Below are 288,358 nucleotides of genomic sequence, written 5' to 3'. Positions count from 1 at the left end.
CTCAATGCACATCTTTTTGCTTAATTTTCATGCTCTTTTAAATCATTATAATTTCAATAATGTTGGGGTAAGTTAGGATGAATGCTATTTTATTCTCCATTTTTTTTCCTACTAGTTTTTGATGGGTGTGAAGAAAGAAAATTGATATTATGGTCTGCCCAATGTTTTAAAAATCTTTTTGATTATGGACCTAATGCTCAATTTAAGAACAAGATTTAGCAGGGCAAAGTAAAACACCCCCAATGTCTCTTTTCAGTAATTACTCAGGTTCATAACACCTGGGATGAGGATGTGACAGTGAGAAAGAAATAGTGATGTTTGATGACTTTTTTGTTTAAGAAATAAAGAAACAATAAAAAATTATATGAAACTAATTGAATGCTATGGTTGAGGCTAGACATTGTCTTCTCATGCTTGCGTGTACCATATTTAAAATGCGTACAAAAATTGGTTAGGGTGATTTGGACTTACAGTGCTGTTTCCCGCTCAGTACAGGTAAAAGTGTGTATGTTGTGTCTTCATTTTTACTTATAACACCAACGTCTTTTGTGAATATATAATGATGAAAAATCTAATGTGCTAAAGTAAGTTTACGTATGAATTAACACATTACTATCAGCTGCTCTGAGGAATGCAAAAGTCCCTTTAATCTTTTTCAAAGACTAAACGTGCTTTGAGGTACTTTACAATATTACTGAGCATAGTTATGTAATCTATTTTATCTATTAGTCCTTATCATAAAATTGGGCTCTCTAATATACTATCAATAGAAAAGGTATGGTGTGCAAATAGAATACTTCTTTCTTCATTTTCAAAAGTCACTTAAGTGTGAATACATGCTGTGCTGACTATTCTAAAAACAGTGGACTGATTTCCTGACTTGTTTCATAGCATGGTCATAAAATTATAGTTAATTTAATATTCTTTTTTATGTATATATGAAAAATAATTTCAAGGAAACTTCATTACTTTTGAAATTACAAAAATAGCAGTATTACATAAGTACAAAAGAGGAAGTCTTGTCATATTTATTTTAAAAAGTAGATGTTACTCAATCTGTAGATTCAATGCAATCCCAACCAATATCCTGGCAACTTACTCCCTGACAAAGTGATTTTAAACTTTATATGGAGAGGCAGAAGACCCAAAATAGCCAACTGTGACATAAAAATACATGAACAAAGGTAGAGCACTGACATTATCAGACTTTTAAGACTTACCTTAAAGCTAGAGTAATCAAGACAGTAACGCATTAGTGACAACATAGACAAACGGATAACTGGGATGGAACCCAGAGCCCAGAAGTAGACTGCATAAATATAGGCAACTAATCTTTGACAAAGAGCAAAGGAAATACAATGAAGGAAAGATACTCTTTTCAAAATATGGCACTGGAACAATGGGACATCCACATGCAAAAAGAAAAAATAAAATCAATCGAGGCACAGATGTTATATCCTTCACAGAAATTAACCCAAAATGGGTCATTGATCTAAATTTTAAGAATCAAAACTATAGGGGTGCCTGAGTGGCTCAGTTGATTAAGGATCCGACTTTGGCTCAGGTCTTGACCTCACAGTTCGTGAGTTCCAGTCCACATTGGGCTCTTTGTTGACAGCTCAGAGCCTGGAACTTGCTTCGGATTCTGTGTATCCCTCTTTCCCTGCTGCTCCCCCACTCATTCTCTGTCTCTCTCTCTCAAAAATAACAAACATTAATAAAAAGACTCAAAACTATAAACATCCTAGGAGATAGTACAGGAGAAATTCTAGATGACCTTGAGTACTGCAATGGATTTTTTAGATAAAACATCAAAAGCATGTTCCATGAAAGAAACAATTGATAAGCCACAATTCATTAAAATTAAAAACTTCTGTTCTGTGAAAGACCCTGTCCAGAGAATAAGACAACAAGCTGGTGACTTGGAGAAAATATTTGCAAAAAAACATGTCTGATAAAGAACTGTTATCCAAAATAGACAAAAAATTTCTTAAAACTCAACAATAAGAAAGGAATCTATCTGATTTAAAAATAGGCCAAAGAGCTGAACAGATAGGTCAGCAAAGAAGATATATAGATGGCAAATGCACATATGAAAGAATGTTCCACATCATACGTCATTAGGGAAATGGAAATTAAAACAACCGTGAGATACTGCTATGTGCGTATTAAAAAGGCCACATTTATAACGTGACATTACTCAAGGTTGGCAGGAATGTGCAACAATAGGAGCTCTCATTCATTGCTGGTGGGAATGCAACGTGGTTCACCCACTTTGTAAGACAGTTGTTTCTTACAAAACTAAACATCCTTTTCCATATGATCCAATAATGGTGCTCCCGTGTATTTACCCAAAAAGGAACGGAAGTTAGGTCTATGCAAAATAACCTGCACACAGATATTTATAGCTGTATTCATAATTATTTATATGAATATGTAGTGCTTTTTTCACAGTTGACCAAGGTTGACAGCAACGGAGATGCCCTTCAAATAGTGGAATAGACTAAAAACAAAACAAAACAAAACAAAACTCTGATACACCTATTCAATGGGATAGTATTCAGTACTAAAAAGAAATGTGTTATCAAGCAAATGTGTATTTATACGAAGCAAAAGAATGCTATCTGAGAAGGCTGCATTCTGTATGATTTCAACAGCATGACATTCTGGAGATGGAAAAATTATGGAAAACTTAAAATAATCAGTATCTGTCAAGGGATCTGGGGAGGAAGGGATGAATTCACAGAGCACAGAGGATTCGGGGGGCAGTGAAACTGTTCTGTATGACTTTGCAATTGGGTACACCCGTCAAACATTTTTTCAAACCCATAAAACATACAATACCATGTGTGAATCTTAATACAAACTTTGGATTTAGGGTGATACTGATGTGTCAAAGTAGATTAATCAATTTTAACAAACGTATCACTGTAGTGAAGGATGTAGATAGTGGGGAAAGACTGAGTGTAGGGTGGAGAAAGGGAGTGCATGAGAACTTTGTACTTTCTGCCCAATTTGGTTATCTACTTAAAACTGCTCTGGGGGACAGCTCAGAGGCTCAATCTGTTAAGTTAGACTTCGACTCAGGTCATGGTCTCACAGTTCGTGAGTTCGAGCTCCATGTTGGGCTCTGTGCTGACAACTCAGAGCCTGGCCTCCTGCTTCGGATTCTGTGTCTCCCTCTCGCTCTGCCCCTCTCCTGCTCGTGCTCTGTCTCTTTATCTCTCTCAAAAATAAATAAACATTAAAAAAAAATATAAAATCAACTGCTCTAAAAAATCAAGTCTATTTCTTCTAAGTCAGTATGGTTTATTTGTAATTGCATCCTAATTGAGCTTATTTGGTCAAGCTAAAATGCTTAGATAATTTAAGTAAGTGTAAAAGTTGATTTTGCAATTTATTTCCCATTTAATCTGACAACATGAAAAACAAATGTTTACATTGTAGAAAACACAGTATGTATTCAGTCTGAATTAAATCCAAAATAAGGGAAACATGATTTCTTTTTAATGACTATGTAATTGTATTAGAAATTTTACCGGCTTTATTGAGATACAATTGACACGTATAACACTGTGTAAGTTTAAGGTGTAAAATGTGTTGACTTGATGCACTTATATATTACAAAATGATCACCAGCATAGCATTAGCTAATACCTCCACCATGTCACATAATGACAATTTTTTGTCACTTAAGATGTACTAAAGTGACACTTAAGATGTACTCTCTTAGCAACTTTCAAATATATGATACAGTATTATTAACTGTAATCACTATGCTGTACATTAGATCATCAGAACTTATTCATCTTATAATTAGATGTTTGTATCCTTTGGCTTAATTTTACTGGAATTTAGAAATAAAATTAGGCTATGATATTAAATTATAGTTTCTTTATTTGGGGCTTAAGTTTGTTTCATGAAGATGTTAAGAGAGGTTCTTTGCTTTCAGTCAACGAACACATCTGCTACATCCTTTCTTAATGTATAGTCTAAAAACTGTATCAAAATTATATGAGGTTCTTGTTAAAAAGGCAGATTCCAACCACAACTCTGAGTCCTTAGTAATTCTTTATTATCATTTGATATATATATAAAACATATATATGAAGTTTAGGATTCTTTTTAATTTTGTCTTATTTCCCTTCTATTAAAAATAATATTAAGTTTAAAAATATGAGTAGAGTAGTATCCACAGGCTTATTGCACTCTATAATATTTCCAAATGAATTAATCCTGATATATATGCATGTGTCTGTAAATATTCAGACTTATCACATATAAATAAAACATGCATTATAATATATATTTATAAGCATATATGTGGGTATGTAAATCTGAATAATGTTTTCCCATAATTTGTGGTTTCTGCCATTTGATGACATTTAGATATAGTTTGTTATTTTACTATTTTTTTCTACCTTGTTAGGTAATTTTAAATATATCAAGCATCTATTACACATCTTTATTCATTCTAAATGCAGATTCCTGGGCCTGTTGCATTAGTACATCTGGAGGTGAAGCATCTAAATCTGTCTTTACAAAAATTTTCTAGGATTTTTTGTTTATATTATCATTTAGAATCATTGCAGTAGTCCATAGGATCTTACCACAAATGATATGGTAAGCTTAGAATTGGAGTTTGAAATGGGGGGGTGATGTTTGCTCCCGAATTCTTTCCCCATCCCTTCAATAAATCTTGTTTCCAGAATCTGATTAGGCAACTTTATTTTATACCTAATATCTTGGATCTCTAGATTAACACTATATAACATTATTTATAACTAATTTAACATGATACAGACATTTTATTCTGTCTCAAAAAAATATATATATATATATTTAGGTCTTAATTATTTTCCATATTAGTATATAGTATTATGTATAACATTAAAGCTAATAAATGCAATGTTTAGGTTATATATTTTTCATTTTCATGGTTGTATATAATTTTTCTAGTTGTCGGAAAACAAACTATAAACCTAAGAATGAGCTGACAATACTTTTAAAGTCTATTCAAACTATTGCTAAATGTCCTAATTTATAGGAGAGGATTTTACTCCTACTAGTTGTCCTGACTGAAAACTTAGCATAATTTATGTTACTATCTACAAATTCCATTATATATGATGTGAGATGACTATATAAAATCATTAAATGAGTGAATAAATGAATAATAGACAAACTCATAATAAAGGAGACATGATATATAAAACTAATCTTGGAATGAATACCCAGAAATTAGTAAAAATTATTACTGACATTTTTATACATTATTATTATTGGCCCCTCACTCGAGCAATTACAACATAAAATCTCTAAATATTATAAACATGTGAATCCATATCTGAAGGCCTAAAATTTGAATAAATAGATTCTAGAACATAATTACCTCAGTAAACTTACAGAATGGCCATTCTGTATAGACACATGGAGAACACAATTTTCCCAGCTTTCCAACCAAAGTCCAACAGGCACCCTGGGAGTAGCACAGGTTACTTTCTGTTAGGGTCTTAGAATTTCTCCCACACAGGAAGGAATAACGTATTACTGACCTATTTTGATGGTGTTCTGTGATCTTTTACCATCTGCATACCAGAAGGCCTGGTCTTTCTGGATATATTAGCTTATCAGACTGCATGACACAATTTTTTTCTCTTGACACATCATCTTCTGTTTTATTAATTTAAGATTTTTAAATAACGTTCAATTGTATACTAGTTATCTCTATATAAAGTTCAATTTGAAATTCACATGTTGATAACCTATGAGTCATAGCTGGGACTTTAGCAATACAGTCTGTTATTAAACACATTTAATGTTTTATATCAATGTGAGGAACAATTTATGTGGTTTTAATATTACATGAATGTATGGCCAGGTAATATTGTGAAATAATATGTATTTATCTTTATGAGAGTGACTTTCCTGGATTTTCCATCAATTTGATATGATATTTTTGAATTTTTTTCTTAGTAGTATTATAGACAGAGTCAAAAAAAATGAGAAGAAAAGAAAAAAGAAGTAGTTAACACTTTCTGGCTATTAACTTCCAAATACTCAAGCCCTTAAGAAAACCTAGAAGAAGAAAGAACACTCTTGACTATAGGCATTATGATTTAAGAAGTAAAAAGGAGAGGAAATCTTTTTTTTTTTTTTTTTTTTTTTTACACCTAGTAAAAGAACCTCCAGGTAGAATAAGGAGACAGAAGTCACATGGATCCAGTGCCATGGGCCAGGCCTTACCATCCTGGAAGTCACTGAGGCTCAGCTGAGCCCTAGAGGTCACCAAATGGGTGATACGCTGAGATACATATGGAACCATTTACTTTTTTTTCCCAGCAATATTTAGTGAGTGTATGTACATGCCAAGCACTATTTTCAACTTAAAAGAAGAAATGGACTGGTAAGAGAACAACAAACGTGAAATATCCAACTTTATCCTCTCATGGATCCTACATTCTAATTGTATGGGGTAAAGGGTAGCGTGTGGGGAAAGAAGTGAAAGATTGTCAGGTGGCAAAGAGCTATGGGAAAGATTTGGAAAGAAAAGGATATAGAGGGTACCCAAAAGGTACTGGAAAACACACTATTTTACACAGAGGTGGGTAAATGAGTCCTCAATGAGAAAGTGATTTTTGGGCAAATTCCAGAAGGAGCGAAGAAAAGAGGCAAGTAAATTTCTGGGAAAGAGCTGTCCAGGTGAAAGGAAACAGTTTCTATCAGCAGTTCTTATATGTCTGCCTATTAGTAACCAAAAGCTCAACAGACAATTCGGGTATGTATTCGAGGTTGAGAAAAATTGTCCTAGATTAAGGAGGTAAGAAAAAGGGACACAGAAACACCAAGCTGGTTATTGATACTGAGAAGAGAACTGTTTAATCCCATAGTCTCTACAAATCAAATCAGTATGCTCAAGATGTCCACTCCAAAATTTGGGGCCCAGAAATGAGAAGTAGGTAAGAAACCCAAGGCTCTGATTAGGAAATTAGTGTGAGTGGAACAAATTTCCAACACCAAGCAAAACTCAACCCTCACCCAGCTGCTTTAAGTCAAGATAGTTACCTCTGGTGTGTGATGGCCGGGGAGGGGGGTAGGTAGGGGAGATATTTTTTTTTTTTTTTTGCCAGGAGTTAGAAAGAAAATATAGGGAAAAAAACATATATGAGAGAGAAGGAAATAAAGCTGCACAAGACTATCAAGATCCTCAGAACTCCTAGGACCATTCAGACCAATAAAGAAAACAAACAAACAAAACTTTTTAGACTGGTAGCCAGTATATCTCTGAGGAACCAAAGACCTATTTGTCTCATGGTGTCTCACAGTCAGTAACCATAATCTTAGCTGTGCTTACTGTAAAGCAGTATGGGTCTATTATGAGAATTCTGTTAAGTATGACCTTAGTAGGCTGGAAAACAATGATACGGGTTTCAAGATTGATCATTTGAGAGCAATCCAAGGAACACGACTTGTGCAGAATTCTAGATCCGTTTTGAATTTAAAATAACCCTGAAAGGTCCAAATGGAGATATCCAGTCAGGAAGCAGAACTTTGGGGTTTAAAGCTCACGAGGAAAATTAGGGCAGGGGGTAAACATTTGGGGATCATCACCACATAGAACTTTGGAAATATGAAAATGAATGATATTGTTCATATATGGCATGCATACATAGAAAAGAGAAATGGGCAGAATGAAATCCCAGGACCGCACTAAATTTTAAGAGCTGGGCAAAGGAAGAGGGTTCATGAAAAAGAATAATAGGGAACATAGGTGCCTAGAGGGTTTACAAGAAATATCATATGGCCTTTAATGTAACGTGCAATGTAGTTTAGCCACACTCCAAATACCCATCAGGAAATATAAGTGCCAATTCCTTGGTGCTCTGCTCAAATTATAACCTTTTTGATATAACCTTTGGGGTATGCAGTTTATCCATTCTACATAATCTATCCCTGGATCACATCAGAACAGCTGAGGTTGCAAATAGAAAGTCCTTTCTTTCAGTGTGCTTAGAATGGTAGTACTGAAGCACTTTTGGCAGCAATGATTATGTGATACTATAAAATATAGCTTTGTTAAACTTTTCTATGTCTTTTTTCTGTAAGTTTGCTGTGTCCCATAAATTGCAGTTTGCCGCGTGAGGACCAACAGTAGGAAGGTCTCCTTGGCCACCGTACTGGGAATAGCACTCCTACACTTCGGGAAATTCTCCGTTCGTTTATGATACCATCACTCATTTAACTGACCAAAATTTGATCTTTCCATTGGCTGGAAGAAGCAGATAAATTACCTACCTTTAACTCACAAGCATTTAAGCCATATTTTTTCCCATGTAGCCCTCACCTGGTTTCTTTTCACTCATTCTACTCTCCTTTCACTCGTTTTTCATGATCTCATCTTAGTAAAACTATATTGTGTTGTACTGTATGTATGAAAGGCGAATTATGTGAGATATTCTCCATTTACCCGCTCAAACCTATCATCCTCCAGTTTGAACTATGTCCCGGAAAGCTGAACTTTATGTATAACGTCAACCTGGCTCATTTTCCCTGACTTTCGCTTAGCTTTGGCTAATGGAAAGTGCAGCCTGAAGGTCCGAAGACTGGAAGGTGGTGATTTGGAGACATTATTGTCTCATTTGTCTGCTGTGCTGTGGTTTGTCAGTGGCTGTATCCTTTTCCAAAAGCCATCGGCCCTCTCAAATTGTTGTCACTCCTGGCTCCGGAAACCTCCAATTTCTCATCACAAAATCCTGTCATTTTTCACCTCACACTGGGTGTGGCATCGTCACCCTGCTGTTGCGTTTAACTCAGTGTTTAGTCGTCTTTGTTTGCCTAACCCTATCCAAACTTTGTAAAAAGGTTATTTCAATATCTGCTTTTTGTTAATGCTTTCAATATGTCACGTTTCCTGCTGAGATGTTGACTGAGGAAGCCGTCTTTGTACATTTTTTAATTAAAAGTTGTTCTCTATATTTTTACCAAGTGCACCCAAACATATGCAAGCTTGCATGTATGCATATATCTGAACTGAATGACTTATTTCTAATTTTGTGAGCCAAGATCCTGAAATCCAGAATGAGACAAATAATGTCCTAAAATTATTAATTGGCTTATCTCGATTTTATTTCTCTCTATCCCTCTCAAACTCACACAAAAAAATGAAAGTTAACTTGTTATAGACAGCTTCCGCGTTGGTCCCCGATCTTCCCTTCCTCATGGTATTCACACCCTTGCATAGTCCCTTTCAACGTTATATCAAGATCAGTCTGTGCAACTGGAAACATATGGCAAAATAATATTATGAGTGTCTCCAGCAAAACAGTATAGTTGTTACCTCCAAGCTCTCATTCCACCCCAACAGAAACATTGGAAAATATGCAGAAACTGTCAGAATCAACTCAGTCAGAAATCTGGAAAACAGCCAAAGGTTTACAGCAACCAAGGAAAGACTGAATCAAGCAAAAGGGCAACTTCAAAATTGTGGAAAGACTTTGCAGAGTTTTGACTTTCCCTTGCCCTGCCCATCCTGCATGTGGCAACACTCATAAAGTGGGAAGAGCACATTCCCAGAGAGTGGGGCTCTGGTCCCAGGTTCTGGAGGGATTACAGCAGAGGCAGTTTGCAAATTATTTTGTATATCTGTTATAACCTACTTGGGGGACATTTGTAAGAGTGACCAAAAATGTTAATACATCTGTTTCCTCCAATTCAGAATTCAGGCCAAAAAAGAAGTGGTCATTGCTCTTCGACACTGCAAGCCAACCTAACCAACTTCAGACTCATTTGGCAAAAGATCACAACCGAAACATGCGATAGACTGCTTATACCTGGGAGCAAAAGCTGGGAAGAATTTAAGACATTAAGACATCTGAAAGAATATGTTTATAAGGGGAATCTTAGAGGGCTCTCTTCGCACCCAGAGCAAGACAAATACTTGGAAAGACTTGAGAAGGCTGCAAGAAACACAGTTAATATAAAAAGTCATTTGTTTTTCTCTGTGCCCGCAATGAACAAGTGAAATTAGAAATTAAGCAACACAATGCCATGTGCACCCCATAATGAGGTGCTTAGGAATTAATCTAACAAAATATGTATAAGATGTATATGAGAAAAACTACAAAATTATGATGAAAAGAACCGAAGAAGAATTAATTTAGGCAAAGTGTTCTATGCCCATGAGTAGGAAAATTCAATATTGTCAAATTGATCTACTGATCTATGGATTTGATGCAATCCCCATCAAAATTCCAGCAAATTATTTTGTAGATGTTGAAAAATAAAAGTTTATATCAAGAGCAAGAAATCCAGAATAGCCAACACAATACTGAAGGAAAAGAACAAAAGTTGGAGGACTAACACTATCCAACTTCAAGCTGTGGTAAGTAACACTATCCAACTTCAATCTGTAGTAAGCTACAGCAATCAAAACATTGTGGTATTGTGGTGGGGTCCCCTCCCTAAGAAAAGAAAAGAAAAAAAAAAGAGAAAACCTCAAAGCAACCTAGCTATACTCCTAGGAGACAACATCCCGCACGACCTTGTAACATGAGACCACTTAATCAGACTGCATCTTTGTGTGTTACCATACGTGGGAGACAAAGAAGTAGAAAATACATAAAAAAACATTCCAGGTGGCATTTGGGGCTCAGTTCTCTGGGTACAAACCCAACTGAGTGGGGCCAGCAGGAATAAAGTTGCTTCCTGGAGAGAAAAACCTTGGTGTGAAGACTCTCTGTGCGAGAATACTGCCACAGTATTAGCAATAGACAGAACAGATCCATAGAACAGATCAAAACAGATCACAGGAAGTCCCCCAAAATAGACCTGCTTAAACAGAGCCAACCGATCCTTAACCAAAGGCAATACAATGAAACGAAGATAGACTTTTCATCAGATGAATGAATGAATGAATGAAGAATATGTGGTATAATATTCATGCAATGAAATATCGTTCAGCAATAAAAAATACGAAGTTCAGATGCAACATGGATGAAACTCAAAAATCTTGTATGCTAAGTAAAATAAATTAGACACAAAAGGACAAAATTATATGGAATGTATACTGCATGGAACATTTAGAATGGCAAGTTGAGACAGAAAGCAGATCACCATTTGCCAGGGAGTGAGGGAACAACAAACGGGGGAGAGGTTGCTTAAAGGTTACAGTATTTCCGCTAAGGATAATGAAAAAGTTTTTTAAATAGAAACTGATAATGGTTTCACAATACTGTGAATATAATTAATATCACCGAATGGTACTAAAAATAGTTAAAATTGTATGCCATATACATCTTACCCACAATGAAAAATATTAAAAATGAGGGGCGCCTGGGTGGCCGACTTCGGCTCAGGTCATGATCTCCCGGTCCGTGAGTTCGAGCGCCGCGTCGGGCTCTGTGCTGACAGCTCAGAGCCTGAAGCCTGTTTCAGATTCTGTGTCTCCTTCTCTCTCTGACCCTCCCCCATCCATGCTCTGTCTCTCTCTGTCCCAAAAATAAATAAACTTAAAAAAAAAAATGAAACAAAATTGGGGCACCTGGGTGGCTCAGTCGGTTAAGCGTCCGACTTCAGCTCAGGTCATGATCTCGCAGTTTGTGAGTTTGAGCCCCGCGTTGGGCTCTGTGCTGACAGCTCAGAGCCTGGAGCCTGCTTTGGATTCTGTGTCTCTCCCTCTCTCTGCCCTTCCCCTGCTTATGCTCTCTCTCTCTCTCTCAGTAATAAATAAACGTTAAAAAATTTTTAAAAAATGAAACAAAATAAAAACTACTGAAGAAAGAAGGCTTGCTTCACCAGCTGAGACGATTTAATAAATTAATCCGTGGATGACAAATGTCACATTCAAACAGAGCGCATATTCTGTTACTGTATCTAGCCCAGGGGTGACCAATAAAATAATTTCATTATACAAACAGAGCAAAATGGAGGCCAAATGGCGTGTTGCCATGTGTTGCTCCCATATCTTTGCTTCGTCTGTGTTAAGTGTCTGCTCTCTATGCCCTAATATAACTTCACTGTGTGTGTGTGTGTGTGTGTGTGTGTGTGCGCGCACACACATAATATATTTTAAAACTGATGATAAGACACTTCTCAGATTAGGTTACAAACACTAAAATTTCCATCTTATTCCCCTCTCTCTCTATCTCTCTCTCTCTCCACTTCTCTTTCCTCACTCACTTTTGGGGAGAGCAATTGCTATCTCCTTAGAACACTAGGGGTAGTCTTATGTAAGGAAAAACCAGATGGTAGGAAACTGAGGCACTGACCACTGGCCGGTAGCGACCACCAGACAAGGGGTAAGTGTGCCTTTAGACGATCTAGTTCCAGCTGAAGCTTTGACTGCAATCTTACATTGACTCTGAGTTGAAAGTTACAGCTCAGCTATCCCTGGATTCCCAATCTTCAGGATCTCGGTGCAAAAATACACACTTGTGGTTTTAATCCACTAATTGTGGGGGCAGTTTGCTTTGTACCAGTAGATAACTAATACCTAATTTATCCCTTATCCATAATTTAAGACTTAACCTTTCCATGACAAAGAATATTTTGTTTCAGAAGAGTAAGGCCACTTTCTAAGACCAAAGTGAAATAATGTGAAAGGTTTAATTATAATTGTCTTTATTATTTTTCAGAAAAAAGAAATAACTTTTTAATATATTTTCCCATTTTTTCCCCTGAATAGGCCACCTTCAAAAATTATTCTTATACATGACTCAAAATCTAATAAAAAATATGAGCTTTCCTTCTTCACTCATATTTTACAGGTTTATGAAATTAATTGAAACATGAAACACTGCAGTAGGCTTCCAGCGATTGTGTGGTGCAAAAAGTTCCGTAAAAATTTAATCAAAATTGGTTCAAAGTGCAAAGTATCAACAAACACATACTCAGAGTCTCCATCTATCAACAGAAATTCTTACTGGAGTAAAAGGTATACATTCTAATTGCAGTGCGATTTATGATGATGGTTCACAACTTATGGGGAAAATAATTACTTTGTCTCAGAATAAAATTAATAGTTTAAATTTCAATGAGGTGAACTCTATTACTATAACACTTATGGGAAATAAAATTGCCTCATAAATAGAGCAACTGTAGGAAAATATATTTCCAGGTGATAGAATTTACTAAAAGCGGTATTTAATTAAGTAACGGAAGACATTATGAGGTCAGAGTGCAAGCACAATTATAAAACACAAAAGATATAATTAATCTGCCCTTGAGCATTAGCAATAAAGATAGTTAATATACATTGCATCTGTAAAATATATGTATATGTATATATCTATATATAGGTATATATACATCGTATTAAACCTTCTTCTTAACATCTTCTTCTTTAACACCTTCTTCTTAAACATCGTATTAAACCTTCTTCATTTGTGGAAACCATTAGCATATACAAATGTTTTTGAAACTTTTTGAGTAATTATTAATTGGCTTTCTGGTCCACAACACAAAATTTGCTGGAGGAGGGGGCAAAAATCCTGGCATTTAAATAGTGGTCCATGCCAATGTAATAAGTATAAAAGTAACAAAAGGAAAGTATTGCCTTCTTAGCTTAGATCACCGGAGCTAACCTATACTTTACTCTATGAACAACTTGGAATTGATTCATTTGGATGTGTCTAGTTAACCGAGGGTCACAAAGGCACCCTAAATGCAAGGTAGGTGAATGCTACACTTATAAAGAATCATCGAAGAACCATAAAGCACTACCTCTTGGCTGAAGCCTTCTTGACAGAGCTCAGGAGGGGCTGTGTATAAACTCACCTGTGAGAAAGCAAATGTACGGCCAGGGTATAAGAAATATGTCTGGAAAATAAAAGTAGATGGTAGATTTTAAGGGTGAGTGTTGGGGGGTTGGGTAATGGACAGCAGGAATTAAGGCGGGCAGTATGCATGATGGAGACAGTGAGCTGAGGAGAGTGTTACGTGGCTACGCTGAGTGGGTTATGGTGGGAGGTGAGTATACCTGAGATGCGTTCTTCTTCCAGAGGTAGGAAGTTAGGTGATTGGTGGCAGAGGGGAGGAGTGTTAGCATTTCCACAGTAGAGACAGACTTTTCACTCATTCTGCGGAGTAGATGAGACTTTTAACAATGTTGGACACAACTTTGTAAAGTCCACAAATGAAGATTATCCAGTTGTAATGAAAGGGGCAGAATTCTGTTTCTAGTTACAGATGGTGATCTCTTCTACATAAGGTCCAATTAAATAAACAGTAGCTATTATACTTTACTTAAAAAAAAACCCTTAAAAATAAATGAATAATAAATCAATGGTGGCTATGTCCAGACGGTGAAACACACATTAAACAATTAAAACAGAGAGTGTTTGTCCGGGTCACAAATTTCCAGCAAACGCGTGAATGACTGAAAGTAGATAAAAGCATATTAATAAAGCACTGCAGCTAAAATATGACACATGATTTTGAACAACTAGAGAGTGTCAGGAAAATAAATTAATGTGCGATTGAGTCTATAAATTCATGTGCATTTCAGATGACTTTATGACAGCAGAAAATAGAGAAACAAACACCATCTGTAACATTATCTTACTCTCTGGTAAAAAATGTCCACAGAGTTACACATTAAAGCTTCTTGTTGATTTTCACAAATATTCAAAGCAGCAATGATGCTGTGTGTTTTTATTTTTTTTAACTTTTTTAATGTTTATTTATTTTTGAGAAAGAGAGAGAGAAAGAGGACAAGTGGGGGGTGGCAGAGAGAGAGACACACACAGAATCAGAAGCAGGTTTGAGGCTCTGAGCTACCAGCAAAGAGCCTGACACTGGGCTTGAACCCACAGACTGTAAGATCATGACCTGAGCTGAAGTTGGACACTTAACCGACTGAGCCACCCAGGCACCCCTGTGCTGTGGGTTTTTAAAAGGATACCCACTCATTTGCAAGAAATTGAGCAATGTAGACATACAAAAGGGAAAAACAAATCATAAAACAGAAGCAAGGAAAAAGGCCCAGAAATACTACCACACAGAATTAATTTTCTTTATTTTGGCAAAAGATTCCAGATCTATCTGTAAAAATAGAATGACACGAGTTTAAACCTGAGTACCTACTATTTAAGCTATGATTAACAAAATATGCTAAAATGTACTGAATTTGAAAGAAACTGAGATAAAACTAAAGCAACCCAAATAAATGTTCCTTTATGATAGTCATAATGCATAAAAATATGATAGTTATAATTTATAACATGATAGTTACAATGATTAATATGAGAAAAAGTAGGCACTGCCTTTCATTTATTTTTCTAATAATTACAATTCTGTTTATTATACACCACTTTTGGATTTCAGGGAAAAAACCTGAAGTCAGCATATTTACACTCTCCCCACTCCATCTATCCCCTACTTTTTCACTGCTCAAGTTTCAGTTATTTCAATTTTGCTCTTTAAATGTGCTTAGTCTTTGTTATATACAGGACTAGCTGTAATATTCACCAGTGATGAATTGTCATGAGGTTTTAATTACCAATTTTTTTTTGTTCCCCCATTAAGTTGACAAGGTTTAAATATTGAAGATCCAATGTTAATCTTTTTTTCAAAAATTCATGGTTGCTGTATTCCTTGAGTTTTGTTTTATTTAAAAAATGCTTGCTAATTTTAAATTGGAACACCAAATTTACCAGACATAAAATTTTAGTGACTTAACTTCTCATTATCTGTGAATATATATTAATAGTCTTCTGGAATTGAGTGTTACCCAGGAAAAACATGGGAATAAAGCTTCCCCAGATTAAATCTAACTTAAACCCTAATTCTAAATTAATCCCTCAAATCAGCTCCTTCACTTGCTGTGATTTCTGCCATACCTCCGACCTCATCAATGAATTCTCACCCATGCTGACTCGATTCCTCTCAAACTTCTGTTGAGCCAGAAATCTGTAATCCTAAATTTGGTGGGAAAAGGCTAAACTGCTTTAAATGCTAATAGTAAACATAAACTCCCCAAATCCTTTCCAAAAAAGAAAAAATAACCAATCTCATAAAGTTAGTATTTCCTTGTCTTAAATTGTGCTACCCTGGAAAAAGACAAAGATTTGAGTGGAAGTCCATTCTAAGGAGATTGCAGGAAGAATGCGTAAGGGAGGGAGGTAGTAAGCTAGGGGAGAACAGCAAGTTGAAATCTAGTAGGTTAAAAGCAAGTAACTTCTGGAGCCCACTGGACATCCACCCACAGGACACCCTTGAAAGACCCTATGGAATGTTCCCCAGTGATTATCTATTGGGTGAGGAAGCTTGTTTATTTATCCATGAATTCCACTGTCATTGGTTGAGGGTTGCTTTCTGAGTCATCAATTCCCTATCACCTCTGGTGCAAACGCTCGGGCAGACAGGCAGGCATTTGCAGTAGGAAGCAGTTAACAGAAGTTGAGTGCTGAGGATATGTCCCAGCACAGCTATATCCTGCCATAACCAGAGTGAGCTCAATCTCAACCTCTACCCCGTGATTTCATCCTATATCTGACACATAACACTCCTATTCCAATAGGCAGTTATTTTGGGTCCAGCCTCACTTTATTTTTTTTTGTATTTTTTATTATGAAATTTATTGTCAAATTGGTTTCCGTACAACACCCAGTGCTCATCCCAACAGGTGCCCTCCTCAGTGCCCATCACCCACCCTTCCCTCCCTCCCACCCACCCATTAACCCTCAATTTAGTCTCAGTTTTTAAGAGTCTCTTATGGTTTAGTTCCCTCCCTCTCTATTTTTTTTTCCTTCCCCTCCCCCATGGTCTTCTGTTAAGTTTCTCAGGATCCACATAAGAGTGAAAACATATGGTATCTGTCTTTCTCTGTATGACTTATTTCACTTAGCATAACACTCTCCAGTTCCATCCACGTTGCTACAAAAGGCCATATTTCATTTTTTATCATTACCAAATAGTATTCCATTGTGTCTATAAACCACAATTTCTTTATCCATTCATCAGTTGATGGACATTTAGGCTCTTTCCATAATTTGGCTATTGTTGAGAGTGCTGCTATAAACATTGGGGTACAAGTGCACCTATGCATTAGCACTTCTGTATCCCTTGGGTAAATTCCTAGCAGTGCTATTTCTGGGTCAGAGGGTAGATCTATTTTTAATTTTTTGAGGAACCTCCACACTGTTTTCCAGAGAGGCTGCACCAGTTTGCATTCCCACCAACAGTGCAAGAGGGTTCCCATTTCTCTACATCCTCCCCAGCATCCATAGTCTCCTGATTTGTTCATTTTAGCCACTCTGACTGGCATGAGGTGATATCTAAGTGTGGTTTTGATTTGTATTTCCCTGATGAGAAGTGACGTTGAGCATCTTTTCATGTGTCTGTTGGCCATCTGGATGTCTTCTTTAGAGAAGCGTCTATTCATGTCTTCTGCCCATTTCTTCACTGGGTCATTTGTTTTTCGGGTGTGGAGTTTGGTGAATCCTTTATAGATTTTGGATACTAACCCTTTGTCTGATATGTCATTTGCAAATATCTTTTCCCATTCCATTGGTTACCTTTTAGTTTTGTTGGTTGTTTCCTTTGCTGTGCAGAAGCTTTTTATCTTGATGAGGTCCCAATAGTTCACTTTTGCTTTTAATTCCCTTGCCTTTGGGGATGTGTCAAGTAAGAAATTGCTGCGGCTGAGGTTAGAGAGGTTTTTTCCTGCTTTCTCCTCTAGGGTTTTGATGGTTTCCTGTCTCACATTCAGGTCCTTTATCCATTTTGAGTTTGTTTTTGTGAATGGTGTAAGAAAGTGGTCCAGTTTCATTCTTCTGCATGTTGCTGTCCAGTTCTCCCAGCACCATTTGTTAAAGAGACTGTCTTTTTTCCATTGGCTATACTTTCCTGCTTTGTCCAAGATTAGTTGGCCATACTTTTGTGGGTCCAATTCTGGAGTTTCTATTCTATTCCATTGGTCTATGTGTCTGTTTTTGTGCCAATACCATGCTGTCTTGATGATTATAGCTTTGTAGTAGAGGCTAAAGTCAGCCTCATTTTAAATTAGCTGTCAAATGCCATTTTTAAAGGGGTTCTACGTCCATATTGAGAGAGAACTTAACAAGTGTCTTCCAACCACTATGCTGGTTAGAGATTAAAATTGAGGAAATATGGTATAAGAGGGGAAAAAAGGGTTAGTAGTGTAAGCGTCTGGAAATTACTTATGACCCATGGAAAAGGAAGTTATACAAATAATATGACATCTTCTTTCTCTTTTTCCATTCTTCCTTCCCCTGATGAACCAGGAGAATCAGTTTTGGATAGATAGTTAATGCAATTCTGAACTCTGCCTGTGCTGTCTCTTTACAAATGCATGTCACATTTTGGTATATATCACTATCATCTAAAATTTTTTGTGAAAATGAAGATTATCAGACATCTTTCCTAGGGAATTTGATTCAGTTGTCCCTGGGAAAGGTCCAGGACCCTCCGGTTCTAATAAGTGCTTTAAATAATTTTCGTGGTCCTTGAACCACGTTTTAGGAACCCATATAGTATATTTCAGGGATATTTACATTTTGGTTGAGAATAGCCAAAAAATAAACAGTTTTTCTCTGTACTGTTACCCGTGGAAATTTATGAATAGAAGACCCAGAGACCCAGAGAGAGTCAGACTCTAAAATTTCAAGTAGTGTTAATATTTTAACTTCTCTCTTTACTCTGATTTTGCCCCCCACCTCATTCCTATCTAGGAATATTAGCAGATCTATTATGTGCAGGTACCACCCACAGAGGAGTTAGAGGCTCTACTTTCAAAAAGACATTTAAAATTAGCAGGATGGGGGGAGGGATGAGGATTCTTGGAGAACAATACATGTCATTTGTGGATTCCCAGATCTCAGTGAGAAAAATGGAATCTCAGAAGCCAAATAGCAGTGGTCCATCAGAGACGAGTCTCCAGAAATGTTTGAGATAGGCAGTCTATGAAGGTGCTGCTTGATATGTACAGAAGGAGAAAGTCTAGGACGGATAGGCAGAACCTTTACTTAAGTGAAAGGTGGACCCAGGCTATTGGAGGCTCCTAACCCTTCCCCTTGAATGTACGTTTTACCCTGTTCTCACAGTTGAAGCCATTTTCAAGGGTTCAGTCTTGAGAGAGAAAGGTGTTGTTGAGACCATCTGGACAGTATACATGACAGAACCCAGTCAAGACCTCTACAGAAACTTCTCAAATTCTGGTTGGTGGGTGCAGAGATCTACTCATATTGAAGCTGCCCATAACAAGCCTCGTGGATAAGTTCTCTTGCTTATTAAACCCGCCACCTACCAATCTAGATGGCCTTTCAGGGACCAGTTTACAAATTATACTGATTAAATTAGTTTACTGTCAACCTTCGAATGTCTTCATTCAACGCAGGAGGAAGATATGCAGCCAAGGTTAACACATGAACCTCCATGATATTCCAGAACCAGTTGAAAGCTGGTCAAGAACTTAAAAATAGTAACGTCGGACAACTGGTAACAAAGATGGCTTCCTAGAACAGGCACTGAGTGTAAAAACACTTGAATTGAAAGTGAAGGCAAACAGTGAGCATCTAAGGTAGTAGAAATTCTCAGTGATAAGGGGCAAGGTGGCCTGTCCTGTGGATGACAGTCAACCCCTTTACCTCGACACTCTAATAATGCCTTTAAAGGCTTATAAACAGCTATGATATTAAGAAATTAAATTATTAACAGTCTTAATAACCCATGGTCTTTCTCAAACCAAAGCTGTTCTGGTTAAAGTACTGCTCGATGCCTAAAATTCTAATATTCAGGAGCCCACACTGAGCCCCTAATGACATTATTCTTTGGAGTCCACGAGTTTTCAGGCTGATTGTATTGAAACCCTCCCATCAAAGGGGAGGACAGTTCATTTTTTGCATTTAGATAAACATATGCAGTGTTGCTGCCAGCACCAGCTACAATAAGTTTCCAGAATGTCATTTCTATTAACAGGGTATCCTACACAGCATTACTAGTAATCTATGGGCATATTTTTTACATCAATATATATAGCAATGGATTCCCTCCTATAGAATTCACTGGTCACCACCCAGAAGCCAGTTGAGTTGATGGTTGATAAGCTTATTGAGACCTCATTTATGATATTACTCTGGAAGACAATATGCTGAGAAACCGAAGTGCCATCCAGTAATATGGCTTAAATCATAAGGTAAAATTCAGTGTTTCTTACAGTCTGAATACACAAATTAAGAAACCAAGGTAGTGAGGAGAGTGAGAGTGTCCTAGCATACAGGTACATTTAACAATCCCACAGGAAACAATTTTTGCTGATTCCCACAATCTTTAACTCCATTGGTTTGGAGATTTTAGCCCCCATTGGAAAAAGGCTTCAATAGGAAAGATGGCCGTAGTTTTGACAAGTTGGAAGCTAGGTTATTCCCCTAGTCATTTTAGAATTCCTATGCCCCGGAACCAACAGGCAGAAAAGGAGCTGACTTTATTGACTATTGTGATTGATCTGGATTATCAGGAAGAAACAGGATTGCAGCTACATAATTTAGGGAAAAATAATCATATTTGGAATTGAAGGGAGTCACTGAGGATTTTATGGTTAATAGTTCTACTAATGAAAATTCTGGCAGCATAATAAAAAGAAAGATACTGAAGAATCATACCCTGCATAATGATTTTTTGGGTCACCTCTCCAGGAACAAACAAAACACCTGTCTAGGTGGTAGAAGACTATAAATGCAAAGGGGATTGGGTGGTTGAAGAAGACAAATTCAAAATTCATGAAGTGGGAATCATGCAAAATATGCTTTAAATTCATTATTTCCTTTTTCACCAATTTTAACCCTTACTACCTTTGATTTTCAATCAAAGATGATTGCTGATCTCAAGGCTTCCTTCTTTATGTGTTTGCTTTTTGGTTTTTGATAACTGCTACTCCCCCTGTTCCCTCCAGTTACAACTAAGTACATGTGACTTACTTATCCCTTTCCTCCACCTACACCTCCTCACACTTTGTGAATAGTACTTTTATTAAAACTTTCCTGAATTATTGTAATTTAAGTTGTCACCTGCCTCATGTTGGAACCTCGACTAATATTTCCTGTTATTATTATACGGATGTGAAATACCTCAAGTTTGCCAACAGAATAGATCTATCTTTTTTTTTTAATTGTAACCTTTATTCACTTTTGAGAGACAGAGTGTAAGTGGGGAGGGGCAGAGAGAGAGAGGGAGACACAGAATCTGAAGCAGGCTCCAGGCTCCGAGCTGTCAGCACAGAGCCTGACGCAGGGCTTGAATTCACGAATCGAGAGATCATGACCTGAGCCCAAGTCAGTGCTTAACCGACGGAGCCACCAAGGTGCCCCTATCTTTGGAGTTTTATAACAATGACTGGAATAGCTGTGCTGTAGAATATTTATTGTCAACTTTAGTCAATATTGCTAAATTGCTTTATTAAATGGTGATAGGTATAATTCATATCCCTTAAAAGTATACAAGATTCTACATTAAGTATCTTCGTCAAAACTCTGTGCTACAAAATTTGTTAACTTTCACACATATTGCATATGATAAAATTTTCTTCTAATTTGAAATCTCACTGGGGGTGCCTGGGTAGTCAGTGTCCGACTGTTGATTTCAGCTTAGGTCATGACCTCATGGTTTGGTTCATGAGATTGAGCCCCTTGTCAAGGCTCTGCACTGACAGTGTGGAGACTGCTTGGGATTCTGTTTCCCTCACTCTCTGCCCCTACCCAACTCCAACTCTCTGTCTCTCAGAATAAATAAATAAAACTGTAAAAAAAAAATCACTGTTGGGGCGCCTGGGTGGCTCAGTCGGTTGAGCGAACGACTTCGGCTCAGGTCACGATCTCGCGGTCGGTGAGTTTGAGCCCCATGTCGGGCTCTGTGCTGACAGCTCAGAGCCTGGAGCCTGTTTCAAATTCTGTGTCTCCCTCTTTCTGACCCTCCCCCGTTCATGCTCTGTCTCTTTCTGTCTCAAAAATAAATAAACGTTAAAAAAAATTTTTAAAAAAATCACTGAAAATAACTTCTTTTATTTTAAATTTTAATATATAATTATTTCCTTTACTGTGGTGTGTGTATGCATTTTTAATCTTTTCAAATAAATTGTTCAGAACAAGACTATAAAAGATTTTTACAAGATTTTGAAGTTTGCTTCTTTTTATTATGTATGTATGTATGTATGTATGTGTGTATTTATTTTAAGACAGCATGAGCAAGGGGGATGGGGAGAAAGAGAGAGAAAATCTTGAGCAGGCCTCATGATCAGTACAGAGCTCAACACGTGGTTCAGTCCCATAACCCTGGTATCAGACCTGATATGAAATCAAGAGTCAGACACTCGAGCGACTAAGCCACCCAGCTGCCTCTGAAGTTTGCTTCTTTTTAAAGAAATCTGTCAGGCCTAATGTCATAAAAGTATTCCCTACATAATAGTCTTATATTTTCTTGCAAATATTTTTGTAATTTTTTTTTTTACATTTATTTATTTTTGAGAGACAGAGAGAGAGAGACAGAGCACAAGCGGGGGAGGGGCAGAGAGAGAAGGAGACACAGAATCTGAAGCAGGCTCCGGGCTCCAAGCTGTCAGCACAGAGCTTAATGCGGGGCTTGAACTCAAACCATGAGATCGGGACCTGAGCTGAAGTCGGACGCTTCACCGACTGAGCCACCCAGGCGCCCCTTGCAAATATTTTTTATATTTATAATTTTAATATATATAAAAGGTTTATATTTTGAAAAATAAATACCAGGTGCGCTATGTATTGTCTCAACGTTACTCATTTGAAATGCCATATCCATCATGTATCAAAATTTCATTTATGTGTGAGATCTGAGTACTATGTTTTATTGTTTTACGTACTAAAACTTCACAATATCATAATAATGTCCTCTTTTGATATTTTTGCCTACAATCTAGAAATTTTTCCAATCATTTTGGTTTTTTTTTTTCCAGTTTCGGCTTTCAGCTATATTATCTTGTTTTCTTCTTTTTTCAGTTTCTACTGCCAGCGATTAACCTCCTTTGTTCTCTAAAGGTTATATGTTAATGCTTTTAAACTTAGTATTGCAATTTCTTCTCTCTTGTGAACAACTTGCCTTATCTTAAAACATACCCAGACTTCTTTTTAGGTTTATTTTGTCTTGATTTAGATTGTTTTCTCCAGGCATTTACTGAGGTTTCTTCAATCCTTTTTTGTTGTTGCTGCCACTGGTTTTCTTTGCCTTTTGTGGTAGAGGCTTTCCTACTTTCCTCAGCTACCTGGCTATCATTGTCCTTTGCAGCATGGACAGTGCTTATCGAATGGTGGACACTCTATAAGGTGAGGACATGAGTAGATGTGTTACTTTTGCGGGGGGGATACTCTAGTATTCAGTGTTCTCAAACTTTTTATTTTTTCTCCTATCTTCTGATTAGAGAATTTAAGACTGAGTCTATTGATTTTTGTAGACAAAGTCAGGCAGGTTGCTGAGGGACAGAATATTCTTCATTTCTTGGGCCTGGTGATTTCACCATCTCCTTAGAATCAAATCTCACCCTCCTGAAATGGCTGAAGTTCTCGTGCTCTGACTGCTTCCGAATGAGACTTTCCAGCCATCTAATTCAAATAGATCTTTTTTGTTTTTTCAACAAGTCGATAAAGACTTTGCTAGATCCAAGTTTTGTCAACTTTAATTCCCTTATATTTTCTTCTGCTTTCATAATTATCGTTCTCATTCTTTTATCAATTTTTATCTCTGGACCGTATCTTTGTATAATAAAATTACTATAAGTAATTCGAGGCAAGTTGTATTTGGTAAAAATCCTCTGTATTTCTTTAGTTCTTTTTAGATTAATTGTTGTAATAGCAGGAATTTTGTAGGGTTACATTATCTATTCGACCATAAAGAATAAATTACATCTAGGATAGGATTAAGACACAGACCTAGGTTTACAGTTTGTGACAACTATATTATCCTTGTGTATTTTTTTTTCTAGCTTTATGTTAAAAACATAGGTTTTGCTGAAAGTTTACCAGTATAGTTTCATGAAAATTATAGCCTTTAAAAATGCCAAAATACAAGTATTACTAATATACACAAAAAGATACGATTCTTTAGGAAGTATGTTTCCCGTCCTTTCCTCTTTATCTTTTGAATATATAGAAAGCATGATTATGTAATATGATTTGTTATATCCCTAAACTTTTAAATATTTGGATAAAAATAAATGAGCTATATTTGGATACAGTTTCATTGAAATGAAGGAATCAACTTTTTTTAATCATTTAATAAACATTTCCTTTCCAAAAATATACCCTACATCACCAGCCACAAGTTTATTTTTAATTATGTTTTCCAAGATTTCAGAACTACTGTGTTTTGCTGTGCAATTTCAACTCCGTTTGTTTCAAAAGTAATACTATTATAAATTTATTCTGATTTCTATTTACCTTGGCAGAACACTTTGGTAAAATTGCAAACAGCAGTCAGAAGTGTCTTCTTTGTGTTGGTTAGTGAGACATCCCCTCCCCCCCAAAATCAACCCCTATTCCCAAAGGTCCTTAAACTGTGTAAGGGCACTCATGGTTTCAAACCTCAGAATTTCAGTTTATAAAGTTTTGGTTGACATTATGATTACAGGTTTAAGAAGTGTGATAACGGTATTAACATTTGAGCAGTCATGTTCCAACATGCTGTGGAAAGGAAATGGAGCATTTTCATACAAATTAAGAGAAATTTGCTCCTACTCTTAGTCATTGAGTAATTACAGCTAATCAGTCAGTCAATCATGACAGAGACATCTTTGGGAAATACTCCTAAAATAGCATTTAATTTTTTTTTTTTTCATTTGGCAAGGAGAGCTTCACTTTAAATATTAAAGTGAATCATTAATTTAACTATATAGAGTGTGAATTATACATATTCACATCCCAAAAGAATCAGAAAATCAAACAGATAAAATAACGTTCAATTCTTTTGTTTTCTAAAATTTTAATTAAAAATGTACATTAATTTTAAATTTTACAACTAAGTTTTATACATTGTTTTTGTTTTATTTCTATACACTAATTTCTTGAGGAATTTGATGTTTATTACCATTTTTTTCTTATGGAAATGGTGTATTAGTTTAGCATCTGAGATAAAATAACTTGTAAATTTGTCTACAAAGTTAATATAAACCAAAACAATCATGAGTAAATATGGTAAATCCTACACTAAATTTGAGATTTAGTTTGCAACCTAAAAGTAATAAATTCCTAAAAACTTTTAAAGTATTTTTTGCTTTACTGCCGTGTTTATCAGAAGTATTATTAAAATGTCAAATCATTTGTATAGTCAAAACAATAGTCTTTTTTTGTTGTTTTTGTTACCTGACATGCCCACTGGAGCATTTTAGTTATTCTTGTTAGAAAGGTAAGTTAATTAAATCGTTAAGAAGTTGGTTCCTTTTCTTTTTCATGAAACTTAAGAAAAAAATAAACTAATGGGAAAAGATGTATGTTTTTGTCATTTAAATATACTTAATACATTAAAAAAAACATAATTCTTCTAACAAGCAAAATAAAGAAACGTTTCCCCCTAGGAAAATTATTTCATTACATTTTATTCCTGACAATACATCCTAAATATCTAAACAGGTTAATGTGGATGAATAATATTCATATTTTTAATTTTGCATAGTATTTTGTAGTATAGACGAGCTATCATTTTACCCAATGAATCTCTACCGATGGCAATGAAGAATATTACATTAGTTTTACTACTAAAAATAACAGTATAGTAAGCATTCATGTTGTTATAGACAGAATTGTGTCTTCCAAAATGTATATGATGAAGTTCCAAACCACAGTCACTCAGAATTTTCCTGTATTTGGAGATATATATATATATATATATATATATATATATATTATATATATATAATATTTATTATATATAATAAATATATAAAAAATTATATATATAATATATATAATTATATATCCCTGGGATCCTGACCTGAGCCCACATCAAGATTTGGATGACCAACCGATTGAGCCACGCAGGCACCTCTGGAGTTGGCTTTTTAATTTAGTAATTAATGCACTATGGCAGGGGTCCTTAGAAGAAGAGATTAGGATGTAGGCATGCACGGGGAAAATCATATGAAGATGCAAGGAAAAGATGGACAACAACAAACCAAGGAAAGAGGACTCAGAAGAAACCAACCATCCAACCATGCTTATGCTTTTTTATATATATATATTTTTATTAAAATTTTTTTAATGTTTTATTTATTTTTGAGACAGAGAGAGACAGAGCATGAGCAGGGGAGGGGCAGAGAGAGAGGGAGACACAGAATCCAAAGCAAGCTCCAGGCTCTGAGCTGTCAGCACAGAGCCCGATGCAGGGCTCGAACCCACGAACTGTGAGATCATGACCTGAGCCAAAGTCAGATGCTCAACCGACCGAGCCACCCAGGTGCCCCAACCATGCCTTTGCTTTTATCTCAACCTTATACACTCCAAACTGGTGAGAAAATACATCGAATTTTTTTAAGCTATCCAGTCTGTGGTACTTTGTTTTGGCAGCCCTAACAAGCTAATATATATGTATATTATTTTTACAATATATGCATTTATTTTATTGTATTGATATTTCTATAAAGAAGAGTTTTAAAAAAAGAGTTTCAATAGAGAGTTATTAGGTCAGTTGGTCTATATATTTAATTTCAACAGGCATGGGGAGATTACTTTCTCAAATATTTATAATAATATATAATGCAAATAAATATATTACTTTCCTTAGGGTTTTTTTTTTCATTTTAAAATTCTAGGGGTTCCTGGCTTGCTGCTCAGTTGGTAGAGCATGTGACTGTTGATCTCACGGTTGTGAGTTCAAATTCCATGTTTCATTTAAAAAATGAAAAAAAAAAAAATCTACTAGTTTAATTATTAAAGGTTGATACTCATTCACTTATATGCGTACACATACATATATATTTAACACATACAAATTATGTATATGTACAACCTTAATTTCCTTTTCCAGTTACTAATGATTACAATGAACAGTTATATTTGCTAGCCATGTGGATATTTTCCTTGTTTTAGTTGACTGCTGGGCATTCACATCATTTGCAGTTTTTCTTGGATAGTATTTGCTGTGTTTCTTTTCCCATTGTTTTCTCTTCTTGAAAAAGAAACAAAGGAAACCAGGACAAGAAGTTGTTAAACAAGAGGCTGAGAGAAGTCTCAATGCAGAGTTTCAAGGCAGTGAGTGTATCTTTTCCTTTATTTCATAAAGAGACAAAAGTACAAATCAGGTTCTCACAGTAAATAAGTAAGTGATATCATATGTTATAATCATATATATTCCATATTTGGAAAATGCACTCAAGGTTGACTTTAAAAGTACTTTTTGGCTTTCAACTTCTATGTTCATAGAGTTGAGTATTTGTATGGTAGATTAGTTTTGTGCAGTAATAATAAGTAGGTAATTTACTATTGAATCTATTCAGTAGTAACATATAATTTTTCAGAGCAATAACTACAGTGTTATTTATGTAGGTTTAATATGCAAAATGGTAATTTGTGTTTGAATTATCACCTAGGAAAATTAAGCTACAATCTAATGGTTTTTGCTGACATTTAATTTCACAATAACTGATTACAGTATTATAGTCCATTATATTTTTGAACCCATTATAGCTTTATAGTATTATAAATAATTAATCTTTTTTTCCACTGGTTCTTATGGTATATAAATATTCTATAGTATGCTTGCATAGCAACTGTTCTTTTCATGTTAACATAATTTATCTCATTTTACATATTAATGCCTTATTATATCCTTAAATATTCAACTAGTGTTTTAATTTAACGCTACCAGTAATGTTTTTCTATATTATTTTCTTTTTAATTTATATAAGGGGGAACATTTAATGCATTCATATGAAACACACGTTGATATCTGGCAACTCTATGCTCACTGAAATGTAAATGCAACAAAGACATTTGTAAATTATGACATTGATTTAATTACATCTTTATTTCAACTAGAATTTAAATAATACCATTTTGCTATTTCAATATTTTGGTGCTGGATTTCATTAAACTCTAAATAAATGTTACTTATACATCTACAGTTTACATATGGAATAAAGAAACAACGCTATTCTGTTTTGAAACAATCTGTTATAGATTTTATAGGAAACTTCCATGGAAACTGTCTACCTAAGTTTTACATTAAGAATACAATTCGTGAGATGCCTGGGTGGCTCAGTTGGTTAAGCATCTGATACTTGATTTCAGCTCAGGTCTTAATCTCGGAGTTATGAGTTCAAGCCCTGTGTTGGGTTCTGCACTAGGTGTGAATCCTGCCAAAACAAACAAACAAACAAACAAAATAATTCTAAGGGTACCTGGGTGGCTCAAACATCCAACTCTTGATTTTGGTCCGGATCATAATCTCATGGTGTGAGATCGAGCTCCATGTTGTCCACTCCATTCTGGGTGACACTCTCCCTCTGTCCCTCCTCTGCTCACCCTCTCTTTCTCAAAAAAAAAAAAAAAAAAAAAAAAAAAAAAAAAAAAAAAATTAAAAAAAAGGAAAATAAAAGAAAAAAGAATAGAATTTTAAGGTTAACTTCTAATTTAACTACTTTAAATTAAAGCTGCACATTACCAGATGATCCAATAGAATCATAGTAACATATGTAATAATAATAAGCATTTTCATACTTACTGTCTAATTTTCAGAAATTACACATATCACTAATTTCTTCTATAAATTTATTGTATTAATTTCATTAGTCCTTCTTGCGTTTATTTATATTTATTAGCCACAATATTTTAATCAGTTAGACCATATCTCTTTTGTATTATTTTTTCAAATTATCATTAGTATGTATATTTCCCTCTTTCACATTAAAAGTGAAATGTATTACCAAAGTAATTATCCATTTTTTCAATCTGTCTATTCCAAAAATTATTACTGTAACAACCTTTTATCATTTTTAACAACGGTTTTTGAAATTTTGATTTTCAATATAAGCCAATTATTTATTGACATTCTCAAGTGGTGATGGATTTTATACTTGTTTCAGAGAAATAGGCAGAAAGTAGAGCATGAAGTTAAACCCTGTTTGAAACTGGCTCTTGGGCTAGAAAATCTGCTCTGTTACTGTGAGGACATTGCAAATAAAAATGCATTGAATGTGGCCAATACTGTTTTATGAGGAAAAAAAAATTAATGTTTATTGATTTTTGAGAGAGAGAGAGAGAGAGAGAGTGAGCAGGGGAGCAGCAGAGAAAGAAGGAGACAGAGGATCCAAAGTGGGCTCTGTGCTGATAGCAGAGAGCCCAATGTGGGGCTCGATCTCATGAACCATGAAATCATGAGGGGTTCGATCTCATGAACCATGAAATCATGACCTGAGCTGAAGTCAGACGCTTAACTGAATTTGCCACCCAAGTACCCCAAGAAACAAAATGTTAATGATTTTACTACTTCTTATGCCGCAAACATTAATAATAAATGGCTGTAAGTAAGAAACAAACCAGCAAACAAGTAAGAATTGCCTTGAAGGAATGTTTGCTGTGCGACCTCTAAATTATTATCAGAAAATCAAACGGGTAAAGTAATTTACCTACAGAGAACCAGTGATGATGTAGACACTGGAATTAAACAAACAAACGAAAAACAAACAAAACATTTTTAAATGGGGAGAGATGAGGTCTCTGGGGGGACAGTTGGTTAAGCAAGAGTCTTGCTTTCAGTTCAGGTCATGATCTCAGGGTTCTGAGATCCAGGCCCATGTCAGGCTCAGCTGTTTTGTGCAGATCCTGCTTGTGATTGTGTCTCTCCCTGTCTCTCTCTGCCCTTTCCCTGCTCCTGCACACGTACACACACTCTCTCTCTCTCAAAAGAAATAAATAGACATTAAAAAATATTTAAAAAAAATTAAATGAGGAAAGATAAGCAAAAAGTGTAATAAGATGGGGTATATCAAAAGAGAAGTAGAATATATAAAAACGCAATAAAATAAAATTAAAACAATAATTATTAAACAATGTAGTAGAAGAAAGTTCAGAGAAACTGATAACTAGTTAAAGGAGAAATTTTAAAACAGGTAAACAAAATATTCTTTAAAGGGTTTTTATTGCATATAGGACAAGTATACTGAGTGGATTCATAAAAAACAAAAGAAGTAGAACTTAGTATCTTCTCCATAATTAGACTGCATTTTGATCGAGGCTCTACTTTTTTTTTTTAATTTTTTTTAATGTTTTATTTTATTTTTGAGACAGAGAGAGACAGAGCATGAACGGGGGAGGGTTAGAGAGAGAGGGAGTCACAGAATCCGAAGCAGGCTCCAGGCTCTGAGCTGTCAGCACAGAGCCCGACGCGGGGCTCGAACTCACGGACGGTGAGATCATGACCTGAGCCGAAGTCGGAAGCTCAAGCGACTGAGCCACCCAGGCGCCCCTCTAGGCTCTACTTCTTACTCTGCTTTTCCACTCTCTCCTTCAGTTTTCTCATTTATAAATGGTAATAATATAACTAATTCATATCTTTTTTGGAGGATCATCGCTTAACGTATGTAAACGTTGAAAACTGTGGTTAGCATGTAATAAACAACCAATGCATTTTGTTACTTTTTTTTTTACTGTTATGCTCTGGCTTCTGCTTTCTGTATTCTACTGCATATTACAATACTGAAGATAGATGATAATTCTTAAATGTTAATTTCCAAGATAAGATTATTTTCTGCATGTTTTTATGCAGTGTTGTTTCTTCAAGTTACAATATCCTTAGAGTTAAAACATTATATTTCATAGCAAAACTAACCTGTACATTTACGGATTACAAGGCAAAACTAAATAAAAATTTTAAGAGAAAATTCACATGGTATTTCACCTTACCACTGAGCTTCTTTGGGGTATTCAACAACGGTAATAAGAGTTTGATTTAACTCTGCTCTGTCCCTCAGAAGCACAGTTAGACCTTACTCAATTTCCTGTCTGAGCACTTCTGGCATGATTGTCTCTCTCTTTTAGAATGCACGATGCTGAATGAAAAATTGTAAAGTTTACATATTTTTCTATCCTGACCACTCTGTACCAGAATATCCTCAGAAGTGTGTATTGAAAACAAATGAATGAATGAATGAATGAATGAATGCTTGAATGAATGAAGCTTTAGAGGAGATAAATCCAAAATGAAAAAACCAAGGTACCTTTGCAGTCACTAGCTCTAATTATGTCTTATCTGTTTGAAGAAACTTCAAAAAACTTTCTCATGCACCCATCCTGCTTTAATCTTTTGTATTTAAAAAATGGAAATCTGGACTCATCACATTAATTTCTTTGAGAATTACTAACTGAGGTCCTATAATTATACACACAAGGTATTATGTTAAGTGCTCTTCTAAGGAAATGTTAAGAAAAATCTTCTAACCTTGAAGAGGGATTGAGAGGCTGCAAATGAGAAACTATTTCCTAACCTAACAAGACCTTACCTCTTTACATTTCTTTCCTATTTAAAGTACAAACTGGCCACTTTTTTCAGCCCCTCTCTTTCTTGCAGTCATACACAGTTAAGAGCAATTAGCTGATGTTTTCAGTATTCTACCTGGAGATCCTCTGAGTCAAACTCAGATGTTTACGATACAGCTTCGATCATTAAAATTTCCTGTTAAAAGTTTCACCAGCTGCTGTGCTATTACATATCACAGGTTTCCATTTTACCAGCCTCCAATTACATCTTCACACTTTTGCAGACTTCACTAATGATGGACTTTGCATGTTTCAACCTCTGCCCATTGAAAGTCAGGGAGTCAATGCCATATATTCTAGGTTTCTGTTATGACATCATCCCCTGCTGAACAATTCCAGAATCAGGTAGCTATTGCTGTATAACAAACATGCCCAAACTCAGTTTAAAAAAAAAAAGTTTTTCATTCAAAGCCATAGGTAAGTTGGAAATATTCTATGTGAGATTATGTGAAGAATCCAGCAGTCTGAATGGAGACCATTCTAGACCAGCTCCCCTTCTAACAGAGAGGCCCTACCAGATGGTCAGGACCACTCACTTCACCTACAGTTAATTGCTAACTTGGAAGAAAACTTGTGTAGAAATGTTAGCAATTCCTGGAGGTTATTTTAGGCTACTGATATTTAAGATAGCTTTTATAAAACAATAGCTAGCAAATTCATCCCTCCAAATTGAAATATTTTGTAAGAATTTTTCTTCTTAAAAAATGTTCTCAAATTATAGGCTAAAGTATAATGCAAAAAAAAGAGAAAGAGTAAGCCTGCAATGAATATTTAATTGGTGAATATGTTGGCCCAATCAGTAGTACTGAGAGGGATTTAGGGCAAAAAAAAAAAAAAAAAAAAAAAAAGAAAAGAAAGAAAGAAAGCATAGAAGCTCCTGAGTGGCTCAGTCAGTTAAGCGACCGACTCTTGATTTCCGCTCAGGTGATGATCTCACGGTGGAATCAAGCCCCATCTTGGGGGGGGGGGGGGCTCTGCATTGACAGCACAGAACCTGCTTGGGATTCTTTCTCTCTCCCCCCCCCTCTGCCCCACCACTGCTGACATTCTCTCGCTCTTAAAAAAAAAAAAAAAAAGAATAAAAATGAAAGCATAGCTTAATATTCAGTACCTTACAAAACATGTATTTTACTGGATTTCTAAATATTAAATGGATTTTGATAAAACACAAATCCAATTCTTTAGTTTTATTTATTTTTTGGGGGGGGGGTGGGGGAGGAACAGAGAGAATGGGAGACACAGAATCCAAAAAACAGGCTCCAGACTACGCAGAACCTGATGAGGAGTTCGAACTCAGGAACAAGTACAACATGACCTGAGAAAAAGTTGGAAGCTTGACCTACTGAACTACCCAGGCATCCTTTTTTTTAAAAAAAAATTTTAATCTTTATTTATTTTTGAGAGAGAGACAGAATATACAAATCCAGTTCTTAATAAAGTAGCAATAAATATATAATTGATTGAGATAATAATATTATAATTACTTACTGACATTTCTTTCCAGGGTTTTTCTAGGCATTTTAAAATATGCAAGTAAAAGAAAAACCTCCATAAGGAGGTCAAGGTCAGAAACTTTTTAAAAAAATTGTATGTAAGTAATGACAATGCAATTTTTAAATAAATCTATGTGTAAAATAGAGAAACAACAATTTGAAAACAACATGTAATTTTCAAAGAACCAATTCATGTAAAAGATTTGCCTATTTTGGATCCTGCTTTATCTTTAAGGCTTAGAATTCTGACTGACAGAAGGAGGGCGCTTGTTGGGACGAGCACTGGGTGTTATTTGCAAGTGATGCATCACTAAATTCTACTCCTGAAATCATTATTACACTATATGTTAACTAACTTGGATTTAAATAAAATTTTAAAAATTTAAAAAGAAAAGAATTCTGACTGACACATTGTAGGTACTCAATACTTTTTTGGTTGAATGAATAAATGAATTGCAAGAAATGGTAAAAAAAAATTGTAGTACTGACTTTATTTTTCTTCCAGGAGACAGCTAAAGATTGTCATTTAATCCTACCTAATATTTTCAAGAACGTGAGGGGAAAAGACAGTCATGTTCAAATGCCATTGCTAAGTGATTTGCCATTTTTTTTTCAAAGTTCAAAATGTATGTTCTTGGGGAATGTAAGAAAATGTCAACTGGAACTTGTGGTAAGAGAAATTCAAACAATAGAGTATCTTCTCACGGAGGTGAGGCTGTGATGCAAAAGACCCTTGATGTGTCAGGAACCTCAGTAAGTTCTAGAAGACAAAATAAAACATAGAGTCAAAGGAAAATAAATAATACATAAAGGTATTCTAATGACTCCAGCAAGATTCTTAATGTATATTAAATATTTGTTAAAACTCTAAGTCTTTCGGAGCGCTTGGGTGGCTCAGTCTGTTAAGCGTCAGACTTCCACTCAGGTCATGATCTCACCGTTTGTGGGTTTGAACCCTGTGTCAGGGTCTGAGCTGACAGCTCAGAGCCTGGAGCCTGGAGTCGGCTTCGGATTCTTTGTCTCCCTCTCTCTCTGCCCCTCCTCTGCTCACACTATGCGTGTGTGTGTGTGTGTGTGTGTGTGTGTGTGTGTCTCAAAAATAAATAAACATTAAATGTTTTTTTTTAACAAAATAAAACTCTAAGTCTCTCAAGGTAGAGGGTACTTTTAGAATGTATTGCCATCCTTTATTTTCTTAGCCAAAGAATGATTAGGCTTAGTTTAGTTTACAACTTAATAACCATTGCAGGGATTTTTATAACTGTAATTTGAAAGACATGAATCTTATTTCATTATAATTATCTTTATGCTTAAACACACTATTTAATTATTTAGAGTAAAATTAAAATTAAGACAGATTGATTACTACATATCATGCAAATTTCAGTAAAATTTCTAGTGGTATGTTTCTAAAGGTAAAATTTCTAAAGGACTAGAAATGTCTTTAGATTGTTAATAAGACACACACTGAGTGAACTATCCGACTGAAATTTGATGAGTATGTTGGATCCAGTTTTGAACAAGCCAACTGAAATTTGGTTACAATTAATCTTTTTAAGTTACCCTCAAGCGTGTTTCATTCATGAAGTCATACAATAGACGACTGGCTCGAATATCTACAAGAATCTGAAAAATCGCACAAAATATAATGTGCTTGTAAATTCTATGTTTCTGAATTAAAATGGCAAGATTATCAGGGGAGTAAAGCACGGAAGGAAAAACAGTGCATTTGTTATTTGATAAAAACCTAAATTATCATACTACAAAAAATAACTTCAAGAGAACAGTTTCTTAATTGGTTGATCAGAGTCACCCACGAACAGGGTATCTGTGTGTGTATAATGCTTCCATCTACCAGGCAAGTCTGGCTTCTGCAGTCAAGTTCTTCATGAAAATCATCACTTAGCCTGCAGCTGGCCACAGTTATCTACTGCAGGAAAATTAGCCCTTTCACTGTCATTTATTAAGAACCTATCGACATGAGGCATTTTGTTCTTGGTGTTACAAAACTACCTTACGAAAATAATAGAAGGTTTCAAATGTTACTGTCTTTCTCTGTGCAGCTATTGAAGGTAATTAATATTTTAGCTAGACTGAAGTAAGCCATAAAGCAATGGATAAAAGCATTTTTATTTTTGCTTTGCTCCTAATAAAATAATATATGTTTATTGGAGGAGAAGACTCAGGAAGTGCACAAATGTATAAAGAATAAAACCTACCATAATCCTGTCATCGAGCAGCAGCCATAGGTAGTATATTTCCAGGGATTTTTTTCCTATTCATTTTAATATATGTGATTATAGTGAATATCAATCATAAATATTTCCCATGTAATTAATATTCATAACACACCTCTCTGCAAGATAAACTTCTTTTTTTAATGTTTATTTTATTTATTTTTGAGAGAGAGAGAGACAGAGAGAGACAAAGTGCGAGCAGGAAAGGAACAGAGAGAGAGGGAGACACAGAATCTGAAGCAGGATCCAGGCTCCGAGTTACAAAAACAGAGCCCAATGCGGGGCTCAAATCCATGAACTATGAGATCATGACCTGAGCTCAAGTTAGATGCTTAACTGAGCCGCCCAGGCACCCCTAAGATGAACTGTACAAGTGCATATATTGTGTTAAACTCATGAAGCTGTGTAGCATGCAGGGTAAATTTAGACTAAGGAGCTAGTCTGGAGGGGTGTGATCCTGGACTCTGTCTCCACCAGCTGAGGGTGTCAGCTTAGGGCTCAACCTTTCTTTGTCTCCATTTTCTTATCCATAAAATGGGAATAAAAAATAGTTCCTGTCTCATGGGCTTGTTACAAAGATGAGACACTGGCTAACTCATGCAAAACCCTTGAAATGCCTAACTTAAATCAAGAGATTTTAAGGCTTGTACTGTAGTATATATATCCAAATAGGGGCACTTGGGTGACCCAGTTGGTTAAGTGTCTGATTTTGATCTCAGCTCAGGTCTTGACCTCAGGGTGGTGAGTCCAACCCCACATTCGGCTCTGTGCTGGGGGTGAAGTCTACTTAAAAAAATATGTGTGTGTGTGTGTGTGTGTGCACACACACACACGTACGTACATATATATCCATATATGTATATGGATATATGGATATATATTCCAATAGCTTTACAGAAACAGTTAACATCCTTTTCAGAAGTAATCTCACCAGTACGAAGTGGGTTCACATACAGTATTGAGTATAACTGTTCATATAATAAATTAAAATGATGAAACTTAAAAATAACTAAAGCGTAACATTTTAACATCATGAATACAGTCTTAAACAGAGAAAGAAACTGGAAAAGATAACCAAATATGAGACCAAGAATATTGCCTATAACCAAGCTCCACAGAGTCAGATCTCTCCATCACTCTTCCTGTATTTCTGGATAAACCATAATTATACGTACATGATTTTAAATCAAGGCATCCTAATTCCTTCTCGGAGATGTCTACTCGCTCATTCTCATCCTCCCAAATTCACATGATCCAAGTAGTTGGAGGCACCAGTGATTTCATTTTGTGCTGTCTTGAAATTGTCTTAATGCGCTATGCCATTAGCACAAACCTCTTTCTTTATTATGCTCTGTAGCCTTTATTTATGGAGGAATATGGTCTTCTTTCTTACCACCAGGGACCTGTTGAGCTCTAGTGACTAATCGGCAGAACAGTGTGTTGACATGCACGTCTTCATGAAAAGCTTTGTATAGAAAAGCTACCCAAACCATTATTTCTATTTCCACTCACTCACTGTCAGCATCACTTTTCAATTGCCTGTCACGGGGACTTTCCCTCTCTCAGTCTTTTCTACCATCGTCTGAAACTGCCAGCAAGATCGCTCACATGCCAAATCCATGTGTACCAGTTCAGGCCAAGTTTGGAAATGCCTCAGTTGAGACATCATTGAAGTCCATTGAGCTGCAATGGGGCTATTAAGGTTGTATATCATTACTGAAAAGGATTCCACTGAAACTTCTCCATGCATACATACTGTCTGGCTTCTGGGTTCATAAATTTTCAATATATTATACTGTATATGACACTTAAATGGCATTATTTAAACAAGTGTGCAAGTTCGCAGTATGTTTTGCAAGCAGTCTATCCACTGCCCACAATATTCAATGCTATACCATTAGGGATATTTGAGGTTTCTCTACAGCGGAATTGGCTATAGTCTCTCACACCACTAATTTATTTTTCTATACAAGAATCATTGTCAGATTGATAAGACTTCTAGATTTGCTAGCCTATACATATTTTTTCTAGCATATTAGCTTATTATGAAATCACATTTTACCTAGTTTTAGTGAAATATCTTAAAATCATGAAGAATATGTCATTTTTTTCTTTTCCCTGATAAATATAAGTATTCCTACACAAGTCCAGTTCAGCCTAGCTTAACTTCCTTTAGCTGAGATTTAAAGCTTAGTTCACAGAGATTTTTAATTTTTTGAGAAACATTATGATGATATGGTTTGCATGCAGAAATAGAGATTTCCTACTATGGGCTCCTTTCATTTAATTTTATCAGAGTGTATCTGGTGAACTTTCTAGATTTTTGAGGCATAGGGTAACCATTTTTATATTCTATTTTTAAATGATATCTTCTTGGCACGAAGAACTTCTATGGCACAAATAAATATAAAACAATTAAAAAATAATTTTTAAAAACCCAGCAAGTACAATTAGCAATTTCTGATGTACCTGATAGATTCCAATTTGGGCATTAAAAATTACTAACTCAGCAGGGCTCACAGTCATGAGGAAGATGCCAAAATTCACGTGTAGATCATTAAATTTAATTATAAGTAGTGTTCTCCCCTCGGTTTCAGGATCTGTGTATTTTGGTGATGAAAGAAATGAAACAAATATTAACTTAGGATTATATAAAAATCCCTTTAGGACAATACCCCAGACTCCGAAGATGCATTTTCTCCCAAGGGGTACTATGATCAAATCTTCAAGAGACCATGTTCCATTGTATAGTTCCAGGTTCTTCCGATGTATAACTTAAAATAGTGACCACTTAATCCATGGGAACTGACACATTGCTTTACATTTTTCTTATGAATTCCACCTTGTGTTCATATGTGGGATACCACAGATTGTGAGACTACAAGTAGGAACTACTGAAAGTGGGAAACTGAGAGCTGATATACATATGCTATTCAACAGAGTAGATAATAGTTCATCCTCTCATCTCCTACTTCTGTAACCTATAATGGAATCTACTTAGTAGCATTACCATTATAAAGGAAGTGATTGTCTCCTTTAGGTTATGGTATCTTAGAGTGTTTCCATGATGGGCACTTAGAACAGACTTTATGGAGGGAAGTTCATAATATTGAACACATACGATCTTTCTGGAATTCTTCCCACACTGTTCATGGGGCCATTAATCAAATCCTTGTATCATGAAAGAAAAAGTTGATTGATATCATAGGACAGATTATTAAGAATCTCTTCTGCAGTAGGGCATTTGGAAAGCATTTACATGGGTCACAGGAAAGGCAGTCTCAGGTAGTGTTTTGACATCTGCTCAGCCATGTGAGAATGGACCCTGAGTTTGTAACACTTTCTAACATAGACATAAAGCGCTCACAGCCTGTGCTGGATTTATCGCTCTATGACACCTTGCCAGTGCTACATGTGTTCCGAGCAAAGAGGGAATAGGGTCCTTTGCTTGCAGCATGACAGAGGTGCCTTGGCCATGGGACCTTGGCCATTAAAGACCAAATCCACTGCTGAACCTGATTTTGCTCTATCTCTCCTCCATGTGAGTCAAGTGTCTTTTCATCCAGTGCTGTGTGAGTGGGCTGATGTGAGGGACCGTTGCCCTTGAAGAAGTGAGACTTTTCCTCTGGAGGTTGTAACAGATGTCACTCACTTGACAATGAAACACACATACTTTAAGACTGAAACACTTTCAAGAACATCATCTACATACATCTTCTTAGAGCCTACCTGCGTATGTTCTTATTTAGTCCCAGACTATTTTTGTAAATTATTGCCAAAATATTATCATTTTATATCTTATTTCAGACCATCTATCCTTGGAGAAAAAGGGTCAGTGAAATCAAGTGCTCAACGTTCTGCTTAATGGGCATATTTTCTTGTTTACTCTCTTTCTCTGCCAGTCCTTGGCGGACCAAGACACCTTGAAAATCCATTTCCAGCTCAAATCAGCAAGCTATCTGCAGATACACAGTAGATCATTATTAATTTTCTTCAAAGGACAATTTATGATTTTCCATCACAGGAAAATCTCCATCCCTTCTAAACTGCTTATACACTTTTATATCCATGAACACTTTCTTACAGCACCTATCATAGATGCAAATTTACATTTAGTTATTTGCTTATTTTATGGTTTGCTGGGTTTCTCACTAGTCTAAGACTCCTTTGGGCAGGGATGGGTTTGGTATATTTCACTATTGACTGTCTTGCACAAAATACTCAGTAGGGATTAACACACATTTATAAGTCTATGAAAATAAACCATAAATATACTACAGGTGTCATCAAAAGCTAATGATCACCATTCATGGAAAAATTGTCTATTTGTTGTTCTTTTAACATTCCTTCCACCTATAGACTACTTTAACTTGAAAGTTGAAAAGGGCCATATAAGTTGCTTGGGTATAATTTCATAATGTGTTTTGATAACACTCCCAACCCTTTCCCTTCTTGTACCCTTGCACATTTTCGGTCATACAATCTTAATTTTGCACAATGGCTTTTCACAAAAGATTGTATTTAATGACAGTGTTTCTTTTATTTGTATTTTTTAAAGTTTGATATATTTTTAGATTTAAAAACTTTTTAAAATGGCAAATATGTCTATAAATCTTCACTTAGCTTCTCCAGTGTCAATATTTTATTCTATTGTGATGCACTTGCTCAGTGTTAACATTTGGAAACTAGTTATATAGATTTGGAATATAAATAAAGTCAGCCACTCTCTTCATTTGCTGGGTCTCCACATATCTCAGGCTTATTCATCAGAAACTATACGTAAAAGAAAGAAAATAATGTCCATTTGACCAACATTAGTGGATATTCAACATTTTCCGTTTTCATAATTTGTTTAAGACTGAATGTATTCCAAAGGATTTAATGACAGTTACAGTTGGACAAGGATAGTGGCTTTTAGTTACAAGAAACTTACAAACTTTAAATGTTAAAATGTGGAAGAATTAAGAAGTGCTGTTCTGTATCTCTATTTATCACTGTTCAAAAATGGCTCACTCCTAGAGTATAAATGGAAGGATATAAAGTAAGCCCAGCAGGACAGTGATCATAAACAGGCAGGCAGCAACCAGCGGCATGCCTTATTTACTTGCTATGAATTTTTACATTATTTTCATAAGGAAGATTATTCAAGGACAGTTGCTCTTAATCTCTACGGGGTGAATCATACACTCTCAAAATTGGATGATATTTATGGACACTTTTTGAAGAATAAATATACTTGCATACATATTCATTTAAATACACAAGTTTTCATAAAAATGACTGATTCTCTAAAGTCAAACTTGCAAAGAACAGATTAAGGGGCCATATTGTGTTATTGGGCTATATATATGATTTTATAAGCACATGATTTTGGAATATTCCCCTCTGATTTAAAAACGGTATCATTGTGGGACATTTTTAAACCCACTACACAGGCTTCTAATTGCATTGCTCAAGAATCAGTAAACTACTGTATACTATAAAGGACATAGGACCTTGATATATACTAACTAGCCATCCACTCAAACTTGTTTAGAAGTAGATCAAAATAACTTGCTACCTTTAGTTGCTGATGGAAGGTAGAAACAGTCATTCTGAGATCATACAAGTTTGGTGTAAAATAGAAAGAAGGGGCACCTGGGTGGCTCAGTCGGTTGAGCATCCGACTTCGGCTCAGGTCGTGATCTCGTGGTCTGTGAGTTCAAGCCCGTGATGGGCTCTGTGCTGACAGCTCAGAGCCTGGAGCCTGCTTCGGGGTCTGTGTCTCCCTCTCTCTCTGCCCCTCCCCTGCTCATGCTCTGTCTCTCTCTCTGTCAAAAATAAATAAATATTAAAAAAAATTAAAGCAATGAAATAAAATAGAAAGAAAACATCTTGCTTGTAATTTCCATCTGAGTGCTTTCTTCACTTTTTATTGCAATATTGCAAATTAATAAAACTTAAATTTAATAAATTTAAAATGCTGTATCAAGAGGAAGAAATATTTTCTCAAACTTTTTAAAGGTAAAGTGTATATCACAATGTTTAGCTCAAAACCAAGAATTTGAGAGTGGGAAAAGATTAGTTCTGGAATGAATGAATGTTTTTTAGAGAACTTTGATATCACCACCAAATTGCTTTCTGCTACTAAAATTGTGTAATGCATAATAAAAATTTTATAGCTACATGGGGTCATAAGTATTGCCTTTGATAAATTAAAGTGGACTGGGCAAACATTTTTAATAGAACACAAATAAGTGTTATTTCTTCTTTTTTTTTTTGAGGTTTATTTATTTTTGAGGGAGAGAGAGAGAGTGTGAGCGGGGGAGGGGCAGAAAACGAGGGAGATGGAATATGAAGCAGGCTTCAGGCTCTGAACTGTTAGCACAGACCCTGACACAGGGCTGGAACCCACGAACTGTGAGATCATGACCTGAGCATATTGCTAAGAGAATAGATCCTAAGTATTCTCAGCAGAAAATAAACGAACAAAGGTTAACCATGTAAAGCGACTAACATGTTAATTAGCTTGATTGTAGTGATTATTTCTTGAAGTATATGTGTACCAACCTACCAAATTGTACACCTTAAATAGGTACAATAAAAAAATTGTGGGGGCGCCTGGGTGGCTCAGTCGGTTAAGCGTCCGACTTCAGCTCAGGTCACGATCTCGCGGTCCGCGGGTTCGAGCCCCACATCGGGCTCTGGGCTGATGGCTCACAGCCTGGAGCCTGCTTCCGATTCTGTGTTTCCCTCTCTCTCTGCCCCTCCCCCGTTCATGCTGTGTTTCTGTCTGAAAAATAAATAAACGTTAAAAAAAAATTGTGCACATTAAATATGTACAATAAAAGTGAGTTGCTTTTCATTAAATGACACTATTAAAAGACTAAAAGAAGATTGTACATGCATATGATAAAGTGTCCTTTTATAAGGTATACAAAGAACTTTTACAAATCAAGTAGCAAAATAGAGCAAACTCTGTAAATTGGCAAAAGGCTTAGAATGCCATTCTAAAGAAGAGGATTTCAAAATGATCAATAGACACGTAAAAAGGTAATCAACTTCATTAGTCACTAAAAAAAGTAATTAAAACTTCATTGTGGCACCTACGATAATCCATGTTCTGTTAATGAAAAAAATCAGACAATAATACTATGCGCTGGTAAGAATTTGCAATAGCTGTAATTCTAATACTCTGCTGTTGGGAGTATAAATTTTTACAGCCAGTGTGGAAATCTTTTTTGCCAGTATCTACTATAAGCTAAACATATACAGCACTGTATATTTAACTTAAAAAAAAAAGTTTTCACATTTATTCATTTTTGAGAGACAGAGAGTGTGAGTGGGGGAGGGGCAGAGAGAGAGAGAGAAGGAGACACAGAATCTGAAGCAGATTCCATGCTCTGAGCTGTCAGCCTGGAACCTGACACAAGGCTCGAATTCACAACCTGAGATCATGACCTGAGCTGAAGTCAGACACCTAACCAACTGAGCCACCCAGGTGCCCCCAGAAATTTAACTTCTTTGAATATATATATGACAAATCTCCAAAATGTGTTCACATGTTAAGCAAAAAATGACAAAAATGGTTGTAGAACCATTTGTATTACTCCCAATATGACAAGCAATTCAAATGCCCAGAAACATCAAAATGATTAAAAATGTTGATGCATTTATAAAATAGAATACTACACAGCAATAAAATATAATTATTTCTACCTGAAACAACATAACAACAAAGTTGAATCTTATAAAAGAATATTTAGCTAATGAAAAGATGCAAACTAGTGATATAGGCAGAAAAATAAATAATTAAATAAACCCCAAAAACCTAATCTATGGTGTTAGAATTGAAATAGTGTCTTTTGGGGCTATGCTAATGACTAAAATATTACACAGGGAGGTTTGTTGGTAATATCTATTTCATGATATGGAAAATTTCAATATATCATACAATTAAACATTACATATAAAATGTAATCAAATTTTAAAGCTATATAGATAGATGCATGACTACACATCAGATCATTAATGTATTTTATAAATTAAAATAGCTTTATACTGTACAAATATTTCATAATAGTCTTACAAACAGAATGAGGCATCTACAAAAATTCAGAACGGAAACTAAGACTTACTGTTCTTGAACTGGTAGGGAAAGCTTGTACAAAAAATAGAGGTTAAAATTATGATCATTGAGTTAAATTATAGGTGCCAGATCCTTTCCAAGATAAGAAATTTAATTCTAACTATCAGAGGTGTCCAGGTTTATTGGAATAGCACTTGGATTCATGAATCCCACACTCATCAAATTTATTGAAAATAGGATTGATTTTCATTGTTAAGAATTATTTATCCAATTATCCATTTTGTTTTGTTTTGTTTTGTTTTCCCTCAACAATTACTCAGAATTTGTTGGTGCTATTTATTTTTCTAGGAATATCCTGTAGACTGAATTTTTACCCCCATTGGAACAGATGCAGATTAAATAATAGTTTCCATTATTCACTTTAACTCAAGAATCGATGGTAGTCAAACTGAAGTGTGATATATCACAGTAGTTAAATTCAAATGCTCTGAATTCAGACTTGTAAGGTTTAAAAACTCTTTCCCAGCTTACTGGTTCAGTGACCTGGGAAAAGTTATTTAAACCTTCTATTCCTCAGTTTTCTCAACTGTAACATATGGATAAACTGGCTTCTACTGAATAAATCTTTTCTGAAGACTAAACAAATTTTATGAGTAAAATCACTACAGGTATGCCTACCTACTTTAAAAGTATTGGATGTGTTTACACTATTAGTGTTATTATCAATGTTATTCTTTTAATTCAGATGAATATTTACATATTTACATTTACATGGACACATTTACATATTTAAAACCACGAGGGACTCTGGGTAGCTCAGGTGGTTAAGCCTCCAACTTCAGCTCAGGTCATGATCTCATGGGTTTGCTCTCTCTCTCCCTCAAATATAAATAAACATTAAATTTTTTTTAATCCTGAAAGGTGATCATTTTCATATTCACAATGCTACATATAGAGACATATATTTGTTCAGGGATAGATGATAGAGATGATAGATAGATTAGATAGACGGATAGATAGATAGATAGATAGATAGATAGATGCAAGTTGGGTGGAAATTAAAATACGTCCTGGAAAGAGGGTTATTTTTACCAAAGCTTAGTGACATTTTAATTATATTTACCTTATATAAAACTTATATCACATTCTTGACCAACTCAACCATTTTGGATGTCCCACCTCCCTCCCTGCACCATATTATTCTGGGTTCAAAATTGTGTGATACTCCATCAACAACTTTTCTCCTTTCACATCCAGAAGTTATTCAGTTACATTTCTCATTTCATGGGTCAGTTAATTTCTTTGTTCTCATCCGTGAAAGATAAACCCAACCTTTCTTATTGGATTAGAGGCAGGTAGTGTGAGTCTTAACTCTTTTATGGCTCTTGGTTTGTCACAGATGAATTGCTTCTCTTTGATACAACTTGAGCAATCTATCTAGTATGTTGAAAATGCCATCTCTGTGGAAGAAGAATCACAATGCAGACCAAAGAGACTCTTCTTTTATTTAAAATGAATGGGTGGCTATTGGCGGATGACAAATCCACAGTCACTTTAAAGCCGCTAGTCAATTGTCTGTTGAAGGATAGACACAGCTTGAAAACCTGCATAGAGCCTGTGTAGGTGAACCATGGGCAGTTTCTCTTGGAATGAGGTTAACTACTCAATGTGAATAATAGAAATCGGAAAACTCTAATTAATTTTTGTTTTCTTTTGTAAGTGAAATAAGAGAAAAAACAATCTTATTTTCTAAATATGCAAAAGAGAAAAATTAGGCTCATAAAAATCAGAAAAGCTGAAGTGGAAGCAACTGAGATAAGATAGCCTCTCTCTCTCTCTCTCTCTCTCTCTCTCTCTCCCTCTCTCCATCTCTCAGGTACAAGTCCTGCTTTATTTCCCTGATGCCATGATATGATCAAATTGCAGAGGCCATTTGATAGTGTCAAATTCCAAACAAAGTATAATGTTTGTGAGATTTATGTAATATCTTGCTTTTGAGTAAACAAGAATTTAATAAAATAATGACTGGATTCATGGGTAAAAAGTTATTTCAAAAGTGGGTTGTGATTTTTAGCATTTTTAAATATGACATAGACATTTATACTATCAACAAACTGATGTACTTCAAGATAAATAAGATACTACTTACACTAACTATATATTTCACTGGACGTCTGGAGACTTAAGTGGGAGTGCAAAGAATAAATGTACATATACACCTTCTTTACACTTTGGACCTATCTGAAGTATTAAAATGTATGAAATAATGTGTTAGAGCACAGCTCCAGATCCCTGAGATTTTATACAACCAATAAGAAGCAAATAGATTTCAAATGAATAAATGCGGCATGTATTTTTCTTAGAGAAATAGCTTGTGATTAATTTTTCCAACACAATAAGCTGTGCAAATGAACAAATATATCTATCCCAAAATTAGAAAAAATGAAAAAGCATAAGAAATAAATAAATGATCACAACTGTAGATAGCAGTATTTTATAGAATGAACACTAAATTCTGTATTTACAAATATGTTTCATTCCATGTTATATATAAAATTTAAATAAAGTAAGTGGTGAACTTTAAGGAAAATAAGTACTTAAAGTAGGTATTTACTTTTTATTATTTATTATATGCTATTGTATGATATAATTATAATTTGAAGAAAAAGGAGGAATTGTAAAATGTCTATAGGTTCATAGCATATGCCTAAGTATCAGATTTGTATCAAAGTATCAAATCTTTAAAGTAGATGTTTTAAAATACCTATGTGCTTTTGAGGTGACTACTATTCAGCTACATCTATAATTACCTGAAAAATGGTATTTTACGAACTAATATATCTGATAGCAAATGTTTGTCTGCAGTTTTGCAAGTTTATTAGCCAATATTTATATGCATTCCATTTGTAGGAATAATCCTTAAAGAATGATAAAAACAAAGGGCTTAATTTATTTCTGTTTTTTTGATCAACAGCAGCATAGTGTTTCATGGTATATTAAATGCTATCTAAATTATGTAATACTTTTTCAAACTAAACACACCCCAGCACCTTGACTTTTCTCCTAATACAGGGTTTATTATATTTATATAATTGTCTGGCAACCTGACATATTTTTCATGTACAATATTGTTTATATGTACTTTCTCCCAATTTTTTCTATCCGTGAACACTTTGGACATTGTTTTTATACCTTTATTTTGTTTTCTTTCCCTTCTTTCCTTCTACCCTTCCTTCTTTCCTTTCCTCCTTCTTTCCTTCTTTTCTTCTTCATTTTTTTTTTCAATTTTGGAAACAGTTCAGTGTTGTAGGCATGTGCAAGATCTACAAAGGCCAAGCCATCTTCCTTGGTAACAGTAGACATCTTCCTTGGTAACAGGCTGAGCCCTATTAGGAGCTTTAAATAGGAGGAGGACAATCTAAGCTAAAAAGGTTAATTAATTCATGCCCTTTTTGGCATGGTCTCAGTACACCAAGATAAAGATTTTCCTTAGAGGAAGTTTTCCAGGTAGGGGAAAAAGGAAAGAAAACAAAGAGAAAGAAGGAGAAGGTATGTCTTGCCCAGATACACTTACATTTAAGCATGACCCATCATGAATCTAGAACATGTTTAGCTAAAATTCATTTTGCTAAACTGATGACCAGGGAAAGAACATGAACTGGGTGAAGGTAAAGCAAAGGGAAGATCTTTAGGACAGTGACCAAGAAGAAGTGATATTAAGTGGGGAGAAAAGTATTATATATATTTTCATCCTTTTTTTCTTGCCACCTTTCTTTGAATCCAGTTTCCACAAGGTTTCTTGTTGCCCAGGAAAAAAATCCCTTATTAGTATAGTTTTCTTTCTTATTTGATTTTTTAATGTATCTTCAGCATATTCTCCACTTATTTTAATTTTTTAAATTTTTTCTTCTTTCTCTAAATTCTTAATCTGAAGACTTAACTTGATATTTTCAAAGTTTTTAAAAATAGTTTTGTATATAATTTAAGACTATGTATTTCCTTCTACTTATTTTCACTACATTTTGTTTTAATTTTTTTACATATACATTTTACTTCTCCTTTGATCCATGAATTATTTAGTAGAGTTCTTTCAAATTTCCAAAGCATTATACTTATTTATCCTTTTCATTATTGATTTCCAAGCTAATTACCTATTTTTAGTTGCAATTTCTTTGAACTTCGATACTTGTTCTATGACATTAAATGGGTCAAGCATGTATGATTCAGAAAATTTTGTATTTCATGTTTATAGTAGTTCACTGTTACTTTTTTAAACAAATTTCCACTAACTTAGTAATACCTTAAAACAATATACATATACAGTATTATCTTACAGTTTTGGAAGTCAAAGTACAAAATCGGTCTCAGTGGGCTGATGTCAGGCTGTTGGTAAAACTGTCCTTTTCTGGAGGTTTTAGGTAAGAATTTATTTCTTTGCCTTTTCCAGTTCTGGAGACCACCTGTATTCCTTGACTCATTGCCCCTTTTCCATATTCAACTCTAGCCCTGGCATCTTTAAATCTGTCTTTTACTCTGACATCTACTTCTATCCCCTTCTCATATGGCAACTCTCACTTTCTCTTCACATGGTAGTCAAAGATAATCTTCACCTGGTAGTCAACTCTTCACCTGATAGTCAAAGATAATCTCCACATCTCAATATTTTAATTTAATCACCTCCGCAATTTTTTTGACCATGCAAGGTAATACGTCTACGGTTTAAAGGTTCCGTGATCAGGATGTGAAAATTTTGTGGTGGGGTCATTACTTTACCACACATGCCTTCTCTAAATATTGATGATAGAATTCTATATCACTCAATCAGTCAATCAATAGATCTCTTTAAAACAAGCTTTAAGTAAGATTTCTGGGAACAGAGAAAAAGATAAGACCTGTATATTTGACTGAACTATTCTTTCACATGAACATAAAATATATGCATATGAGTATAGTAACAAATGACTTCAGTGATGTGTATCTTTGTGCGTGTGTGTGTGTGTGTGTGTGTGTGTGTGTGTGTTTTCTATTTGAGTTGAGAGAGTAAATTCCAATGAATCCAAATTTGTTACCCCATGGTCACTTCCATTATCATCCCATGTTTAGTTTGGGCACTCATAAAAACAGCAGAAGTACTTAAGGTTCTCAATGGGGAGACAATGTAATAAATGTTATACTATTAAAATGAAAGTATGGACCCTCCTATCTAGGAGAGAATCACTCAGGATGCTAATTTTGGAAATGGGAGAGTGATCAAAGGGTACAGTGTGTCCTCAGTGACTGATAATCTTCAAATTTCTAGCCAGTCATTGATCAACTCCAAGGGTGATGATTTAGATGACAGCTGATTTCACTCTCACTGACTCAGCCCTCCTCACTCAGATTAAACATGGGACCACTATTTAAAAATATAAAACCATTGTCTCACTTTTAATTGTGAATCACTCTGTTTTAACATATGGTAATTGATCACACATATAACACTAAAAAGAGAATTGTGAACTTGAAGTGTTGATTATGTTATTCTGTAAATCAGTCAGTTTCATAAAAACATTAATAAACAGAAATAGTAGTTGTGCACACAGAATGGTTTCTCAACTGTATTTTATATGCCCCAGCCAGGAGCTATACATCAGATCAAAATTACTGATTTATAATATTCTCAGAAACCTCTATTGATAAAAGCATACAAAAAGCAACTTCTCTGTGAAGCTTGTCTATTAGATGAATTTATGAGAGATGTCTGGCAAGGTAGATTATGACTGACTCGCGTAAAAGTTGTCTATATCAAGTTGAAAATGAAGGCGAGTGGTGTTAATCTCCCAATCTGTGTCCAAAGCCCAAGATCCACGAGTGGCATTGTCTTAATGCAAGAGAAAATAGATGGCTCAAACACAGGGAGAAAGTTGACCCTACCATCCCCATTTTGTTTTATTCAGGTCTTCAATAGAGTGGATGGTGCCCTCCCACACTGGCAAGGGTGATATTTACTCAGTCTACTGATTCAAAAACTCACACCAAGAGGCAAAACAAGCATTTTGAAGGGATAGAGCAAGCATCATAACCAGACTCCAATATGGCAGAGATGTTGTAATTATCAGACTGGGAATTTAAAACAACTATGAATAATACGTTAAGGCTCTAATCAGTGCTGTAGATAGAATACAAGAATATATGGACAATGTGAGGAGAGAGAAAAAAATTGTAAGAAAAAATAGAAAATAACTGCTAGAGATCAAAAACTCTGGACTCACTGTAAACAATACTTTGATAGGCTCCTTAGGTGACTAGACGTGACTGAAGTGACTAGACTAGACTGACATGACTAGACGTGACTAGAGTGCAGAAAGCATCTCTGCACTTGAAAGTGATTTCAATAGAAACATCAAAAACGAAGAGCAAAGAGAAAAAAGACTGGGGAAAAAAAAAGAGAGAGAGACAAGATATCCAAACTCCGTGGGACATGTACAAAATACCACTTGCACATAATGGAATTCCAGAAGCACATGTAAGAGAGAAGAACAGAAATAATGCTTGAAACAATGACCCAGAATTTCTCAAATTGATGTCTTGGCACAAACCCACAGATCTAGGGATCTCTAAGAACACCAGGAAGCAAAAATGCCCACACCTATGCATCCATCATCAAACTTCAGAAAAACAAAGATAAAGAAAAAACCTTGGAAGAGAAGCAAACCTTACCTATACAGGAGCAAAGATAAGAATTACAGTGGGCTTCTCAGGAACCATTCAAGCAATGAGAGTAGAGTGAAATACTTAAAGTGTTGAGAAAATAAAACCATCATATAGAACTCTGTATCCTGAGAAATTATCCTTCAGAACTAAAAGAGAGATAAAGACCTTTTGAGACAAAAATTGCACAAGTTTGTTACCAGACATGGATCAGAAACTTGGATCTACATTTTAAAAAGGAAAAGTACTAGAGAAGGAAGGTGAAGGTAAACAAAAGCTTTTTTATTTGCAATTGATCTAACAGATAATCATTCACAATAATAGTAAAAATGTATCACACAATGATACAAGCGATAGGAAGAAGGAATTAGGAATATTTATTATAAACTACTTGTACTACCCATAAAATAGTATAGTGTTATTTGAAAGTGTGCTTGAATTAATTATATAAGTATTTTGAAAAATCTATGGAAATACTAAAGTAAATATATATATATATTTATATACATATATATAAATATATATATATGTATATAAATATATATATATATGTATTTGAGAAGCTGGAAAATAAGAGAAAGTGGAATTATATAAAATATTCAAATAGGTATATAAATGTCAGAAAACAAGTGGAAGATAAAAATAGGAAAAAGAACAAAGGGAAAAATAGACAACAGTAACAAATATATAGATATTAAGCCAACCATATAAATAATCACTTTAGGTATCAATGGTCTAAATGCTCCCAATTAAAAGAGACAGATTCTCAGAGTTAATAAAAAAATAAGACCCCACTATATGAGATTTATAAAAAACTCACCTTAAATATAAAGAGACATATATTTTCAAGATAAAGGAATGAAGAAAGATATACCATGTTAACACTAATCAGAAGTAAGCTTCATGTAGCAATATTCTTTTAATTTTTTTAATGTTTGTATTTATTTTTGAGAAGGGGGGAGGGGTAGAGAGAGAGAGGGAGACATAGAATATGAAGCAGGCTCCAAGGAGCTGAGCTGTCAGCACAGAGCCCGACACGGGGCTCAAACTCATGAACCGCGAGATCATGACTCAGATGCCTAACTGACTGAGCCACCCAGGTGCCCCCCGGAAGTAGCAATATTAATTATAGACAGAGCATATATAAAAACAAGAAAAAATACCAATATTAACAAGGGGAATTGCATAATGATAAAGAGGTCAATTCCCCAAGAAGCCTTAAGAATTCTTAATCTGTATGTGCCTAACCACAGAACATCAAAATACATGAGGCAAAAACTGAGAACTACAAGGGGGGATAGATGAAAACACTTTTATAGTTGGAGTCTTCAACACCCCTTTATCAAAAATGCAGAAAATTTGGGTCTCCTGGGTGGCTCAGTCAGTTGGGCATCTGACTTCGGCTCAGGTCATGATCTCACAGGTTGTGAGTTCGAGCCCTGCATTGGGCTCTGTGCTGACCGCTCAGAGCCTGGAGCCTGCTTCCAATTCTCTGTCTCCTTTCTTTATGCCCCTTCCCCGCTCATACTCTGTCTCTGTCTCTCTCTCTCTCTCAAAAATAAACATTAAAAAAATGCATAAAATTAGTAAGGACATAGCAGAACTCAAGAACACCCTTAAGCAAATGAATATATTTGTCATCTAAGAATATTTCATCCAACAACAGAATGCACATTTTTCTCAAGTTTACATGAAATGTACACCAAAATAGACTGCCCTCTGGCCTATAAGATACACCTTAACAAATGTACAAGTATAGAAATTATACAATCGATGCTTTCAGACCACAGTGGAATTAAGCTGGAAATCAATAACAGAAAAAAAGCTGGAATACTCCCAAAAAACTTGGAGGTTAAACACACTTCTAAATAACACATGACTCGAAGAAAAAAAAATCTTTAAAACTAAAAATATTTTGAACTAAATAAAAATGAAAACACAATTTATCAAATTGTGAGACGGGCAAAAGACCTGAGCAGACACCTCAGCAAAGATACACAGATGGCATATAAACATAGGAAAACATGTTCCACATGTCATTAGGGAAGTGTAAATTGAAGTGATGAGATATCACCACAAGCCTGTCTAGAATGACCAAAATCCAGAATAGTTACAACAAAAGGTGCTTGTGGAGTCCAAATTGTCTGGCGTCCAAGTTCAGCTCATAGGGCTGACTATTTTTAGGATAACCTTATTTATATTTCTTTTGCTTTTACATGTTTAACCATTTTATTTATTTTTGGAGAGACAGAGACAGAGAGCAAGCAGGAGAGGGGCAGAGAGAGAGGGAGACATGGAATCCAAAGCAGGTTCCAGGCTCTGAGCTGTCAGCACAGAGCCCTATGCGGGGCTCCATCCTGTGAACATGAACGCAAACTCATGACCTCAGCGGAAGTCGGACGTTCAACTGCCTGAGCCACCCAATCCTAACCTTAGTTATATTTCTGTTGGCTGGCTTGATATCAGTTCAAGCAATAGGTATAGCTTGTCCATGTACCTCTCCCCATCCCGCAGGCTAGCCCAAGAGCAGCAAGAAAGAGCTATTTTAATGTTCAACTGCTTTTCAAGTCTCTGCATGTATCACATTTGCTCTGAACTCATTGATCCAATCTAGCATCTGACCAAACCATGACTCAAGAGGCAAAAAATGTAGGCCTAACCTACCAATGGGGAGAGCTGCAAAGTCACCTTGTAAAGGGCATGCAGACAGGATGGGAATTATGGTCCTTTTTGCCATGGACCGCAATTACAAATTTGCTTTGCAATTTTAATAGATTTGTCATAAACTTGCTTTGTAATTTTAATCAATTTCTGATAGAGTCTTCTGTTTGTTTTTTGCTGTTGTTCTTGTGTAAGTAAGGATGGCCTTCATAAATAATAATACTTCTATATACTTCCTACTGGAATGACCTCATATTTACTTTTATTCTCTTAATCCATTTGTCTTAAAGAGACAATGTTAAGTAATAGGATCAGAAAAAAAATTAATGACTTAATTAAATGCACAAATATGCATCATATTTGAAGCAATCAAGTTTCTTTAATGGAAATATTTTCATTTTAAAAGCATTGATTCATTTTGAATTTATATTTTCCATGCATGAAATGGTGAAATTGAGAAAATGGAAGTAACTACAAGGCAGAAAAGACACTTATATGAGAAAATGTTATTAGTTTTTTTTTTTTTTTTTATTTTTTTTTACTATCTTATTTAAATGCTTGTAATTTTAATAACTGGTGTTTGATTCTTTTTCAATACTTGGTAAATTTCATGTCATTGTGAAAGATAAACACATTCTATAAATATTGGACTGTTTTATTTAATTGCATTGAGAGTCCTTGAATTATGTTTTACTATTTTAAAAGCTAGTTAAAACATTGTCTTAAGAATGACCAACCAATATAAAATATCAGTGATTTCCTTTGAAAAAGTTATATTTATGTCAGAATTTCTGCCCTTTGCTTAGGGAATTTTCATCATAATAGTGTCCCCTTTTCAGCACAATTTATCTTGTTAAAAATTCATAAGCTAATATATCATATGAAGAATTCATAATATCCATGAAGTATCATAATTGAAATAAATAGAATGGGATGCCAGAATGAAAGATTAACAATAAAATTGATTGCTCAGTCCATCATTCATCTCATTAAAGAGGCTACTTTGATGAAAAATATACAAATATAAAGTTTCTCAAAATGTTGATATGTTTTAGATTGATTTATTAGAAAGACATTTTCAAATTATTATTTCAAGAAGATGCTGAAATTGTTTTACCAGCTAGGCAACACCAATAATACAATAAACTCATTTCTTAAATATCGTTGAAATGTCATAACTGCACTATGCTTGGCTACATGATTTAAGGTTGAAGAATTCTAAACTAAGAAGTGCTGAATATTAACCCTCAATGACTCAGTGTCCACCCCAATTCAACTAGTTATGATATCTAGGATCCTGGCTCAATAACTGTATGAGATCACAAGAGAAGAGAACTTTAGCAGTTCAAACTTTAAGATAATTTATTTTATTTAAAGTACTCTTGATGCAATGCATAACAAGCATTGTCCAGGCCATGACTCTTAAACATACAAATATGAAGAGCAAAGAATTCAGGATGAGATGATGTATAGCTCTTGTATCCTTCCTATAGATTTGTTTCTATGGAATCCTCAGAATAAGCCTGAAGTCTGGAATCATGTTTATAAGTGTATCAACTAGTTTGTTCACATTTGCAAAGTCTCGTTTGCCATGTGAATTAGCATATTCATAGATTCCAAAGATTAGCACATTGATATCTTTGGGGCCCTTATTCAATCTATCACTGCAAAGATTCTGAGTTTATTACTATTCCTACAGCACAAGAGTTGAGAAGGGAATTTAATTTGAATAAATTATTACTTAAAAATGGATTTTTCTGGGACCATTTGTTTATAGACTCAATTCATCATCACACCATTTAAAGTAACAGGCATAGAAGAGTATGGTCATTCCATATTTTTGTTTATATTTACAATAGTTATCAATTTTAATTCTTAACAATTTGCCTTTGAATAATCTATATTTGATACTAACAGTATTTTCACTAGAGTTTATTCTTGTTCTCTCTTCTGTTATCAATTTTTAATTCTCTTAGGATATTTTTAAATTTTAATAATTTCAGAAGATATGATCTGTAGATTTTTATGATTTTTAATTTCACATAAAATACATAAAAGTCATAAAATTAAAATGTTAATCACTAAAATCCCTTTGGTTATCACTTAAAATGAGTATTTTTAAATATATTTAGAATATAACTATGTAGTTTTGTTTTTTTGTTTTTTGTTTGGTTTTTGGAGAAGGAGAGAGAGAGAGCACGTGCACAAGAGAGAGAGAAGCACGTGAGCAGGAAAGGGGCAGCAGGAGAGGGAAAATCTTAAGCAGGCTCAACACCCAGTGTGGAGACTGGTGTGGAGCTCAGTCCCATGACCTTGAGATCATGACCTGAACTGAAATCAAGAGTTGGATGCTTAACCTACTGAGACACCCAAGTGTCCCCTGAGCAAGGTTTTACTAACTTGATTTTCCACACTTTATCTAATAGAGGTTATTGCATGTTAACATATTATTTGGGGCTGAGTTGTATCTCTCCAAAATTAGTATGTTGAAGTCTTAACCCCCAATCCTGCAGAGTGTGGCTATATTTGGAAATAGCATCTTTAAAGAGACCATTAAGTTACAATGAGGTCGTTGGAGTGGAACCTGATCTAATATGACTGGGGCCCTTATAAAAAAGGCACCCAGCCACACAGAGAAGGAAGACCATGCGAAAACACAAGGACAAGTCAGCTGCTGTAAACCAAGGAGAGAAGTTTCAGAAGAAACTGATCCTGCTAACACCTTGATCTCTGACTTCCAGGCCCAAGAACTGTGAGAGAATAGTTTTCTGTTTTCAAAGCAACTCAATCTGGGTACCTTGTCTTAGTAGTCCTGATACACTAATACAAAGATTAATTTTATCACTTTTAACAGTGTATAGTATCCCCCAGTATGGATATCTCTTTGTTGAGTACCTCTTCCACTATTGATTACAAACATTTAGATAATTCATTACCGAGATGGCTAAAACAGGACTTTTTTATTATTATTATTTCATGACACCATGCTAAAATTTATGTTCCTCCAGGACTATAAGGATAAGATAAAGATCATTATTTTATACATTATTTGATGGTTTTTAAAGGGTGATAGTTTAATTTTTTCCCTGTTTCATTTTTCTTTGAGAGTATTGTCAACATATTCCCACACCAAAGCAAATATCCATGTGTTCTATACAGTTTCTCTAGCTTCTGTTAAGACAAAGGCCAGTTTGCACTAGGTGAGATTTCTTTCACTTTTATATACATTTTATATTTTCAAATGCCTCCCAAGAGTCTTATCTGTGTTTTGTTTCAATTCTAGGTTCTGGATTTGTGTTTTTCTTCATACTGCATGTTTGTGGTTATTTTAATGGGATTTCAGTAAATGCATGAGCTCAAAATGCCATAGAAAGATCAAACATCTAAATTATTTTCTTAAAAAATTACAAAGTAATAAACTAATATGTGATATTTCTTTCTACATTTCCTTCTTAAGCTACTAAAATTATCTTTACTTAAATTAGTTTTTATAAAAATAATATATCAGAATGCATACAAATCCATTTTTATTATGAATAAGAAGCTTAAAATTTTATTTATACCAATGATTCAAGTAAACAGCCAAGTATATATAAAGTTGTTTTTCTTTTTTTCCAGATATTTTTGGTCTTATATACTTATTGAATGCTAAAGACATGCTTTTTTTTTGTCAAAATTCCCATAGATTTTAACTCTTTATGAAAAATTAGAAAAATATTACTACTTTAATACTATGTTAACTACTGTCACAGTTTTATATGATACTCCTACAAAACAGTTGTTTATGAATTTATTGTTGTGAAGATGTCACCATCCTTTCAATTAAAAAATAGGCCACTGTACCTATATATTTGTCTTATTATTTTTTTTTATTCAAAGTTGCATCTTTTTTTCTTTTCTTGATGGCATTCAGTAAAAGTATATCCTGGGGCGCCTGGGTGGCTCAGTCAGTTAAGGGTCCGACTTGAGCTCAGGCCATGATCTCCTGGTTTGTGAGTTGGAACTCTGAGTTGGGCTCTGTGCTGACAGCTTGGAGCCTGGAGCCTGTTTCCGATTCTGTGTCTCCCTCTCTCTCTGCCCCTCCCCTGCTCATGCTCTGTCTCTCTCTCTCTCTCAAAAATAAATAAATGTTAAAAAAATTGTTTTAAAAAGTATATCTATTACTCGTTTATTTTTTTCAGTGATACAGCTTTTAATTGATTATGTTATTGTTTTCTTTTGGTTTATGTTTCATTATTTTCTACTTTCTTTGAATTTTTTTCATTATTCATACTGTGTCTTTGTCACCTAAAAATCTCTTTCATACTTTTTGATTTTTCATAGTTTCCTTTAAATGTGATTTATTCCCTAAAATTTCCCTGAGTTCAGCTAAATCTGGTTAATGTGTCATTCCTTTATAGATATTTTTTATTCTTTTACCGCATGGAAATTATATAAATTATTCTTCTAATGAATCACATTCAATATTGTGCATGTTTCCATACAAATAAATGTATAAATATTAAAGAAGATTATGGGAAGCCATATTTACAGTCAGACCAGCTCTTTAACATGACTCATCATGACCACTGATTCCTTCCAGCTTAATTCTCTACCATATTTTTTGTTCTTGCTCTGTGGGATTTAGCTCTTATTTCCGTTATTTGATTTGCCAACACCCACCTCGGGGTCTTTGCACATGTTATTCTACCCAGAATACACTTTTTCCCTTATACTCACCTAGTTATTGATGCATCCTTTAGATGTCAGATGTAACTTTTCACATAGACAAACATTTTAAAAATATGGTTACTGCATGAAGTTTTTCCTTTCTAAATTAGTGGTTAAGTGCATGATTTTTTCACAGAAACAAAATGTATTCTAGTGGGGTAAATAATTTTACAGTGTTTCAATTTTCAATTTCAATAGGCAAAGTATAACATTTTTTCAATGTAGATTTTGACTAAAAGAATGTTTTATACTTCTGATGACATAGTTAAATATTCAAATATTGGACATAGCTGGCCCATAAAACTTCAAGGAAGTATCATGTTATATTTTAACTCATACACTGACTGGAAAATAACTATTCGGTGAATCAATTTTATCTCTTGTCAAAAGCAATTTATATATAAAATGAAATAAGTCATTTATTCAACTTGATCATTTTACATATAGAAGAAAGGGATTTCCTCAGATCTATTTCTCAAGGCAATAATAGTATAAATTAAGTTAATTTAATTATAAATGGTAAAGGAAATAAAATTAAATCTGTTAGGTTACATAAAGCATTGATATATTCAATAAATATTAATGATTATCAATGTTCATTCTGAAATCTGAGGGTTATGTGTAAAGTTTGAAAAATAAATGATGGTTTCCTAATATATAAAACTTCTAATAGAATCTATGGGAAAAAAGAGTTAATATTAATTGCTGAATTTACAATATATATCCTACTCAAAGATTTTGAGGGAATAGATTGCTTCAGAACTTTAGAGAATGGTATAACAAGCATAAGGAAATGTATTTAGCTAACTTTATTTTTTTAATGCTTATTTCTTTATTTTTGGGAGATTCAGAGAGAGAGAGAGAGAGAGAGAGACTCCCACGCAGGATCTGCACTGTCAACACACATCCTGATGCGGGACAAGATCTCACATGAGATCATGACCTGAGCCGAAATCAAGAGTCGGATGCTTAGTTCCCTGAGCTACCCAGGCGCCCCTGTTTAGCTCACATTCTTAAGGGGTTAGAGGTGGATGTATTATTTTCCATAAGTAAATTAGAGGAGGCTTTTGCATAATTAAAATTTTAAAGATATTACTGGTATTGTAATTATTTTGCATTTATATAATGTCTGTTTATTTGGGTGCTCATAAATCCTATAAAGCCAGTATTGATACACATTTCTTATAATACAAATGGATATGGGTCATAAGACTGCTGAACTCTTTTAAAACCTCATGATATCTTATAGTGTGGTTGTTACTCTTTTGATCATAATGGCTATGGTTCAGAGGATTTATGGGTAATCTTTACCAGTGTGATGCCTTGGCAGTTATAGCTTCTGTGGATATTTTGTCTTCGGTTATAATCCTTACAAACCAGTTTATTTTCATGGGGCTTAAAATAACCAGAGCTAATTCTAAAAGAATTTTCTTATTGCGGTTATAGTACTTTATTCTCTGTAAGTTATAGATTGAATGACACCTAATTCCTGCCTAGGTATAAAATATATAATTCTGTTAATTAATTGTTTTTTTTCTTTTCTTGGTAGTTCTGTACCATGAGCATACACTAGATAAATATTAAACAATTTCACTTTCTTCAAAAATATTGGTGTATATGTGTGTTTATTTTTAAAAATAATAATAATAAAGTGATACAGGGTACATTCCAATCAACGTATGTGTCTTGTTTCAGACAAATTGAAGTGGTAAATGTGACCAAAGTGTTGACATTGTAACCCAAAAAATGTTATTCCATTTCCTTTTTATAAACATAATGCAGATACTAAGATAATAGATATTAACAAAATATTATTTATATTCTCAGAAATTGTTAAAACATTACTTTGGTTCTTTTGTGGAGCATCATTTCTACAAAAAGAAGAAGTTAAAATGGATTTTCATGTTTTTCTGTTTAATCATTTAAAATTGTATTTACTATTTATTTATTTTTATGTTTTCTTACTTTAAATCTTTTAATTTTTATTTTCCTTTAAAAAGTTTCCTTAAAAATGTTTCCTTTAAAAATTTTATTTTGTTTTATAATTGAAACAATTGTATTTCTTTTTTAAAAATATTTTTTACTGTTTATTTAGTTTTAGGAGAGAGAGGGACAGAGTGCACGCAGGGGATTGGCAAAGAGAGAAGGAGACACAGAATCCGAAGCAGGCTCCAGGCTCTGAGCTGTCAGAGCCGAACGAGGAGCTCAAACCCAGGCACTGTGGGACCATGACCAGAGCTAAAGTTGGATGCTTAACCAACCAACTGAGCCACCCAGGTGCCCCCCAAAAATGTTTATTTCTTAAATTTTATTTTGATTTTGCTCATATGTCTAAGCCTATTGGTTTAACCGTATACTGCAATTCACAAAACATAATGATTCATGATTCATTTTCATTTTATTTTAGACATTCTGTAATTTTTTTTTCTTGCTTTCTGTACCAATTTTTGGGCTTCAACAGATGCTACCAACATGTCTACAAGCTGATAAATATCTGGCAGCCCAGGCTCATAGGTACTGATAATGATTAATTCTTTGAAAAACTTTTGGGGTTTCTCTTCAGGCTTAGGAAATTCTTTAACCATGGCACTTCATTCAGTCTTTGAGTGGTGAAGGACACCTGAGGAGACTATTATTTTCATTTATCTATTAAATTTTTTTTTGAAATTTATTTATTTTAGAGAGAGTCAGAGGGGAGGGACAGAGAGAGAGAGAGAGAAAGAGAGTGAGACACAGAATCCAAAGCAGGTTCCGGGCTCTGAGCAGTCAGCACAAAGTCTGATGCAGTACTCGAACTCGTGAACCGTGAGATCATGACCTGAGCTTAACCAACTGAACCACCCAGGCACCTTTCATTTATCTATCTTAAAATAACTGTCCAATAGTCTTTTCAGAGTGGGGAAGCAGTTCAGAGAGAAAATGAGTAAAATGTGTGTACTCAGTTGAAAAAGAATGCAGGAGCACTAGGAGTCACGTCAGTTCTATGGTTTTCTGTTCTTGGCCCTTCTTATGTGTTTAGGTTTTCATTAGCTCTTTGTAGCAAGTCTTTTAATAAAGTATTTTGGAATCTCAAAGGCTTTTAGAAGCTTCTGCATACCAATTAAAGTAGGCACACCATTCTGTTTGTTCAAGGTGGGATCCCTTGCTTTTAAATGCATTTCTTAAATGAGTGATCTTGCCCAATTGGGACATTTCACAAAATGGCCAGTGTAATTCAAGATTATTTTAGTAAAGTTTTACCATTTTGCTAGATAGATGCAGCTTCTGGATCATAGTTCTTAAATATAAAATTTGCGGGTATGCTGGATAGTGGCACACTCAACTCTTTGGACATAAAGAATTCCATTCATGTCAGCTATACCTTTGGGCGTCCCAGAGCCAAATTAATATGTTAAAGGGCCTATCGTGTAAATCTTTCTGACGTAGCAAACACTCTAAGAACTTGAAAATCTCAACCTGTGACCACCATTCTCTGCGGATTTATTGACTTTTGAGATTCCTTATAATATTCACTCCCACTGGATTCAGTCCAACCCATATTGAACCCAATCTGATCCCAGACCCAGTCCAGCTTTAGCTGGTAACCACCAACAGTTCCCCAGATGTGGACTCTGGGGTTTGTGGAAGGATTGTACCAGCAAATCCCAAATAATGACAGCCACAGGCTAATTCCAAGCAAAAGGGGAACTACAGCTGCCACCAGCAGTTCTCAACATGAAATCTGGGGATAGAACCAAGGGCTGGGGCTTCCAATCAAACAAGGAGCTGTAGAAAGCCAGCTAGATATGAAGCTCCATACCAAGAAGATGGAAGTCAGAACTGAAAGGAACTTAACCAATGGCCCTTGGAAATGGTGAGAACGGCAAAGGGTCCATGGGTGCCACTCCCGTGTTCCTCATTGCCCCCAAAGCTGCAGGAAGTCTCCTTCAGCCTCCTGCTGCCCCCACACCTGTTAAAGAAGAAAAATCCAACCAAGAAACTAACAGATCTAATTGGCTTTACTCAGCGGTCTGTGAATCAGGCAGACTCCCATCTACCACACACATCTAAATACAAGAGTGCTCCTGACGTTCTGTAATTTTGATTTTAAGGTAAATGACTGGTTTCCATTAAGTTACTTAGAAAATTAGATGTCGCATCTCCTAAAGAAAGAATACTAAGGAAGATGAAAGAAAAGAGAAAATAATCAAAAGATGTTACTTATCATGTCACCTATTTAATATGAATTTCCTAAAAGAGGTGAACCAATTCAAAATAATGTAAAACTAAAACATTAAATTTGGAGAAATTTTGTCTACAGGTCAACAATGGTAATACAGAATTCATAAACAAACAAAAACCCAGAAGCAAAAAAGAAAAAAAAAAGTTCCCCACATCTAAAAAGTAGATTCTATTAAAATTAATGATTTCTGAGAATGAAAACTAAGTGAGTAATAACACAAAATACATAATGCCCATCAAAGAACGTTAATAGAATTGCACATGTATTTTTCTGGGGTGGGAATGATTTGTGAAAATGGACTAGAATGGCTTCATCCCGCCTCCTCTTAATGTACTTAAAGACTTTCCATCGTTTTTAGAAAATGTGTATAAATAATTCCCTTAAGATAGCCTATCAAACCGTTCATATTCTGACATTTTTTTTATTATTCTAAACATATCAAATACCACTCACTCTTTACTTGATAATTTCTAGACACACTGATACCTGATCACACTAGTACGTGCAAAACTACAGACAACTGGCATACTGTTTTATGTACATGAAATCAATTGCTAATGCATATGCATGTTTTATGCCTTTATATCTTTCAAGTTTTAGATGAAGTCTTTTGCTGAATTTATTTTTATCTGACATGACTTTTTCATTGAAGTATAATTGATGTACACTATTTCAGATATACAACATATTTGACAATTCTACACATCACTCATTGCTCACCACGATAAGTGCCATCACTCTCTGTGACCACACAATGCTATTACAATATTACTGACTACCTTCCACATGCTGTACTTTTCATTTCCTTGACCTATTTATCTTATAACTGGGAGTTTGCACCTCTTAATCCCTTTTATCTATTTTTCCATCCCCCCACTCACCTTTCTTTAATATCCATTTTAGTTAAATTCACAACACATTACTCAGTGCAAAATAAGATATTTATCAATATATTCCTGTAGTTTATTTCTATATTGTCTGAATTACCGAATGCTAAATTACATGAAGTCGGGGACCTTGCCTGCCCGGTTTACTAAGGCATGCATCGACTTAAGACAGTATGTTGAACTGATGAGATTCTCAGAATTGAATTGGAAAGTTAGATGAAGATGGCAGGTGAGTGATTTAGCTGTTGTCTAAATTAAAAATAGTACGAGCCTGGATTAAGAAAGAAACCATGAAAATGGAAAGAAAATAATAGAATCAAACATAATTTGGAGGTAGAATCTAGAGATAGACTGACATAGTTGATATAAGAGTCAAAGGGAAGGAATAATTCATTTTGATAGCTCATTTTGAATACAAGTTAAAGATATGATATAGTAGATAATTTCAAAAATATGGATAAGCCGTATAAAAATCAATCATGTATAATCTAAACTCAGAGAAATTATGTGTAGGTACATATGTGTGGGTTCTATAATAACACACAATACAGGGAATGGAGCAAGTCAAAGTATATAATTGATGGGATTATATAATATGTATTACCGATTGTCTCATTTTACTCAGTTTTAATCTTTTTTTTTAATGGTTATATTTATTTTTGGGACAGAGAGAGACAGAGCATGAGTAGGGGAGGGGCAGAGAGAGGGAGACATAGAATCCAAAGCAGGCTCCAGGCTCTGAGCTATCAGCACAGAGCCCTACACAGGGCTCGAACTCGTCAACTGAGAGATCATGACCTGAGCCCATGACCTGAGTCGAAGTTGGACACTCAACAGACTGAGCCACCCAGACTCCCCTCATTTTACTCAGTTTTATTGGCATAGACTTTTGCCACAGTGTAAGAGAATATCTGTCTCCTGAAAACTTTACTTATAATATAATAATGTTAAATTATAACATAAATATCATAATTTCCATAACTGAAAAGAGTATCTTCTTGGAGAAATTGTGTTTTATTACAAAAACGAATAGTGTAAATTCTATTTATTATCATTTTTTCCAAAATATCTCTTGATATCTTCTGAACATATCCCAGTTAATCAGGCTTAGTGATACTAATGTATGTGTCTATTTATTGCAAATATTTCACTCAGTTTAATTTTTAGTTACTTTTTTTAGTTCTTGGTGGTATGTGAAAATCAGGTAATGTATTTTATTATGGATCATTTATTATGGATCATTTTCTGATGCCATGCACATCTACATATTTAAAAAACACTCTTTTTCTTAAAGCTTCTATAATTTTACTGTATGTCTCTGTCTCTGTCTCTTTCTCTCTCTATATAATAGATATAAATATATATATAATATATTTTTAATTGTCATACATATGGTGAGCAAATTTATATTTTTAAACTTGTTTTTTATGTAATAATTTGTTATATTTGTTACTTACATAGAAAGACAATTATTTTTAGTAATTATTTTATACTCTAATAATTTCACAAAAAAATTTTCAATTAAATAATATTACAGTTATTTTGAGGTAAGAAATCATTTATAAGTGTATAATTTAACTTCGTATATTTATTTCTGTGTTTTTTCTCAGTGAAACAGATCAAATGTCAGATATCTTGGTGAATAAAGGTGATAATAAAATGCAATCTTCTCAAGTATCTATGTACTTTCTGACTATGGAAGGGATCCTTCTATTTTGCTACTGACATATTGTCAGATTACTACAGATTCTTATTCTGTACTATGTTTGAGTAGCTTTCTTTTCTGGCCAGATTAAATATAGCAGTCCTCATGAAGGAATAAGATACAATTTATAATTAAGAATGAGCATAGCATGTAGGATTCAAGCAAATTAACAGCAAAATTAAATGACAAGATAAGGCCTAAGAATTTTTCTTTTTAAATCAGGTAATTTAATTTTAATGTTAGGAGAATAGTCACTTAAATCAAAGAGGGAGAGAAGGAAGAAGGGTGTTTGCTGTTGGCTCAACTGGAAATGGTCAAGGTTAGATACACTGCAAGTGATGCCTATTCAGACGAAATTAACATTTCTGTGATTCTCTTGGGATTTCATCACTCCTTGTGCGGGCTTAGTCCTCTGAGTTACTGAAACAATTTCATGTTCTATATTTACACACAAATTCATGAGAGCAAGGAAAACAATTTGTGCTCCAGACTTATCAGATAATGTTCCGAGTCGCACACTGATTTTCACTTTTGAATCAGATTTTGCAGACTAGATATCACATCTCATCCCATTGATGGGTTTAGGAAAGCCTATACTGAACCGATCACCACGAAAATATTGATGCGACTATCTTGAATAGTTTAAGTGCAATGGTTTTCAGTGTGGGCTTCTTATTAAAATCATGTGAACATTGCAAAGTATATTGACCCTAGAAATTTCCTCCTGCCTTGCTCAATCCCTGAAGGTATACTATTGTCAGGATATTTATATTAACAATAACCTAAATCTGAATAGTTAAAAAATTTTTTTTCAGACACTTTGCTGCATAGCCTGGGTTGATAGTCATAAATTTAATCCCTTTGAGACCACCCTCACAGTTGTCGACCGGATTTAATTCCATCTCACCCAACACTAACCTTTGGCTAGTGAGAAAAGAGAACAAATGTGAAAAGGAAAAATCAAATACCCACTAGAAATCATAATTTATTAATATCCTATTTCATATGAGACAACACAATTCAATCTATATTTTTGTTAATCTTTCATCTTCAGCCACTAGTATATGCTGGATAGTTGTGCTAAGTTTTGGGATTTTTGCAGAGCCGTCCAAGATGTAATATTTAGGTACTTTCCATAATTATATTAAGTTCAAGCTTTACAAAGTTTGGTTGATTTGCTTGCATGTATATTTGAGAAATTGGGTAAAAACAGAATTGATTGATATAGTTTAAACTCATTATTTCCCCCAAAACAAGTTTTTATTTTGACAACTAATAAATTATGTTACAGTCATGGGAGAGAAATCCAAATTAGTTTTTATAATCATTTCAAATTGTATGTTCTTGAATTATTAACATGTTCATTTTTTTTCTCTTAAGAATGCTGATATTTAAATGTTGTTCTTTCTTAATTAAAAAATACAGGGCAAAGGTGAATTTCTGCATTGTGTTGTTAGCTTCAGAAATTTAAAAAAAAAGTCACATGGTATAAAGATTTTGATAAACACACTAAATCTCCTATCCCATAAAAAGTATAATTTGTTGGTGTACTCTTTCCTACGGTCTTTTGCTGGGGATACTGTTGTAAAATTCTCCAAGATCTAAAAAGGCCTTGAATCTCTTTTGCTTCAGTTGCAAATCTATTAATAGAATGGGCAGATTTTGTGATGCTTCATTGCTTTCAGTTGATGGAGGAGAATGCAAAGTCCTCTTTCTTTCAAAGGGGTGTTGAAGCACAATTATTTCAGACACCCTGATACAAAGTGAAACAAAAACAGGCTTTCCTCTTTTCTTCAAGGCCGGAGAAGGATGTGCCTCTCTTTTTCAAAATGCACATATTTCAGAAATTTAAATGTTTGAGAAAAGTTCATTGCTTCGAATAAAGTAAGAATGGTGACTATATCAAGCATGATCTACAGTTGATGGAAGTGTCAAGTTGCTTCATCGTCGTCCAGGAAATTACATTGACTGCATATTTTCTTACCGTTTCTCAAAATAGTATGTAATGGATTTGAAAAACACTCAGACTAAAAATGTCCAGCAAATATTTTCACTTGAATAAATATAATTTTGTAAGTAGAAACTTCACACATCATAAAGGATTTGGGATACAAAAACAGATTTTCAGATCCACATGTCAAAATAATGTCAATTTGAAAGGTCTGTCTCCAAAAGATAATTTTATATTTATTTTTTTATGTGAAATGTGATAAACAATTGGGGGAAAATAACTTAACGCTTACATGCAACCCTCGTATATGTAATTAATTTAATCTACTATGTACACATGGAATGTTTGTTGTCTTCTTACTTTAACAACTTTGACCTGCATGCATGGGCTCAGAACAGGGAATATGGAGGCGTACTTCATTGTGTTGCACGATGTATTATATTTATTGCAGGAAATTGTGATTTTTACAAATTGAAGGTTTGTGGGGAATCCGTATTGAGTCAGTCTATTGGCCTCATTTTTCTTTTTTTTTTTTTTTAACATTTTATTTATTTTCGAGACAGGGAGAGACAGAGCATGAACAGGGGAGGGTCAGAGAGAGGGAGACACAGAATCTGAAACAGGCTCCAGGCTCTGAGCTGTCAGCACAGAGCCCGACGCGGGGCTCGAACTCACGGACCGCGAGATCATGACCTGAGCCGAAGTCGGACGCTTAACCTACTGAGCCACCCAGGCGCCCCTGGCCTCATTTTTCTAATAGCGTTTTGCTCACTTCATGTCTTTCTGTCATATTTTGGTAATCCTCATAATATTTCAGACTTTTTTCTTATTATATTTGTCATGGTGATCTGTGAACAGTGATCTTTGATCCTACTATTGTAATAGCTTTGGGAATGCCATGAGCTGTGCCCATATCAGAGGGTAAAAGTATGTGACAAATGTATGTGTTTTGATGGCTCCACTGACTGGCTGTTCCTCCTTTTCTCTTCAGGCTTCCCTATTTCCTGAGAGACAACAATATTGACATGAGGCCAGTTAGTAACCCTAACATGGCCTCTACCTGTTCAAGGAAGAGGAAAAGTCTCCTGTCTCTTTACTTTCAATCAAAAGCTACAGATGGTTAAGCTTAGTGAGAAAGGCATGTTGAAAGCCAAGATAGGCCAAAAGCTAGGTCTTCTACCAGTTCGCCAAGTTTGAATACAAAAGAAAGTCTTCGACGGAAATTAAAAGTGCCACTCCAGTGAACACACAAAAGATAAAGAAAGGCAAAACAGCCTTCTTGCTGATGTGGAGAAAGCCACCCATGTGCCCTAACACCACATTCAGTTCCAATGAAAAACAAATCAGCCCGCGTTTAATGTCTAGCCAGCCCTTTCTCACAAACCCGAGAGTCTCCCTCAAAAACTTGTTTCTTCATAACCACGGTAGATTATACTACCATCTATATCCCTCGAAGGCCACTCACATAAACCTTGGGTTCCTTCAATATCTTAACTTCTGGTTCCTATGTGACTTTCTTTACATTCTTCTTACAATCTCTATTAACTTTCCTTTTTTTTCCTTTTTCTTTTTTTTTCTTTCCGTCTAATTATTTCTGATTCTTTAGAATCAATTCTTCAGCTAGGACTCCCTGATTCCCTGCAATTCATAACTAGGGTAGGTTTTGGGGTTAACATTTCCCATTAAAAACATATATTTTCCCATTTGTTGCACATTAAGTTGCACTCAGAAATATTTATAGACATATAGTCTGAATACTGCATATGTACACTCAGAATATCACATTGTCACATTTCTTAGGCTTCAGTTTTCTATCCATTGATCTAAATCACAATATGTCCATTCATATTGGCTTGACATAATGGTTTACTCTTCTCATTCTTGCCATATTATAATTTAAGTACCAATCCTCTGAATTAGGGTAATGAGGACCTAGAGATATCACAGGGTCTGGGTGAAAGTTATTGTTTCAGAATTAATGCTCCAAAATCATAGACAAGAGAAGAATACAATCTTGACTCAATGGAAATAACTGAAAACACAACATGGAGATGTCTTAAAGGCAACTGCTATAGCTTTAATTCATTATTACTACTGACTAACTGATACTTCATAGAGCACATGTAACACATTTTACTCAGTTAATCCTTCATTGCTAGCCCCTCAAAATAATTCTGTTTTATTTTTTTCTATGAAGCATGATTACATTTAACATGTTTTTATGCATGTACATACACATACACGCATGTACATAATTCTATAGAAAGAAATTTAAAAAGCGAGATTGCGCATATGAAGGGTATGTGTATTTTAACTATGATTTACAATGCCAGATTGCTTCTAGAAAACTGTAACAAGTGGCATTCATGCAAACTGTAAGTATATCCTTTTACCCAGATTCCTGACAGGACTAGGTGTTATGGCTTTGTAAAATCGCTATCAGCTTCGTAAGTTTACCAATCTGGTGAATATAATGACATTTATTTCTACTGTTATCTGCATTTCTTTGCATGGCTTCCTAAATCATTTTCTTTTCATCTTAAATATCAAGTATATTCCATGTACATTCTATCAAAAATTACATCCTACTTAACTTTCTACAATTTTTCACAGCTTTATTTTTTCCTTTGCACTTGCCAATATTAAAGTGATGTATATTACTCATTTACCTGTATGTTATTTTTCTCTAGGGAAAATAAGCTCTGAAAAACAAAGTGTTTATTATTTTGCTTGTCACTATACCCTCACCATTAGGAGATTCCCTGGCATATAGTAGGTGCTAAATGCAAATATTAAAATGAATTAACACAGGGGGGCACTGGGTGGCTCAGTGAGTTAAACTTCTGAGTTCAGCTCAGGTCATGATCTCAGGGTTCATGAGTTTGAGCCCCGCGTCGGGCTCTGTGCAGATGGCTCGGAGCCTGGATCCTGTTTTGGATTCTGTGTCTCCCTCTCTCTCTGATCCTTCCCCACTCGCACTCTCTCTCTAAAAAAATAAACATTAAATATTGATTAATTAATTAACATATAAATGAAACTAACAACAAAAAGAAGAATTTTCTATGCCCTTAAAACATTGCATCAAAACATTTTTTTTTCATTGGGGCCCCAGAGATTATAGAATCTGAGGATTTATAATCAATTTATAAACTTTATAGGACATTTGAAATCTTGGAAATGTGCAGGTGGCTGTCATACCAGAAACATCCCTATTCTTAGGTCAGGGTAAAGAGCACAAAATCATAAAAATATGAATGTCTGTATGTGATGATTGCATTAAACCATCCCTGTTTAAGACTTCACTTTTCCTCCTTAAGAGGCGGGGGGCAATTTATTTATTTATTTATTTATTTATTTTTAATTTTTTTTTAACGTTTTATTTATTTTTGAGACAGGGAGAGACAGAGCATGAATAGGGGAGGGCCAGAGAGAGGGAGACACAGAATCTGAAACAGGCTCCAGGCTCTGAGCTGTCAGCACAGAGCCCAACGCGGGGCTGGAACTCACGGACCGCGAGATCGTGACCAGAACCGAAGTCAGCCACTTGACCGACTGAGCCACCCAGGCGCCTGAGGCGGGGGGCAATTTAAATCACATTCCTAGTCTCAATATGTCCAACAAAATGAGTTAGCATGTTCCAAATAGGAGGCCAATAATGTTGAGCTCTTAAGCAACTTCAGATCCACTCCCTGTGTGTACCAAATTGATCTTGAGATTGCTTTCCAACGGAGTGGCCTCTATTTGGAAACTACTCCCTATAGGAAAGCCACATAAAACAAGTCCTCAGAGTTAGTAGACCCAAACCAATAGGAAGCAGAACTCTACTTCCTGGCAGCCAGAGCCCTTGCCTTATAATATAATGTGTATTATTTGACCTTTATTACTCTAGATGCTTGGTACAAATCTGTAATCAGAGAAACTGTTTTCATGAAGAGCAGACATTTCAATAGTATATGGACATAAAAGACAAGAAATTGTCTCCCCTGAAAAAATTGTTTTGGCTGCAACCTAAAGATTTAGTGACATAACTAAAGAACAATTGAGGAAGAATCTTAATTAGCCATGTAAAATGAGAATCATTTCTTTTGGAATTCACTACAACTATTTTCATTGGAATCCACCAGATTATACATTCCATAAGGCCCGGATTTGATATACAATAACTAGCCTTCAAATTAATGGAAATATGGAAATATGGAAATATGGAAAATGGCAGTCCCCATGATGTAAAATTCCCCACCCTTTAACCGAAACCATTTCACTGAATAAAACACAAGTGCAAGTTTATCATGAACTCGGTCATCATAAATAGTATCAGAGCCGCTGTTACTATTGACATGTGTGATTACGATGAGACTTGAAAACGCAAATCTGCTTTGTTTGAGTTTTGCAACATAGGCGTTTATTGGTATTTGTTAAGGAAAAATCACACGACTTTATGATATATGTTATACAAATGGGTGTCAGGGAAAGAATGAGACAAGGTGCCGCGGCAACAAAGGAATGAATCATAGAGTCGTGCCCTGATAGAACATGGTAAACACATACACGCAAAAATACACACATACATGTGCACACAGGCACACAATTACTCTGGTTATAGGTCTGGAAACTCAGGGTCAAATATACTTATTATAGGTGGATCCAATCCCATTCTCTGAACCCTACCTAAAATCCTCATTCAGATGAGTCACTTCAAGCCGTAGACAGAGCAAAATGATGCAACAATGAATCACTGTAGCCTACATGTGAGATTTCTCCTTGATTGAGTGTTTTCCAGTGGTAAGAAATGGGTTCTTATAGCCATAAAATAAAGTCTATCAGTCTGGGTCTTTTCAATTCAATCCTTGTTGATTATATTTAGATTGAATTATTCCATGAAAGGGCCATTTCAAGTGATCCTTCCCAATTATTTCTGTCATCTTAAATTATTTGTATAGTAATATAATTTGCAGTGGTCTAATCTTCAAAATCACCACATATTTATATTCACATATTTTGAGACTTCATCCAAGTTTCTAGGTCTGCTGAGAGAAGCGGATGACTTTCACAGGATATAAGGTTATTTTCTAGCATAGAGGAAGATCTGAGAAAAACCCCACTATAAAAATTAAAGATGGCAATACCATACTCCCAATATTTCATATTTTATGGCATTACTATTTGTGTTTGGGGCAGACTGAAAATCTATTTTTATTATGCTTTCTGAGATGGCACTTTGAATTTAAACCCCATTTTCCATGGCTTATAGCTTTTCCACTGAGTACCTTTGGGGATAAACTTCATCATGCTGGTTCTTAACCTAGAATAAAATAATTCAGGAAGTTTGAAGGAAATGTATTTTGTCGTTTTTGATTTAAGTAACTACAGGGAAATTCTTTTTGGCTGTTCAAAAATATTATACATTTTTTTTCTTGAATAATTCATAAGAAATTATAATTTTAAGTGCAAATATTTATAATGCAATTATCTTTTAGAAAAGACACACATATTTAAAATTATTTATACAAAATGACAATGAAATATAATACACATTTACTACATTTCTCAATTCATATAGTGCAATTCTCAATGATCTGCCAAATCCATCAGAAGTTCTGAAATGTAGGCTTTTGTGGAAAGGACGGCTGTATTGAATCAAAATGAAAAATCTTATTTGCAGGAATGACTAACCACCTATTAAAGAGTCAAGGTTTCAGTGGCTATTTAAATGCAGGCTCAGTGGTTTATGTAATGTCAAAATTCTTCATTTCAAATGTGTATACATAAGGCTAGTTTTTTGATATCCATTTATACAAAAGCAAAATTTAAAAGGATAATAAAATAAAAACTCATAAAGGCTCCTGGTGTGTCTTACCCAGCTTAATAACTTGTGGAATTTTCAGGAGAAAAGAGGACTCATATTTCCCAACACAATCACTAATTTAGTAAAAACACCTCCCTTATTGGGGGTTTGATAATCATTAAACAGTGCTAATCAAATGTAGACATTATCCAGTTAAGAAATAGAGATATTTTATTATAGAGGACACTCTCTACATAAACAATAAGCAATATATACTTGCCTTTATCTCACACACACATGTATGTATGTATGTATGTATGTATGTATATGTGTATGTACAATACACATAAAATTAATACATATTGTGCACATGTAAGAAATAAATAACTATGTATAAACCTATACATACGTAAATATAGATGTATCTGTATTTTATTTTGGTTTGTATCCTAATTCTATTTTCATTTTCTTTTTTTAATGTTTAATTTTGAAAGAGAGAGAGAGACAGAGACTGAGACAGAGCATGAGCAGGGGAGGAGCAGAAAGAGAGGGAGACATCGAAGCAGGCTCCAGCCTCTGAGCTGTTAGCACAGGGCCAGATGTGGAGCTCGAATTTACGAAGCACGAGATCATGACCTGAGCCGAAGTCTGACGCTTAACCTACTGAGTCAGCCATGTCCCTGACCCAATTATATTTTATAATGTTCTATTTCTGGAAAATATGATTTAATGGGGTTAGTTTAGTAATTGTTATTTAAAAAGATTTCTAAGGTGAGGGCACCTGGGTGGTTCAGTCAGTTAAGTGCCCAAGTTCAGCTCAGGTCAGGATCTCAAGATTCACGAGTTCAAACCTCACGCGTCAGGCTCTCTCTCTCTCTCTCTCTCTCTCAAAAATAAATAAAACATTAAAGTTGTTTTTTTTTTTTAAATATATCTAGTGGCATCTGGGTGACTCAGTTGGTTAAGCTCCCTCCTCGTCATTTCAGCTCAGGCCATGATCTCATGGTTTCTTAAGTTTGAGCCCTGCATTGGGCTCTGCGCTGACAACAAGGAGACTGCTTGGGATTCTCTCTCTCCTCTCTCTCTGCCCCTCCCCCATTTGTGTTGTCTCTGTCTCTCTCAAAATAAATAAACTAAAAAAAAAAATCTCTGATGTTTAATCATTTTTTAATTATATTTGTAGGTACTTTTACACATATACCTACACATATGTAACATCGCCACCATTGATTTAATTATTTTCATTTCACATCTTTCCTCCAAGTTATTTTTATAAAAAAGTAAGCTTACAAAATTTTCTTTATTATATTAATTTTGATTTATATATTCCATATTCTATTCACTATATTAGGGTGGGAAGAGAAGAAATGTAAGAATATCCGTAAACAGTAACAGTACAAGGTGAAAAAAATTAAAAACAAATTTTTATAAAGTGTTTTTGGAGCCATTTAAGGAAGAAAATGTATCCATCTCAGGGGGAGATACATTAGTACCAGATCTTAAATGATAAATTGAGATTTATAATGTAGCAAGTGGAAGAGGTTACTGTTTCTATCAAGTATGTTCACTGTATCAAGTGATAATTATGATGTTTGCTTTTAATGAATGTTTTTGCAGATTATTAAATCAGAGTGAAAAAAGAAAGAAAATTCATAATAGTGTTCCAGAACCACAAATTGAGTCATTTCCAGTTTTAACTCAAGTTTCTTCTCTTTTTGACTCACTACAAGAATGTAATTAGGTAGTTGAATCATGTTTTTCCTACCTACAAGATTTACACTAAAAATTCCCATTATGCTCTAAAATGCCTTACTGAATGATTTTCCCTTAAAACCCAACAAAATTATATTTCAAAAGATTACAACAATTAGAGTCTGAGTCTACATATTTTACTCTTGCCATTCAGTATCACACTGAAAGTGTATTATCATTATTATTATTATTATTATTATTATTATTACTAATCATCAAATGCCAATATTGAGGGTAATTTTTGGCCCATTCTGGCAATTATGTTCACGGCATTTAATTATATATTGGTCTAGCTTAGTATGAACTTGAACTTGTATGATCAGGGTAAAGTAACTGGCACCGCCCATGATCAATATATAGCTGTGCATTTGGCCATATTTCTACGTCTATTCCAAGTAGATGAAAAGATGTACTAGAATTTAGGCGCCTACGTGGCAGCTACTATATCCTGTAGAAATGGAATTGAAAAAGGCTAGTTGTTTCTAATGCTTCTGAGTAACTCTTAGAGTAAACTCTTGAGATTTAAAATCTCAGCCCAGGGGAAGGACAAAGAAATGCTGAGCGTCCGAAAACTTCTTTAATTTTTTGCAGCTACAGGTCTGGCAGAGTTAAAAATCAGTTAACATTGTGGCCTATTTAGGTATGTCAAGGGAATTTTACATGATTTATTAGGAAGACAGGGGTCCATGTGAAATGGGATGAAGTAAGTTTGAATCTTGAACCCATACATGACCTTGGGCTTTTCTTGCTAGGAGTAGATATCAACTGTCTTCATGAGGAAAAGCTTTTTTCTCTCAGACTTAAAATAATTTGCTTTGTTGGTCTGAAATCACTTACACTCTTGAATAGTTAGGATGCCTCCCATTAATCTCATCTTATATATTTGTAATTCATATATTGTTCACTTTATTAAATGTCCCTTCATTTTTGCAACAAACAAGTGTTTGCCTTTATCCCCAGGAATTGCTTAGTTCATGTTTGTAAATAAATTATTATCCAGAATGGTAGTTTAAAAAATGTATTTATATTAGGTACTATCGATTACTGTCTCTGAAAATGTTTATTTCAATTGGGGGAAACTGATAAACAACAGATTTCTCTTTTAGATGACTCCAACTGCAATGCACCTGAAGTGATATGTTTTTGTTAAACTTCTTCTCTGTGAGGTTATTAGAAATGCAATGGATGCCGTTTTGCTTTTGAAACAAACTTTTAGGCCTACATGAGATCTCCATAGCTATTCTTTTTTAATATAAAGGTTATGTTATTTCTGCATGTGTGCAGAGAATCATCAGCTTGGACAATTTATTCATCTCACATCGTGTGGAATTATCCTTCTTCAATAATATATTTTTTTTATTTCTTCTTAGTGATTATTAAAGAGGTATGACACACATATAGAAAACAGACTAATTAGAAGTTTATAGCTTCATTAATTTCCCAAACTGAAGACACTCATATAGGCATCATGCAGAACAAGAAGCATAACATTAAGAGTAGCAAGGGAAGCTTCTCATATTCCCTTCCATTCTCTACCTTCACAAAAGAAACCCCATCCCAACAACATTTTGGTAAATTCATTATAAAAATGATACAGTTCTCCACCAGTTACTGTATTTGCAGGATTGGTCCCGTGAAATTTCAGCTCCGGCCATCAGGATGGAATCTAGTTCCACGACCCTCGAATTTGCACTAGATTTGTAACTTGGTCAGTAGAATGGGAAACAAACGACAATGTGTTAGTTTTAAAGTCCTAAAAGATTTTAAAGGGCTTCCTTGCCATGATCATGTCCCCGTTCTAGACTAAGAAGCCTGGGCTGGGCTGCCTGAAGTTTAAAGATTTGACTAAATCCCCAAAGAACTCCACCAAGATCTGCAGAGCCATCTAAGAGGACAACATCTGGCTGCGCATGAATGAGTGAAACCAGATTAAGACTGGAAACACCATCGTCAGCCAGATTTTTCTTGGGAACAATAATAAAAGCTCAATGTTTTAAGCTGCCAAGTCTGGGGGTGTATTGTTGTACAGGATTATTGCGACAACATTAAATGATGCAGAAATATGTACCTTGAAATGTAATGGTGCCTTTACAAAAAGCTTAAATCTGTGGATTTAGCTTTGGGACTGTTTCTCTCCCAAGGGAAAGGAAATTTTATTTTCCCTGTTTTCTTCCCCAGCTGTGATTGCTCTTCACCTGTGCCTTGAGGGTGACGGATGGCACGGAACTCTGTCCATTGCCCTATCATTATAACATCCTCCTTCTTTATCTTCCTAAGTTTTCCAGAGATTCCACTGCTTAGCGTCCCAGTCAAGCTCAGTCAAAAGTACTGGGACCTCACTCCATGGCATTTGTGCCCTCCTAGCTTTGCAACACAGCACTCTAAGGTCTCAGGCTTACTAGCCTGCTCTCCCACCTGTCTGCTGGCCCCAAAGCCAGCAAAGTAATGGACACTACAAACCATCCTCCAACCTCAGCTCTTCTTCCAACGTTTGAACTCCTGTGTCAGCTTAGCGTCTAGTTGAGCATTGGTGGCCAACAAACTGCCTGCATAATAGCCATGTGTTTCCTTTTCCTGCCACAGTGTGCTCTGTGCAGTTCCTCGAAAAACCACCAGCATTTGGGAAGTATCTCCATACCATATGCTGATCCACAAGCATCAGATATATGGACCACCTCACTCTGCAGACAGTTCGATGGCCAACTGGAGATTTCCCCCATAGATGTCTCTTTCTCAAGACCCATTTCTTTAGTCTTCTGGCTCCTTTACCAGTTTGTGGTTGAAAAACCTCAAGAGTTCTTAGGATGAAATTTGAAACTCGCCCCTGTATAGAGGGCAAAGAAAGACAGAAGAAAGGGGCTGACCACTCCATATTGGTAAGTGGTGATTTTAATAAGCAAGGGGACTTATATGTGAGATTTGCCTTCGGCACTGTGAGACCTCTAGATCTCCACACTTGTTCACCAGAATCTTAAGAGTTTATAGAGACGTCCTAACAGGATTCAGTCACATATACAACATATGCAGATGATCCCAATAACTCATTATTTTTTTCAAGACTGCATCCTTGAAGAAATACCTACTTCAGGCATAATGGAAGGAAAATACATTCCTAGCACAAGGAAGAAGGTCAGGAGCTTCTGACCGGCCAGGTCTAGCACTCTGGGTAACCAGCAGTCATGTCCTCTGGGTGACCATGTCCAACAAAGCCCTAGACCCAGTGTGATGGTATTTGGAGGTGGAGTCCTTGGGAGGAAATTAAGGTTAGATAAGGCCATGACTGTGGGGCTCTCATGATGGGATTTGTGCCCTCATAAGAGAGCTTCCTTCCTCTTTCTCTCTCTACTCTGTGAGGAAACAGCAAAAAAGTAACTATCTAGAAATCAAGAAGAAATCAGGGAACCAATTAGCCAATACCTTGATTGTATACTTCTCAGCCTCCAGAAATGTGAGGAGTAAATTCCTGTTGTTTAAACCACAAGTTTATGCTATTTTATTATGGCAGTCCAAAAATAAATACATACCCTTAAATCGAAAAACTTTTAAATACTGCTTTAGGGACATTTGACAAATATTAATATAATATACTACCTTTGTTGTATTTATGTAAAAGCATTTTTTAGTTTCCATTGTGATTTATGCTTTGGCCCATGTGTTATTATTTTTTTTTATTTTTTTACTGTTTACTTATTTTTTTCAGAGAGAGCGAGAGTGAGCATGAGCAGGGGAGGGGCAGAGAGAGAGGGAAACACAGAATCCAAAACCTGAGAGCCTGACTTGGGACTTGAACTCAAAGTCTGTGAGCCTGACTTGGGACTTGAATTCATGAACCATGAGAATCATGAGCAGCCTAAGTCAGCTGCTTAACCAACTGAACCACCCAGGCACCCCAACCCATATGTTATTTTAAAGAGTATTTCTTGTGACTGTGGATTTCTCTATATCTACTTTAACTCTGTCAGTTAAGTGTTTGAAGGTATGTTATTGTGTGTATACATATTTAGAACTGTGAAACATTTCTGCTGAATTTAATTACATTCTCTGTTCACATGGTATGATACTTTTAAAAACATTGAAGTTTACTATATTAAATACAAGCACATTTTCATCAGTTTGTTGTTGTTGTTATTGTTAGAATTTGAAAAGTACAGCTTTTTCCATTTATTTATCTCCAACATTCCTTATGTATGTTTCCTGTGTATGTCAAATCCATGGGTTTTGTTATTTTACCTACTCTGGTCATTTCAGCCTTTTACTTGAATATGCGTTCATTTACATTTTGTGTAATCACTTACATAATTTAGTTCATATTGGCCATAAAACTATTTGTTTAGTAATTGACCTGTCATTTTTTTTGTTGTTGTTGAATATTCTTTTGTCCCTTTAAGTTCAAGTCTTCACTATTATTTTGTTTTCTGTATATTAACTTGTAATTTCTTATTTTTTAAATAATGTTTTGGAGGGATGTCTGGAGATTACAATGCAAAAAATGGATTATATTTTAACTAAAATAATTATATTTTATGTTATTTTGCATAATGCTAGAGCCTATGTTCACTTGAATTATATTTGCCTCATTGTTGCCTTTGCTATTATTGTTCTCATGAATTTTAATTCTGCATTATTTTATCTTTTTTATAGTCAATATTCATTTTTTTATTGATCTGTATATTCATATGCTGTGTTGTGGTTTATTTCATGCTATATTTTCCTATTTCTCTTTCAGATGATTTTTTCTGCTGAAAGGATGATTAACATTTTGGGGGGTACAGCAAAAAATAATACTCATTTTTTATTCATTTGAAGAATGTTTTATTTTGCAAGGATTTTGGGGTGACGTTTTGGGAATATAATTTCTTGTTGATTTTAATTTTGGTTTATTAAAAATGTCTTTTCATTCTCTTCTACTTTTCATCTTTTCTATTCACAAGCCAGTTTTCAGGCTTACTGTTATTCTTTTGAAAATAATATAATGTGTCTTTTTTTTTTTTTTTTTGCCTCTGACCACTTTAGACAAAGCTTCTTCCTGATTCAGGTTTTCATTTGTTCTATTATGATGCATTCATATGGGGTGTGCTATATATCTATCCTGTCAGGTCCTTTAAAAATTTCTTGCATCCTTGGGGCAACTGGGTGGCTCAGTCGGTTGAGCCCCAGACTTGGGCTCAGGTCATGATCTCATGGCTCCTGGGTTTAAGCCCTGCATCGGTCTCTGTGCTGAGCCTGCTGAGCTGTGCCTGGAGCCTGCTTCAGATTCTGTGTCTCCCTCTCTCTCTGTCCCTCCCCTACTCGCACTCTGTCTCTCTCCCCTTCAAAAATAAAGAAAAAATTAAAAAAAAAAGAATTTCTTGAATCTTTGAATTAGTGTTTCATCAGCTCTTGATTAATGATAGATTGCTTCTGCCTCATTTTCTCTCTCTTCTTCATCTTGAACTTAAATTACACACAGTGAAACTTTTTGCTTTGTTCCACATGTTGTTCACTCTTTATATATACATTTTTCTTTATTTTGGTTCCTTGGCTTCAGTATGTATATTTTCCAACTTGCCTTGACTTTAATTTCACTAAACCTGTCTTTGGGTCTAATATGTCCCATATTTAAAAAAAATAAAAATATGTCCCATATTAAAAAAATGTCTTTATTTATTTTTATTTTTATTTCTTAACCTCTGTGAGATGAGCTACCAATGAAGATCTGTGCTTTTCCTGATGGCAAATGCCGATTCTTGATTTGAGCTAAAGGCTGAGGATCCCTGCTTGACCCTGTCCCAATGTTGCTATAGCAGAAGAAAGACAGAATAGTATTCTATCAATTTACTTTTCACTGACTAATGCATATATTTGTGGAATATATTCCTTTTAACAAAACAAGTCATCCTTAATTAGAAAGTTTATTAAATTATGGGCATCAGTACTTTGCTAAGTGCTTTATTGGCCAGTAAATTCTCTGCAATTTATTATACACATGAAAGCAAAATATAATCAAAGTTTTAAAAGTTTATCCTAGGGCACCTGAGTGGCTCAATTGGTTAAGGGTCTGACTCCTGATTTCTGTTCAGGTCATGATCTCACAGTTTGTGAGATCAAACCCCATGAGATCAAGTCCCAGGAGACTGAGCCCTGAGTCAGGCTCCACATTGATAATGCAGAGCCTGCTTGGGATTCTCTCTCTCTCTCTGCCCCTCCCCCATTTGCATGTGTGTGTTTACTCTCCCTGTCTCTCAAAATAATTTTTTTTTAAAAATTAAATAAATAAATAAATAAATAAATAAATGTTTATCCTATATTACTCTTACTTTTCCCTTTCTACAAACTATGAATAAACTCTAAAATATTCTATTCACAAGATAATTTGCTTTCCTGAAAAATAAATACAATACATATAAATACAACTTAAAAATCTCCTATGCAAAAACTTCCCTCCTTGGGTCAAGTTGGCAACACATAAATTATTGCAAAATTTAAATACTTGAAAACAGTGCTTAAACTAATGTAAACCCTAGAAATAAGGACAGAAATGTGTTGCTCTGCCCTGAAACATAAACATGAAAGCATCTTAATCCAGATTATTTACTTATAGTGTGCCTTCACAGATGCCATCTATGTGGCTTTGAAATTTGATGAGATTGACCGGTATCATTATGGATTATGGAGAAGCAGTATACCTAAAATATAATCCAGCAAAGCATTATAGAATTGTTGCAAAATATGGAAGTCTACTAAAATCAAGGAGCGATATATCATTCAACAGTATATGTAAATATATTCCTCGTGGACTAGAAAATATATTAGATGTTGGTTGACAGTGCTAATGTCTATTTTTCCAGCATTATCTAATTAGATGGATGATGTACTCGTGGGTATGAATGTCAGAGTTTCATAGGGCAACTGGGGTCTTTCCTTAGGGCGTACAATTCTGGGATGAAATAAAGGCATTCTTTAATCAAGCTTTATTTAATCAAACCTTTTTATTCCTTAGTAACTTGGTACTGTGAGAGGAGAGTGCTATATCAAAGATGCTTAACCTCATCTAAAATAAGGATCCCCTCTCAGTATGAAATCCTTTACTATACAGTCCTATCTATATTCAGTTTTTGGGAAAGTACATAATCACAAAAGATGGTTATGATTTCAGTACTACTTGAAATAGAATTGTTTTTATTTGTATTATTTATCACAACATTTTATGTGGTTTACCATTATTCATTGTTTACACATAAGCATTTGTGGACCACATTTAGTGCAAAAGTCTTGTCTATATGAAATGAACAAGTTAAATGATCAATAAAGTACACTGGAAGTGTACTAAATCATAGAAATATGCTCAGTTCCATCCATTCCTAAATTGTATATATAAAAGGCAAATGCACATGCTAAAATGACGCACACAAATTTTAATTATAAACACAACACCCTATGTAAGGATTAAAAACAATGACTTTTAAAATGATTATCGTAACATCAGGGGGAGAATCTATTTTTGAATTAGAATCAAAGATTAAAGGTAGACATTTATCGTAATATAGGTTAGGTTGATCTTTTGTGATTAGTTTGTAATGAATATAACTTATCCTTGGCACTGGAACAGAAATAACTGGTCATGTATAATGGAGACAAAGCAAGCTTTTTGTAAATAGGACTATTTGTTGGATGCTTTCTGGGTCATATTTCCATTACGGGATATGAGAATAGAGCTCCAAGGGGTATTGCCACTATCAACAAGCCTGCTTGTTCAAAGAGAGTGAGGGCGTGGGTGCTGACAGGTTCAGGATTCCAACTATCTTTGTATTTTTGTTTTGCAATCACTCTGCTTCCTAGTGCATTTCAGTGGATAGTAGAAATGGAGTGGAGAAAACACACAGGACTCTGATAGAAGACATAAAGTCTGGACAACAATCCTGCTAAAGACAGATACTGCTTTGCTAAACTAGAATTCATTCGTGTCCTTTTCTCTCTGGTTGTATCAGCCACTAACTGTATCAAATTCAAGAAGTCATTGAAATTCTCCAAGGTTCAGATTTCTTTCACTTCATGATGAAGAAAATAATAATAGCCTCCCTAAAACATATTTTAAAAGTACTAATGCAATATTTTCTCGCCATAATAGGTACTTAATAAACTTAGCTTTTCCTGTCTTTGAATTCCGTTCATATTTTTATTTCCAAAGCAATATTTACATCATGTTTTTATTTGAAATTTAAGTACAGGCCAAACACTGTTGTATATGAACCTCTTAATTCTTTTAGCCTTCTATTCCTAGTATCACCTATAAAAGTATAAAACTCTGTATCTATTATCTCCCTAGCACAGTGCTTAAAAATATTATATGAATATGAATATATGATAGAATATATAAATATTTGGTAAACATGTATTTACTCTTTTCAAACAATCACACACACTCTGCGAAGACATATAAGACAGTAGAGAAAACATATTTTTAAAAACTTCAGCAAATAGGGCACCTGGGTTTCTCAGTTGGTTCAGTGTCTGATGCTTGATTTTGGCTCAGGTCATGATCTCATGGTTCCTGGGTTCTAGCCTGCATAGGGCTCTATACTGACAGTGTGGAGCCTGCTTGGGATTCTCTCTCTCCCTCTCTCTCTCTCTCTCTGCCCCTCCCCTGTTCATTCTCTATCTCTCTTTGAAAATGATAAATAATCTTTAATTTTTTTAAAAAAATTTCAGCAAATAAAATAACCATAACATAAATTATTATTATGTAACACATACATATACCATGTGTTCATATGTGTATATATATGTAGATGATACATATATTATACTATATATGCTATATATTATATTCTATGTAATATATAGCATAAATTTTTATAAACATATAGCAAATGCAGGTAGATTATTTAAACAAGTTATTCGAAAGCACGTATCATATACTTATTTAATGATCTCTATATTTTTTTCTTCTGTGGTTTCAAGTTAATCACTATGTGTAATTAACTACATATTTATACTGTAGTTTTCACATCTTCTCATTTGTCTTCCAATTAAGGAAATAAAGGGATTATAATGGATGCTTATTTTGGATTTTCCCTAAACTTTATGCTGATCAAATTTTCCTCGTCTTTTTAGTTACAGCTCATTTTATTGTAAGGTTTTTAAAACAATTAATCATCATAGGCTTCTTTCCTGCATAGAAGATGCATGCATTAGCTGCAGTCTGTTTATTTTGCTTCCCAGTCAGCAATTACAATGCCAGAGTAAATTAAAGAAAATTATATATTTACAGGTTTTGAGGTAAAAATTGATGATAATTGCTGAAATTCTAGACCAGGTATTCTGGAAAAATAGTCAAATAAATTAACCCCAAATGAGACTCATTCATCATATAAAATTATTGATAAAAAATACTGATGAAAACTAAGCACAGTTTTCATCTATCTGTATTATTTGCTCTTGAATTGTGCATACCTACACAAAAACACTCAGTATTTAAATTTTCTCTGCATAATTTTTATTCCGTTGAATGAATGAATTTTCATTGTCATTTTAAATAGCACTTTTGAAAAATCATATTACGTATTCACATGGATTCTTTCATCATGACTCCCCTACAAATCCCTCATACACAGTGATTTGTCAATTAATACTTCCCAATGGAAAAATGAGTGAGGGAATTTAATTTTTTTTTCTGTTATAAACTTTTAAACTGTCAAAAGTACAGTGCTCCACCATAGGTAAATTCCTTTTATATGTGATGTTTCAAGAAAAAATAATCAACTGGAAGCTTTAAGTACAGATTACAGCATATGTCATCTCCCTTTTAGGGAAGTATACTTTTCTAACATATCCAAATCTCCAAGATGTGGAATTTGGGCAAGCCTGTTTCAAAGTTAATAGTCATCCCTTCTTTTGGGACCTTGCCAATTTTAATAGATATTAATTTAAAATGATTCAGCATTATCTCTTTGATACTAGTGATTAGTGTTGATAGTGGTGATTAACACTTTTTTTTTTTTATTTGAAATTTTCCTTCTTCGGAAACAAGTGGTATTAGTCATTTACTTTAGTTAGCCGTTACTTTCTTTTGAGCTCTACCATACTTTGTCAGTATTTGCTGATAAACAGAGCTAAACTCTTATCCACACAGAGAACACACTTACTAGTTGTGGATTGTATCACAACTACATTCATTATCTACAGCTCTTGTCGGTGTAGTGGTAAATATATCTCACAGTTGGATACACAAAATTAACTCATTTAATGGATTTGTAGTTCAGTTGATTGAGGTCCACAGGTCTCAGTGCACTTCTAGAAGCCATTTTATTTCTTCTGTAATTGTCACTCACTGTCATTTCCACTTGGCTGCTGTCCTGTGACTAGTCAGAATATAGAGCACTTAAAATGGTATCAAAGTTGTGATAAAATGCCATTTAAAGCCACCTTTACACACACACACACACACACACACACACACACCCCTGTGTAATAAAGAAGTTACTTCAGATTATTTTTAAAGTCAACAGTATTTTTTTTTTTACTGATAAAATCGGCATGTGTCTGCCTATAGTAACTATACAACTTCATGTTGCTTTTTATTTAGTGTACAAAATAGAATATCCCAGGTGCAAAATAAATAAATAAATAAATATTAAATAGGAATACTTTTAGTAGTATCAGGATTTTGATGTAGAAATCAAAAAATTACAAGTCAAGCTAACTCTATCAAGCAAAACCGTGTGCCCCTTTTATACATTAAGGAATTTCAAAGTAGTGTGGTGATTTTCGAAAAAAAGAAATTCACATTTACTTTCATTCTTTAAAAATGCACCTGTATATATTTTTTGACAAACCACATCATTTCAGGAAAGAGATCAAATCGTAGGAAAGTAAGTTTGGCTCAAAATGATGTAGTGTTAATAGTTTAGTTCTGTTTGCCGCCTGCCAGTATGCGCGGATTTCTTCTTCATTTTTCAGTGCCAAAAGCTTTTCTGATTCAAAAATCACAAACACAGCATTTTTTTTTTTTGGATTGACTCCGTGAAGACATTAGCAAATCTCAAATAAATAGCAGCTCTACGTTTCAGAGGATTTCTGAAAAGCAGGTTGAATCCCAGATGGAATTCGCAAGCTGGACACTGAAATAAAGAGTTTAACAAACATTATGGCAGTTAAGTGAGAAAACTTACTAAATACCAGTTATACTCAGGATCTTCTTTTCTGGAAGTTAGAAATGAGGTTATATATACCTATATATCTATTAACAATACATACGCATGCATATATAGGTATAGAAAGATAGATAGCTATACAGGTATAGCTTATGTATTTTTTCCACATTAATTATTTCCTTGATATTTTATAATGACATAAAAAATAGGAGGGCCACATTTTTGGTAGTTATGAATCACATTTGAAAATAAGATATAAAATATGCTTCTGTCTCTATATCAATAATTTCTGGAACAAAGTTTTTATTGCTACTAATGAAGTCTCATTAAAACATTACACAGAGAAATGATTAATGAATGAAGTTGTGGGGAAACATATGCACATATTATAAAACTCACAGTAAAGGAAATATTTATAAAAATGTAAGAATAGTTAGCATAAATTCATAGATGGAAAAGTGAGTATGGAATAAAGTAGGTTTTTGATGTCCTAACCCATAGACAGTTGTGCACTTACATGTTCCAGTGTTATCATTGATGGCTTATAATTGGGCTTATTAAATATGGCAATTCTTTTAGCGATAGTTCCACATTAGTCATAGTTGCCATAAGATGATACCTTAAGAATAAGTTTATTTATTAATTTTTTTTAACGTTTATTTATTTTTGAGACAGAGAGAGACAGAGTATGAATGGGGGAAGGGCAGAGAGAGAGGGAGACGCAGAATCGCAAGCAGGCTCCAGGCTCCAAGCCATCAGCCCAGAGCCTGACGTGGGGCTTGAACTCACGGACCGCGAGATCGTGACCTGAGCTGAAGTCTGATGCTTAACCGACAGAGCCACCCAGGCGCCCCTTGAATAAGTTTATTTATTAATAAGCAGTCAAACTTGGAAGATCTGAGATTTACAAACAAAAAAATACCTGCCTGAGCAAGATATTTGTTGAAAATCTGAAACATAACAAGACATTTGTAATATACTTAAGCAAAGAATCTTAGGCAGTAAGTTGTCAGCAAAGAGTCACATATGTGGATTCTTAGAAAAAAGAGGTGATCTGAATCTGAAGATCAAGATTTCTAGTGATTTGACATTAGACATTACGAAAAAAAGCCCAAATAGTTGCAGGAAAGTAGCATAAACGAGCATTGATATTAATTAGGCAGCAATCAACTATGGGAACAAGTTGAGAAGAAGGATTCCAGATCATAGCGGGAAAAAAGCTATATTCTTCAACAAGTCAGGTAAAATGTCAGGCCAAATACTTGAAATCATAGGGTTAATTAATTCAATTATGATAACTAATGTCTAAAGTGAAATCAGAGTGAATTAAGCAAATCTGTGGCACCCAGATGAGGCTTTAGCATTCTACAAAATCCCTGCCAAAGAAGATATGCACGTTATAAATAAATTGTTTGATGCAGGTAAGGTGGCCAGACAATTAGAGCCCATAACTATAAAACAGAAGCCGTTAAAATGCAGCAAAATCATCTATCCAGGCCAGGGTATGGGGGAAAGTATTTTTATTAAATTTAAGCAAAGTAATTTTGTGAGGGAACTGAGGCTGGAGATATTCAGGAGTTTTTAAAAATATTTGAGCACAACTAAAATACTATTCTGAATGAATTAGGCCCGAGCCTGAGTAAAACCAATTAGAGACGTGATGTTCTTTAAATATGGAAATACTACTCTTTGAAGGAGGATTTACAGACTCTCAAAATGTCTGATGTTCTTTCTTTACAGTAGAAAATATTCTAATTTCAGGAGGAAAATTTGAGTGTTTTGGTGTTTTGATTTGATTCTGTCAAATCATTTTGACAGAATTATTCCATGAATTTTGAAATAAATTTTAATGTGTTTTAAATGGAAAGTAATTTAAATCACATTTAATAGTTTGCACTACTATAAACCTCCCAACGATCACAGAATGTCTATTTTCAGATAGAGAAATTGAGGCTAATTTCTCAAGCTCATGTTCCAGGTTGCCCTATGTCTTCTATCCTTCCACTTTCTACTTCAGTGGTACGGGTGCCAACGTCACTCAAATGTTTCTCGTTTATACGATTTTATTTGCAAAATTTAAAAGAGGAATAATGGTCATTCTAATGTTTTATGGTATGAAATTCCTATGACATAATTATATTTATATTTCTGTGCATTTGAAGATATCTATGTTGGACTCATATTGAACAAACAGGTGTCTTAAATATTTGGAAATATTTGGAAATATCTGGAAAATAGTTCCAGATAGAAATGATGCAACTTGTCCATCTAACCAAGTTGAAACGTCTGTTATTTTTTATCATGAGATTGAGACAAAACATACATGATATGCTTTATTTATTAATTTTTTACTCATTGCTGGTAGACCATACAAGAAATAGTTTAAACGGGATGTACTGAACTGAAAATTAGTACTTGAAGAAAGACAATGACTTGTTAAAATTGCATTATTTACACAGTTTGCTAAAGCAAGTGATTTGTGTTTTTCTTCCAGTGTTTCCAGAGTCTCAACTATATTACAGGAAAAAAAAAAAAAAAGCAATATGCTGCAAACAAAAATGCTAAATATTTGCTACAAAGAAAATAGTTCATGAAAAAATGTTCACACACCAAAGAATGCAGTATTTGTATCTTTAAACTGGGAACCTACTAAAGATTCCTGAAATAATTGAATATGTTTTTAAAGTCTATATGTTTAAAATATGAGGATCAAATAATTTCTAAAAGCAGGGAAAATCTCTGTGGACAGTATTAAAATAGTATTGTCATTTTTTGTGCAGAATACATGTCAAGAGCCAAGATAAATTCTCCAGAGAGATTATCAAGACCAAAATACGTTTAGATGCCAATATTTAAAAAGTTTTCCCTTTTCTAATTTTTGACCCATTCTGTACTTTATTGATAGCATGACGATGACAAATGAAACAAGCAACAGGAAACAACACAGAACATACAACTATTTTTGTGTCATCATTCCAGAAGAAAATAATCCACTATTCTGAGCAGGGTCAAGAACAAGTAAATGTAACACTTATTTTATTTTATAACACATTTCTTTCAGCCAGGCTACACATACCTTCAAAAATTCACATCTAAAGTTTTTTAACATTGTACAGATGTTGGCATTAAGAAGTTTGATGCAGACTGCTTATTTAATCATGACTTATGTATTCAATTGTGGAAATCTTGATGTGTTAGTAGTAACTTGTATGATGTTGTCACATTATCTTGTTATTTAGCTGAAAAAGCACATAAATTTAATTCTTCTGCACATATGTACACTTTATTTCCTATATATAGTATTTGTTGTATCAACGGCTTTCCTATGAAAAAATCCTATTTATATTCTCATTCATATTCATGCTGAAGTCATAGTTTTCAAGATGCTAATTCTATTTCTGTAGCATGTAAAAAGAAAATTATAAAATGGAGTTAGAAACAATGTTACCATTAAGTTTAAAGTGTAAGAAATTTGAAAAGATCAAGTTGTACATAGTGTGTCATGAAATCAACATACAGAGCTTCTTTTTTTAAAAAAAAACATTTTTAGATTGCTGTATAATAAACATAGTCTCCTATTAGTTTCAGGTGTACAAGGAAAGGAAAGGAAAGGAAAGGAAAGGAAAGGAAAGGAAAGGAAAGGAAAAGAAAAGAAAAGAAAAGAAAAGAAAAGAAAAGAAAAGAAAAGAAAAGAAAAGAAAAGAAAAGGAGTGTGAAAGATAGGAATCTTGATCTTCTCTATCTTTCTTCTGTCTCGACTCTTGACAATGCTAATTTCACCCAAATCTCTGACTATAATCTACATCTTGGTGATTCTTAAATTTATATTATGAAAACTTCTGTTTTGAACTTTAAGCTCAAATATCTCCACTCAAAAAGACATTTATATTTAACAGCATCCAAAATGAGTTTTCCATTTCCCCACCACACCTCGTACATCTTGCAGTCTTCCCACCTTTGACAACCTTATTCTGTAAGTCTCTCTGGCCAAAAACGTATCATTTTCCCTCTCTTGTTTCCTTCAGACCTCCATATCAGACATTTCAAGAAACATCATTAGCTCTAATTTCCAAGTAGGACATAAAAACAACTACTTCTCATAACCTTTGCTACCATCCTAGTGAACCAGGACGTCTAATCACTGGACTGATATGATGCTCCCATCACTTAACTTTTTTCTTCCATCTCTGTTTTATTAGGGCCCATTCGCAACGCTACAGGCACAGTGGTCCTTTAAAACCTAAGTCATATCATATCATCCTGCTTAAAACTATTCCATGACTTTTCATCTCACTCAGATTTAGAACCCAAGAACTTCTATTTTGATCTAGAAGGATCTATCATGATTTTCACTTCTTGTGCATTGTTTAGAAAATGCTTACTCGCCTTTCATTTATTTTGGTTAGTTTGTTTTATTATTATATCTGGAGTTTATTTTTATTCCTTCTGCAAAGTACAGAACCAATTTTCTTTTCTCCCATAGAATTAACCAATTTTTCCCAACGTTATTGATTAAATATTGTATCTTGTCTCACTAAGTAGTACTCTATTGTATACCAGGTTTCCATATAAACGTGGATCTTTGCCTTCTTCTATTTGTTTGTTAGTCTCCTTCTTTGGTATTATTATAGGTTTAAAATTACTTCAGCCATGAAATATGTAATATCTTTTAGAAATCATCTTCCTTCTTTGCTCAGTTTTGCCAGATTTTTCTATATGCTTCTTCACAGACATTTCAGAACATATGCATTCAATTTCTCAAAAAAAATGGATTTTGATGAAGATTGTAGTGAATTTAGAGATCAGGTTAGTAAGAATTTCAATATTTTAAGTGACATTTTATTTTAGCCAAGGATATAAAGGAGGTCTTTCTAGAATGTTATGTTTTTCATATGCAGTTTGTACATGATGATTATGATGCCATTATGAGACTTTCGTAGAGGTCTTCCTATTAATTTCCTATAACAGCATTTATAAGTTAGGGATTTTGTGGTCTAAGCACAGCATTATGATTACAGATAATATTGTACTATAGACTTGAAAGTTGCTAAGTGAGTAGCTCTTAAATGTCCTTACAACAACAAAAAGACGAAATGGTAATTAGGTTAGGTGACACAATGGAGGTGATAGCCAACACTATGGTGGTAATAATTTTGCAATATATAAATGTATCACATCAACACTTTCTGCATCTTAAACTTATACAACATGAAATGTCAATTATATCTCAATAAAACTGGGGAAAAGTTTGGTATATTTTATATCAAATATAAACATTACTTTTCCTTTCTCCTTTTTTCACAGGAATTACTATATTTTCATATGTTTTATGAAAAACCCAACCAACAAAATAATACATTAATATAAACTCTAATGACAATTTTCATTTTTAATATAACTTCAACAATTTTGTATACAGTGGGAATTATATTTTTCATGGGTATTTGACAAATATTTTTAACACAATACTTATCTCTATAACAACTCTTAACAATTGTTTCAAATTCTTAATTGACAAGAAACACATCACATTTTTAATTTCTTAAATTAGCTTTATATAGATATATAGGAATATATATTTAGAAGTATAGTGATGTTATCTAAATTTGATCATAAAATTATGTATAATTTCATTGTATTATTTTAGTCACTGAACCATTCAGAATTTCTTTCATTTTTAAATCCAGGATTTGATTTTTCAAAGTATATAAAACTTTTGATTTTGTTAATATTACTTTAATACCTTGGCTTATATTTAAAAGATATTTCCATTATATTAATCTTCCCTTATGGATGTTGTTTTAATATTCTTCCAATTATTGATTATTGAAAAATCAAGCTCAAGGGTGCCTGGATGCCTCAGTTGGTTAAGTGTCTGACTTCACTTCAGGTCACAATCTCACGGTTTATGGGTTCAAGCCCCGGGTTGGGCTCTGTGCTGAACTCAGAGCCTGGAGCCTGCCTCAGATTCTGTGTCTCCCTCTCTCTTTCTCTCAAAAATAAGTAACAGAAAAATTTTTTTAAAAACAAAAAAGAAGAAAAATCAAGCTCAAAATTGAGACAAAGAGAGAATCATGGGAAAAAAGGAAATGGAAGCTATTCTGCAATGTCACTAAGATTCTCTCTCTATTCTGATCTCTCTCCTTTCTCCTGTGTCCAACATTTATCAAAGTCTCCTTTGTCTGTTACCTTATCACCAGGATACAGTCAGTTTAATCATCCCAATGTTGTAATACTCAAATATGAGATTGAGGGACTGACTTTTGCTAGCATATTATGTAATCTCAGATTAGGATGATAATTATATGGATTTAAACTGTCTGGCAATCTATGTGCCAATATCCATGGCTGAGTAAAATTAAGTAGCTGTGATCAAGTGTTTTACTAAATCTCCTTTTTGTATTACAACTTCTGCTCTTCATGTTTTCCTTTCCAATGGAATTTTAGCCAGTCTCACTGACAGAAAAATATATATTAGTTACATGTGGCCATGTATCTAAATTCTGTCTATTGAGTGGCGCCTGGGTGGCTCAGTCCGTTAAGGGACTGACTCATAATGCCAACTCAGGTCATGATGTCATGGTACGTGAGGGTAAGTGGGTTTGTGCCCCACATCAGGCTCTGCACTGACAGCACGGAGCCTGCTTGGGATTCTCTGTCTCTCTCATTCTCTGTCCCTGTCCTGCTCCCTTGCACTCTCTCAAAAATAAACATTTAAAAAAATTAAACAATACTTCTTCTTCTTCTTCTTCTTCTTCTTCTTCTTCTTCTTCTGCTTCTTCTGCTTCTTCTTTATCTCTTTATCTCCTCCTCCTCCTTCTTCTACTTTCCTTTCTTCTCCCTCTCCCCTCTCCCTTCCTCTCTTTCGCCTTTTCTTCTCTTCCTCCTTCTTCTCCCCCTCCTCCCCCCTCCTCCTCCTCCTTCTCCTCCTTCTCCTCCTCCTTCTTCCCCATTCACATTGCTGTCTGTGATGAAAATGTTGTCACCTCAGATCATGAAGATGAAGGAAAGTTCAGGGAGCTGTAAACAACCAGGGTTCCTGGGAAGTATGCAAAACATAGACTTGAGTTCGTTTCTGAAGTTTATATGACAGAGAAATAAGCTTCTATCTTCTAAGCCACTGTTACTTCTAAGCCTCTCTTTTATTAGTGTTGAACATAATTTTAGTTGATACAGATGATAGAGTCTTTTTTTAGGAAAAATACTTTATCTTTCCCTTATCTTTCTATTCAAGTCTATAAGCCATTCCACCTTCAAAATAACTGTAGAGTTTTTCTCATTATTTCTGCATTCAGCATAATAATGCCATAAGCCAATAATTAGTACATATCACCTGAATTATGGCGATTATGGCCAAACTGATATCTTTCCTTCTGCTATTGGAATATTAAAGTCCATTTATTATATAACCACCAAAATGCACCATGAAAAACAATCCAGGTGTTTTTATTGACTAGTAATCAATCCTCAAATAGTTTCTAGTTGCGAAAAGAACCAGTAAAAAAAACCTAAATTGCTTGATACTAATTACACCTATCATTTTATTCCACAGATCTTTTATTCAATATGCAGGATCATGCTAGCATTTTTGTTACTTAAAACACCACATTATTTTTTACTGGAGTGACCTTACTGTCACTCTTCTTTCCGTATTGTCAAAGAAAAAATTGTACCGGATGAAGTTACACATGCAGGAAAGACTTTATTTAAGACTTTTTCCATAAGGGAGAAAAGACAGAATTTAGCCCAGCTCAACTACACTAAAACAAAGGATTGGAGAGTTTTTAAGAGCTGGGGTGGCAAATCAAATAAGTTATCTTATATTTGCTAATTGGCTTTATCCAGAAGCAAACTTTCTCCGATCATTATGGCAGAAGGCAGTCTTACAACTTGGAGCAAGGCATTTGCTGAAGTTAGGTTCTTGTCCTCTTTCAGAAACTTGGAAATAAAGGTATTATCTTTCTTGATGTTTACATTTCAAAGGGATGGATCCTAGGTCCTTAAAGAGGGTGGCATGGTCATTTAAATACTCATTTATAGTGCCAGCTAATAGTTTACCTTGCAAGACTGAAGCAAGGTTCTACACAAGACTGTAAATGCTCTGAATCAGTTTCCAGTATATGTTGCTGTTTTTCTGGCATATTCATGAGTCCAGGAATCAAAAAATGAAAATCATAGTGACACCATTTTATATTACCCCTAGTAATGTGTTAGCAAAACGTATGCTTCTTGTTTGTACATTATTATGTTCTGCTGGCCTAGAGCTGTCAGAAAGGAATTCTTCCACCAGGAGACACAGCAGTCTTTCCATGAATTGGATGTTAAGACTGTCACTGGCCATTTTGGTTTCTGAATCAACAGACAAAAAAGGGAGTTACTGTGTTCTAGTTGATCCTGACTACCAAGGAGAAATTAGACTGTTAATGTAGGAGATTCCTTCGGGTATTTCTTATTCCTACCATGCTCTGCGATTAAGATCAATGGCGGACCAATTTAGGCAAGACTAATGACCCAGACCTTTGTGGAATGAAGGTTTGGGTCATCCCATCAGGTAAAACACCACAATCAGTTGAGTTGGTGTTGAAAGCTAATGAAATACACAATTAGTATTGGAAGAAGGTAGTAACAAATACCAGCTACAACCATGTGACCAGTTAGAAAAAAGAAAACTGTAAACGTTATGAAAATATCCTTCTTATTTGGCTATAAATACGCGCGCGTGTGTGTGTGTGTGTGTGTGCGTGCATGTATATCATACTATTTAAATTATGGGATATCAAGGAAAAGAGGAAATATCACTCAAGGACTATACCTCCTTGTTGGGGGGAGAAGGTAGTGTGTTTTGGTTGTTCACAGGGTAGCTGTTTCTTATTAGGCAGGATTATAGCATTGTTATTGACTTCATTTGGAGATTGAGTCTATGATTTAAGGAGATGCGTGTGAGTGCCAAGTAGACAAGGGGTTTGCTTATGATGGTTAATTGTATGTATCACCTTGACTGAGCTATCAGGTACCCAGAAGTTGGGTCAAACATTACTCTGTTTCTGTGAATTCTTTGTCTGGTTGGTTGGTTTTTGTTTTTACATTTAGTCAGGCCTTCAGACTCAGATTGGAACTAAACCATCAGCTGTCCTGGGTTGAGCTTGCTAACTCTTTCTGAAGATCTTGGGACTTGCCAACCTTCATAATCTTGTGAGCTAATTTCTTTCTTTCTTTCTCCTTTCTTTCTTTCTCCTTCCTTCCTTCTTTATCTCTTTTGTAAATTCCATGCCCAACATGTGCTTGAATTCATGACCCTGAGACCAGGAGGCATACACTCTACTGGCTGAGCCAGCCAGTCACCCTGTGATCCAATTTCTTATAATAAATTTCTTTATATATAAAAAAATCTCTTTATATAGAGAGAAATTTAATATATATAAAATAATAATAATTTATATGTGGGGTAGTTCTCTCAGGTTAATCCCATATCTGTTTTTGAATTGTCAACACCTAAAAGCCTTGCCCCTGTTCAGTTTTGTTTCCTTTGTCTTTGCCTTATAAATTTCTCCAAGTATTTGCTTTAACTCTTGCATTAGAAGTCTTTAGAGAAACAGAGCCAAAAAAGAAAGCATTAATTTCTATTAATTTATTCTGAAATGTACTAAGGAACTTAGTGGCAGTCTTGAATCTCCCTTCAGTCTACCATCCATAATAAAGCTGGTATATTTGCAGGCACAGTACAGAATCATAACTGGTTTATATCAAAGTCGGTTTAATATCTAGCAATTCAGAGAGTTTTGTGGGTTTGTCATTGCTGAAGTGTATCCATAGGCAATCTGTAGGAAAAAGAATTTTGGCTAAGAAAAAGTAGTTGGCAGTACTTACAAGGCAAGAGAAAAAAAAAAGTCTTATGTCTCGTAACACAATAAACAGTCCATAAATTTTGCAGCCAGAACAGAAGGAACTACTGCATGCTTGCCCTTCTCAGTGTCTTTGTTCACAATTGTTCTCTTAAAAGCAAACCTCACCTAAACGTAGTAGTCTAGAAGGTTGTGACAGGTAAGTTTTAGGAGGATATATAGAGTGTGATGTTCTCAATGCCTCAAAATTAAGAATAATGACCTTTACATTAGAGTTAGCTGACATTTTTATGACTGGCACTTGGTAATGCTGTCTAAAATTTAAATACCTTCTTTTGTCCTATATATAGAAAGAGAGTATGGAAGCAGAAAACTTTTATAACAAATCTGTAGACAGACAGATTGATTAGATAGATAGATAGATAGATAGATAGATGATAGAGAATCTCCCTTTTAGACACAGCTCTGCCACATTGTAATGTAATAGAATGTCTTGCTCTGTTTCTCATTCTTTATGCTCTTATTGGCCAGGCTACAGCAGGACACTCAACTGCTTTTAATGATTTTCATTACTCCTTCTTATTTTCTGGGTTAATGACATATTGAAAGTGCTAATGGCATAAAATTTTCAAATAGCTCACACACTATTCATGAAAAAGGCAGTATATTTTACTTTATATGCGTATAATTTTTCCCCAGCAGATTAGCTGCAACGTTTTGCTGCTTTGTAATTTCTCAATTTAATTGAGAAAGAAGAAAAAAAAAAAAGGAAACAGCACAGTCTCCCAATGTGAGGTTGTAGTTACACAAGTGATTATATTCTACCACCTCCCCACCCCCAAATAACTGGAAGAAGTGTTACATAAGCTGGGAAAAAGAATGTGGAGAATCACAGATTTTCATTCATTACCACTTTGTTTTTTAAAAAGTCTGTGATAAATATTCCATTTATGAGGATGCACTAATTATAGCAAATACAAGGACCAGGAACTATGTAAGATTACATTCTAAACAGGAATCAAGGTTTTATAACCTGAGTTTCATGAATTATTTCTCTAAATACAAATTATAGAAAAAAATTCTTCAGTTAAATAATATTCGAAAAATTCCAAAAATGAGTTTTGCTTGCTTAATGAAATCACATTTATAGGAACAAGGAATGATACCATTTTTTGAGTACGCTTTTTTGAATCATATATTCTGTTCCTTAGAGGCTTATGTAGTGCAAGGGGCATTGGCGTATTTGGAATATGTTAGATAATAAAGAACTGGCGAAGGAAGTATAATAAGTTAAAGAAAGAAGCAATATAATCTACAAGGCGAAGTCGTAAGAGTCGGAATGCCTTTGCAAGCGGACCCCGCAGAATCTGGAGCTTTATTTGCCGATTTGTTTATTGTCCGGGATACACCTGAGTCTTAGAAGCCCATTATCTGGTTTCCTTCGCAGGAATTGGATTACACTAGCATCTTAAATCAGTTTCCTTAGAAGCAGGGCCTGAGCCGGTTTTTCCTGTGAAAGCGTTGCTTTAAAGAACTCTCAGGAGAAGAGTGCTGAGGGAAGCAAGACAGGGAAGAAAGAAGAGGCTAGGCAAGGATGTGGTCTGTGCCAGAGAGTGCCTTCAGCCTGGTGCCACCGGCACGGTGGAGCATGATTTACACCAAGGAGGTAGTCCAACCTTAAAGTTGGCCTTTAAGCTTCTGTATCCCATCCTTCTATAACCTATTGGTGTTGAACCTCTGTGACATGGTATCATTCCCCTCTAGAGCTGATGAGGGCAATTTTCCAAAGAAGACAGTGTGAGACCTTGGCAGCCAAGATTTACCCAGCTGAGGGATGAGTACACTGTCTGGGGACAGGAATCCAATTGGCTTAAATATGTAATCCGTATTCCAAACAGGCCAGCGAGGTTAGGAAGTATTTTTTCTTGACAGAAGAGATCAAGACTGGCTGTTGGTTGATTGATTGATTGATTGATTGACTGATTGATTGTCTTTTGGTCTGGGGTTCATCTTTATTATTTAGCATGTCCCAATAAGAGTTTTGGTTCCAACCCTCCAAATTTGCTTCCCTCCTCATTTTCTTAATCTCAGTAAATGATATAATCTCCTCCAGATGTACAGAACACATATCTAGAAATCATACTTTTCTCCCCAGCCCCCTTATTTTACTGAGTTAAGTGTTGCTTAATTTTGTTCATTTTATTGTTAAGTTGCTGTCTCTAACCCTCCCCCATGTTAATGAGGATAAAATGAAAGAGGCTAAGCAATTATTCTTGCAGGTAATGGCCTTGACCATCTTGTATATCTCACTGTAGCAGAGTTGAACATGTTTGGTACTGAATGAACACTTACTTAATTAACAAATACAACTCTGGAAACCTCTCAAAGATTATTCCTTATTTTGTTGTTTTTAATAGTGATGCTTAAAAATATATACTCATATGACCAATCTTAAGTGCATAACTTCATAGGTCAAAATTGTTTCATATTTCCTTTACTTTCTTTATACCAGGTTATGTTTCATGAGACCAAAAAAAAAAAAAATAGTGTAAATATTCCCTTTAGTGCTTAACACTTGGTCTGTGATAATTTAATTATACAGATTCTGAAAGCACTTCTTATTTCTTAACTCTGCTTCTTTCACTAATCAGGGTGTAATTTTCAACTTCAGACATCCCACAGGATTGGAAAAGATAAGCAAAGAAGAATTCATTAACAAACTATATTATTATGCTATGAAAACAGAAAGTAGGTTCTTATGTCTCTGTGGCAAGTACATTAACAATACAGTTTAATTTTTGCATTTGGTCTCTAAGCAAGAAATATAATTCACGCAGGACTGCTTTCCTTTTGAAAACATATTCTAATCTTCCTCCCAAGAAGTCATTCCTCATTTTAATGTTGGCATGTTTGATGCATTAACACATCGAACATGGAGCTTAGATTTCCTGCTGATTTCCTGTTATGTCACTTAGTCTTCTCAGGAGATACCTGCCTTGAAAATACAGGCAAGAAAGACAAATGACAACTTCAAAGACAGATGCGTGTCTGTTGTGTTTTCAACCCAAGACATATACTGGATATATTGACCCTAAGCGAAGAATATAAAGCATACTCCTTTCCAAGTAGGAACACAAAGAAAACAACACAATATTACTCAAGGAAAAAATCGTTTTTGAACGTTCATATTTTAATTACAAACTTGCAGAGATAAAAAACCACCTTTTGAAGTACTTTCTGTAGAGTCATAGTATTAAAAAAAAAAAAAAGAAAGAGAACAACATAAATGAAATTAAGTTGCTTGAGCAGCAGGAAATTCAATTTTAGACAGAAACTGTCAGACTGATCTCATCCATCTTTCCAACAAGGATATCAATCACTGTTTCTTCCCTGCCTTCAGTACGGCTTTCCTTACTTCCAGCTGTTCATGCTGGTATAGTTTAGCTGAATTTCATTGCTTCTGTCTTCTTTGTATTTTATTCTTCAATCTTTCAAAAGCTTCCATTAGGACAGAAAAAAAGAATTACTGTGTTTCCCATCATATTTGCGCGATAAAAAGTTTGGGGATAGCTAAAAGTAAAAGTATTATAACCAAGCAAATCTCACTCCTCCTTCAGTGGAAGATGCTTATCAATAGGTATACTAAGTTGATAATATCAGGGTAGCATATATTAGGTTTTTTATTTACACTTTTTCTGGTTGTATTTCAGTTCAATTTCTAATCTCAGAGGACCTTGTAAATGACATATTTTAATGTAGGTAGCTTTATCTATATCTATAACGGTATTGATATTGATACGGATATCTTTAGCTATCTAAACACATTTTTACGCTCAAAATTTAATTTATAACACATAGAAATTTTGTAGCCAAGAATAAACTTGTCCTGTAATGGTTTTGACTATTACTCTTTCAATCAGTTCTTTTTCAGTTTCCTAAATAAAACAACTTTATTAATGTAATCCTACTACTAAAATGCCAAAGCACAATCTAATTTTAATAAAAATTTTATCATAAATTGTTTTGGTATACTCGGTCTGTGAGCACTGTGATAATAATTTCAACTCCCTGTGCTATCCCAGATCAATTTCTGTATTTCATAATAATAATGGTTATAATTTCTATCTGGGTTTTCATGGTTTAAAGTAAACCACCTTGGATTTTCAATATTCTAATACACTAGAATGATATTTCATAAGAATAGCATGTGTATTAAACATCACACAATAAGAAATCAAAGAAATGGTATAGAAGTACAAATAGTTACATTGATTCATTAAAAACCTCCATTAGAATTCAAAAAGTAAACGATTTAAGCATTGCTGCTAATAATAATAAACGTATGCACTATAGTACTACCTTTATATCTGAACCTATAAGCTATATAACATTCAGATTTGCATTTTTCTGAATATACAGATAAGATAGACAGAAAAACATCATTAGATTGTATTGTCACTGACGCCATAGGAAGAAAAGAGAAGTTTCAAGGAGTAATGCCTAACTCAAAGCTAAGATGATGCCAACTAAGGTATTTCTAGAATGCTGACTTTCATGGTTTACTCCTAGGTCCTTCTTTCTTCTCATTCTATATATTTGCTACAATAGTTCAACATCTCTTGTGGATTTGGTCTCCAGGCTAATGTTGGTCTTTAGAACTGCCGTTTTTCTTCATATCGAATTGTCTAAAGTTTATGTCTTTTTGGAGATACTCACATATTTTACCGTGGTGTGTGTCTATTAAAAATGCCCCACATATTTTAAGTTTATTGTTTTTATTTTATAACTCTTAAGTTTTATGTGTTCAGGCTTTTTAAACTATTATCCCTTATAAATTTCACAACTAATATATATATGTCTATTCTTCATTGCCATTGCCAATCAGAGCAAGCTACGATTTATTTCTTGGCTTACTCACATACACTCTTAAAGTGCTTTCCTTTCTCTCTTTGGTATTCATCCATTCAGTTTTACACTGCAATCAGAATGGTCTTTCTAAGATGCATTTATGACTCCTTATTTCTCTTAGCTTTAGGATAAATTCCATGACAGAATTGTTAATGTCCTCGAGCATGGATCCTTTTACAAATACACTTCTGTCACGCCACACCCTCACTCAAACTCTATTTCAAGTTACAAGGAACATCTTCCAGATCCTTAAATATAACAAGTTTTGTATGGCATCTCAGGTTTTACATACACTGTTTCATTCATATAATGTGCTCTTTTTTCCCTCTTCCCATACCACAAAGTGTGTCACTTCCTCGTTTCAGCCTCAGATTCTTCCAGAAAGCCTTCTAAGTCTGGTGTTTGCACTCACAAGGAACCCTTCATTTGTCATATGAAATATCCTAAATAATACCCGGAATGTTCTGGCTACTTCTTTATGCTTCACATTTTTCTTTAATCCATTAGTGCCAGCGGTCTTGTGTATCCCACCTAACTTTATATCTGAAATACCTAACTTAGAGTCCAATATACTTCACGTGGTCAAAATACATTATTAAAAAAAATATGTACTAAAGAAACAAAATTATAATAAATTTAGAATAAAAAATATTCTAAAGAAATAGTATATATCAAATATGTATGTGTGTACCTGTATGTATATACATATGTATAAGTGTTTGTAGTCTGAAGATAAAGAAAGTATTTCCAGCCTACAAATCAATAAAGAAAAAAGTAGTCTCTTGTTGCAAATTGTCAAACAACTTTCATTTTATTCACTGAAAATATTGCATAGCAGCAAATGATCAAAAGGTTACAATAAGAAAATCAGACTAATCACTAACACAGATTTAAAACAACAGAACCTATACAACTCACTGCCACTATGACCCAATAATTTTAAAAATGCAGTTTCAAGGTTCTATTTTGGGTTATATAGTTTATATTTTCCACTTAACATGCATCTTTCATACTTGGAAGATAAAGGCTCATATTTGTCCACAAGAGTTAACTTCAGTGCACTGTTTAACTGTCTGTATCCTTCAGTTACAGCTGTAGAAGTTGTTTCTCTATTAATTTCCAGAAAATAAAGTAGGTGGTAAAATAACAATTTTAAAGCAGTGTCCATGATTATACTTTTATATGATCACACCAAACATTTTTTTTCTGACACTAAATCTTTTTTTTTTTTAAATAAAAATTACTTTAATAATGAAGTCTTCCTATTTTTGGTCAGCCATTCAATTAAAATTAAAATGTTTATAGCAACTACCATGATGGTCTCTGAAATTTATTAGACACTGTGGTTAATTGAAAAAATGGAAGGAAGGAAACTTTGCTTTTACACTGAAGATTAAAATCTTACATACATGATTTTGCTTGAGACTAATAAGAGATAGTACATAGGAGTTTACGGTCCGTGAGGAAAAAAATGCACATATATTTCTACATCAACATTACCAATTTTTTTCATTCGAAAGAGCATAGTTCTAATAATGGGAGTAAATTTAATCTATTAATTTAGTTTACACGTTTAAAAGATGTTTAGGTTTAGATCTCCAAAATAAGCTGTTTTCAGACACTGCTCATTGCTCAATCAATTTTCTTCCTGACTAGTAGATCCGGATTTGGGGGATAAGGTTTGTGGCAATGTTCTTAAGGAAACTAGGTCCTTCACTAGCTACAGAGGTAAATGGGAATTAGTCTAATTCAATCAACTAATACTTGCCAAAGCCATGTAAGTGGAATCCTCTCTGGGATTTCCAGAATCAGCCCTTTTAGATAAAAATAATTTATTTGAACTCCCATGCCTCCGGAATACTTGGTATGTAAGTAATAAACTGTGTTATTGCTTAAGTCATTTATATATGATATCGTGAAAATAAACCTCATTTTACTGCCATTGGGGATGTTATGTAGAGAGAACATTAGCATGTCAAACACATCTGTCTTCTTTAAAAAATTACTTGCTTGAAATATAATTAGTGTATATTATTGAGAGATGACACTTTAAATTTATAAAAATATGTAAAGTCAGTTGTCTCAACATTTGACTACCTTGTAAGAAACATTAATATTGAGGTCACAATTGTCTTCTAACAAAATGAAAACTGCAAATGCAAAATATTTTTTGTAAGTTTAAGATCATTTTGGAAGATTTTCTAATTCGTTAATTCTATAGCATACCTCTAGGAAGTTCAACTACAACAGGAGAAACTCCCTCTCAGAAAACAGAATAGGATTTTACAGAAACATTTTGACAGCATAAAAGTGAATTCTTGCGTGTGAACAACAATGTCCGAAGTTTTTTCCTTCATATTTGAAAATATGGTCAATCTGAACTAAAAATATTTTTTGTTTTCTTGTGTTTAGGGTGAGGCTCATCATGCTAGGGAATAAAACCATTGGTAATAGACTTCATAATATGGTTTAAGTCTCTTAGAAATAAAATGAGCATAGTTTAATGTTTAATAAAAAATATATTTAACACCATTTATAATTCCCATTGAAAAATAAAGATAAAAAATGTGAGGACAAGAGTCATTCATTCTCATAAAATTAATAACTAGGTGCTAACTTCTAGAAATAGAATTCACAGCACTTTTGGAAACTGAGGAACTTTGGCTAAGAAGGCACCCAAGAGAGTAGAGTCGAAACTTGGAAAGAAATTGTGATTCAATCTTCTTACCAATTATTGGTCTGTTCAGATTCTTTATTTCTTCATGATTCAGTCTCGGTACGTTATATGTTACTAGGAATTCATCCATTTCTGCCAGGTTATTCACGTTGTTAGTTTCTTTATGAGTCTTTATGAGTTTCGTGTGATCCACGTGTCCTCATTCTGGTTCCCTGGCAGAAGGAACGATGGTTTCATGGGGCATGCTCCTACTCAGCAAGTTCAGGAGAGCTTGCAGTTGTTTTTTCCGTTTCAAAGCCTCAGCTGGAACTGTACAACCGTATTACTTTAGTCAAAGTAAGTCAGTGGTTAAGCCCCAATTTTCTCTATCAGGACGCATCCCAGAGCCACATAATTATAGTATAGAGAGGAAAACTTGGGGAAGACAATCCGTCTACGGCGCTATTTTTTTTTTTTTTTTTCTGCTTCCAAAGGGAAAATAAGTGAGTTAATGAAAATGTTCTTATAGGCCTTGGCTCTGTCAGAGATTATTCCAGCACTGCAATGCTCCTTCATCCCACACGTCAAAATTCAGTGTTTTTAACAATTTTTCCCTTCACAAGAGTATAGTCCAAAAGCTATGACTCTTACAGAAGCAATAGCAGGATTATTTAAATGACCAACTTCACAAAGCTAATATATATTCTTACTCATTAAAAAAAATAGCTTTGAAGTTAACATTTCTCCACAAGCATTTATCCGCTGAACTTAGATTTTGACATTTTATATATTATCATGACTCTTAAGGAAAGGGCCTCTAAAATGTTGACTCTTAGTCTCTAAATCTTCCAGAATCAGCCTTTTAAAGATAGTTATGAAAATTATGCTGAAATATTTCAGTGTCTATATTTAAGAACTGAAATATATATGTACATGAATTAAAAAAAATAATACATATTGCTCATAGTCTGATAATAAAATTAATTTACAAGACAGGTGTAAATGTATTCCTGAGAGTATATTTTAGGTCTTTCTACAATTTCTAATTTGTATTAATTTATGCATATTATGTTCAGAACAAAGTGAGATACATACATCAGCCCACTCAGGCCAATGTGCAACGCTGATCTGGACCCAGCCTTGGTTAATAGAATTCTACGTGTAGATGGAGCTTTACCATTTACCTTGTAACATCTTTTTGAAAATTCTTTTATTCAATATATATCAAACATCAATATCAAACATATTGTTTCCTCTGGATATAATGCCTGTATCAAAGAACTATTTCAGAATACATTTTTAATATGTTTCATTTCTCAAAGAGAGGCTAGAGTTTCAAACTAATATGTTCATAAGAGACTTCTAGCTAAAGCCTAATACATTACTATCTATTACAAGCAAAGAACCAGTCTTTTAGAAATTGCTGCATGTTTTATTTTCTTTAGTAAAGATTATTTTATGACTTTTCAAGGCAGTAAAATTTGTAGGGAATTCTACATGAGAGAATATTAAAACATATAATATTACCAAAAAAAGTTTTTTTTTTTTTTTTCTCTAGCTCAGATAATGTTTATCTTCTCTGAATCAAGGCAGCATTCATCATTGTACTGGAAAATTCCATCTTCTAAAACTAACAAAAAGTTTTAACTTTTTAACATTCATAACTGGAGTGACTTAGTGTAACAATAAGATGATAATTGAAGGGGGAGAAAAGTAGTCAACATAAAGATAATGTTTCACAAAAAAAATAAAATAGCAGTCACATTGGTGCTAAGTGATTATTGAAAAATGAGTAAGTAAATGAATTTACTTATCGCTTATTAAGAAAACTAATAAAATTCATTTGGGGTTTCAGAGTAAGAAGATCACAATGAAAATGAAAATTTAGGAGAATTATCAACTATTTAGGATAAGTTACAATTAAATATGTCTAATATTATAATTTTTAATTTTACATCGATAGATTAACATCTAGAATTAAAGTTGTGGTGCATTTTAGAAAAACGTCTACCAATATGCAATTCTTTTACATATGTCATTGTTAGAAAAATATATAGAAGGCAGTAAAATTATATTATGATTAATTAAATTTAGAGACCATAGATATTTCAGATTAAATAGATTGAAGCCTAGCATCATAAAATAATCTCTTAAAATCACATAAATTGTACATGACAGAGCAGAGACTAGAACTCAGATGATTTATTCTTAACATCAATAATTTTTTAAAGGTAAAATGGTCTTGAGAAATAATCCTATGATAATATTTTAAGAAAACAATAGATATGGGCAAAATGAAAAAAAATACTTGAAAAATAAAAATGTAATAAAACTCCACTAAAGACTTTTAGACTTTTCCTTGCCTACACAAATAGCCCTTAATGTCTTCCTCCTCAACAATAATAACCAGTTCTGCAGAATATGGCAATATTCCAATTCTGACGAATGGCATATAAGCACAAGTAGTTTAATGGGACTTTTAGAAATAGTCTTTAAGCACACACATACTTTATCCTCTCTGCTCTCTTCCTGCATCCTCCATGCAGAGATAATGATGCCAGTTTCAACAGTTGTCTGGGACATTGGAACGACTTTGACGTTAAAAACCATTTGCTGAGGTAGGCAGAATAGAACCATAGATGGAACTTATGTTCTTGATGACTTTGAGAGTCATTTCACCCACTCTGGGCTGCCTGATTTGGGAATTCTTTTATGTAAAAACTAAACTTTCATCTTATTTAAGCCAAGAATATTGTGAGTTTTTGTTATATGTAGTTATTCTTAATTAATCTAGTATTTTCTTAATCATATAAAGGATTTACTATACATTTTTTATAAGGAAAAGCTTCTACTCTGGAGAATTAATAAAATTATCATTTTGGGGGTGTCCAAAATATTTGCCAATTTTGATTTTATTTCACAGTTATTTTAGTTCATCACATTTGGGATAACTTCTCATCCTTTTAGTAGGATCTTAGAAAAGAGGGTTATTTACAGTTCTATGTGGACTAGAGTATATTCTATATATTTTTTAAATCTCAATGTAACATTTTTTGTAACGTTAGAGAAGTTATGATAAAGAAATAGACAAGCATTTGCCTTAACATTTCAGGTATTCATTCATTATACTTATATCTCATACTTAGTGTATCGCTGATACACTCATATTCTTTTTATACACAGACACCTTTGTGTCCTTATTTTCATGTTGTTTCCTTATTCTTCAACTTCTAGTTTAGAAAGACAGCTTAATTTTCACCTTGATGAACTACCTGTGGGCGTTTATTTGTCTTATTTTAACATAATTCTACATGATCCAACAAGTGTACTCCCCTACTGTGTCTTTACATAAACAGCCTAGATGGTAGTGACAATGACACCACAGTGTTCCAGAGCAGACGGAATAAGATAAATTACTTGAACAGAAATGAGAACATTGAAAGTGAATACACATGAAAAGCAGAAAACTTTATTTTTCTTCTCAATTAGCATTTGAAATACAAACCTTTCTTTTTGATTATTGAATGTATGACACCCTGTAGATAATAAAAAGCACAATACCCTTATGCATCTGCTGTTATTGCCATTATGGGGGAGAAAAAGCAATTTCAATTTAGTTCTCCTGTCCCATGTCCTTATCCTAAAGAGATATAATCAGTTCAATTAGCCGAGAAAATAATAAACAGGTGTGTTTACATTCATGCTATAAACATGTACACATACAATGCAATGCATCGCTATAAATCCATTAAACTTTTAAAATAATTTTCCTCCTATACTTTAGTGACTATCGTTAAGTTCATTCAGTTTTTGGAATGGTATGAGCTAGCGATAGGTGGGTAGTGTCACATTTTTTGAACTGGAATGCAAGTTGAGAAGAGTGATGTGACAGGGAAAAGGAGGTGAAGTTATTTGACTTCACCCTTGGAGAAGGCTTCACCCTTCGGATATCATTCAGCAAATCATCTCTGAATGCCTAAAGTATGCCAAGTATTATTCTCGATACTGGGAAAAATCAGTGAACAAGACACAACTCTGTTCTTAAGCTACTTGTACAGGTCTGTCCGTGTGAGTCAATACTAAGACTGAACACAAGACCAAAGAGAGACAAACACTATGCATTACAACTTAGAGGACCATGAACCAGAGAGCAGCCATAGCAAATGAGATGTGAAGAAGGTCAAGGGTTCAAAGAAAACACATAGAGGGATAAGTAAATAACGGAGGAGTACGTCAAAGAAATGAAGGGATTCTTGCAAGCATAAAGAACTTTACACTGATTACACTGAATTTAATAGAATTTCGAAGGTCAGGGTGGATCAAGTGACACCTGCTTACAATTACAGTTCGTTTACCAGAATACATTTAAAGATAATAATGTAACATGGAAACAATGTAACATTGGAACAATAATGTAACATTGAAACAAGCTATGGATGTTTTCACATTAGAAACAACTTCAAATTCTCTTTTATATTAGAAACAAATTCTAATTCTCAGGAATGGAAAAGTGTGGTTCCCACATTTTTTCAATAAACTCTACAAATGATACATTTGCTGATTTCAAAAATCCGTGTTATGATTGACATGTTTTGTCATGATGCGATGTGACTTTAGGTACTTGCAGAAGTCAAATTTTGAAGTTTCCAGATATATGAGAATCATATTCGATAATGTCAACTGAAAAAACTACTAATACAAAGATCTAATGTTGATTTAGTGTTTACAATATGCCAAGATCTAAGTTAAGTGTTTTCTAAAGTTTTAGCTCATACAGTTCTTACCACATTCTTATGTAGTGATTATCATAATTATCCTCATTTACAGATAAAGCAGATTTAGTGAAATTAAACCTGTCTAAAGTTATATTAGTATGAGAAACCTTTGCTAAAACAGTATGCTGGCCAGACCATCTCTATGATAGATTTTTAGCACCATTCCAGGTGATTGAGATAGACAGAACAGGGAGAACTATCTAGGGAGATTGATTCTGACATAATGGAAAATCTGCATCAGTACAACAAAAGTGACCCAGATAATTTTATAATGTTTATTGATATAATTCAAAGTATCATTTATATAATATGCCTACATTCACATAATGTCTGAATCGAACTTGTTGAAAATGGAGAGGAAGCTAGGAGAGGTCTAATCTAAAGTAAACAAAGTATATAGAAAATAAACCTTTTAGGACCTTGGAGAATACTGTAAAGCAATTATAGTATGGCCCAGGGACTACCGATATCATAGCCAAAAAGATTGAGATATAACAGAAAAGCAACTGTAAATGACATACCAGATATACTAAAATGTTGTTAAGAAAAAAAAAATGAAATAGACATTTACACTCGGGCTGCAATTTAAATCCAATGAAAGCAGATATGCTTTGTATGATTTGTGATTGTACTGATTTGTGATGGAACTACTTCTTGCATTATCAGCTCTTGGTAACATGTTTCGGGGTGAGTAGCAAGGTTTATTATTTTTTTTAATTAATTTAAACATAGTTCATGGTTCCCTCCCCCCCCCCCCCCGACAGTTGGGTGATATGATATAGTGTCATTTTTTATATAAAGTAATTTATATTCAGGGGCTCCTGCAGGGCTCAGGTGGAAGAACATGCGACTCTTGATCTTGAGGTCATGAGTTCGAGCCCCATGTTGGGGGTAGAGATAAATAAATAAATAAACAAGCAAACAAACTTTAAAAAATTAAGTTACATTTGGCTGATAAATATTGTTATTGAGAGTTGAACTCTGTTGCAAACAAAGTGGAATTATATATTATATTTATAATACTTTTCTATTTAGGAACAATGGAAATTTTAAAAATAGAAAAAGATAAAGAAAACAACTTAAATCCACTATAAAAGCACTACCCAAAGAAAATCTCTCTTCGATACTGGTGTCCTTTATCTATCTCTCTCTCTCTTTCTCTCTCTCTGTCTCATTTTATGGATAGAGATAGATATAGGTATAGATATATCTGTATAGATATATATCTGTATCTATGTATGTATGTATTTATGTATTACATATCTATCTACCTATCTATCTATCATCTAGCTATCCATTTTTCTGTGTGCTTCATAGTCAGCTTAAATTTTAGCCTAAAATCTGAAGATATTTTTTAATGGTTATAAGTATTGCTTTGGTTGGAAAGGATATGTATTTTAGCTTGAGTTTCTCTAGGAATCTTCAAGATTTATTTATCATCTGTATTTCAGAGTATTTACTTAGAAATTATTTTAGCATGAGTGGTACATTGTTGAATGTTCTTTTTAAAGGTTTCAATTATTTTCCTTCAATTTTCGTAGTCATACTTTTTTTTGTTCAGTGTTTCTCAGTGAATAAAATGTGTGAATTTTGCATGACACTGTCAGAGTCATTTAACACCAAGACTTCTTAAAATATTTGCAAAGTATCAAGTTCCCACAAGATACAGAATCTAAGATTGGTGTTAATTGCCCACATTCAAGTAATCCTCAAGTCATGACATTAATGTCAATATGTTAAAAGACCATTAAAAATGCTATGCATTGTTCAGGCAGGCAGGGCATTTTGTGTCCCTAAACTGTAAAACTGTTTATTAGAAATATTGTAAGTATCTCTACATATGTTTATATAAATTAAATGTGTTTTGTGTGTGTGTCTGATTTATTCCTACAGGTACTCTTGTGCTGGCAAAAAGCCAAATATCAAAGAAAAAGTATTTGGCAAAACAGATTACAAAGGCATTGCTTTATATTAAATCTGACAGCCTATTTTAATTTATATCTATATCATGTATACGTTCAACTGACACATTCCTGCAAAAGTCTAATTTGGGGATCTGTTTTTTTTTTCTTAATTTTTTAAAAATATGGTGTGTTAATTTCTTGATATGTTTTCATGCATTTATATTTCCACTTCCTACCTTTATCCCCACAGAGATCCCATAATAACTAAGTAGTTAGTTCAGAGCATATAAACAGCTTATTGTTATTTTTGATGGAAAAGAAAAATTACCCCTGTGTTTGTATTTCCAAAACCATGCTTTGTTCAAATCTTTCTGATTCATTTTAAATTTTTTTAACGTTTATTTATTTTTGAAACAGAGAGAGACAGAGCATGAACGGAGGAGGGTCAGAGAGAGAGGGAGACACAGAATCTGAAACAGGCTCCAGGCTCTGAGCTGTCAGCATGGAGACCAACGCGAGGCTTGAACTCACCCACCGGGAGATCTTGACGCTTAACCAACTGAGCCACCCAGGGGCCCCCTGAGTCATTTTAAATATCCTATCCTAGCATTCTTCAATTGTGCTGCAAAAGCCCCACCTTCCCCGTGTTCAAGATATGTGACTATTTCGTTTCCTTACAATGTCTTACAGCTACTGTTTTGCCTTTTTTAAGGTTTTTTTTTTTTTAATTCTGTCAAAAGAAGTGTTTTCTGTTAAATGTTCTTCTAACTTAAGAAATAGTGAAAGCATTTGGAAAAGAACTTTCACTGAATTTGTTTTTCAATTTGGTAGAGCAATACTGTCTTGCCCATAAGTAATTGTCAGGAATATCTTTTGAAATTAAATGCCATTGACTTTCTTTCTTTAGTTCCATCTAAGTAGCTAGAAAGTAAGTTGCTGTTGCTCTTTGGAAAGGTTTTGTTTTTTAACCTGAAAAGCTCACTTGAAACACTTAATTATTCCTCGTAGAAACAAAAGATTGTGCTCATAAGTAACTACAGCTTTTATTTGATGAACATAATGCCATTTTCATTTGCTTATATTCATATATTTTTTTAATTTCTCTAAATAGCATTAGTCATCGTTCTTAAAAACAAAAGCTATAACTTTACTAGATGGCCAGTTGCTGTTATTTCCACCTGCGTGATGCCGGCTTCATTTCCAGTGAAGACAGAGCTAGAACTTTAGTGGCCAGATTGACTTGTTTTAAACAACCTATGGAGATAAAAGGAAAAAAAAAAAATCCTAACAATTAAAAGATGTTACAATGGCAACAGATAAGCTTCTGCAATGGAGTATGATAGAAGGAAAGTCCTAAGAGTTAGGAAGTGAAAAGGGAAAAAGATATTTGTGGGAAATGTGTCATACTTTTTTCTACTCTTTTTTTCCAAAGAAAAGCTCTGGATTCAGAGTCTGGAAATATGAATTCTAGTCCTGGCTCATTCATGGACTAATGTTTTTATATTTGATAACTTACTAAAAATATTTCAGCTCTAGTTTTCCTTACACGAATAATAAATAAAATAACTCTATCTACCTAATATAATATTAACAGGATAAAGCTTGATTGCATGTATGATATGAATTATATAATATTTTTTCTACATAAATTCAGCTTATAATTAATATAGATTTTATGTAGTGCTGTGAATAGTCCTTACACTCACTATCCAGAGAAGAGATCTATAAAATTACCTAAAATACAACAGACATTAAAATTGATTAATTAAGAAGACATTTAGCATGTAGCCACTTTCATTTCCTTAACACTGCGTGATTAATTCTCATGTGCCACATATCACTCTAAAATAATGAAATTTTCTCACTTACCTTCTGATAATTCATTGAAGAAGAGATCATTTATTCTCTGGTTTTCTAGTTTTAGTGATTATGAAATCTCCTGACGTCGAACACATTTTGGATGCCTGTTTGTTATAGGCATGAAACGTGAACAGCTTTTCTCTAAACAGGGCATAAGCAGATTTCTCACGTGTCACCATGGTGAAGTAAATGAAATACTAGAAGATATAAATCAGATTATATCTCAGATGGAACCTTTTAGTACTCAAATTTATGCAAGTATTCGAAACATTACAGGCTTAATAAAGAACTCCACTAAGACCTAAATCCCAATGTTTCTCAATAAAATTTTCCAGTAAGAAATGTTACCTAATCAATTATCCAGTAACAACTGTGTAATTTTTCTGCGTCAGAACACACTCGTTATGCTAAAACAGTGAAAAGAGTTCTTAACGTGACATACTTAAATGTTTGTTAGTAGCAAAGACAATGTCAACATACATGGCATCAAAAGGGAATAAACTGGAAATACTTTATACAGAAACAGAAAGTGTCAAATGTGCGGTATAAATAATGATACACAAAAAATACTAAGTGTAGTGCAAATAAGGTCCCTCAAGTGTCATCTAAGTAACAGAAATTGAACAAGAGACAGGCGTTTGTGACCAATCTGGTATCGTCGGACGATAGTGACAGTTTCTTGAACTAGCAAGACAACGGGAGATACATTAGAATGGAATCTTGGAAATCACGTTTAGGAATGTAACAAGAAGCACCAATAAAATCCACATAGAAAAGGGACGCGTGGGTGGCTCAGTCGGTTGAGCGTCCGACTTCCGCTGGGGTCATGATCTCGCGCGGTCCCTGACTTCGAGCCTCGCGGGGACTCTGTGCTGACAGGTCAGAGCCTGGAACCTGTTTCAGATTCTGTCTCTCCCTCTCTCTCTGCCCTCCCCAGCTCATGCTCTATCTCTCTCTCTCTGTCAAAAATAAACATAAATAAATAAATGCATAAATACATAAATACTAAAAAAAATTTAAAGCCACATAGAAAGTACAATCAAAATCTTGTAAGAAATAATAGAAAGTATGCAGCATCACGGAAATGTGGTGGAAGAAGTTTGAAGACTGATCAAGGAGCCAAACTTACCAAACTTAAACTGGGTGTAGATAGGGGAGGAGGTGTGGAATATGGCAATAAGTGAGAAGAGTAGTGGAAAATGAAATAAAATGAGGAGTGAAGAAGCACAAGTGTGAATGGAGACTTTCAATTTTTTGTAGGTTTGCTAGGACAATTGGGGCCATTATTGGAACTTAAGCCAGGGTTGAGGAAGGAGATTCACCACACAAATGACTAAATATGATTGCATCCAAAGGAAATAAACAAGTTGAAAATGTGAAATTGAAGACACACAGGGGAATAGGCAGGACTGTAAGTGATCCAAAGCTAAAATGGTAAGGACTAAATACTGCAAATTGGAAATGGAAAGAAAAACAAAGCACGAAATAATTGAGCAAAAAATATTCCTGGATTCGTGCTTGATTTCAAATTGTATTAATTCTGTAACTGTAGGCAAATCATTTCATATCTTAAGATCTATTTCCTTATCGGCAAAATATAGTTAATAAACACATATGAACCCCACTACAGAGTGTGAAAATACAAGGGAGAATAAAAACGCTTTATCAATTAAAAAATGTATAGGGATGGTTGATAGTATTATTTCTCTGAAACACAACTTTGGAAACCATAATGAAAAAAGCAGCAGAAATGTTCCATGATTCTTACTGTGTAATGATTTAATGTGCCTGGGTTAGTTAATAGGTTAAATTTGCATAGAGCACATTTTTTTATTATTACTCGCACAACTTACTGATAGTTAGCATACTATATAATATCCCATTAAAATACTTCTCTGTTGAGATGTTTAATTTAAATTACATCTATAGATGCACTCTTGCCAACTCTAAAACAAATTTCCCATAAATGTACCCAAAGTTATGAAATAAAGGACTCTCTTAATTGGTCTTATACGTTCATATAATCTGAACAGTACGTAAGTAGCAATAAAAGTTGCAATAGCCCTTAGGACTTACACATGACAAGCAGCCTGTGGTAAGCAGTAAAGATTCAAGGATAACAATATGAATCAGTTTTCTAAGTATACTACTCACAGTGAGAGAGCAATAGCACAGAACATATTTTTATTTGCACATGCAAAAATAGTTTCCGATAATAAAAATGTCATCATATGATATTGCAAAGAATACTTCAACCTACTGCTCCTAGAGGAATTCGTAACAATCTAACTAGCAGTTTTTATTCTCTGTAGATTTCAAAATGCAAATTGATTTGTTCTTTTTCCTGGTTTAGAGAAACAGAAAATATGTCCCTGTTGCCCCATGAGATCCTTTAGATTTTCTTGACTGAAGGTAAAATACTTATTAATACGTATGAGTCAATGCCCCCCGGGGTCATACTTAAATCTCAGAAGTTCACTAGAATCCATCAACTAATTTTTAGAATCATGTGGAATTTCAAATAATCAAGCTTAGATATTTTTACAGATGTTTTATTTTTTAAATCAACCAAAGGTATCATTATGTTTTAATTCCTATTTTTTATGGAAAATAAAAAAAAATAAAGTTGTATCAGAGGCCCTCTATTTAAAAGCACTTGAATTAAGTGCTGGGTGGCTCAGTCGGTTAAGCCTCCAACTTTGGCTCAGGTCATGATCTCACGGTCTGTGAGTTCAAGCCCCACGTCAGGTTCTGTGCCTACAGCTTTGGAGCCTGGAGCCTGTTTCAGATTGTGCGTCTCCCTCTCTCTCTCTCTGCCCCTCTCCTGCTCGCACTCCGTGTCTCTCTCTGTCTCAAAAATAAATAAACATAAAAAAATAAATTTCAAAACAAAAGCACTTGAATTAAAATTATATTCCCCATTGAAGGTAATATTTATCATACGGTATTTAAGATAGAGGTAGAAGATGTTTTATAGATGCAGAAAGGCAATGAAAACTATTTTTGTAATTGCAAACTGGAAAAACTCGAAGTCAAAATGATACTGGTTAACAAATATTTACAGTAGTCCCCTCTTACCTGCGGGGGATACATCGCAAGACCCTTGGTGGTTGCCTGAAACTCAACAGTGCCGAACCCTATATATATTATGTTTGTCCTATACATACATACCTATGACACAGTTAATTTATTAATTAGGCACAATAAGAGATTAACAAAATAACAAATAAAATAAGATCAAATAAATTATAAGATTAACAAGAGATTAACAAAATAACAAATAAAATAAGATCAAATAAATTATCAAATAAATTATAACACTATAGTCTAATAAAAGTTATGTGAATGCGGTCTCCCTCTCTGAAAATATCTTATTGTATTATACTCACTGTCTTCTTGTGATAAGGTGAGGTGATAAAATGCTTATGTGAGGAGATGAAGGGAGGTGAATGACACAGGCATTATGATGATGCGTTTGGCTCCTACTGAGCTGCTGATAATAAGTAGGACCATGGTTGACCACAGGTAAATAAAAGCACAGAAGCAAGGGTCCTTGGGTGGCTCAGTTGGTTGAGCATCTGACTCTTGATTTCTGCTCAGGTCATGATTTGTCCATTCGTGAGTTTGAGCCCCGTGTCAGGCTCTGCGCTGGCAGTGCGGAGCCTGCTTGGGATTCTCTCTCCCTGTCCCCCCTCCCCCACTCACTTTCTCTCTCTCTCTCTCTCTCTCAAAATAAATAAATACAGTTAAAAAGAAATAAAACCACAGAAAGTGAAACTGTGAGTAAGAAGGGAATACTGCAATGTGTACTGTGTAGATATCATACACCAGGAGGGAATGCTGGAAGTAGACGATGTAAACAACACATTTTTCCCCATGGAAGGGAATTTGCAAGAGACTGTTACAATAAAATGTGGCAAGTTCTACAATGTTCATAAGTACAGTGTTGTTGTGGAAATAAATGCAGTGCCTGAAGATAGTTGAACAGGCGACGATTTAGGTCTACGGGAAGATACTCAAATATTTCGGTTGAGGAAGCACTTTTGTTCTACTGGACATGTTTTCAGGACTTGGCCAGGGGATATATGTAAAGGATGAAGGCGTGAGCAGGGTGAGGAAACTGCAGGCAGTTAAATATAGTTCGACTGAAGTTAGAGATGACGGACATGGCTGTGAAGTCAAAGCATGAATGCCTTCCATATCTCTAAGACATCTAGAGATTTCTTTTCACTATGTAGATGGTAAGAAGTCATTTTAATATTTAAGTGTGATTTCAAGGCTTAGAGGGATTATTCTGACAGCAGTCAGATTGAAGCAGAGAAGACGACGCCAAAGGAGGGGCATGAAAAATGCGTGTCAAGAAACACAAAGATGAGGGGACTCAGAATAGAAATGCCTACAGCATAACAGTGGTTTCCTTTAGTTACTCATTTGATGTGATAGACAAAGTGTAGGGAAATATATGTGCACTATCCAGCTTTAGACTGGGATAACTGGATGGTTATTGTGAAAAAATAAAAAAAAAAGTATAAAGAAAAGCAAATGCCCTTATAGAAAGAGATGGACTATATAATGAGTTGCTTCAGTTATATTAAAATTAAGGCACCGCTGAGAAATTAAAGATTTTGATATCCATCCAATCCTTGAAGAGCCATAAATTCTAAGTACGGTGAAGATTTTCAGGGCTGTGCAGCCTTGTGGGAATTCAGGATGATTGGTTATAGGAGAATAAAGTAGGATGGGTCACCAGTGATGTCAGAATGGTGTTCGTTGAATCCAATAGCTTTAATACTGGAAATACAGTAATAGAAATGGACATGGAGTCTCCAGGACTGCATTATTCCACAACTGAAGACAAACCTACCTGGGAAATTACAAAAGAAAACTATTGAGCTAGAGTCAGCTTGCTGTCTCCCCCATAGTATCTGGACACCTCTTCTTTAACAGTAATACATATTTTAGCTGACTACATGACCATCTAGGCAAAACCAAATTCCTCAGGCTACCACATAGCTGGATGTGACCTTGCCACAAGTCCCCAACAACGAAATACGAGCAGAAGTGATGTATGAACTTTCCAGGTCATATAGACTAGAATGTGGACTTAAAAATGAGAATTGAAAAGTAATTTTCCTTTATTTATTTTTGAGAGAGAGAAACAAACAGATTGCAAACAGGGGAGGGGCAGAGAGAGAGGGAGACAGAATCCAAAGCAGGCTTCAGGCTCTGAGCTGTCAGCACAGAGCCTGACGTGGGGCTCAAACTCACAAACTGTGAGATCATGACCCGAGCCAAAGTTGGATGCTTAACTAAGCCACCCTGGCATCCCTTGAAGTGTGATTTTAAACACAAGAGCTAATACCATTTGATGATGACAAAACATCACATTGAGCTTTGGCCCCCGATAACATAAATGACAATCATAAACTATTGATGGTAAATGAAAGTGAAATGCACTTCTAATTTGACTAAGACATTGTTATTTTGTCTTGTTATATCAACAAATGCAAAAGAAAATGTTCTGAAGTCAGTCTAGATATGCATAGTAAAGGTACTGCCTTATAATGGTTACTCATTTAGAAACTAAAAACAAAAACAAAAACAAAAACACGAACCCAAACTGTGAAGAAACATGTTGAATTAGCTTTTAGCAAACAAGTACCCAATCGCTATGTTTTAAATGATGAAAGTAATTAAAGCTAGGGTATTTAGCACAGCACTGTGGGTATATACACAAATTACAGGTTTCAATTATTTGAACTAAGACTAAAACAGTTTGCAGAGGGACAATACAATCCCACTCATATCCTATAACATCTAATCCTATATAATTAATCCTGTATTATTTAATAATGCTGATGGTTTCCTGTATTTTAAGGATAAGGAGACTTAATAAACACTAAATCTCAAATTGATAATACCAAACAGTAGGTAACCTTTACAATTAAAAATGAAAAATATATATGATTATTTCATACTCAGAAAGTGACCTATATTGTTTATAATAGTTAAGGTCCTTGTCTGGGTACTTTGCAAATTTAAAAGCTACAATTTACACAAATTACCTTATTTATACCTTAAAACAAATATTTGAAGTAGGACGGTATCACGTTAAATATGAGAAAATGGAAACTCAGAAAATTTTTTTTAAGTTTATTCATTTTTTAGAGAGAGAGAGAGAAGAGGGGAGGGCAGAGAGCGAAGGAGAACGAGAGAATCAGTGCAGAGCCTTACGTGGGGCTCAAACTCACAAACTGTGACATCATGATTTGAGCTGAAATTGAGAGTCAGATGCTTAACAGAAGAACCACCCACGTGCCCCTGAAAGTTTAAGTTATGTATTGTGAGTGATGTCTGGGTTCTTTAACTCCAGTGTCTAAACCCATCATCACTCTGCTAATCTTCCCATTTGCAGATTTAATATATGTTGATCATTTACAGCATATCAGTAACTGTGCTGTGCTCTCTACATATCTTAACTCTGGATATTCTCCTTGATTTACAGGTGAAAAACTGAGGTTCAGTGAGGTCTGAGATTGCCCATTTCATATGTAAAAAAAAAAAAAATCTTCACTTAAATCCTGGTTAGAAATGAAACTGTGCTTTTAACCACTTTTTTTTAAATTTTTTCAAATGTTTATTTATTTTTGAGAGAGACAGAGACAGAGCACGAACGGAGGAGGGGAAGAAAGAGAGGGAGACACAGAATCCAAAGCAGGCTCCAGGCTCTGAGCTGTCAGCACAGAGCCTGACACGGGGCTCGAACCCATAGACTGTGAGATCATGACCTGAGCCAAAGTCGGACACTCAACTGACTGAGCCACCCAGGCACCCCTAACCACTTTTCTACATGCTTTACATATTTGTTTGTGAATAAAAATTTACCAAATGCAAAGAACCCATGTTTTATAGTGTCATACTCACTATTATTAGCTATTAAATATTAATTAGTTAAATGATCGGGGGAAGCATCATTCATTAAGGAAAATCAAGACTGGATAATTAAAGAGTGCTTTGGGATATTCAATAATAAGATGGTGTCTGAGTGCCTGCACAAAGATCAGGTATTTATAGAGGTTGAGAGGGCCAAACCTGTTCCCTTAACTTGAAAATAATCTCCCACGGTAGCTCTTCCATACTAAATAAATGCTCCAAATGAATCTGTTGACATGAGACAAAGGTAACTATTGTTATTTAAATATTATCTGGAGAATATGATACATTACAATAATTTTAGGATACCACTTTTCTCAAGTTAATTTGATTTTTTTTTTTCCTAGGAGAATACTATGCATATAGACTATAGCGATAGGAGGTGTATATTTTCTGATGATAAAGTGAAGGCTCTAGATGTGTTTAGTGGCATTAAAAAACAAACAAACAAACAAAAAGTATATCATCCTAGTTTCTCTGGTGCACATACAATTCAAATCAGTGTGCATTGTTCAGAGTTGAGTTAGCTGGTTTATTTGTATTCATCAATATTTCACTGAGACTACTTAGAGTTTCAGTGCTCCTTCTGTAGGTTATACACACATGTCATATATTTTTCAGTGAAAACCAATATCTTTGTTCAAAACAGTCACAGTGTGCAAGCCCCCTTTTGTGGACAGAGACATTGATGTCCAGGTTCAAAACCACTGTCTTTTGAATGACTTCTTTTTTCTGAGGAGGGGTGGTTTTCTTCAACACGGCTTCATTTGCTTTTTTTACATCAGTCTTTTTTGTTGCTCTTTACATTACCTGTGGGGTAGCAATATTACAAGACGCAATGGCAGAAATGCATAGCCTGATCCTCTGGGGGCTCTCAGTTCACAATATCCAATAGGTTAGAGCATCGAAGTGTCAATTCCAAGATAAATATACTCATAAAGGGACTAGAATTCTAACTGTATGCTTTGTGCCTATACTGGTGCTAGAAAGGCTGTGCCATATGTCCTAAAAATAGCTAGAGTACTCAAAATAACTTCACCTATAACGCCACTTGTGTTTCTGAAGGTACACCTTATCCCCTCACTTGTTTCCAAATCTTTCCTGTGATTTTCAGTTTCCAGATCTGCCTATTTTTAAAGGTCTGTTTTGTTTTTCTTGTAGATAACTACATAGACCCAAGCAAGATTACCATTAGAAGATTCCAGTCAGCTTTGAATAGATCAGACAACAATGCTATATTTCACATGAACTTAATGTAGTGCTTTTAATGTTAACTATAGGAACAAGTGTAATATTAGAAGTCAAAGAGTGGAAAACTAACCAAGGCTCATTTCCTTGGCTCATTAATTTTCAAGTGCAGTTGTACTTGAATTGTTCATAAAGATGCTTAAGTGCAAGCAGATACCCTTTCAAAACCACAAAGCAAGGATTGTTCATTTTTCCTACCTTTTTATCAAGAAAAAATGCTATGAATATATCATACATATTGCAAATAGCATTTTCCCTACAGTTGACCTACAGAATGGAGAGAGAAAAATAAAAGCTTTGCCATCTATATTGATCATGCAGATTACATCCAAAGTTATCCCGATTCAAATCCAATAGGTTACGATTAAGAATTTTACAATAAGTGAAATTTCTAAATTCCATAGGAATATCACATGGTCACAAATGAGGAAAACCAAGCACGCTCCAATGCAGGAGTGAGCAAATGTGAGTATGATAATCCCAAAGAATGTACGTATATGTATGAATGCAATGTGTACATTAAATGGATCAGTTCATATAAGATACGTTCTAGTCAAACTAAATAATTGAAATAAAATGTTTTAAACAACAAAGAGGTGAAACTATTTATTTCATAGCTTACATGTGCTTGTAACCAGCATTTATTGAGTTCTCACATTGGGCCAATTGTGCCAATTGTGGTAGTAAAAATATTTGATGAAATGAGAAACCTGGGCTTTACGATTTTCATGCCACATTGGTTGTGGGTGTAGAAGATGCAAAGATAAAGGCCCACATTCTGAGGTCGACCAGGAGAAGATTTTGTGGGAACAAAACAAGAAGATAGAGCGGGTTGACAAAAGGAGTCTATACTCCCATTTATCCCAGTCAAGAGAGTGAGATTGCTACCCATTCATTCTTGGCCAGCAGCGTCTCCAGAGGAATGTAAGATAATGCAGGGTTTGAATTCCCTGGTCTATAGATTTGGCTAAATTATCATCTTTTGTCTTTTCTATGTATGGAAAAATAAACAGTAACCGTTCTCTTTTTCTCTTGCTTTTAATACTTTACTTTATGTTTTCTTCATTGTTCATTTGCCAGTCAAAATGTCACCCGTCCTGTGTTCCACCTCTTATTCAATTTCTTCCCCAACTAGACTGTAAACCTTTCAGAGTGTGTGAGAAGCTGGTATGCCTTCATTACACACAGAGTGTTTTTTTCCCATGTTAGGTACAAGCAGGCGATCCATAGATAAAATTTTGACTGACATAAATATTGAGTTCAATTTTTCAGAAATCCTCTGCAGTTTTATAGATGCTATGACCTATTTAGTTTTTCAATATATAAATGGGATGGCTTGCTTCATGTGACACCCATTTCGATTTATATTACTTCAGCCTTAAACTATGCAAATATGACTGACAACTGTTAGTTGTATACTCTCATTATCTAACTCTATAGCATCACCATTTATCTGAGGTATTATGTAATGTACTTTTTAATATTTAATACTTTAATATATTAAAATGCATTTTAAACAGCATGTGAATGTTTATTATGCATGATGATTTAATTCTAAAGAAAACCCCATTTATTCATTTCATGGTGCAGAGATCAAAATATATGCTCAACTTCAACTAGACTGCTTTGCAATATTAACCACATAACCTGATCAGAGATTTAAATATATACTAACACAAACTGACAATATTAATTCCAAATGCATGTGGCTTTTCTAATTAGTCGTAAACTTTACTTGAATAAGCTACCGAAGCATATAGTAGAAGAAAGGAAGTACTTCTTGGCAGGAAATAGAGTTTTATTACTTTAATTTACTCAAAAAACCATAATGCAATATGTAAATCATGACAGTAATATAAAAAGAAAAACACGTGGAATATTATTTTATGAGCCCTCGGTTGGCTACTTTTCAGAGCTACGGAAGTATAAAGCTAAAAAAAAATAAAGCTTTGTAGATTAATTATTTTAACTTAAATATCACTGTTTAGCTAAAAATGGACTTTTAAAAGTGTTTTTGGAATTATCTTTGAGATTATTAACTGGGGGAACTTACCTTATATAAAAATGCTTAAAAATAAATTTCTTTCTGGACTGTATTATAAAATATTAAACATCTATTCATCAAGCATTAGTAAAAAAAAAAAAAAAAGCTGAGACTGTAAATTCCAAAGTGGCCATCTATGGTAACCCAAATTCCAGTAAAAACTAATGTCCCACAGGAAAAATCATGTACTCCAACACTCATGCATCTTCTCTGCTCTTACCTGGTGCAGATTACATAAGGTGAACCTGATTATTTCTGAGTCTCATGCATCCCTGTACATTTTCAGGCCTGTGTTAGTTTACAAAGTTGGTTTACCCTTAGAAAATGTTTGCTTGAATGAACGGATGAATGAATGCATTCTCTGCTGGTCTGAAAGTGTGTCTCTTACCCTTACAGCTGATTGAGCCCTAGATTTAGCTAGTGTTGATAAACAAGTTGCTGTGTTTTCCTGAGATCCAGTCCCATCTGTGGTAAAGACATCGAGATTTCTAGAACCCAGCCATATCTGATTTTTTTCCCTTTTGTCCCAGTAATATTATATCTTTTTTCTCTCTTTAATTGAGGGAAGGAATGTCATACTGGTTTTAGCCAATTGGACTTGAGTATAAGTAGTGTGTTTCATATCCAGACCAAAACACTGAATTTCTGTGCCATCTCGTCAGTACCCTCTTTCCACTGACCCACCGATAATAAGGCCACATGATCCAGATACTTCACAGTGTGATCTCATTCCCCACCATCCTCTACTCCTGATGATTTTGAACACAAGAGCTCCCAATGATACACAGGAGCATGCACCATGGAAGAGAAAAGGTGTGTGTGTGTGTGTGTGTGTGTGTGTGTGTGTGGTTTAGGTCCAGGTATTTTTTTTTTTTAGGCCCAGGTATTTTTAAGGCAAATTTGCTATTCCAATATTCCACCATAATGTACCCTAGTTTAATACCCTTCCTTAAAATATATATACACATATATATATACATATGTATATACACATACATATACATATACACATATGTATATACATACACATATTATATAGTGACTCTGATGTTCCCTATACTAGAGATCCTGACTAATGTCTCATGTCTCAGATGGGATGATTGATATTCCTCCATGCTTTTTTACTATTCTTTCTCAAATACATCATTCACCCCCTGGATTGAAGATCATCCCAAGTATGGGGCTGTTTGCTTAGAAACTGATAGCTGTAGATACATTTCTGGATACAGCAAGCTGTTTAACTTGTGCTGTTGCCTTTCTTTATTTCCTCTAATTCTCTGTTCTTTATTATTATTTTACGGTATGCAAAGCATATATTTTTAAATGGGTATTCAAGAATATTTTTTCATTTATTTTTTCCAGCTTCATTGAGATATAATTGACATATAACATTGTATAAATTCAAGATGTACAATGTGTTGATTTATTTGTATATTGCAAAATGATAATCACTATAGTCTTCACTAATATCTGTACCACATCACATATTTACCATTTGTAGCACTCTTTTAGCAACTTTCAAGCATATAATACAATATTATATTGACTATAATCGTCATACTGTAAATTAGATTCCCAGAACTTATTCGTCTTAAAATTGGAAGTTTGTACTCTTTGATTGTTAGATGATCACTTCATTTATTCCAATGGAAAATCCTTCATGGGATTAGTTGCCTACCCACCTGTCTTTGCTGTCTTCTTTCTTACTGCCTAATTACTTTTAACAATTCCTACAGGTGAGTTTGTTTTCCCATGGTGATTTCACTCTGTGCTCTAAACCCCAGCATATCCTGTAGTAAACAATTTAAATATTTACTAAGATACCAAACAGCACTTGTTTTCATGAACAGTTTTTCAATCAAGTAAATTGTGTAATTTGATTATATTTTTATTTTTAATCTTTCCTGTTATTTTCCGTTTATGTTAACGTAACAAATTGTTTGAGTGAACTTAGCAGTCATTTAAAATTCACAATTTTGGATGTGAGTTATAGGTAAAACCCAGCCTTTCAAAGGTAATGCAGGCTCACCTTCAAGAAATCAGTACTATCTGTTCTGCTATGCTTACTTCCTAAATGTGACTTTAATTCAAAGCAACTTTGATTCAGAGCAACTGATATTTTAAGGAACAATGCAAATATCATGTCAAGAGAAATTAGTTCTATAGTTTAGCAGCCTATTAATATTGTCTCTTTCCCCTTTTTTCCCCATGTTTTGTATCATTTCTTTCTCTTTTTTTTGGTATTTATTTTAGCTTACACATCCTAAATCCTATTATAAGTACATCACACCGCCATATCATCTCTAAACCAGTATGTAGAAAAAAGTTCTTTGCCTTCACCGAGGGAAATCACTCCAGTAATGAGTCTGTCTGGCAGTATATGTGTTGCCATGAAAAAAGCTTAGGAATTCCTGTAATACATAAGTCAATTCATAGGTATTAATACAGAATTACCATGTGGATTATTCAATTTGTATTTGAGTTGGACCTAATATATTCAGTTTAGGTATTGTGAATTATTACATTTCTTGTACACATTCAATTCAAAGACTGAAGGAAAACATTTCTAGAACACGTACAAATATTATGTAAAATGTCATTTGATATTTTATAAAAATGAAAAAGGGCAATATATGTGAAATACTAATGTCCAAGTAGTGTTCACGTACAACCATATAATATCTTGGTTTGCTTTACTGATCAAGATTATTCTTTTTAAAATAATCTTTCAATGTTCATTTATATATTAATTATTCAACAAAACATAGTTATTAAATGTCTAACATTTATATGTAAAATATTTGAGGTATGTGCATATAATTTTAGGACCAGGAAGAGAAAAATGCCCCTGTATTATATCTGTATCTATATCATCTATATCTATATCATCTATATCTATATCATATCTAGCTAGCTAGCTAGCTAGCCTGGGTTTTTTTTTTTTTTTTTTTTTGAGTGGTTTTTGTTTGTGTTTCTTCAAATAGTGGTAAGTGCTATTGAGTAAAATAATATGAAATATTGGGAAATATTTGGAAAAGCATCAATGACAGGATTGCATTTGAGCTAAAACCTAAACAAGGTGACATGAAAATACGTGGGACTCAGGTTTCTAAGCAAAATAAACAGGAAGAGCAAAAACCCTCTTGATGGACTATGCCTGAAGTCTTTGTGGAAAGCAAGGAGACTGGAACAAATAAGAGATATTAACAGTAGATGAGACCAAAGAGTTAGTGTGTCACAAGGCTGTATCTTGTAGCACATTGGAAACAGAATTTATATCGCTTTTATCACTATAAATTATGAGAGCAAGATGCCAGCCATTAGACGATTTTGAAAAAAAAGATTCTGATTTCAGAACTAAAAAAGATCATTTTGACTGTAATGTTGAGAATACTCCAGTGGCAAGATGATCAATTGCATTCCCATTTCAATAATCCAGAGGATTGTGGTGATTTAGATTCGGGTTGTATTGGTGTAGCTAAGAGATGCCAATACACGGATTTTTTTTTTTTTTTTTTTTTGAGAGAGGGAGAGAGACAGACAGAGAGAGAGAAAGCGCAAGCAGGAGAGGGGCAGAGAGAGAGAGGGAAAGATAGAATCCAAAACAGACTCCACACATTCATCACAGAACCCGACATGGGGCTCAAACTCATGAACCATGGGATCGTGACCTGAGCCAAAATTAAGTGCAGGATGCTTACCATCTGAGCCACCCCGGTGCCCCAATATAAGGATATTTTTGAAGGTAAACATAAGGTGAGAGAGAAAAAGAGGAATCAGAAATAATTCTACAGGTTTACGACGTGGACCACTTCAATAATGGAATTGCCATGAACTAAGTGGGTGGATTCTGAAGAATAAGGAGTTTTTCAGAAAGAATAATAGGAGTTCCATTTTGGACATGCTATAAATGATGTAGCTTTTATATATTTAAAAGATACATTAAGAAGAAAGTTATCTATATGAATCTAGACATCGGGGAGAGTCTCAGGATGAAGATATATATTCAAATCCATCAGATTTTAAAAACATTTAGAGACTTAGATAACTAAAGAAATGAGGAAGAAAAGCCCAAGCCATGCATGGCAGGGAATTTCAACTTGATAATCTGACTGATGAGAAAAAGAAACTAAGAAGTGAAGAGTTAAAAAAAAAGGAAAAGAAGAAGTAAATGAAGCATGGCCAAAGTCAAATGAAGAAAATACTTAATGTAAGAGGATTAGCCCTAATCTGTCCAATATTGCTGATGAATAAAGTAAGAGAAAATAGATACTAAAAAATGACAAAAGAATTTTCAGCCAAGTGGTGAGAAAACACCTCAGTGGAATGTGTTGAAGAGACAGAGAGTGAAGTAGAAAAGTAGAATGAGTAAAGATAGCACTCTCAACAGCACTGAACAGTGTCTTTCTTGGGGACGAGGGGCAACGAGAAGGATCATTAATGGGAAAGAGATGGTTGGCCAAGATATCTTTTAATGGGAGAAATAATAACATGTTTTCTTACTCAATGAGGGCAATATTGTGAAACAAAAGAGATCAAAGAAAATAGCTGGACCATGCCCATGAATAGATGAGAAGAGAGGACATCTAGCAACCATAATGCAACAGGTGACCATAGATAGAGCAGAGTTTAGATATGGCTACAGAAAGGAGAGCGGGATATGTGAGCTGAGATACAAACAGATGTTTGGAAATAGCAATGGGAGACTGTGGAAAGTTACTTAATTACTTTGATATTCTTTGATGAGAAACTCAAAAACAGTAGTAGTGGAGTAGTTGTTACATACTTTAAGGGGAGGGGGGTTGAATTAGTCACTTAAGGACTTAAATGAGCGAATGGATTTAGGAAATAGATGAGGCTTACTGAAAGAAAAAAGTTTCTGAGGTTGGAGGTCATGAGATTGGAGTGAGAGCCAGCAATGTGTTTCCCCAGCTGCATACAAGTGAAGAAGACAAGAAAAACTGTGTTCTGTGCTTTCTAGGGTTTGAATTTTTCCAGGGGAGTATGAAGACTTGAGAAAGGAAAAGAACAAGCAAAACAAAACAAACAAACAAACAAACAAATAAACGAGGGATCAAACACTGAATTGATTTTAATGCTGACCCTGAGAAATTACAATGAGTAGGTTGAGAAGTTTGGACATGGGAGGGGCGGGTAACAGAGAAGGCAATACTCAAGGATTTACATGTCCCAGTGGGGACAGAGAACTGTGGAGTCAGTACTTCAGGCAATAAGTGGAAGGGAATATTTGGTGGTTGGCCAGTGGGATTTCTTAAAATTGATATTATGGAGGGTTAAAATATTGTGAATGACAACCATGTATGACCACTGGTGTAAGTGGTTTGGATGGGAAAGCAAACTGTGAAACATTTTAATTAAATGCAACACTTTTATTAATTTACTAACTACCGACACAGTAGTGTAATATATATATATATATATATATATATATATATATATATATATATATTTATATATACACATACACATATACACACACACATACATATATACATATGTATATATACATATATGTATGTGTATGTATATATGCATATGTATATGTATGCATATGTACACATATATATGTCCATATATATGCATGCATATATACATATGTATATATACATATATACATACATATGTATACATACATATATATGTGTGTATGTATATATGTGTACATATGCACATGTATATGTATGCATATGTGCATATATGTGTATATATATATACATATACATATATATTCAAACACACGCGTGTTTCTCACAACACTAATGAGTTAGATGCATCTACTCTACAGACAAGAGAAATGGGACACATAGAGGTTTAATAACCTGCTTAACAACACACAGCTATGTCATGGTGGAGGCGGGTTTTGGATTTAGAAAATCTAATTCCACATTCTGAGCTCTTCACATTTGGCTATACACTGGAAGAGAGGTAGTAAAGAACCTGGCTGCTCAGATTATTGGAAATGTCCTCTGTATGGTGTTAGAAATCACCAAGACTTATGCCAGGGCTGTTAGAGGTCATAAGAGTGAAACAGATGTTAAAGTGAAAAATCGAGCATCTGTGATTCGGGGATCAGTTAACAATTACGATAAGGAGGGCACTTTTAGGAAGAAAGGGAGAAAAATCATGGGAATAGTAAGAACAATGATCCACTCTCCTCTTGAGACCCAATGGTAAAAGAGATTTTGGATAATAAATAATTAAGTGGATCCTACTGGAAGGAATGTCATTGAGGAAGAATCAGCTTTTGGTTACAGAAAAGGCATGAAAGGGACCTTCAGAAAAGAGATTGAAGGTTGAAGTCATCTTGCACCTGACTGTAAGTTCAGAGGGCACAGTCAAAAGGTTGAAATGTGGGAGGGATGAGGGGTGCCTGGGTGGCTCAGTCAGTGAAGCATCCGACTTAGCCTCGAGTCATGATCTCATGGTTTGTGAGTTCGAGCCCTACGTTGGGCTCTGTGCTGACAACTCAGAGCCTGGAGCCTGCCTTTGATTGTGTGTCTCCCTCTCTCTCTGCCCCTCCCCTGCTCACACTCTGTTTCTCTCTGTCTCTCTCAAAAATAAACGTTAAAAAAAAATAATAATGTGAGGGGCGCCTGGGTGGCTCCGTCGGTTAAGCGGCTGACTTCGGCTCAGGTCATGACTCACAGTCCGTGAGTTTGAGCCCCGCATCAGGCTCTGTGCTGACAGCTCTGAGCCTGGAGCCTGTTTCAGATTCTATATCTCCTTCTCTATCTGTCCCTCCCCCATTCATGCTCTGTCTCTCTCTGTCTCAAAAATAAACGTTAAAAAAATGTGGGAGGCATAGAAGATAGGATCAGAAAAAAGAATGCACAAAGTTGAATGGACATAATTATGTTCTATAGAATTTTAGATAAATTATTTAACTGTAATGAAAGATATAAAAAAGGCAATTTGATTTTTCTGCTATCATGTAAAGGAATTATAAAAGTAATAAAATTGCAATAATAATAATAATAAAACTGTATAAATGGAAACAATTTGATTTTCCAATATAGAATTGATTACATGAACCGTGATATATCTCTATATTGAAATACTATGCAGCTCTTAAAATGTCTATTTAAAAATATTTAATGTGGGGCACGGATATGGCTCATTTGGGTAAGCTTCCAACTCTTGATTTCAGCTCAGGTTATGGTCTCACAGTTCTTGACACTGAGCCCTGTGTTGGGCTCAATGCTGACAGCATGGAGACTTCTTAGGAGTCTCTCTCCCTTTCTCTCTGCTCTCCTGCACACATGAGTGCTCTCTCTCTTTAAATAAATAAACAAAAACTAAATGAGACAGGGAGATATTCGTGATGCAATAGGAAATACTAAACATTTTAATTTCAGTATCACTGTAGTCCTAAAATATAATAATAAAGAACATATATATATATATATATATATATATATATGCATACACACACACACACAAACACACACACGACTACATACAGTATGCATGTGAGTTAAAACTAATTTTTTATCTCTTCCAAATTTTTACAACTAACTTGTATTATCTGATAATAAGCAGAGACATTCTCAAAAGGCAACAATAAAAATCATGCAATATCAATAAAAAAAAAAAAAAAAAACAAGAAAGAATCACACTATGTAAAACAAAATGTCAAACAGCCTGGAAGGAATATTCCGTGACATTGCTAAGTAAAATATGGTAATTCTTATTTTATTTTTCCGCCTTTAAGAGTTCAGCTGGACAAAGTTCAATTCACAGTCAGTATTGCTCTAAGTGACATGAAGAGATGAACACACATGAGTTTTCCTTTAGAAGCATACACTAAACGTGATGGGATTTAATGCACAATATTTTAAAATAAGGGATCATTCTATCAAGAAAATATCCTCTACGTACTTGAATAATGTGGTGAATCAAACTTAGGTATGTTTCTGTAGGTATTAAAGATTTTCCCACCATGTTGGAAGAAGTTGCCGCTAGAACCTTCAGATGAGAGAGCATTTGTATTAATTTGCTGACTGAGTGGATGCCCACTGTGGGCTTCCGTGTTCGTTTGTTTGTTTTTTAATACGAATGTATTTATTTTTAGAGAAAGAGAATGCACATGCATGGGGGGGGGGGGGGAGAATCCCAAGCAGGTGGCACATTAGCCATGTAGAGCCCAACCAAGGCTCAGTCCAATGAACCAAACTGGGGGATCATGACTTGAGCCAAAATCAAGACTCCAATGCTCGGGGAGCCTGGGTGGCTCAGTTGGTTAGGTGTCTGACTCTTGGTTTTGGCTCTTGTTTAAGCTCAGGTCATGATCTCATGGCTTCGTGGGTTTGAGTCCCCCATTGGACTCTGTGCTGGCAGCAAGGATCCTGCTTGGCATTTTCTGTTTCCCTCTCTCTCTACGTCTCCTCCACTCATGCTGTCTCTGTCTTTCTCAAAATAAATAAATACACTTAAAAAAAAAAAAAAGAGTTCAATGCTTAACGGACTGAGCCACCCAGGCGCCCCGTGGGTTTCCATGTTTTAGGAAGGGCTCCTTGCCATGCCAAAATTCAGCCTATCTGTTCCCATGGTCCCTTAATACAGTCAACCCAGAAAACTGCTCCATCACACATGAAGTGCCCCATTCCAAAATCAAGCAACTAAGGACAGGATGAGGGTGGGGAGGAATGATTCTTCATAGGAGCAGACATTAGTTTCATGGATGTAGAGGAAGGAGTAGTTCAGAAGGAAGATTTCCCTCCCTCTTATAGTTCCAAAGAGAAACAATGTGAAATTTAAGAAAAAAAAAAATCTTGCTTCTATAGGAATAAAACATGTATTTCACAAAAATAATAACATGTGAATAGTTATGACCCAAAGCTTCTAACAAACTGAGTATCTCAATTCTTAATGGAATCTGTGCATGATACTGTTTTGTACAGACAATGTAGAAGTTTGTTTCATTAATGGGAGCATTTTATAATCAAGATCTAAATTACACTAGTATTTAATATTTTGATAATTGGGGGGAATGTTGAAATAAGAGTTCAACTAAGAGATAAAACCTCACTCATGTTGCACCCTCTTTAGATGCAACCTTTGCCTAGCTTCCAATTTAAAGGAACAAAATGATTTTTTCCACCATATAGTAGAAGTGTTTCTGTTTCTAGGTCTAAAATCAATTACTCGTGGCACAGAGTAATTAAATGAACTAATTAGATGTTAATTCAAATTAGGACCACACTTCCTTGAAACATTCTTGCACTGAACTTTGACTATCAACTCTCTATTGTTAGTATCTTTTCCTCTCTGTTCTGGTTGTTTTTCGGAAAATAACACTTGCTACAGGAGAAAATAATTACCAAATGTTTTAATTGCTTTTTATTCTCAGAAACTGAGAGGTTTCCTATAAATTTGAATTCATAAAATAATATACCTGACTGCTTGCGTCTGCAGGCAACTCCAGGTTTCAGGTTAATTTAATTTCAGTGAAATTAATGCATATCATACCATAAATTGATTTAAAATTCTTCCTTATGTAGGTCTGGATTACTGTGTTGTCCTTTGGCTTATTGTACAAGATATATTTTTGCCTACTATTTTTGTGTTAGTTTATTATTTTCTTAAGTCCTTATCTGAATTGAGAATGCAGTTGTGCTCCTCTGAGATTTTGAAGTCTAATGCTGTTAGGTAGAGAACCAAATCAAATCAAATCACAATGAAGAATAAAGCCAAGGCCATTTCCCCAGAGTAAATATGCATTGTTGTATATGACGAAAGGAATTACAGGGGTTTATTATGTTTTGCAATTTCATTATATTTAATGCATGCGGATATATTTGTCTCTTGAAGTAAATTTATCTTTCTCCTTGTTTCAAAGATAAATTATCATTTCATCTAAAAGCAAAGATGATAAAGACAAATTCATACAGTATGCCACTTATCTTTCAGCACCATCAATTTAAAAATATGACATATACCAATGATGTTTAGTTTAAAACTAGTCTATGCTGACCTAAGGGGACACTGTTTCCTGATCTCTCCTATGTGTATATATGTCCATGCACGTATTTCAAATGTAGGAGTCCACGATCGTGATATTCTGAAAATTCCACTGGTCAATGCAGCATCCCGTCAGTGCAAATCTGTTGAGCTCCTATCCATTTGCAGACAATTCGGTAGCTTTGGGGAATTCTCTGGATTAATGTCCACGATGAGCAAGATCTATTGTCTCTTGTCCACTTTTATGTTTGGAAGGTTATCTCTCATATCATCACGTATGTTATCATCATATGTCATCAGTCTGTCGCCATATGTCAATCCTTCTCAGCTTACATATCTTTTTTTATTTCTTCTACTTCAACTACACTTATTTCATCGTGGCTTTGAAGTATGTAGAAAAAGAATCTTATACTCATTTTCAAACACTATACGTTATATTAAATAAACAACAGAAATTGAAACTTGGGAAAATAGAACTCAATGAATGGAAGAGTCAGAACACCAGGAGTCAAGGAGAGCCTCAATCAGGGCAATGACAGGGTTTTAAGCAGTGGGGTTTCCATAATCCTTTTTCAGGATGCTAAAATTAGCGTTAGCTTCAGGATATCTCCATTTTAGGGTCTCACTGTATCAAACTTTAAACACTGGGGAGAAAAAAAACTGCTTAGTTTCAATCAAATGTTTTCTTCTGGATCAATCAGTGACAGTCAGAAGTGTTTGGGTCATACAGCACGTAATGGGACCACAAGTCTGCGGCAGGAGCCTCTAGGACTGATGACAGCCAGACTCCCCAAGAGGTGTCTTTCTCTAGCAGTGCAGACAAGGGCTAATAGTGTTCAAAGAGCTACTAGTTAAGGGATTAGTTAAATACTACTAGCATAGTTAGAGGTAAATGTGATGACAGTAGCTAATATGACTATGTATAGAGAAAACTATGTGATTTATTTATTTTAACAGAGGAATTTTATTGTTTTTATTTAAATTTAGTGCAATATTGGTTTCAGGAGTAGAATTCAGTGATTTAACTGAGGTTTAAAATATATCTCACTAAATCGTTCCTCTCTGAGAAATTTTAAATGGTGCCAGAACCTCAGAGGCCTCTTCCTGCACCCACTCCCACCTTACCTTGACATAAAACTGAGGACAAAGTCTCAGTTGAGTTTCCAACTTCTCCTTATTTACACCTGTGTTTGTTGTGACATATTTCTGAATCTCTACTAAGTAAAGCATTCTTTAGTTGAGCCAGAATCATGTCTCCCAACACAGGTAAGGAGTTGATGCAACACATACAGCGTACATGTATTTAGGAAACCAAAACTGAAAGAGATTTCTATGTCAACCAGAAGCTAGCTTATAGAATGTGTCTAATTATACTGGGTCAAACTGAACGTGGAAGGGTTTCAATACTCTCAATTACTAGTGCAGGGAATTCATAAGTGGAGCTAAAAGTAGAACATGAACTTGAGAGGAAGAAAACCAAAGAAAGGGAATGGGAAAATGGTGTTTTATGTTTGTTTGTTGTTTGCCTTTGTTTTTATTTTGTTTTGATTTGATTTTCCTTAATGACCGCTAACAAGCTCAAGCTGTGTGGTGAGCCTCTGTGTAGAGACATTAGTGGATTTCATATGGGATGTGTCCCAAGAGACCTGAGGACTCAGTTTCTCTAAAGGAAGAATAGAAGACTCACTTGGAGAAAGCTATTCCTCAACCATGTGGGACTTGCCTATATTTGGTAGCCTGTAAATGATTTTGCTGGCTGACTCATGCCTGGATTCCTTCGCTGACTTCTGGAAGCCTATGTTTCTTCCCATTACACATTGCAGTGATGTTCATTTAATGCCCAAAGCCAGGCTATGATTTTCAGGATAGTCATGCACTTTGATGCTTACATCACAACATAATGTTAATGTAAATGATATGTTCACTTTTTACACATGGGTATGTTCATTTTACATTAATATTTATAATTTATTTTCACCTCTTCATGGATACAGGTCAGGTATTTAATATGCTTCATGATGCACCAGGAAAAGTAAAGCAATATTATATTTAAAAAAAAATGGGCTAATTCTTTCTAGAAGATTCTTATAATGATAACACTATATCAACACAAGGTAAGTTATACTATTACCAAATGACCTAGGATCTTTAATTAATCCATTTAACCAGTATTGATATACAAGAATAACTTTTTCTCAGCATAATTTTAACAAGTATATGCCAAACTTTATCAGCCACCCTTTTTCACTTAACTGCTTGTTGAACTGGTTGTTGAGGCCCCTTGCCTCTGTCAATCATACTGATCGATGCCTCAGGTACACCAAAAGCCTGTAGCAGGTCAACTCCCCTCTGGATAGCCATTAACTTCTGCTTTTACCACATGAGTTTTATACTTACTAAGAATGGGATGTCTTTTTCTCAAAGCCAGTTATGCTGATTACATTTAAAATGAAAGCAATCTCATTGAAATATTAGAAACATAAATGAAGACTCATTTGAAATAGAAGAGACTTATTATTTTGATACAATCCATAATGTATTGTTGTAACTATTTTGTATCATTTTGTGAGGCAAGAAAAATAAATTCAAGGAAAAAAAGGTGTGAATCAGGTAACTGAAAGAGTGGACATGTTAAAATAGAGTAGGTTTTTATATACATTGCCACACAAGGGTTTTCAAATTCTCTTTGCAGAGCGAAGAAACTCAAAAATAATAAATGCTATAGAATGGGTATTATTTTATGCAATAATGATAATATCAGATGCAATTTGGCCAGCCGGCATCTTTAAAAATATCTTCTGCACTAAAATGTTTGCTTTGCCATTTACTAAATTATATAAATAGTTTTCTGTACATGTGTGCTTCTGTACCCATAGCACATACATGCATAAACAACAGCATATAATTTTCATTATTCATTTTTGAACTCATTTCAAGAAACTAAACAAACAAATAAGAATTTTACTTATTGGGCTCAAATATTTACTTTTACTTTACTTAGTCTTTGCAGGCACAGAAAGAGGAAAAGAAATCCTGACTTCTCTCACCAATTACTTTTTTTTAGGATGGCGAGTTTGGAGTTGTTGAGCTGATACCTCAGGTAAAAGATTTACTGATTGTTTTTAAAGATTGAGAAGTGAGTTGTGTTATCTCTGTTCTATATCTCATATCGCTAATACTATTTTGAAAAGTGAAGTGTAAAATTGTAACTTAAAGAACAATAACTCCTGTTGATCTCAAGTCACTATGTCATGAAATCTCATACATTTTGAGGTAAAGACGTTCTTTTTTCTTCAGGAGACATGGATACTATATCACAAATAACATGAAAGCACGTAAGAAGAGACAAAAAAAATATTTTTTGACAATTCAAGAAAGGCTGTGTTCTAACATCAGAATATTTTAACAGAATATTTTCCCTTTACTCATCCTTAATATAGATCCCCACTATGCAATACAAGTTTAGATTTTAATGGAGTCAGAGCAAACAATTGCGCCACACAATGGTAAACAAGCATGGAAGTCTTTGTTCAAGGGGAGAGATGATAGAAATCAGTTTGAACTCAACTCAAAGGAGACAAAAAGTGAGATAAGTTTAAGTTCTGGGGAGGGGGAGATGGTAGGGCATCTGTTTTGGCCAACTGATCTTACACAAAGGAAAAGTCAATCTTCCCCCATCTTTACTATAGGAGTGAGATAGCCACTGAAGTTAGGCTCCTACCTTCCCTCAGACCCTGGGAGATACTGGGGTTAACTTGGTGTCTACATTTCAAAGGGATGATTCTCAGGTCCTCAAGAAGAATTTTCCTAGGTTGTAATTCTGGCAAGAGGCTTTTCAATAGATTTACATATATCTCAAAGTGGAAGAGAAAGAATTCACAACTTCAAGTACTAAAACAACAGCAACAAAAAAACAAACAAAAAACACTCTTAAAAAAGGGGTTCAGGGCCCTGAATTCAGGAAGCAACCAGTGTAAAGTGTATTGAAGCTGAAGGGAACATCAAGGCCGCCTTGGTTGATAGAAATAGTCTATTTCTTCAGTGAGCAATATGGTAGCCACGAGCCACATGTGGATCTTCAACACTTGAAATGTAGCTATTGTGATTGAGTTATTGAGTATTTAATAGCATTACACTTACCTTAACTAAGCTTAAAATGGAATTACTCATGTGGCTAGTGACTACAGTACTGGGCAGTACACATGCAAATTAGTGCATAATCAATGCCTATTAAGCGAACAAAAGTAAACTGTTAAAAAAGAACAAAAGTAAAATCATAATAAAAATCTGTCTATCACAGATGAAGCATCTACATTTGTGTTTAAGATTATATGCACTCGTTTGGGTGGCTGTTCTCTGTTTTCGTTCTCGTCAAGTGCTATCACTTATGAGGAATCATCAAATATGGTAGCATCTAAACATACACAGACTTATTAATTTTCAAATATATGTGCCCAATTATCATTTTATTTATATATATTTTTATGTATATATTTTTAATATTTTTTAATGTTTATTTACAGAGCGTGAGCTGGGAGGGGCAGAAAGAGAGGGAGACACAGAATCAGAAACAGGCTCCAGGATCGGACCTGTCAGCATGGAGCCAGATGCAAGGCTGGGACTCATGAACTGTGAGATCATGACCTGATTCGAAGTCGAACATTTAACCAACTGAGCTACCCAGGTGCCCCTCAGTCATTTTCTAAATATAAGAAGCACACCACAGCATTATGGAATTTATTGAGGGAGAAAGGTAAACTTCCAAATTTTGCATTTTTGCTTTCATTAAAATTTTCCTAGTATTCACTGCTTGAGATGCACAACATTGTTAATTTCAAAACCAGAATCTCTCTTAACCTTTCTCTAAAATTGCCATCTGTTGTTTATCTCACCCTTTTTTTCCAAATGAGTGAAGTAGTTAGATGTCCATGTTTGTAATTAAATTATTTTTCATTGCTTAACCAGTTTTATTGCAGAAGACAGAAATTTTCAGCAGAAATTTCTCTGCATCCTTGTTCTTGTTTTTCTTTGTTTTTTGAAAGATGCATACTTTTATTCTAAGATCAACTTCTGTCTTCCTATTATCTCTTTACCTAGCTGTCTTTTTGGTACCTAAATCAAATCCCTCCCACTTATTATGTCAATTTCTCTTTCTACAGATTCCTTCTACCCACCGGAGTCTAAAATCAAATTAAAATTGTTCCAAGCCAGGAACAGAAGAAATCAACAGCAGCAACAATAAGGATAACAAAACCTTGCATCCTCCCTTGGTTCAGTTATGATCACTTGCTCCAATTTTTACTAAGCTGAAATATATATAAGAACTAAAGACAGTGGATATTCCCAGAATCCCTTCTTAAAAACATAATCTTGAGAAAGGAATAAATAAACAAATGCTAACCCAAAGTTGTAGATAGAAGTAAAATTTATTTTTTAAAAAAAGGGAAAACAAAAGGAGGAAGAAGGAAAGAAAGAAAGAAAGAAAGAAAGAAAGAAAGAAAGAAAGAAAGAAAAAGAGAGGAGGAAAAGAAAGAGAGAAAGAAAGAGAGAGAAAGGAAGAAGAAGAAGAAGAAGAAGAAGAAGAAGAAGAAGAAGGGAGAGGGAAGGAAGGAAGGAAGGAAGGAAGGGAAAGGAAGAGAAAGGAAGGGAAGTAAGAAAAAAAGAAAGGAAGAAAGGGAGGAAGGAAGAAAGGAAGGAAGGAAATGCTAATAGCTGAATACACTATATCCAAGAAGGATTTATAGCAAAAATGAAAGAAAGCTTTACCACTTGGTTGTTAAGATGCCATTTTATTAAATCAAAGGAGGAAATAATGTGAGAGGTCAGAGTAATTCTATTTAAAATTTTTTTAATGTTTATTTTTATTTTTGAGAGAGAGAGAGAGAGAGAGAGAGAGAGACAGTACGAGTGGGAGAGGGGAAGAGAGAGAGGGAGACACAGAATCTGAAGCAGGCTCCAGGCTCTGAGTTGCCAGCACAGAGCCCAACATGGGGTTTGAACTCACAGACTGTGAGATCATGACCTAAGCTGAAGTTGGACCCTTAACCAACTGAGCTATCCAGGCGCCACAGAGAAACTCTATTTTATTTTATTTTATTTTATTTATTTATTTATTTATTTTTTTTGAGAAACTCTATTTTAAAAGACAGTATAACCTAGGGGGAAAAAAGCTCCAAGTATAGAGTCACAAAATCCATGTTTAGGACTTGGTTCCCCATACCCTTGTTGTGTGACCTTGACCAACTCATGTAACTTCTCTATGCTGATCTCCTTATCTGTAAAATTGGAATAACAATAGTGTCTTCTTCATAAGGTTATTTAGAGGATAGAGAAAAAAAAAAAACTAGTGCTTTTAAACCATTTCACTGAATTTTTGGCACATGATGACTCCTCAATACATATTAGCCATTATTAACATGTTTTATGTTATATGTTATATTTATTTAGTTAGTTCTTTCTTTTATATATTTTTTAACTGAAGTATAATTGACATACAGTGTTATATTAGTCTCAGATGTACAACGTTGACCCAACAGTTCTATGCATTTCCAGGCTCACCACAAATGGAGTAGTCACCATCTGTCACCATACAATATTATTACAATACTATTGACTATTATTCTTTTCATCTTCGATGAAACTTACCTGTTTTCTAAATGGAAGTGTGTACCTGTTCATCTCTTTCTCTATTTTACCCATCCCCCAGCCACCTCTTTTAGATCCATTTCAGCATTCTTTATGTTAAATTCATACCACATTACGAAGTGTGTATTTACATATTTGTTTAATCTAGCTCTATTCCAGATGTGTGCTAAACGGGCAGACTGCCCCTCATGCTGACCCTCCAGGACAAGTAAATAGGCCAGGACAAGTAAATAGACTGGGGTGGATTTTAGTTTGCTGTCTGTGCGGGGTCTAGGAGGTGTTAGCCAGTCAAGAGCTCTCTCTCTCTCTCTCTCTCTCTCTTTAATGTTTATTAGTTTATTTTGAGAGAGACAGAGAGAGAGAGCATGAGTGGGTAGGGGGAGAGAGAGAGAGAGAGGAGAGAGAGAATTCCAGGCAGGCATTACACTGTCAGTGCAGAGCCAGATGTGGGGCTAGAACTCATGACACTGTGACATCATGACCGGAGCCGAGATCAAGTGTCGGATGCCTAACCAACTGAGCCACCCAGGTGCCCCCAAGTGCTGTCTCTCCAAGTGTTTCAGAACAAGTCCCCCCGGCCAGGCACTCCGGGGTGTTGCCTGTGTGGACTGCGCATACCCGCTGGCTTTAGCCGGGCCTCAGATGAGTGCAGGGGTGGGTGGGGTGTGCCCACTAGCTTTAGAGATTATTTTCTTAATATCTGTACCCTCACAGAATTAATGATTTGATTCAGTTGATCTGCACCCCACACGACTAGTACTTTGAAATATGTGCGTCCTGAAGGAATTATAATTCTAAGTTTGTTATTTAATGATAACATTCTGTCATCTGTATTAAAAAGTGTTGTTTAAAAATATTTCTTACGTCCGATTGTTAAAATAAGATCAAAACTATTATAGCCCCATTTTAAGATATTTGTTTAATAATTAAAATTTAATTCAATATATAACAAGTTATTTTGAATAGCTTAAGGTATGAAATAGTTTGTGTTTGATTATTTCAACTTTTCAGACACTCTCTTGGAAGGATTGAATTTTCACATGTAAGTCTCGCTAATAAACTCTAGCATTTTAGAGGCTAGGTCGCCATCTGGTGGAAATTTTAAGTCTTAACTAAACAACCTGAAGCACAATTTTGTATTGCTTGTTTATGTTGTTATGAGGATGCTAATAAGCATTCTGGTTGCAAAGCTAAAAATGTATTAAATTAATGAGCTGAAATCTAGTGGAAAATAAAAGCAAATAAGTTTTAAAATTAGGCAAGTGTGCTTCTGCCTTCCTTGGCCATCCATTTGTATCACAATGAATTTAATATTGTGAATATTAGGAAGGCCATAAAAATTCAACAAATAGAGAAATAACCAATTGGTGACTGTCTTTACTAAGCATATTTAACCTAAATCTTCAGCCATGATTTGCTTTTTCTGATATCATGCTATTAAAAAAATCTATACGTTTCTATTATTTTTTCTTTTGGTAAGGCTTGTGTACATACATTTCAAAACTGATCATACTTAAAAACTTGATCGGACTTGTTATTTATAGGGAAGTACATTAGTAAGAAGAACTCTTAGTGGTTGGTAGAATTTCTTGTAAGATTCTAGAGTACTGATAATATCCCCAGTACAATTATTGACATCACCTCCGAAGGCACTGCATTTTCATCTAATAAGGGTGTTATTCTTGTTGGATATTTTTTATTTCCAAAAAATTAAAATTTAATATCACCATAATGGAGTGTTTGCCTAGACATGCGAGGCTTAGCAGAGATGATTTATGCCTCTGAAAGCATCAACTTTCACACAACCCTTGAGAAATTGCACACAACCCTTGAGAAAACTAAACGCAGAATGTGTTAGGGGGAATGAGGGCTACATTGCCAAGTAGAAAAGCTCAAGAGCAGTGCCTGATCAGTTACTTATCAACTGGATGGTTTTAATAATAACAAAAATAATAATAACAATAATCATGATAATATAACAATAATATAAATATTAATAACTACAAAGTATACCGCAAAGCAACTTTCATATCACATATTATTAAATCCCCACAATCATATGATTCAGCTTCCCTTACCATCTGGATTGTATAAATGGCAAGGTAAGTTTAGAAATGCAAAATAACTTTTCCAAATTCAAAGAGCTAGTACATAGCACAGGTAAGAAGTTCATCCAGACTACCTGAGGCTCCGTTTCTCCACTGAAAAAATAATAATCTTAAATATTTTCCAGATTTTAGTTTCTCACGCAGTTGACTCATACTTACTAGATTTATTTTATTGCCGGGCCAATTAACATGTTTTAAAATTATTTTAAGCATCTTTGTTTTATTAGGATTCTATCATACATTGGTGATGTATGATAGAATTGCAATGTAAAGGAGAATTCAGAAAAATTTATATGCCTGGTTCAAATAAATGAAGACAAGATATCATAATTGTTTTTATAGTTAACGCTCCAGAAGACCCCAGATCTTCATTTATTATCATAACCACCTGCAACTGACTTGGGTATAAGCCGTATCTTAAAATTTGTAAAAAATGATCTATTTAATTTTCTTTAAAATTATATTGCCTCTTTATCCATATTGACACATGATTTCATTGTGCTTGGTTTCCTCTTATTCCGTCACAATGTATGTTATTTGATGGCTTGTTTCAGTCAATAATAAATGTATGGAAAAATTTCTGTTACTGTCTGGCTAGTCAGTTTATTTTTATTATTTTAAAAATCAGACAGTAATTTATTCTAAAAAAAAAAAAAAAAGTGGAGGAGTCTTGCCATCCAGTAGAGTCCGGGGTTGGGAGGCATTATGGGATCCATGAACCAGAACCTCATATCTTGCTGTTCCAGTGGCCACTGCTTACGAAGCCAAAGAAACGAAACTGAACAACCACTTATCAGCCTCAAACTTTACACAACTGTCCTCACTTGCTAATGTCTTTCTGGTATTCAGTCTATTTTTATTTCTGTTCAGTCATTAATTGTAGGCTCTTAAAAAATGAGAATAAACTGAGGGTTAATGGGGGGATGGGAGGGAGGGGAAAGTGGGTGATGGGCATTGAGGAGGGCATCTGTTGGGATGAGCACTGGGTGTTGTATGGAAACCAATTTGACAGTAAATTTCATATATTAAAAAAAAAAAAAAAAAACTGAGAACAAACTGAGGGTTGATGGGGGGTGGGAGGGAGGGCAGGGTGGGTGATGGGTATTGAGGAGGGCACCTTTTGGGATGAGCACTGGGTGTTGTATGGAAACCAATTTGACAGTAAATTTCATATATTAAAAAATAAAAAAAAATAAAAAAAAATAAAATAAAAAAAAATAAAAAACAAAATAAATACAAAAATAATAAAGTAACTTAACTAGGATATTATTAACAGATTTAGATTTCGCCTCAACTTATTTCTTAGGTCTGTAATGAAGCAACACAGTGGGATTTCTGTGTCATAAATTATATACATCTTCAATATTATTCTATCATTTCAATGTAATTTTAAAGTGTTAAAAATGTTTATTTTTAAGACAGAAAAAGACAGAGCATGAGCAGGGGAGGGGCAGAGAGAGAGGGAGACACAGAATCCAAAGTAGACTCCAGGCTCCGAGCTGTCAGCACAGAGCCCCACGCGGGGCTGGAACTCACGAACGGTGAGATCATAACCTGAGCCAAATTCAAGTGGTTAACCGACTGAGCCACCCAAGCACCCCTATACTTTTAATGTAATTTTTAAAATGGTTGGACCAACTCATTCTCACATCTGCAGAGTGAAAATTTTGTTTTGCTTTTTGCCACTCCAGTGGCTATTTTAATTTTCTTTTCCTTGATACTATTCGGGTTGAGCACTGTTACATGGGATTATGTAAGCTATTTGTATATCCACTCTTGAGCTAACTTTTCCATTATGCTATCTATTTTTATGGTGTCTGGGTGAAGAGCAGCACCGGGGGAACCCTCATTCTGACTATGATAGGCTTTGATGGTCACCAAATCTTTCCAGCTTTTGTCTTTGCAGCAACATGATAGAGTTACACATCCCTACCCTGTTTTTTAAAAATTTTCTGTGGCCATGTGACTTACTTTGACCAGAGGTATATGAGCAGGAGTGATATAAATTCTTAGTGACAGGACTTAAGAGCCAGTTTGTAATTCACCACATTCACTTCCCGCTACCATGGTGATCATAGACGCACTTGTCAAAAGTAAGCCTCCTTTAGCTTGCATCCCTGCGTGATTCCAAGAACAGATTCATGTGACAATCTATGTTGGAAAAGCAATGTATGTGAAATGTACGGGAAACAAACTTCTTGTTGGTTAGGCAAATACAATTTTGGAATGGTATGATACCACAGAATTAGGTGCCCTATTGTGTTTATTTCTATAGATGTGTGTTTTTATCAATCTCTACAATCGTGCTACCGTACCTAATACTCTTTGAATAAAATTATATGTAAACACTATGTCTCATTTACCCTATTTCTTCACTGTAAATGACATTGCAGCTTAACGGACTTTTCCTTCCAGCAAGGTCAGCTGTACGGTAGGTTACTTACTTACACAATATTAACAACACACCAGCTGATAGTTACAGATGAATACTTTTACTTCTCTTGCGTTTTGTTTGAATTGTAAATAATACAATCCAATGATCTGAGTGAAATGTGAAGCCGGGAGTTAAAACAAAGACACACACGCACACACACAACTGCACAAAACTAGATTTAGGATGCAAATGAACTCTGAAGTCCACCATTTTTCTAATAATTAATTGTAAAGAAGATAATCCTAATGGTTGAGGGCAAGATTTAGTGTATTAACAAGAGTTTTTTTGTTATTTGTTCTTACTTTTTCTTATGTTTCTTCCTCTGGAAGTAACACTATCATTGTTATTTTTCAAGTTATCTGGTTTGTATCCTCAGAATCTGCCCTGAGTCATTCTTTCTAACATTATTTCTAAACTTTCCATTACATTTTAAACTCCATCACTTTTCCATCATACTCTAAACTAATTTTGTCTTGCCCAACTGATTCAAACAAAATATGATATAACTGTAGAACTTTGGACTGTAATAACTAATATAAAGAAGGGAAATGAAAATATATTATTTTAAAACTGTTGTAAGTTACTGATGGTGTTTCACTGGAGACATTAAAATTTACATATAAGGATCACTTACATATTTTTGTAAGGAATAAAATCTATTAAATAAACAAACAGAAAGAAAATAGTAAATGGATCCAATGGGTATATAAGCACACTTTTTAATATTCTAAACTTAACTGTAAATGAGGAACTTCAACACAATGAGAGGAAAAGCTGTTCATCATAATTATGGAAAATTTGTGAAATTAGTTGCATTTCTGCAGATTATCTTAATTTTGATAAAAGTTGATCATATAAGCAGAAATGAAAAGAAAAAAAAAGAATTGTACTTTTTTTCTTTTCTCTTTGGTCCAATATTTGTCATTGTAAAGGCTGGACTGAAGATTAAGGGGAATAGTCAATAGAAGTACCATGGGGAGAAATCGATCAGCTGTTACAACAAGGTGGCAAGTGAGGAACTAAGCAGAGGCAGTCAAGCTGAGAATCTCTCCAGTGGGAGGTCGATTAAGGACTTTCAAGACCAGTATTATCTAATGTCTAATATAAAATGTATAGTTTGTGAATAGCACGTCGCGTCTGTTGACCAGATATCTTTAGCAAACTTCTGTAAGAAAACAAAGCTTTCATTAATTTTGAATATTTAAAATCATATATATCCCTACTTGGTTAAAAATAGCATATCTTACTTACTACAGGAGAGGGAGAAGCTAGCTCCTAGATAGCCAGGTGACATTCATGGAACCGTAAAAATTATTTGGGGTTTGACAGAAATATTGACAGAATAAACAATATACACAATTAAAAGCCAGACTACCATCTTGGGACATTACAGAGTGTTCACTGAAAAAACTAGAAAATTTGGAAATATTTGTTACGCAGTAAGTGATTTATTTTGAAATGCTAATACCCTGATCAATTGGAAACACCTTAGCCAAAATCCTTCCTTGCTTTCCATTCCCATCGTTTTATTTGTTCTATATATATTTTGTTCTGTTCTGTCATGTATTATATCATACATTATATTATGCTACGCTATATTGTACTATGCCACATTATATTTATGTCATGTTGTATATGCATGGGTATAATAATTCACTTGCTATTATAAACATGATAGACAGACAGATAGATAGATCTATTACATCTTCCAGTAGCTTCCATTTGCTCAATCTCAAGAATTATTGAGGCACCTGGGTGGTTCAGTTGATTAAGTGTCCGACTTTGCTCAGGTTATGATCTTGAGGTTCATGAGTTTGAGCTCCACATCGGGCTTTGTGCTGATGGCTCAGAGCCTGGAGCCAGCTTCTGACTCTGTCTCCTTCTCTCTCTGCCTCTCTCCCACTCATGCTCTGTCTATGTCTCTGTCTCTCTCTCAAAAATAAACATGAAAAAAAAAATTTTAATGATTCTTACTCAGTTCACTGTTTTTCATCTTTCCTTTTCTTATAGTGTTGGTCCCTTTGGCACTTGTTTCAGTTCTAAATAATTTGATTGATTTAACCACAAGTTCTAGCTCTATTTTTAAAAACTTTAATATCACACTTTATCTTTCCTACATATTTATCTTGTGAACACATTTTTTTTTCCATTTTATAGTATTCATTCATTCATTCATATTATCATTCACTTATTCCTCATTTATTTCCCAAAGATTTCTGGGCCATGCCATCAGTTTGGATAGGCTAGTTTAGCTGTAGTGCAAGGATCATACTGTTCGTTCTATATCTCACCTCTAAGGAAGGGTGCTCTGCACCCCAGAGTCATTCATGATCCCAGGCTGAGACAGTCTCATTTCTACAGGTGTTTCCATGGTCATCGTGACAGAGAAAGGGCATTCAGCAGAGTCTTGCACCAGAAATTCCATGGTCCAGACTGAAAATTATTTGTACCATTTCCACTTAAAATTCATAGGCCACATTCAGTTGAAAAGGGTCCAAAGTCTAGTCTTCTATTTGAGCCAGAAAGAGGGGAGGACTGGATAATTATTGATAAGCAACACAGAAGACTCTCACATCCTTCCTTTTATTTCTTTCTGTATTTATATATATATTTTTTTCTCTCACAGTATTTCTAAGGTATTAACTGGAGATTCTGAGGTCCAGAGGGAAAAGTTAATGCCCTCAAAACATAACAAAGGAAACTGAAAAAAGAAGCAAGGGTCAGTGATTGATTTATTATAGGTAATCTGGAAGTACCAAGGAGGGTGAGAGAGAACTACCATAAAAATACATAATGAGGTATTCAAAGTCTTCCTTGATGGATTTAAGGGACATTAAATAATAATAAGTGCTTCTTCAAGATTTTCATGCTGGGGCATGGCTGAAGTTGCAATGGACTGAAGATATCCATGGACTCATTAATATATATAAATATGAATATGAATAAAGGAATTAATGAGTTTGAAGTTTATACTGATGGGAATGAGGAATCCAATGAAGCTAGAAGCAGAAAATAGATACAATTTCTCTCAGGAAGAGACTGTTTCCATAGCAGGGTGAGGCTATACTGGAGTAGGGATACAGGGAGCAAAAAACTCATGGAAGAGATTGCTACAATTATTCTGGTAAGAAATGTTAACAATATTAATTAAGCTGATGACAGAACTAATCGAGAGAGAACTAGAAGACGAGAAATTTAGATGACAAAATGAATAAGACCAAGTACTCAGGAAGAGAAGAGTGTCTGGTGGCCAGTGTTCATTTTCTTTGTTTGTTTTTCTAGTTGCCAAAAACTATTCTGTATAAAGACTTACAGATCATTTCCACTCATTATCACCCTTCCGGTGCAAATTTCTAGGCAATTGTCCTTATGCGCTCTTAATTTTATTTCTGCCCAATTCCCCCATGTTCTTCAATCTGGCTTCTACTACTTCATGGCATTCCAGTAACATGTTTTGATGACCTAATTAATAACCTCCTCGAGGCTAAAATTCTTGGGCACTTTCAGCCCCACCCTACTGGAGCACTTGTTAACCCTCAGCGAAGTTGTCACTATCTTCTTAGTTCTTTTCATTTTGCAGCTTTATTTGTTTCCGTGCCAGTTGACTGGGCTTTAGATTCCAGTCTGCTATGTAAGCATTTCCATTATCCAATTTTCATACAATAAGTACTGTAAGACTTTTTTTCCTTCCCTTATTCTGCTCTATATCGTCTCTAGTTAATCTGATGTATGCTCATGGTTTTTCATGTACTCTATCCATAACTTATTGTGGAATTAATTTCTAGTGTAGACTTTGTTCTGATTCCCAGAATTAACAAAAAAATTCTAGGATGTTATTTAACATATATGAATTTGAAATTGAGCAAATTTGTATTCATATTTTGTGCTTTCCAAATTCTCTACCATTCCTGAACTTAGTAATTGGTACCACCAACCCCTAATTTATCATACCATTAGTTTGCCACTGTAACCCTTAAAATTTCTCTCTGATGGCATATCTAACCATTCAACATCCCTGTCTATATTACCTGTTAAGTGTTCCTCAAAAACATCCACTTCTTTTCATCAGTACAGCCACTAGCACGACTCCAAGATAGACTCTCCACAATTATTTTACCCTTAAGTTAATTGAATTGCTACATAGATCCATAGTGTTTTTCTTAAAAGTTGCCCAGATCACGTCACTTCCAATTTTAAGGCCTTGCAACAATTTCCTGTGTTTTTATAATCAGGTCTGAAATTATTAACTCGGTCTGTGATCTCCTGACTCATGTCTACTCAGGTTTTTCTGTTCTATTCATAGGATTCTGGAAAGGGCTACTGTCACTCTGGCATATTTCCATTCCTTGAAAGGCACCAGGTCCTTGCTTTCCACTTTAGGACCTTCATGGATGCTTCTCCTTTTTCCAGGGACATTTTTAATTCATGGCCCAGTTAAGATGCTGCTTTCTCGATTTGAACCAGTGTATCCTTAGTGTATTTCCATATCACTGTTTACTTCGGTGGAGAGAATTATATTATAATAATATAATTGTATTATAATTATCCAAAAATTGTATGCATTGTCAATCTTCCTGATTAGACTTTAGGGTCACCAAAGTAGGGGCATTTCTGACTTATTTACCACACTAATACCTTGTAGAGTACTTTGCAGGTAGTTGACTTAAAGCTCATTCTTCACTGACTGAATTCATACATAATTAAACAAAACCATGAATGTAAGGCAGATGGTGAGCTAAGTTTTGAACTTCTTAACACTTGATATTCATGCTAAGAATAAGCATGAATAAGAATAAGGTCCAGGCAATCTTCTGATACCTTACATATTTAAAGCACTTGAATTTATGGGTAACTTTTTAGCTCAGTTCTCTGAATTTCATCATTCGTTTTACCATTTTTTTTTTCTAATTACATTTTTATTTTTCTCTTACGTACGGATGGCATTACTTTCTCATTTCCTCAGACTCATCCAACACAGGTCTGTAAACACAATGTGTTAAAGCTTCATTGTCTCTGTCACACAAAAGAATACAATGGATATTTCTTGAGTTAACATCGGTATCAAAGTTATTGTTATGGTGCCCTAATGTAATGGATGCTCAATAAACATTGGGGTGAAAATCATGAAGGGGAATGCTTTATTTATATGACTAAAATTCAATCAGTGTTGTTTAACATCCTCAGCAATTTGTATCTTTGAACGTTTAATTTAAATAAGAATCTCTAAAAAAAAAAAAAATAGCCAAACTGTCATTAAGACCAAAACTTCTATTATTCTAGGTATATGCATTATTCATTTCCAAGTGGTTTAATTTGCTATCAGAAATAAAAGAAAATGGCTCCTGGACAAAAGATGTGGCTGAGATTATTACTAGAGTGAAAAATCTTGGTATATCAAACCGTGTGTGATGTGAGGAAGCCTTCTATTTCCAGGCGTATAGAAATGCTTTTACCAACCCCGAGAGTAAATAATAAGGGGGCATTTTGGAAAGGTGCAAGAAAATACGCGTAGTCTGGAAATTCCACGTTCTGAGACTGTTCTCTGATGGAAGAATTGAAAGCTAAAATGAAGGCTTTAGAACTGCCCCTCCGCTGCATGTCTCAGGCGATCTGACAAATTCAACGACATCAAGCTTGATGGTACAGCAAGTGAAAGCTTTGTAGGAGTAACTAATGCTTTCATGAAGAAATCCTAATGTATATTGTGAAGAAGGCACATCCAGCCGCCTTTTGTGTTATAGAATGTATGACATATTTCCAAATGCATGGTACCCTACTTAATTGCATAGTGGTACTCAGATTAAAGAAATAGGCAACATTGTTGGAAATATGAGCTACCTTAGGATTCAATAAATAGTTTCGATGATTGCACTGTGTGTTGCATGAATAAATCATAAAAATTCAACTTTGTAATTACGACAAAATCATTTTTGTTAACGCACTCTACTTGATTGCCTAATGAATAATACTCATTTTAGACCAAAAAGTAGGTTTTGCATAGGAATCTAAGCAGAGGAATATCCTCTAGCTAGAGAATAACTTTTTTTTGTTTTTTTTCTGACAAGACCCCAGACATGAGAAATCAAACGACTGCATAGTTTATTGCCGTAAAGATGGTCAGATTCTATCCCTATTTTGGAGGTCGTGAATTGAACAGGATAAGCATATATGAATGAGCCTGTCCAATTTAAAGCATGTGACGTCAAAATAAGTGAATGCCTGCTCAGAATACATCCTTTGTTCAACCTATGCATTGATACATTTTTTTTTCCAGAATTCTCGGTCTGCCAAATGAGTTGCCATCGAAATGCCGTTTGTTCTAAAGTCAAACTTTGCAACATGCACGTATGTGCATCCTGAGTAATACTGTGAGGAACATTTCGATCAGCATTATTAGGTGTAAGTGAAAACAGGAAACATTTGGCAGGGTTGTTACTGCAATGATAGGCTTTGGGCAGAAGGCTGCAGTATTAGCTCATGCTGAGCATCTCTAGAGATTGTATTAGTCTCCATTGTAGTAATTAGCAACTAGCTGACCATTTTAATATCCCTACTCTCTTCAAACATCTCATAGTTGATTTTTCTTTCTTCAAATCAGGGATTTTTTTTTTTTTGAGACTAGTATATTCCAACATGAGAAGCAGTGAGAGCAATAATCTAGGCGTTCACATACAAAGAGCAAATGCAAAACCATTTGGTCTAATTTTATAATATGCCTACATCGGGGATGGGTAAAGTCCTCCACACTCAATAGTACAATTAAACGATATTTCACATGTATCCATTATGAAATATAAATTACAGAAAGATCGATTACTGAAACTTTAACAGATCTAATGAGAATAACAGCAGCAACAACAATAATAATAACAAAAAGAAATTGAATATATTTTTTAATTTACATACATTGAGGCTGTACTTTGTAACTGTAAAAGCTGTAAAGTTCTATGGGTGTGATAAATGCATAATGTTATCTATCCACCACTACAACGTCATATGTAATAGTTTTGCCATCCAAAAATAAAAGAAAGAAAGAAAGAAAGAAAGAAAGAGAAAAGAAAAGAAAAGAAAAGAAAAGAAAAGAAAAGAAAAGAAAAGAAAAGAATGTCTTTTCTATGTCTATAGTTTTGCCTTTTCCAGAACAACCTATGATTTAAATTAAACAGTATAGTCTGGCAGCATGGAGCTTGCTTGGGATTCTTTCTCTTAGGTATTTCATTTCGGGATGCTAATGTAAACGGTAATGTGTTTTTAATTTCAAATTCCACTTGTTTATTAGCAGTATATAGGAAAATGATTGACTTTTGTATATTAACCTTGTATCCTAAAACTTTGCTAAAAGTGCTTATTAGTTCCAGGACATATTTTTCTCTGTTTTATTTTTATTTTATTTTTTCAGACTTTCTTTTTTTTTTTTTTCAGACTTTCTACATAGACAATGATGTCATCTGCAAGGAAAGACAGTTTTATATCTTACTACCAATCTGTACAACTTTTATTTCCTTTCCTTATCTTTACAGTAGTTAGAATTTCGGTATGATGTTAAAAAGAATGAAATTTCAGTAAGAAACTTTGGCTTTCTCACCATTAAGTATGACGTTAGCTGTAATTTTTTTTGCCGACAGTATTTACCACAGTTGACAAGGTTGCCCAGTATTCTTAGTTTATTGAGAGGTTGTTTTTATCATGAATGTGTGTTGCATTTTGTCAAATGTTTTCCCTGCATCTACTGAGATGATCATGTGAGTTTGCTTTTTTAGTCTGGTGATGGAATACATTAATTGATTTTGAAATCTTGTACCAGCCTGACATAACTGGACTGAATCCCACTTTGGTGCCATCTATAATTCTTTCTATGCATTGTTGTGCTCCGTTTGCTCATATTTGTTGAGAATTTTTGCATCTGTGTTTAGAAGGGACACAGGTCTGTAGATTTCTTGTAATATTTTTGGTGTCCGTATAGGAATACTTCAGTCTGAATTAGGAAGTATTTACTGTACTTCTGTCCTCTGAAAAGGTTGTAGAGGATTGATACAATTCCTTCCTTTAATATTTGGTAGAATTCACCAGTGAACCCATTTGGGTCTGCTATGTTTTGCTTTGGAAGGTTATTAATTATTGATTAGGTTTCTTTCATAGATATAGGCTTTTCAGATTATGCATTTTCTCATATGTAAGTTTTGACAAATTGTGTCTTTCAAGGAATTGGCGAATTTCACCTAGATTATCAAATCTATGTTCAAAACCGAGAATCTGCACATCACGCAGTACTTTTCTATTAAGTAAATATCTCCCCCCCCTACCCCTCCCCGCCCCAAAGTATTCTGGAAGGGAGAAAGACAGTTATAAAACCAATTGATTTAACCACACTGGAAGTGGTAAAGATGAATACAAGTGCTGTTTCGCCAGGATTATGCTTTCTTTTCATTAGTAAGCAGACAAAGGAACTACACAGGCAGGAAGATGATCAATGTAAGAAAAATCATGTGATACATAGGAATGGGGCTAAATTCTGATGTATATCAGAATACATAGTGTGGCATGATCAAATACAATTTATTCTGTTGTGGTACACATAGGTGTAATGCAAATTATCTCAAACAACATAGATGTAAATACAAAATTATAGGTGTGCTTGGGTGGTGCAGTTGGTTAAGCATCTGACTCTTGATTTCGGGTCAGGTCATGATCTCATGAACCCCCTTGTCAGGCTATGCACTGATGAATCAGGGACTGTTCTCTCTTCCCCTCCCTGGCTTGTGCTCGCTCTCTCTCTCTCTCTCTCTCTCAAAATAAACATTTTTTTTAAAAAAATAGGAGTATAAATATAAGTTACAATATTCCAAACACAATTTTTATAGAATTTAAACAATTTCAAGTAAATTAGGAAAAAAGTGATCAAGAAATTCTTTGTCATAATTAAAAAGAAAGTCTTGAAAATACATAAAGACAAATGTCTGCAAGATTCTGAGTCATAGAAACAGGGGAAAAAAGATGGTGTACTTACTTAGATTCCCTTCAAGTACAAAGCCTATTTAGACAGAAATGTTAAGCATTCAGTAACTCAAGAAATGTAAACCCAGTGCTCCCTAACGGGAAAGGGAATATTAAAAAATAAAATAGTATCCTTAGAAATATGAATAAAAATAAGAAAACATTGAAATAAGTGCAATTAATCCATATTATTCTGTAATTATAGGTATATGCTATTTTATATTTGTGAATACCCATTGCAAAGAGTGAACCCAAATGTGGACTTTTGTTAACAGTAATGTATCAGTCCGTATTGTTTCATGAGTTGTAACAAAACTAAACTAATGCAAGATGTTATTGTTAAGAGGAATTGGGGTACAGGGAGAAGGTAAGAAGGGACGTGCGAACTCTATACTTTTCCTTCTTGTTTTCTGTAAACCTAATACTTCTCCAAAAATAATTTCCATTAGTTAGAAACAAAACAAATCAAAACAAAAACGATCTAAGCTGTCAATACACATCTATTACATCAAGCAAAACAAACAAAAAAAAAACATATAAAATGCTGGTGAGAATGCAGAAAAAAAACAGGATCTCTCATTCATTGGTGGCGGAAATGAGAAATGGCACAGACACTTTGAATGATAATTTGCCAGTTTCTTACAGAGCTTACCAAAATCTTATTATAAGATACAGCAATCATGAAACTACATCTTTACCCTATGAATTAAAAACTACATACCATAAAAACCTTCACACAAATGTTTATAACTACTTTATTCATAATTGCTCAAAACGGAAATAGCTGAGACATTTTTCAGTAGGCATTTTGATAAAGTACAGTAGGTCCATATATTAGCCTATTATTCAATGATAAAAAATAATTCATTAAGACATAAAAAGTAATGGGAGATTATAAACACTTAGTGAAAAGTGGAAAAAAAATACTGAAAAGACTATACTGTATTTCAATCATAGGTTACTCTTGAAAAGGCAAAACTATAGACATAGCTAAAAGATTAGTGGTTGCCAGGGATTTGGAGTTATGATAGAAAGGCCTAAAAGGTGAAACAGAGGGTGCTATGTTTTGTTCTGTTTTTGTTTGTTAGTTTTTCTTTTTCCTTCTTTTTTTTTTTTTTTTTTTTTTTTGGATGGCAAAACTATTACATATGGCATTGTAGTGGTGGATAGATAACATTATGCATTTATCAAAACCCATAGAACTTTACAGCTTTTACAGTTATAAAATGCAGCCTCAATGTATGCAAATTTAAAAATATATTCAATTTATTTTTCTTCTTCTTCTTATTATTATTTTAAATTTGCATTCAAGTTAGCATATAGTGCAATAATGATTTCAGGAGTAGAATCCAATGATTCATCCCCTACATATAACACCCAAGGTTCATCCCAACAAATGTCCTCCTTAATGTCTCTTGCCCATTTAGCCCATCCCCCCACCCACAACCCCTCCAGCAACCCTTAGTTTGTTCTTTATAGTTAAGGTCTCTTACATGTTGTCTCCCTCCCTGTTTTTATATTATTTTTGCTTCCCTTCCCTTATGTTCATCTGTTTTGTCTCTTAAAGTCCTCATATGAGTGAAGTCATATGATATTTTTCTTCCTCTGACTGACTAATTTCGCTTAGCATGATACCCTCTATCCACATAGTTCTATCCACATAGTTGCAAATGGCAAGGTTTCATTCTTTTTGATTGCCGAGTAATACTCCATCATATACATATATACCACATCTTCTTTATCCATTCATCCATCGATGGACATTTGGGTTCTTTCCATACTTTGGCTATTGTTGATAGCGCTACTAGAAACATTGGGGTTAAAAATATACCCACATTGTCAACAGGTTCCCAGGATAAACTGCAGTTTGTAGCAGGAGGGTCTAAATGTATTATACATACATGAAACAACTGAACTGAAAGTGTTGTAGGGAAAACTTGTTAAACTTTAGACATCATAGGAATCTACAAGAATAAAAACAAAAAAGAACTGCACAAGAGAACCGTCCTTTCACTGATTACATTGTTTCACACTAGAGTATGTGATAACTGACCCTTTGACATAGATACTGGAATTGATTGCTTAGTCAAAGGATAACAGTATGTAGAAACCAGGTTTCTTTCTCACTGTTGGAGTGGGAATTTGCAGATAAGCAAGGGAGGAAGCTAGAATGATTCCCATGATCATGAATAAAGATGAAGACATCAGGAATAATGCAAGATCGGTGAAAGATAAATACATACATTTAAATATAGAAATATTTATAATTATGTGTATGTGTGTGTGTTGTGCGTGGTATACACGGATATACTTCTTTATTCTGACAACTGAAGGAGCTTGAAAGAAATGGCACTCTAGTAACAAGGAACATATCTAGTACCCAGATCTTGGTTTCCAATACCATCTGCAATAAAAGGAGTTAAACTTTTGGAGAAACAACTGATTCTGGGAGGTGAGCAATAAAGATACAGGATGAACCTAGAGTGGTTTGCATAGACAAAAGGTTAAAAAAAGTATTTACAAAAAGTTTAAACACTATGCATTCATGGGGGCATGTTAAGGGTACTGTTGTAGATTCAATTTTATGCCCCCAAAAGACACGTACAAGTCCTAACTCCCAGTATCTGCATATGTGATCTTGTTTGCAAATAGATTATTAAGGAAATATGATGAAGTCACACTGGTAGAGTGGTCCCTAATCCAATGCCTGGTGTCCTTATGAGATGAGGGTAATTTGGGCACACAAGTACAGAGAGGGAAGACAGTGATGCGAAGAAACATTCCCAGGAAAGAATGTATGCAATCTGAGAACAGAGGTAGAAATTGGAGAAATATTATAGAAATATCTACAAGCTAAAGAATGCCAAGGAACTGCCAGCCATCAGAAACTAAGAGCGAAGCATGGAAGGGATTCTCTCTCAGATCAAATGGGAACCCTGATTTCTTGATTCACCTTGATTTCAGACTTCTAGCCTCCAGAACTGTGAGAGAATGAATTCCAGCTGCTTTAAGTTACGCAGTTTGTGGTACTGTAATGACAGTCCTAGGAAACTAATACAGATTTTGGTGCAGGAAGTGGGGTGCTACTGTCACAAATACCTAAAATATCAAACTGGCTTTGGAATTGGGTAATGGGTGGAGACTGCAAGAGTTTTGAAGCACTTGAAGCACGTGATAGATTTCCACGGAGAGAAAGTGGGTTAGAAATAGGAATTTTAAGGGCAATTATGGTGAGTATGCAGAAGGAAGTGATTAATATGGTAGAAAAGCTTCTGTTATCTTACGTATATAATTATGAACAAAAAGTTGGTAAAATGTATGAAAGGTGCCTCTAGTATACCCTCAGACAGATATGAGGAGCATGACACATCACAGGAAAGGTGGTCCTTGTTTATAAATAAGTTGCAGAGAACTTGACTGAGTTACGTTCTACTGTTGGGTGGAAAGTAGAACTTGTAAGCAATGCATTGTATATTTAGTTGAGAAAGTTTCCAAGCAAAGTATAAAAGTCATGTCCTGCTTTTCCTTGATGCTTACAGTAAAATGTGAGAGGAAAGATTTCTGTTGAGGAAAGAATTGGTAAGCGAAATGGAACCAACACCTAATGATTTGGAAAATTCTCAGCCTATCCAGGTGGCAGCAAAAGACGAGGAAGTACTCTTTGCAAAGAAGATCAAATGTATAACTGGAAAATCAGTTGCTTAGTTTACAGAAGAGATTAGGCATATGATTTGTGGATCCAATCGGTACCTCAGCAGAAGCCAGAAATACATACTGGGTTATCCAGAAAGGATCTGTAGGGAAGCCTTTATCTCTAGTGGCATGTATGCCCATAAGCTGTATGAAAGATCATAAAGGCACATTGTAAAGAAACACTGTGGGCCAGGACTAACAAGGACAGAGATGAGATAAAATGAAAGAAAATGACTCTGAGGTCAGAGTCATGGAAGCAGAGACCAGCCAGGGGAATGCTACTGGTTCAGCAGACGGGCTGTCCAGTGGGGCCTCCCCAGACCAAGAGAGCAGGGCCACCAGTCTGGAGGAGCCAGAGGGCCTCCAGGGCCATAGAGAATTCTTCACAAGTTTTAAAGTCTATGGAATTTGCCCTATGGAGTTTCAGACTTGTTGGGACCCAAGACCTGTTTTTAAATTTATTTTTTTATTTTTTATTTGAGTACAGTTGACACACGATGTTACATTAGTTTCGGGTGTACAACATATGATTCCACTTGGCTATACGTTATGCCATGCTCAGCACGAGTGTAGCTACCATCTGTCACCATACAACACTATTACAATATCACTGATTATTGATTATATTCCCTATTCTCTGCCTTTTAATCCCACAATTTATTCATTTCATGATTGGAAGCCTGTATCTCCTTCTCCCCTTCACCTATTCTGCCCATTCCCCACCCCACTCCCCTATCCTCTGGCAATGTTTGTTCTGCTTCTGCTTTATTTGTTTGTTTTTAGATCCCATATATAAGTGAAACCATATAGTATTTGCTAAGATTTCTTTTGAACTTCCAATTTCTCCATCCTGGAATGATAAAGTCTGTCTTGCATACCACACTACGAATTTTCTTTTTCAAATTGAGTCATACAAATAATATTATCTCAGTACAATGGGTCAAAATTAAAAAGCAGAAAGCACAAATGAAATTGTAAAAATTAATAAATCTGTGAGAATTTAACTTGCATTTCTAAGTAACTGATAGATCAAAGAAGAAATCACAAGATAAATTTTAAATAGGTTTAATATAACTGAAAGTGAAAATAAAACATCAAATCTTGTAGGATGCAGCTAACGCAGTACACAGAGGCAAATTAACAGCTGCAATATGCAATTGAAAAAAAAAAAAGAAAGAAAGGTCACAAATCAATAACCTGCCTTCCAACCTTAAGAAACTAAAAAGATCAGGGCGCCTGGGTGGCGCAGTCGGTTAAGCGTCCGACTTCAGCCAGGTCACGATCTCACGGTCTGTGAGTTCGAGCCCCACGTCAGGCTCTGGGCTGATGGCTCAGAGCCTGGAGCCTGTTTCAGATTCTGTGTCTCCCTCTCTCTCTGCCCCTCCCCCGTTCATGCTCTGTCTCTCTCTGTCCCAAAAATAAATAAAAAACGTTGAAAAAAAAATTAAAAAAAAAAAAAAAAAAAAAAGAAACTAAAAAGATCATTAGAGCAAACTAAACCCAAAAACTTACTGATGTTTTATAGCCAGGGCAAGTAGACATTAAAAATAAAGCCATCCAGATTGAAAGGAAGAAGTACAATGATTTTCAAATGTCATGTTCTCATAAACAAAAAGCACTAAGGAATTCATTAAAATATTGAAACCAATAAACAAGTACAGAAAGATTAATATAAAATGATTGCATTTTAATACACTCAATAAAAAATTCAACTGTAAAATTAAGTAAAAAATTCCATACAATAGAATCAAAAAGAATCAAATACTTAGGAATGTATTCAACAAAAATAATGCAAGACCTGTGTAGTGAAAACTGGGAAACATTATTGAAAGGAATGAAAGAATATCTAAATAAATGAGAAAACATCTCATGCTTGTGGATCAAAATACTTCCTTATCTACATGTCGCCACTTCCCTAATTGATGTACAGGTTTAAGACTAATCCTTATTGAAATCCCTGCCGATTTCTTGTAGAAATTGTTAAAAGTGATCCTAAATTTCATATGAAAATGCAAGGAAACCAGAGTGATCCAAACAATCTTAAAATAGAAGAAAAAATTTGGAGGACCCACATTTCCTGACTTCAAGATTTACTTATAAAGCTACAATAAATAGGCCAGTGTGGTATTGGCATATGGTGGAAACATAGATCATTGAAATAAAATTGAGAGTCTAAAAACAAACCCTTACATGTATAGCCAATGGATTACAAGCAAGGGTGGAAGATCATTCAATGAGAAAAGAATAGCCTTTTCTACAAATATTCCTGGAAAGTTTGGATATCCAGCTGCAAAATAACGAAGTCAGATCTTTTCCACGATTCATATACAAAAGACCAAAGGGATGATAAAGTAAATGTAAGTACTAAAATTATAAAACACACAGAAAAAAAAACTCAAAGAAATAAATCCTCATTTTATCTGGTTAGACAATGTTTTCTCATATACATCACCCAAAAAGTACAACTGAAAAATTAAAAATAAAGTGGTGTCCATGAAAATTCGTAACTTATGTGCTGTACCCAATAGCATCTCAGAAAGGAAAAGACATCTCCCAGAAAGGAAGAAAATATATGCAATGACTTCTGGATTTATGTATTCTGGAGTTATATATTTATCAGAATGCATAATTATTAAACTCAATAATAAAAAAATCACCTCTTTTAAAAAATGGGCAAAAATCTATACAGACATTTCTCCACCGAAGATATATAAATGATCAATAAGCATATACAAAGATGTTCAACATCACTAGTCATTAAGGAAATAAAATGAAACTATGTTATGCCACTTTGTATCCACTAGGGAGGCTTTATTCCAAAGGACATAACAGTAAGTGTTGACAAGGCTATAAAGAATTTGAACAGTCATATTTTTCTTGTGGAAATGTAAAATGGGGTGCTTTGGAAACTGTTTGATATTTCCTCAAAATTTAAGCATAATATCCACCTATGATGTTATATACCTAGTTATATACCTAAGAGAAATAAAAACATATCCATTAAAAAAAGGTTGCATAGAAATATTCCTAGTAGCATTATTCACTGCTACTGAAATATGAGAGGGCGGGAACCCTGAACATATATCAACTGATAAATGGACAAATACAATGTGGTTTATACATCCAGTGGAATATGTATCCACACAATGTGAATGAAGTATTGATACATGCTGCAGACTACCTACTGTATGATTCCATTCAAATGAAACGTCCACAACAGGAGAATCTATAGAGACAGAAAGATCTCCCAGATCTGGAGGGATGTCAGATAAACAGCAGTAACTGCTGATGTCATCTCTTCACAACTCTGTGTATATATTTAAAAAAAACTGAATTGCACATTTAAATGAGTATCATTTATGGCATTTAAATTATATCTCGCTACATATGTCTAACGATTCAATTGAAATTGTTGTATTGATTTTTACATTACATTTAGCTAATTAACATAATAAATGTCATATACTGGTGCCAGGAAGTGGCATTTCCCTATGGGATATTCATCCTTTCTGTTAGATATGAGTTTACATATGTCAAATCTTTTTGACATAATTTAATGCAAAATACTTCTGAGTCCCAGCAAGGACACTGGAAAACTGTGAAATCTTAGTGGTTATGGAAGTTAGGCTTTGATTATATGAACTCTGCTGTTTTAAAAATTCATTTATAAATCATACTGAAGAGAAAGAAAAGTCAGCACGCATTTCTTTTTCAAGATAAATATTTTTGTATCTCTTTATCAGGGAGATAGGATTGAATGAAAGACTGCTAATCACATTAGTTCCTAGTAGTGTATTTTCATTTCACACTTGTTTATTTGTGCATCTGTGTTGACATACAGCAAACCACAGACATCTGCAGCAGGGTAAGTATATCGTGAGCTTCAGAGACAGGCAGATCTGGAGTGAAATACCACCTTTGGCACTTACAAGGCTGTGCAAGCTATTTAACCGATGAATCTCAGGGTCCTTGTCCTTATTCGTTAAATGGATAAAAGAGGGCATACACTGCAAAACCAAACCCAGACTCGTAGATACCAAGAACATATTGGTGGTGGCCAGGGGCGGAGGGAGGTTGGGGGACAAAACGGATGAAGAGAATCAAGTACAAACCTACAGTTATAAAATAAATAAGTCGTGGGATGGAATGCACAGCATGGACAATATAGTCAATAACATTGTACTAACTTTGTATGGTACCAGATGGTAGCTGGACTTACTGTAGTGATCATTTCACAAGGTACACAAATATTGAATCACTATGTTGCACACCTGAAACTAATAGAATATTGTATCCCGATTATACCTCAATTAATTTTTAAAAAAGAGTGTATACACTGCAATATTGCTAGGTTGAAATTAAGTGGTGAGTACTTACACAATATCCCCACACAGATCTTTGCCATTTAACGAAGATTGACTTTGCAAGTGTGGGTGTGGCTGTATGTGAATGTGTTTATACGCATACGTAAAGTACCTGTATGTTTTTAATTGTATATTCAATTTTACATCTCTTAATTAAGATATCTAAGTACCCAAAACATTTACTGAAAATTTAGATATTGTTCTGAAGTCTGTTTAATTCTTGAAGCATAAAAGCTTGTGACTATATTTTCATAGCTTATCGTCTGGTTTTGTTATTCTTGCTTTTGACTATTAAGGTAATGCTTTGGCTTAGCCAAAGTACAAATGTTTGAGAATTTATCACCATTGTATACTTTATCAAATAATCATGAGTTTATTTTTACCATCATAATTTATCTGAAAATAGAATAGCTTGTATCTATCTTAAATGGTTAGCTATTTAATGCCTACCATGATTTTAAACTGGATACAATTTTGCTTATTGATAAAAATTTATATGACATTTATTATGTTAATTAGCTAAATAATCTGAGTTGATATCTGAAACTTTAAGAGTTTTAAAGCCTGCAAAATCCATTATCAACTGTTGATTAAGAATCATTTTACCTTGAATTTTCTAAAATAATATTTATTAGTCCAAAGTCAATCTTTTGAGAAGTAAGTGAAGCAAATCTATTTCCCAAGAGATAGTTCGTCATACAGCGTTGGAACACAAACACAAAAAACTGACAGTGTATTTACATTTGCCTCAGGAGAACAGGTACTTCCAAATTTTGTGACAAAATCTAATCCTTTGAAGGAAATTTGATCTTTTGACAGTTCTACTGAGTTATCATCTCAAAAGCAGAAAGAATTTTGCCACTTTCAGGAAGTCAGGGCAATTTATTTGTAGATAAGAAAACATGAATTTTTTTTTTCTTCATGATATTCAGTACAATGTTTCTTTCTCTTTCGGACTTTAAACATTTCATTTGGCAATTTTGTTACATATTAAGCAGTTCATTTTTTTTCAGTTAATGTCATTTAGTTATTATTATGTGGGTTTTTTCATGAGTTAGAGAAGGAAAAGAAAGAGAGGGAGGGAACGAGAGAGAGGGAACGAGAAAAGTCATTCACAATCATTTAAAATGATGGCAAAATGCATATTTTTTCATGTATTTTCCCTATGTAAAACATTCACATTTTGTACACTTCAATTTTCTTATGTTTTAAAGTTTATAAATGAAATGCTTATTTTCCATTCACTTTTAAATGAGATAAAACTTGTCATTTCCAAAAGGTAGAATTTCTAGCACATACGCATGATGTATTAAATGATGATTGCTCTTTGGATGTATTATAAATTCCCATTTTCCTGCATTCAGCACACTAGGGAGTAAGATAAGATCCTGTGGGTGGACATCCTGGGGAGGATGTATGCCTATGTATATGCATGCCTATGTTTAAGACAAAATATCAGGGGACTCTAGAACAGGATGAAAAATTGTATGGAGCCTACAGATGTGACAAAAAAATGACTATAAAATATGGCTCAAAATAAAATTTAAATTGCAGTCTGGAAACATGCATAGAATACACCAGAAGAAAACAGTCTATATGTGGTACAAACTAGAATAAGCCCTTGAAGAGACTGTTGCCTGAAAGAACTAAGTGTTCTTTATGTTAGAGACTACCCTTCCAAAAAGTACCTTAAAAAATTAGACTATTAGGTACATGACGATGATTAATATACATTATAGTATTTGCCAAAGAAGGAAGTGTAAAATAATGAAAAACATTTTACCCTTAGAATTAAATGACCTTAGATGATTTCCCCTTTTATTTATATATTTTTAGTTGGGTTTCATTGAAATATGATTTTTTTTTAACGTTTTATTTTTGAGACAGAGAGAGACAGAGCATGAACGGGGGAGGGGCAGAGAGAGGGAGACACAGAATCGGAAGCAGGCTCCAGGCTCTGAGCCATCAGCCCAGAGCCCGACGCGGGGCTCGAACTCACGGACCGCGAGATCATGACCTGAGCTGAAGTCGGACGCTTAACCCACTGAGCCACCCAGGCGCCCCTGAAATATGATTTTAAAATAGCCATATTAATCAGTTTTGTATATACACTATGACAATTTTTTTAAATGCTTGCAATCATTTAATTACTACTACATCATAATGGAGATCATTTCTGTCACCCTAAATGTTCTGTCACATCCTTTTCCAATCAATCTCCTCCTGATATCCTTTTGCTATCAGCAATCAATAAATTTATTTCTGGGGTGTCTGGGTGGCTCAGTCAGTTAGGCATCTAACTCTTGCTTTCAGCTCAAGTCATAATCTCACAATCTTGAGACTGAGTCCCATGTTGGGCTCCATATTGAGTAGGGAGCATGCTTAAGATTCTCTCTCTCTCTCTCTCTCTCTCTCTCTCTCTCTCTCTCCCTCCTGTTGCTTCTCCCCTGCTCACACACTCTCTCACAAAATAAATAAACGTTAAAAAAAGCTGCTATCATTATATTGAATAAAATACATAATATGTAGTCTTTAGGGGCTAGCTTCTTTCATATGCCTTTGAGATTATCTATGTCTTTTTGGATTCCTGGACCCATTCCCACACATGTGTGTATGTCATGGTAGGGGTGTCCTACAATTTAACTCAATTCAGACTACCTACACAGAGATTGGGTCAGTTTCCACAGGCTGAGGGCTCAGTTACCAAAGACTACCTTCCCTGCCTACCCAATTACAATGTCAGTCACAAGACCAAGCGATTACCTGTATTTTCGCCCAACTAGCTTATAAATAATAGGTTTGCACAAACCCCCTCCTCAAGTTTGATTAATGGCAAGAGTGGCTTGCAGAACTCAGAGAAATATTTCACTTACTAGGTGACTAGTTTACTATAAAAGGATATAACTCGGGAACAACCAGATGGAAGTGACACTTTGGGCAAGGTATGGGGAAGGGTTGCAGAGATTGCAGAATCTCTAGGTGAGCCCCTCTCCCTGAATCTCCACCTGTTCACCAATCTGGAAGTTATCTGAACGCTGTCCTTTGGGTTTTTTATGGAGGCTTTGTTACATAGACAAGACTGATAAAATCATTAGTCACATGGGTGGTTCTGCTCACAGCCAGCCCCCATCCTTAGGTGGTGGCCAAAAGTCACCTTAGTGACATAACAAGAGACAACCTTTGTGGTTTTCATTACTTAGGGAATTCCAAAGGTTTTAGGAGCTCGGTGCCATAACGGGATGAAAACCACGTATATATTTTCTAGTATAAATTACAACATAACCCCGTGCTATTGTATATATCGGAAGTCAATTCATGTTTCGCATTGATTTGGATTCCATTACATGTTTAGAAACAATTTACTTATCAAATTTTCCGATAGTATGAAGAAAGCCACTAAAAATGTTTGCATTCTTGTCTTCGGAGTACACAGGTTTCAATTTAGTTTGGTAATTATCTATGAATGAAATCACTGGTTCTATGGTAATCATAAGTTTAACTTTGTAAGAAACTGTCAAATTATTTTTGAAAGCGGCCAGCCCATTTTGCGTGGCAATACATGAGAGTTCTTCACCAATATGTGTTAATAGTCTTAACATTTAATTATTGGGTAGGGATGTAGAGGTATCTTATTATTAATAAGCATTTTCTAATGACTAATAACAATGAGTGCCTTTTTTATGGGCTTAATTCTCACCCAAATGCCTTATTTGGTGAAGTGTAGGTTCAACTATTTTATCAAGTTTTACTGCATCATTTTTCTTTTTATTAAAACCTTGTAAGAGGTTTTTATACATTCTGGATGCAAGTTCCTTGTCAAATATATGGTGTTCAGATAGCTCACTCCAGTCTTAACATTAAGTATAACGTTAGCTTGTAGTATTTTAGAGTATGGCTTAATTAGGATGAGAACGTTTTCTTTTTTCTATTGCTGTTTTGTAAAGATTTTGACCATGAATTAATATAGAAGTTTATCAAATTCATGAGGTTTTAATGATATTAAAAATTGGTTGCTGGAAAGGAATGAAACATTCATACTCCATCAGCCTCTGAGCTATAGCACTAGATTATCAAAGAGAATATTAGAAAAAGTATCTTTTTGTAAAAATTATTCCAACTGATAAATAAAAATAAATGTTTAAAATAAAACATCTCCCTTTTTCAACCCCCAGTTCATGAATAAGGAAAATAAAGTACTTTATTTTATTTCTATTTATTCTTTCTCTAACATTCTTTCACTATGTAGATCAGAGTTTCTCACTTCTATCGTTTTCTTTCTCTCCACAGGCCTTATTTTGACATTTCTTGCAAGGAACTCCTACGGGTGAAAAAGTCCTTCAATTTTTACTTGTCTCAGAGACTATTTCTCCTTGACTTTTGAAAGACAATTTCACTGGCTACAAACTAGTTTGGTGAGAGTGTTTCTTTTATCACTTTAAATATTTCACACTACTCTCTTCTTGATTGCTTGGTTTCTAAAGATCAGTAGAATAAAATTCTTATTCTTGCTCCTTTGTAGATCCAGGGTTTCTTTTTTTCTCACTTTTCTCAAGCTAGTCTACACTCAGCCTCCAGCAACCCATCAGTTACAATCTAAAGTGTCTACGGATAGTAACTCCACCTGGAGGCTTCTGTCCCTGGGCTCTGCTCCTATAAGCCGTCATTTTCCGTATCTGTCTGTCTGTCTGTCCAGTTTTTAGGACAGCAGTTGCTCTTTTACGTCAATTCTCTGATGAATCTAGGAAGTCCTGCTGATTTCCGGTTTGTTCAGCTTTGTCTTGGTGTGAGCACAGGAGAGAGGCTCTCTCCAAGCTCCTTATAAGTCAGACCAGAAACTTAAAAACAGATGTAAAACAAAATTATAGAACTTATACATGATAACGAGGAGAAAACTTTAGGTGACCTTGGGTTTGGCAATGAGTTTTTAGGTAGAAACTTTAAACCATAATGCGTGGGGAGGGAAAAACAACAACAATATCAAAAAATAAAACTGATGTTAGACTACATTAATGAAAACCATTACTCTACCATTAACAGAAGGATAACACAAACTACTGACTTGAAGCAAATATTTGCAAAAGAGATATCTGATAAAGCACTTGTATCTGAAAAATACAAATACCTCTTAAAATTCCACAGTAAGCAAACAAATAATCCAATTAGAAAGTGGACAGAGTTTCTGAAAAGAAACCTCATTGCTGAAGATAGGCAGATGGTAAATAAGAATATACAAATATGCTCAATATCACATGTCATTAATGAATTATGGGTTAAAACAAGATACCTGGACACACTGATTAGTATGACTGAACTCCAAAAATATGACAATACCAAATGCTGGAGGGGATGTGGAGCAAAAAAGAACTCTCGTTAATTGCCTAATAGAAATGAAAAATGGTACAGCCGCCTTGAAAGACAGTTTGGAAGTTTCTTACACAGTTGAGCATAGTCTTACCCAAAGGTTCCTGCAATTGCACCCTTAGGTGTTATTCACCTTAAAAAGTAAAAACTGCCAGTTGTTTTACCGGCAGCAGATGGATTTATTCAGGAAGAAAGGAGAATTGCAATCTGGGACAAACAAGCTGTGGCAAAACCGTAGGCAAGAGTGGGAAACAAAGGAGAGGTACACTTTTTTAAGGAGAAAAGGGGTGACTTGGGAAGGTTGTTATGAACTAAAAGCCCACTGGAGTACATTGGAAGTTCCTAATATGGTGGCTTTTCATTGGCAGAGCCGTTGCCCTTAGGGATGAGGAGAATGTCTCTTCCTCCCTCTGGAATAGTGAAGTAGTTATCTGCGTTCAGGGTGAGGTCCTAGAGCAGTAGGGTGTGAGAACTCCCCCTGCCGAAACATGCCAACTCCAACTCCATCCTAGTGAGGTTTGCCATCACTAATGTTTGCAGTATTTAGCAAGAAAAACAAACAAACAAACAAACAAACAAAAAAACATGCACACAAATTTTAGAGCAACCTAATGATTGTCGAAAGCTGGAAGCAGCTAAGATATTAGGTGAATTGATAAATACACTGTGGGGCATTCACACAGTGGAATACTATCCATCAACATAGAGAAATGAGCTACCAAGTCATGAATAAACATAGAGAAACCTTCGATCATATTGCTAAGTGAAAGAAGGCAGTCTGAGAAGACTAAATACCCCGTGATTCCAATGACATGACATTCTGGAAAAGACAGAACTGTAAAGAAAGTAAAAGAATCAGTGATTGCCAGAGATTGTGGGTAGGGAAAAAACAAAAGATAAATAAATCAAAGGCAGAAGAATTTCAGGACAAGAAAGTTATTCTGTATAATACTGTAAGTGGATACGTGACATTACACATTTGGCATAAACCATCAAGTGTCAAAGACAAATAGTAAACCTTAATGTAAACTGTAGAAACTTTAGTTAATACTAGTGTATCAATACTGGTTCATCAACTGCAGCAAATGTACTAAACTTATTCAAAATCTTAATAATAGGGGAAACAATGGAAGGAGGAGTAGATGGGAATTCTCTGTACTTGTGTTGAATTTTCCGTAAACCTAAAAATGCTCTAAGCAATCAGATCCATTAATTATAAAGAAAAACACATAAACGTCCTGAGACCATAAATATTAAGAAGACAATTGTGGGTTTTTAAAATTTTTTTTAACATTTATTTATTTTTCGAGAGACAGAGAGAGACAGAGTGTGAGTGGGGAAGGGGCAGAGAGAGAGGGAGACACAGATTCCGAAGCAGGCTTCAGGTTCTGAGCTGTCAGCACAGAGCCCAACATGGGGCTCGAACCCACGAACCGGACTGTGAGATCATAACCTGGTGAAGACGGATGTTTAACCGACTGAGTCACCCCGGCGCCCTTAAGAAGACAATTCTTAAGTTTCCTAACCTTGAATCTTCTGACCAGCAGATGTATATCATGAATGAGGTTTAAGACATTGACTAAATCTCTGGATCTGTGTGAAAACTTCATATCTGTGTAATTTAAAATTTGCATGACATTCTCATTATAGACATTGACCCCCAAATTTTGAAACTCACATTAAAGACAAAAATGTTAACATTCATGTTAATTCTGAAGTCTATAATTATTATATCCTTATATTTATTTCTTAAGCTAGTTTTCTCATATGTAAAACATTTTATTCACCGATAATTCATTTTTAAAAGTCTTGGCACAATAATTCAATTATAGAAATTCCTTCCAAAACATTAGTAACTAATACAGAAAAAACAAAACAAAACACAAAACTCTTATCCAAATTTTATACAGTCATGTATTTACCACTGTTTTCTTCTTTAACGCCATTATCAGCTTACATGGCATTTTTTACTTCTTCAGTGATCTTTGTTGATGTTTATTTTATCTCAGTTTGATTTTTGGTAGACATATTTCCATCTAACCCTTGGTCTTCATTCTTTGAAGAACCCTGGCAGCAACATCATGCTGATTAGACTAGGAAGTTCGTTTTTGCGCCAGTTGGATGCACCAAAATCTTGACTTCACATTTGCTGTGGCTGTAGTGCAATGAAGATAGATCTTTCAAGCTATTCCTATTAAAAGTTCCGATTAGACTTACATAATGGTTTGGCCACTGTAAATGTGAAAAAGGCTAAATGAATTACTACACATGAACTCCATCAACTTCATCTTGTTTATATCCAGGCTCCTCTCCAACTCATCAAGGTCATTTTGAATTTTAATCCAGTTCTTAAATGTGCTAATTGTCCTACCAAATTGGTGTCATCAGCAAATTTAATAAAGACACTCTGGTTCATCACCCCAATCATTAATTTTAAAAATGTTTAATAGTAGCAGACTAAGTAATGACCCCTGCAAAACTATACTTAGCACTTAAATTTTCAAAAGATAATACTGTATAATCAATTTCCTGACAAGTTGATGCTTTAACCACAAGTTGATGGTGGTTAAAGGCATTGTATATATATATATATATATATATATATATATATATATATATATATAATACATAGTAATGTATAGTGATGTATAATAAGGTATATATATATTTATATATAAGGATATTATATACAGAAAAAATAATATATCAATTTAGGTTTATATATGTGTCAATGCTAGTGTCAAACATTTTGACCTTAGAGCTTGAAAGTAGGGAATATGTCTATATCACTCCTTCCTGACATTTTGAAACAACATCACTTTTATTTGAAATTCCTGAAATCAAATTGTACCACCTACCATGTTTCCTACTTTCCTTCTTAAGCGACCTCACTTTTACAGCTCCCCATGCCCATCAAAACATTCAGCAGCTTGTGTTTCACCATTGCACCTGCTTTAATTGTCCCAATATCCCATTATTCTCACCTTCCAGAAGCCTACGATTGTTCACTTCATCTTTTGCAGACAAAACAAGCACATGGTCATACTTCAGAACTTGCCATTAGTTATTGATTAAATATTATGGAAATATACTAATATCTTAAGAAATAAAAAGGGATATATAATTATGAATGTGATAGATATTAAAACAAAACCATAAATCCATGTATACCAATGAATTTGCAAATGCACAAATACGTAAAAATACAAATATTAAAACTGACTCAGGGAGAAGTAGTCTACTTCTATACACTTAATCATTGATGCTCAATCAGTCAAAAACTTCCTCCCACTAAAAATTTAAAAAATAAAAAGATAAACAAAATGCATACACAAAGTGAGCCTGATGATTTTATAGATATGTTCTATAAGATATTCAAGAAAAAGATAATTCAGATGTCATTAACCTTTCTCAAAGAATACAAAAGACAGTCTTGCTTTGATGATTACCTATGAGACTTTTGTAACATTAATGCCAAAATTACTGGTTACTGTATAAAAGCTGAAATTAAATCCTAACCTTACTTCTTGAGCATATTTGCAAAAATCCTAAACAATATATTATCAAAACAAACACAATCCAAAGAAGCATTTTCTAATATAAAACAATAAAGTTGAGTAAATTGTAGGCATAGACTGGTTCATTATTAGAAAATATATTAATATAATTTACCGCATTATTGATTGAAAGAGAAACCTCATATGATCATCTCATTAAAAATGTACTTACATGATTCTACAACTGATATTTAGAAATTAAAGGAAAACATGGTTTTACCTTTCACCATATGCATTCCTCGGCCCAGAACTACCATAATTTGAATGACTGGAGATCCATAATAATTATTTAAGAAAATATGAAGTGGCTTCAACTGCACAGATACTTTGAATTTCACTTTTGAATCCAAAGTAGGAGAACTCATGATTAAGGGATGCTCTGGCAGGTATATGTAACAGGTGTTGACTACTATGCCAATCATTACACAAGGGTTGGCACGTGGATTTTATGTTACCTTTAGACTGGCTCTCAGTCATGTTGATAATAAGCTGAGGATAATACAAATACATACACTTTACCTCTCCTCTACCTCTCATTGAACCATGTTCTATCTCTATCTGATCAAAATTATATATCCACAAACACTAATTAAAAAAAATAAGCTATATGTCAATAAATGGTCCAGCTTTCTGGATTGCCCAAATGAGAAGCTCTTAAAAGCAGTAAATTGAGTACCTTATCTGCAGTTCTAAAGTGGATGCTATGATAATTTTATTTCTTAAAATGTGCAAAATTCAAAAGTAAAATATGAGCAAGGACCCACAATGAATTAAAGTATTTACCTACTTAATAGCTGCATTTAAGCCAAGGTTCTGGACAAAAATGAGTGAAACACTCAAATTTGGTGTTTTGTGTAACTTGAAGGCGATTTAAAGGGGTTATTTACAGAGACATGAGTTAGTTGTAGAAATCTCAAAAAAGAATATAGCAGCTTGTATGATAACTTGAAGATATTAACAGCTGTGAATCATATCTAATATTAAGCCTGAAGGGTAAAAAAGGCATGGGGCGACTGCCTGAAACAATTGTACTAGAACAATCTAGAGACAGAGAGAGCTGTGAGGAGGGAGGCATCTCTTCTCCGGTGGAAGAGTATATCCATATCTCATTGCCATCCTATGACCATCCATAGACCACTTGTATGGCCTATAAGACCTATACAAGATGGCCTTATAAAGGGCACAGAATATAGCAGAAAGACCTAGAAGGGATCACAGAAGATATCTACCACTTCTGAAAAGCCCTATTCGATAAAATTTATATATATATATATATACATACACATACATATATATATGTATATGTTTATCTATGTATGTTTAAATATTTATATTTATATTTATAATATATATATATTACAAATGCTTGGAAAAATAGGAATTGATGAGCATTTCTTAATCATGCACATGCATGTGAGTGTCTGTATGTGTGTGTGTTTGAGCATGTGTGTATAATCAGGGGTATGTCAGATGATATTAACAGTCAACAAGACTTTCTATGCAAATTTAACTTCTGTCCCACTTTTCATTTTTTTTGTATTAAATTAGAAAAATTGAAACTATTCTAGGGGTGAGGACATCTCTGTCATGGTCATCCTTTCCCTGTCACATAGCTTAGTATGTATCTAAAATAGTTCCCCACATCATTATTGTGCATTTGCAGATTAACCCTTGGTACTCATTGCAAAGACTATTAAGGAAAAAGTTTTTTGAGGCCGAACACCAAGGGAATGCCAGTGTAGATGATGCATATTGAGAAATAGAGGTCGTTGTAAGAGCTGATTGTAGGGAGGGAAAGGTTAAGATTGCACATGGCTTTGTAGGAATGACAATGATTTGGAACTTTATCCTAAGTATAAGAGAAGCCATTGGATGATTCTGAACTGAGAGGTGACCAAATCTGACACATTTAAAAATGATGCCTTTAGTAATGTGTGAAAACTAGACTTATGATAGATATAAAGTGGAAGAAGGGAGATTAGTGAATGGCTATGTCAATATTCTAGGAAAGAGATGGTTGGTGGCTTTAAACAGAGTGGTTATAGCAGACGTGGTGAACAGTGGTCAGATTTGCTCATGGAATGGTATGGAGTTGGAAATATCAAAACAATTACTGATGTTTATATTATATTTGATGCTATGAAACATTTATATGAAAATTGAGTTTAGGAGTAGTAGTTGTATCTGGATTTCCTACAAGAGGTTCTGGCTGAAGCTACAAACTATAATTTATCAGCACGTACATGCTGATGAAAGAAGCTAATGAGAGAACTTGGATAGAAACTAGAAGAGCTAATACTGTGCCCAGAAAATCAACAAAAGTTTAAAGTTGGGGAAATTAACAGGATGCACAAGGAATTCTGGGAAGTAACAACCGATAAGGTAAGTCAGTAATTGAAAAAGGAAATAATGTCCTGAAAAATAAGGTAAGAGCAGTTTTTCAGGAAGGATAAAGTGGTAGACTTGTCTTACGTACTGGCAACAGGTTAACAAAGCTGTAGACTTAGAATTTTGCTTTTTACAAATGTCAAGGGTGATTTTGTCAAGACACGTTTTGAGGGAGGGTAAGAACAAAAGTTGGACTGCAAAATATTTGAGAAGGCATGAGAGAGAAGAGGAAGCTGAATGGCATATAAATCTAGGTGAAACAAATTTTCCAGGTAAAACTTTCAAAAAGAGGGGCACAGTAAATTAAGCTGTGATTAAAAGAGCTTAAACTGGACTTGTCAGCCATGTTCAAAAGAGCAAAATATGAATATAGCATCTATTTTACAATTATTTTATTGCATTGTTTATAACAAGATAATATATAGATACAGCTCTACCTTAAAGAGACCCATTCTTTTTTATTCTCTTTAGAGAGAGAGAGAGAGAGAGAGAGCATGAGCAGGGAAGAGGGGCGGGGGTGGGGGAAGAGAGATAGAGAAACAGAGAGAGAGAGAAACAGAGAGAGAGAGAGAGAGAGAGAGAGAGAGAGAGAATCTTAAGCAAGCTCCATGCTCAGTGCAGGGCTGGATGTGGGGCTCCATCCCAAGACCCTGAGATCATGACCTGAGCCAAAATCAAGAGTCAGATGTTCAACCGACTGAGCCACTCAGGCACCCCTAAAGAGATCCATTCTTTTTTTTATGTTTATTTATATTTTTGAGAGAGAGAGAGAGAGAAAGAGAGAGAGAGAGAGAACCAGCGGGGCAGAGCAGAGAAAGATGGAGATAGAATCTGAAGCGGGCTCCAGGCTCTGAGCTGTCAGCACAGAGCCTGACGTGGGGCTCGGACTCACAAGCTGTGAGATCATGACCTGAGCCAAAGTCAGATGTTTAACCTACTGAGCAATCCAGGTGCCCCTAGAGATCCATTCTTGAAAGCTACTCAATGTTATCTTTTTTTTATAGATGATGTATTAATGCTTATATTTTTCAGTCAGACTAATAATATATATAAAATTACTATTTATGAGGAATCCTTCCATTATTTAATCTGAGAAATTGCCTTCACTTCTACATATTTTTTAAAGTACGGGCTTAATCTTTTTTTTTTTTTTTGAAATTTAGCTTGTAACATACTACTTGATACATAAAAGACATTTAATATTGAACTGCAAGTAAATTAATTTTAATATGTTACAGTGTTAGAAAAAAACAATTGCATGGAATCTGATTATTTAATTGAATTTTAGTTGTTTTATAACATAAGTATTCCTTGAAAGAACTGAGCAGATACCAACAATATACATTCACAGGTAAATAGACCAAGAGTGAGACATACAGGTGTTATACCTTAATACATTTAATGGGGCTACTGTTTAATTCCTAACCCTCATGGTAGTTTATAATACAGACAATTATATTATAACAATGGTTCAGTGTTTTTCATAACCATCTTTTTTCATAGAGAACCACTGATATAAATTAAAAGTCAAGATCATTTGATAATGGGTGCCATTACTATGTCAACATTTTAATGTAATAAATCATAAACTAACTCAAATTTTAAAATTATATTCAATATGAATTATATACACCACTTCCATTTAGCATAATACTGAGATAACTACTTTTTAAACCTTAATATGTGATAGTTACAGATTTATTTTTTTCTATTAATTTCCACTTGGAAATAAAGAAGGGTGTTTCTAGATATATTTTATCTTCCTCTATCTGCTAAAACCGTTTACGATAGATGGAGAATTAGGCACACTAGTTTCTATGGCATTTCTGAAAGGACCAGCTTTCTCATTATTTGACTAACTAGGACTTCACCTATCAACCCCTCCTGGCTATGTATATATACAAATGACTTGTTTTACATTTAATTGTACTCATGGGAATATATTAGTGGTTCTAACTTTAATAACTTCTGATCCCCAATAGGTGACTTTTTCTATTTTATTTGCCCCTTTAATCATATTCAGCGGATATAATTTAATAAAAGAAATAACATGTCTTGTATACTGGTGCTAATGCCTACTATTGTGAAGAAAATCATATTCTTAATTATTTCAATAAATACACAGAAATGTATAAGCATACAAACACATATACAACAAAAATGAGTAATCTTTTCAAACTGAGATGTGCAATTTCATAAATTGTACCTATGTTTATTTTTTTCTTTATGTTACAGACATATAAGTAAGTATATTTTAGCAGCAGCATGATGTAAGTTCAATCTGGTCAAAACCTCCATGCACATACACATACATACACATATATAATTACATACAATTGATGTGACCTCTTTGTTTTCTCATAAGAAAGTATTTTACTGACCAACAAGTACACACATACACACACAAACATAACTGGAGAATCTAACTATATGAAATAACTTTTCTGAATTACAGAATAGAACAATGTTTGTTCTATCAATATAGAGGTTTGTTTTTTTTTAAGTCACATATGTTTATTTCAACATATCCTCCAACAAAGCTATTTGTGGCCTCAGCATTACCCAAGGCAACGATTGTGTTCACCTGCTCCCCTACTCTGTCCCTTCTTCCCAGATGTCTGATTACATCTGGAAAGATACTACTTTTGTTAATGTACAAAAGGAGGGCCACTGGAAGGCAAGGAAGTGAAAAATGGTAACTGCCAAAGTTCTAGTCTTTTCATCCTAGAAAGGTTGTCCGAGCCACTCCTGGCCCTCCTGTTATGTTCCTTCATGGTTGCCAGTTAACTCTTCCCAGTGCTCAATCAATATAGAGATTTTTATGATGAAAAATTAAGAACACTATACGAAAGCTTTCTATCAAATATACAAACAAACTAAAAATAATTGTTTTATATTACATAAATACAATATTGGATGAAACATTAATAAAGAATCCCCCCTCCCCTAAAAAAAGTTGCTGAATGATGTACATAGTGCACAAAAAGTAGGATTTTGAAAACCTATATTAAGGAAATGAGTGAAAATATATTCAGGAATTTGGGGATTTGGTGCCTAAATCCTAAATACTAAATCCTACTACGGTACCTAGTGACGTTACGACTTTTTTTTCCAAGTCGCTTAATTGAAAGTTATTTTTGGTATGATCAAGAAAGAGAACAGGAAGATAAAATTAGAGGAAATTATTCCTTTTCTGATAGTCAACTCCAGGAAAGACGGAGTCAAGCCATAAAAAGAACATAATTCCAGATTTGCATTCCTCTCTTGTGAGGAGAGTCAGTAAGATATTAGTGATAAGGCTGATTTTGGTAAAAGGCCCAAGCTTATTCAAGATAGAGCTAAAATTTCATCACATGATATTTTGTGGAAATTGTAGGTAATGGAAAGATACAGCTTCCTGTAATGCATAAAGGAATTAGGTTTCTTAAATTCAGTAAGGATACAGATAATTATCACATTTTATTTATTAAATAAACTCCAAATCTGATGTTATGGCTATTGAAGTGAAAGAGATTACTTATACTCATCCCTCAAGATTTGAAAAGTTATATACAATATACATATAACTACAGAAAATAAAATGTATACAGATGATATGTTTTACATATGAAGAAAACTAAAAATCATCTACAGAAATATAAATAAAATAAGTACATTGGACATTTAAAACTGTTCTCCAGTTCCATTTTGTAGTATTTTTTAAATAGTAAAATTAATTTATTCCATATTATAGTGCTGGCATTAAACTTTTTAATTGTAATGTTTCTGACATTAAACTTTTGGTTGCAGAAGCATCCATTTCTAGACATCCATCTTTTTTTTAAATTTTTTTTTTTTTTCAACGTTTTTTATTTATTTTTGGGACAGAGAGAGACAGAGCATGAACGGGGGAGGGGCAGAGAGAGAGGGAGACACAGAGTCGGAAACAGGCTCCAGGCTCCGAGCCATCAGCCCAGAGCCTGACGCGGGGCTCGAACTCACGGACCGCGAGATCGTGACCTGGCTGAAGTCGGACGCTTAACCGACTGCGCCACCCAGGCGCCCCTCTAGACATCCATCTTGAATGAACATATTGCCAGCTGTATGACACAGCTACTAACATAAAACTAGATCAGGAATCAGGCTGATAACAAAGTTATCACTTTATTTATCAAGTTTTTTATCACCACTGCCAATAAAGTTCCCCTTTTCAAGAGCCCTGGATAACCTAGATAATTGAACTCTTGAATGACTTTGCATTTCCCTTCCTACTCCTTAACTTCAGTTATTGCTTGTATGCTTTAAATTTGCCAATAAAGAGTGAACCTATTAAACCCTAGGCACTCCCCTCTCTGGCCCTAATAAAGGCAGAGCCCCAGTCCTTGTTACCTCCCTCCCTCTCTCTACCTTTAGACCTCACTGTGTGGCCCTAAAGTGTGCTGTGTACCCTCTAGGACTTGTGACTACTAAGGGTTGTTCTTCAAAATCACCCGATGGTTTTGCTGAGGTACATCGCTCAATCATAATAAAAACCACAAGGACGAGCCATCCACGACATCAATGCCATGGTGGTGGGAGAATGTCTGTGGGGCTTTCTGTGATTAAAAAGGGCCTAGGTGAGTGCACTTAGGCATTTCTAGTCAAAAATATCCATATCAGTAGTCTGGGAGCCACATAACACACATATATAGGAAAATACATTTTTAATGCATCTCTGGGATCAGAAGCAGGAATGTATGGAGGTCAACAAGCAAATGAAAGATGTCCAATATCACAAATCCTTAGATAAATGCAAATTAAAATCAAATGATACATGATTGCACAACCATTAAGATGGCTACTATCAAAAATACAACTAGAAAATAATGTGTTGTTAAAAATGTGGAAAAATTGGAAACGTTATGCACTCTTGGTGGGGATGCAAAACGGTGTAGCCATTATGTAAAAACCATATGACAATGACTCAAAAAATTAAAAAATATAAGTATTACATATTCCAGCAATTCCACTTTTGGGTATATTTCTGAAAGAATGGAAACAGAATCTCAAAGAGATATTTGCCCAACCCTGTTCAATAGCAGCATTATTTATAATAGTCAAAATATGAAGCCAAACAAATGTCTTTCAATGGGTCAATGAATAAATAAAACGTGGTATACACATATAATGGAATATTATTCAGCCATAAAAAGGAAGGCGGTTCTGAAACATGCTGCATGAATGAATCTTGAGGAAATTATGTTTAATGAAATTTGTCATTCAGAAAAGAAAATAAAAATTGTATGATTCCACTTATACAAGATACCTAGGGTATTCAAGTTCATTGAGACATTTCCCCCAGAGGGAGGGGGAAATGGGGAGTTGTTCAATCAGTATCGAGTGTCAGTTGTGCAAGATGATAAAGTTCTACAAATTTGTTTCACAGCAACGTGAATATTTAACACGACTGAACTGAATGATTAAAATGATTAAGATGGTAAATTTTGTGCTATGTTTGATTTACCAATATTTAAGAGAGAAAGAGAGATAAAGGAGGAAAGAAGAAAAGATAGAAATGGAAGGAAGGAGGAGAAGAAAGAAAGAAAGACAGAAAGAAAGAAAGAAAGAGAGGGAGAGAAAAAGAGAGAAAGGGAAAGAGAAGAAGGAAGGAAGGAAGGAAGGAAGGAAGGAAGGAAGGAAGGAAGGAAAGTAGGAAGGTAGGAAGGAAGAGAGGGAGGGGAGCCTACAGTAGTGAATAGACATAAAATCATGACTATTGATTTTAGGCTTTAAATGCACAATGGGATAGGAACTATATGTCAGGATATTTGGGGCATATTGAATAGTGCTCAGTATATAAAGACAATAGTCTAGAAAGGGTGATCCCTTTAGAAAAAGTAAACCAAACAAACAAAAATTAAATTACATTATTTTTAAAAATATAGTATGATTTATAGGTATTTATAGGCTCACACTTTCGTTTGAAAGACACAAAATATTTACAGAATGTAAGTTATTTTTTTATAATTTTATGTGGAAATACTGCAATGTATAAAATTATAATTTTGTATACAGAGAATCAAGTTTTTAAATGTTCACGTAATTACTTTTTTACAAGAATATACCCCCATTGAAATGTTGAATTTTATATAGACATTAGCTATTGCTAACTTTTAATATTTTTAAAAATCAAAGCATTAAAAATATTTCTATTATTTGTTATTGTTATGCATTATTGAGATAATCTATTTAGAACAGAAAAACATGGTTACAAGAAAGATTATATATCACTGTTTCTTATGCTGAAATATGAACTGCTTCCATTATTCTTGTTCTGCTATTTTTTTCACTTTATAAAAATACATGTGTTCTGAGGAAACTTACATAAATAAAATATTGACTTTTTTGCAAATTTAGAAAATAATATGAATGAATCATAATAAAAAGTCCTCTATATTCTGTTAAAGCATTATTCATATTTGGGGATTGAATGAATGTTGGGTGTGATTATTTTATAAAATGCTCTGCAAGGTTACATGTTAAGTCTTGGAAATTTAAGAATATTTCTACTTTATAATTAAACACTTCAAAGTGGTAGGAAATCACTAAAGAAAGCAACTTATCCTTTTTTTAAAATTAAATTAAATTTAATTATTATTTTTTTTTGTATATGTATATAGTTTATTGTCAAGTTAGCTAACTTACAGCGTATACAGTGTGCTCTTGGCTTCGGGAGTAGATTCCCATGATTCATCGCTTACATACAACACCCAGTGCTCATCCCAGCAAGTGCCCTCCTCCAATGCCCATCACCCATTTACCCCCTTCCCTACCACCCCATCAACCCTCAGCTTGGTCTCTGTATTTAGAGTCTCTTATGGTTTGCCTCCTTCTCAGCTTGAAACTATTTTTCCCCTTCCCTTTCCCCATGGTCTTCTGTTAAGTTTCTCATGTCACATATGAGTGAAAGCATATGATATCTATCTTTCTCTGTCTGACCGAAACAAGGACGCTGCTTCCCCTCTCCCACTCCATCTACCCTGACAAATTCCACAAAGTAAAACGATGAAGCCACAAAAAAGGAACGTTTCGGGTCATGTCTTCACAAAATGTGGCATATCGTTTCACTGATGTGCAAACAGCAATATCAAATTCCATTCATGCCAAAGTGGCCTTTTTAAATAATTTTAAACAATATGCTTCTAATCCTTTTAAATGGCACATTTCATTTAATAACTGCCTGGAATACTTCTCTCTTAGTTACTAAAACTCCAAAAAACAAAGACTTTTTTTTTACTCATCCTCATTAGAATATCTCATATGTAAGATTTTTGATTGATTCATTTTTCCTTTTGTTTATACTTTTTGCACAAAGTTTCTGTTATCAAACTTATTTTCTCTTAGTTTCAAGTAATTTTACTATATTTTTCAATTGTAAGATTCCTCGAAATAATAGAAGAGGTAGAATTTCCCCTAGGACTGAAAGACTATCAAAGTAGGGCCTCTAGTTCGGTTAGTTCAGTTAGGAAGCATTGTACAAAATTTAGTTTAAAATGTCTGAGGTGTCTGAAGCTTTATCTGCTATTTGCACATGTGGTATCTATGCAAATTTCTCTGAGCAGATGTTGAGAAAGTAGCAACATTCTTTTCAATAGGATCATTCAGAAGTTCAGTCTGGTATTTGTAAATATAATCCAACATAAATGATGCATAGAGTCCTAGCTCTGTCCCTTATGTGCTGCAGTCAGATCAAACAGCCCTTGGGACAAGACATCTGGAAGTATGTGCCATTGTATTTGACTAATCTTCCTCCTAGATTCCACCGTAAATTTGCCATGTATTCCAAGAAATTCAGCAAAGCGCGCACACACACACAAAGCCAGAGCTAGAATGAAGAATACCTTATATTGTAATATTGTGTATGTCATGTTATTATGTTATGGCATATTATATACAATAAACAAATCTATATTTACATATATTTTAATGTATGGTGATATACTTCTGTTTGGTGAATTGCACATACATGTATAGTTTAGATATGACACTAATTTTCTATTTTATATAATTTCCTATTCAGACCATAAAGTAAAATATTTACTGTGGAATTCTAACATATGAGCCATGTTAGCAAATGTTTATAATATTGAAAAGTAAGGGGCACCTGGGTGTCTCCATTAGTAGAGTATCTGACTCTTGATTTTGGTTCAGGTCATAATCTCAGGGTCATGGGATTGAGCCCTGCATCAGGCTCCATGGTGTACATGGGATCCTGCCTGAGATTTCTCTCTCTCTCTCTCTCTCTCTCTTCCCCTCTGTCCATCTCCCCCACTATCTCTCTGTAAAGTAAAATTAAAAAAAAAATTCAAATATTGAAAGCTATTTATCAAATTCACAAAATGACAAGAATTTCTGTTGCTGTATTTTAGATGCTTGATTTTTTTTTATTTTTTCCTTTAAATTTTATAAAGCTTCATCTGTCAATCAGAAATAGCAATTAAATGTATCCTTACATAGATATATTTGGATAGATGTTACCAGTGTTCACTACTATTGTGTTTCCTTTCAATTTGGATGATGTACGGGGGTTTACTTCCCAACATCATTTTAGTTAGCAGAACTGCTATGGATAGAATGTTTGTGTCCCTCCAAAATTCATATGTTGTGGGGACTCTGGGAAGTAGTTAGGTCATGAGAGTGGAGCTCTTAGGAATAGGATTAGTGTCCTTATAAGAATCAAAGGAACTCTTCCCTTATGTCTTTGGAGAGGTTAAGAGCAAGGGAAGCAATCACTGAGGCTGGCAGAGTGTTTTAATGTAATGCTGTGAACAAAATATTTACTAATTTTGTTGTCTGATCAAGTTGCAAGACTCATATAGAACTACTAAAACTAGGGGCGCCTGGGTGGCGCAGTCGGTTAAGCGTCAGACTTCAGCCAGGTCACGATCTCGCGGTCTGTTAGTTCGAGCCCCGCGTCAGGCTCTGGGCTGGTGGCTCGGAGCCTGGAGCCTGTTTCTGATTCTGTGTCTCCCTCTCTCTCTGCCCCTCTCCCGTTCATGCTCTGTCTCTCTCTGTCCCAAAAATAAATAAAAAAAAAAAAAAAAAAAAAAAAAAAAAAAAAAACGTTGAAAAAAAAAAAAAAAGAACTACTAAAACTAAAACTTTAGAGATAGATTCTGGAAAACAGAAGTTGAGGTGGAAAAAATGCTGGTCGCTATTGGCTGCATCTGACAAAATATTACAAGAAAGAGATGACCTCGGGGGGGGGGGGGAATGGTACAATTTGCAAACAGAAAGCAAAGGAAGTAAAGACAGGTTACACAGGTGACTACTTTTAGTCTCCATAAGATAAAAGGTTTAAGTGAGGTTTGAATGAAAAATACTTCAGGGGCGCCTGGGAGACTCAGTCGGTTAAGCATCTAACTTCAGCTCAGGTCATGATCTCATGTTTGGTGAGTTCAAGCCCCACGTCCAGCTCTGTGCTGACAGCTCAGAGCCTGGAGTCTTCTTCAGATTCTGTCTCTCCCTTTCTCTGCCCCTCTTCTGTTCACTCTGTCTCTCTCTCTCTCAAAAGTAAATGAATATAAAAAAAAATACTTCAGTCTAGTATACGCCTAAATTGCAAGGATTATTAGTCCAAGGACTGGTGCTAAATGAACTTGCTTGAATAAAAATACTTATGACAAAGTTTAGGTCAAGGGTATTATATTAGTTTCCTAAGGCTGTCATAACAAAATACTGCAAAGTGGCTTAAAACAAAGAATTTATTCTCCTACAGTTCTAGAGGCTAGAAGTCCAAAATCAACAAAGTATCAACAAGATTAGTGCCTTCTGGAAGCTCTGGGGGATACCATGTTCATGCTTGTCTCTCAGTTCGCAGGAGGATGACAATCCTTATCAAGTAGATTCGAAACTCCAATCTTTGCCTCTGTTTTCACATGCCATTATCTCTGTGTGTCTCTGGTCTCTTCTTCTAAGACCATCAGCGATTAGATTTTGGGCAAGTCCTGAATTCTAAGACCTCTTTTTGACTTACATCTTAATTCTATCTGCAATGACTCTATTTCCAATTGAAATCACACATTGATAATTATGAATTGAGCATACATTTTGGGGAGCGAGATTCAATCCACAACAGTGTATTATCTTCACATTGAAGCCCTATAGGCTCCAAGTAATTGCCATGAAGTTGAGAGAAAGCAATATGGGTTAAAAAGATGAGTAAATTGAGCTCATAATGATATCTAATACAGACTTTAGATGTGGCCATTGTGTGTGGAACTGACTGGAAGCAAACGAATAGAACCCAACTAAGTTTTATTTATTTATTTTGTTTTTAAGACAAATGTTGTGGCAGATTAATTAAAAATACACTTTTATTTTCCTTATAAATTATTGGCCCTAGCAATTATAAGTCATGTAATCTTAGGTAGTTTAATTACTCTCCTATACTTCAGTCTTTGTGTCTTCAAAGTGAAAATAATCATAACGTATAACTCATATAGATTTTGAGGGTACTAAAAGCATTTAGAAATCTGAAGGAAGCCCTTAGAATAGTTCTTGACAAACAGTAAGATTTCAATAGATGCTGGCCATCCTTATTGTAGTATATTTATGACAAATTCAATCTGTAATTCTGTCTACACCTTTAAAAGTGAAGGTGAACAGGATGTGTTATGACAAACATATCTGACATACCAGAAGCTCATCATATTAAAGTTGATTTCTCACAAAAAATCTGTGTTACATCCAAACATTTGGAGGCCATATTTATGGTAGGCATTGGAAATACACCATCCTTGGAAGCTGCATTCTTTTCTCAGTCCTCTTAGAATCCTGAGCATTTACATCTCATGGTTTTCATGGAGAAACAAGTGTAGTAGTCAGTTACTGCTTTGTAACAAATAACACTAATTATTTGTGGGGTAAAACAATTATTTTGCCTAAGATTCTGTTGCTTGGCAATTTAATCTGGGATTAGTTTAATCTATTTTCTTGGTGTTGGCTAATTTGAGCTGAGAGTCCTCAAGCTTCTACAGTGTTTCAGATGGGTTGGCAAAGGGATAACCGGTTTTGGTTGATCTCAGCTACAATTCCTCTTCTCTGCTCCATGCCTCTCTTAGGCTGGCCTGAGCATATTCCATTGCAAAACCAGATTCAATCACATTTCTGTTACTAAAGAAGAATTCAGTGAATGAGGAAGTAGACACCACCTATGGATTGGAAAGACTGGAAAGTCACATCTAACTTCCAAAGTTAGTAGTAACAAAGACCCTAACTAGTAACAAAAATAGGCATTGCTTGAACCAGAAAACAAATCGGGAAAATTCTGATAGCTAATAGCTAATAGAATAGCTAATAGAATAGATGAAGCCAATAGAATAAATGAAGATATTTTAGAATTAAGAATGATAATTGTTTGCAGTCCTTTATATATGGCTCTAAAATTCATCCTGCCTTCTTGTTCTTAAATATCTTATTTGTTTTGTGTTACTGCTTTAATAAATTATCAGAAAATTCTTGTGTTAAAAATAATGCAAATGTATTACTTTATAACGTTGGAATTTAGAACGTTTAAGATCAAGGTATTGGCAAAGTTATTTCCCTTCTAGATTCTCTGGGGGAAGAATCAATCTTCTTGTTTTATGCGGTTTTTAGAAGCCACCCACATTCCCTGGCTCATGCCCCTTATCATCCACCTCTGCTTCTTCTCTTTTTCTCACTCCTACCCTCCCGACTTCCCCTTAGGATTATGCTGGGCCTACTCCAATAATCTAGAATAATCTCTCCATTGCAAAGTCTTAGTTTAATTAGATATGCCATGTCCCGTTAGCCACTTTAGGGAATATAATCACAGGTTTCAAAGACCAGGGTGCGAATTTTGGAGGCGGGGGGGGGGGCGCGGGGGGTATTGGGTAGTCATATTCTACTTACTAAAAATACTACATCATTGGGTCTGTAGACAAACAGGCTGAGGTGCAGATAGCCTTAAATAGCTGAACATATTCTATTTATTGTTCTTAGACGCTTCTAGTACCTTTGTGCTATGCTAGTGTTACATATGTGCACAAACTGAAAGAAGTCCTATACGGGTAAATTTTTTTTAAATGGTAAAGTCCATCACTTGCCTTTGCCTTATACATTTCTAGTTATTTTTATGGAAATGTTAATTTTATTTTTTTCCGGCTTCACTGAAATGTAATTGATATATGATGGTGTGCAAGTTTTTGTTATACAATGTGTTGATTTGATATACTCATATATTAAAATGAGTACCACCATAACATTAGCTAACACCTGCATCATACGGCATAATTACCATTTAACGTGGTGAGAATATTGAAAATCTACTTTCTTAGCAACTTTCAAGTATATACTACAGTGCTATTAACTGTAATCATTACGTTGTGCATTAGATTCCTGGAGAAAATTCCAATTTTAATCATTTTAATATTCAAAATAGAAAATGGTGTGTGATACAAAATTGAAAAACATCATTTAAAGATGGAAATAAAATATTGAATATATTCTAACACATTTCCTTAACCCCATTTGAAAAATCCCAAACTAGGAAAAGATAAAATATATTGCTTAATTGTGGTGTTCTCAAAAAATGCTATTACCTTTTAGAGAGAACTCTTAGGAATGCGTGCTTTAAATTTGCCTTCACTGTCCCAATCTTGATTATAGAAAATAAGATTATGTGATGAAGAACTTTTGAGGTTAAAAATAATTTTTAAAACTTTTGATAACTTTTCCTTCATATAAATTCTCCAAGGCATTTAGAAATAAAAGAGAAAAGTTTAGTAAGTCTTTGTCAAATCACTGTATGTTTCCTATCACCTGATTATAAGACACTCTTGGATTTCAAAGTTTTTGTTTCTCTAGTTTTTTTTCCAGATTTAGAGTTATCAGTACTACCATGTGGTTAATCTAAGACAAAAATGAGCTAAATTTTCTGTGATGTGTTAATAAAAGTCACTCTGAAACATGAATTGTGCAGACTAAGGGTTTATTCATCTGGTAGGAAGAAAATAAAAGCTTTTTCTTTTTTGTTTTTCTTAACTCTAAACCGTGTTTTACATCAGGTAACATCTGAGGCTACAGAGAAAAACAACAGGTTGGTGCACTTTCTAAATACAGGAATTGTTTTTTTTTTTTTTGTTTTGTTTTTAAATGCCAACTTCATATATGCGCAGTAAGAGTTATATGTATTAATACAGTGAAACATTTCATCTAATGAACAGTTTCACCTTTTTCATAGCTGCCCTTTATCTAGCACACTCTACCCTGTGGGAATTGGGCCAATTGTTTCTAATTTTTTTTTTAAATTTTTTAAAATGTTTTCTTTCTTTCTTTCTTTGAGACAGAGAGAGACAGAGCATGAGCAGGGGAGGGGCAGAGAGAGAGGGAGACACAGAAACCGAAGCAGGCTCCAGGCTCCGAGCTGTCAGCACAGAGCCCGTCGCGGGGCTCGAACACACAAACCACGAGATCATGACCTGAGCGGAAGTCGGACGCTTAACCAACTGAGCCACACAGGCACCCTTCTTTTTTTTTTAATTTTTTTAAATTATTTTTAATTTTTTATTTATTTTTTATTTTTTTGTTTTTATTTTTTTTATTTTACAATTGTCTCTTAATGTAGGTAACACATGTGACATTTTTCATTGCCCATGTTGCCTTCATTTTAACTTTTCCTTGAAAAAGGACATATGTAAATCCTAACATATATATTGCATTAAATATGAAATATACTATCAACAGAATCTACTCTCACTATTCAACTATCATTGCGTTGCCCATCTTACTTTCTAGAAAAATCAAACATAAACTTTGCTAAGAAGGGTGAGTTTCCTGAATCATTATCATCTAATATGTCAGTGAAGGGATGAAAAATGGGACTGGTCACCGCGGTATATGCTTCTCTTTTAGTGGGTAAGATCTTTTAGCCAAATTTAGGTCATGATTTGCAAGTAAATATTCTATATCTCATGGAATCAAGGGGGGAAATGTAAACTTCCTTGCTCTGATTTGAGGGCCCCAGCTGGACCCAGCTGCATGCAGGCAGACCCAAGATGGTGTGCCTGGGATGCCTGCAGAGAGAGCTGCTCCAGCTCGAGTCCTGTTCACCTCTCGCCGCCCCTTGTGCCCATCGCCTGTGGCCGGATCTGTGAATGATGCAGGGTATCATCTGCTGGCAGGGGGCTACCCCTCCATCTGCACCAGGTGGTGGTGACTGAGGAGGTGATAGTCACCCCCCCACACATACACACATGCCCCCCATCAGGCTGGATAATGGGGCAAACTACGCAGGGCAATTCAACCAGAACTACCAACATGTCAGGAACATTCAGAGGAACCAAAGTGCCCAGCTTGTACTCTGAGAGCCTCTAGTACTCCCTGGGGGTTTTAGGTAGCCCTCTTCATCCAGCAGCCCGTTCCTCCATGTGGATGTACCTGTACCTTGGAGGAAACCCACACTCAGGGTCCCCAGTGTCAGGCCAGCCTATGTTGTCCCCTGGACAACTGCCAATGCCACCTCCTGGACAGCAACAACAGCTGCCCAAGATACCTGCGCCTCCACTGTGCGTCAAGCACACTCTGAAAACCAAGGCACCATCACATATGCTCCTGTCTTTCACCTCCTAAGAGATGATGAGGTCCTGTGGGAGGCTGGGAAAGGCTGCCGGCTTGAGGAGCCGGCCTTCACAGGCTGCCCGGAGCGTTGCTCCAACGAGTGATGGCAGAAGGTCTTTCAGTCCTTCCCGATGGCCCCAAGATTGGATCAAAGATCTGAAATCTGAACTGTCAGGAAACTTTGCGAAGGCAGCTTGGCTCTGATGAAAACCCCATCGTCTTTGAGGTTTGTGAGGGAAGGGAAGCCATCGAGAAGGCCCACGCCACCGGAGCCTGCCCGGATGCCTGCCCGATTGAAATCCGCACATCCCGTGGCAGTGAGCACACCCGGGAAGTGAGCGGAGCCCACAGAACAGAATTGAAAACAACCTTGGAGGAGGCTATTCCAGACAAGTCAGGACACCTCCAGAGGCCCCTCATCACTCTCTGCCAGGAAAACCGGGACATAAGGGCTACAGTGGGCATGCCATGCACCCAGAGATATGCGGAGCAGGTGTAAGTGGCTGGGGAGAGCCGCCTGGGGACACAGGAGTCCAAATCAGCATAGTTCTGTGCTTGCAGAGCCAGCCCCACCTGGTACCGTTTTCAATGAGTATCAGGGAAGGGCAGGTGCGGACACTAAGAGCATCTGCAGGGAGATGTCTGGGAACCCGAAGCAAGCAACCCTGGCGGTGGGGAAATGTCTCGGGAATGCGCCAGCCTGTTTTTGCTGAAAGGCCTGTGGGAAATCAAATAGCTCTGTCCTGGGTTAAGAGATTATAGGGAACACATTGCAAAGCAGAGCACTGCTTTCTGGCCTTGCTGAAAACAGCGGCCATGCTTTGCTTATCTAGTTAATGTACATCTAGGGGCACTCACTTGCCTTATCTGGTTAATGTATATCTAGGGGTTAGGTCCTGCCTGTGCTCATAAATCCCTTAGACCATGTTATCTCATGGAATATTTTACCCTGTTTTAACTTGTTTTTCTGCACGTTTTCTATATATTCTTATCGGCACGTGGCTCACTGAGTATCGTGCAAGACTTCCCTGAGCCTCCCTCTCACCTCTCTTGACTTGCACGGAGTCTTGAGTAATCCTTTCTGCCATCCTGGGCTTTACTGGACAAAGCCGAAAGCCGAACCCACACATGCCCAACAAGGCCATGAGGGGAGCAAGAACAAAAGACTGGGCCCTGAATGGCATCCTGGAGTCTTGCAGGGAGATTGACCACTCATCAGACATCAGATTGGAGAATAAGCGGCTGTATGGCAAGTTGCTCCTCCACGGCATTTTAGGAGACACTTCAGGGGATTACTGGAATATTCTGCTGAAGATCCGTGGTGGCAATGACTAAGCAGTGACAGGTGACTCGCTTCTATTCACCTGCTGGTAACAACCAGACCAGGAAAAGGCCAAAAAGATGTCTATGTGTTTCCCCAAAATCCACAGAATAGCCCTTGAGATGTCCCAGTGCAGACCATCCATTGAGCCATGGCTCTCCCCTCCTCCTGCCCCTCCTGATCCTATACACTGCTGGTGCTGAAGGACCCGGATCAGTCCCAAACTCTCTCAGGATGCGTTTTCCTCCCCAGGCTTCACAGCCTCTTGCTGCTAAAGTAGATGTTTAATTTACTCACTCATGCAGTCATTACCCTTTGCTTACGGCTGAGACACTTGGTTTTATTTTGGGCGTATAATTTTATATTTTATTTGGACACACACACTCATATGTAACTGCTAGTCAGATGCATATAAGTCTCTTTACTGCAGACTCATTTTGGGTGACAGAGGTTGGGTGTGGGAGCACCACGTCCTGAAGGAATAGTAAAAGGGAAGACCTTTAAGGGTTATCTTTGCATTTCTGGTGAGTATGTGTCTTGAGCTTTGTTATTGTCATGTTCACTCCTTTCGAGAAAATAAATGACAAAGAAAAGTTCAGAAAGTCATCTATTCCTTCTTCCATGAAAAACCAAGAGAACACGGTAATTTGTGTAATTTTGAGTGTTCCTTAAACATGAATGTCTATAGCCAAAAGCTGTTTTATAATTAAAGTCAGTCAGGTCTGGAGTGTTGGGGGCGGGGGACAGGTAAAACATATAATACATATGAAAATTTTATATTTTTAATTTAAAATATTTATGTATAGAAATCAGTACTCATGTTTATTAAAAAAACACACACAAAATAAATGGATCCGTATCAGACACCTTAGAATAGTGGTCATTGTACAGTAGATAATTAGAAGAGAGGAATAGACTGTTCTCAGCCCCTGCTGCACCAAGGTCACTCTCTAAAGCCAGAACCACCACTAGCTCGCCAAGGCTTCAGGTGAAGGAGAAGCTGGGTGAATAAGGAGGTGTCTACACCATGCATGGCTCCTGCAAAGCTGACTGCCCACAAATCCACCGGTGGTAAGCCTCCAAGAAGCAACTGGCTACTAAGGCCACTTGCAAGAGTGCGCCCTCTACTGGAGGGGTGAAGAAACCTCATCGTTATAGGCCTGGTACTGGGAGGCTCTGTGAAATTAGACGTTATCAGAAGTCCCCCTGAACTTCTGCACTTCTAGGGTTCAGCTATTGATGCATTCCAGGAGGCAAGTGAGGCCTGTCTGGTGGGCCTTTTTGAGGACCCCAGCCTGTGTGCTAGCCATGCGAAATGTTACCAGTTGTGCTGAAAGCCATCCAGCTAGCACACTGCACGTGTAGAGAACGTGCTGAAAAATCCACTATGATGGAAAACATTTTATTCTTTTTTTAATTTTTTTTTCCATTTATTTATTTTTGAAAGACAGAGAGAGACAGAGCACAAGTGGGGGAGGAGCAGAGAGAGAATGAGATACAGAATCCGAAGCAGGCTCCAGGCTCCAAGATGTCACCACTGAGCCCGACGTGGGGCTTGAACGGACAAACTGTGAGATCATGACCCGAGCCAAAGTCCGATACTTAACCCACTGAGCCACCCAGGTGCCCCAACATATTATTCTTAAAAAAAAAATTTCTCTTCTTCTTCTTGGTAGTTGTGAACATTAGGTATTTCCCCCCATAGGGTCAAAATGCACCTAAGTATATGATTGCAAGTAGAAAAGTAGGGCACAGAAATTGGCAGTTTTTCCATTTTCATTTGTATGTGATTTTTTAATATAAATGCGGGGTCATAAAGCATTAATGCAAGTCAAACTGGTTCAGTGAACACGTTTCAGTAGTTCAACATTGTAACAATTATAAGTAAATCTGTTAAATTTATTCTGGGAAAAAAGAAGAAAGGAATAGAGATAAAAAGGAACAAAGAGAAATGAATAAAATGAGAGAGGTGTTGGGTGAAGGGGGTGAAAATGTGCAAACTTTTAGTTATAAATAAACCAGCCACAATTCTTAAGTAATTCTTTAGTATTATTGTGCATTTTACAAATTTATTTAGTTAGCCTTACACTTGATCGTTTCCCCCACCCCAGGTGCAAAATCCCAGTTTCAGAATAATTACCCACTAAGAATGAAATTTAAAAATCCAGCGCTACCAAAACAAAACAAAACAAAAAACATGGCACCAATATGTATCTCACTTATTTGTAAATACCTGTTGATTGTAGTGTTCTGATATTAATGACCCTAGAGTTTGTGTTATCTGTTTGATTACTATTTCCTTGTTTTCTCTTTCTGGAATATCCATTATAGGAATTTTACATCTACTGGTCTGCGTCTTCCTGTGCGTTCACTTTTCTTTCTTACACTCTATATCTTCTCATTTACTTCTACCTTTGGTGAGGGGAAGTTTTCATGAACTTTGCTATCCAGCCCTTCTATACATTTTTTTTTTTTAATTTTAGCAACCATTTTCATTTTACAATTTTAGGAACCCCTTCTTGTTCCCTGATGGTCCCTATTGCCTATCATTATTTTTCCTTATTTCTTTAAATGATACCGTATCTTTTCAGATTTCTCTTATTAGTTGGCTTCCTGTCATGTTAAGTTGACTCATTGAGAATAATGGCATGTATTTTCTCTGCTGTTCTGTTGTTCTCCCTTTGAAGAGAATTTAGCTGTGCCCTGCCTACCTAAATTGTCTTTCAGATGTAGGGTCTGCGAGCCCTCTCTGTCCATCAGCCAGGCCCCTCGTTTAGGTAAAAATCAGTTTTTTACCTTTTTTTATACCTACTCGGCATAAAGACAAGGACATTGATGGGTCTCTCCTGAGAGGAAAGGCTACATCATTGTCTTGTCAGTGCAGTGGACTAGAACTTGTGTCTTTTAGTTTATCTGTCAATAAAATTCAGTTTGTATAAAGTCATCCATAAATTCTTCAGTCTGGTTTACTTACATTCCACCATTATCATTATGATTTTATTGCAACCTTTACTACTTTACTGTCATTTCACTGTGATTTTATGGGAGGGATACAGATAATAACAATAGCAAAACACACGCACACATGTCCCATATACAGCAAACATTTATACACAGACACACACCCATAGACACAGACACATACACACAACAGTGTATTAGTCAGTGTTTTCCAGAGAAATGGAACCAATAGGATGGATGGAGAGATGGATAGATACATAGATAAGGTAGATTTAGAGTTTTGTTATAAGGAATCGACTCATACAGTGAACGTCGACAAGTCCCAAGATCTGCAGGCTGCCAACGGCACACCCAGAAGAGCCAATGTGTGCTTCCAGTCTGAATCCAAAGGCCTGAGATGCAGGAGAGCTGATGATATAAGTTTCAGGCTGAAAGGTGGCAGATCCAACCACAAGAAGAGCCAAAATTTCAGTTTGAATCTGAAGCCAGAAAAGACCAATGCATCAGCTCATATCAGTCAGGCAGAAAGGGGTTCCTCTCACTCAGATTGTTTGTCCTACTTGGGTCTTCCGTGGGTTGGATGAGACCCACTCACAATAGGAAGGGAAATCGGCCTTTTTCAGTCTACCAGTTCAAATGTTAATTAATCTCATCCAGAAACTTCTTCGCAGACACACCCAGAATATGTTCAGTCAAATGTCTGGAGATATCATTTTTATATATTTCATAGTATATTATGTTTTATAAATATATGGTGGATTCTTGTTATTTACAGTATTACGTTCTAGAATGTCACTGCAAACAGGAATTGGTGAACACCGAATCTTTTCCCCTGGGGAGAAAACAAGGTTAAGTTTCGGTGACCTCTAGTCCGAACATTTTAGGCAAACATTTAATATATACCCTTGTTTCATATGTGCTTCTTTTTAAAGGGATCCTATTTAATACACACTTTGATCCATAAACATTGAACTCATGGCCCACAGAACTATAACACATGCCTTACGAAAACTACTCTAACAAACGAAGAGGGTATATGTTTTCTCTGTAAAGTACACCACACTCGTGCATAGGAGCATTAGACAGCACCTCAGTCCTACGCCGGGGTCATTTTATTTTTTAACTTATTTTTATTTATTTAATTTATGTTTTAATGGAATTTATTGTCAAATTGGTTTCCATACAACACCCAGTGCTTATCCCAATGGGGTCATTTTAAACAGCGAAATTACCCACAAAAACTACAAAGATGCAAAAAACTGTGACACTAAAATAGGCTGCTAAGAGGATACTTGTTTATAGCATAAGACCTGATGCGAGAAGGCAGAATGTTCCCTTGCTGGACCTCAGATGAAAATGCGCATGTCAGGTCATTCACATTTTTTACCACCCGGCACACGTTCGCCACTGATCACGAAAGCGCTGTGAGTGTTGATTTGGGATTTAGACACGTGTTTTGGACTGAATGGGTGAATGACAAAGACAGACTATATATCTACCATCTGTAAGTTGCTGTTAGCACGAATGTCCTTTAATCTGCAAGAACCTTGGGATGGTTCTCTAGCTGCGTGGGCTCCATATCTCCCCTCTTATCTACTCTGCCTTTCGGAAAACAATTTCCATCAACCAGAAAACAATTTCTTTACCTTTAACAAAGTGTTTGATTCCAAATATTTTATCCAGATCTCTAATTACGATATGTTGCCACGATTTAAATACCATAAGGCGCAGTGTTGGATTTTGTTAATAATTTGTTGATAAATACAAAAATGTATTTGAAAATTGGGATCTCATTTAATATTTTGTAATCAGCCCTCGCAAACTCCCTTGTAATCATTTCATAATTTATAGCAGTGAAATAGAGCCTTTAAACCAACTGGAAAAAAAAAAAAAAACAGGGAATTTGTGCTTAGGGAGAAGTTTTACAAATTTCATTGAGAATGTATTAATAAGCACACCTTACATGTAAATGTTGGTTGAATTGTTTGTTTTTGCTGTATGGAGATCTGACACGATCTGTTTTCTTATATGCTCTTTATAAAGTAGTTTGGATGCATGGCTAAGGAGGCAAACAGCTTCTTTCTTTCCAGACAGCATCCTCTCTGCCACCAAGCAGTTGCTTTCACTGCTTTTTATCCTTCTCCTCTGGCTGCATTCTTCCAGCTCCTGAGGAGGTGGGAATGTGCCTCGCTCTCTTCAATATCAGCTTCAATCCTAGGAACTTCGCTCTTAAAATAGCAGTGAACATAAACCATCTGCATTTAAGTACTTGACATTTTGGTAAAATATGACAGCTATACCAAAAACTCCAACTGTTTGACTTGAATTTCTTTGATCTTCTTTTTTTTTCTTTCTATTTTTATGGGGCAAAGGTTCAAAAACAGCACAGTTACTGTTTAATGAAAACAGCAGGCAATGCTTTTCACAAACAGAGAACTACTCTCCTATTCCCATTTGAGAGACCTGAATTTTAAAAATCTCAATTCCTCCTTGGAAATCATCCTACTTTTTATTCAAATTACAAACATTCAGGTTACCAACTGTTTGAAGAATCGAAAGAGATTTTCAATTTGAAATTGACATAAGAATCCTTTTTGTTCCAACTGGGAAAAGAAATTCAGCTTGGTGCTTATGAATTCCATGTAACATAACACCTTTCCAAATAAGGCAAAATGCATTCCGTAATGCTATTTCCAGTCTTCCTTTCCTTCCTTTCTTCGTTCCTTCATTCCTTCCCTTGCCCCCTCTGTCTCTCTCTCCCTTGATATTTTTTTGTTCCCTTCTTCCATGACCTTTCTTTCCAAAATTATGCAGTCATTTCTATGGGTTATAAGTATTTGACTCTATCATTCACTCTTTACATATTCATTAACTGTATATATGCACTGAAAGCCCAATCAGTACCTGGACCCATTCTATGTGCTGTGGACAATGCCTGGAAACCCTTGACTTCATACAGTCTACATTCAAGTAGGAGGAAAGTTTATTAGACTAAATAAAAAATTAAATGTTTTTTTTTAACTCAATACAATAAAAGAATTTATACTTTTGCTTAGGGAAGAATAAAGTAGCATATATTTTCCTAATCATCACTATTTCTTATTTTGAATGAGAAATAAATATTCCTAATTATAAATACAACATAGAGTTAAACATATTTAAAAGCGATTATTCAGTTACCCCTACCACAATTTAAATTCGAGGTATTTTCTAAATGATTTAAGCAGCTTATCTGGATTCAGCAGAAGGAACCAATTAAGTAAGTCTGTAACCAGTTTGGAAATCTGAAAAGCACTGGTCTTCTGACCAAACACAGACCAAGGAAGCCAAACTTGAGACAACATCCACACTAAGTGGTACCTTAATGATTCAGTTATGTCCACCTTATGGCTGACCCTATCTCTTTCCCTTTCTCTCTTCCTCTGAACAGACATGCCTGAATATGTAGAACGAATACAGTTAGGCCCCCAACAGAATGCCTGGACAATGTTTCCTGTCATTTCATTTAAATGAAAAATAAAATTATGGATATAGCATTGCATAATCTTTATCTACATATACAGATATATTGTATTCACACCATCCTGTAATTATTCAGTCTTTTCATTTATATGCCCACTTTTAGTGTTATTGTTCTTTTTTTAATGTTTATTTATTCTTGAGAGAGAGAGAGGGAAGGAGAGAGAGTGCAAGTGCGTGCATGTGTGGGGGAGGGGCAGGCAGAGAGGGAGGGAGAGAATCCTAGACAGGATCCACACGGTCAGTACAGAGACTTTCAGGACACTCGAAGCTCAATCTCACAACTGTGAGATCGTGACCCGAGCCAAAATCAAGGGCTGAACGCTTAACCGACTGAGCCACCCAGGTGCCCTTGTTAGTTCTTGATTCACACCAATAAAAATAACACTGGCTTTTGATAATTTTTATTTTATTCTTCTTTTTAGTTTTAACAGACCTAGATTTCTGCAAATTGTTCTAGGAATTTTTATTTTATTAGACTTCTATTTTATTTTATTTTTATTTTATTAGAATTTTGATTTTATTTTATTTTAATTCCAGTGTAGCTAACACACAGTGTTATATTAGTTTCAGGTGCACAATATTGAGACATTCTAGCAAATGATCCAGTTTATTTTTAGACGATAACGTGGCTGAACCTGAAGGATATCGTGCTAAGTGAAATAAGCCAAATGAATGACAAATACTGCATGATTCTACTTCTCTGAGGAATCTAAGATTGGCACCCTCATAAAAACAGAGTAGAATGGTTGCTGCCAGCTTGGGGGCAGGGGATACAGAAGATGCTGTTCAACAGGTATTGAGTTTCAACTATCCAAGATGGGTACTTCCTAGAGATCTGCGGTACATTTCCCTATCTGTATCCATACTGTATTGTATTATGTACCCCTTTCTTTTCCATTGTGATTTAACTTTCTCTGTGGTGTTGTTCTATGCCGTCATAGCATCTCTGCAACTGCATTTAACATCTGTACTTGTATTTTCAAGGTGTCCATTCTCATTGTTCACTTCCCTTGAATTTTAATGTAAAAATGACTTTCATAATTGCTTCCTGTTTCTTTGTGTTAATTCCAAATACATTCTTTTTATATCTGCCCAAGAACCCTCATTATTTGATTTTTTACAGGCTCAAGAGGATTCCCTCCGCAGACTTTTCTTCTTCAGTTTGCTTAAAGTCGTTCTAATCTTTCTTGACTTGCCCGAATCAGGAAACGTAGAATGCCCCAGCAGCCATACAATTGGGACTACTTATGATCTATATGGGAGAATTGGCAAACTATGGTAGGGCCAAAATTAAGATGAATAGTGAAACTGGTGTGTAAGATCATGGTCTTTCAACAGGTTTTTGCCATGTGGGCAGGTGGCACGGTTGTTCACTAGGTGCTGGCAATATTCACTCAACTGGGCCAGCTGGGCATTTTCACACAACATGCAGTTTGGTGATTTTTTTCTCTCTTTTCTTCCAGAGGGTTTGCCGTCTCCAGGGTGTTTCACAAATATTATCATATTTATAGTTATGAGTTACAGTTATGAGAGACTATTTAAATCGAGATTTATCCCGTGATCACTTCACAATGCATATAAATGTTGAATCACTATGTGGTACACTTGAAACTAATATAATATTGTATGTCAAACACTTCAATTAAACAGATAAATAAATAAATAAATGAATGTTATCATTTTTCTAGGCATTAAAAAAGAGAGAGAGAGAAAAAAGACATTCTTTCCCAAATACAATCTGCTTTAGATATTTCATATGCGATTTTCTATATACATGTATTAGTCCTAAGCCAAATATATACGTTTTAATGACTTCTTAAATAGTCCATTTTTAAAATTATAAATGGTATTCTTAGAAATATAGAAAACAATGAAATCATGTTATAATATTTTTAAGGTAATATGATTTATATATAGTTGTAACTATATTTAATACATATGCATACACACATACTTTTGCAACATTTAAATCATAAGTACCGGAAAAGATATATGTTGTATAAATTGTGTGTATGTTTCAGATTTCTTATAAATATATTCCAATCAAATCATGTAAAAATATGTATGATTTTAAATTATCTTTCAAATTAACCATATTGCATTTTACATATAATTTTAACAATAATCTCTAATATGTTAACTGTCTTTGCCTGTTTTAAGGAATGATATTAGGCAGACATAAAAATAAGTACATACTGCATTAAAAAGTTATGACTCCCATTCCTTATACTGTCCGTTATTTCTGAGTATAGTCTTAATAACCTAATTTTTGATTGGCAATTAGTTTCATGGGTTCTTTTTTAGGAAAAGTCAGGTTTTTAGTTGAGACCAAGAATTATCTTATCATCGTTTAGTGACAATGCATAATGAAAAGAATATCAGTGTAATATCAAAAGAGATTTTTATGAACTTTCATCAGGAACCTATTAGAATTCATTTGAAGAAACTGACATGTAGCATATTACTGCAATTTACCTTTGTGCATATGAGAATGAAATTCAACTTCCAAAACTTATTGAAGAATTGGGGGAAAACTCAGGTACAAATCAAAAGCAAGACAAGACAAAGAAATCTGGGGTCCCAGGTCAGACAGTATTGTGGGGGAATTATTTGTGGACAACAGATTGATGGTATTTGTGATCAGCTGTTGGAACAATAGCATCTCCAGCAGCTATAATTGGAAGAGTCTCCTAACTACATTATAATACCTGAAGTTATTAGTATTTTTGAGATGTTTAAATCCTATTTCTAAATAATAAAATTCTCATTAGGGTATTTTTCATAAGACTATATTTTAGTGGGAATCCTATATTTACAGAAATAAATCAATTTTTAAGCTACTTCAACTTTAAATGCAGTGTTCCACAGAAAGAACTTATTGCTACTTTACATAGTCTAACAAACTCAGCTTCAATGAAGCATAATTTATATAGCAGAAAGGCCAGGGTACTTGAATTGATTTGACAAATATAATCCAAGTAGCCTTGAAGAAGTTGCTTAACCCATTTGAAACTCATTTTCTCAAGTGCAACTTAGGAATTGTGGACTCCATGAAAATAAATGAAATAGTGTTTGTGAAATGCTATTTCTCTAATATAGCAGTCAACAAACCCCACTTCTCCTTCTGTCCCTCAACACACCCACCTCTCTCCTTCTCTCTCTCTCTAACACACACACACACACACACACACACACACACACACACACACTCACACATCATACCAATACAATGAACAGAAAAGCTAAGTAATTAATGAGACATGTTTAGGAATAGCAAAACTCACACTACATGCTTGCCTACAAAAGAGTCACAACAATTCACCTGGACTAAATGTCTTTGCAGTTGACCCTCACTGGGGAAATGAACCAAATACTAGAAGCAAAAATTAGAAGAAGGTCTAGTAGATGAGAAACATTACTCTTTTCTGTTTTTCTCTGTTGCATACTATTGGTTCTTAATTTTTTTGAAATACTCTAAATCATTTTTATTGGCCAACGATACTGGTATTTACTCATAGCTGGTGATTATAAGAGAGATACAAATGGTTTCCTTCAAGCTGTAATTTTATTAGCATATTTGTCCCCATCTTATATTGACCAACCCCTTTCTTCTTCTTTTTTTCTCATCAATTAAACTCATTTTCATGTGTATGACCAAACAAACTTATTGTAGCCCCTATAAAATATATATAGTAGCACAAGGTGGTTAGCATATTCTTATGCAGATACAAGTATAGATATCTTGTCCATTTTTCATGGCCTCATATTTTACTGAACCATAGAGTGCTGCTTGGACAGCTTGCCACTATTAGCAGAGAGCCTTGGAATCTCACTTGTATAGCCTACTGTCTGTTATAGGAAGAAACTGATGCCATCAGAACCTATTTTTTGTTGTTGTTTTTCATTTTTAAACAAGTGAGAAACTGATAAGGCATATATACACTCCTGGCTTACTGGGAGAATAGCAGGAAATTCACATAGTGCTAGTTACCATGTGGATTTGAGTTTCCATACAAAAAAATGCAGAAGAAGATCAGGGGCATTCTCCTATTTCAAAAACTAAATTATCTTTATGCAGTCTACATGCACGCACACACACACACACACACACACACACACACACACGCATGCACACAGATACATAAGACTTGGCAAAGGCCTTAGTAAAAACTTAACTCACTCTTTTTTCTAGTGAGGTGGGAAATATTGGCTATTTTTATCACAACTACAACAAAGGGAGGCATAGAACCTCAATTATTGAAAAAAAAAGTGACTGTGTACCTTATACGGGTAGTCAATATTAGAAAGGATCATGGAATCTCATTTTATATTTTTGTTGAGCTCTTTAGCTAATGGCATGATGACCTGTATTCTGCTTTTATTATTTATTTTCTTGTTTAAAATGGATAATCTAGAAAGCTTCTTATATAACCTCTCTAATAACTTTCTATAACTTTTTTCAGTGAGTCATTAGAAGGACAAGGAATAAAATCCATAGTTAATGAAGATCACTTAGAGAAGACAAACCATCCTGCTTTGACAAGGTTCAATGTTCTTTGAATTGAATCTGGGATGTTTTCCAAATCTTATATGTAAAGATATAAAGTTCCCTTCTTCAATTTTCTATTAATAGAGAAACTTTTGTCTTACATTTTTTCTTTAACATTGGTATCAGAAGTCTTTCTTCATGTAACTGACTATTTTCTGCGCATTTAATGTGAATTTACACATTTTATAAAGCTTTTTCGAAAGTAATGTCACATAAAAAAAGATAATGTTACATAATAATAATCTATAAATTGCAAGGTATGAACCCCAAATATATATCTAACAGCACAGAGCCCTGGTGTGAGTTCTGTTTAATTTACAGCTCCATTGTGACAGCCACAATTCATTTATGACAGAGCTATATAGGTCTTCACTAATACTGTGATATATTTAGCTGTCTGGATTCTGCTGCACTAATATGGAGAATGAAAAATAAGTTGATAAAAGTCCAATTTAAATTCAACAACTAATAAAGACAGGGTAAAATTTTAGTATTGGAAAAAATCCTCAAATATGATACTTGAAAGTCTGTTATTTTGTAGCTCATTTACATAAAGGGGATAGTATGGTACAAGTGTAAGCCATAAGTTTAACAACTTTTGTGACCTAACTCAAATGAAATTGGTAATATTTTTATTTCTTTATTACAGAATAATATTTGCTGTATTTTTGAAATAAAAACAATAAAAAATTACACATTTATTTTCAATTATTATAGAAAAAAATAAATTTGTATTAACAGGGTATGTCTCTGACAAATGGAATCAAGGGATTTTCTAGAATTTTACTTGTAATTCATGTCTCTAATCCAGTAAGTGAGTCACCATACAAATATTTCTTGGATATGGTATTTTTGTTAAGTTCCTAACTGAAAAAATTATCAGTAAAAAAAATAAATACCATTTTTCAATTTACACTTGATTTCAGGGCACTGAAATATGTTATATTTATGTAATAAATCAGCATCTCTCTCACACACACATGTACATGAATAAACACACACACACACACACACACACACACACACACACAAGAATGAATCCAAAGTGGATAAACAAGTATACCGTGGAAGTTTCCATTGTTGATGTCCAATCGATAGATTAGTCATGAACTGAAGTTCTCCAGTCAGTGGGGAAAGTGATGATAGATTATCACAGAATATTGAACATTCATTTCATTTTCAAATTCCTACCAAATCATTTGCTCCTCTTCTAAAACAATTTCCACAAGTTGTGTTTGATAATATCAGTATGAAATTAATTTATACATATTTCTTAAACAACTGAATTGAACATTATATATATAACTGAATAGAGGTCAAAGGTAGAGTTCAATTTTTTGTGGAAATAATCGTATGGATAGCACTCCCTAAAGATGAAAATCTCCCCTCAAAAATTCTATATGATTACTATAGGGAAGTCTACTATAAGACTGCATTTTCAATGCAGACAAATATTGGTCTCCTAAAGAGACCAGTATTGGTCCTTGTGGTGATGTGAGAAATTATCATTTTTATGTATAAAGTGCAAGTATGCACGTAGTATACAAAAAGATACACAATGGCATATGCTTGACATTAAAATTTCGTGACAAATTAGGGGAAAATATCACAGAAATCGTGAAAGGGAGAATAGTTTAAGTTGAGAAACACTACTCTAAAAGTGTTTGTTTTAATCTTTAAAATATTTCGAGGTTGAATTAGTTTTAAGTGGTTCATTTGTTATACAGTAGTGAATCATACAAAATCTTAGAAAATGAAATATGATTAATATTTGTGCAAGAGTATCAATCAAAACTCCAGTCAGTAGACCCACACTCCAATAAAAGGCCCTCGATCTAGCATTAAAGATTTTCTAAATATGAATCATTGCAATCATCTGGCCAATCATCCAGAAATTTAAGAGCCATCTTTGACAATTTGGTTTCATTCTAAATTCCATAAAGAAATGATGATGGATTTTTGTCAATCTTAGCCATCGCATACTTCAGTAATTACTTCTAACCATTTCAAGTGTTACTACCCATATCCAAGTACTGAAAGCCTGGGCTACTGCATTTTATTTTCTTTCAATTTATCTCATCTTGCTCAAATACAGTTCCCTTCCCCCGATCCCAAGTATAGTTAGATTGTAATATTGGTAAGACTATAGATTTGTAATCAGTATTTCTATTATTACAACAATTTAAATATTGCTTACATCTAAGTCAGAGTACTCGGTAATATAGTTTTCTTTTTTTGGTAGAAATTCATGATTTCCCTAGACTTGAAAATTATCATGTTTTTGTTTGCTTACTTTCTGTATCTATAAGTTTCCTATAGTTGCTGTAACTAGCTACCAAAAATTTGTCTTTAAAAGATCAGATATTCACCTTTTGGGATGAGCACTGGGTGTTGTATGGAAACCAATTTGACAGTAAATTTCATATATTAAAAAATAAAAAATAAAAAATAAAAAAATTTTACACACACAAAAAAAAAAAAAACCAAAAAATAAAAAAAATAAAAAAAAAAAAATAAAAGATCAGATATTTATTATTTCAGATTTCTTGAGACCAGTAGTATGAAATCAATGTTGGTTGGGCCACTCTCCCTCTGAAGGCTCTGGGGGAGAAATAATCATTTTCACCTCTTCCAGCTGCTGGAGGCTCTTGGTGTTCCTTAGTTCATGGCAGCATAACTCCAGTTTCTGCCTCCATCTTGACAGGACCTTCTTCCATCTGTCTCTATGTCTCAAACCTTTCTCTTCTTTCCCTTACAAAAACACCAGACATGGGATTTAGGCTCCACTTTGGAGTTATTATCTCAAGGACCTAACATGAGTACATCTGCAAAAACTTTATTTCCAAACAGGTATGAGGGATAAGGACTTGGATACAACTTTGAGGGGCACAGTTGAAATCTACAACATAAAATGTTTATAAGCCCATTAGGTATTTTATCAAGTTCATCACTTTAAGCAAATCTCTTTCACAGATTCCAGACCTGCTCCAATCTGGATGGTTGGTTCTCTACGCAGCTTCCTGTTCTCATTTTAGAAATTCAGTTCACAATCAGCCAGGGAATTGCCTTCCTCTTTGTTTTGTTAAGTTTCCTGTTTTCTGAATTTAGTGTCTAACTTTGTTGGTTTATATTCTTTGGTTTTTGAATAGTAGTCCTCCAATAGTTCCTTGGAAAGCTAAAATTATGATATTTTCTATGTCTAAAAACACCTTAACTCCTTTGCCTTACCTTTAGTTGTAAGCATGAATCCATAGGTTAGATAATGTGTAAGCAATGGGTTAACTTTCAAATAGTTTGTGATAACCTGCTTATCACATGGAGCCATTATATCACAGTTTGCCCAAGGTAGGAATAGGATATAGTGGTGACAGTATCTTAAATTACAAAACACCCTTGTAGGCATTAAATACCAGCTTATTTACATTATTTATTGAAAATACATTGTTTGATGTTCTTCAACGGAGTTTACTTATTATGAGATCAGGCAGTCTGAGCTTCCTGGAATCCAAGATATCTCACACATATTTTAGTGGCCTGGAACCTGAATCCTTTGCAACTCTGAGGTAGAACACTAGAAGCTCTGCTTGGGTGTCCCAGTGCTTTCTACTGCTCATTTATGCATCTTTGGCCCTGGTGCTATGTATCCTGTGCCTGCAATTAAACTTGCTGTGTTATAATCTGATTAGTCCTGTTGATTACCCCAACTGCCATGGATACTGCCTTCTATTAAGTTTTGAAAACACACCCCCATGTTCCAATTTCCATTGTCTTTTTGAGGAATCATTTCAAATATTCTTATTCTTTATCTTTGACGAAGCCCATTATTTTTCTTAAAGCTTGTGGGCTCTAATTTTCATATCAACTGATCTGAAATGTCAGGATGACATGATTGGTGCAGAATTATTTTTATACATCCAGCTAGACACCTGGTTTCTCTTTTTAATCTATAGATATCTGTCCTTGGCATTGGCAATATGTTCTTAAATTATCTATTCAATGATGTTCTCTGATCTAATTTTGCTTTTATTATTTTCTGAGATTCCTATTTGTTAGGTTTTTGGACCACCTAGGCTTGTTATTTTCTTTTAGTTTTCCATCTCTTTTGTATTTTTACACAAGACTTATTCAACATTAGCCATATGTTGTTTTGGTTATCAAATAATTATTTTACAAAAATTGCTTTTCTCCCTCTGGATGTTCTTTCCCATAGCATCCAGACTTAAATAGCTTTGTATACCTCTTTATGAGAATATCTGTGAGGAGTCTCGCTCCTGGTTAAAAATCTATGTGTGATTTTTCAAGCTTGACAATAGACAATTACTAAGGCTTTGCCCAACAGGCCTCAAACTGCCCTCCCCCAGCCAGACTTGATGCACAGTAAGTGCACCACAATCTCTGAAGGGACTTGCAATCAATGTCCCAGGCCCTTCTGACTGGTCATGCTCTTTGCTGGTCCAGGCTAGTTGAGGCTGGTCCTGGTGCCTTCATTCCTGGGTTTCTTTATCTGAGACCTTGTTAGAGGCTATCTTCGGGCAGGTCTGCTGAGACATCCTAATGGGGGTTGGACAGGAGAACCACTTTTCCTCACTCTGGTTCAGTACCCAGTGTTTTTTCACTCCTATCCCTCTCTTTGCCCATCCCACCAAGCCTCTTGGTCCTTAAAACTGCTGAAGCCTTTTGTTCAGGCTTCCCCAACAGTGAGAGAATCCCTACAGCTATGCTGATCTGCTGACCCTCTGCCACACTGCACCATTCTATGTGGGAAATGGAACATGGGGAGTTAGCTTTTTCCAGTTTTAATCTCTTGCTTATACCATCACAGTAAATGATTAGAGGCTTACCACTCATTTTTGACTTAGTGCTTTAATTGGATACGAAGGTATCTGACAGATAGAAAAGTGCTTCTGCAAGCCTAGCTGGGCTCCTGACAATTTGAAATATATGTTTTGAAATTTCATTCTATCTAAAAAGTTTATGTTCTGGGGTGCCTCGGTGACTCAGTCGGTTAAACATCTGACTTTGGCTCAGGTCATGATCTCATGGTTTGTGGGTTTGAGCACCACGTTGGGCTCTGTGCTGACATCTTAGAGCCTGGAGCCTGTTTCAGATTCTGTGTCTCCCTCTCTCTCTGCCCCTCCTCCACTTATGCTCTGCCTCTTTCTTTCTATCAAAAATGAATAAACATTTTAAAAATTTAAAAAAATTAAAAAGTCTATGTTCTTTCATGTTACATTTTTCTCTGTTTGGATCAGTCATAAAGATCTACCAAAATGTCCTTCTGCAATGTTGAAACCATTAGTAAAAGCTCTGTGTTGGAGATGGGGGTGATCAATTAAAGTCTTTACTGCAGAGTTTACAAGTTTCTTTTTCTTGGGGAATTCAAGATGGTAGATAGTCCTGCTCAAAAGGGAAATTTATTGAACTCTATTGACTTGGAAGGTATAGGCATGGCTGTCAGTGATTTGGGAATCAATATAAGAATAAGAGGTGCCTAACCATTTAATGCAGGAATTCTTACATATGGTATTTTCAGTTCTGTCTCCCTACTCTCAACTGTGCCTGATATCTTTCATGTGGAGACTATAGTTTTATACTCTTTAGGAAATACATTTTCAAACTTCGAATGAGACAAGGAAGGGACAATCACATGGCTGCTAGAATGCTGAAAGACACTTTTTTTCTTAGAAATACTTCAAGCAATTATTTAATTTTCTTTCCCTTACTTTATTTTTCATTTCCAAGGGAAACTGGTGAAATAATTTTTGAGCCTCTTGGGAGTCCAATGATGTATTTACATCTCACTTTTCCCTCATGCTAAGTCAGTTAACACCTCTGCTTTCCCAATGTTTGCTGCTATTAAATTTTTTACATTCTCTGTGCCCTGGTGGAATAGTCTAGCAATGGTTTCACAGTTAGTGATGTTTTAAATTTGTGTTTATCCTCTTACAAAAGATGCTGATCTTACTGTAATTTTATTTTATCCTCCACCTATTTCCAAACACTTATTTTATTTATACAATACCCAATATTAATTGCTTTAAAATACAGTGATTAAGAAGTTTCCTAAAGTGGTGAAAAGCATTACATCACAGAGTCAATGAGCACAACACTATATATGAAAACCAAACATATGCACATGCACGTGCGCGCACACACACACACACACACACACATTCATACATACCAAGGAACATCATAATCAAACTGCTGAATATACAAGACACAGAACATACATGAAAGAACATTTAAAAAGAAAGAGACATAATTAAAGAAATTTAAAGTTCTACCTTCCTCAGTACTCCTACAGGTAACACCAAAATTGTTAACAACATATTGTCTGGCATATGTGTGCATGTGCTTGTGTGTATGTATGCAGACACATTAATTTTGTATCAACACATACATATATAGGTACATGACATGATATCTTGAAATAAACAGTTCAAATACTGTTGTATCTTAAGACATTTCATAGTATATTCACAAAGGAATTTTGCAAAGGTAAAGTGAATTCAATTGAATTGGACTGAATCCAAACATCTCCAGTTTTGTTTTTATAAGATTCACTCTCCAAGAGGCTCTAGAACCTTTGGAGTTTAAGGAAGAGATGGTTCTTTCTATGTTTCTCTGTGTAATAATTCAACTAATTCTGATGAACTTCATTTATGTTTTTTAGTATCAGTGATGACTTTTCTCAGTTTGTTTGTATTTGTCCAAAAGGTATTTATTCTTCAATCTGATATATTTTCTTCTAGCTATAAAAATATAAATTAAATTTTGTTTTCACAAATTTGCTTTTTTATTTCCAATAGTTTCTATTGAAAAGTCAGCCCCTTGTCTTATTATTTCATTTTAAATTAGTATTGTTCTTCCCTGGCTGCTTTTAAAAGTGTTCTGTGCTTGGATATTCAGCAGTTTGATCATGATGTGCCTTGATATGTATGAATGTGTGTGTGTGTGTGTGCACGTGTGCATATGTTTGTTTTTCATATATAGTGTGAGTTGTGTTCATTCACTCTGTGATGTAATTAATGCTTTTCATCACTTTAGGAAACTTCTTAATCACTACTTTGTCAAATACCTTTGTTATTCTCTTTCTCTCTTCTTTTTGTGATTCCAATTACACACATGTTAGGCGTGTTGACCCTGATCTACATGGATCTTACACGGTCTGTTTGCTTTCTGTCTCCTACTTCAGTTTGGATATTTTCTATGGATGGTTCGTTGGGCATAGTCATTCGCTTTCCCGTTTTGTGCAGTATACTGTAAAGCACAACTGCAGATTATTTATATTCAGTTATTGAATACACAAATGAATCTCTCCGATAGATTGCTCTATTGAAAGCATTGAACGTTTCCATTTTCTTCAGGTTGATCATTATTTTCTCATAGTTATTTTAAAGCACTTTCTTCAAATCCCAATACCCGGATTATCTATGAATCTGATTCTATATTTTTGTTTGCTTCATTTTCAGTCACTATTTTGTACCTTTTCCCATACTTTGTGTGCTGGGAATGTTGTGTAAAAGAATCATAGAGGATCAAGATGAAATTTTTCAAAATAGCCAGGTTCACTCTGCCCCACTAACAAGAAAAAAAAAAAAAGTAATAAGTCATTCTCAATATAAAGAATAAGATTCATTCAATCTTATTAATTCCAGAATATTCTTCCCAGGCTTCTGGTCAATAACTGGTAGAACTTTGTTTCTTTATATGGGAAAGACAGCAGGAGATTTAGTTCTGTCCTGATAGATTGTGAGCTGTACTCACAGACCTCTCGGGAGAAAGAGTTTCAACTTTTATCACATATTTGTAACAGATTCACTCTCTTCATCAGGGCTTTGTGTACTCTTAACTTTGAGGCTGAAGACAAACTCATATAACGATTTAAAAGCTTGTGCTATAGAATCCACAGCCTCCAGTATATTCCCCAAAAGTCCCAAAGGGGACACTAACTGTGCAATGGTGGACTCCTTTCATTTCTAAAAGTCTCCATGTTTTGCCCATTTCCAATTCAGATCCTTATTGGTCCTCAGAACTGATAATAACACCTGCAAACAAAGCATCTAGTGATATGCATCTCACCGTGGACAGGCACGTTCTCCCTAAAATTTTAGTTTACCATTTTCGTGCTGTCTTACAGCTCCTTGATGTTTTATATATATTAATAAATTATTATATATATGAGTAAAATACTATATATATTAAATAATATATACCTATCTATCTATATCATCTATATCTATATCTTGTCATTTAATTGGCTGGTTCTAGCTAATGCAGAAGTTTGGATCTTCGAGAATCTACTATAGCTAATCTGGCAACAGAAGTCTCTTTTCCATATGAGTTAGTTAAAAATGAGAAGTATGTTGTAAAGTACCCATTTTATACATTTTGTTTAAATGCCCAGCCTTTATTTTTTTCCTTCAGGTCCTCTGGTGTGACTTGCTAAAGACTTGCTTCAGTTTTATGATATTTCACAACAAACTAAACATCTCCTTAAGTCCAGGGATGGCTGCTACTCATATATACCTGTTTAACAGGACATACACACGGGATGTTTTCTTTCTAGCCCAAATTCAATGACAAAGTTGGTTTGCCTGCCACTGAATCTTTGAGATTCTACTAGATCCTATACAAATCTTATTCTGAATTTTTATACTTTGAATTTCACCAGCTTTCAAAATGAACCATAGACATTAGAGTCTTGTGAACATGTTTGTGTTAAAGGACGAATGAAATACAAACGTCCTCATCTAGTAAGGGATTTTGTTTCCAAAGTTCATGTGGGGATCTTATAAACATTGTAGCTATCGCTATGGTGCTAAATAAATGCACATTTTATGCTGAACGGATTGCTAAGCAAGCTCCCACTTCTTCATGTGATCAAGATACCCTCTATTACATAGATGAGGCAAGTCCGCAAGATACCTTTCCTCAGGTATTTTTCATAGTCGTTCTTAACGCTCACCTTTTTTATTTGTTTTATACCAATTAAGATCATAAGATCTCTCTGCCACCTCATCTTTCTCCTTCTTCAAACATCTCTATTTGTGTTTTCTGCTTTCTCTTACTCTAGAGTGTAGGAGGCTGACAAAAAACTTTCTCCTTCAGAGTTTGTTCCTTAAGGGAGTCTGTTCTATTATTTCTACATTTACTTCAACTGCGGAGTTGCCTTCAGCAGATATCTGCACCGAGACTGTCTTTTATCTATCCACAGTGACTACTCCTTGAAAACTAAGTAGAAACATTTGGATTTCAGGAAAATGCGATTTCTCTCAATATTTGATTTTTTAAAATTCTTTCAGTATTAAGTAATTCATTCCATTTCAATGGTATCATTAACAGTCCTTCCTGTTCTATCTTGTACTATGGGATATTGCTACCTCTGTCATACTTCACATGTATACTTTTTTGTTTCTCCTTTTCTTTCAAAGAGGTATAAGTGGTCCCTGATTATATACTTTGCCTTAAATTGTATCTTAAGTTGTATGTACATTTCATTCCGTATGCATTCTCCAATGGATCCAAGACCTTCCTGTTTTCCTTTTACATTCCCTTTGCTTTTAGATAAAACAGTAATTCGTTTAATAGACTCATCTAGGATCTTCTTTATCGGTTCCTGTGAGTAATATAAGATAATGAACTTAAAGTCCATCTAAAATTAAATCATTTTTCAAATGAATCCTACCCATGTCTACCGATTATTAGGGTAATTTGACTATATTCATCCTTCTAAACTGTAGCTCAAATCTGAAATCAGTCATCATCCTTCCTGCTCCCTTTCAGTATGTTAGCTCTTCTGTGCACTTTGCCATAGAATCCTAATGCCATAACATCTACAGACTGCTTCCTTCATGAAAATGGCCATACTCGTATCCTTACATGCAATAAACATCCTCTATTAAAAATGTAATGATGTTAGAGATTATGAGCAATAATAAAAATAATTATAACTGTTATGTTAATACTTATTTGATACCAGATAATATTACATACAATTTCTCATTGCATTTAAACCATAACTCTAGGAAGCAGACCCAATTACTTTCTAAGCTAAAACCCATAGACATTAAATAATGCACCTAGCTCCATTGCTAGGCCATAGAAAACTAAAATTGTACCCGGGTACTTGGACTCCGATACCTTTGCTCTCATACTGTACTACAAGTGCTGTGATTTCTATTACATCCCATTTGATACTCTTGGTCAGCCAATGGAAAAGACAGATGGATCTGGGGTAATGGAAATGTGTTTACTTAAGCTTAATGAAGTTAAGATTCCATTTGCAGCTATGGCCTCCTTAATGGTGAAATCAATACATCCCTGGCTCCTGTAAGCAGCTATTGACACAGTGAATCTATTTTGTCCATTCTGTTAAATAGAAAACACATAAGTAGTACCCTTTAACCTAGTACATCATTACAACCCTACAAAGGAAAAAAGACACTCATTTTTTCCCAAGGACAGGAGCAAAAATAAGTAAGTAAATAAAGAAAGAAGTATGTAAATATTTATTTATTTATTTATTTATTTATTTATTTATTTATTGTATCACGACTTTCTTGCCAAAAATCCCTCTATGAGGAGAGTCTAATGCTCCTATTCTATGGGTCCTGGCTAATAGTTATGGGAGAAAAAATGTGTGTGTGTTCATGTGCATGTGTAACAGTGTATCCATAGACTATAATCACAAATTATACAAAATGAAAGATATCTTTTTAAAAAATATTACTTAATACAGGATCATATACTACTCGCTTAATATATATATCAGAATGACAATTTTAATGATGGATATCCAAATTATAGTTTTTAAAACCATAATGACTCACACATTTCAACATGTGATGAGAAAGATTTCAACCTCAGGCTGAAAATTTTCTCAGCAGGAGACCATTGTCAATTTTGTGCCTAAGGGGGCAAGGCCGAACAAACAGTGAGTCAGGGGGAAAAATCCCATCTTCAAAAAGTGGAGGGTTAAGAATGTCCAAATATTGGACATTAGTCCAATAGTAGTCCAATATTAGTCCAAATAGTACTTTAGGAGGGGGGGAAATGTTGTAATAATAAAAAATGCTGAGTGCGACGGCACTAAACAGTATGTATTGATGTAATTGGGGGACACTCTGGGAGTGTTCCCAAGAGTTATACTAGAGTGACAGTACAACACACATAAAGTGTGTTTAAAAATGTACTGTTGAAAGACTTGTATTTCTTAAGAAAAAGTCCAAGAAATCAGACTTTGCTGGGTAACATGGATCACAGTGAAAGCAGTCAGAGTACTTTCTGACCTTTATTATTTACCGACGTGAAATGTACTGTCATCTAAATGCCAGTAGGTAGACAGGAACATGCTAAAAAAAAATCCTGAATGTTCAGGAAATACCTGCTTACATTCTGCTGTTTGGAAACTGACATTGCCTGTTTGTGTATCTACTGTTTGGGAACTCCAGTTATGTCACACCTTTACAACAGCAGGGCTAATTTATTCACTCATGTTATTCGTGTGCTTGGTATTTCTTACCAGGAATGCTTGCTGAATGCCGTCTTGCGGAGACTGTGATAGGTTCTTCAACAGGAATCCACGTCAAGTGTTCCTCAAATTGATCTACAGGTTCTATACAATCTTTATCAAAGTATTAGGTGCCTGGCTTTCAGAAACTGCCAAGCTTATCCTAAAATTCATATGTAAAGAGAAAGGATTAAGTGTAGCGAAAGCACTCTTTAAAAAGAACAGGTGTGCCTGGGTGGCTCAGTCAGTTAAGCTTCTGACTTAGGCTCAGGTCATGATCTCATGGTTTGTGGGTTTTAGCCCTTTGTTGGGCTCTGTGCTGACAGCTCAGGGCTTCAACCCCGCTTCAGATTCTGTGTCTGCCTCTCTCTCTGCCCCTCCCCTGCTCACACTCTGTCTCTGTCTCTATCTCAAAAATAAATACATGTTTTAAAAAAATAAAATACATAAAAATAAAAAGATTGAATCTGGAAAATTCACACTTCTCAAAATCAAAATTTACCACAAAGCTAGATTAATCAAGACTTTGTAGTGCTGACATATCATATATCAATGGAATAGTGAGAGTCCACAAATAAGCTGATTGTGTTTTAGTACTTTTTTTTTTTTTCCTCACTTTGGTTATAGGACCTGTAGGCTATTTGGTCTTTCCAGATGTTTGAGGATTCAGAGCAGCTGGAAGTTCTATATGAATGATTCTTAAATTTAAGTAGCTCTGAATAGAGGACCGTTGTACAATTTTAATTACATAAGTACTTGAAAGATTCTTCTAAGCAAAACTAAAAGGCAAAATAAAATACACATACAAGTCAGACAATTAATTGTTCCTTACTTGTTCAAACTATAATATAAAAGCATCAAGAATATGTGAGTAATTTTTGCATTATTTCATTTCATGCTATCTTGGTATTACATGTCCATTAAAGTTGTAATCAGAGCAGTTCATTAGATTAGGTTTTAGTTTATAGCTTTTTGAAAGAGGTTATTGTATTTATTTCACATAAGCCAAAAATAAATCTCATTAGATTTAAATTTCTACTTTCCTTAATTGAGCCACTAAGGCTAAATGATTGATGCATAATCCTAAATGTTGTATAGCTTCTTAGAATCTTCAAAAACAAAGACTTCCTGGAATTATATTCAGATGTATTGATTGTACTGCTGCTGAAGGGAAGTGCTGATCAGGCAGTGGTGATTCATTCAACTTTAGCTGGTGGCATATATTCAGCCCAGAACAGAGCACGTCAGCCATCGTCTATAATATTAGAGCAGCAGAAGGTCTTCATTACTCTGTCTCACAGAAGGCTGCCGCCCCCCTTCTATTCTTATACCCTGAACCTCTGATGCAAACTTCACGCATGGCTTTCCAATCAGGAATAACATTAATCTTTGTTTCATATTCATGAATATGATTGTATTTCATATGCACAGATGACAGCTTTAAGGTTTTCACTCCAAAATGATGGGAGCAAAGAAATCAGTGTTTTGATTATATATATATATTTTTTGCAATGATTGTTTTAAGAATTGAATTCGTATTGAAACTTGTTTTTTGCCAGGCTGTAGAAACAGATCTATAATTGCCCAGCAGTTATTGCTAATAAAATTATTTTTATGTGTTATTTCTTTGGTTTTATTTCACACTCAGAAAACTTAATTGTTCACCGACTGTCTCTGTATACAATGTGATCATTTTATAAGTGTGCTGATATCTATTTTAAAATATATAAACCATATGGATATCTCTTCACTATGACTTTGTTTTTATGTTTTAGTGTAGAAGAACTTATTTCGTGAGTCATTCTGTTTCCCATGTAGGTCAGTTATGTAATACTTCATGGTTCTCATTTAAATGGAGACATATCCTTTAGCATACTATACAAACATAATTCATTATCTCCTGACATGAGCAACTAAGAAATATCCCTTTGTAAGTCACAACATCTTATTTATTTTAAAAAAATATATGTTTTATTTATTTTTGAGAGCAAGAGAGACCGAGCATGAGTGGGGGAGGGACAGAGAAAGAGGGGGAGACCCAGAATCTGAAACAGGCTCCAGGCTCTGAACTGTCAGCACAGAGCCCATCGCAGGGCTCGGATCCAGGGACCACGAGATCATGACCTGAGCTAAAGCTGGTTGCTTATCCAACTGAGCCATCCAGGTGCTCCTAAAATATTACTTTTAGGAATAATTATTAACCTACAATATTAAATAGCGAGATGATGACCTGAGCCGAAGTCAGATGCTCAACCGACTGAGCCACCCAGATACCCCTACAAATCTTATTTTTTTAAATGTTTATTTATTTTTGAGAGAGAGAGAGAGAAAGAGAGGATGAGTGGGGGATGGGCAGAGAGAGAAGAAGACACAGATTCTGAAGCAGGCTCCAGGCCCTGAGCTGTCGGCCCAGAGCCCAATATGGAGCTCAAACTCACGAACCACAAGATCATGACCTCACCTGAAGTCAGATGCTTAACCAACTGAGCCTCCTAGGTGCCCTGTGTCACATGTTAGAAGTAGCTTATGCCCTCTTTAACTTTTACTTCTTTTTGGATCATTCATCATTTTTCCCATGGGATTTGTCTGAATCCATCATGTTAGTAATGACTGGCTTCATGTAAGAGCCATAAATGTGAGCAGACTTTGTATTACTGTTAATTTTATGAAAGTAGCATGTATCCACTGTGTTAAAAACTGAAATTGCATGGTAGGAATGATAATGAGAAAGACTAGCTTCCCTCTACCCCTGCCTCATGCCCACCCCTTCCCAAATCAACTCCTTTCAATTATTTCTTTCTGTTGTTTAGTCCTCTGGCAATTCAAACTGTGTTTCTAGATAACATTGTATACCGCTATGGCATAATTTCTTAACCTTGCGGTTCCAGAAAGAGCCCACCTTATGCCCTGTCTCTTCTCTCTGCTCTATTTTGTTTTTCTCTTTCCTTTTCTTTCTCCTTTTCTAAGTGCTGTTTCTCTATGGATTACCTTTGTATATTTAAAATTTATTTAAAATTTAAAATTCATTGAAATTTTAAAATTATTTAGGGATCAGCTAATGTTCACACCATGTCTTGTTTCTCCTCTGGTAAAACAAGAATTGTTGCGCCCTACATCACAAAAGTGCTTCTCTTTACCTCTAGGCTCCTTCTTCCACTCCCAAGGTGGTCACAGCTGCTTTCCTTTCACGTTGACAGAATCAGGTTGTACGTTGTGATTCTATGTCTTTTTCTTTTTTCACATGTCATTTTACATTTAGAGATACAGTAGAGTGTTTATACTTTGTAGCTATGCAAGTATAATTTATTATTGAAACGAATGGTCTGTTATTATTGACTCACTTCTATCCAATGTCTCCAGTCCTTATGAAGTTTATAGAATTAAAAGAAGGTCAAATTGAGTCATCTTTCTTACATACAGCCATTTCTTTAAATATAGCACACTTTCATTTACTTCACATTTTTGTATGGTTTTTTTGATTTGTTTCTTAGCATTTACATTTCTCTAATTTTCTACTTGGGAGGATAAACATATACCTCCTCCAAACTGTTACTGATATCAGCCAGCTTATTATTACTTCTTCCATTGTTAATATTTGATTCCATATAGATATTCTTAATTGAGACAACTAACATGTTTTTCTAAGATAAGATATCTCTTTAAATTATCCACTGTTTCTTTAATTCTATAACTGTTTCTTTGTTCGTTGTCATATTTTCATTTCTGGACTATATTTTCAAGTACCATACTGAGGAAGAATGAATGGGGAGACCAGTTATTGGTCTACACATGCATTCACAAAAATAAATGGCTATATTTTTTCTTCAAGTATTTGGCACATAAAATAATAGGTCAAGTTAGAAATCGCTTCTTTTTTTTCAAAATTTAAAGGTGTCATCAGATGCTAGCACGATTTTTGTCCTTTATAGATGACACTTTCAATATTTTTTGTCTATTTCTCTGTAATTTCTTATTTTTTTTTCCTGTCAACAAGGGTGTGGCATATTGAGTTTTCTAAGATGGCTACAAAAATGTCTCCCGCCCTACATAGCCTTCTTGCTTTGTCACTTTTCCCATCACATGATGGGGTCTCTGTCCACTCCTATTTAATATGTGAGAACAAATATTGTGGTCCTTTGATCAATAGAGACAGCAAATATTATGTCATGTGAATTCCAAGACTAGATTAATATAATTCCACACACACTTAAAACTTGTATTATTGGGACCCTCACTCCTGGAACCCAGCTGCTATGCTGTGAAGAAGCCAAAACTAGTCCATAAAAGATATCGCATGGAATGACCACATAGAATTATCCCCACCAAATGGCTGGCCCCTTTTCTGAAGACCTAATGTCTCTTTTCAACATTAGAAAATAATCTATCAGTTTCATTGTAATTTAAATCTCTGAATTCTCTTTGTGACTACTGTTTTTTGGATTTTAGCTTTGGGGTAACATTTCTTATCTTTGCTCTCATTGCTTTTATATTGTTCATCTCTTTGTTAATTTGCTTTGCATTATCTTGGAAATATTGTATTGCTATTTTGAGTAATACCCTTGATTTCCTAGCTATCATTCTTATTCACTATTTTCTGTTTGTTCATTTGTTCCAAAGTTTCTCATTGTCCTGTGTATAAAAAGATCTCCTAAAGTATCTTAAAAAAAAAAAAAGCCAAGAGAATGTTTATTTTTGTAGTTTTGATATCTTCTCTGCATTAGTTCTTTCAACTTGAGTCATGTTTTCTGTTTGTTTATCTTACGTTTTTGCCTGTCTAGGCCCTTCAGGCTGCTATAGCAAAAATACCATAGACTGAATGGCTTATAAACAACTTATTTCTAACAGTTCTAGAGGGTGGTAAGTGCAAGATCAGGGTGCTAGTACAGTGGGTGTCTGGCAAGAACCTGCTTTCTGGTTCATAGACTGCTGTCTTCTTTGCATCTTCAGGTGGCAGGAGTAGCCAGGGAACTTTCTGGGGGTCTCTTTTATAAGCCCAAGATTCTTATCCATGAAGGCTCTACCCTTGTGATCTAATCCTCTCCCAGACCCCATTCTAGATACCATCACACTGAGGGTTAGGATTCAACATGTGAATTTTGGAGAGACACATTTTTAACCCGGGTTTTGTTTTCCGTATGTTTATCTTGGCTTATTTGACTGAATGTTTGATTCCTAAGGTTTTAGGAAGTGAGACTGGAAAATCTGACTGGGCCCTCTATGAACCTGAATAAGTTATTCTACTTGCAAGAGTCATATTAGTCTTTACACATGAGTAACGACACCTATATTAAATGATTTATTGTTCTTAAGATATTCAATCAAATAATGTAGGAAAGGTGGAAATGACTTTTTCTTAACTTGGGGCATGCTTTTTTTGTTTATTTTTATGCATGTTTGGGAATAAGTAGAAGATTAAATGGTAATTGCCTATCTGTATACAAACCTTAAACTAATTCTTGAATTTTTGGCCATTTTTTAAGCTAGTTATTTGTTGTAGCAAGTCTGTAGTCCATTTGTAATTGTGCCAATATGTAGATTCCTACCACTATTTTTATTTATTCATTTATTTATTTTTTGAAGGAGAGAGAGAGACAGAGCATGAGCAGGGGAGGAGCAGAGAGAGGGGGAGACACAGAATTTGAAGCAGGCTCCAGACTCTAAGCTGTCAGCACAGAGCCTGATGCGGGGCTCGAACTCAGAAACTGTGAGATCATGACCTGAGCCAAAGTCAGACTCTTAACCGATTGAGCCACCCAGGTGCCCCGAGATTCCTACTCTTGAAGCTCAGCGTATATTCCGTGTTGTTCTTTTTCTTTTTCTTTTTAAATTATCCATCAATTATATGATTTCTTAAACATGTATTGAAATTTCTCATGTACTGATGTTCTTTTCTCTAGCATGTGACAGATTGATGGCTTTTTTATATTTAAATAATTTAAACGAGACCTTGCCAGTAAGATGAGTCTCACTGGTGTGCTCAGTTGGACATCTTGAACTGAAAGATGCACATTCTTTAAACTGCTCATTTTCACCTCTCATTTAGGCAATACCTATGAAGTAAACTACAGGACCATTACCTTTTAATTAACCAATACAAGTAAGTTAATTATTTTGATGACTAAGGCCACATAAGCTGATTAGTCATTAGGCAAGAAGGGATTCTATTCAAATGTTATATTTGTTATTTCATGCCTACTTGATATACCCACTAATGTATTATATTTTTCATCACTGAAACTAGGTTGAATAGCCAGATTCAAGTCAGCTCTGGAATTTCCAGATGCCATAAAATCCTACTACTTGACTTTGCACACTCACGCAGAATAATTTCATATGTGTAAATCCAGCAAAGTAATATATTAAATCCTCTAGAATTCTAACCTGTTTTTGTCAGAACAGAACACACTCAGGTCCGGATGACTTAAATAGTGGCTCTCCATATTTTATTATAAATGATATGAAATGAAATGGTAGCAAATATAGGCATTCAATTGTACATGCAGAATCGGCAACTAACTGCGAATCAAGGAGGTAAAGGAAAGAGACTATTTACATTAGAGCTTAATGAAAATAATTTTATTTTCAATCATCCATCACATACAAGGCAAAGATAAAGTAAAGACAAGTAGGCTTTTTCTACAGACAGACAAAGTAATCTTCTCTCATTCCCCAGGGCTTTTTTGTTCTGAGATTTAAAGAATTAGGTAATTTTACATGGAGGCAAGTTGGATGAATGGCAGTGTTCCCAGCTGAACATGTTGCCTATATTTGGTAAGAGGACTTCAAATGATGTTCCTGATTATGCATGTTAATAGGTCCATGCATTCAGTTTTAGAAAAAATAATACTTATTGAAAGTAAATTCGAATCAATAGACTTGGAAACATTAGAGATTACATTTCCAGTAATCACTCCTTTCTGTAGTAAGCAGTCTATCAGATTCCTTCATTTTGGCTGACAGTTTCTCGAACATGGCAATAAATGTGACAGGCGATGCCTTGGCGGTCAAAGAGAGGAGATGCAAACTTAATAGAAGGAATTAATGTTGTGATAAGAAGCTTATGTGTTGCCCTTCTCCAATTACATATCTATAAAGATGAAATAACCTACAGTATATGCTGAATAAAACAAATACTAAAATTACATTTCTGCATTTCTCCAATTACTAAAAATATACCAAACCAAGTAAATTCAAATAACTGAAAGCATTTAATGACCATCGATTTCCAAATCTGTTGGGAGTCATCATTTGTCAAAGAAATTTCATGACTAAATAGCAAATTTTCTACACGATCTGTTGAAAAAAATCCAAGACCATTTGAAAATTGAGACATTCAATTTTTGTAGACGATATGTCTAAGCTATGATGTGTCTAAAATATCATTAAAATATATTTTGCTTTAGAAATTTTACAGCAGGGTCCATTTGAACCATAGTAAGTGGAATATGAAACAATCACTTAGTTATAAGCTTCAAAGTGATATGAAATAAACACAGAAACCACTTGTCCTCTCTTCCTAGGATGTACCAAATATTAAAGTAAATCGTCCTTTAAATTATTATAGATCATTTTCCTGAAGAGTCGTTATACTTAAAACAAATTAAATCATCTGTATATCACCTCATTTATTGATGAAAAAATAAGTCTGCTGCAATCACGCTTTTAAAAATTGGCAAAAGTAGAGCAAAGCCTAATATCTGTATTTGTATTTAAATATTCCAGGATTATGATAAAGACTTTTAAAAACTCATACTATTTATGTATGCTAGAAAATGTTTTATATTCAGCACGTTTAAATCATTCTACTTAGTGACTCCTATTATAATGAGATATTGCTAGTGGCTTAGGACTTGGCTTATAAAATTCCTTTCTGTGTTTAAAGTGATGCATTTTTTTTTATCATTATTCAGAGAATTCAATTAAGTTAGATCTGCGATTTCTCGCTCTGACAAACTGCCTCAGTTCACTCCTGTTTCCTTGTAATTATCTTAATGGTTTAGCTGCTGGGTGTTATCCCTGGAAACCTGAGACACTAGTTAAATTTCTCCTGCAAAGCTTCTCATTGTAAAAGCTTGTTAACCCAATGTCAGGCCTCATTGAAGACTCTGAGTAAGACAAGAATAAGCAGAAAAATAAAATGTGGTCTCTTATAAATATCTCTAATTACTAAATGTAAGTAACATTCAGTGGCAAATGTAAGTTTACAGTGGAAGAAAAGCATTTTTTATGACCAACAGAAGTTCAGATCAGAACAGTACTCTCCTTTTTCCTCAATCATAGCTAAATGTCAAAAGGTTGGGTTTATGTCACCTGAGAGGTGACAACAGGTGAACCACACAGTGCCACCCGGCCTAAATATCTGTGTAAATACCTACACAGGCTACAGTATTCAGATATTTCATAGAATCTAATTAGTTGCTGTCAGAAAAATAAATGGAAAGATAAATATTGCATTGATGGTCACCAAAATCATTATTATTATTTCACATGATAATTTTAATATGTATAATTGAACTAAGGAATTTTCATCCTTCTAATTATTGAGGCAGGCAAAAAATAGTTGGATCCTTAACAATAACCATATAGCGTAAAACTGATCGTGAACAGTTCTTGTAATTGTAGCACTGACTAGGATGAGATCATACCTGTTACCTAATCCATTTGTTCTGCTTCCAAAATTATTATTGCATGTTTCAGATTAATAGCGTCAGGCAAATAACGTACACAATACAATGCCAGAAAGTGATAAGTGCATTATGAAGAAAATTAGCGCAGGGGAAAAGTCATGACCAGTGATCATTTTAGATAGGTTTCTGAGTGACGAACTCTTTATGGAAGTGACATATAAAGAGAGATAAGAATTAAAGGAGGATGAAGCTACATATAAATGTTGACAAGAGACAGAGCGGTGAGCCAGAGAGAAGTGCATATTCTAAGGCATTTTCTGCTTTTTACCTCAGAGGACAGAAATGATAGTAATGTCTTCTAGACACATCAATGTCAGTATTTAGCATATGACCATTTTTCTGAGATATAATGTCTCACTTATATTTTTAAGACCTCTCCTAACTATGGTAAAGTCTGCAGGAATAAAATAATTGCTTATTACTGATCTTTCTTCTTCTCACCTTGCCTTTCAAAAACCTTTGTTCCTAAAATCTTTATCCAGAGTAGTGACATTACCGTATCCCTACTCATACCCAGCAATAAAATATTACATAGGGATGCCTGGGTGGCTCAGTAGGTTAAGCATTTGACTTCAGCTCAGGTCTTGATCTCACAGTTCGTGAGTTCGAGCCCTGCGTTGGGCTCTGTGCTGACAGCTCAGAGCCTGGAGCCTGTTTCAGATTCTGTGTCTCCCTCTCTCTTTGCCCCTCTCCCTCACCTGTGCTCTCTCCCTCTCTATCAAAAATAAATAAATTGAAAATATTTAAAAAATTAAAAAATACTGCATATGCAGTTATTGACTCATATTCTCCCTCATATTCTGTGGGCATATTTCTTTTCCTCTTGTGGTCACTAACCGTCTCCCAGTCTGTCGGTATAAGAAGATATCCACCATAGTAACCACAGCAAATCATGGCTAATGAGAAATCCTACTCCTTCGATGTTGACCAAACAAATTGATGTGCATTAGCAATTTAAGACTTCTAAGTATTCCCATGCCAGCACTGCAGTCTAGCCTGGCCCTCGACTGGCATTGTATCCTCGGGGTCAATGTACGCCTTTAAATAGTATTCTTATTCTTTCTGAGCTACTTAAAGCCACTGGGTTCGGATGCATCTTGAAAACACACGGGGTACATTGTGTCAGAGAATTGTTTAGCCAGAGGTTTGATTACTGAGACACATTACTGATGTTTCAGCTGAATTTTCATCTTCTTACACGTGAACACAATCTCCGTGCCCTCATCTTAGATACGGGACTTTCCTTCATTCCTGTCATGCTTCTCCCTTGCCTCAATCTGTCTTTGCATTATCTCTGACACCATATAGACTAGATGAACATATAAAAATTATTGATTGGATTAATGAGGTCGTGGTCTCATTATGAGGTTCATAGGTTTGAGCCCCGCGTTGGGCTCTGTGCTGACAGCTCAGAGCCTGGAGCCTGCTTTGGATTCTGTGTCCCCCTCTGTCTCTGCCCCTCCCTTGCTCATGTTCTGTTTCTCTCTCAAAAATATATAAACATTAAAACAAATGTGTCCAGGATAGTGTAAGAGCTTAAATAATTTGTTGAATAAATAAAGAAGTATTCGTTGAGCTAAGAATGGTCCTCACCTACCTGTACACTTGCTCAAACATCTCAGGCATCCTTTCTGTCTTCACTTCCCATGTCTGAATCTTCATTATGTTTCATTGTGAATATTGGGAAACACTCTTAGTTGGTCTTTGTATGACCTGAATTCCGCTCTCCATTCCAGTTCATGTCAGCGTCCACAGAACTGATCTCTGTAAATGTCAAATTAAATCATAATAAGCCCCTATTTTAACATTTTAAAAAGTTTTGAATACTGATTGGATCATTCCGGTGTTTTCTTTTGAGAATAAGTGTCTTTGCAAACAGATTCCCAGTCTCACTTTCCAGCTATAATAACCATGTGCACCTTCTATGACACAGCTTCACTGGACATTGTGATATTTCCTCAGAAAACCCGGAACTGTACAGTTTGTTTGTGGTTAGGATAAATCAGATATTTTTCACCAGATGTTACCTGTATCTTGAAACTTCTTCCGCTCCCACCATAAATTTTCTTATTTCTATAGTGCGATTGTCTTGATTCTAGAATGACAATTCTAATACAATTTCAAATATAAATATACGGATACAGCTGCATCATCTGATTTATTTATTTGTTTCAAGATCAAACAGATTTTTCTGTTCAGCTTTACTGAGGTATACCCGGTATACAAAAAACTGCCCGTAATGTATACAGTTAATTAACATATAATTGATTAATATACACAATTGGGTGAGCTTTGACATACGTAGTGACTTGTGTTGCCATCAACATCATGTATTTTAACATATAAGTAAAGCATAAATCATAATAAGGTATCATAGGATTGAATATTCAAAATGACAAAAGATTATGAGTCAGAGATTCAGAGAATTTAGCTAATAAGACTCCAAATCTGAAATAAGCTGATCCCAAAGTAAAATACCTCAAGTCTGCTTTGGTCTTTTTTTTTTTTTTTTCAGGTTGTTTTTAGTAATTCTAAATGACTCATGATGCCAAATATGGCCAAAAAATAAATTTTATTGAGAAATAAAGCCAAAAGTTTTTGTATTCACCTTGATATATATTGGATCCATAGAAGATTTGGGGGATTAAAGGAAATCCTTGTACTGACATTTAAATTACAGAAAAATTTTCTCAATATTCAGGAAAAAGTACTTAATATGTCTTAATAAAGCAAAATAGGAAAGAGATTCTCAGCAAAAAATAACGTTCCACTTACACTAGACCTCCGATAATCTGTTTATACCCAAATTATGCATAATTTGTGCTTTTTATTAAAAATTCTGTAAAAAAATTAACATGTATATAAAAGACAAAATAGTTTTGCTACTACAAGAAATATTGGTTTAGTGGCCTTAATCTGCCATCTTGTGGTATGATAGCTTCATCTCACATTTTCACACACATTCACCAGGCAGTTCGTAATATTTTCTTAGAAATATAGACTACATGTAAGAGCTTACTTCTGTGAATCTGATTTTTTAAAACAGAACCTTTTGTAGGTAAATTTTAAAATTTGCATAGACTTCTTTGTCTTGAAACTAATGTATGCTAAAAGCGATACTAGTTCAGCTAATCTTCCAGTAAGAGCATTTAGGATTTAAATAGAAAAATGCATAGCACCAAATGTTTTACCAGGTCAAACCACACTAAAAACATGCTGAAAATAAATAGTTCACATCACATAGCAGGAGTTCACATATTTTCCATCTTGCCATTAATAAGGCAGTTTTGCCACTAAGACATGCTAATTTTAACTTCTATAAACCTATGTAAAGAAAACAATTTTGTGTAGAAATAAGTGTATTTTGCTCTCCATTCATGACCTCAATAATCTGTAATTTATAACTGTGAAATGAGCAAATGGATTGCCAGGGTGAGCAAGTTGAGCCTTTAAGTAATTATTGTATAGAATTAAATGTATTCATTTAATTTACCCTAATTTATTAATCTATTATTATAAATCATTAGCTAAGAATACAATTACAATGTGAACATTCGATGTCTGGACTTCAAGATCAGTTTTAAGGCATTGATTTCTAAGGGTTGAATTAGTAGGAAGGATATTTACACTGCTTAACATAAGTGTTATGTATTTTGTTTGTTCCTTTTATTTTTCTTTTTTGCCCTATGGAATCCAGACATGACATCACCAACAATCATAAATTCCTTGAAAAAAACATTTCCGGAGAGTCTACTAGCTCACCCTGATGTGTCATGGTGGGAATTTTACTTTGAGTAACAGCAGTGAATATTTGTCATTACTTCTATGAGCTGCCTCAACATCCATTCTTGTAGGTGAATGTGAATTGTGTTCATGAATTTGCACACAGTCCTGCAGTTTTCGAGAGAAGTAAATAGGATACTATTGTGACATATGTGTGTGTGTGTGTGTGTGTGTGCGTGTGTGTGTGTGGGTGTGTTTCTATTAGTACATACTAGAGCAAAACATCATGTTGCTCTTTTGTGTGTGTGTTTCTTAATTTTTAATTCAACTGATATAAAAACCTTATTATAATTCCTGAATCAGCAACTCTCTACTACTTCATACAGAAAACAGTTTAAGGATTTAGTTGAACTATAATAACAATGCCAAAGGATTTTCGACTTTAAAAAATCGCAAAAGAAATAACAAATCCTTGGAAGACACTTTTGAGATATTCAGCTATTAATAATTTCCCTTAATGATGCAATTAATGTAAGGGTTGAGCCAAGATTCCTGCATAAAATAGAAAACATGATAGCATAAAAAATAAAGAAGGCTTTACTGAGAAAAGAGTCTAAGACACTGGTCTTTGTCAAAAGACTGATGTGGATTCTCTGTAACTTTCCATATTGGAAACAAAGTTGATATGGCAATTATGAGATGTGAGAAGCTAGACACCCAGTGATTTGGAAAATTTGTGTTGAGATACAGATGTCATGAACTCCCCTAAATTGCCCAAACTCAACCTCAATTCACAAACGGACTGATAAAAGTCTCTTCCAAAGCTATAGAATGTCACAATGAAATATTTCTAAACAATTTAAGTGCCCATGCCTTCCTCATATCAAAATTGGATGTTAGAAATATCGTGACCACTTTTTTCTTAAAATATATATTCACATGCCAATGTTCAATACGATTTCTTAGTTGGATTTTTATACTGACAATCTATACTTAAGTTAAGAAAGTATACTTAATCAACCAAGAGCTAGGCTGAGATAAGTTTTATGTAATTTTGGTTAGCTGAAATATATACTACAATAATTTTATATCTCATTCTATGAATTCTCTGTCAGTTTACTTAATTCATCTTTTCTAAGGTTAGAGATGGAAGCACGATAATTATTATTTGGGTATTTTTAAAATTTTGGAATTATATTACATAATTGCTTTCAGCATTGTCTCTCTCCATCCCAGGGTCTTAAAATATAGTTCTTTGACATTGTAGTTCATCTATCAATTCTGTATCATCCCATTTGCATATTAGCTTTAAGCATAAAACCTGGCACTTGACATATTCCAGATACATCTGTATCACTGAATGAATAAATAATGGAAATAATTTATTTATATTTGTTAAACAACTGAATCCCTATTCTCAATGAATTAAAGTCTTGGCACTTTAGAACATTAGAGCAATATGCCACATCTTAGGAAGTTAGAAAGATTAAACAAGTTGTCATGAGTGAACAACAAAATTGATTTAAGGAATATCACATAGGGGCACCTGGGTGGCTCAGTGGGTTGAGCGTCTGACTCTTGATTTTGGCTCAGGTCATGATCTCAAGGTTTCCTGAGTTCAAGCCCTGCATCGGGCTCTGTACTGACAGTGTGGAACCTGCTTGAGAATCTCCCTCTATCTGTGTCCCTCCCCGTTCGCATTCTCTGCCTTTTTCAAAGGGAAAGCAAGAAAGCAAGAAAGCAAGAAAGAAAGAAAGAAAGAAGAACACCACATAAAAAGGTGTGCAAATACTGTGTAAGTAACACAACATAGTATTATAATATCAGGAATAAAACACTATACACTTCATCTATACTAGAATCTCAATTAGTGAACAATATTTCCATTAGTTCATGCCAACTGATCCCCTAGTTGAAACTCCACTTTTCAGTGAGTAATTGGGTCTTGCTAAGTATAGCTGTTCTCATCTTCTCCTAACCTATTCGTTTCTGTAATGGTTGATTTTATGTGTCAACTTGGCTAAGCTATGATGTCCAGTTGTTTGGTAAATACCATTGTATATGTTACTATAAAGATATTTTTTTAAATTTTTTATTTTTATTTTATTTTTTTTAAGTTTATTTATTTATTTTGAAAAAGAGAGAGAGAGAGAAAGAGTGCAAGCAGGGGAAGGGCAGAGACAGAGTCAGACAAAGAATCCCAAGCAGGCTCCGCTCTGCCAGCACACAGCTCAATGCGGGTCTTGAACTCACAAACCATGAAATAATGACCTGAGCCAAAATTAAGAGTCTGATACCTAATAGGCTAATCCACCCAGTTGCCCTAAGATATTTTTTTTAATGAGATTAACATTCAAATCCTTAGACATTGAGTAAAGCACATTATCCTCCCTAATGGGGATGGGCCTTGTACAGTATGTTGCAAGCCTTAAGAGCAAAGACTGGTTTCCCAAACAGGATAGAATTCTCCTCAAGATTGCAGCATAAAAGTCCTGCCTGAGTTTGAGAGTTTGCAGTCAGTCTGTCTGCCCTGTGGATTTCTGACACAAGATGACAAACATCTAGTCTTCCCTGAATTTCCAGCCTAGTGGTTTATCCTATGGAATTTGGACTTGCCAATTACCAACAATCACCAATACCTTGAAAAAATCTCTTTCTCCCTCTCCCCTCCTTCTACTGTGTGTGTGTGTGTGTGTGTGTGTGTGTGTGTGTGCATTAAAGCTACTTTCTAGCTAAAGAGGCTATTTATTACTAAATTTCCCAGGACACATATTTCTGCTTCACAGCCTCTGCCTTCACAGTAGCCCCATTTCACCTGCTGTATGTGATAGGCTTATATTTCAGGCCCGTGAATATTTAAAACATATTTTGCATCCCGGTTCCAATTGTGCCAATTCTTTTGGATATTTCCACTTTATTTCCACCTCCACTGTGCCTTTTTCCCACTCTCATGTGCAATTCAGACACCTAAAATTTCGATGCTGTTGACTTGTCACAGGTTTTGTCAAAAGTCAGAGGAGTCAAAGAAACGTCAAAGAAGTCACTACCTTGGACTTGTTAACTGAATATGATATGGCTCCCTCCGCTTTGCTCATAAATGAATCATTTTGCATCTGGCTACCTAAGATAAATTACTCATCCAAACAAAGTCCAGCCCTGTATCACTGACACATCATAATCAAACTAAATAAAAAGCAGTAAGCCTATGAGAGCCATCATTTTTACCGTGTTAGGTGAATCATGCATTCAACACACAAAATGAAAATACCACCTGTGAGTAAGTATGATGATTTTATAGGAACAAATCTCTAAACTGATCTGATTACTCTTAGTACGTAATTTTTTTCCGGGGTAATGCATTTATTCAAGAAATATTTAGTGACTATCTACAGGTGTCACATTCTTTCAGCTGCGTGAGTGTATATTACCTCTATATCTGACTTTTTACTAAATATATTCTGTGGAGTGTCCCAAGATTCTTCAGGTTCCTGACACCTGCTCCTGGCAGTTAGCTCCACCTGGAAAGCTTCCCCATGCACCCAAAGATAGCTACAGCAAATTTAACTTGTTCTTCCCAACAGTTTCAAATTCCCTTTCCAATTAAATTAATTATAAACCAATTCTTACCAGCAGTGCACCCAGAAAAGTAATTTCTTTAGTACTAGGATTATCACATTTGATATTAAGTACATCGCATTCATCCAAGTCTTGCTTCCTGTTTCCTTCACCTAACATGGAGAGAAAGAGTTCTTATTTGTTTATATTTACTTAACTTCACTCAGAAAATATGTGCAGCATGAAAAAAAAATCCAAGTTCATAAAATCTTATGTGAAACAGTACCTGCTTCAAACTCCCTTTCTTCCGCAGGTAGAAAATTAACATTAGTAAATCTGTGTCTCCACCATCCTTCTCCTGGGGTTGAGTCTAACTTCTTGGGAGACTCAATGCCAGGAGCTCATGGTGTGGTTATATGATCCTTGATGTCTCTACCTACCCATGATGGCATCTGCTGAAGCATTTTGTTTATTTTTATATTTGATCCCAGATGTATACAAATAAGTTGTGCTTCCTCAAATTGTTGGTCTCTTTCTGGTCTGCTCAAAATCATCTATTAGCAGACCTCTCTGAGGTTCCTACGTTTCAACTTGCTATGTTTGCTGAGGCACATATGTCCTGTGGCATAAAGGCATAAATTGCCTTTAACATTTGTATCCCACTATTTAAGGTACATTAGCAAATATACCAATTCTTCAGCGCCATGTTCAGGTACTTCTTCCATAGATACCTGTCTAATCTGGGATCTTAAGCCACTTTTAAGATCTTCTTAAGGTTCCCTTGTACTCTCAAACCCTTATACCTATTTGTCTATCATCTATCTATCTATCTATCTACTATCTATCATCTGTCTCTCTCTCTCCCTATATCTATATCTATCTATCTATCTATCTATCTATCTAATCTATTGTATACATTTCTATCATCTATCTCCCCTAAAGTTTCCTCTCAAGGACTCACCTATTCTCCCCCCTCCATCGCCTCCTGTCTCCTAATCTGCCACACAAAAGACCTATCATGTCATCTGGGAATTTTATAGTTTAAACTAGCATCATATCTTCTCCTCACTCTAAAAGTTTCATCATGATTTCTCCTATTCCTTCAGAGATTAAACTTTCCAACTCGAAAGCATAAAAGTGATCTTTTCTATATGATGATTTGCTGTTCCTAAGGAATAAATGAAGGAAGTTCTTGCTATCAAATAGAAAGAGGGAAAAAATCTCAGGAGTAATAAGAAATCGGGTGTGAGGTAGAATTGGTCAATATTTTAAAAATATTTTAAAAATAGAATCTCACCATCACATAAACCATGTTCCTATTGTTCCGCCCAACATTACCAAGTTTCATTTGATAAACCATCAGAATCACAATGGAAGGGGAAAATTCCTACAAGTAGTTTGCAAATTTAATGTTAATGTTTAGGTCTAAACTCATTACTTTTTTTTTTTAAAGTATTTTTAATTTATTTTGAGAGAGAGAGAAAGAGCATGAGCAGTGGGAAGAGGCAGAGTGAGAGAGAGAGAATTCAGAGCAGGCTCCATGTTGTCAGCATAGAGCCCAATGCAGGGTTCGATCCCATGAACCACCACATCATGACCTGAGCTGAAACCAAGAGTCAGAGACTTAACCAACTGAGCCACCCAGGTGCCCCAAATCACTACTTTTGAGTCTTAAAAATATTATCAGATGGGGCGCCTGGGTGGCCCAGTCAGTTGAGCCTCCGACTCCTGGTTTTGGCTTAGGTCATGATCTCACAGTTCATGAGTTCAAGCCCCTTATCATCAGGCTCTGTGCTGGTGGCACAGAGCCTGTTTGGGATTCTCTCTCTCCCTTTCTGGCCCTCGCTGTTTGCACACACACTGTCTCTCTCAAGGCAATAAAATTAAAACATATGTATAGTCTCAGATTTTTTTTTTTTAATGTGTGATTTTCGTATTGAGGAAATTTCTATGACACTGTTAAGTCATTTACTATTACTTTTCCAGTTATATAGCGTTGAATGATGATTCAGGTTTAGGTGTTTTAGGTACAATTCCAATAACCTATCTATGCTGTTATGTGTAACTAAATGACAAGATGCATTCTGAGACTCACAGTGAAAATGCTAATTTAGGAATTCGTCAGTCTGGAATAGGCTGAACCTACAGTGACTGAAATTTTTCAGTTTTAGAAAACTGATTGATATTCTCAACAACTTAGACAAGTTAGGTTCTTCCTTCTTTCCTTCCTCCCTCCTCCTCTCTTTCCCCTCCTCCTCCTCCTTCCCCTTTCTCTTCCTCCTCCTCTTCTTCTTCCTCTTCTTCTTCTTCTTCTTCCTTTTCTTCTTCTTTTACTTTTAGTTGTTTGGTTTTTGGAAACTGGTTTCTCAAAAAGTGATTAAAGGAGTATTAGAGAGTGGTGAGGCTTATATACATAATTACATCATCCTGTTTATAATTTTATGACACGCTCAATTATTTAAAGAATTGGTCTTTTATGGACGAAATAATCGAAATAGAAATATAATAATGGTGCAAATTGTAATAGAATTGATCATGAATGACTTCTTAATTTTTATACCAAACATGTTCTTTAATTCCTGGGATTTCTGAAGAAGAACGTATTTTAAATGTTTATATAAAAATTATAAAAATAAAAATTCCTGTCACTAAAAGTTATCAAATGTTGTATGTCAAATATAATCTGACATTGCTTATGAAAGTAAACTAAAAACATGTAACGGAAAGAGTTGCTTCAATGAGAGTGTTCCAGATAGCTATTATGTTAAAAGATCTTTTTCTGTGAGTAGTAGTATAGATCCTCTCACCTTGAGGATTTATCAAATAAACATAACTTGAATCCTTGCTATCAGAATATATCTAAACAATAGAAGTAGCAAAAGAAAGTATTACCTGAGAGAGGACTCATGGTCAACTGGTGAACGAATTTCAAAAACATCACTTTTCTTTTGTTCAATAAGTGTTCTCAAGAAAATTGCTTTTTATGTAAAGGTTCTGCAAATGAAAATAAAATGGACATATTCCCACAAGTACTCTCAATATGAGAATCCTCCCGTGGCTTCTCTATATTTCCTATTTTTATAAGTCCCTGATCATAAAACATTATTAACTATATATAACTATAACTATATATAAAGCTATATATACACATATATATACATATTACATTATTACATATATAATATATAATATATTACATATGTACATATTACATATATTACATATATAAAACATTATTAACTAAATATAACTATACATAAAGCTATATATACGTATATATAATTATCATTAATTATAATTAGAAGTTTCATCATTGAAAAATTAGCATTTTATCCCATTTATTATTGCAGCTGATATTGCCTTGAGTATTTAAAACGTTTTGCAAAAAATAAAATTTCACATAATGCAAGACGACTTGTTTACTTGTTGAATAGTATGTAATGCAGTTTATAGAGGAATATTGTTCTCAGTCTTGCAAAAAGAAAAAAAAAAGAAAGCTTTGAATATCACATTTACATATATGTCCTTGAAAATCTGTAATGACAAAGCATGAGAACCAATATTTACACTGGGAAGTCTGCTCCACAAATTTTTCCACAAAAATTTATGGTTGAAGAAGTTGAAAAATTGGCATACAATTTAGTTGAAAAGTTCCATAAAAATGTTTCTTAGAGGATGAGCCAAACAGTTTTTTTGTGCATTCCAACTTCATCCATATTCTTCCAAAGCAAGGTTTTATTGCCCTAGGGAGAAGGGTGCAACCAAAGTCAGATTTACTTGGCTTTTCTAATCCTCATACACTAAAAGTATGTCTGTTGACTATTATCCTCATACTTCTAGAAGCACGCAAACAGTGAAACAGCCTCAAAATTATATTATCTCATGCTATTTCATGGGGACACACTTTGTTTCAGCACATCTTATTTTAATATGGGTTTTGTCTGTATTTGCATTGGACGTCTTTGCTTTTGGGGTTTCTTTATTGCCATTTCAAACAGTGAACAACACAATAAACAAAAAAAGTCACCTCCATCTGGGAACTTCTAAATGTTTTTTTGGTTCTGACATGTTTTTATACATTTTATTTCATCTGCTAGCTTTTTACTGAAAGACTGACTTCACCATTTTAAGCAATGTACTTGACATTTCCAAACAACTTGACCTATAATAACATTATAAAATAATGTAATATTTAAGAGGAGAATTTGGAATCAAACAAATTCATTTTGGTCCAGTTATATAGCCTCTCCCACACAGTTTCCTGGTTTACACACCTGTATGGGAGATAGCTCTGCCCCATAGAATGACTGTAAGTGTTAAATTACATGGTAAAGGCCAAGTGCTAAGCAGAATGCTTTAATATAAAAAACGTAAAATAAACTATTTTTGTCATTTGCTATAAATAGCACTAGCTCATACATTTTATGTAAGAAATGGCTTCAAAACCACCTTTGGCTTGCTACTTAATTCAACTCTAAAAATATCACCTGAACAATGAGTCTCAATTGTAGACACATTTAAACTTTTAGCACAAAAATAACTTTTTTTTTTTTTTTTTGGCTAACAGATTGCAACATACTATATTTATCTTGAATGTTTCTTAATGAGTTTTTATTTTGGATGACTTTAAAAAGAATATCTGTACAAAACTTCGGTTTGTCTTGCTCTAAACTTGATATGAATGCGTGAATGTGATTCTTTCTTGAGGTCAGGAGGTTAATGCCTTCTTTAAAAAAAAAATCTAAACTAATCCAATGTCTTAAGGTCAGAGGTCTATATTGAAATTTTCAGAGAGATGTTGAGTGCTTTTTCGAGTTATATCACCACAAGATGGGCTCTAGGGAAGACTGAATTATTTGTTCAGAGTTATTTGCTGTCACTCTGGCCATGCTTTCCTGAGGATGACAGGTAAGTCGTTACCTAGTTGAGAAGAAATTCCATACACTGTTTCTTTTGTATTCCAATCTGCTTCCCTAACATGATGTGTGCACTTTTTGTCAAATAAACTGACCAATTACACACATAAATGTATTGCTATTCTTGAGTACTGTTAAGCTGTTTAGTGTGGAGATCTCAGTGTGAAGTTTGGAGGTTTTCTTTAATAATGTCAATTTATATTTATGACAAGGTGAACACTATATGACTTTTATTCTGTATTAAAGAGACTCACTTTTCCCCTTCCTTCCTTCCTTCCTTCTTCTTTCTCTCTTCCTTTCTTTATTTTCTTTCTTTCTTTCTTTCTTTCTTTCCTTGCCTTTTGCTTTTATTTATTTTTGCCTTAGTGGTATTGTTTCTTATAAAACTAATAATAATACCAATAAAGGTAATGGGACCATTATTTTTTTCCCTATAATAGTAGGAGGACATAATACCTCATTTTATATCACTGTTTGTTTCTTTGTTTTCATAATCGTTTACTAAAATATTACGGAAGTGAATATAAAATAGCAGCTTCTAAGTCAAAGGAGGGAAAAAATTGTCCATTTAGTAGAAAACTATTTTCTAAGCCCCTCTTCTGTACCATTGATAAATCACTCCCTCTGCAGTGCTACTTAGCTTTGCCCAAAAGACTTACTCCGATTTGAGGCATAATTAATCCTCACCTGGTGCCATAAACTGAACGTGCACAGCACATCCTTCTTGCCCTTTCCTGAAAGCTGAAGTGACACAGATGTTAGGGATTTTCCAGATCCTTCTTAAATCAACTGCGGCAATTGTTTCCCTGAGAAAATTTACAATCTGGAGATGCTTTGCCCTGCTTTTACTTTCTCCCAAGAGAAAGGAGACAGCAACTCAAGAAGCTATGAGACTACTAAATGTGCTTTTATGTCCCCAGGCTAATAATAAATTCTAAGGATCTGGAGAAATTAAGCCTGCTTTGCAAATCATTGTGTTTATCTTTCCCAATATACCATCACTTGCTTCTAATAACAATAAACTTTTCTCCAAATGGGGAGGCTCTCTGGGTCTATGAATGATGTAAATGTACATAGTGTTATTAGGAAGTTAGTTACATTTGAAATAGTGAACACTTTTTTCCATGTCTGTAAAACAGGCGAGTTCCCATTTTGCCGCCCAAAAATCCAGTACAATTCCTGCTTATTCCAGTTACCCCTTCAAGTTTTTAAATTACATTTCTTGCTTTTGGGGTAGAAGAATTATGCAGATGAATACCTTGTGTAACAAAATGTTAATTTTGTTGTAGCTATAAGCTGGATAATTTTGGTCATGAAAAGAGCAAGTTAAACTAGATTTGGCAGAAATTAGAGCAGTCCCGATTCAGCAGTAACCTTACACAAAACTTTGATTCCGTTGTAATCACATCAGACAAACTAGATTTGGGCATAATTAGATGAGGATAATTAAATTCTCCATCTCTTAGGGAACATCGAAATGCACATATGTAGGATTCATTATTTTTCCCTTTGTATCCAGTTGTAGCATTGAAAATCTATACCCACGAAGAATTCAGATGGGTTTGCGACAAGACAAGAGGGGCTCTTATTCATTGATGTTTCTCAATATTAACTGTGAAAAAAAAATTATCGTAGCTTTTGGACAATCAAGGCTACAGGATTTCTTAAGTTGATTCCACTTTATGGTTTACGCACAATTTTAAGGAATAAGGTTCTTATTAAAAAAACTAACAATCGGGAATTAAGAATAGTACAAATCTGGAGTGCCTATGTGGCTCAGAGTGCCCCCCTCTTGATTTCAGCTCAGGTCATGATCTCAGGGTCATGAGATGGAGCCCTGTGCTGGGCTACATGCTGGGCAAAAGCCTCCTTAAGATTCTCTCTCTCAAAAAAAACAAAAAAACAAACAAAAAACCCCATAAAAACAGTTCAAATTCATTCTGTTTTGTCATAATTTAAAAAAAATCAAATTTTGGGGGGGCCCTGAGTGGCTCAGTCGGTTAAGCATCCAACTTCAGCTCAGGTCATGATCTCAAGTTTGTGAGTTCGAACCCCGCATCAGGCTCTGTGCTTACAGCTCAGAACCTGGATCCTGCTTCGGATTCTGTGTCTCCCTCTCTCTCTGCCCCTCCCCTGCTCATGCTCTGTCTCTCTCTGTCTCAAAAATAAATAAAAACATTTAAAAAATTAAAATAAATAAAAATAAAAATGTTTTGTATTAATTACTACCAATACAAATTTCATATTTTCTCTATACAGCTTGTTCATTAAAAATAATGAAAATTCCTTTTTTCAAATTATTAGAAAGTTTTAATAATAATCACTGAATGTCATTTGATGTGTGTATTTTCCATGACTTTTACAACCCCATATAAATTGCTATCATCTTTTTGTTTAATAAATACATATGATTAAAAGACCTAAATATAGTCTAGGTCTATACTTTAGATCTGAACTTTACCATATATTCCTTATAAAACTTATGAATCAGATTCAGAAGTACTTATTGCCAAATATGATATCCAAACCCATAGTGAAAAATAATCACATGCATTTTTTTTTCTAAAGGACAAAAAAAAAGTTATAAAGCAGAATATAATGTATATTTATATTTCCTGTAAGTGGTATTTCATGGGACTAAGATGAGGAATATGTTAAGTGAACTACATGAATTTTCTGTTCACAAGAACTGTATTCTTTTTTATAGTGTGCTAAGAAGAGTTGATTTTTCTGGGACACTCCAAACGAAATTAGTGCAGACTTTGTATCGAGCATGGCTTTACTTTTAATTTGACTCCCACACGTAGAGCCTCTTAAAAGCCTATTATTCGCGCTCTGTAAATCCTTCTTCTGTAGAGAAGGATCCATGTTGCCATATTCCAGAGATAAGCCCTTTCTTCTCATTCTCAGTAAAATGTACCTCTATCTGTTACTATCTTTCAAGTTATACATTAAGGCATAAGGTAACAATATATCTATGAATGATTCTAAACACTGAAGCATATAATAACGAAGGAAAGCAAAACAGATAATGGACTTGGAAGCCCAGTAAGTGTTATTTTCAGACTTGAATTATATCTGATATCAATATCAGAATGCTAGATGTGTTTATTTCTATTGGAACAGTGTCTGTTTTAAATATTCTCAGCTAAAAGAGCAAAGAAGTACGTGTGTGGTTACTAACCCATGTATACAACTATGTGTTAACCAGTGTTGCCCAGATAAACAACAATACAATATAGATAGTTGTTTTTACTGTCTCTATAGGTCAAGGCAGAGTAGAAACAGAAAGCTATAGGAACTGGGCACATGTTTTATTGGCTTTTGTGGGTGAAGTGCTTTGGGATTCTTGGGCTAAGGCCAGATCAGTCAATTCAATCCAAAACAGCATGGTTTTGGAAAATTACATGGGGTTGAATCTAATGGGTTACAAATGGAAGTCCCTGGGAGACAGGGGAAGATGCATATCACAAGGTTGGTTGGGGAAGCCATATCAGGAAGTTACATTTGCTTGTGATTCTCTGGGCTCTTATCTAAGGGCATGTGCGTACATGAGGAGGCTAGTATAAGTTAAAGGATTTATCCAGGCTTCTTAGCCAAACAAAATGGATGCCAAGAAAGCAATACCAAGGAGTAATTTAGGAAGCTCTCAACAATGTTTATTTTTGAAGTGGTTATTCATATACTTGGATTAATCTCTACCACCTCTGTAACTCATTTCTAAAGTTGTACCTGTCCTGGGGTGCCTGGGTGGCTCGTCGGTTAAGCATCTGACTCTTGATTCCAACTCAGGTCATGATCTCATAGTTCATGAGTTCAAACCTTGCATCAGGCTCCTCACTGTGAGGAGACACCTTGAGATTCCGTCTCTCACCCTCTCCCTCTGCCCTCCTTCAGACTCATGCTCTGTCTCTCTTTCTCTCAAAATAAATAAATAAACTTTAAAAATAAATAAAATTGTATCTGTTCTTTATTTCTTCTTCTTCTTCTTCTTCTTCTTCTTCTTCTTCTTGTCCCCTCATTTTCCCTTCTCTGCTTGGAGTACTTTACATGAATTGATTTTTTTATTCACTCTTTGCATATCAATAATATTTCCTTTCAAGTTTTTTGTAGTAGCTTCCCTTAAATGCTTTTTTAGTTGCTTGACTTTTATATTTTTTTGTCAGTTATGGTTGTGTCTCTGTGGAGAATGTCCATGGGACTCTTCATGTTTAAAAAATATGATTATGATTATTAACATATAATGAATTTTATAGATGCAAGAAAACATGTAGTAAGACTGTTAGGATAATATTGGTCTCATCATGAGAGATGGTGATTTGGGCAGCAAGGATGACATTGGAGAAGGAGAAAATTCAGTGGATTCACATGATATTCAACAAAATTTAAGAATGGATTGCAAATAAGAAGGAAAAGAATTGATCATGTGATAATTCTTTGTCTTGATGAATTCATTCTGTTACAGTGCTTTTTTTTTTACTCAGATCAACAAACCTGGAAGAGAAAAAGGAGTATCATAACATACAATATATGATATTAAAGAGCGTAATTTTTTGCTTTTCCGTCTTCTTCACTATGTATTAGACTATGTCTTGGCTAGCTATGTCAACATTAAACTCAGAGGTTGGTTTGTAACTTTAAAAAACAAAAGTTACTCATTTACAGTTGTAAGGTAAAATCTAAGTGCACATGTAGACTTCCCATCAGCTTGAAATGGAGTAAAGGCCTTAAATCCAAGACTCCCTTGATCTTCAAAAGAGACATCTGAAAACCACATCTACACAAATCATAAGAAAGCTCTTGATCCCAGGTAAATCTTTACATTGTTTGTCTCAGATATTATAATAAAGCTAAGGGAAAGTATCTCAGTGCCCATACGCTCACCAGTCTCCACAACAAAAGTCCAGAAAATATCTGGTATTACCATCATCTCTCTGAGCCAAGCACAGTGCCTACTACATAGTCACATATTATTTAATCTGTAAGAACAAAGAACATTGCTCACTCATACACTGTTATTAAAAGAAAGTGAATTACTTTTATAAAGCTCTACACTACTAGGTAAATTGGATGATGCTTTGATCTTTCTATTAAGTGACTAAGAGACTTAAGGCATACATTATTTTTCTAGCTTTTGTAGATAAAGCATCTGAAGATGAGAGAGGTGATGCCCAAAGTCATAAAACATAGCTAAAAACTGGCTGATTCAGGACTAAAAGAGGCACTCAGGTCCAAGTACATGAATCTTTCAACTACATCTGCCCACCTAGGAATAACATAGTTCTACAGAATTGTGTGGCTTGACCTCTAATTAGGAGAAGAAACTTTCTTTCTTAAAATGCTTTTGCCAGGGTTTAGATTTACTGTAGGCATCTAAGGGATGAATCAGTTTATATAAAAATCCAATCACCAATAGAAATTTTAGACACCCTAATATTGGGCACTTCACCATCTTTGGTATGTAAATATTTTATTCATATCAATATCTTACTCCTCATAAGTTGTTACTTACAACTGGAAAAGACAGAATATAAATATCATCACCACCACCACCACCATCATCATCATCCCGCTTTATTTCTTTAAATGACATTTATGGAAAATATTATTTCTTAATTGTTCTTCTTTTAAAATAATACATGTTCTCTGAATTTTGGCAAATTTGGAATATCTCAGTTTTAGTTAAAATCCCACTAGCACAATTATTTTTCATGGGTAGGTTTGGTTCATTCCCTTTGCAAGTGTGGAGTACGTCGCTATAAAATGCCAGTGGCATCCCTCTAAGTTAAAACTGTACTAAGGAATTGGAGGATAAAAAAAAAAAAAAAGATTCCAAATCTTCCTAAACTTTGATAACTGGATAAAAATAGAGTAAAATGAAACTCATTCCAGCTTTGGCAATAACATGAACATTTTTTTAAACTTCCTGATTCCAGAATTTTGAGGCAATACAATGGATGTCAGCTTGGTGGCTGTGAGTGAGCAAGTGGAAGAATGAAATGAGATGCAAAGTAGATTAAAAGACAAGCCTCTATCCCTTCTGGGTTCTGATGGGGAGCTTAGACTTTATTCTAAGATAAAGAAAGTCAGTCAGAAAAAGGTTTCATATAGTAGGTCAAGATAATCCGATTGCAAATTTCAAAAGGATATAGCCACCGGAAGTCTTTGGTGACACTGGAAGGAGTAGTTTTAGTGAATCGCTTGGAAAGAATGAAATTTACATTGCAGTGCGTTGAACTGTGATTAGGTGTCAGGCAGGAGAGAGAGCAGGTGGGAGAAAATCCTCAGAGATGTTGTTTGGGGAGACTTGCAAAAAGTAGTGAGTGGCTTGAGTGATAGGAGTCAGGGAAAAATAAAACTCTGTGTGCGTGTGTGTGTGCGTGCGTGTGTGTGTGTGTGTGTGTGTGTGTGTGTATTAAGATGGACATGAGAATTATCCACTCTAGGGAAAGTATTGCTGATAAAATACAGTGTTATCTGTGACAGGGTGAGATGACCTGAGAGTGGAAGTGAAAAGAAGAGCAAAAATAGGAACAGGGGCAGACACATGAATTTTCTGGTATGTTTAATTCAAGGATCTATGTTATAATTTTGCACTAGATATTTAACAATGCCCAGCTTGCGTCAGAGTCTAAATATAAAATTTAGAGTCAGAAAAATCCAGATTTCATGACAAATTTAGGTAGTAGTTACTGAATCTGTTGCAAATTACTATAGAACTATCGTTTTGTTTTCTTTTCTCTTCTTTCTGGACTATCTCTAATCCTCAGTTTTCTTTTCTTTTCTTTTCTTTTCTTTTCTTTTCTTTTCTTTTCCTTTTTTCTCTTCTTTTCTTTTCCTTTTTTTTCTTTTCTTTTTTCTTTTTTCTTCTTTCCTTTAAAATATTCATATTCATTGAGAGAGAGAGAGCAGGGAGGGGCAGAAAAAGAGGGAGAGAGAGAATCCCAAACAGCCTCTGCTCTCTTAGTGTAGAACCCGATGTGGCACTCGATTTCATGAACCATTAATCGTGGCTTGAGCTGAAATCAAGAGTCAGACGCTTGGGGCGCCTGGGTGGCTCAGTCGTTTGAGTGGCCGACTTCGGCTCAGGTCATGATCTCGCGGTCAGTGAGTTCGAGCCCCGCGTGGGGCTCTGTGCTGACGGCTCAGAGCCTGGAGCCTGTTTCAGATTCTGTGTCTCCCTCTCTCTGACCCTCCCCCATTCATGCTTTGTCTCTCTCTGTCTCAAAAATAAATAAATGTTAAAAAAAAAGGATTAAAAAAAAAAAAAAAAGAGTCAGACGCTTAACCAACTGAGCCACCCAGGCGCCTTCTTGCCTTGCCTTGCATTGCCCTGCCCTGCCCTCCCCTTCCCTCCCCTCCCTTTCCTCTCCCTTTCCCTTTCCCTTTCCTTTCCTTTCCTTTCCTTTCCTTTCCTTTCCTTTCCCCCAAACACTTCCTTCTGGCTCTAAGGCCAATGCCCAGACAAGTCCTCATTATCCCAATTTATCCATGTCTTTAGTTATTTCATGGCTTTCTTTCCTTCTTTCTTTCTTTCTTTCTTTCTTTCTCTTTCTGTTTTCTTTTTCTTTTTTTTTTTTCTCTTTAGAATGGGCCTGGGCATAGCACTCAAACTTAATTGGTGTTGTGAGATTAACATTTTCTTTTGAATTAATATACTATTCATCCCAAGTTTCATTGGTGGCTCTTAAAATCGAGATTTTGTTCAAAAAAAATTTTTTTTAATATCTTCTTCAAAAATATACAGATCTAAAGGGAAGAGTTTCCAAATATACCAAAATAATAATGTAGAATTAGGAAGACTTTTCATCTCTAAGAAAGCAAAATAATGATAGATTTCTAAACTTGATTTGTATGTAGATACAGCACTCCAGTACCTTTTGGAAAATTAGTTTTTCTAGAGTGATATGAGAAGAGCACTATGTTAAAGGACATACAAAACTGGAAGAACAGTATTAAATCTATTGAGAATCATTTATAAATTGTTTAAAATATTATTATATACTTCATTAATGGACCCAGAAAAATAAAGAGGTATACTTTATTTAAATGGTCAATAGAATATTCAGAGGAAAACAGAAATAAAGCAAGAACAAAAACAAGTGTGATGTATAGTTTAAACAAAAGCTTTTTGTGCTAACAAGAATTAAAGATTTCTCTCATCAAATTTTATAGGATTGATGGGAAAGTGTATAGAAATTAAAGGAAAAATTATTTTTTTGTGTCTATGATTAAAAAGTACCTTAAATGCTCAGGCAGATATTTAATATCCTTTAAACAGCAATACCTATGTAGGTTTTATATATACCCAATTATATATACTCACATATATATGTATATGTGTATATTTGTGTTGCATGTATGTATATGTGTATGTAACATATATATACATATGAACATATAGCACATACAAGTTTACATAATATTGAAAAAAATAAATATGTAGACTATTGTATTTCTGGTTAAAATTAAGTTTGTATGTATTTCAACTTGGCAAGCAATTTCATTAAAATGTACCCTTTCTATTCTCTGTCATTATGTTTTTACAATGACTTAATTAGGAGAACATCTAAAAATGAAAGTTCTCACTTTTACAACAGGAGTAGAAGAGATATTATAGAAAAACAATTTCCTCAAGCAAGTGTTGGAAATTTAGAGCCTTGGGATGGAAAAACTGTCAATTACTTGTTGATTCTATTGGTCTTTAGCCTTGGGCATTACTTGGGAACTTTTTTCTATTGTTATCAATATTTTATTGCAATTGTCTTTAAAGCTTATTTCTGTGTATAATCACACTTGTGTTTGTGCCATCAACATTATACAGCAAAGCCCTGAAAATCCTTAATACCTCAATGTAAAACACAAAGTTCAAGTCTCATATTAAATTTTATTTTATTTTATATACCTTTGAGAATTACAAAAAAAAAAAAAAAAACAGGATGATGATTTCTCTTTCTCCTCAGTTTGGTTCCAGCCACATAACAAAAATCTAAGAATTTTTTTCAGTTGCTTTAGAAGGACCATGGGATAATTTATAATGTTTTTTTCCATTTGAATTATCTTAAAGTACAATACACAGATTTTAATATCTTTATACAAAAATGAAATACCTGATTTCATACACGATATATATGACTTTTGTACTTTATATATATATATATATAATATATATATATAAAGTTCATGTGAGTGTGTGGTTCAAAATTGTAATACCTAACAAAGAAAAGAATTAGTTTGTATTGAGTGATAAAGAGAATTATTGACTTGAAGAAGGTACAAGGAAGTTTGAAAGTAATAGAAATTGTCTATATTATGATTCTGATGGTCATTAAAGGACCATATATATGCCAATCAAAACTCTTCAATTTATAAACTAAAAATTGGTTAATATTTGTACCTAAATTATTTCTCAATAAATATGATTAATAATAGTTATTTTGCTAAAGAGATAAATGTTGTATTATCTATCCTTATTGTCATTATTTATTTCAATAAATTATAGATATTGCCAATAAACAAATAATAAGGAAGCTTCATTTGTTTCAAAATGCATACTATAGTAAAATAACATTTTTTCTCTCAAAACTAATTATGCTCATTTTTTAAACTATTTTCAGAAATAGATACTTCTGTTGGAAATGTAAACTGTTACCATAGTTTTAGTTACCAGCTGGGCAGATTTCATCAAATTAGAAAGAAAGCTTGAATCTTAAGCAATTCATGCTTAAGAAATCTTCAATGAAATTATTGCACACTCAATAAAAATGTGTAGAAATGTGCATTTTTATATTATACAGTTCTTAAAAATGATAAAAAAAAAAAAAAAAAAAAAAACAACCTCAGAGCACCTGGGTGGCTCAGTCAGTTGAACCTTGTACTCTTGATTTCAGCACAGGTGATTATCTCATGGCTTGTGCGGGATTGAGCTCCACATCGGGCTCCATGCTGACAGTGCAGAACCTGCTTGGGATTCTCTTTCCCTTCTCTCTCTGCCCCCCCCCACCCCCGCTCCAGCTCACATGTGTGCACTCACTATCTCTCAAAATAAATAGACAAACATTTTTTATAACATAAGGATAAGAACTCTATAGCACCAAATTAAATATGCCCCCCAATATAATTTGTTATTAAAGCAAATTTTAGATCCTATCAACAGTGTATTTTGTGTCATGTAGCTGCTATAGGAAATTACCGCAAGGTTGGTGGCTTAAAAACATTGATTCATTCTCTCACAGTGGAGCCAGACGTACAAAGAAACTATCACTGAGGCAAAATCAAGGTGTGAGCGGGCACGTGTCCTCCAGAGGCTCTCGAGAAGAATCCATTCCTTGCTGCCTCCTACTTCAGGTGGCTGTTGGCATTGTCCTGTGGCTGTATCACTAAATTTCAAACACCAGCATCTTCGTATCTCTCTCTGCTCATCTTCCAATTACCTTCCCCCTTCGTGTGTCAAATATCCCTCTGCTTCTCTCTCGTAAATATACAAGCGTTTGTATTTAGGGCCTACGTAGAGAATCACAATATTTCCCCATCTGAAGATCCTTAATTTAATATACAGCTGTAAAGAGTCTTTTTCCAACCAAGGGAACATTTACAGATTCCAGGATAATTCCTGCTATCTTTGGGTAACTTCTTTTGGTGTTATCACAAGTGATATGAGACGTTTATAGGTAAAACACTTACAAATCCTTGCACACAAAATCTGGAAAGATATATCAAGAACTGAAGATATTTATTACTAGAGAGGGCAAATGCTAAAACTGACAAACCTGTGTTCATAAGCTCTATTGTCAATATTAGAAACAGTATCTTGAATGAGATCCTATTTTGCATAAGATACATATTTTGGTACTTAAAATATGCATAAACAGAGTTCTTTGCAGTGATAATTGTATGTGATAATTTGGACTGCTTAAAAGCTGATTGTTTAATAAACTCAAAATACTAATTGTGTTATTTATTTGATAAACAAAAGTATTTTATTTATTGTATCCACTTAATACGGTCCTTTTAATAGGCTCTTATATTTATGAGTTTGTTAAAATAGTCCTAGCAATTTTTATGATAGGAATATTTATGTTTATAAAATAATGTCTTATTCAACTAAAATATGTATTTTTAAAAGCGGCAAGTTTAAATTGTCAGTAAGCTGCTTTCATATTTAAAGTATATGATTTACTGAAGTCTCTGTAGAAACTAAAAACAGTAAAACAATAAAAGTAGACTGTTGTGGATATTTTTCTGACTAGGAGAAACATTATTGCCAAGAGATGAAATCACCTCACAAGAAAATGATTTATATTGTTGCTTTGAAAAAGATAGTCTTTTCAGATTGATTTTAATGGAAAAATTTCAACCTTTATTGTCTTATGGAGAAAAATAAAAGCGAACGTTGAGTATATATTGTTGCCATTATCAAGCTTTTAGTTTGGTTGGTTAAAGATGAACAAAAAGCCTCTGACAGACCCGGTCTTGCAGGGTCTACAGACTTAAGTGGAAGAGAAGGATGTACGACTTAAATATAACAATAAAAGTGTGCATAAGCCTATTTCTAATTAACTGAAATAACAGTAATAAATGAGGGGCCAATTAAGAGAAAATGCACAGGCTAGAATGGTCCTTGTGTCATGACGTCAGATGGGAATTCAAGGGCTCTGGGTTTGAATTCCTACTGTAGAATTTCAATAATTATATCTCCGGTACATAATTTCCTTCTCTCGCTCCCTTTCTCATTCTCTTCCTCCTCTTCCAATGTCTCTCTTTCTCTCTTTTTGTATGGGTTTACTTTGTTGTTTATTTTATTTATTTTTTAAATATTTATTTAGTTAGTTTGAGAGAGAGAGAGAGCAAGAGAAAACAGGTGCATGGGGGAGGGGAGAGAGAGAATCCCAAGTAGGCTTTGTGCTGTCAATGCAGAGACCCACTTGGGGCCTGATCTCACAAACAATGAGATCATGACCTGAGCCAAAATCAAGAGTTAGACGCTCAAGTGATTGAGCCGCTCAGGTGACCCAGTTTACTTTGATTTTTAAAGTGAACAATGATCTTATAAAAGAATCTAAGAGGATTGTTTGTAAGAGAGACTAAAACCCTAATGTATGTTTTAATAAGTAAAATGAATAATTTTGCTGCTGCTTAACTATGCTTCATTCTGTTACAAACCTGGAGGGTTCCAAAATATAGCATATCTGACTGACATTATTTCAATATATTTGAACTGTGCTGAATGCTGGGCGGAAAAACAATGACTTCCCCACCTTCCCCATCCTGAGAGAGCTTCATAAGTCCCTTTGAAAGATGAGCAGAGTTAAAAAATATATGCTAATCACAGCACAAAATGTTTCCAAACAAGCAGGAAGTACCTAATTGGCCTGAGATACACAAGAATTCGATCAAGAAAAAGTGATGTCCAACTCAATAGTGTCTGAGGTTTAGTTGGATTTATTCCAAGGACATGGATGGGGTTTGAGAGTATTATGCTAAGTGAAATCAGTCTGTCCGAGAAAAGTCAATACTATATGATTTCACTCATATGCGGAATTTAAGAAACAAAACAAATGAGCAAAGGGGAAAAAAAGAGAGAGAGAGAAAGGCACAACAAGAAAAGGACAGGTAACTATAGAGAACAAACTGAGGGTTGCCAGGGGGGAGGAGTATGGGGAAATGGGTTAAATAGGTGATGGGGATGAAGAGAGTGTGATGAACACTGAGTATTGTATGCAAGTATTGAATCACTATATTGTGCACCTGAAACTAATATTACACTATATGTTAACTGACTGGAATTTAAATAAAATCTTTAAAAAAAAAAAGGGTTGTAAGTAAACAAGTTTCTGGAGAGGGAGGAGGAAGCTAAAAGGTCCTGAGGGAAGAAGTGAAAAGGACTACTGGAGAGAAATAGATTGTCTGCTGTGCAGCGAGATGCAAATGGAGGATAGGATGCACCATAATGAGAGAGATGGCTGAAGAGATACACAAAGTCATAAAAAGCTTTTCATTCCAGGGTCACATATTAAGAAATTTGATTGGAAAATGTAGAAAACCCTTAGGAAGTGATATAATCAACTCTGCATTCTTAAAGATATTCCCAGTTGCAATGTGAATATTGAATTAGAATGTTATTTCTCAATGGAGACAATGCTGTTGGTATCTCATGAGTAGAGGCCACAGATGCTACTAAAGATCCTACATTGTATGGGATAGACTTCGGCAAGCACAAGAAATTATGTCATCTAAAATGTCAGTAGTGGGGCGCCTGGGTGGCTCAGTGAGTTGAGCATCCGACTTCGGCTCAGGTCATGATCTCATGGTTCATGGGTTCAAGCCCTGCATCAGGCTCTGTGCTGATCGTTCGCTCAGAGCCTGGAACCTGCTTCGGATTCCATGTCTCCGCTCTCTGCCCCTCCCCCACTCACGCTTTGTCTCACTCTGTTTCTAAAAAGTAAATAAATGTAAAAAAAATTATTTTAAATGTCAGTAGTGTGAGGGTAGAGACAGCATGGATTAAGGGTAGGGAGTCATTAGTTTCTAATAAAGCCAGTTAATAGGCTATTACAATGATGAAAATAAGTTAAGAGGCTTACGAAAGGTGGTTGAAACAAATGAGTATGAAGGGAAGGAGTTTGAGTCTAAATATATCAACAGAAATTCATGATTGATCTAGAGCACAGAAAGCTAAAGAAAATATTGGAATAATATAGTTTCATAAAAATCAAAATGAATAAAATTATAAAAATAAAAAGATGTATTATAAAAATGTCTTTTAGGCATAGCAAAGGTGTAAAAACTTAATTTTTACTTATGTTTTCTATTCCAAATGTACTTGCTGAGCTTGAGGAAGGCTTATCAACGTGCTTTTTTATCCAGCTCCTGCCTTATTTCTGTGCCACAGTTTTAAAAATGGAAAAGAAAAAAAAATAATAAGGACAACAGAAAAGAGTTTTGAATTGATTTTCTTCTTTCTTTACATTTTACTGTGTATGAGTCCTCTCTAGGAATACCATTTCCTCTCATTCTAATTTCATGATCACTTATTATTTACCTTTTTTTTTTTTTTTTAATACAAATGCTCGGTAAAAGGTTCAAAGTGTTTCTATCACTATACAAGAGGACTTAAAATGCTCTTGTAGTAAACAGCAGGTTATTTAAGTTCCCACAAAAAATTTCCTCTTTATGTACTCCAAATTGACATTTTACCTCTGGAGTCAAAATGCCTTGATATAAATTCTCGTTCTGCCCATCATTCTAGAAACTTTTATTTTTATTTAAAAAAACTTAATGTTTTATTTATTTTTGAGACAGAGAGAGACAGAGCATGAACAGGGGAGGGGCAGAGAGAGAGGGAGACACAATCTGAAGAAGGCTCCAGGCTCTGAGCCATCAGCACAGAGCCCGAGGCAGGGCTCGAACTCACAAACCGTGAGATCGTGACCTGAGCCGAAGTTGGACGCTTAACCGACTGAGCCACCCAGGCGCCCCTAGAGACTTTTAATCTAGGGGAAATTACTCAATCCCTCCATGCTATGGTGTCATTAACTGAAAATACAAGCACAAAAGGCGCCTGGGTGGTTCAGTCAGGCTGAACCAGGCTCTTGATTTCTACTCAGGTCATGATCTCATGGTTCCTGAGAATGAGCCCCCGGTAGGGCTCTGCACCGACAGCATGGATCCTGCTTGGGAATCTCTCTCTCCCTCTCTCTGTCTGCCTCTTCCCTGCTCGTGCTCTCTCTCTCTCTCTCTTTCAAAAATAAATAAACTTTAAAAAAAGGGAATATAAGCACAAGGAACAACAGATAAAAGTGGTAAGAGAAAAGAATATTTTTGGTACTATCTGCTGCTGTAAATATGTATACATCTATGTAGATGATAGATAAATCTTATATGAATATCTATGTCCATCTTTCTTTCCATGACTGATCTATCTGTATGAATGTAGTATCTCTAAACTGATATGGCTGTTATAACTTTGATTTTGGTACATGCGTTTATTTAGAAGCACCTGGACAACATCAGAGATATCCACAGATCTAATACCTCTCACCTAGTTGGTTAAGTGATTGCAGGTGAGATTATTTACTCCGGCAATTGTATTATAACACAATTGTATTATAACATAGTCTCACTCCACTTTTACATAGAGAGAATGTCATTAAGTAAGCCAAAATATATATAAGCAAAGACCGTATTGAAGATAACAGGTATGACGATCAGAGTCAGAGTCGAGTAAAATTTCAAACAGGCAGTGTCTTTAATATCTTGCTTAGTTTATGCTTGGTTCTCCAAGCGTTTCTTCTAACTTCACTATCATTGTTCAAAATATATGGTAATCTTATTCCTGCTAAAAGTAAAACAGTTTAGGTTTTTATACCCTCTAGGAATATTTACAGTTTAACTGGTGAATGTAAAATATTGATTGAACTTTGTGATTCTAGTGGCGGTGTATTAGACAATATGACAGACGGAGATGTGTTTTAGGGTAGAGAAAATATCTCGCTTGCCATTCTCAATTAAGGGATCCCTGTCAAATACAATAAATTTAAAACAATTTATGGATAACAAGCGAGAACTATTTTGCTCTGTGACAAAATTTCAGAAACACCACAACGAATTAACTGCTGCAAATCAGCAGGGGACTTTCTCCATTTGTGCCCAATGGCAGAAGTCCGACCATTATTCTGTGAGCTGGGGTTTGTTTTCATAGCACACATCACAATTCGACCACACAGGAAAAGTGGACGTTTTCTTTATTCAACTTTTTTCTTAAATAAAAAAGGAAGGGAGAAATAATTGGCCATTATCTCACATATTCCAAGGGCAACACCTTCCTTTGTGGCCTGTTGTTTCAGCTTTTGTTCAGGTTTCATCCTGTTTTCTCTGGGCCACTATTACAGCTTCTAAAAGTTAAGTTGAATATAAATATAAATTTCTGCCCTTTTTTTTTTCTAATCACGGTATCAATGTTTGTTTTCTCCCTGTGGCTAGTGACTAACCTCCTGAATCCTGCTTTCAAAATTGATTTGAAGTCTATATTCAATCATGCATTTCCATGTCTAATACATTTCTCTCTCTTTTGTCTTGTCCACTGGAGACAGAGGATTTCTTTGTACAGCATCTAAGTGTTTTCTACTCTTCCAGAAAAAACACGAACCACTTGTATACCTTCTGTGCCACCCGACTGACATCCACGTCTCATGTTTTCTGCCTAATTCATTGCTCCTCTCTTCTACCCTTTAGAAAACCCATGCTCATTCTTAAAGTCAAATACCACTATTGTAAGTCCTTCTTAAATTTCCTGAGTTCCAATGGAATAGTGAGTAAATTTTTAATACTTTTTATTATAAATGTTTTGTATCTTCCTTACAGATCAGATTCTGTCATTTAGATTCCATGAATAATGTATCACAGAACACTTACTCACTCTGCCCAAAGTCATACAATAAGCTGAATTCAGTTCACTTATAGGAAACAGTCCCAGCTTTTGAAAAAGAAGTTACTGTGTGGTCCAGTGTCCTTCCTCAAGATCATTGACACATCTCTATTTCCTCATAAGTGCTCATAACTCTTTCTGTTGGTGGGTTCAGATGTTAGTGTTTTCTTCCTCTTATCAAAGTAGCCTTTTCCCAACAAATTTGCTAATCGCTGACAACTGACAGTTACACAGTCTGTCACTGATGGTGTTTTATGTGATACATTGATCAATTCTTAAACCATTTCTTCTTTCCTGTGCAAGAGAACCACTTTGACCAACCTTTTAGCCACAATTGATAAATACTACTGTTATCTGTCCTGAAATATGGCCAGTCTGGAAAAGCTAACTAGTGGCATTTGGGATTTCTGTGTTGGAGAAATGTCTGTTCTCTGTTCTTTTTTATTGGTGAGAATCTTTTTCCATTGGCTATTATTTATTGATGAAGCAATGACAATGCTGAAGGAGTAGAAGTAGAAAATATCAGCGAAAGTCAAGGCTGACATCTGTCGAGCTGAATAGCTTCAGTTTAGTTTTAAATAGAGACTTCAGAGGAATCCAGAACGATGAACATAGCGTTTATGGCATGTTAAGAATTATCTTTCAAACATTAATATGCAATACAAAATGTGAGGAACTGCTATTACTTATTATCTAGCTTAAATGATAATACTTTATACAAATTATACACCACTATTTACTTTGTACCATACTCTCATGTTGCATCCACCTTCTCTCTGATACATAGAAGTAATCATGTTGAACTTACCGTTTACTTTCAAGCATCATAATTTTACTGTGAGTAAATGTGTCCTTAAATAATACAATATCAGTATCTCATGCTCTATATGTTTGATATGATTTCATCCTGTGAGTAAATTTCTACAAAATGCTTTGCTTGCTTAAACACGTGTTGATGAGGTCACTGATGTTTCGTACAGTTCTTTGCTCAATGTTGTATAATAGTTTATTGTATGAATACAATGCAGTCCTGAAATCTAGGCTATCCCTAATCTCTGCTTTTGTAAACATTGCTGTGATAAATAATTCAGTCTGTATCTTCTGTGCTTTTTTTTTTTACAATTTTTCATCGAAATATATACACTGAGGTTGAATTATAATGCATAGGTCACATGACTGCTAAACTTTAATAACTGTTGTAAAACCTCTTACACCAGCCTAGTATAAGATACCATGTAACTACTCGTCTAAAAGTTGTAAGGAATTCTCAAAAGAAACTTGTAGACTTAATTAGTGAAATTAGGAAGGACACATGACATAAGAGCAACGCACAAATATCAATCTGATTCTATATGTTAATAATAAATAATTTAAAATGAAACATTTATACATCCCTGTATATAGAGAGAGAATGAAAACATATACATCAAATGAAATACTTAAGTGTAAACCGAGTAAAATATATACATGGAATGTATATATGAAAATGAAAAAAAGTTAAGAACTTTCATAAGTAATTGAGATGTAGCATATTTATGGGTTGGAAAGCTCAATATTATTAAGATATAACTTCTCCACAAATTGATCTATAGATTTAAGAAAATTTTAATCAAAATCCTGGCAAAATATATTATAAAAGTAGACAAGAATATTCCCTAATACACTAGTGAAACAAACTAGAGTTTATAAATAGGCCTATACAATCATAGACAATTAATTTTTGACAAAGTTACAGACATAATTCAATAGAGAAAGTATGGATTTTCTTCAACAAATGGTGTTGGGACAACTGAACACCAATATGCAATAAAAAAAAATGCCTTGACTTCATCTTCACAGCTTATAAAAATCCCCTGAAAATTGATTATAGATATAAATATAAAATGTAAAATAAAAATTTAGAAGAAAACACGCACACACATCTCCATGATGTTGGCTTAGGCAAAGAGTTCTTAGACACAGCATCAAAAGCATATCTTTAAAATACAGGGAAAAAAAAAATCTGACAAATTGGATTTAGTCCAAATCTAAAATTTTTGCTCTGTGAAAGACACTGTCAAGAGAATGAAAGAATAAGCTACATATTCAGAGAAAACTGCATACCCAGCAAAGGACACACGTACAGAATATGTGAAGGCCTGCCAAAATCAAACCGAGAACACGTGCAATCCAAGTTTTCAAGTGGGTAGTTTCCTTGAGCATATACTTCACCAAGAAGATAGACAGCTGGCAAATGAGAACAAGGAACTATCATTACCATCAAAGAAGTTCAAATGAAAACCACAGTAAGACACCACTAGTGATCCCCGGGCCTCACAGGGTCGGTTTGCAGACCAGTAGGAGTCAGTGCCTCGGGCCCGGGCCCCGCCTCCAGCTGTCCTTCCAACTTGGCCCAGTGATGCCAATGGACCTCAGCAAGTGGTCCTGGCCTGTGACCTGCAGCAAGTGGAAGAGCGGCCACAGCATCCGCTGCAGGTCAAAATCTTCGGAGCACAGGTGGATGGAGCTGGGCAAAGTGCTGACGCCCACCCGGGTTAAGAACCAGCCCACCGGTCTTGCATGGGATGGCCTCAATCCAGGTGAAGTGCACACCTTAGTGGTGATAGATCCAGATGCTCCCAGCAGGAAGGACACCAGAAACAGAACGGCACCATTTTCTGCTGGTCAGCCTGAAGGGCAGTTACATCAGCGGTGGTACGATCCTTCTGATTAAGTCGCCTCTGGGCCTCCCAAGGCCACAGGCCTTCGCCACTAGGTCCGGCTGGTTTTCAAATACAATGGGCCACTGGCTTGTGAGAAGCCCATTCTCAGCAACCAATCTGGGGACGGCTGTGGCGAATTCAAAGTGGCATCCTTCTGCAAAAAGGAGCTGGGACCCCAGGTGGCCGGCACGTGTCACCAGGCAGAATGGGATGACCAACTGCCCAAATTCTGTAAGCAGCTGCCTGGGAAGTCGGGAAATGCTAGAAGACAGAAACCATCCCAGAGGTCTGGAGCAGTGTTCTCAAGTTCAGGGATGCATGTAGATTCCTCTGCTTCTCCTTTCCCATTCTCACAGATGAGGCCAGAGCAATCAGGTAGTGATTTAAGCTAGCTTTTCCACCTGCCTGTCGTTTATAATTGAGAGGGTCACACCCCGGTTTATGTTTTGATCACATTTGAATTCCACTTGCGGCGGGGGGAGGATGCATTTTGGTACTAGCAACCCAGAATTTAAAGAAGAAAACATTCAGGTAAAAAGAGTAGGCCTACAGTAGGCCAAAGAATCTCTAAGGGAGGTTTACATAAAAAGAGATTTGTTTCTTCTTCTTCCATTGTGAACTGGAGTCCCAAATTGTGCATGACAACACTTCTGGGTGGTGTTTTTACATCCAGCTCTCTCACTAAGACAGCCAGAGTTTGACGTGTCCCCAGTGTGATGATGTGCCTTGGGCTGCTTACTAGGGTCAGTGTCCTTCTCTGGCTCCTTTAAAGAGCAGTACAGGAAAAAACAATAGGGACAGTCACTTTGCTGTCAAGACCCTGCCATCGAGATGAGCTGCAGGGCTGCGTGAGTGAGGGTCAGAAATCTCTAAGTCTGTGCCTCTTAAACTCGACATTCCGTCTGTGTAAGAAAAGATGATCGGGAGTTGTGGAATGTTGTATTAATTCTGCTGTTTGCTTATAGTTGAATACAAATAAAAACATTATGTGAGGAAGAAAAAAACAATAAGACAGCATTGTACGCCTGTTAGAATGAGTAAAATTAAAAATAAACTGATAATACCAAATCCTACCAACATGTGAAGCAACTAGAACTCTCCTATGTTTTCAGGAAGAATGAAAAATGGTACAGCCACTTTGAAAAAAAAATTGGTAATTCCTTGTAAAGTTAAAGATACATTAGCATATAATCAGCAATCTCTCCCTAGCTATTTTCCCTAGAGAAATCAAAATTCATGTTCACACTAAAATGTGTACACAGATATTCATAGGAGTTTTATCCATAATCGCCAAGCAGTGGAAATAGCCCGAATGTTCTGTAATGAATTTATTGCCATTAGGTGAATTAATTATACAAAATATGGCATATTCATACAATAGAATGATAGTTAGCAATAAGTAATAGACTATAAATACAGGCAACAACTTGAATGAATCACAAAATAATTGTTTAGACTGAAAGAAACCAAACTTACCAAGGTTATGTGAGGCGTGATTGCATTTATAAGAGATTCTGAAAAATTACAAAACTACGGGATCAGAGAACATACCAATATTATAAAAATGGAAAGAAAAACTTGACTTCATGTAAATTTAAAGATTAAATTTAAAAAGAAAGCAAGTTAAATAGAAAAGAATCTCTGAGATCATATTATGCTTTGTACGGAATGATTTTGTTAAATGCCATTTCCACCACACCACAATTTCTGTGAAATGTTGACTGCAATTTTCCTTCAAGAAAACTACCTATTTGTTTGTTTCTTTGTTATTCTCTTTTTGCCTGTTGCATCTCTAGGAAAAGTATATACATGTAAATATATACTTGCCACCATTTTGGACACTTTAACTCATATATTTGGTTAACATTGTCTTTCTCATGCACCTTCGTCCTCTTTTCATCTTGTACTATTAAACTGTAGCTATGACAAATAGTCAAGTTGAGTTTAGTGCCGAATAAATACAGGAATAATGAATGAATAAAAAGTAGATCAAATATTTGAATTATATAAAACTACAATTGACACTGACACCCTAAATAATGTTTATACATTTCAGCCAGAGAACTTTCCTCACTTTATTGTCACTGTATTTATTGATGATATAACACTATATCACAATTATTTTCTTACAGATTCAGAAATTAAATGTAATAATTGTCAATATTTTCATGTATATTTTCTCTTTCTCTCTCTCCCCCAAAACTCTATAAGGTGTCTATATAATGTGAGTATATTATACAATATGACTATATGTGGGTTGTGTGTATTATACATATACATGTAGGAGCGCCTGGGTGGTTCAGTCGGTTAAACCTCCGACTTCGGCTCAGGTCATGATCTCTCACGGTTCATGGGTTTGAGCCCACGTCAGCTCTGTGCTGACAGCTCAGAGCCTGGAGCCTGCTTCATATTCTGTGTCTCCCTCTCTCTCTGCCCCTCCCCTGCTCATACTCTGTCTCTCAAAAATAAATAAAACGTTAAAAAAAATAAAAATAAATAAAAAATAAAAATGTACTTTACATAGAGTATATGTTTATTTTTATATTCACTTTGCATACACACACATACATTTTTTTTAAATTGGAAATGTATAGGTTGGTTTCTTGCTTTTATGCTCTTTCTAATTTGCAAAATCTCATAAACAATATCATTCTCATATATTGGTTATATTTAAAGTTCACTTAATTGCATTGTGTTCAATTATAAAATGATTTATTTGAGCATGCAGGCTTTTTCTATTTTTTCTGTTACATTATTTTATAACTTCTGTAATGTGTTTAATTACTAAATATCCCTTTGATTCACGGTTTATTTTTGTGGGTTTGTATAGAATTAGAATATGCCACTATTAGAGTTGTGTTTTGTCTTTTTGTTTGTTTGGTTTTGTGTTTAAGTCGGACCCATGCCCAATGTGGGGCTTGAACTTAGAATCCTGAGATCAAGAGTCCCATGCTCTGCTGATTGATCCGCCACTAGCCCCTGAAATATGCCACTATTAGACTTAAGTATCAGCTATTTCTTTTGTTTACCTTTACCTCAGACTTTTGATAAACAGTGTTAAAAAATTAATTCAAATCATTTATCTGTTCAATTAATCCCTTTCCATACTGAAGTACAACTTTGAAAATTAATAGGAAGAAACTTTTTGCTTTGGCATAGCTCTAGAGAGTCAAATTAATCATATTTATATTCAAATTCACGTGGCTGAAATTATAAGTGATTTGATTTTTAGTAGTAGAATCTTTGTGGTTGAATCATATTAAAATAGTGTAAAAACATTCTCTAAATATTTTGATAACTTGACATAAATGTAAATAGAATTTTAACTGCTATCCCTGATTTCCACATTATAGAAAAAAGACTGATTAATAATATAAGAAGCTATAAATAGCTTCTTTAAATATAGTTCTGGCCAATATTAGCTGCCCAATATCCAAGAAACAAAATACACAATTGGTTAGAAATAACACATGTGTAATAATTTCATTATTTTAGTTTTATTTTATTTTATTTTTTACAAATGTAATAATTTTAAAATTATCATTCACATAGGGGTGCCTGGGTGGCTCCCACTATTAAGCATCTGAGCCCTGATTTCCGCTCAGGTCATGATCTCATGTTTTGTGGGATCAAACCCTAGAGCTCTGTGCTAAAAGCACAGAGCATGCTTGGGATTCTCTCTCTCTGTCTCTCTGCCCCTCCCCAACTTGCCTGTGTGTGTGCATGCACTTGCTCTCTCTCTCAAAATAAATAGATAAACATATATATATATATATATATATATATATATATATATATATATCTCATTCAAATAAATGATTTAAAAATCATTCATGGCCCATGTTTTGACCACCTCTGAAATTATTTCCTTAAAATATATAAGAAAAAAATATTTGTTCCCATAATAGTTACCTCATTAAAACAATGCGACTGGACTTCCCATTTGATTGTCACATGATTTAACATTATTATACAAAATATAAAAACAAAAACAAAATAAAACATAAAGAAGAAGCTATTCATAAAAGTTGTTCTTGCAGAAACATCGTGCGTGTCTTGAGCTGTCTTTTTTAATTCTGTTCCTCCCTCAGTCTTTCTTCCATAATTCATTTGGGTTTAGTAGGAGACAAAAATGTAGAATATAGACAGTAACCTTGGATTGCTTGTTTTATTTTACATTTCTTAATGAATACGGTTTTCTATTGATAATCATAACAAAAAAAAATAAGTGTTTTCATTTTTCTACTAAAGGATAATCATTTTGTTGGCGTTTACTATCTGGGATAACTAAACAACCCAGTCCCCTTTTATCTTCCTCCTCCTCCTCTCTCTACTTCACCATCATCACCATCATTATTATTATTTTCATAATAATGGAATAGTTTCTTAACTAATACTAAAGTTCATAAACGAACTCCCTACTAGGAGTCAGGTTCATATACTATAATATTCAAAAATTCGTATCTTTAAATGCTGAGTAAGTAAAATTAAGAAAGTATGGTTACTAGTTCCTCTGTTAGGCGTTAGTGTGTTTAGGACTAGATCATAAACAGCATCTATCTACATAATTTGTGAAATATTAATAAAACCAATAAATAAGATGAAATATCTACAACTTTGTATTTGAATTTGAGAATAAAACTTACAGTAATCTACTTTTATATTTAATGAAACAAAAGAGCAGAGCGATTAGGACATTTGTTCGAGCGAGCATAAGAAATAGTTAATTCTGGAATTCTGGGTCTCTGCTTCTTTTACTGAGTCTGCCGTAGAGAATTTCCAGTTCTAAAGAGCTGATATTTTAGTGTAACTTGCGTATGCCACGGATGAAACCCGTTCATTGGTTGAGTGACTGAATTCTGTTTCGCTCAAAGGAGTGCATTCCCACCAGCTCAGGTGGTGAAAGAACACACGTGAACTGCATTTGTCCAGACTGAGGCTTCTAAAGCTTTCTGCACTCTTTTTTCCCCTTTTCCAAATTATTTCGTTAAGGCTCATGAACTTTATGCCTTAACAGATATTTGGGGCAAAGAACTAGACAAAAGAATTAAGATAATTTGAGAAAACTAGAGATTTTTAATTATCAAAACATCTGAAACAATTTTTCCAATTTAATTTTTTATTGTCCTGTTTTAATGGGATGATAAAAAGAAAATATGTTTTGTTTTTTTTTTCATGCTTATTTATTTTTGAGAGGGAGAAAGAACATGAGCAGAGGAGGAGCAGAGAGAGAGAGGGAGACACAGAATCGGAAGCAGGCTCCAGGCTCTGAGCTTTCAGCACAGAGCCTGACGCTGGGCTCAAACTCATGAACTGTGAGATCATGACCAAACCAAAGTCGGATGTTTAACTGACTGGACCACCAAGGCGACCCATACATTGGTATTCCTTACTGGCCATTAGTGTAATCTCTATTATGAGTAAGTGTTGAGGAGATACAAAGTATCTAGTATGTGTTTGCCTCCAAGTAAGTTAAAATCTTAAAAGAAATATTTTTTTAATGGTCTCAAAAAAAACCAATTATCAATATGCTATACAGGCAACCACTGTCATAAAAATTGAAGATTAGAGATTTGAGTAACCGGGTTTATCCAATCAACAAATAAGTTGAAAGTCTTAATATATATGTGATCCTCTCAAAAGTGATATAACAAATGAATGTTTATTAAATATATGTAATTAAGCATTACAGTAATTTTTCCACTTTTTTATATTTCCATTTGAAATAAACACTAATTAGACATTCCTAACATGTTGATATTTAGATTAAAATACCTCCTAATAAAATAGATATGATTTTTATGCAAGATTTTTTCATAGAGAAAGCACATAAATTTCACTCAGTTATGAAGCAAACCTTTATTTTTTGGTATTTAAGTAATGATAGTGGCTATAATTTATTGACTTGTAGTAACATGTTTTCTAAACTAAGCACATTACATATGTTTTCTCGGTAAAACCTTAGAATACCTCTTTGGATTGAGAACGCTGAGTCTGAGATTATATAATTCACCCAAGGTCAAGAGTTTGGTAGTTTACATTCAGGTTTGTATAACCTCAAGACTTATCCTTGAAATGATGTTATATGCCTTTCACATACATTGACATTTTCTAAGAGAAATTATTTCATTACTGTAGGATTATACTATGCTCAAAATCATACATAATTTTGAAAGGTAGAATGATACTTTAAAAATCTTTATATCAAATCAGGAAATCTATCAAAAAGTTAAAATGAAATATTACTCTATTCCTTCCATGTTACATTCCTGGAGATGTTGTGTCTAATGATGCTAGACAAGATTATAAATTATATTACAAAGATTGACTAAGGCTTTCCAATCATTCATTGTCTTAGAGCATTTGCTTGACTGTAGATAAGATCTTTTGAGTAACAAGACTTACTGTGTTATTATATAGATATATGAAGCTCCACATTACCATACAGAATAAGGCAGATGGCAGATGTTTCCAGTTATGCATGATGATATTAACATGACAAAACCCATATCAGCCCTGCAGCTCATCTAAAATTCCATTACCTCATTATTGATTAATTCCTTCGACTTTAAATTTACTTGAGATGTACTTGACATATATGTCTACTTTGTCTATTTATCCCAGAATGTTCTACCTGTCAAAATGAAGGAATCTGATGGTGTTCTTTCAATGAGGAGAAACTTAACATTAGCACATTTGCCCTTGACAAAACAACACACACAAACTAAAGTCTTAGTCATCCTAATACAGACACACTACACACACAATAATTATGCATGTAATTATTTTCTCATGACTCAAATTATGGAAATATTTAAATTCTATAAAGGTGCTTAGTGCCCTTTTTCTATTTTCCCTTTTATAGTTTTGGCCCAGCCAAAAAGCTATAAGGAGTAAAAATCCCTGTGCCTTAAATATTGTAAGCATTTTGGAAATCCCCAAGGGGGGGAAAAATGAAATATTTGTGGCCATTAGTGTAATCTCTATTACACTAATCTCTATCACACTGTTTCTTTGTAACTGTATTATATGGCATGGCAATACTATTTTGATTTTTAGTTTATTATTTGAAAGAATAAAATTGTACATACATTTGATTACAAAATTGTAAGATTTACCTAGGTGAATATACACCTTGTAAGTGCCATGTATTATATTGTGCATGCATCTATTGAAGTATTTTTAAATATATTTTTGGTTATTTATTGTCATAACTTAATAAGTGGTCAAATGCTAAGTGATTGAAGAAGTCTGTTGGGCAAGTGTTTATTTACAAAAAAAAAAATCTTTTTTTTGAAGGATGGAGAAAGCTTCAAAAGTAATAAGGAATTTTTAATGTACTTGGAAAGACACAAATTAATCAGATAGTTGAAGATGAGAAACTAGAATGTCTCAGCAAGGTGAATTACTCATTTAAAGTGTGATGTTCAGAAAAGAATATAAAGCATGATCAATGGGAGATGTATGACCCACTGTTCCCGGAGAAGGAATTTTTACTTGGTTTGAGTCGGCATACCACACAGAATTAGAAAGAAGAGCAGTAAGTTAGTTTGGCGGCTATGGAAACAAAATAATATATACAGTCAGCATTTGCTGGATGCTTCCTTTCTCAGCACAATTTCTTATTCTTTTAATGCTTCAGCTAATTGAATTCTTTTTTTTCCTATTTTTTTTTATTTTTTTAAAATTTATATCCACATTAGTTAGCATATAGTGCAACAAGGATTTCAGGGGTAGAGTCCTGAATTCAGCTAACTGAATTCGTAGAGCAGCCCTTTGCAAAATATCCCCCATTTCACAAGGCGGAAGTACAGACAACCGCCATTACCCCCAGCACTCCCACTGCTATGGCTTTCATCCACCACCACCACAACCGCATCGGCGGCTACTACCATGGACACACCCACAACTACACTATTCAACCCTGTTACCACTGTGACCTCCACTACCACCCCTGCTCGCCGTGACCACTGTTACCACTCTAACCTAAGCCATCATCAGCTCTTCATTTAATTATAACAACCTTTTCCTCGTTGGTCCTCTGCTGCTACTGAGAAACTCCCGCAGGTCTATTTTCCATACAGAAGTCAGAGAAACCTTTTAAAATATAAATCTGACCATATAACTTCCTTGTTCCAAAATCCTCTCTTCCCTTTCTATTGCTGATTCTTGTAACAGCAATCCAAAGTCGTCACCATGCCACAGCAGTCTGTAGGATCTAGCTTTGGCTCACCTTTCTAAAAGTAGAACCTATAATCTCCTGCTTCCTTTATTTCAAATAATTTGGCTTTTCTGCTTCTTCTCAAATACACAAAGCTCACTTACCTCTGGAACTTTTTAGCTGATTTTGTTTCTGCTTAGGATAATTTCTCCTCAATTTTCCATGACTCATTTTCTCAACTTATCCAGTCAAAAGACTAACTTTTGACAAAATTCTTCCCCAAACAAGTACTAAAATGGTGCCATCGTATTAGAACGCATCGCTTCCCTTCCCCGTAATCTTTGACCTGTTTTAGTTTGCTTCAAAGCACTTATAATACCATGATTTGAATAATTGCATTATGAGTTACTACTGTGCACCAGGCAGCATTTTAGGCTCTGGAAGTAAAGCAATGAACAAATGAGCTAAATATCAAAGCAAAAGGAAAACATAAAATTCCACCTTTGTGAAACATACATTTAATCTCCAAGAGAGAACAATAAACAGAAAAAATGTAAAATTTATGTTGGATTAGAAATAAAATCATTTTTTGTCTATGTCATTAGAATATAAGCTCCATGAAGGCAATTAACATATATGATTTGCAATGGAAATGTCAAGTTTTCTTGGACTTACTAGTCACTGGGGCCAGATCACAGAGTTGTCTGCATGATATATTATTTGAGTTTGTTTGGTTGACTTTGTCCACTTTGCAAGCCACTGGAAAGTGTCCAACTTTTGAGTCACTTAGGAAACAGATCAGAGCAGCATATCCCAGTGCGATTTGTATTGTTTCCAATATCCAAAGGAGTCCATCAAGCAATAGACTTTCAAATTTTGATTTGATTTGATTTCATTTTACATTTTATTTTTTTTCTTTTCATTTCATCTGGGTGTAATCAACATACAAAATGTTTTGGATATTTAATGTGTACATCTCGATGAGCTTGAGGACACGTATGCACCTATGAAAATGTCATCATATGCAATGTCCGAAATTTATCCATCCCTCTGGAAGTTTTATCTTTTCTTTTTTTTTCTGATAAGAACATGCAGTGTAAGATCTACCCTCAATAAATGGTTAAGTGTACAAGGTAGTAATGTCAACTGTATGCACTATGCTGTACAGTGGATCTTTATGACTTAGTTATCTTGCATCAGTAAAACTGCACAGTCTTTGATCAGCACCTCCTCGCTTCTTTCTTGTCCCAGACCCTGGTAATCACCATTCTACTCTCTGCTTCTGCAAGTTTGACTATGTTAGATTCCTGATACCAGTGATTATCATGCACTATTTGTTCTTCTGTGTCTGGAATATTTCCCTTAGCATAATGTCTTCCAAGTTCATCCATGTTGTAGTTAACGGCAGGAACACTGTTCTTATTTTTTTAGGGATAGGGACTATGAGAAGCCATCAATTACTTTTCATTGGGAGAGGATATCCTAAAAAGCTCCATTGTTTGAACACCAAGAAACTCATCAGTGTACTGTATTTGTCATTTTCTGTCATATATAAATTTTACCAAAATATAATGTGTCTGCTACTTCTCATTCTCATTTTCTTATTAGCTAGATGCAATCATAGTAATACATCATCATGGTATCCCATCAAATGAAAAAAATAAAAAAATTAAGAACAAAACATTACGTCCTGGCAGACAAAACTTGCACAGTGCCTTAGAATCTATATGTAAGAATATATTTAAGTTATTGTAGACAAAACTGGCACAGTGCTTTAGAATCTTTATGTTTCTGTGATTAGATATCAAAAAGTCTTTTGCCATTCAAAGCAAATTATTTTTAGTGTTTTGATTATTTGTAAGTTGAAAAAAAACAGACGTCTAGGTCAATAGCTATATACCAGGTGCCAGGTATATTTGTTCAAGTTAAGCATACTCACACATACCTCTTCTCAAATATATTTGGAGGTGCAGCTAAATATGTTTATGAAAATTCATTGAAAACATCTCAATGTATCCGTCTTTTGAAAAGCAAACACAAGTAAAAGTAAACGGCACGCATTTTTCACAACCTTGATGGTGACGCTCTTCTCTACAATTTTCTGAGAAATGCAGTAGGAGTTTCGATTTACTACTTTGACAGAAAGAGAGATCCCAGGGCTCTTGACTCTTCCTAACCAGGAATTGGGAATAAAATGTGGGGCTTCTGTCTGTTGCTGAGCACATAATTCAGGAACTGTGTAAATACCTGCAAACAATGTTCATGATCCAGGTGGATGCCCCTTGAGTTGGACATAATCAAAACTTAAATTCAATGTCTAGACCCTAGTCAGCTTCTATGTTGACTGATTAACAGTGGCATGCTTGGTCCCCTTATATTTGTGTTAACTAAAGAGGGTTTCTAATAATGAATGGCCTCTTAAAATAGTTCCCAGTCTCCTGGAATAATTATTCTAACAATTTGCCATAGATTTCTTTGAGAAAGGGTAGGAGGAAGGTTTACAGCATATATCTCTAATGCTTCATAGGTTTTTTTTTTTTTTCTAAGAAAAATAGCCTTGCATTCATTCAAGAAGCTTAAGGACTGTATAATAATTTAAATCTGAGATGTAGGTGAGAGCCCATAATGAATGTCCGAGTACTGCTTCACCATGCCTGAAACCTCCTTTTCAATTACACGTCCGGTATGCAGTAGGACCTTAACAGGAGCTTCGTTTGGAGAACCTGTGATCAACTTCTTGATCAAACTCTTTTGAATGTATTCTTTTGTCATTTCAAACTCATTTAGCTTTTGTTTACTCTGTAGCAGAGATTTCAGTCAACCACGTGAACAAACATTTACAATTATAATAATGTATGAGCTAACACAAGGGTCAGCAAAGTGCAGCCTATGGTTCAAACCCAACACACTACCAATTTTTGTGAATACATTGTTATTGGCATACAGTTGTGTCTATTCACTGATGTATTAACTATGGCTATCTTCTTAATGCAATGGCAAAGTTGTGTCGTCATGACAGAAATAACGTGGTCTGTAAAGTTTAAAATGTTTAGTATCTGACCTTTTGCAAAGAGAGTTTATCCACCACTTAACTAGTGCATTGAGTTCAGAATCTCTGGCATGTATATGCCAGAGATATGGCATGTATCATATCATAATATATGATATGATACACATACCATAATATGCATGTATATGCATATTAATTCTCATACTATGTTTTTAAAGACCTAAAAACATCAGAATCCAACTCCACATACCTTCTCTACATTTTAGGTAATACCTTCTAGCAAAATCTTGAAACTATTCTGCTATGAAACTTTATTCCTGGTCTTACCCAACCTCATCTACTCCCAAACAAACAGGAACTGACTTGAGTATAAAATTGGAGGCAATGAAGTGAGGTCAGGGTGAAGGTTGAAAAATATCTTCATCCCCAACAAGGCACCTGCCTAAAACAGATTATTGTAAGACCTTTAATCAAAATAGAAATAGACACATAAAAGAAAGGAAGAGTAACTCTTGCTGGCAAAGGAAATTAAGTAGGGTTTGGAAAGCTGCTATCTTCTGAATGACCTATACCTCCCATATGGCTCCATTTTAATTCTCAGGGTCTCACACCTTAACAAGAATTCCCTGAATTTCAAATAAAAGACCCAGTGAAGCTGATGATTCAAATGACATTACAATTCTGCAGTCTTTGAATTTGATTCTTGGTTACTTTAGTTCTGCAGTGACTTAGAGATAAATTCTTTCAGCACAGCCATAGACAACTATTTATCTAACCATTCCCCAAGTTGAGAAATTGAGAGAGTCATTATTTTTCTATAAGGCTGCCATAAGATTAGAAGCAAGCAGCCTGTCCTATATCCCTTATATCCCTCATGCTAGCATCAACTCACTAGACACAGTAAGTATAGGTAGATCATATCAGTAACCATGGCTGAAAATTTAAATAACTCTTTTGTTACTACCTGGCAGACATTGCTAGCCTCATTTTTCAATATCAGGTGGATCCTCCCTGACTGGTAATCCAATAAGGCCAAATAACCATGCGTAAGACTTCATTTCCTTGAGGTTCTATTGCCTGTAACTACATTTGTCATCAATTTCTGATATAGTCAGGATTCTTAAGAGAAAAAAAGGAAAAAGAAAAAGAAAAAAGGAAAATACTCAATTGAAGTATAAATGAAATTTACTGAAAGGTATTTGGATCTTTGAGTGGGTCGTGAAGTCAGGCATAGGTATTACTAGCGACCGTATATCCCAGCCTGGGGTCATTACAACAAAGATCACAACTGGCAGGGCCAGAGTCACTGCTCCTGACAGCGTTGATGTGGGTGCTGAATGCCAGAGACTCTTTTTTTAAATTATGGTCCAGACACCCAGGTGATTCGGCCATCATTTTCAAGCATGTACAATGTATGGTATTTTCCGCCTTCATTGTCTTTTCTGGATGAGAATTCCAAATTTAAAATTGAGAAGATGGAACCATTGGGAACCATTCTGGCTGTAAGAGAGGGCAGGAGAGCAAAATTTTACTCGTCCTTTTGTGAGAAATAAGTTACAGTATGAGAATGTACTTAAACATAATCAGAGGTATTCAAAACTTGCTATGTGACTAAAATATGACAAATTTCCAGCACACCAATTGAAAAAAAAGAGGAAGCAATGAAACATTATTTTGACGTCTTTATAATTGTTTTAAGTGTATGCACTCTAGAAACAATAATGTGTTTGCTACTCTTGAGTGAACCATAAAAACTACACATCTGTTCCTTAAAGAACTTGACATGATCTGGCTCAGTAATTTTTATGTTGTGATTGTTGTTCTTCTTTAAAACATCAGTGAACATATTGTAATGCAAAAGGTACTGAATGTCTATGTCTGTGTTATAGTGTCACTTAATTTGATTTCACATTGATTACCAATAGGTACTATATTTCTAATTTCAGTAACAGGTAGTATTTACATCCATATGGCTTAAGTACTGACTAAAAAGCTTTATGTACTCTCTCTTTCTCTCAAAATACATAAACATTAAAAAAAAGGGGGGAGGAGCGGCACCTGGTGGCTTAGTCGGTCAAGTGTCTGACTTCAGCTCAGGTCATGATCTCGTGGTTTGTGAGTTCAAGCACCACATTGGGCTCTGTGCTGACAGCTCAGAGCCTGCAGCCTGTTTCAAATTCTGTGTTTCCCTCTCTCTCTGCCCTTCCCCTGCTCCCACTGTGTGTCTCTCTCTCTCAAAATAAATAAGCATTAAAAAAAAAGTTTTGTATAAATTGAAAGCAAACCTGCTTAACTCACAACAAATTATCTAATATTATCTCATTCACTCTCATTCATATATATATATATATATATATATATATACACACACACACACACACACACACACTTTTATCTTTATATCTCATGGCCTCATAAAATATGTGTTAATAATAAAATGCTTAACATGATTTCACATTTTAATCCAAACATTGGATTGGAGAACACAATTATTGAACACATACAAACATTGTAATGGAGAACACAATTATTGAACAAAAGAATTGGAGATAAGTCAGTTCAGAAGGAACATATTTTCTTCTGAAGAAATGTTCTTGTAATGGGCTTTTTGGAAAATAGAACCTACAGAATTCAGCCATCTTTGACTAATTCTTGGATTACTATCTTTTTCCTTATTAATTTAATATGCACTTTAGTATCTCATGGATTCTAGGAATAGTTGATTAACTCCTCAGTATATACTGATATTTTGCAAGAAAAGTAAAGTGACTCATTTTAGAAAACAAAACTACAGTTTCAGTTGCAATTTAATTTTTTTAATTGTTTAATATTTATTTATTATTTTGAGAGAGAGAGAGACAGAGAGACAGAGCATGAGAGCAAGGGAGGGTAGAGAGAGAGAGAGGGAGACACAGAATCTGAAGCAGGCTCTAGGCTCTGGGCTGTCAGCACAGATCCCCACGCAGGGCTCTAACTCACAGACTATGTGATCATTACCTGAGCAGAAATTGGGTGCTTAACCGACTGAGCCACCCAGGCGACCCTCGGTTGCAATTTTAGATGTGTCTTTTTTCATTAAGCACTGGCTCTGGGCCTCAGCTTAGAATTTGAGGTCTGATCTATGAGTGGACCAGGACAAAGATATATGGCTTTTGTCTCTTAATAAATATTTCTCTGTAAAGTATATTTCCTTAACTCATGCCTTTATTTTTTGCCTGACAAAGAAACTGTAATTGACAAAATAATGTGGATGGTACCGATTATAGGGGAAATGCAATTGGTTATACTTGAAATCAAGTGTTAAAAGTTTTTATCATTAAAGGACATTTTATCAAACCATTATATTTAAAGATAGAGTATGTATGTATATGTTGTCCTGGCCTATTGTTAACCAGTATTGTAGCTGGATTGGCCCTTGTTGTTACTATTATTGCAAGATGCCCTTTAGCAATAACCATCAAGAAACTTTGAAACAATAAACTTTCTTGCTTAACAAGCTGTTGACGACACAAGGCACACCTAGGGACACATTGTGAGATCTGGGTGCAGGGAGGGGAAAGAGAGAGTGACAGAGTGCATGCACTGGGGTCTGCTTTTATCAGCGTCCAAGGAGGGGCCTGACATTTCTTAGGCTGACTCATTATTGGTGAATTTAAAACATAAGAGCAGTAATTTTAGACAGGAAGAGAAAAAGCAAGTAGCCAAAATGGTCATTTATTGGAATTTTAAAACAAAAGAGCACAGGAAGATATAGGGCTGCCTGGCTCTTTAGGCCTTCTTAGAAATGGATGCCCTGGCAATGAAAGATTAAGTCAGGCACTTGCCTTCTGAAAAACAAACAAAAACAAAAACAAACAAACTAAAAAATTATGAGGGCTTACACTACAGTATATATCAAGACAGAGATCATATTGGACAAAAGGGTCCTAATCATGAATGCAGACAGTAAAGTCACCCTTACTTCTCTCCATCCCATACACCTGCACCTGGACCATTTGCACTGGATCATAAGAAATGGCTGAGTTTTGACATTTTTAACAAAAATTAGTGTGCAATTTAACAAATCTAGAACCATGATTAATCCATAGGGATATAATAGTCATCACATCGAATCAGAAGCTGTCTTTCCTGCTCAAACTTTGGCTGCTATAACTACAGCAAGGAGCAACAAATAAAACATGTTTTATAGAGTACAAAATTTTACATCGAGAATTTCTGTTTTTAAAAGGACCTCCACCTATTAACTGTATTACCTACTTACTCATTTTTACAAGGAAAGAAACATTTCTATCATTCATTTGATCATTGCCTTTCATATTTGCTGTAAGCAAATGAAATTTACTAAGGATGTAACTTGTGCTGGAATAACCTTCAAGATAAATAATACCTCTGGTACTGCAATTTTAGGAAAAATGTCCTTGCAAAGGGAACGGAAGGAAGACAAAGAAAGTATAAAATCCATATCACTCTAACTTTGATAGCATTTCCTTTCTAACAGGAGACATAAATTGAAGGATAAGTCTCAACAAACAGTTTATACTTTATTTATTCAATCCTGGACAATTCTGTCTATGACTGTATTACAAATATCGCACTTTCTTTCCAATAATTCACTCCTTTAAAATAATTGGCTTAACTATGTCAAAGTAATATGTTTTCTAATGCCTCACTATGTGTTTCTCTTTTTCCCACAGGAAAAAAAGAGAGAGACAGAGAGAGAGGGAGGCAGGGAGAAAAAGAGGGAGAGAGAAAGAGAAAGAGAGGGGGAGGGAGGGAAGGAGGGAGAGAGAGAGATACAAAGAAAGACAGACAGAGGGAGGGGGTGAGAGAGAGAGAGGGGAGAGGTTGGGAGGGAGGAGGGAAGAAAGGGGAGGAGAGGGAGAGGAACAGAGGGAGGGAGGAAAAGAGAGAAAGAGAGATGATGCATAAAGATGCTGGTTATAAATATAGAAATAATTGTTACAGAGCAGTTCTCATGACCAGTAATGCTCTGGACACTACACCCTTGTATCTCCCTCATCTGCTGCCAACTGAAAGACATTTTTTTTGTCTCGACCTTCAGTCTGTTTTGATCACTCCAGGCCTTTGCTTTCAAGTGACACTCCTCCTCCTCAACATTTTGTGTCAGTTTTGTGTTTTGTGGCTCTGCTCTCTGGTCGGAAGAGCTAGTCGTCATTAATTATAGAGGAAATGCGTCCTCCTCACGTGTGTCCTTCCTTCTGGACGCTAGCCAACGTGGATAACTCTTATTCGTTCTGCAGCACGCCAGTCCCTATGGGCTTTATTAAAGACGATCACGTGATGAGTGTGCTAACATGTGGACAAGGAACTTACCAGAATGTGGCCATAGGCATGACTTCAATTTGTTGTCATTTTCTGTGCATAGAGGAAGATGTCATTGATACAGATTACGATAATTTTCATAATCATCATTGTGATTTAGCTTTGAAGCAACAACAGAAGGGGAGCATTATCAGTCTTCATGTACCCTACAGTTTGGACACTTTGCAGTGTGCAAGCTTTATCTACTATTTTATTAACTCCAGAAGGGTGGTGTATGTCAAAGCACCTGATGTCCTACTAAGAAATTAATTCAAAGTAGAGGTTTTCCCACTTTTTACTTTTCTTTGTAGCATATTTTATTCCATAGGGGGAGGCTAGCTATTTACAAATGAATTCTAATAATGGAAAATTACCAGGTTCTTATATACTTTAAAGCAATAATCACATAGGAAAAATGGGAGACAGAAAGACAGGAAGATATGCATTAAAGCACATGTTAATATAACTATTAAAAGAACACTAAAGCTATTTTATCAAAGGGACAGATTTTGTTGCCATGTGATCAGATTTTTTTTTTTTTCAAATACAGTGTTTTGCAGTTACCAGAAAGATCCTGTAGCTGTTTGGTTAAAGTTTCTTTAAAAAAAATTGGGCCAGTTTAATTCAACACCATCATATCCAATTTCAAGTTCTTTAGGCCATTGGTTTCTATTTACCTTTTGCATTGGAGACCGGTATTTGGTTTTAGCTGGTGTTTCTCTGCCTGGTCCTTTTCATTTTACTACTCGTGCTCTGTAGCAAGAATTTCCAGGGCAATGGATTATAGGTAGAGTCATTTAAGAAACGACTGGTGCCATCACGATCTTTCATCAGGACCACTCTTTGATGGCAGGTGCGGGAATGCTGCCTCTATCTCTGTTTCATTCATTGATATGATTGATTCACTACTACTACTACTATTTTTTTCAGGGTTTTTAAAAATGTTTATTTATTTTGAAGGAGAGAGGGGGAGAGAGTGGAGAAGGGGGAAAGAGAGAAGGAGAAAAAGAATCCCAAGCAGGCTCCATGCAGTCAGTGCAGAGCCCAGAGCCCAGAGCCCAACAGGGGCTTGATCTTAGGAACCATGAGATTATGACCTGAGCTGAGTTCAAGAGGCTTAAACGACAGAGCCACCAGATGCCCCACACTGGTGCCAGTACCATTTCTGTTTATGTCCCCTAAGTAGTGCATGTGCAGCTGATTTTCTTCCAAGCCTTCTTCACCAAAGCAGGTATCCTCTGGCCAAATCTTTTCAAAATGACTTTTCGTGTACAAATCCCAGTGGAGTCCACACAAGGCTGAAAAGTAGCATCAGGTATCCTTGCCATCCCAAACAGAAGTGAAAGTTAACTGATTCCTGCCCTTTCTCTTTGCCCTGAAATCCCTGGTAGTTCTAATAGCTTGTCACCTCAAGACCTTTTCATTTCAAAAGCAAAAACAGGTACAATGCCTTCGGTTTCTCTAATTTCCCTCCCATAGAAACACAGAGTGAGGTTAGTCTCTGCTTCGGAGATTCATCTCTGTTTTACCTGTAGGATTTCTCTTGACCTTCCTTTACTCTGAAGATGGGAAGAACACTTCCTTGCCCCATGGAAGTAGAAGGGTAATAGCACTCCTCTCTTTGCCGAGATGGATGTCTTCAAAGAATCTCCTCAACTTATTTTTAGAGAGTCTTCCCTTACCTAGACTATCCCATGGGGTAGTTGCTACTCTGATTTTGCCGTTTAAGTCTTGCACAGATTGCCTAACCTCTGAAAAGGCAGAGCACTTATCACACATTCTCTCCAGGTTTTCTAAAATATTCACAATACAGAAGGTCCTCTTCTATATCCTATTATAGGCACATTGGTCAGACTGTGGGCTGATTAAAAATAAGAAGATAAAAAAAGCTGAGAATTGAAAGTGTGTGTGTGTGTGTGTGTGTGTGTGTGTGTGTGTATGTGTGTGTGATTTCACTGTTCAGAGGAGTGGGTTCCTGACCCCATAAGGACAAAATAGTAGTCCATATGGAGCAGTGGGAGGTATACACCCCTGGAGAAGCAGGATGCATCAGGATAATTTTACTCGACAACACTAACTCATTAGATGACATATCCACTCCCTTTTGTTCCAAGTTCCTGTCTATTCACCAAACAACCTCATGATTTTAATTTGGCTTTTTATATAAATTAGCTTACATGAGAGAATTTGTTGATCATAGGCCATGAGTCTTCCTGAAAACTGTATTTTTTATTTTAATAAATTCCTGAAATTATAGTTAGCTCTCTTTTAATTTGGTAAAAGTCTCCTTGAACATATTAGACCATTACCAATGAATACCTGATATATTAAACATTTGTTTTCAGGGGCGACTGGGTGGCTCAGTCAGTTGAGTGTCCAAAGACTTTGGCTCAGGTCATGATCTCACGGTTCATAAGTGGGAACCCCAGCTTGTCTCTGTGTTGACAGCTCAGAGCCTGGAGGCTGCTTCGGATTCTGTGTCTCCCTCTGCCCCTCCCCTGCTCACACTCTGTCTCTCTCTCTCTCAAAAATGAATAAACTTAATTTTTTTTAATTTTTCAAAAGGTAACTATTTAATAATGATAATTGCCATAAAGAAAATTCAGATTCCATGATCTATATATTTCTTGAATTCTCCATTCATTGTGCAAAGTTTCTATCCTCGTAAGTTTGGCTCTTAAATTAAGTAGTAGGGGAGTACTAAAGAAGGAAATATAAATTAAGAGAATGTGGAGAATGATTCTTAACGGCAATGACCCTTCAGTTATATTTGGAGAATAAACAGGATTAACTGGGCTTTAGATGGATAGAAATAGTAAATAGACATGAAGAAAATAGCATCTTGAATTCTAAATATTCTAGGACTTCCAAGTCATCCTTTATTTCATTTTTTAAATGAATTGCCTAAACCTCATACATCATACTCAAAATAATTGTAAAATTTATTCAAGCTTCAGTTTAGTATATAATAAACAATTATTATTTTAAACTATGACTTTCTGGAAATTTACTAACGATGCCATTGTGTTCTAAAGAAAAATTGTAAGCATATTCTCTGTATATTAAAAAAGAATCATAAAAACATATGTATACCAGGGGCACCTGGGTGGCTCAGTCAGTTAAGCATCCAACTTCAGCTCAGGTCGTGATCTGGCGGTCTGTGAGTTCGAACCCCGTGTCGGGCTCTGTGCTGACAGCTCAGAGCCTGGAGCCTGCTTCGGATTCTGTGTCTCCGTCTCCCTCTGCCCTTCCCCTGCTCATGCTCTCTCTGTGTCTCTCAAAAATAAATAAATGTAAAACAAAAATTAAAAAAAAATATATGTATACCAGTATCAATTATACTTATGTTTGAAGGACAAGAAGATCCAGTTCAGTTTAAAGTTCCTCTGTATGGAGCTTTATAATGCTGTTTTAAAATTGATTTAACAATTTTACTTTTCTATAAGAACATCAATATGGGAGTTGAAAATTTAGCTTTAACTACAAATAAATAACTTCTAAATGTTCTTTGTGATAAGATCCTACAAAAGGCTCAGAAAATTTTATTTCATAGCCTTAGTAAGAATCCATTAGTGTTGTTCATAAGATAAAAAACTATTTTCATGTTTATTTAACTCAGTTAACTATTTCATGTCTATTTAACTCAGTTAACTCATGTCTCTTTAACACAGTTAAAGAGAAATATTTTCTCCATATAGTGTCTTCACTGTTATCAGAAGTTTTATTTTTATTTTTTAGTTTTTTAAATTGTTTTAAAGTTTATTTATTTTTGACATAGAGAGAGACAGAGACATAGACAAAGTGCAACCAGGGGAAGGACAGAGAGAGACACACACACAGAATCCAAAGCAGCCTCCAGGCTCCGCACTGAGGGCACAGAGCCCGACGGGGGACTCAAACCCACGAACTGTGAGATAATGACCTGAGCTCAAGTCGGACACTTAACCAACTAAGCCGCCCAGGTGTCCCTGTTATTGGAATTTTTAAACTTGTAGGTTGTAAAGTAATTTGGCTACCTTGTAGTATGTAGTTCATGTGTCCTTATGTATGAGAAATTTATAATCAAAAGGCCGCATTACTATAATATCAAGTTATCATTAGCTCCATGGAAGGATAAAAAATATCCTGAATTCTGAATTAACATAACAGTCATGATTTTCTAGAAAAATGCTATTAAGGAGAAACAGACAATGTCTTAACATACATATTCTCATTAGCCAAAGTTCACCCACTTGATTTAAATGATGCCATAGGGAATAATTTGTTTTAAAAACAAGTTGTCTCATACATTAGATTCTAAACGTAATCTTTCCATTTTGATGAGGTCTGATGGATTGAAAAAATAATAGTTTAAGAATTCAAAAGGAGGGGCACCTGGGTGGCTAGGTTGATTAAACATCCGACTTCAGCTCAGGTCATAGTCTCGCAGTCCATGAGTTCGAGCCACACATCAGGTTCTGTGCTCACAGCTCAGAGCCTGGAGCCTGCCTCAGATTCCGTGTCTCTCTTTTTCTCTCTCTCTGCCCCTTTCACTCTTGAGCTCTGTCTCCCTCTCTCTCTCTCAAAAAGAAATAAACATTAAAAATTAAAATAAAAAGTAATTCAAAAGGAAATTGAACAACACTTTGTAGCCTTACAAAACACCAACATAACTACTTAGTTCACAACACATTGATATGGAAAATGTATCTGAATTCATCTTTTGAACCATTATATGTGGATGAAAGCATAAAGGGAAAAAAAGATACCTAAATTATCCTCTTTGGTTATAATGTATTTTTTTATTTTTATTTTTTATTTTAGAGAAACAGCGAGAAGAAGCATGAGTGGGAGAGAGGGGCAGAGAAGAGAGAGAATCTCAAGCAGTTTCCATGCTCAGTGCAGATGCCACAATCCTGGGATCATGACCTGAGCAGAAACCAAGAGTCAGACTCTCAAATGACTGAGCCACTCAGGTGTCCCTGGTTATACTGTATTTCTTATTGTTGGATTCATGATTCTAACAAAAAGCACTAAATATGTGACTATCGTGTATGAAACATGAGCAAATTTTCTTATTCATCCTGGTCTAGTTTCCTGTAATCCAATCATTTTGATAACTGGTTCCTTTAATCTGAGCTGATACACTACTGAATAATGCACTGCTCACTTCTCACTGAACCATTAGTTTTACATAACAATTTGGTTTAATCATTATGATTTAAGGGGCGCCTGGGTGGCTCAGTCTGTTAAGCATCCGACTCTTGATTTCGTCTCAGGTCATGATCTCACAGTTTCGTGGGTTCAAGTCCCGCATCAGGCTCTGCACTGACAGTGCAGAGCCTGCTTGGGATTCCGTCTCTCCCTCCCTTTCTGCCCCTTCCCCACTTGCACTGTCTCTGTCTCTCTCAAAATAATTAAATAAACTTAAAAAAAAATTAGGATTTAAACAAAGAGAACGACGAGAAGAATGTTTTTTCAGAGATTCCGGGTGCTCATTCCATACAATAGTCCATGAAACTGAAAGAAATGAATGTGCATTGGATCCATTTTCCTTCTATACATTATTCTAAAGAATCTGATTCTTTAATGAAAGAAACTATTAATTTTCTTTTCTCTTTTTCACACTTTCGATTAGAAAAGCAAGATTGGTAGCATACTAAAGCACAATTGCTTGTTGTATCTCTTTTCATACTAAAAGTAAATCAATATGAAACTTGCATTTTTTATAAAATAATATATAAATCTGTTATGATTCTTTCAACTCTGGATACACTAGACAGCTTTTCTGCGCTGCATTTTAGCTTTAAAGAAGATAAATATCTGTATGGTAAAAAGAAACATATACTGTGAGAATCTGCTTTTTCCCTAAGCCTATATGCATCTATATAATCTGTATGTAAACATATTATAATTTAGAGATGTGAATATATAGGTATGTATGCATATATACTACCTACTGTAAACCTATCCATTAGAAATTTTATAATAGACGTATCTTAAAATATATATTGTAAAGTAGCAGAAATTGTATTACTTCCTGTTTACAAATATTTATTTTTCCATGGGTGTTTTTATGTTACTAAATGATTGATAAAAGCTTATTGGACAACCGTCTCCAGGAAGAAATTCAATATGTTTAAATGTGGAAAGTTAACTTAGGTACCGCCTAGGATGGATTTGGGGGAAAATAACAGCATGAAGTAGTAGCAATCAGCAGCTTTATTCTAGAGGGGAGATTAAATTATGTTGTATAAAACATAATTTATTTCCACTTTACTGAGGCTTTCTATTGAATTTGGCTCATTTTCCTTTATATACCTCATATTATTTCACCTGTTTGACATTTGTATTCCTTGGTAACTGTAGAAATAGGATGGAGTGACATATATTGAAAGAGACATTTTCAGATATATACATGAAATAAAGCTGACATTTTGTTCCTTCTCCAGCTTTTTAATAATAATAATAATAATTCGTATTTATATTTTAATTATTAGGGATGTTAATGTTGTATGCATTCTTTTGACTTTACTTTGTACAGTAATATGTCTGATATGTAAACTATACAGAAATTTATGGCAAGAAATAGAACGACTCATTTTATTCAGGAAAGCCACAGAATTTCAATTTAAATATAACTAATCAAATCTTAATACAACTGTATCTTAATTTAATATCTGTTTTAGACTATCTTTAACCAAAATCCAATTGAAAATACTTGGGAAGAATTTTTGTCATGAGTTCATTTATATAAACATTTGAGACAGCACATCAATATTCTTGAATAACTTATTTCTTTACGTTAGTAAACATAGATTGGATATAAAATTGAAATATAAACTTTCATTACAAAATAAAATTATAAAGCTATTTGCTTAAAATTATTGACTAGCAATACATTAAGAATGCATTACAGAGCATTTAGGATAGCCATTTTTTAAATAATTGAATTTCAATTCATGAATGCCTATTATTTATGAATTTTAAAATATTATAGATCATAAATAAACATGTCATTTAAAATAATAAATTATTCATATGGATTAAATGGTAACATTGGCAAAGTACTACACCACACTCTTAATAAAGTGAAGTCAGTTAGTGAAACTAGACTCTTTACTGTCCAGGAGCCCCACATGGCATATACATATTTAAATACTTTTCTGTGGGATTCACTTTCTTTTATTATTGTTTTCTTTTTCTCATTAACATTTTATCCATTATAATTTGTGTCTATCCTTTGTTCTCTTGTTATAGCATATGATCTCTTTGGACAGCTAAAAAATTAAGATGCTTGTAATATTACTTAAAATCATTCTTGACTCTTTTAATCAGACCAATCAGACCAAATTTTGTCAAACTATCAGGTCATGATCTCGCAGTTCATGAGTTCGAGCCCCGCGTCAGGTTCTGTGCTGACAGCTCACAGCCTGGAGCCTGCTTCTGATTCTATGTCTCCCTCTCTTTCTGCCCCTCCCCCACTCGTGCTCTGTCTCTCTCTGTCTCAGAAATAAATATACATTAAAAATTTTTTTTAAACTTAAAATAAAATAAAATAAAATAAAATAAAATAAAATAAAATGTTCAAGGACCTTATCATATATTCCAAGTATCTCAAATATGCCATTTAAACTTAACCTTGTGATTCTCTTGCATGAAGGTAGTATATTCTGAGAATTTCATTATACTATCCTCAGTCTCACAACTTTGCTTATGATTTTCCTCTTTGATTAAACCCAGAATCATTATCCCTGTTATATATAAATAGTATCCATCCATCTATATTGTCTACTTACACTTTCAGTATAACAAATATTGCTATCCCAGAGGATCAAAGATTCCCAACTACAGCCCTCTTTCTGCAGCTCATTAGACTGGGAATGTGTCTAACATACCAGAAACAATTTATTTCTTCTACCAGCTCTTCAGATATTATCTCTTCATATCTTTATTAACATGTTGATCCATTAATTTTTCTCCTTTATTCAGTGTTTCTCTTTTTTTAAGATTATGTATGTATCCTAAACTATTAATATGGTAAAGCCAGTGACACACTCAAAATACAATAGTAACAAGAATCTTACATAAACTTAAAAAAGTGAATGAAAATTTAAAACATTAATTTTTTCATTGTATGTCCTCAAGCCTCCTTATATTGTTTAATTGCCTGTATCTCTCTAGGCATATGCAGCCACATTCGCTAAAAAAAGTAAAATAGAATATGCTCTCTGCCCCCATTTCCTTACCCATCATATGTATTTAACCCATTACTGTCTAGTTCACTATTTTGAAACTAAACCTAAACTAATTGTCAAGTTAAACAACAATAACAACAAAAACAAAGGAGAGCTTTCAAATACTCTTCTCATTGGAACTTTGTTCACCATTTGACATTGTTTTAAATTCCATGGTTGAGTCCTTTCCCTTTCATGATATTAGTGACACACTTTTTTCCTATTTATTAAAATCTTTTTGCTTTCTCTTCTTAATAATCCTTTTACCCTTACTATGTAGACTCCATAATCTCACATAGAATCCCAAAGTAAGCGTTGAGTGCAAACAGCACTCAACTGGGAACAGTTTTCAGATTTGGACCTCTGACCAAAGCGCGCGCGCACGCGCGCGCACACACACACACACACACACACACACACAAACACACACACACGCAACTGCACACACACAAATACAATTTATCACTCGGCTGTCCTGATGGTTAATTATTACATTGATAAATTCTTTACTTACAGGGGCTCCAATGATCTCAAGTGATAGAGCTGAATTAGAATTACCGTTGTTCTATCAGCATCTAGCACAGTTACTGAAATACAAAGTTTTATCATCAGTTGAAAAATAGATGAATGCAATAGATTCCTGGTATTTACTCCACAAATATTATTTTGAATGACTGAAATTCTGATATTAACTGAATGAATGAATGCACTAATACAAAAATGACTGAGAAAAGGAAAAAAAAATCAGTGAAAGAATTTGCTTTGATTTCTTTCTTATCTGATATTTCACAGTACTTGGGGTCTGTCATTTAGTACTGGGTAATGCCCTGTAGGCTTATTTAAGCATTGCCCACGGGTAAATTTGCCTGCCTAATTAGATTACATTCTCTAAGAAGACAGGAATACTGTTTTATACAATACTTTCCTCAATATTTAGAAAAATTCTATGCACATGCTGAATAACTAACATAAAGCTAAATAACCCATATATTAATTTTAACTATTTTATAAATTTTTATAAATAACTTTGTTATAAATAATTCTGATAAAAAATTTACCAGTTTGTATTTTCCTAGGTGGGGAAGTCATCATTACAGCAAAATATAACCAAGAAGAATCATGAGAGAGACAAAGTAGAATTTGTTTCTTACTCTAAAGTTGACCATCTGTTTCCGCTTGGTGAGTTCCACTCTCGTGCTTTATTTTCTTCAGGAGGGTGGAACACACCAGTATCATTTATTAAATTAGTGAAATAATCTTAATATGTCCTCGATGTATTTGATACATCATACATGGGTGATACTTTAAATAGCACCAGAGAGTTAATCAGATGTCTCAGATTTATAAATGGGGAAATTAGGAAGATAATGAACTGATAAATCTGTAATAGACTGCTTACAAAGACCAAGACATTTTGATTCTCTTCATTAAGACTTGTATCTTCTTAAAAGAAAACTATTTCTTAAAGGGAAATCCTCTGGGCTTTGATGTGACCTATTTCCCAAATCAAAATTTTAAGTGATAAATATATGGTGATATATAAAGGCTATAGAAAAGATAAAATATTTTTTCTTATTAAATACCTTGAGAAAAGAAATTTTTTTATTGGAATCTGTATATTTTCCATGATAGCATACACTAAAATCATTAAAAGGTTAAAGAAACACATTTGCTGAAACCATAGTATAGAAATGTACAAAATAAAGTGACTTCTTTTATATTAAAATACATAAAAATAATTTCATTTTAATCACATGTCATGTTAAGTAATTTCAATTATTTCCTTGATGTTTAATTCTGCTAAAATCAATGCATTTTATGTATTTTTGTGTTGATATGTTACACAGCAAAAAGCATAAGGCAGATAATTTTATGTGGTTTTTGATTTGATTAAAAAGGTATATCTAAAAGATGATTTAAAATAAACAAAATTATAAGCAAAAGTAATGTTTAAAATAATCAAATTTGTGCCCTAGAATTTCAGAAAATACATTTCAAAAAGGATTCAACAGTATTGATTGAAAATGTTCACATGAGTACTGATTTAAGAGAAAAGGAGAGATTTTAATATGAATTAATTGGAGGGGTGCCTGGGTGGTTCAGTCAGTTAAGCATCTGGCTCTTGATTTGGCTTAGATCATGATCTCACACTGCATGAGATCAGTCCCTGTGGTGGGCTCTGGGCTGATAACACAGAGCCTGCTTAGGAGTCTCTCTCTCTCTCTCTCTCTCTCTCTGCTCTGCCCCCATTCTTCCTCTCTCTTTCTCTCAAGATAAATAAACTTAAATAATTGTGAATGAGTTGGAAAAATGAATGAAATTTATTGCAAAAAGAAAAAATTAAAAACATTAAAAAAATCTTTAATGTTTATTTATTCTTGGGGGGGGAGGGGCAGACAGCAAGGGAGAAACGGATTCCAAAGCAGGCTCCAGGCTCTGAGCTGTCAGCACAGAGCCCAACAAGCCCACAGAGTTTGAACTCAAGGACAGTGAGTCATGACCTGAATGTACATCAGACACTTAACCGACTGAGCCACCCAGGGTCCCTGAAAAGAGTAAAAACATTTTAATAAACAACAATGGAGTTACACAGATAGACTACAAATTAATTAAATATCTGCAAAGAAATAGAGTCAGGAAATTTTACAATTATCCATGAGTATTAGGAAATCATAAATCTGACACAACTAAGTTTTAAAATTTGTTAATGGTTTAGGTCAGTGGAAAGTTGCTGGAAACTACAGAAATTATTTTTTTATTGTTCAGAGCAAAGGCATGAAGGATAATAGATTGAACTAATGCTTCGAAAAATGCTAAAATACTAACTGATTTAGTAGTTATATTCTTATTATTTAGTTATAGATATTCTTACTTATTCTTATTACAGATATTATTTAATAATTCTTATTATATATTTTACAAAAAGACAAGGAAAGCAACCTCTTTTTAGTAAATTTTTTAGTAATTTCTCTGGAGATTATAATTAGTATATTAATTTAAAAAATGTCTGGTTTGAGTTAATTTTAACTTAATTTTAATGGTACAAACAAATTGTTTCATTACTACCCCACTTTCTCCTTCGTAGTATTATTACCATACAAATTATATATTTATTTAGAAGTCCAATAAGACCACGTTACAACATTTCCTTATGCTGTTATTTTTTAGATTACATAGGAGAAGAAAAGAGTTAGAAACACTTACATTTGCTCTGCATTTCAAATTGCATATGTCATTATTGTTGCCTGTGCTCTTTATTTTTGTGGATACAAGATGCTAATAATGTCCTTTCATCCTGAAAACCTCACTTAATATTTCTCATTGGTCTGTTTGGGTAGTGACAAATATTTCTGTCTCTGTTCTATTGGCCTGAATTTTTCCTTCAGTTAAATCATTTTTAATGTTTATTTATCTTTGAGAGACAGAGAGACAGAGACAGAGCGTGAGTGGGGCACAGAGAGAGGGAGACACAGAATCATTTTTAATGTTTATTTATCTTTGAGAGACAGAGAGACAGAGACAGAGCGTGAGTGGGGCACAGAGAGAGGGAGACACAGAATCCGAAGCAGGCTCCAGGCTCTGAGCCATCAGCACAGAGGCCGACTTGGAGCTTGACCTCACAAACCACAAGACCTTGACCTGAGCTGAACTCGGACACTTAACCTACTGAACCACCAGGCACCCCTTTCCTTCATTTTTGAAGGATAGTGTAACTGAATATATGATTCTTGGTTGTTCATCTTTTTCTTTCATATTTTAAATAGGACATCCTGTTGCCTCTGGCTCCCATGATTTCTTATGAAAAATAATCTTCTACTTTTCTTTAGAATCCTTTGTACAAGAAGTCATTTTTCTCCTGCTGCTTTTGAGATCTTCTTATACAGTTGCCAGTCAAATTGAATTGGGGTCCACCCTAATAGTCTAATTTTAACTGAATTAACTTTTTAATGGTTCTATATGTAAATACAGTGCCTCACATTCTGAGTCACTGGGGTTTAAAGCTTCAACATAGTAATTTGGAGGGAAGAAAATTCATCTCATAACATTTACTGAGTATATACTAGACTCTTAAGAATTGTTTTTTGTTGTTATTTTGTCTTGTTTGTTTTTACGAAAACTAGCTTGGATCATTTTTGCCACTAATGACAATTAAAAAGGTAAGGTATAAGTTTAAAAGATCATTTAGAATATTATCAGAGTCAACAAGACAATGAGGAAATATCAGTCCAGCATCAAGATAAGAACTCTCAGGCTTAAAAAGCCCTTTCTGAGGACATTTTCATCACTGAAATAAGAGTTACGACCCTGAGTTGTTCTTTTGAAAAGCTCTCTGAACATTAAGACAATAATCTTAAAAAATATATTGCATCAGTCCAATGGTACTTACTATATTTATTATTTTTTTAACTCTGCTTACAAGTTTTATTTACACAGTAATTATTAATATTGGTTTTAACGAGTTCCTTGTTTTTACATTTTATATACACATTTGTATTTGGAAGGTAAAGAAACTGTACAATAATGAAAATGAGAAAAAGTAATATAGTAATTTAGGCCAAATTCAGTAAATAAATACACAAAAGTAAGACTAAATTTAGGCAGATAGTATAACTTCAATGAGATTATTGCCAGGGGTTACATTCCCTCTTATCAGGGCCACCGATACCAAGGAAGTAGTTACCAGAGTTAAAATGTCATTCTAAAACCTATTAAGACCCTGGATACTCCCTCAATATTATTACACTACTGGTTTCCACTAAGTAAGCTCCAAAGATAGGAGTTAACTTCTGAGGGTTCCACTAGTGGTCCCCAGGCTAGAATGACACAGAGGGTAAAAATATATGGACACCAACTGGTCCCATACTCCTAAAGAGGCAGTCACTGAACTAACAAGGTACTTATTTACTATATTTAAAACGTGCAATGATTGTTAAAGTATTTCTCATAGATCTAACCTTTTCCAAATTCAGTTATAGCAGATTAAACACACACACATACACACATACAGGCACACACAGACAAGCAATGCTAGAACTGAAATTCATAGCACAAAACTTTCAAATTCAAAGATGAATATTGAAAGTGGTTAAACACAAATGAAAAAAATAATAAACTAAAATATAGTGCAGATGTCCTTATGAAAATAATGTATAAAATAAAATAAAGTATAAGACACAAAAGAGAAAAAAATGAAAGACTGTAAGAGAACTAGAAATTACAATACCATACTTGAAATAAATTTAAATGGGCACCTAGGTGGCTCAGTTGTTTAAGTGTCTGGCTTTGGCTCAGGTCATGATCTCATGATTCCTGAGTTTGAGCCCCGCATCAGACTCTCTGCTGTCAGTGCAGAGCTCGCTTAGGATCCTCTGTCTCCCTCTCTCTCGGCCCCTCCCCAGTTTGCACTCTCTCTGTTTCTCAAAAATAAATAAATATTTTTAAATATGAAATAAAATAAAATAAATTTAAATGGACACATAAAGAATGGAGAAGAAATAATAGTAAAGAAAATGGAGAATTTTTAAACTCCAACATATCAATATATACATTCAAAAAGACAACAAGGATGAGCCTTCAAGCCTGAAGTTTGTAAGGAAGTCTGAATAGCTGTTGCTTCATAAAAGCAACTGGTAACTTTAAAAGAAGGAGATTGACACCACAAGTGTGCACACACACGGAAAATCCACGTGAAGACACAGCAAAAGACAGGCATCTGCAAGCCAAGGAGAGAGACATCAGAGGCAACTAACACTACCAGCACCTTGATTTTGGACTTTTCGCTCTAAAAGTGTGAGTAAATAAATGTCTGTTGTTTAAGCCACCTCCCCCTATGATATTTCATTATGGTAGCCCTAGCAAACTAATTCAATAAGGATCTTTGCTTTAAGTTGTTTCTTGAGTAATTACAATATCTGCAGTTTTTGTGAGTCTGAGTCTGCTGTCCTCTGTATCTGTTGGTTCTGTTCATGATGACATTTCTTTCTTGCTCGCCTGGTCATCACTGACACAAGCATAGATAAAGCACTTTAAAAACATAGAATAATTTAAAACTTAAGAATAAAGAGGCCAATTTCCTTTAAAAATTATCTTTGCTAACAAGTATCTTTAAAAAAAAACTATGAAAGGAACAACTTAGATCAACTTCAAAGTATTGATGTATTATTCTTACATCCTTAATCCTTAATAATAATAACACAAACAGCAAATATTGTGAAGGCTGGATTAGAATTTACCCATTTTTATCTCATTATAAGTGATGTCTTCTCTTAGATTATTTGTACCATGGGGTTGTTTGACTCCATTTTTTAGTTTAGTTTAGTTTTTTGTGTTTTTTTTGTTTTTTTTTTTTTTTTTTTTTTTTTGGCGGGGGGGAAGGCAAAATGACAAGATTAGTACACACTTATGACCACAAAGACTTTCTATATTGTATATAAATTAACTGTAGTATGAGAATTCCTTTCTATTAGTTTATCATCTGTAGAATAAATTAACTATTTTTATCAAATCATTTTAGTTTTATTTTTTGCAGTGGGAAAGTTGGTTTTATGACCTCACATATCATATTGGAAATTGGAAACATTCTTCCATTGCCTTTTCACTAATCTTTCTCTACTCTTCATTTATAATTCTTCTGCTATGACATAGAGAATATCCATTCAAAACTCTAAAATTTCTTCTTTACTCCAGACTTATTTCTCCTTTATATTTTTACCAATTTATTTTCATTGTTAAGACTCCAGACATGCCATAGTATACCAAGAGATCTGACTTCTTTCTTGTGAAAGTCTTTTCTCTTTAAATGCTAGTACACCTATTTTAAGGTTGCTTGGCTACTCAAGGACTTTGTGGTTCCATAAAAATTTTAGGATTATTTGTTCTAGTTCCATGAAAAATGCTATTGGCATTTGGATAGGCTTTGCATTAAATCTGTAGATATCTTTAAGCAATATGGACATTTTAACAATATTAGTCCTAAAACATAAGCATGGACTATCTTTCCATTCATTTGTGCCATCTTCAATTTCTTTCCTTAATGTTTTATAGTTTTGAGAGTATAGGTCTTTCACTTCCTTGGCTAAGTTTATTTCTAGGGATTTTATTACTTTTGGTGTAATTATAAATGGGACATATATATATATATATATATATATATATATATGTGTGTGTGTGTGTGTGTGTATATATATATATATATTTTTTTAATTCATCTTTCTGCCATTTCATTATTAGTGTATAGAAATGCAAAAGATTTCTGGGCACCTGGGTGACTCAGTTGGTTGAATGTCAGACTCTTGATTTTGGCTCAGGTCATGATCTCAAGGTTTGGGGACTGTGCCCCACATTGGGCTCTGCACTGATTGCATGGAGCCTGCTTGAGATTTTCTCTCTCTCCTTATCTCTCTCTGCCCCTCCACTGATTGCATGCTCTTTCTCAAAATAAATAAATAAAATTTAAAAAAAATAAATGCTAAAGATTTCTGTATATTGATTTTGTATCCTGTGACCTTACTGAATTCATTTATCCATTCTAGTATTTTTTTTGGTGGAATCTTTAGGATTTTCTGTATATAGTATCATGTCTTCTGCAAATAGTGAAAGTTATACTTCTTCCTTCCCAATTCAAATGGCTTTTTCTTTTTCTTTCTCTTCTGTGATTGCTGCAGCCAGGACTTCCAGTACTATGATGAATAAAAGTGGTGAGAGTAGACATCCTTGTCTTATTAGTGTTCTTAGGGGAAAAGCTTTCAGGTTTTCCCCAATGAGTATGATGTTAGCTGTGGTTTTTTCATATAAGGCCTTCATTATGTTGAGGTATGCTCCCTCTAAACGTACTTTGTGGAAGGCTTTTATCATGAATGGATGTTTTACTTTGTCAAATGCTTTTTCTGCTCCTATTGAAGTGATCACAAGGTTTTTATCCTTTCTCTTGTTGATGTGATGTGCCATATTGATTGATTTGTGAATAGTGAACCACCTTTAATCCCAGGAATAAATCCAACTTGATTGTAGTGAATAATTTTTTTAATATAGCATTGGATTTTGTTTGCTAATATTTTGTAGAGAATTTTTGCATTTATGTTTATCAGAAATCTTGCCCTGTAGTTCTCTTTCTTGTAATGTCTATATATGGTTTTGGTATCAGGGTAATCCTGGCCTCATAGAATGAATTTGAAAGCTTTCCTTCTCTTCTATTTTTTGAAATGGTTTGAGAACAAAAGGTATTAACTCTTTGGTAGAATTCAGTTATAAAGTCATCTGGTCCTTAACTTTCGAGCAGATTTCATGTAGCTGTCATATGTCTTTCTTTGGAAAATATCTATACTTGCCCTTTTCTTACCAATAAAATGGTGCTGTCTCTTGACTATGGAGTTTTAGGAGTTCATTTTATATTTTAGATATTAATTCATTATCGTATTTATGGTCTGCAAATTATTTCTTCCTTTTTCTATCTTGATTGTTTCCTTTGAGGTGAAGAAGCTTTTTATTTTTTATTTTCTTAATTTAAATCGATTTTTTTTATTTTTTTAATTCCATTGTAATTAACATACAGTATTATATTAGTTACAGTTTCAGTCTTGAAAAGGAAGAACAAAACTTAAGGTGTCACAATCCCAGATTTTAAAATATATTATGAAACTGTAGTAATCAAAGCAGTATGATAGTTGCACAAATATAGATACAAAGATCAATAGAACTGGATGGAGAGCCCAGAAATAAACCCATGATTATATGTTCAATTAATCTTGGACAAAGGGAGCATACACAATGGCAAAAAGACAGTCTCTTCAACAAATGGTGTTGGGAAAACTGGGCAGTTACATGCAAAAGACTGATATTGAACCACTTTCTTACATCATAAATGAAGACAAACTCAAAATGGTTTAAAGACCTAAATGTAAAACTTGAAACCATAAAAATACTAGAAGAGAGCATAGGCAAAAATCACTCTGACATTGGCCATAGCAATATTTTTCTAGATATGTCTACTAGGGCAAAATAAACAAGTAAAATGAACTATTGAAACTACATCAAAAAGAAAAAAAAATGCTTCTGCAATGCAAAGGAATCAACAAAACAAAAAGACAATCTACTGAATAGGAGAAGATATTTGAAGTGACACATCCAATAGAAATTAGTATCCAAAATATATAAAGAATAGAGGAGCCTGGGTGGCTCAGTCGGTTGAGTGCCTGACTTTGGCTCAGGTCATAACCTCAGGGTTCATGGGCTGGAGCCCGTGTTGGGCTCTGTGCTGACAACTCAGATCCTGAACCCTGCTTCAGATTCTGTGTGTGTCTCTCTCTCTGACCCTCACTTGCTCATGCTCTGTCTCTCTCTATCTCTTTCAAAAATAAACATTAAAACAAATATTTCAAAATATATAAAGAACTGATACAACTCAACACCAAAAACCCAAATAATGCAATTAAAAATGGGCAGAACATGAACAGACATTTCTCCTAAGAAGTGATACAGGTGGCCAACAGACACATGAAAAGATGCTCAACATCACTCATCATCAGGAAAATGCAAATCAAAACCATAATGAGATATCAGCTCACACCTGTCAGAATGGCTAAATTAAAAACATGAGAAACAATAAGTGCTGGCAAGAATGTGGAGAAAAAGGAACGCTTATGCACTGTTAATTGGATTTCAAACTGATGCAGCAACCGTGGAAATTATAGAGGTTCCTCAAAAAAATGAAAAAATCTAATCTAGCTCCACACTGACAGCACAGAACCTCCCTGGGATTCTCTCTCTTCCTTTCTCTGTCCCTCCCCCTGTCTTGCTATCTCTCTCTCTCTCTCTCTCTCTCTCTCTCCATTTCTCTAAGTCTCTCAAAAATAAATAAATAACCTTTAAAAAAAACCTTAAAAATAAAAACTGAATTACCATATGATCCAGTAATTCAACTACTGGGCGTGTACCCAAAATATGAAAGCACTAATTCAAAAGGATAATGCACTCCTATATTTATTGTAGGATGATTTACAATAGCCAAATTATAGAAGCAACCCAGTATCCATTGGTAGTTGGATAAAGAAGATGTGGCATGTACATGCAGTGGAATATTACTCATCCATAAGAAAGAATGAAATCTTAACCATGTGTTACAACATGGATGGATCTGGAGACTATAATGCCAAGTGAAATAAGCCCATCAGAGAAAGAAAAAACATGATTTTACTCATATGTGGAACTTAAGAAACAAAACAAATGAACAACCACAACAGCAAGACAACAAAACAGACCCTTAAACACAGAGAACAAATGTGGTTGGGAGGGGAGGCGGGAAAATGAGTCAAATAGGTAAAGAGTGTGAGGAGTACATTTATCTTGATAAGAACTGAGTAATATGGAAGGGTTGACTCACTATATGGTACACCTGAAACTAACGTAACACTGTGTTAATTGTACTGGAATTAAAAGAAAAATAATAAGTTAAATTTAAAAATAGAGATAAAAAATAAATAAAAAGCTTCTGCGCAGCAAATGAGACAATCAACAAAATGAAAAACAACACACAGAATAGGAGAGATAATTTACAAACCATATATCTGATAAGAGATTAATATCCAAAATATATAATGAACTCCTAAAACTCTGTAGCCAAGAAACAAATAACCCTTTTGAGTAAAATATGTGAATAGACATTTTTTCAAAAAAACACATACAGCAACTACATGAAAAGCTGTTCAACTTAACTAACCATCACCGGAAAAAAAAAATAGTACATCTATGAGGGAAATTGTGGCTTCAGGAAAGAAGTACTCATAGTCATGTAGGGAGAGATAGGTAATCTATCTTTGTCTTAAATATTTTTCTATAAATATAACTCATCTATCTTTGTCCAATTATTTAAAGTCCCTTTAATTTTCAACCTTCTTTGTATCATGGCTCTCACAAAGTACAGATCAACCACAGCTCATATTGTCCAATCTTAATATCTTTCTTCAATAACTTCAATATTTATCTTAATTGTTCTTAAACTAACAACCGTTAGTTTCTTTTCTCTCAATCTCCATTTATTGGACTCTCAATATTGCATTTCATATGGAACCATATTATGTCAAGGCATTTTTCCATTTCTGCCAACCAAGATATCAGCATGATGGAATAATAGTACTAAACTCGGACCATATAGTTCTTAGGTAAAAAAGTAAAAATAAAAATAATCATTGAATTTATTCAGCTTCTTAAGTTGCAAAATCAATAAAATTGTGCTTTAATTACTCCATTATGTCCTTAACACATTGTATATCATCATTGGTTAAAATGCATCTATCCCAACAAACCATTCACCTCCTCTTGATTAGAAAATAAGGCTTAACTATCATATATCCTTAGTATTTGAAACATTGGCATGTAGCAGATGCTATGTTAATAAGTGTTTTTATGTTGTTGGCTTTCTTCTTTCCCTGAACATATCACGGATGTCTTGGCCATTCACCAGGTGTTGCTTATAAATAGTTTTGATTTTTTTTTCTTTTTAGAATCTGTTTTAAGCTGTCTGAGTGAAGTGTTTATAGAATTTTCCATATTCAAGGAAAATACTAGTTTGTACTGAGTGCAGCTTTAAAAATTATGTTTTTTTTTTTATTTGTGCCAACATGTATGGGTGTCATATCATTCACCTTTTAAAATGTTTTAGTTCTTAATGTTTATAATGAAAACCTACAATTATCAGTTAAAAGTAAATTCAGTTTTGGATGAATCAATAACAATAAAATATTAAAATGTCATAATCTATCAAGGTATTAATTCTATGAAGAATATTATATAATTAAGAAACCACAATTTGTTTTATGTATCTAGGAAGTGAAAAATTTATTGGTTTTAATCATCCATTGCCAAACAAACTTCATATCACATACCCTACAATTACCTTGGTTTGTAAGTGGGGTTGAAGCTTAATGCCAATAATGAAATGTGAATTTAACAGGAAGATAAACTATTTACTGTTACTTCTCTCCTTATTGATATTCTTTTTTTTAATTTTTTTATTGATTATTTACTTTTGAGAGAGAGAGACAGAGAGACAGAGCACAAGTGGGGGAGGGGCAGAGAGAGAGGGAGACACAAAATCCAAAGCAGGCTCCAGGCTATGAACTGTCAGCACAGAGCCCGACTGGGGGCTGGAACCCACGAACCATAAGATCATGACCCGAGCTGAAGTCGGATGCTTAATGGACTGAGCTACCCAGGCGCCCCTCCTTTTTGATATTCTTGATGATATAAATATATACATACTTAGAGAGTTTCAGAAGTAGCAATCTTCCGTTTCTGATCAGAGCATCTTTAGAGAACACTATCAGCTGACCTGGTTTTATACATTGTTGCAGTAATGATATCCATCTTTGATAAGTTAGGACTGAATCAAAAAAAAAAAACAAAAAAAAACAGGGAAAACAACTGAGAGACTGTGAATTCTATCTTAAATAGTAATAATTATTACAGAAAATTCTAAAATAAGTTCATCTGCATTGCATAATAGTGCTGAAATAATTTTTAAATGGCACAAGAAAACTGTTTAACCAAGGTGTTTTTATATATCCTAAATTATAGACTATACGTATTTAATTATATTCAATTTGTGTTAATATATTTATAACATATTCCCTTTTCCAAACTCCATAGAAAAGAATAAAAAGTATAGAGAAGAAACACTATTTTTTTCTTGTCATATCAATTTATTCCCTTAAATGATTTTATGATATTGTTGTGTTAAAGTGATATATCAAATGGCTCCTGCCCTGAATGCATTTTAAGCTTACTGAATAAGAAAATTTTGCTTAAAAGAAATAGAAAAATAGTATAAAATGTGACAACAATCATATCTTTGCCGTATATATCCTGAGTTTTATGGTATTTCTAAACCAGGCCAAGTTATAGAATATTTGAAGATTTTCAAGTCTTTCTGAACTCCCTCCAATTTGTAATTTAAGATTCTGGGAGAAGATGTATACTAAGCCATACTATTTCTGTGTTCCAATTATTTATCACTTTCAAATAACTTGGTGCTTCTGGGAATCTTTGAGAAGTCCATGACCCTATTAAATCACGAATTCCTCAAACCCTTCTAATTTTGTTTCTTTTACAACCTCAGCCCTGGGTTTACTTTTGAATTTAAATCCATTCATCAGCTTGCCAAATTCTACATTCAGGAACCCTACTAAGGGCACATTATTTTTCTTCACTTGTAAAATATACATATTTGTTACCATTGGTGGTCATATAAAATAATCATTCAGATGCAGAAAACATTAGTCTCTGTCCAGAGTATTATCGGTGAACATTATCAGGGGGCCTTATTAACGTGTAACATGAAACGGATGGATAGTTCTAGTTAAGTTACTCAGTTGCCTGGCAAATCCCGTAAGAACATGTCTACACCTATAAAAATGAATCACCTTGTTAGCAAAACTCAGCCAAATATTGAGAGTGCATATGCTTGAGAATCATAAATATCTTGGGTTGCTAAGGATAATCATTCAAAATGAATATTCAGCTACATGATCGGTAACAGCTTATTTTAGTACTGTTGTTATTATTAAATGAAAATGTAGATACTTTGTTCTCCTGAACTGTCAAAATATAAACTTTGATTAGAAGTACATTTGAAGAAGCGCAAATATAACGGTACCACTATTTCACTCTTTAATTTTCCATTGTTCTAAAATAACTTCTTCTCAATGCAACACTGCAATTTATGAAAACAAATGGACGTTAAGTAACCACAGCTAACTGAAAACAACAACTAAATACAAGAGTCTAGATGAACAGAGAGTGCCATTGATCCAGTGGGCATAGTAGGAAATTCTGATAACTAGAAAAAAACATGACTAAGCCATTTTTATGTCTTATTTTTACTTTGTGAAAAAAAAAATAGTCTTCAAGGATGCCTGTCGTTTCAGAGTCTGTTTATTATGATAGAGTAACTTGTAAGTCTATCACATGGCAGGTTTTAAAATCTAGAATATAAGGAGGTCTATTTAAACTTAGAATATAGAGGGGCACTTGGGTGGCTTAGTCAGCTGAGCATCCGACTTCGGCTCAGTTCAGGGTCTCATGAGTTTGAGCCCCATATCGGGTTCACCGCTGCCAAAGCAGAGCCCGCTTCAGATCCTCTGTCCCTCTCTCTGTGCCCTCCCCCACTTGCTCTCTCTCAAAAATAAATAAAACAGTAAAAAAAAAAAGTTTAAACTTAGAATATAGAGACTCCGTGCCTTAGTACGAACTTGTCATGTTTCCACTACATTTGTGTTTCACTGGATCTGGGATTGGAGTCTTGATGGAAACTTTAAAAAACAAAAATAAAAATGCTATCTGACAGTAGGAATAAAGCCACCTATTTTCCACACCGGATAGACCCATGATTACCTGCAGGCTTGTTAAAGTTATTTACTGTGTTTTCCAAGCCAGAGTGCCCAAATCACAGTTTACTTAGCACTAAAATTCATCATTTCTTGAGTAATTAGCAGTTTTCTTTCACTTTATGTCTCTCCTTTCCCTGTACATACTCATTATTATGGTTGTCAATTATCTTCTTAACTGTGTGATTTTAATACAGGTAGCTCTACTATTAGCAAATTGCTCAGAAGCTGCTAATAGCTCTCCAGAGAACACTTGTCTCACCCTGTATCTCCCACCTTATCAAAAGGTCACGTTAATTACATCAC

The 288,358-nt window shown here is 34.8% G+C and overlaps 2 pseudogenes; both read left to right on the top strand.

Moving 5' to 3' along the window:
• The first annotated feature begins 61,198 nt into the window (after positions 1-61,198).
• Positions 61,199-185,801, top strand: LOC122198574 (annotated as a pseudogene).
• Positions 185,802-248,661: 62,860 nt separating this feature from the next.
• LOC122198567 lies at positions 248,662-256,932 on the top strand (annotated as a pseudogene).
• The last annotated feature ends 31,426 nt before the right edge of the window (positions 256,933-288,358 follow it).

Source organism: Panthera leo, chromosome A1 (genome assembly GCF_018350215.1).
Source record: "Panthera leo isolate Ple1 chromosome A1, P.leo_Ple1_pat1.1, whole genome shotgun sequence".
Taxonomy (NCBI): domain Eukaryota; kingdom Metazoa; phylum Chordata; class Mammalia; order Carnivora; family Felidae; genus Panthera; species Panthera leo.
The sequence above is the reverse complement of the archived record's forward strand: the minus strand, read 5'-3'. Positions and strand labels throughout refer to the sequence as shown.